General features: G+C 43.6%; 1 protein-coding gene across 1 annotated transcript; it reads left to right on the top strand.

Annotated features, from left to right (window-relative positions):
• The first annotated feature begins 52,261 nt into the window (after positions 1 to 52,261).
• On the top strand, positions 52,262 to 287,010 carry MICU2 (mitochondrial calcium uptake 2). The gene is made up of 12 exons (XM_066582201.1): positions 52,262 to 52,471; positions 167,715 to 167,859; positions 214,441 to 214,472; positions 217,407 to 217,482; positions 235,096 to 235,143; positions 243,749 to 243,831; positions 248,344 to 248,394; positions 264,600 to 264,697; positions 276,250 to 276,421; positions 277,311 to 277,419; positions 278,545 to 278,702; positions 281,911 to 287,010. The coding sequence occupies exons 1-12, from the start codon at positions 52,274 to 52,276 to the stop codon at positions 282,016 to 282,018; spliced, it is 1,278 nt and encodes a 425-aa protein (XP_066438298.1). The 5' UTR covers positions 52,262 to 52,273; the 3' UTR covers positions 282,019 to 287,010.
• The last annotated feature ends 1,348 nt before the right edge of the window (positions 287,011 to 288,358 follow it).

Here is a 288,358-nt window from a genome sequence, read left to right as displayed (position 1 = left end):
CTCCTGCAGCACAGTGTTTAGGCAGCTGAAATGCAGTCCTAAGCTTTGCTCATGACCTGAAGGTTGTGGGTCAATCCCCACACTGTTCAGGTAGCCGGCTCAAGGTTGACTTAGCTTTCCATCTCCATCCTTCCGAGGAGGGTAAAAGTAGTACCCAGCTTGCTGGGGGACAAAAGATGACTGGGGAAGGCCATGGCAAACCACCCTGTAAAAACAGCCTTCTGAGAAAATGTCACATTGTGAAGTCACCCAAGGAGTCAGTCATGAATCAGTAGTTGCACCAGGGGACTTTACCTAAGTGTACTGACCCGCAGAATAAAGTTATCATGTCACTTTTGCTGCAGTACGTACACCATAAAAACAATAGACATGCTTTTTTTCCCCCTTACATATTTGTTACGTTTTTCATTACATTATATGGTACATTAAATTGTACAATCGTTGTGAAAGGACTCGTATTTTGTGGGGCGTCCTATAGTTTATAATCGGACCAATTTGGAGTACATTTGACTTTTGATCACTTTTTCTAAAAAAAAAAATTTCTTGGTGATGAGGGGACAAAAAAAGTGCAATTCTGACAGTGTATATTTTTTACGACCTTTACCGTGTGGGTAAATGTATTACTTTGATAGATCTAACTTTTATGAACGCAACAATACTAAATATGTTTTTGGAGTTTTTCATTTAGATTTTTTTAATTACAAATATGGGAATTTGTTTTTAAACTGTTACTAGAGTTTGTTAGGACACTTGTTTAATACTTACAAAGAGAAAAATCTTTGACCTATATAACTTTTTTATTTCTCCATCAACAAAGTTCTGTGAGGGCTGTTTTTTTTTTGCAGGACATCCTGTAGTTTCTACTGGTACCATTTCGGAATACATACTTTTTTGACTGCTTTTTAAAAAAAAAAAAAATTTTGAGGAGGTTCACCATATAGGGCAAATAATGCTTTAGGGCTTAGTCAGATGGGCGTTTTTAGCCGCGATTTGCGCATGCGCATGCGTCCGGCGATTTTTTAAAACCATTGCTTTGCAATGGTATCGGACACATGAGCGCTTTTTATGCGCTCGTCCGATAAATTATAGAACAAAAAATCGCAGATCGCACCTATCTGCGATCTGCGATTCCTGTTCTCTTCTGTATATGCGCTCAATGGGGCCAGCGGCAGCAGCGCCGACCCCATTGAGAACATATAGAAGACAAATCATTCTTCTCTGCCACAGCTGTAACAGCTGTGGCAGAGAAGAACGATGTTTGCCCATTGAATTCAATGGAGCGGCAATACAGCCGCTCCATTGAAAGCAATGGGCTGCCGGCGTGCGCGGGGTGAATTGTCGGGAAGGGGTTAAATATATAACCCCTTCCCTGCAATTCATCCTAAAATGTGTTAAAATAAAAAAAAAATTGTCTACTCACCTTTCCGCTGCAGCCGGAGTCCAGCCGCGGCCGCTGTCAGTTCTCCTGAACTGCTTCTCGGCACTATTCAGCCGGCGGGGCTTTAAAATCCCCGCCTGCTGAATGATCTGCCTCTGATTGGTCACAGCCCTGACCAATCAGAGGCTGAAAACACTCACACACCCATTCATGAATTCATGAATGGGTGAGTGACTGCTGCCTTAGGGGCAGGTCTGACTCACATCCATTCATGAATTCATGAATGGGTGTGAGTGAGGCATGCCTCTGATTGGCTCAGCGCTGAGCCAATCAGGGGGCAGGTCTGACTCACACCCCCTTCACACCCACTGCAGGACGGCCGCGCGGAGCTTCGGCTGCCGGCAGAAGGTGAGTATGCAATTGTTTTTTATTTTAACACATTTTAGGATGAATTGCAGGTAAGGGCTTATATATTTAAGCCCTTACCGACAATTCATCCCGGGCTCGCCCGCAGCGCATTGCTTTCAATGGAGACGGCTGTATTGCCGTCTCCATTGAATGCAATGCGCTGGACAGCTCCGGCCCGTTTCTAATGAAACGCGGCTAGGAGCAGATTTTCGGGCGATTTGCAGGCGACTTGCGCGCACCGGTCACGCGATTTGCGGATGCGCATCCGTCATGCGATCCGCAAATCGCGTGAAAAAACGCCCGTCTGACTGAGCCCTAACTTTAATAAACTGAACCTTATATGGATAGCAATATCAAATATGTTTTTGCTTTTTTATTTTAATTGCTCTAGAAATACTCCGAGTTATATAAACAGAATTCTAAAATAAAAATTCTAATTGCCAAAGGCAAAAATTACCCGTAGGTAATATCCCCTAAAATATAATCTAAATATTTATTATTCAAAAACACAAAAGGGGCAAATGGCTATGGTCCTAGTTATTGTTCCCCCTGAGGATGCTGCAAGATGAAACATGTTGGGGTGGCTATAGCTTACATTTTAATAGGGTTTTGATGATGCTGATTTATTAATTTCTACATTGGCTTTTGAAATTTGGCCATCCAGGCCTATGTTTAAGTGTATGCACACTTACACACCTGATACTAGCTGATGACTGCTGGTCACATTGCACTGTTACCACCATTTGACCATTTATTTTAAATATAATTTGATGTTGTCTGTCTTTTTCAATAATAAAATATTTAGATTATATCTTAGGGGATATTACCTATGAGTATTTTTTGCCTTTTGGCAATTAGAATTTAGATTTGTTGTTTTTTTTATTTTATTTTTTTATTACAAAAATGGAAAAACGTTTTTTGTGTTTTTATGCTTACTTTCTTTTTGTTTTTACCAAGTAATAAAATTTTTTTTTCTCATTTTTTTAATCTTTTTGTTAGTCCTCACAAGGGACTTGGTTGATCATTCATACAGTATAATATAATACCATAGTAATACATTATACTGCGATCTGTCAGGGATTCTACAGGCATGGCTAGGTAGGCAATAAGCCTTGGCAATACTGTTGGCCTTCAGAAGGCCCCAGGCTGCCTGGCAACCGAACTGCACCTTGCGATCGCGTCGCTGCTGGACCGCTTGGGACCCCTGAGCTTTAATCATGGGATTTAAATGCGACTGTATCTGTTAGCCCTTTGAATTTTACTGTCAGTTCTGACAATCGGAAACAGACAGAATCCGCATTGTATGGAGCGGTATTGACTCCCAATCTCCCCCATGCGATCGTAAAATACACAGGACGAAACTGTATGTCCTGTGTCATTAAGGGGTTAAAAAAACAAACCACCAAAATTACAATATACGTGTAAGTGCAAAAAACCTTCAGTTTACCAATAAGTCATTTTCAGATGTACTCACTGGAGCAGCTAGGCACCTGCATAGCTCAATATTGTTAATAGGTGAATGCTGATTTCACAGTTTTTCTTAAATTTATTTAGTATGTTTCACACATTTAATAAATCTGTTCTGTGACTTTCGGGCCATCTTACGATTCATCTGGAAATCCCACAGAGAAAGTAGGACACATCTGGGAACAAATGTAGAAGGTAGCAGAAGTGACGTTGACCAGTATTGCTTGTTTAAACTATCTAAGCTATTAACCTTATATATATATATATATATATATATATATATATATATATCATTATACACTCTCTGCACTAGTTTCCCATATGAGAAATTGTAATGAGAAAGACTAGATCACTATAGGCTCAGTCTACTAAACTCCCTGTTCTTATGGGGCTTTTACAGCAGTATGGAAAGGTCCTACAACTCTGTTCCGACAGAGCATTAAGTGCCTACATATGGTGTCAGATGAAGGTGACGGATAAAACCTCTATATGAAATTTGAGGCATACCGATATACAGTAGTGTCTATAGCCTGCTGTATCATGGCTCCATACAAGTTGGAGGTTCTATAGAGCCGCAAGACAGTCATGCACACGAGCCCTAAAGCTGTATATAAATCTGTATCTAATATAAATGTGGATGGACACACAGAAAAAGCCAACTCTTTATAAAATTAGCTCTCTTACTCAAAACATTGTTTCTTCTGATTTATAATATAACAAAGTCTAATTAAATTCTACCGTAATGAGAATGTCGAAAATGAGAACCAGAATTTGCAAATGTTTATCATACAAAACATTTTTGGGGACAGTTCCTGCTATTAGTTTTCATAGGAGGAGTAGAGAGGCCTCTGGTGGGATGATCCTGCCAACAATGATGTCTTTTATAAGGTTGACTTAATATCATCCAGATGCTCTTATACATAAGATTTCGAAACTTTGCAGGTCTCCTCTTTAGAAGTTTTATAATAAGTTTTATAACGGTCATTTATAATTATTAGTTACATTTTCTGTGCATTCACTAGAATGTGTCGGGTCCTATAGATTGCGATCTGACATCAGAAAAAAGGATCACGTGTGGAGAAAACTTTTGTTTTTCTTTATGTAATTTAGCGAGATTTGTTACAGAGTAAACAAATAACGAAGAATAAACAAAGGCAAATAGAATGTGTATTGAATTACACATTTGCAGAAATTGGCATGTCAGGCGCATTTTTCCTTTGTCATCATGTTCAAATGTGACAAAAATAATATAGCCCCTTTTCTGCCAAAGTATTTAGTAAATTGAAGACCAGGCCAGTTCAACCATTTCATGATAAATGCCTCCTAGTTAAGTATCTCACTCTTGAATCATTTTTGTCCAATGTCCAGGCGTTTGTTTAAACAAAACCATTCTTTTTGAAATGTTACGTCTATGTTAAGCGCTGAAGAATTTTAGGATTTTATTATGCCACTGATCATAAAAGAAGCCTTGGATTATTCTATGCACCATAAAACCGACAATAACAAATCATTTGACGTGGTGGTGTTTATGTTCGGCTTGGGAAAAATTGCTTGTGTTGTGGGTTGAGATAAATTATTGCAATATCAAAAGGTTCTGTGGCTAATTAAAAAGTCGACTTTGGATCAATATTGTTGGGTTGCTTGCCTCTTGTGGTGTCTTAGAAGATATCTCTTACAGCACAGTGTATAGCATGTGGAAAATCCATTTAGTACATACAGTAGGAACTCCTTTAAATGTCTGGTATAAACATAAGATTAGTTTAAGCTTTCTCAACTTACATCAAAATAACCTCTTTAAACAAAGTGATCCTTTTATTCAGCTAATAAGATGGGGAAACTCCACTGTATAAAAAAAAGGTTTCCATTGTAATTAATCACTGGGAATTCCTGCCTAACAATTATTTGCCCCTGCTTTTTGCCCAGCAGCAGCTGTGTTCTGCACATAGCACTCATGTAAAAGATATCCATACCACCATGGTCTTCTGCATATTTAGATGTCTTGCCCACTTTTGGGTATTGCTAGAAAACACCACGACTTCAACTCTAACAATGGGCATGTTTTTGTTTTTTCATAAGTAGTTTAATAAGATCTTGGGGGGAGGTCGAGGAGCAAACTTCACTTTTCCATATGTATGTTGTTAATGTGAATTTAAACTGGTGTTTAAGAGGTAATCCAGTCAAAAAAAGTTTTTTTAAGTCTGGGGTAAAAACCTACAAAAAGGCTTAATCATCTCACCTGATGCCCTTCGCTCCCATTCCAAGTGGTGCCCAGTCTTGTCCCACTACTCTCTTCTTCCTGCTTCAGCAATGGCATGCTGATAATGGGTCATGTAACCACTGCAGAGAATCATGGTCTCTCTTCAACTACTAATTGGTGGTTGCATGCTATAAGATGTATAGAGCTGTGGTGGACCAGGCACCACCAGAATGGGAGTGTATTAATCTCCTGATTTAATATGAAATATAACAAAACCTTGCCACACTGATTTGATTTTTACACTATTTGTGCAGGCAGCATCTGGTGTTCCCAATTTTCACGCTTGATCTCTCCAAGCAAGATACAGTCTTTGCTGTGGGGCCCCCAAGCCATTACACACACATTGGCAGTCCCAGTAATGTGGCTGCTGATGCTGCACTGGGCCAAGGCACGGTACCTGAAGGTCTGAACAAGAGTGTAGCAGAGAAACAGGCTATAGTCAAGGCTGGTGGCACAAACGTAGTAACAAGATCCAAGCTGAAGGTCAGGGCAGGGAGCAGGATATAATGAAGTCCAGAGTACAGAGTTGAGGTCGGGAAGTACAGAAGTCAGAATAGACAGTCAGGCAAGGGTCATAAACAGAACAAATACAACCAGGGGTTATGTCACAAATGGCAGTAGGACACCAATTGCTTAGACATCCACCCTAGGGTGTGGATGCTTAATATAAGGAGTGCAGAAACACGATTGAAGGGGTACGAATTATGGGAGCGTGCATTGTCCCTTTAACGGACTGGGCAGGTGTGAACGCAAGCCCTATGGGTAGAGGTTAAGGAGCAGGTGGAGGAGAAGAAGGGAACTGGAGCACGGTGGCAACCACCCACGACTGTAGTAGCAGGTGATCTGCGATTGAAGCGTACTGTGACATCCATTGGATGCTGTATTATGGCACTATTCTCTTCTTCAAGCAGAGAATACCTTCATAATACAGAGTTGTATACAGGCACAATACTTTGCCACATGAAGTGCCTAAAGCTCTGAGCAACTCTGTTTCTCCATAAGGGTCCTTGCCCACAGTTCTGCTCTGTTCATGAGCCATAACTATGAGGTTTATTGAATACAGGGCCTCAATATTACAATACATAAGAAGTAGGAAAAGGACCTTCTATCTTTACGTATAAGTGCTGGCAATGAGTACTGGGAGGCAATTGGTGAATATAGTTTCAATCATTGCCAGCAGGTTATATGATGCTTCTTTGACCAAGATGTGTGATTAGGATATATGCATATAAGACCAATTCTAAAAAAACAACAAAAAGCTAAAACACATTTCTTAAGAATGAATTTTGGCTACAAGTTTCCTGTGAAAGAAAAACGGATTGATATTGAGATGGGAATTACTCTAATCCCTTTCAAAGTCTATTTTAATAGGAAGAATAAAAACCTCTTGGGTTCTTACATTTAGAGTAATACGCAGCAAAGCCATTCAAGACTAGAGCTGATAAAGAAAATGTGTTATCTTAAGTCAGAATTGCTGCACTCCACTGACCTTCAAAAATGCCATTTCAACCCGAACCTACTTTTCAGTAATGCGATGGTAGATGCATAAGAAATCCTTACGTGTGCAAAAGAAAACCAACAATGGATGCATTGTATACTAGGACAAGCTATAGTCTATAATAAAGACCACTAGGGAAAAGCCCATGAGACATATCGGTAGACTTCAAATGTGTGCAAACTGTAGGAGGAATTTTTTGTCACTATTTGTCAGCAGGTTGTCACTATTCTAAAGAATTATATAGACTTCTATCACATTAAAGGAATTTTCCACTTGGGTGAGCTCTTTGGCCTCTTCTTTGGCCCGTGACATCACGTTTGTCAGTCACATGGTCTTTCTAGGTCTTAGTTCTATTCATTTAAATGTGACAGAGCTGCAATACCAAGCACAGCAGCTATACAATGTACAGTGCTGTGCCTGGTATACAAAGAGGTCACAGCTCTCATCCAAGCACCACAGCCTCTTGAAACAACTGATTGACAAGGATGCCAAGATGTCAGATACAAACCAATTTGGTGTTGATGATGTATTCTAAAGAGTTACCTCCCTAATAAGGGCAACCCCACTTATCAATAGCTAAACCCTCTCTCTGTCCGCTCTGATACCCTGCACTTGAATAATTAGATTACCAGTCACTCACTGTATGTTCCTCATGTGTTTCTCCACAACTCCCGTGGTTCACTTGGCAAATACCAACCGTCTTAGTAGAACAGAGATAAGGTGCTTTTAGTTTGAACACTTTTTTTGAATGATAATCGCTTGGTCTAAATGCGAACAAAGAACGATATCATTCACTTTTTGCTTGCCGTTCATTTTATGGAGGCATAAAAATCATCATTGGCTCGTTCACTTATCGTTCGGTTTAAACAGTCCTTCTCATTCACTATTACAGCGCATGTGAAAGACTTACCGATTCATAATGATTTCTCGTTCGAACGAGCCAACGATGCATCTTCCTGTATAAATAGGCCACACGAGCGAATGAGCCCATAGAGGCAAGTGGATGCTGATGTCACTTTCATGGTCTCTGTTTGCTGTTCCTGCTTCTTTGATTTTACCTGGTGATTTTTTGATAAAAAACTTCTTTTTTATTTTATAGATTAACTTTCGTCATGAGCCTTATTTAGCGGAGTACTAATAAAGGTTATGTTTTAACAGGGTTTTTTGGTTTCTGCTATAGTGTAAGTTAAAATCGTCTAAAGTACAAAGCTAATTCTCAACTGAAAAGTAAAGCAAATATGATTGACATCCTCAAGCTGTTTCAGTCTCCCAAACCACATATGTTCTGCCCTAATGGTGATTGTGGTTACTGAAAACAGTATGGTTGAGATTTCCACATTTGTATAACTTGTTATTACATATTCCGCAAATTACTTTTAACCAAAAAGAAGACAGATTGAAGTCAATTGCAGCCAATTTTTTTTTATTGTTCCAATGAATCTAGATGGAAAATACAGGCCTATGTGGTTCCATGGTAACCGACTACAAATCTGGTCCTAGAACCATACTCCCATTTTTCACCTAATTCTAATTAAGAAACATTTGGTTGGTGACAAGAAGTAGAATAGACAAGGTTTGTTTGTAGCCTTTAACCATGCGATATAGGTCTGTCGGTATGGAAGTAAATGCAAAATTATTTTAAATTAGGACTATTTCCACAGTTACTTGATTTTTCATCTTCGGTTTATTGGAATACTACATTTTACCTGCATCAGCCACTGCAGCGGAAATGCATATCTGGCAAAATCAGCTGTTTGCCAGTGGATTGCTTACAAGACTGACTTCACATAGGCAGTAAACACTGCGGAAATTCTGCCACATTACAGTACAATTATTACCATAGAACAACCTAGTTCCTAGATGAGCTCAAGGGTCGTAGCAAATAAATGGCAAAAAGTAATGGCAACAGCACTTAAATGCTCCTTAGTGAGAAGGGAGGTGTATTGCTGGGTAACAAGTGCAGGTTCAGAAGAATAGGTCTGGATCCAAGACCCATATAATCTGCAAAGTCCTTGTAAAGTTAGAGCCACATCCAGGGTTCCAAATAGCACAGTACTCACATGGTTAAGTGCCCATCTTTATTGAAAAGTGCACAAGCAGACGACGTTTCGACTGACGAGCAGTCTTTTTCCAGTCCATACCAACAATGAAACCACACCGGATATAAATACAAAGCAGATAAAATCTTAACCAATCACCCACCAACACTAATTAAAATCAATTAGAAACTCACCCAACCAGACAAGCTTAACCCTATAAGACCTTTTGTCCAAGGTGCAGGTGTACAGGCTTGTGTAACCAATAGCACAAGAAGCAGGACATTACCATATCGCCACATTGCTAAGTTGCGGCGTTCATTAAATCGCATTGCACATGCGCGATAATTCACTGAAGGGACGTGATAGCAAAAAGCTATGCCCTTCACCAATATGGCTGCCGATGTTTCGGCGTTCATTAGCTCTCATTGCGCATGCGCAAAAATTCACTGAAGAGCCACGATAGCAAGGCTCTAGCCTTTATCAATATGACTACCAATGCTACGGAACAGCCAGTACACAAGCGTGAAAAGTTCAGCCAGCGACTAGGGTCCATCCTTTAGTGCAGTAAGTACTAATGTTCAAAGGCAAAAATCGCACATGTATAGGGTGCGATTCAGATACCCATAATGCTAGGTGTTCACTAAAGATGTCAGAAAAGATAATCAAAAAACAATCACTGGACTAAGTGCAAAACATACTTGGAAATTTGGCTTCCAGTTTTTATCTATGGTATGGCTGGATGAGATCTATTTCCCCTTTTGGGGATTAAATACAATGCATGTGTGTTGTTTGGACTGGTTGCAATATTTTTGTTCTTCAATTATAGCATCTATTGTGTGAAACACGGTGATTTCAGGCCTGCTTCATATTGGCCACAAAGTCGCACACTTTTTGTGTGAAGCGAGAGCACGTGAAAACACAGATTTCTGAAACCCAAGTTTTTCAATGGTTTCCTTCACATTTGACGTTTTTACTCATGCGATGGTGTGAGATTTAAAAATCATGGCATCTCCTACCTTTCTGCGTTTCGCTCTTTTTTTTATTGCCCATGTTCCCCTATGGAGCCTTCGTTTTATCGCATTGCAATGCACAAACTTGTGATTTTCGTGCAATGCATCCATTGTCTTTCTCGCGAGAAAAACACATGAGAAAATCGCAAGCGGCAGCAATGTTTTTAATGTTTTTCAAGAAAAAGCATCACTAAAGCTCAGACATCTCATGAACAAAATTGCAATTTTGCTGTGATTGTCTTGCGGCAATATCTCGATTGCCCGTGTGAAACTACCCTCGGTGATTTTTTTTGTTTTAGCTCCTTATGTTATCAGTTGGTTGTTTTTTGAGACTTGCCTCTCAATATTTATGAGGATTTGGTTTAGTATCAGCTAAACACCATTATATACTCACTGTAGACTGAGTGCTTTAAATCAAAATTAATCACAGTTATGTAGTGTAGTAACTATTTCCATGACCTCTCCCAACTGCTCTTCATTTAGTGCAGGGAACAATAGGTAAAGGTTCAAGATCAGAGTCGCCCTTCTCAGGGTGGGTGCTCTGATTAGGTGGTTAGCAACACTAGAGCAATTATAGGACCCTCCTAACATTCTTTCTTTTTTAATTGCATTTATTTAAGGTTACGTCTCAAGACATCAAATGATAAGGTTTTTTTTATGTGGGCTTTATGTTTACAGTGCAAGCCAAGTGAATGAGATTTTACAAATCTTCACACACAATGTAATTTTGCTTTTGCAGATATGCAAGGAGTTTGAAAAACACTGCGGATTATGACTCTGCAGCATGTCTATTTATGCTGTGAAACTGTGCAGTGAATTTTCCGCATATACATTTTTGTTGCAGATTTTGAAGAGTTTCTGTTGCGGAAATGCACTGGATCTGCTTGCAGATCTGTTTTTACTGAGGTTTGAAAATTACGTTTTTTTAAGTTTGAACTGAGTGCAAGAACTACCACTAACATATCACAAAAAAGCAATGCATTTAGCAGCAGAAACTCTGCACGTAAAACGGCTAGTACACCCGTGTCAAACACAGGGCCCACGGGCCCGCCGCCTCATTTTATGTGGCCTGCCAGCCATGTGCAACAATCTAAGGCCTCATGTCCACGGGGAAAATCAGGCCCGCTACGGATTCTCCATGGAGAATCCGTAGCGGGTCCCTCCTGCCCCGCGGACATGAGCGCTGAAAATAAGAATAAATTTACCTCTCGCCCGCTCCGGATCTTCCCTTCGCCGTGGCTTCATCTTCTCTCCGTCGCGGCCGGATCTTCTTTCTTCGGCTCAGTGGATGCACAGAGCACGTCGGTTACGTGCCCCGCGCATGCACCGGCCCGAAGTAAAAAGATACGGCCGCGACGCAGAGAAGATGAAGCCGCAGCGAAGGGAAGGTCCGGAGCAGGTAAGTAAATTCCGATTTTGATCTCCCGCAGATCCGGACGGCTTCCATAGGCTTCAATAGAAGCCCGCGGGAGACCCACACGAAAATGGAGCATGGTCCAGATTTTTTCATGCTCCATTTTTTTTAAGTCACTTTTATTGACCATCCGCGGGTATTTATCTACCCCGCGGGTGGTCAATGCATCCCTATGGGATGCGGATCCGCGGGCAGGAGAAGCGTTAAAATCCGCTGCGGATTTTAATTCTTCTTTTGCCCGTGGACATGAGGCCTTAGGGCCTTTTCATATGAGTGTAGGCGATTTTCGGTCGGCCCTGTCATGGCCACAGTGCGACCGAAAATCACGAGAACGAGAGGCAGCTCTGACAAAGTCTCTGCCCCCCCCCCCTCCCCCCCCGCTGGATCTCGGCACGCAGCTAGTGTGCAAACAGCCAGCAAGGGGTGAAGAGGAGGAGGGAAGGGGTGGGAGTTTAGCAGACACGCCGCTAAACTCCCTCCCACCTCCCTTCTTCAGCAGCTCCCGTAGGCATCTATGGGAGCTGCCATCGTATTCCGGCTGAAAGATAGTTCCTGGCTGGCAAAAAAAACGCCCAACTACAATGTGCGCCGTATGTGCTATCTTTGCCGGCTTGTCGTTTTTACGCCACAGAAATATACCCATCTGAACTGATGCATTGTAAGCTAATGTATCAGATGGGTAATGTTTATCGGCCGACCATGAAAGCGTTGCAGATATACGTTTTTCCTGTGAATGAGGCCTAACAGGCACTTCACTCACACAGCTTGCAGCTCCGGTCTGGCGGTAGTGCAGAGTCTGTGATCGCTGACCTCCTCCCTGTCATGTCTGTGTGTACCATCCTGTACGCCGTGCAGATGCCAAGGGGAGAGGCCAACGGTTACAGTCTCAGCAGCGGCTGGATGAGTGAAATGCCTGTAGGAATGCTGGCCGGCCAGGGGCCAATTGCTACTAAGACTGATGTGGGGGTCACTATTACTACTAAGTCCACTAAGGGGGTCATTGTTATTACTGGGGCCACTATGGGAGTCACTCTTATTACTGGAGTCACTTACTACTGGGGCCACTATGGGGGTCCCTATTACTACTGGGGCCACTATGGGGACCCTAGTACTACTGAGGTCACTATTACTACTGCGGCCACTATGGGAAGTCGCTATTACTATACTGTCTTACAATTAAAATCGGCCCTTTGAAGGCACCCATAAGGCTGATGTGGCCCTCGGAGAAAATGAGTTTGACACCCCAGCTCTAGTACATGTATAATATATACAACAAAAAACACTGAAAATTCCGTAAAGTTTGTTAGCTAACTGGTCATCTGCAGAAAAACAACCAAAATCCTGCAGCAAAATTTCCATAGCTCAGATGTTGGGTGTGGAGGTAGCTTTCATATTAAAGGGGTTGTCTGTGATAAAGACAACCTTTCTGAAGGTACCACTGACTCCTCTGCTGTTCATACAGTGGATGACACTCAGATACCAATCTCCAAATAGGATCTGCTCCACATTAAATCTGTAAAAGGATATCGATAAAACTGGAAAAAGTAAAGGTTTTCCGCTCAATACCCTGTGATGTTTTTCTTGCATCATGTCATGTTTGGACAAGGAGAGAGCTGTGGTACATAATGAGCCACACCTTAAACTAGTGCCTATTAAATCCCAGTTTAAAGGAATTGTCTCACCACAGCAACTCTTGCCAATATGCACTATTGGGAAATATGGAAATCATAGAGTGTGTTGGTCCCCTGTATGTGTGACCATGGAAAGCAGCTCTCTAAGGGTGGATTCAGACGACCGTATATCGGCACGGTTTTCACGCCCCCTCTCCACCCCCTCTCCGCCCCCTCACCACTGCAATGAAAGGAGGCGGGATGGGGGCGGGGCTAAGTTCCGCGAATTATCCCCCGTCCCACCTCTCCTCATTGCAAATAGTGCAGAGGGGCGGAGAGGAGGCAGAGAGGGGGCAGAAGTTCAGAGCACTGCTCCTGGCTCTTCCAGGCTACCCCCTGCAGAGAGAGATGACATATATCGGCTGGGCGTGAAAACCCAGCCAATATACGTTCGTCTGAATCCAGCCTAATGGTGTGTTCATGCATTACTGATGGCCATTCATTTGAGTGTCTGGCATGTAGTGCAGCATTTCCCGAAATGTGTTGGCTGGCTGTAGCTTCCCCCAGCGGTAACCACTGATTGCAGCAGAGTAGAGATGCTGGCTGATCACCAAAGTGATTTCTTTTAAACAAGGATTAAGACAACCCCTTTATTATTAACAGAAGTGAGGACTTCTGTTAATAATAAAATTGATACAGATAACCTACAAATGTCTACAGCTGCATAATATGAAGATTATCCATTGTATGACAACATTGTAGTCAACGAATCCTTCATTCTACATTCAATGTACAACAGAGGGAACCATTACTATTGCCAGGATCTGTAGCCTAGTAATGGTAAATTAATTCACTCTTAATTCTGAATTTCTTGAAACCACAGAACATAAATAAGGTCCAAAGTGTCTCTCCATTGATTAAATGCAATTATGTGCTACAGTGACAGCTCTTGTAACTGAGATGCTTATTTAAAGGGAAAGAAAATACTTCAAATTAGCACATAAATGACTGAAATACTAACCTAAAACTGCACTTTGCCATAGTCCTAACATTTTTCCTGCTAAAATAAGCAAGAGATTCCTGGCTTATCTAAGATTACCAGATATGGCTTTTATTTCACTGTGGTATGGTTGAAGCAGATAAAGGTGTTGAAAAGTTTTTGCTATTTTATTTTTAAATAATGAGTTAATGTGTGATTAGTGATGAAGGTATGAAGTTTAGGCTATACAACACAAATATGTTAATATGTGGAAAAGACAAGTATGAGAAATAAGTCTGACTTCCCCTGACTAACTTTTGGCAGGTGTGGATATTATTTTGACCCAGGAATACCAGAGCACTAACAGAGTTGGTACGAAGGTTAAAAATATATCACTGACATTAAAACCACTCTGTCATAGTTTTAAAAACATAACTCCAATGAAAAAACAAAAACATCTAAGTGCTCTAAGGTCCTCAAGTACTGTACATTTTTAAAAAAAAGTTTGCCTTTAAAACGTAGCCATTGGTGCTGCATGCCTCTTCTTCCTCTTAATTGCAGTATAGTGCCCAATCACTATTTTTCCAAGCCTGCTAATGTCATACTACATTTGTTATTCCTCCTCCCTCTCATACTGCAGAGATTTCCTGCTAGAATCAGTGTCCATACTCCTGTGATCACAGGACTTTATTAACAAGCAAATTCCTGTTACAGACCGCTTGTAATGCCCCGTTTGGGTTAGATACTCAAGTTACCATATTTTAGCAACATATCTATTTTTTCTCTAAATCTCAGCTAGGAGGAAGAAAAGGGCAGCAGTAATTCAGGTCACTTTCTACTCTGACTCGTAGTGAAATGTGCAGCCTGCAAGTAAATGAACCTTATACGATAAATCATTCAAAAGTTCCACCGGGCCATAGTAAAGATTAATTCATCGTTACCTACAACATAATAGGATTGTTATGGTATACTACCCTTGATATGCCAGCCCGGGTGCCCTAGATCTCACCCACAACCCCTGTCCCTGCCTACTTGCCTCCACTCCTGGCTAAGCCTAGGCGGGCAACTGGGCGGCGATCCCTACTCTTACTAGTGACCGAAAAAGGGACGCTGGCGTACCTGGATGGAAAGGGTAGAATACTGACAGAAAAGGCAGATATAAATAACCAACACGAGCAATACTAAGCAGAACTGAGGCAGATGGAAAAACCTGGCGGATAATAGCAAGGAATAGCAGACAAGCTGACAGAAGCAGGAGACCAACAGAGGCAGACTAGCTAGCACACTGAGGTAAACCAATAACTGGCAGTGATTGTCAGTCTCTGCCCGTTCTTTAAACAGAAGCCTCCGCCCAGGGGCGGAGAGAGGGAGACAGCCAACTCCCAACAGAACCTTATAAAAGGGAGACCGTGCACGACAGCTGCACTCACAGGTGCGTGCGCGCCACCAGCACCACGCCGGCCAGGCATCTGGGCCCCCGGCAGCCGGACAACAAGCCGGGGGGACAGGCCCCGACCGCGGGACCCTGCACACTGCCGTCCCGGGAGGACCAGCAACCGCCGCATGGTAATAAAGATAACAAATACTCCAATGGATCTATGATCCACTAACGGAAAACATAACTTAAGAATTGTCTACAAAAATCTAATTGTACATAATCTAGCTAAATAAGTCTGTATTGTAATGACAAATAGTCCCCTATATATAGCGTTGATTCATAATTGTTGGGGTATCTGGGCAGCTGCAGACAGTCCAGATACTACCATATACATTGCAATAAATAGAAGACTGATAGCATAGTTTTTTAAAAATGAAAAGACGGCCTGCCCGTCATGTTTTTGCCTGACTGATGTTATGATGAGTAGGAGCTTAAAAAGACCTCAGGAGTAAGAAGCTAAAAATGCAGTGTTTAACCTCTTATCTCATAGGACACATGTTAGCCTTGTGTAAATCTTTTGCCGTTACCTTTGGGGTCTTTCTTACCCCTTTTAAAATTGTCCATTATTCTCTTGGAATGATTTTTAACAGGAATTTAATAGGTAAAGTGGCAACAATCTCTTGGCTTTTTTCAATTTGTAGATTCACACAAACGAATCTTTCTTGAGAATAACAGATTTAAGGGCCATTTACATGGGACAATTATTGCTCAAAATTCATTCAAACAAGCAAATTTGAGCAATAATCATCCAGTGTAAATGCAAAAAAATTGTTCACTATTTGTAATTGCTGACTTTCAGACAGCATAAAAACATTGTTGATTGCAGATTTGTCGTTGAATATAAACACTCACTGCTTCACATTAGAATGTGAAGCGCTGAGCGAGAAACCAGCAAGAAGCCCGCAAACAAGCGGTTAAGTCTACCTGTCAAGACACTCTGCATGAGCGCCAACGACTTTAGCAGTGACGTCTATGCTCATGCAATAGTTTAGATGACCATCGTCCCCTCTAAATGAGACATTGCCAGTCAGGCTTTGTGTGCCTTTATTTAATGGGAAAGGCAACTATTATATCTGCTCTTCCAATCTCATCTGTATAAGGGCTCCTGGACACTGGAGAGTGCAATATCGCCCTTGCAGCCCTTCTCAAAACCCCTGGATGCGAAGCGTTTTTGACAAGGAAACAGCCTTGCATCCCTGCAGAGTTCCTATCATTTCCACCGCGGCTGTCAGAGCTGTGGCAGGAGATTGCGATGTTCTCCCATTGTTTTCAATAATAGGGGCCGCCGACCCCATTGAAAACCTGTGCAAACCCTTGGATGGGGAAGCCTCGCATCCCTGTGGGGCTGAAGGAATTCCCTACTGCAGCTGTCACAGCCATGGCAGGGGATCTCAATCTTCTCCCATTGATTTCAATGCGCCGGCCCCGTTGAAAGCAATGGGCGATAACACAAATAGAAAGGAGATGCATTTTATTTTTTTCACGCAGCATCGTAGGAGTGAAAACATCGCAAGTGAGAATGAAAACAATGAAAACCATTGGTTTCATAATCATGCGTTTTTCACTCACTCTAGCATCATGAGAAAATCATGCGATTTTCTCGCCAGTGTGAAGGAGCCCTAACTTAAACACCTTTTTCAATTATCTCTTAGAGAAGTCACTAATACAGGGGTTCACTTACTTTTTCTCACTGCACTGTGGATACTGTTTCAAACAAGCTAAATAAAAGACATGGGCACTGCAAGTATTTTTGTGTAACTATTAATCAATGCAGAAATCCACATAGTTCAAGAGGGTTCACTTACATTTCAATGCAAATGTAACTCCCTTCTACAAACCTGCCTGACAGATGGAATCTATAATTTAATTAAGAATTGTCATGGGAAAGCTTTTTAAGTTTTGACAACTTCATCACAAACTGATCATAAGAGTTATTTTCTGTAGGATCCCCCATCGAGCTGTGTGCAGTGTAGGAACCACAATATGCAGGCCATTTCTTTCCATACTTTTACAACTCTGTGGGAGTCAAAACTACAGTGTCAATTTGGTAACTGGTGCTTTTGACCAATAGCAGGCAACTCATATAATGAAGTCTTAAGTATAGCATACTCTTGCAATGCAAGGTCTTCTCACTTCTTGTGTCATCCCTATTTCATCATAAATTGTTAGGTCTTTCAGTGTCTTCACTCTTCTTGTTTGAATTGTTCATTCATTTGTTACTATGTAATGTCTGTTCACGTGCTGGGGAATATATTGGTGCTCTATAAAGATGATCATTATTATGCAAGTACCTGTAAAATCTGTCTCCAAGTATTTACCAACCCTACAAAACATTGTTTATTTTCTTTTTTCAGCTTTCCTTAACCCCTTGCAATCCAGTTTTAGATTCAGGGTTTCCTAGAGAGTTTTCTCTTCCTGCCATTATACAATGGCGCCACCTGCTGGCTAGAGCCAGTACTGCGGTATTGGACATGTTGGAGAGGCCCCCCTACAACAGAGCGGCCAGTAACATACAGTAAGAATACCCTGCTGGACGTCTTCCGACATCGGAAGCTGTACAGTCTTCAATCAGAATGTCTTTAGACGTCAGACAGTGGATTGGAAAGGGTTAAGGCTGCCTGCACATGGGTGGGTCGGACCCTGCATGTGGTATTCCCACAGCAGGGTTTGACCCGGCAACCCCCGCGTACCTCTCTGTCGTCTTCTCCTCCGTTGCTGATGTGCCGGCGATGCGCCGGCTTACATGCACAGTACAGAGGACGCCGTGCCGTCGCTATGGCGATGACATGGCTGCCACGACCATTCTGCAATGATGATTGCAGAATGGCCACGGGACGGACGGCTTCCATTGAAATCAATGGATGCCGGCCGTGCATAGTTCACACAAAATCGCAGCAAAGTGCGATTTCTCCCTTGCGAGTGGAAAATCACATTCGATTTCCGCTCGTGGGCAGGAAATCACGTATTGTCATAGCATGCTATGGACTGGATTTGCTGCCGAATGCGGATTCGCAATGCAAATCCGCCCCATGTGCAGGCGACCTAAAGCATAGCTATACTTTTGTTGCTATATGGGACACCTTTTTTTTTCTACTTGACTCAATCAATTAAAGGGGTTGTCTCGCGGCAGCAAGTGGGGTTATACACTTCTGTATGGCCATATTAATGCACTTTGTAATGTACATCGTGCATTAAATATGAGCCATACAGAAGTTATTCACTTACCTGCTCCGTTGCTGGCGTCCCCGTCGCCATGGATCCGTCTAATTCTGATGTCTTCTGGCGTTCTTAGACGCGCTTGTGCAGTCCGTGCTTCTGGCTGGTGAATGGGGCCGCTCGTCATCGTAGCTCCACCCCGTCACGTGTGCCGATTCCAGTAATCAGGAGGCTGGAATCGGCAATGGAACGCACAGAGCCCATGGTGCCCCATGGGAGAAGACCCGCGGTGCACCATGGGAGAAAACCGCAGTGCATCCCTGGGAAAGGACCTGCGGCCATCTTAGGGAGAAGGTTTTTATAACTCCATATTTCGTTGGATCGGTGAGTAGCAAGCGGTTTAAAAACCGCTTTAAATTGCCATTTTATGCCAGGGGGGTGACAGGGGGAATGGGCTAATGTAAAATTTTGATGTTTGCCGCGAGACAACCCCTTTAACATCTTAGACCTTTCTTTGCAAAAATGCATTTTGTTTGAATTCTGCGCCATGTGTGGGAGACTGCTGCAAGTTTTTGTTTGTTACACTATTTGCTGTTTTCTGTGCTGTTGACTACACAAAGCGCAACTAACCTGTTCCATGCCTCACTGGCAGCAGATCTGTGAAGTGACTTGAATGTGCTCAAGCATGACTATAAAACTGCGGGATAGCTGGAATATATGTCAGCGTGTTCAACTGATCAGACAAACATTTTCATTTTAAGCCCTGTTGTTTTCTGCATGTTTTCTTATGAAGATGATAATGATATTTGTCATGAAGCTGGATAACGGGAATCTCTTCAGCAGTGTGTGAAACAGATTATCATGGAGTAAACGTGTCATCCAGAACCATGGAAAAAACCATTGCTCAGATTGTGTTTTAGTTCTGAATAAATTCTGCCAAACTGTTACGACTCACGGCTGTGGCCTGCCATTTGCCTCACCTTCCTCCACTGGTGACTGCAGCACATGCTCTTCCCATGTCCACAACAGACTTATGGTTTCAGCCTCCTGCCTGTCCCTTTTTGCTGCCCAAAGAATGTGGCCACGCATACGCCTGCAGTCTTAAAGAGCCAGTGTGCACCCTGTCATTTAGTCCCCTGCCAATCATGGAGCATCTCTGGTTATATAAGGCACCTTCCCTCTAAGGATGGTGCCTAAGCTTTTGGTCTTTTTGGTCCAGCTAAAGTTGTTATTCGTTTATGCTGACTTTCTAGCTTATGACTCTGGCCTGCTTGTACTGAACTGGCTCTGTGTGTTCTGGCCTCTGGCCTGTCCCTTGTTTTGAAGTTATGCTGCCTGCCTGACTATGCCTTTATTCACATGCGCAGATACCTCTGGTGTATTGTAGCATCAGCTGCCACATCTTGACTTATGGGGTGAAAGGGTGAAGACTAGTGTTCCTCAGGTGTCATCTCCAGATTTGGCCCAAAGTAAAAAAAAATGTGTGGCACCGGCCTTTGAATGGGCTAATAAATAAACTCTTAATTTAAATTTACTAGAGTTTCATATAAAAGTATTGACTAGATGGTATTATACCCTGATGGCATTGGCTAGGTACTTCCCTAACTCAAGTGATCAGTGCTGGAGGCAGTGAGGTTAAGTGGGAAATATTTGCCACATCTTCTGGGGCTACCCAATGCTATCGGAGTTTTGGAGTGGGGTATTCTGCCTGCTGAGAAGGAAACGGGTGTCCCCAGGTCCCCTAAACTGGCTATCCTACTCTTGGAAAATAAGCTTATACCTAACCCAGTGAGAAGATTAACGTGCCATATTCTCCTTGGGCCCCCTGTCAACGGCAGTGTATTGCCGGCCAACGCTTCCCATAGCATTGCTATGGAAAGCACCGTCACCTGTCCACAAGCGGACAATCATTGCGAGCTGGGCATGCTGCGAATTGTCCCGATTCTCCGCGGTCAGCCTATCTATTAGATAGGGCTGACCGGCGGAAATTCGGCAGCAGCTCCCGCGGTGGAGCTTCGCCGCAGGATACCACATCGCCCGTGGACAGCCGACCTTACCACAAAGCTTCTGGTGTCAAGAAGGTGGAGGGCCTCTATCATTATTCGTACGAGAAATTATATGCCCTAAAAACAGCTGTTTTGACAAATACATGTTTTCCACCCATATGTTGAATATTGCTTAATGAGTAAATGCAAGTCCTAACATCTGTCGATTCAGGTGATGAGTTCGCTCTACATCTGTAATGCTTTTCTTGCAGCTCGTGGAAATGGACAATGCAAGTGTACAAGAATATAACACACTGTACTGTGTGATATTGTCAAGCATTACGTGTTACTGACATATTCTTGCTACCAAATTTATGATTGTACCAGTCAAACAATTTGATAAAAAACAAATTGGTTAAAATAAAAAGTGTAGCACAGCATGTCCACATTCGCTGATCTTGACACAAACTATAACTTTTGTAAAAAAAAAAAAAGAAACTCTTTAAGTTGAAACTTATTGTTTTCTAGCCAGTTTGTTCTAGAAATCTTTGAAAAATAAAAATAGTACTATGTAAGAAACCTTTAAGAGGTTCTTCAAGAGGGCATGGCTTCTGTATGATGGCGTGAAGACACAAGTTTCTATTCCTCTAGCACTGTAGACCAGCAAAATAGGGAAAAGTTCATCTATACTCACCATTTCGACCACGGCCAATGGGAAGAAGCAGACCTGTGATGTGATTTACAGGGTGCACATTTGTAAATAGAAGACATAATTGGGAGCAATCTCCTTTCAGGGGTCAGAGATCACTATTTTACCTGACATTTCTAAGCACACATTATATATGGGATGGGTGGTCCGTTCCCACCTGGGGGCCACCAAAGTTGTAAGGGCATCCTACAGATGGGGTCACCCTTTCCACATTATGTTGCGGAAGCAAGAACGCTTGTTCTCTGTGCGAATACCAGCTGACTTGGAGGGGTTTTTCCATTGTCTCGAGGTCTCCCCAATTGCTGTCCCAGCTTAGACTTTACCACCAACTATTCAGATCTCCTGAGGGGGCAACCTGGCCTGACTCCCTGCCTTAGCATCCCAATTGGATCTACAAGATCCTTCTACATGGAGGCCTCTTTTAACTGCCCAGATCTCCTTCCAATCATCTGCAAAGAATATGACCCTGTATGACTGCCTTTTGGGTTTATCCCTTACCGTTGACTTTTCTAAATAACTGTTTTCTGGTGAGGAACTGTGAACTCTGATTTAGGAACTGATTCCTCCATCTGCGCCTACATTTTACAGTCAGCGGCAAAAGCTACCATCACAACATGCTGCAGACATTTTTATGAATTTTGGGATAAACCCAGCCCGCTGTTGGCCCACATGCTCAGGAAAAGGGTGCCCCCACATATTAATTTATCAGGCCAATGTTTACATATTACACAACAAATTGCAGAAGTTTTTGAGGATTACTACAGCGCCCTTTACAACCTTCCGCAGCCCCTATCAGACTCAGAGAAAGAGCTTGTCCAAGATCGGCAATTATCTCAGACCCTCTGGGATGGACCTAGGGTCACTGTAGTGGTGCTTGAGGTTGAAGATGAACTTTTGGAAGCATTGAAAGGACTCTCAATCACGAAAGGCACCTGGTCCGGATGGTTTCCCTCTCTAATATTAGAAGACCTTAAGTGACATTTTCTCACCTCAATGTTGACCTGAAATTGCTTTCTAGGATCCTGGCATCACAACTGTCTACCCTACTAAGGGATCCTACATACTTGCGTTTTTTTAACGCTACGATATCGCTGCGTTTTTTTTAACGCGATTGTGAATGAGACTTTGTAATGTTAAAATCGCATCACAAGTTGGTGCTTTGCAATTTTGTGCGATGCGTTTTTAACATTAGAAAGTCCCATTGACAATTGCATTAAAAAAAAACGCAGCGATATCGCAGAGTTAAAAAAACGCATGTGTGTAGGAACCCTCAAGCATGTCATCCATGGGGATCAGGTGAGCTTCTTGCCATCCAAAGAAGCACAAGACAATACCACCAGAGAGATTAATTAAATCAACCAAGTGCTTAAAGCCAAAGCACCTATGTTCTTGTTATCGACTAATGCTAACACAGCGTTTCAGGATGTCAACTAGGACTTTATGTTTGAAACTCTGGGATATGTAGGTTTTGGACTTGATGCATAGTTTTGGATGGTTATTGTACTTGTTTTGAAAATGTTTAATAAAAATGTAAAAAAAAAGTTCTCCAACCTTTGATAAAATGGGGCAGCAGGCTCTAAAAATCTTAAAATAAGGTTGCTCACCATTTATAGGGAATCTGTCACCAGATTTATGCTACCGGATCCAAGAGCAACATAAAGTAGCCGCAGAGTTTGATTTCAATGCTAGGGCACTTACTGGCCATCTTGCTGTAGGCTCCATAAAAACACTGTTTAACTAGTTTCATTATGCAGTCCTCTATATTCATGAGCTGTGACTTTTCCTGCACCCCTGCTGCTGATTGACAGCTTCCTGCCTGTATTATGCATAGGCAGAAAGCTGTCAATCAGCAGCAAGTGTAGCATGGTATCACTATATGCCATTACTTTCTGATTGATAGGGTTCAACTTCTGTGACAACTATGAATCTTGTGAATGAAGGGCCCACATCACCTGTTTTGTGACCCCCTTCGTAGCTTCTCTCTGTATACCAATGCTCCCAGCCACCCGCGGCACAAAGACACTGTTTTTATCATTGTCATGACCTATGATGAGAAAATAGATGAGCATTTTTATTTATTTTTTTCTTCAAACTATTTTTTCTTATTTTAAATTCTCCTATGCTTCCCAACCTGTGGCAAGGTCAGTATACCATTTGCCAACAAATATATATCTAGACTAATGTTTGAGCATAGTAACCTATGCCTATAATGCAAAACTGAAATTGGACACCTCTCAGGTAGTAGCGAGGACAAAAGGGTGTCCAATTCTAAAAGAAATATCCGTTATATTATAATGCATAACTTCCTTATGAAAAATACAAAGAAGAAGCTGTCCTATATCTGGGCCATGTTCGTTGACTTCCTTCACCTCCACCGGTCTTCCTGCGTCTGTCCCCAGTGACAGACACCACAGCTACTGTCATCCATCCTCCCTCTTTGCTTCCCAAAAGGTGCATACACTCAACTGGCCTCTTACAGGGCCCACAAATATAGTCACCTTGTCCTGCCCAAGCCAAGTGTGATGGGACATGCTTTATTTTAGGATCCTTCTTCAACCAGAGGGTGTCTGAGCAATCAGTCTCTATAGCATGCAAAAGTACCTAGTGTTGCCTGTTCTCTTGGTTTTCATGCCTGTTCCACCCATATTTTTCTGGCCCTCGGGCCTGTTTCTTGGTTATGCAAGAATTCCACCTATCCCAACTTTGGCTTGGTACAACAACCACATCTCTGTCTATACCATCTGGTACTACGCTACACTAAACCTAACCAAAGAGCCTTGGTGTTCCCTGCAGTAAAGACGAGGTCTCAACTGGGGGAGCTAAATGGTGAAACTTGCGGATCCTCGGGTGCAGCCCACAGATTTAGCCCTAAGCCAAATCCATTTATAGATACAGCAGATCCACATCTGCTGCCCTGACAAAAACACTTCATGTCTAGGACCTGCTTTTTTGGCTATGATAACTGTAGGTCATGTACCTGATCTCTCCTTTACCCCCTACATCCAATCTCTCGCCTGAACATGTCACCTGCACCTCAAGAATATCGCAACAATCCGCTCTTTTCTCACCGCAGACACGCTAAAAACGCTCGTTGTTGCCCTCATCCACTCTCGGCTTGATTATTGCAACTCATTGCTGATCGGCCTCCCCTGCACCAGACTCTACCCTCTCCAACTATCCTGAATGCGGCAGCCAGGCTCATCTTCCTGTCCAGCTGCTACTCGGATGCCTCTGCCCTGTGCTGGTCACTGCACTGGCTGCCTGTCAAATATAGAATTCAATTTAAATTTACTACCCTAATCCACAAAGCCCTCCACAGGACAGCGCCACCCTACATTGCCTCCCTCATCTCAATCCATCACCCAGCCCGGGCTCTCCGCTCTGCTAACGAAACTAGACTGCGCGCCCCTCTAATTCAAACTTCTCATTCCCGCCTCCAAGACTTCTCTAGAGCAGCACCAGTCCTCTGGAACGCACTACTAAAGGCTACCCGGGCAATCCAGGACTCGAAAAACTTCAGGGGTGCTCTAAAAACGCACCTCTTCAGGGAGGCATACCGCATTCCCTAAACAAACCCCTCTGTACTCCGCCTGATAACATGCTCCCTGACCTACTGACTGCAATCCTTGCCAGCCACAATCAACTGCCCCTGCAGTCACATTGATTCTGCCGTCACACGGCTAAATGTCTGACCATTGTCTATGTGTATAGCATCCCTCACTCTCCACCACGCCATATCGTGCACATCTCTAGCCCCTTTACCCCCTGTATTACCCCATTACTTGTAGTATGTAAGCTCATTGGAGCAGGACCCTCACCTGTACTGTTTCCATCAACTGATTACTATGTAACCGTGGTTCTGTAATGTTTGTACTTTTGTCTTTCTGTATTCCCCCTGTCTATGCAAGCGCTGCAGAATATGTTGGCACTATACAAATAAAGATTATTATTATTATTATTACCCACCACACTCACCTACTTTGGTTGTGTGAACATAACAAGATGCACTTGAAATATTCAGATTCACTAAAAATTCTGGCACATACATGCTAGCATTTTTGACTGGTATTATTTGATATATTTATTTCAAGACTACAGATACAATGTGTTTCGAATCTGAACAGGATTCTTCATCGCGTAAAGAATGGCGTATGTTACGTATATATTTTTTTACTAATTAAAACCAGATATTGATCAGCTTTTGCTAATCTGTTTTTATATTCCATTTTCAGATGTAGAAGGACTAAAAGTAGGGCCTAATAATCTGTGTCCTACTGTAGACAGAGAAGAGGAAAGAGGCTCCTGCTGCAGCTAGCCATAGGATTGTGAACAGGAGTAGGGGAGACATTAATGATCTTCCCAGACCCAGAGTGTCAGGGAGCGAGAAGGGGGACCCGATCGACGATTTTGTCACGGATCGACTCTATGGAACGCTTTTGCCGCCATGACCGCTTGTTATAGAAGAGCCTCAGTTGATCATTCTAGCAGGGTTGCAAGCTCAGAGCCATTAGGATACAGATGGATTTGTACCAAGCTTTCCCAGGCTTTTGCACGCATGCATAACAAAAGCTCAAGCACCCCCTTATCCATTCTAGAGGACTCTACAATATCTGCATACACTTGCTGTTACCACCAGCTTTTATATCACAGGTAAGCTGAAACCCAGACCTATGAATTATGAAAGCAATTTTAAGAGTTATGGTTTGTTTTAAAACTGACAAGGTTCGATAAATTGCAGATTTATTCTAGAAAAAGACTAGCAGTGCTAAATAAATATATATACAGAAAAGCATGTTACAGTGGAGATGAGGTTTACAGGTATACACAACAAACAGTACTTAAAATAAACAAGGAAGTACTTAATAAGGAGGTTAATAAAAACTTATTGAACATTAAAATAAACAAGGGAGAAAATAACAGAAAGATCTCAGATGTGGGATGTTCGTCCTAAGGTTCTGAATTGTGTGGAGTCACAGGAAGAAACGGGAAAGTCCTTACGCCACAGTGTATCTCCAAAGCTATGACAACTGGGTCTGTCTGACCCCCCAGTTTTTAAGGTTTCCCCAGAACACAGCGCCCCTGTAAGGTAATTCCAAGAAGGGTGGGCTGAATGCATTTGTACCTGTGGAAAAAACCATAATTCCCCATTTCAGCCATATCTCTGCAGGAGATCTCCGATTCGGAATATATACCTTGCATATTTCCGGTCATGATTTTATCTACTTAGCGATACCAAGCATGACCCGGAAATTATACCTAGGTATGCAGATATGCCATTTGGGTGTGTTCTGGGACCCGCACCTCCATGTCTTTAGATGTGTTTTAATCGGCTGGCCCGCCTGATTCCGAAAATATAATTAATATCGGGCTAGGACCTTCACATGACCAATAATCCATATTAAGAGATTTTCCCCTTAATCTGACTCTCTGAGCCAGGGTGTCTGTGAGAAATACCAGAGGTGTCAATTCTCGCTGGCAGGTGGGTAATTGGCATCCACCTGTCACTGGCTAGCTTTATTGCCATCTAGACAAAGGACTTCTTGAGGCCAAATGCATATCAGAGACCTATGCAGATGTGAAGGAGGAAGGGGAAATTCAAAATATTGAGTTCAACTTTTCCAATATCCAGAGCGGCAAGTTGCTATGGACAGTTGGGTAACACTTTATCAATATCATTATACCACAAAGAGAGATTTATTTTTATTTCTCAGTTTTGATTGTAACATAAGATGAAACAGGATCCTTGCAAAGTAATAGGTTAAAGTAAATCACGGCTGGGACTTTTTTTTCACATATTTATGCATTTTCTGTGTTTTAGTGTTCCTTTAATTTAAGCAATAGGTCATTTTCTGATGACATACAGAATTCCCGTTAAGGATGTCAAAGCAAAGTTGTAGCTAGGTTTTTTGTCACCTGTGGCAAAGATTCCATTTTCTATCCTGCAGGTACCGTATATACTTGAGTATAAGCAGAGTTTTTCAGCACAAAATGTGCTGAAAAAGCCCCCCCTCGGCTTATTCTCAAGTGAGGTTGAAAAAAACAAAAACCCTCAATACTCACCTATCAGCCGGCGTCTGTGTCCCCGGCGCGATGCTCTCCCCGGCGGTGCGGCCAGCTGCTGCAGTCTTCTCCCTGGCTGGCTTTTGAAATCCCCGCTGTTAGTGCTGTGATTGGATCGAGCGCCGGCCAATCACAGCCTGCGCTCGATAAACCAATCACAGCTATTCAGTGATGTCATTCTGAATGGCTGTGATTGATTTATCGAGCGCCAGCTATGATTGGCCGGGGCTTGATTTAATCACAGTGCTGACTGTGGGGATTTCAAAAGCAAGCCACGGAGCAGACTGCAGCAGCTTGCCGAACCGCCGTGGACAGCGTCGGCTAATACTTGAGTATATACGGTAATTGCCTTTGCAAATGTAGAGTAGCACTCAGCACCTAAGGTACATGCCCCATCAGCCCACCACTCGCTCTATGACTGGTTAAAGGGAGACTCGCTGACTAAGATGGCAGATGTCAAAGCTCCTGCTGATCTTGGCTATCAGACAGAATGTTCAGCTACATGCGTATGTGTATTGATTATATTACATTATTTCATAGATGGTTGGAAATTGAAGCAGTTCAATAGAGCAATAGAATATAACAGCTAAACTGATTCCTTACCTCTATAACTCCAGTGTATGTCAGGCATGACTTATTCTCACCCCGCTCCCTCATTGTATATTACATATGGATTAGAGACTGACAAGGGGGTTTACCTTCAAAGGGCAATCTACTTTGTAAAAGACTGTGTGTCTCCATACACTGTTTTCTGTATTACAGGCTGGCATGGGAACAGTAAACTGTATACCATATAAGCCAGGCTTTCCCTTACACTTATATTGGGCATTCCATAGATAATCCAAGTATGAAATGGCCTAGAGAGGTTCTTTGTAGACTAACCAATACTAAAACTTATGAGCACAAGTTAATGTATTGTATATACCCAGAGAATGAATAGAAGGATATTCTTCAAACATTTGGCAATAGAATACAGAGATGTTTCTCCAAAGAGAAATTTCAAGAATACAGTACACACACTATTTAATTTCTAAATAACTTGATATTCAATGGGAAAATATCTATGGAGTCACAAATTAAGTGACTGGCTAGTTGTTGTTAATATCTTTTAGGCTGTTGTCCCACTTTTTTACTAGTGAAAACACCGCATTTGTTTTATTTGTGCTGCAGGCATCTTTTATTGTGTTTTTCTTTTGACAGAAAAAAACCCCTCTGCATCCTGATGTTTCCTTTAGGTTAAAAGTAAGATATGAAACACCGTACAAACAATGCTTTTTCGGGTGGCTTTTTCCCCCCACTTTTTTGGGTCCATTTCTCTACAGTTTTTCCAAAAACCAAAGAAGGCCACAAAAAAAAAAATCTGTAAAAAAAGAAAAAAAAGAATTGACAAAAATGCCAAAAAATAGACACTATCTAAAGGACACATAGAAAAAGCACCATGATTTATTCAGCATTTTTCTGTTCCTTTTTGCTGCATTTATTCAGCAAGACATTGCAACCACATGTTAGCTGCTTTTTTATGGCATTTTTCCATGTAATGTACCATATAATGTTACATATAAACATTAGAAATCCTACGCATGCACTGTTGACAAGTGTTCTGACCGTTAAAGCGAGCCTTGAAAAGCACTATTGCAAAGTCCCATGGGATTGAGCCGACCCCATTGAGAACATATAGAAGACAAATCATTCTTCTCTGCCACAGCTGTAACAGCTGTGGCAGAGAAGAACGATGCTTGCCCATTGAATTCAATGGAGCGGCAATACAGCCGCTCCATTGAAAGCAATGGGCTGCCGGCGTGCGCGGGGTGAATTGTCGGGAAGGGGTTAAATATATAAACCCTTCCCTGCAATTCATCCTAAAATGTGTTAAAATAAAAAAAAATTGTATACTCACCTTTCCGCTGCAGCCGGAGTCCAGCCGCAGCCGCTGTCAGTTCTCCTGAACTGCTTCTTGGCACTATTCAGCCGGTGGGGCTTTAAAATCCCCGCCTGCTGAATGATCTGCCTCTGATTGGTCACAGCCCTGACCAATCAGAGGCTGAAAACACTCACACACCCATTCATGAATTCATGAATGGGTGAGTGACTGCTGCCTCTCAGCGCTGAGCCAATCAGGGGCAGGTCTGACTCACATCCATTCATGAATTCATGAATGGGTGTGAGTGAGGCATGCCTCTGATTGGCTCAGTGCTGAGCCAATCAGGGGGCAGGTCTGACTCACACCCCCTTCACACCCACTGCAGGACGGCCGCGCGGAGCTCCGGCTGCCGGCAGAAGGTGAGTATACAATTTTTTTTTTATTTTAACACATTTTAGGATGCATTGCAGGGAAGGGCTTATATATTTAAGCCCTTACCGACAATTCATCCCGGGCTCGCCCGCAGCGCATTGCTTTAAATGGAGTCGGCTCTATTGCCGTCTCCATTGAATGCAATGCGCTGGACAGCTCCGGCCCGTTTCTAATGAAACGCGGCTAGGAGCAGATTTTCGGGCGATTTGCGGGCGACTTGCGCGCATCGGTCACGCGATTTGCGGATGCGCATCCGTCATGCGATCCGCAAATCGCGCGAAAAAACGCCCGTCTGACTAAGGCCTTAAAATGACACTAAAACCATGTCAGTAACACTGAAAGAACCAGCGTTTATGTACAGCTTGGCAGTGAGAGATGAGCAGGCAGCATAGAACTGCATGATACAATGCTTTAAATATTGAAAAATAAAAAGAACAAAAAAAGCTACACATAATTGATATTGCCATATCCATACTATAAAATATTACATTTATCCATCACGGTAAATTCCATAAAACAAAAAAAGTCAAAAGAGCTGTTTTCTGTTCATCTCGCTTCTCCAAAACAGGAATGAAAAGTAATCAAAAAGTCACTCATACCTCAAAATGGTACCATTAAAATCTACAAGTCCTCATACAGCTGACAATAGAAAAATCAAACTTCTCTGGTCTTGGAATGTGCTGACACAAAAACTCTCTCTGTATGAACAAAAAAAAAAAGGAAAGGGGGGGGGGAGAGGAATTTATTAAGAATAGTCTTAATATAATTTCTGCCGGCCCATGATGCACCTTAAGGCCTCCTTCCTACGAACGGATTTACGCCGCGTAAATCCGCGGCAAAAATCCGCTGCGTTGCCCCCTGCTATTAGGTTCTATTGAACCTAATAGCACAATGCACACGATGCGTAATTCCACCGCGGAATTACGCACCGTGAAATCTCCGGTTCTCACCCGCAGCATGTTCTATTTGCTGCGGGTGTACGCGCTGACGGCTTCCATTGCAGTCAATGGAAGCCGTCCATTCACGCTATCTCCCGCTGCAACCAGCGGAAGATAGCGTGAAAAAACGCTTCCCCGCCTACCGCCGCGCGTCACGTGACACGGCCGGCCGCGTCATGTGACGCGGTGGGCGTGTCACATGACGCGACGGCGGTGGGCGGGGAAGCGTCTTCACGCTATCTTCCGCTGGTAAGTATGGGGTCTCTGGGGGGCGCCGTGACGGGCTTCGCAGCGGAATATTACGCGGCGGAGCCCGTCACGCTCGTGGGAAGGAGGCCCAAATATGAAGAGACACACGCCTCTTCATATCTTAGGTGTATCTCGGCTCCTCCATGTACTCCTCCTAACACTACCAATGAACTCTGGTTTCTCTGGTCGCCTAAAGATGTCATCGGCCATCTTGGCTACCTGAAAACGTAATCAAAACTGGCAGAATGAAAGACCAGGAAGAGCAGATAAAGTACAAGTCCCACACCCCTGCATCTCCCTGGTTCAGGGGCAGAATTTTGTCCCGAACCTGGATGGCCACTTTAAAGTCCTACAGCACCAAAAAGCTGATGAAAGGTTCTCTTTAATTCCTGCATAGTAGATTATCTATCTCTCCAACCTGTCTGATCTCTCTTTGCTCAGTCATTCTAGACAGAAGTGAGATCCACCACCAAATATCTCTAAGGTCAGGTTTAGAAGAGCAGCACTACATGTTGTATCTAGAGTTGCACCAAATACTGTTTGCTTCACGGCCCTATCAGTGTAAATCCAGTCCTGGCTGCCTGTGAGCTCTTTTATAAGACCTCTCATGTTTGAGGTTTAAGGACACTTCAACAAAATTGTCCAACACATGACAACTCTTGACATACAAATAAGATTAATTTAGCAATACATGTAACTAATTATAAACTTCATCTTTAATTCTCTCAACATTCTTGACTCCCACAAGCAATTATATCTGGAAGGGGTGTGACACCAACGGTTTAGCTCATGGTTTAGAAAAGGACGGCATTTGCAGAGGGTCACATTGTTTCTGCTTTATTTTAAACAGAAAATTTCGGGTGTGCTGCTTAATTCCAATATATGCAGCGTCAATGCATACCAGCCTGTGGGTGGGTACACGCCAAATGTTGATGTGTTTCTATGGGTGGAGCCTTCACACCTCTCATTCTGTGCTGATAGAAAACACCAGTGCACTTGGGTACAAAACATACTATTTATAGTAGTCAGAATTTCTAAACTTAAAGGTGTTTTCCGGGATTTCAGTATTCAAGGCCTATCTTTAGGATGGGTAATGAATATCATATTGGTGGGGGTCCAATGCCCAAAAATGAAGGGGATGTAGTGTCTAGGCGAGCATTGAAGTCTCTTCGATATTTACCAGGCACCGATCCATACAATTTGTAGTGCCCACTGCTCTTTCAATCAGCTGAACAGCAGAGGTGCTAGGACTCAGACTCTCAGTGATCTGATATTAATGGCCTACCCGAAGAAAAACCTGGAAAATCCCCATTAATTCTTAAAAAGATATTCCCATCTCAGCCAAGCATGGCTGAAATTTGTATAGCAGCCCACACACAATGCCCAATTGTGGCCAGGATTATGGAATCAGCTAAGCTTGCTGCACTGTGGTGTTTCTCGAACACCCATTCTCTTCTATGTGTAATGATGTCCACTTAACGCTAGACTGCAGAAAATGAATTTACCATTAGCAGCTGCCTTTTTTGGGTACTAACAATGTGTCCTAGTACTCAGATACCCCTAGTAGAGCTAAATAGTGTAACAACTAGACATTGCAAGAAATATTGTAACCAGTAACTAAACAAATACTAGATGACAGGGGTAGAGGGTGATGGTAAATGGATGATGATGATGAATACAACTAAAGGTGTTTTGTCAATTAAACAAAACCCCTTCCCCCAGCTGGGCCCTGCCTCAAATAACAAGCGAAGGTATACTCATCTCTCCTGGGTCCCCAGGATGTAGCTGACTGCCAGCCTGCCTTGGCAACAGCAGTGGGCCAGGCAAAAGCACGTGGTTGCTGCGGCCAATCAGAGGCTGCAGTGTCACTGTTGGTGCTCCTGACATCATTGAGCATATTCTGGCCACCATGATGCCAGGAGTTTGGAATGTGATGCTGCGGCTTCTGATTAGCTGCAGCGGTCACATTATTTTGCCCAGCCGATCTACCTGGAAGCCATCACCAATGCCGGCGCTAACTGTCAGATGCACCCTGGGGCTCCAGGATAGGTGACTATAGTCTTCTTTTTTTTTAAGGCAGGGTCCAGCTGGGAGGTGGGTTTTTGGTTTTAATGTCAAAACCCCTTTAAACAGGCAGTGGAGACTATAGCAGAACATATGGAACTGAAATAACAAGAGAAACCCTGTCCCTAATGCTAGCTTTCCCTTATACTATCCCTTAATACCAGATACCACTGCCCCTAAGTAGCCATTAGTTGTCCCTGTCTGAAACACTTTTCCTGAGAACAAGAGAACACTACGGCTCAGAGAATAAACAAACAAGTGATCCTGAAATATGAACCAAGGCAGACAAGTGAGGAATGACAAGATAAACCACAGACTAGGAAACAGACTGGACTAGGAATAACCAAGGAACAAGACTCAGAGTGAACAAACTAGACTGGACTAGAAAAAAGTACTTAGAACTACGAGGGGGTGCTGATTAGTCTTTGGCTTTACTCAGAAAGAAACGAGATAGGAAGATGAAACTTTATATTTATTCCACATACTCTCCACTGATGTCAACACACTTCTTACATCGGTATTCCAAGTTCTGTAAGCCTTGCAAAAAGAAGGATTTCGGTTGTCCCTCAAACCAGTCATCCGTAGCAGCCATGGCATCATAAATGGTGTGAAATTTGGTACTTTTGAGGTGTTTCTACAGGAAGCCTAGCTCCACCAGTTTTGCCCTGGTTGCTTGTGCAGTGTGAGCGGAGTTGTTGTCTTGCAGGAACAAGATTCTTTTGGACAGCTTGCCGTGCCTTTGGGCCTTCAGAGCTGCCTTCAATTGCTCCAAAAGTTTAATGTAATACCTTGCATTGATGGTGGAACCATTTTGAAGGTAGTCCAGTAGCAGCACGCCCTCCTTATCCCAGAACACAGATGCCATCACCTTAGTGGCTGATTTTTGCACCCTGAACTTCTTTAGGTGAGGAGAACCACTGTGCCTCCACTCTTTTGACTGCTCCTTAGTTTCAGGGTCATACAAATAAATCCAGGTCTCATTCATAGTGACCAGTCGATCCAGGAAGTTCTTATCAGTCCGGAAACTCTGACAAATGGACCGGGAAGTTTTCACTCGATGCTTTTCTGATCTGTTGTCAAACATTTGGGGACCCACTTTGCAGATAGCTTCTTCATGTTCAAATGTTCATGGATAATGACACAAACACGTTCATGAGAAATCCCCATGATGTCTGCTATTCCTTTAGCTGAAATTGGCCGATTCTCCAGTATGAGGTTGTGCACAGCATTGACGAACTCCGGAACAACAACCTCTCTCGGTTGTCCAGGACGTTCCTCATCATTGGGGCTGAAGTGGCCCGTTTTAAATTTGGCAACCCAGTTCTTTTCTTAACTGTAGAATATGTAGGGCATTGATCCCCCAATGTCTGCGACATATCACCATTTATATCTTTCGCGGACTTTCCTTGCAGAAACAAGAATTTTATCACTCCTCTGCTCTCATTTGCTGTGAATATCTTAGACACGTAAGGCTCTCATGTGATGTAACATTCGTTACCATTGAAACAAAAAAAGAACACAAAGCCAAAGACTTATCAGCACCACCTCGTAGAACAAGGAATAATGGATTACATACACTTTGTCGCAGCTATCAACCACACCAAACCGTGCATGGCCAAAGATATTTTAAGAGTGGCTACCCAACCTCTGAATAAGGTTGACTGAGCAACATGGCCAGCCGACTCATGAGAATAACCCTTTAAGCAAATAACACAATATCTTGTTATCCTCACAAAAAGATTTCACTTTGTCCTAAATTTCTGCTTGTTTGACTTGGTCGTGAAGAACTAATATTTACTGTTCTGTACCTCAACTGAACTAAATAAATGTAATTTCATTTATTTTAATGAAAGCAATTTCAGATCCTTTTTCTACTGTAATATGACGTTTAAGTACAATGTGTTCTTATGGAAAGAAATCTCTGATCTATCCACCTCTAGTATCTTTTACACAGTCTATAGCCACGCTTATCCCAGGGCTTTATTAGACATTCAGTTAAGCGCAGCAGCTGTGATAGATGCCAATATTTCAATGAAGCAGATCACCCTCAATTAAATGCCGTTTTAATTTTCCAGGATGACTGCAGAGCATTCCTGCTTTTCAAGGGTCTGTCATTTCAAAAATGTGTCCCTGAAGTGGTGTCCAGCAAAGCAGAATAAACATAAAAGGAGTTTTATATCACAGCTCTATGCAGACTTTTGCCCACATTTACTATAAGGCACTAGCGTTTTGCTTCCATTGAGCCTTTCCTCTCTGTTACGTTTTTGGAGCAGAGAAATCGAAGTACAACTAAAATAAACACTTCAGAAGAAGCCGAAACCAAAAATGTCAACAGCACGCAAAATAACTTTACTATCAGAGGTATACATACCTATAATCAATACTCCTTATAATCAACCACATTAAATAATGCAAGGTTGGTGGTATATAATTTGATCAAAATACATTGGCCCATCTACCAACGTCCAGGTGACCAAGCTCAGATGGGTCCTAAGTCCTAACGCTAATACCAGGTGGTAAATCTCAACCTGGGAAAGTTGGGCTCCTACCTCACAGAATGCTTCTCTCTTGGGACTAAGCCTACAAATAAAACCAGGGAAGGTAGGATGCCATTTATATGCCAGTAGGAGGGAGAGAAGGGCAACAGGTGTGCACGACGAAGTGAAGGCAGCCAAAACTTCACAACATTTGTACAAAAAAAAAATAAGATACCGGTAGGTCAGCACTACCCAATGGAAATATATTTAAATAGAAATATAAAGTAAACACTTGTTTTTTCCTCATTTTCAAAAAAACTGAATGCTTTCAGCTCCGTTTTTGCGTCAGTTTTTTTACTGGTACGAATAGTGCAGCAGACTGTTGTGGTATTTGTATTGTACTGCAAATACAGTATATACTCAGTTTCCCTTAAAATAAGACCTACACCAAAAATAAGCTCTAGAATGATTTTTCAAGATTTTTGAGGATGCAGCATGATTTTTAAGGATGCTCTACTCTAAAAATAAGCCGTAATTACAGGTAATAAAAAATGTCAATTTAAATAGTTTCCATACAGCTATACATAGAAAAAAGGTTAATCGTTTGGAGCAAAAATTTATATAAGACCCTGTCTTATTTTGGGGGGAAACAAGGTACCTGTTTATGGTCACCTGCACATGGGCAGGTTGAATTCCGCATGCGGAATCCTGCAGTGGAATTTCACTCTGTGCCCGGCTGGAGTCTGCACGGAAGTCTTTTTGCTTTTTCTTTAAACCACTGCTGCGATTTCTTCTCCATAAGCGGAAAATCTTAATCGATTTCTGCTAGTGGAGATGAAATCGTGATTTGCCATAGCATGCTTTGGGCTGTATCTGCTGCGGAATCTGGAGGCGGACTCCGGCTCCAGATTCCGCAATCCAAACCCGCCCGTGTGCAGGAGGCCTACAGCAGACAGAAATTTGATTTTCTGTTAGACTGTTCCAAATCCACCATATTTATTAAGAGGCATGCACCTTTGAATAATTTTGGCTTATATCACTCCAACTATCTATATTATTCAAACTGGTGTAACTTCATGACAATTAATTGGTCTTGTTTAAATAACTGTAATTACCTTCTAAATATGACAGCAGAGAAAAATTAAAAACCCTTAAGGATTTTTTTTTAAAAACCCTTAAGGATTCGTCCTAGTTTGGTATTAAAGGACGTGATGATTTTTGGGATTTTCATCTCCACTTTTCAAAAGCCATAACTTTTTTATTTTTCCGTGACAAAGCTATTCGCTGTGTGACGAACTGCAGTTTTATTGCTACATTTTGGGGTACATATAATGCACTGTATCACTTAATTTTTTGAGGAGCAGGGTGAAGAACACATCAATTCTGCCTTTTTGCTTTATGGCATTTACCATGCGGTATAAATGACATAACATTTTTCTACTGGTCAGTATGATTACAGCAATACCATAATTATATATATATATTTTTTCCACTTTAATTCTAACTCACCCTGTCCCACCACTCTCCTCCTGTTCTTTAATTCATCCAAGTTCCCTGAGATGACTGCGTTTTATGGAAACAGCCAAGTGGACAGTTCTATGCTCATTGTTTTTTTGCAACTTTCATTCACTTCTATGGAAGTTGGGTAAACAGCAAGCCACATTGGTTCTATAAAGTCTGGGATACGGAAACAGCATAGCTTTCTGTACTATACTATTTACGCAATTCCCATCCTTTTCTATGACAATTATGAAAACTGCGTAGAACAGTCGACTCGGCTATTTCTGGAAATCCCAGTCACCTCAGGCAGCATGGATGTGGCAAATGATGGGGGAAGAGTTAGTGGGGGCAGTTTGAGATGGGTGCAGGTCCCAGAGGTAGGACTGAGATCTATCTGAGGTTTATGGTAAATTCTGCAGATATGTCATAAATGTCTGAGATGAGAGTATCCCTTTAATCTAGTCTTCTTTTTTCCTAGCCTCTCAAATTGCAAATCAAACTGTGATATATATATATATATATATATATATATATATATATATATATATATATATATATATATATAAGAACCCAGGTTGGTGGGGGGTAATAGGTAATAATTACCTGAAAGCGCTGCGTAGTAAGTTGGTGCTATACAAATCCCAAGATTATATATGTATATATATAATTTTTATAACCGTACTATTTCTTATTTCATTCTTGCTGTATTTCTATCTGCACAGCACCATACCACTGATCTTAAAAATGTAGCTACCACACATAAGCAAGGTTTTGTATATACTGCTGCAAAAAACTTCTAAACTAAACATTTTTTCTTTACAGGCGCTGCAGCTGGTGTTTGCTCCCATGTAAGTTCTTTATCTTACCAGGTGCTATAGTCAATCACCTGATTCATAGACTACTGTCTGAGAAGATCTTGCATAATATATTCCTATGGGGTTAAACAAAATCACGTAGTAAATTTCAAAATGTGGGATAACACAGTTGAATTCATGCAAATAATTTAGATTTATTGAAGCATCAATTGGCAACACACAGAAAGCAATATTTCGGCCCAACGACTCTCTTTCAGGCCGCCTGCAGACGAGCGGGTCGGATCCCGCGGCGAGAATTCTCGCCGCGGGACCCGACCCCAGCCCCTGCAGGGAGGAGCGCGTACTCACCCGCGCCTGGCGGCCCCGGCTCTTTCATGTGACAGCTGCGGGGCCGCCCGCGCATGCGCAGAGCGGAGCCGGCGGCCGGGTGAGTGACGTTTCTGTGCGGGGCTCGCAGAGCAGAAATAGGACATGCCACGGTTTGTTTGCCGTGCGACATTTCGCGCGGCCAAACCGCGGCCGTCTGCATAGGAGTGCGTATTGTAATGCACTCCTATGCAGGCTTTCAGTAACGGAAATCCCGCGGGAAATACCGCCGCGGGATTTCCGCCCGTGTGCAGGCGGCCTCAGGCTACAGGAAAGTACAAAAATGCATATATTGAGAAATCACAGTGCATAAAAGAAGACAGTAAAAGCATGCAGAGGTACATAATGCACAAATACACTAACAGGTGTTTCAAATGGTTCGAATGGAAAATGACAAAACTATAATGTTCTTATAAAGGAAATGAAGCCTAAATGTACACATAACAAAAACAATGGCTAAAACAACAAAATAAAAACACAATTGGTTGCAAAGTAGGTCCATATAGGATGGGACACTACAAAAGCAGCAATATTGTGACAAAATAAAAAGAGTGAAAGAAAGAACTGACCAGAGGCAACCTACAACAAAAATCAGCTAATTAACAAGATATAGATGAGGATATAAATAAAAAAAATAAATGAAAAATGGAGGGGGCAACAGCCAATAATGAAAGCACAGTAGAGTGGAATCATCAACTTTACCAAACGCAATCCCTACCCCCCAAACAGCAGGTTGAGAAGTGGGAAAAGGCATAGGCGACAATAAGTACAGTAAGAGGTGTGCATAAAATAAACATGACATGGTTTGCAAAGTTGAAAAAAACATATTCATCAATTTCAGCCTATTATCTGCAATCTTTATTCAGAAGAAAGCAAAAAACCCCATGAGGTAGAAGCCAATTTTCCTCCTCTCAGGGAAATAAATTCCTTCCCGACTCTGAGTCGGTCAGAATAATCCCTGGATCACCGACCCTTCTAAAGTAATCAGTGAATAGAATATGTAATATTTTAACACTCAAGAAAAGCATCCAGATTCTTCTTTATCGAGTTCACCATCACCACATCCTTAGACAGAGAGTTCCACAGTCTCACTGCTCTTACAGTAAAGAACCCCCTTCTATGTCTGTGTAGAGACATTCTTTCCTCTAGACATAGAGTGTGCCCTCTTGCTACAGTCACAGTCCTGGATATAAATAGATGGTGGGAGAGATCTCTATATTGTGTCTTGATATATTTATACATACTTACTAGGTCACCCCTTAGCTGTCTATTATCTAAACTAAATGACCCTAAGTTTCATAACATCTCTGGGTAGTGTAGTCCGCCCATTCTATATATTATTTTACCCACTCACCTTTTGAACTAGCTCAAGCTCTACTATGTCTTTCTAGTGTGCTGGTTCACAGGAGTGGCATGGAAGGAAGCCATCCAATCAGACAGCAGGGGAGTACAGTATGAAGTGTGATACTGTAATGTCAGCCATTAATGTACAGAAGCAGACCTTGAATCAGATTTTACGGGAGTCTGGCATGCAACCTACTGAAGTCAGCAAATGCCAGATGGTGAGTGGCCAACGCTGTCAGTACAATGGGGAAAGGAAACAAAGATTCCAACCAAGCACTGTACCTAAAAGGGCAGAGTATCTACAATGACTCATATAAAATAAGAGAAGTTATGGATGACCAGTCAGATAGTACATTTAATTAGTGACCCTAGATAGCTACATACCTGGGTAGAGAGGACAGAAAAAAATGGATACTACTGATGTACCAGGAAAATGGGTGTCACCTAATACAGGGGATTTACTTATACAAAGAGGGACGGACAAATATTAGGAGAAAAATAAAAGAATGGTGAAACAACCAGCAGTATGGAATCAGAAAAAATGACAGATACTTCTGACCTATACCTAATGCTTTACGGGAAGTCATCTGTTCGTCACTGGATGTACACCCCAAAGGACCTGTAATAATGAATTTATAAAACAAAGGTAATAAGGAAAATGGCAAATTAAGCTACCAAAGAAAGCTTGATACTATAAATGGACGTAAAGTATAGAGGCAACGACTCCATCTTGACTCTTGATTAGAGATGAGCGAGCATACTCGCTAAGGACAATTACTCGAGCGAGTATTGCCCTTAGCGAGTACCTGCCCGCTCGGAAGAAAAGATTCGGCTGCCGGCGCGGGTGAGAGGTGAGTTGCGGCAGTGAGCAGGGGGAAGCGGGGGGGGGGGGGGGGGAGAGAGGGAGAGAGAGATCTCCCCTCCGTTCCCCCCTGCTCTCCCCCGCTGGCACCTGAATCTTTTCTTCCGAGCGGGCAGTTACTCGCTAAGGACAATGCTTGCTCTAGTAATTGTCCTTAGCGAGTATGCTCGCTCATCTCTACTCTTGATCCTCCCTATCACCTCCACATCTAAGAAAGGAGAAGGTTATCCAATCAATGTCTTGAAACCGTAAATGGTTAGCAGTGTAGCTGTTTGTATGGAAATTAGATGGAATTCGAAGATCTAGATATTTATTCTTAATTGTAGATTTATGTGCAGAAATTCTATCCTTCACCTCGTGTAGTTTCACCTACATAAATAAGCCTACATGGGCTTTATATTAGATCATGACAAAGGTTTCACTACAAGAACAATGGCCATGAATTTAACAGTTTTCAGTTTGTGGATAGGAGAAGGTTCTGCCCTTCTGAATATTGTGTCATTGTGTGCAATTTAAGTATGGGAAATATCCAGGACTTTGTTAACCCATTATCACAGTTTGGATTGAAGTACTAGATAGGCCAGTGTCCGAATTGTAACAACTGTGGATGTGGAACCACTGTGTCAACCTACCTGCTAGGTAATGATCCAGTCCAGTACGGTTGACAGCCGACCCCAGCGTGGGAGGTAAGATACCAGATGTACAAACTCCATATGCAGATGGAAAGTAGGGAAGGTATCTTGCCCTGAACTAAGAACCAGGAGAGGGAAACCCCTGCCTATAAGCGGAGCACTTGTCCCAATAAGGACGACCCCACAGTCATCTTCTAGGCGCTGACTGACCCTGACAGGACAGAACACCTATAAAACAAGTGACAGAACAATACCAGGACAGAAACAGACTCACAAGGATAACAGACAGACGGATACACAAACGGAGGACACGGAACACGAGCAGAAAGCAAGGTAGCAAGGAAACTGCTGGAGCGGTGGCTAAATATGGAGTTATGGACACGAATCACACAACAACACTACAGCACTGTCTGAAAGGCCCAGGGCAGCTATATAGGGAGCTGATTAGAAAAGGTGCATCAGCTGAGCAAAAAGCCCAGAAGCAATTAACCCTAGGAGTGCTGGAAGAGAATAAATGTAAGTTCAGTGAAGAGGGAGAGCAGGATGATGCCTTTGCCTGCCAGACACGGAAGTAGAGGATTATGTCTGAACCATGTACCTAACACAAATGAATGAATAGATCTTTAAGATTTCTGCTCCAGTTGTAAGACATGGAGCAAATTCAAAAAAATGAAGGGAATACCAGGCGGAAAATATGCCACTATTTATAAATGATAAAACAGATATCGGAGCTCTCCATACTATAGATAGTAATGCAAGGGCATATGGGTATTGATATGCTTGGGCATGTAGAATCAAGGAGTTCCTCTTTGTTAACACCACCCAACCTATCCTGATCTTTTAAAAGGAAATTAATCAGATCCAAAGGATTCTGGCTAGTGTAATGGAGGAGACTGTTTGTTTTATCTGTGGGTTTCTGGAATGAATCACGATAAATCTTAAAATTCTTTACCTCCACAAGAACATCTAAAAAAGTATCACTTCTGTGAATATACTCCAATAGCAAATTTGATCTTAGGGAAAGTAGAATTCATTGAGTCATAGAAAGCTGTCAAGCTTTTTGCGGTTCCCCGCCAAGAAAGGAAAATGTTGTCAATATAACTTAAATACATAACAGCGTTGGACAAAAGGTCCGCTCTTACAGTGGCAGGTGTGGAGTTTGACTGGAGTGGTACACCTGTCAAACTGTAATGCAGGTGTCCTATGGCAAGCTCAGATAGGGCAGACACCTCCAGTGGAACTTACTTTCAATAGCAGAGTAGTCCTTTCTTTTAAAATATCCACCACAGCCTCTATATCTTGTTAATGTAGAATGTTAGTGTAGAGTCTATGGACATCCATGAATGCTAGTATGCATTGGGACAGATCAGCCTTGAACTTGAATGTTTGCTGTGGAAATGGGTGGCATTGAATAAGAAGGATTTGCCTGTAGTTGCATATGGTTTGAAAAACTCCAAAGTGACCAAGTGAATATCCAGCCCCGACGTGATCCATTAAACCTATACTTTATTGTCCCTTCTTTAAAAGGTTCTTGTTGGCAAAACTGTGATAACGCTTGTGCATTTAAAACTATACACTCCTTAGTCATAGCTACCGCTAGAAGGAAGCCACACACAATAAAAGCAAGAGCTAAAAATGGCAAATGAATGATAGAAGATGTGATTAAAATAAACCATTAAAAACTGACATGTAATGACATAATTTTTATAATTAAGACAACTCAGATGTCTGGTATTTAAATGGGAAATCCAAGGGCTTCTTTATGTAAGATGCATTTCCCCCAATCCTCTCACTGCTTTGTCTTTTAACGCTTTCAATCATGAAAAAACGAAAAGTACCGTTGTATCAGTTTGAGCTTATGTGTGCATTTGGTCTTCTTTGACTCTGACGGGGGTGTTAGCTGTTGGTGTACACCTGGGGGCAGTTAGAGAGGATTTTTAGTTCCGTCTTGGCCTGTGTTCTGTGCTGGTCAATTTCAGTGCAGCCTCCTTCTGCTGTGGAGTGAGGACCTCTCTAGATCTGGTTTCCGTGGTTCTCTCAATGGCTCTTCAAATAAGTATAGAGATTTAATACTGAGATTTATTCTTTGAGGTTTTGGTTCACTCTTATGGTGTTTTTTTTTCCTTTGTCAGGGTTAGTGAGTGGCACAGGCATGAGAGTGGATGAGTCCTTATCAGGGCAGGTCATCCACTAGTAGGCCAGGTTTGTCACCCTCTAGTTCTCCTTAGGCCGGCTGCACACGGCCGTGACGGGCTCCACCGCGGAATATTCCGCGGCGAAGCCCGTCACGGCGCCCCCCAGAGACCCCATACTTACCAGCGGATCCGGCGTCTTGGGTCCGCATGGTGCTTCGGTGACGCGCCGCAGCGTCATGTGACACGCCGGCCACGTCACAAGACACGCCCACAGCGTCACATGAGGCGGCGGGGGGGCGGAGCGGCGATTTCACGCTATCTTCCGCTGTGCTATAGCGGAAGATAGCGTGAGCGGACAGCTTCCATTGACTGCAATGGAAGCCGGCCGCGCGTACACCCGCGGCAAATAGAGCATGTCGCGGGTGAGGACGGGAGATTTCACGGTGCGGAATTCCGCGATGGAATTCCGCACTGTGCGCATTGAGTTATTAGGTTCAATAGAACCTAATAGCTGCGGGCAACGCAGCGGATTTTTGCCGCGTATTACGCGGCGGAAATCCTTCCATGGGAAGGAGGCCTTAGGTAAAGTTTCCCTCATTTGTTTATTTTTTTCCTCTTATGCAGGGGGTTCCTGGTAGTGTGGTGGGAAGATTGCCAGAGAATATATATTTTGGTTTATAGTTATTGGATGCACGAAGCAGACATGACAGGTAGATAAGTTTCCACCATGTATCCAATGGATTATTACAACATTAGTTGAATTGTGCATCCAACACATACTAGAATACATTCTGCGCAGTTTCTCACATAGACCACATGGTCCGCATTACAGTTAATATATTCTGTTAATCCATGCACAGAACTTCCATCAGTGCAGCTGAAAAATTTAGTTTTGTATGTATCAAGCATGGATATCAACCAACTGAAAGAAGCAGTGCAAAACCTAAGAACATGGAGGGAGCTCACCTTAGGGGTTGCTGAGGGTCATGAACAACCAAACGGCTAACAACAACACGAGTATAAGCAAGTTTAACATCATCTAAGACCACATTTGTAATGTCCACTATGTTTCAGCCATAATGGGGACATGTTATTGCCTCCATATAAATTTGGTGACAAAATATCCCCTAATGTTTTACGCCGTCGAGCAACAAAACACCAGCCGTCTTCCTTGATGTCCAATAAAATTTCATCTTGATACAATATAGGTAGGTTCATCTTCACAAGTCGCATTATGTCATGATACTGACTGCTATATTATGTTGAAAATGGGATTTTTAGAATTTGTACCTTTGTTTTCATTTTAGTGGGTCTGACATTATCTAATAACTAGGTGTTCCTGTCTCTTTTTGATACAATATTCATTGCTTGATCTGAGGGCTATGTGGGATAACCCCAAGCAGATGATCTAACGTTTTCAGCCTGCATATTTTTTTTTTCAATCTCGCGTGAACACGCATGTTTAACCCCTTAGTGATGGAGCTTTTTTGCTTTTTGTCCATTTTCGTTTTTTCCTCCTCCCTTTTAAAAAATCGTAACTCCTTTATTTATCCATTGACGTCGCTGTATGAGGGCTTGTTTTTTGCTGGACAAGTTGTATTTTTTTAATGGTGCTATATAATGTACTGAAAAAGTTTTAAAAAATTCTAAGTGGAGAGAAATGGAAAAAAAAACGACATTCTGCCATCTTTTGGTGCGTCCTGTTTTTACGACACACAAACTGCAACACAAATGACCCGATACCTTTATTCTATGTACAATTCTATGTACAAAGTAGTACAATTTTTTTTGCTGTACTACTTGTATTTTTTTTAAAGATATTTAATTTTTAAAAATTATTTTGTCTCCATTTTCTGCGCACAATAACTTTTTAATTTTTTTGTAGTCATAGTTGTGTGAGGGCTCATTTTGTGCGGTACGCCCTGTCATTTCCGTTGGTACCATTTTTGAATACAAACGACTTTTTGATAGCTTTTTATTACATTTTTTTTTTGGAGATAGGGTGACCAAATAAAAAGCACATTTCTGACGTTTTTTTTCAGACAACGGTGGGGGGTAAATAATGCACTACTTTGATTGATCGGACTTTTACGGACGCAGCGATACCAAATACATATTTTTGCTTTATTATTTAGATTCTTTCATTGCAAATATGGCAAAAGGTTTTTTTTTTAAACTTTTATTGCTTTTTTTTTATAATTAGTAAAACTATATTGTTTTTACACTTTCTTTTAGTCTCCAAGGGGGACCACAACTAGCGATGCTTTTATCGCGCCTGCAGTATGATGTAATGCCGTAGCATTACATCATACTGCATTCTGACAGGCAGCCTACCAAGCCACTCCACGGTGAAGGCTTGATGAGCAGTCTGCCAAGACAGCCATGTGGCTGCCATGACACCTGCACTGCTCCCCCGATCTCACCGCGGGGGGGCCGTACGGGACCACCGAACATCGGCCGGGGGATTTAAATGCCGCTGTCAGAATATAACTGTTCCAGTGCTTCAGTTCATTGAGTAATGATGGAGTGGGATCCAAGGATAGTGGAAAGTACGCTAGTGAACCTTGTAACCGTGACTTAGCCTCATTGATGTAATAAGTTTCAGTGAGGAGGACAATACCAAAGTCCTTGTCTGATGGCTTTAAGATTGTGAATTTGTCCTCCAACAAGCCAACACCTTGTTCTCATCCTTAGTATGGTTATTTTTCCTACTAACGTGTATGTGTACCTGTGTAGAACTGCAGCTGATCACTTGCCTCATTGGTCATGTGTTGCATTACTGCACAGCAAGGAGAAAGTTTTTTTTATTTTATGACAATTTTTCTGCTGCTTTTTTGAACTACTGGACAACAACTTTACCAGGCAGCACCACAGCTTCAAAGTCTGTGTCCCAGATGCCATCCTGCACTGTATAGTTACAGTGTAGGCCTCACATGTCAAACACAAAGCCCGTGGGCCGAATCAGTCCTGCCGCCTCAATTTATGAGGCCCGCCAGCCATGCTTCAAAATAACAGGATTCCTACTTGCCCAGCCTGCAGCCAGCGGCAGTTACTGCTGAGTCTGTGACCACTGACTTCTCATCTCGGTGGACCACTGTTACTATTGGGACCATTATAGAGATCACTATTGCTACTGGGGCCACTATTACTGCTGGAGTTCACTATATATATTTGTCCCCACCCATCCACTATAATGGTCTATTGCAGTGCATAATATGCACCAAAATAGGTCATGCATATTGCGTGATAAAATACGCACAAGTAAACGGGGAGTTCACAATAGGTTCTATTCATTGGGTGTTACAAGCCCAGAAATTGTGCACGTAATGCGCTGTGCAAATACGCTCATGTGAACAAGCCCTTACTATACAATTACAATCTGCCTACTGAAGGTAGCCGGGAGGCAGGAGATGTCACCAGGGACCGCGGTCCCCGGGTCCATTGGATAGCGGCGATCATGGAAAAGTTCAAAAAAGTTATAGATACAGTTTTACCTCCCCTCATGAATCGGATCCATAAGCGGAGGTGAAAATACTCACCACCGTCCTCCGCGATGTCTCGCAGCGATTTGGTCCTTCCAGGACCTGACGAAGTTCTCTGCGCATGCGCGCCAGTCCTACACAGAAGGGCTCGAGCCCCAGGAAATTAAAAATCCCTCTGATCCCGGCAAGCATGCGTAGCCAGGAGCAAAAAAACATCACCGGGCACCGCTGTATGCGGTTCATGGTCACATAATCATTGCTATCGAATGGATAACAATAATCATTTAAAGTAAAAAAAAAGTTTAAAAAGTTAAAATTTCATCTCCCCTCATGGATCATATCTGTGAGGGGAGATGAAATTATGTACCTAAGGCCCCAAGAATTATCCGTGGACCCTATTCCAGCTTCTGAGCACGCGCCGGTTGCCAAAATGGCAGACCCATGCGCAAAAGCCGCAGATTGCCAGGGTAATTTAAAATCTCCCTGCTCCTGACTACCAAATGTAGCAGAGAGCTTGGAGATCTCACGGGGGTGCTGGGCCACGGTATGCTCTTCCTGATCACATGATCGCCGCTATCCAATAGAGAACGCCGATCACATAAAAGTAAAAAAAGTTTAAATTTCACCTCCCGTCATGGATCCGAACCCTGAGGGGAAGTGAAATTACTTAGCTAAGGCCTGTGGCGATGTCCCCGGACAGGATCTTTACCCGCAGACCTTTCTACAACTTCAACGCATGTGCCGTCGGCAAAATGGCGAACGTAAGCACAGAAGAGGAGGAGGGCCAGGGAAATTAAAAATCTTCTAGCTACTAAAGGAAGCCAAGATCTTGGAGCAGTGACCGAGGACCGTGGTGAGCAGTCCCCGGTCACGTGATCACCGTTATCCAATGGATAATAGAGATCACGTAAAAGTGAAAAAACTGTTTGTTTGATGCTCTGTTCGGTTTGGGCCCCGTTGTGCATACAGACAGAAGATTAGGGCCACAATGGGTATGTTTCTGAACACAGGATAAACAGGAGTATCCATTTTGGGGTGAAAGTCTTCATTCCTATGTGTGCTGTACAATAAATACTGTTTTTAAAATGACACAATTGCCAAAAAAATGAAAATCGTAATTTTTACCTTCTGCTTTGCTTAGATTCATTCAATAACTGTGGGGTCAAAATCCGCAGTACACCCCTAGATGAATGCGTTAAGGGGTCTAATTTTCTAATTTGGGTCATTTGTGGGGTTTCTCTATCGTTTTGGCCACTCAAGGGTTCTACACGTGTGCTATGGGGTCTAAAACGCCTTCAAGCAAAATGGAACTGCAGGAAGGCGAGCGTTCCTGGTAACATCTTACATATTCCAGGTGGCGATCTGAATAATGTTGGGCTCACACAGCCATATGTGGGATCCGCTTGTGGAGGCCCACAGCGGATCCCAGCTGTAAGCCCGGCTGCGTAATGTACTGCACATAATTGCGTACTCACTTAAAAGGTGTACTGCGCGTGACCGCCTGTTTGTTTATACTTTTCACAATGATTCAGGCACCCGCAGCCCTTACATATAATGCATATGTAAGAGCTTGGCGCTAATGACGACAACAAACATGCCAGTGTCTACAGTGAGGGGACAATACAAGCATCTTTCCCACGATCTGTTTATATCCAGGACTGCAACGGTAACAAGAGGGCATCCAGTACGTCTAGAAGAAAGCAGGTTTTATCACCAACACAGAAAAGGGTTCTTTACTGTAAGAGCAGTGAGACTGTGGAACTCTCTGCCTGAGGACGTGGTGATGGCAAAATCCATAGAGGAGTTTAAGAGGGGACTTGATGTCTTCCTAGAGTGGAAGGATATTACAGGATATAAATTTTAGGTGACCGGCGGGTTGTTGATCCGGGTTTACAGACAGGTAGAAACTATTGAAGGTTGATCCAGGGATTAGTCTGACTGCCATTAGGGAGTTGGGAAGGAATTTTTCCCACGAAAGGGCTAATTGGCTTCTGCCTCTTGGGGTTTTTTGCCTTCCTCTGGACCAACAAGGAGGTTAACAGGCTGAACTAGATGGACATTGTCTTCATTAGGTCTTACATACCATGTTACTATGTTACATCACATGGGCAGCGTGGATAATATTCCGTTCTTCATCCCGCTTGGACGCGTGGTTGGCATCTGGTGTTGTAACTCCATTACCACAAAACCTACTTTATTCTCCACATAATAAAATCATTACTAGAAGTAGAATAGAGCCTTTTGGTGTAGGGCATACATCTCCTCCCCCCCCCCCCCCCCAACTTCTCTCGTTACCCCTTCCTCGTTGACATAGTTAAGATCTGAGCGTGTCTGGTGAGAGCGCAGACCTAGTTTTCCTATGACTGTATAGATTAATTTGTGTTTTAATCAGTTTGAGTTAGAAAAAAGGAAAATGTATCATTCTACTGTAAAACATATTTTGAACCGTTCTGACCAGACTGTTAGGAGATGCTGGGACCAGTGGATATGTGAGGGCACACAGGGTGGCCGGGCTCAGGACCCCCCGACAGACCACCAGTAGAGAGGAGTGTCTGACCAGACTGTTCGGAGGTGCTGGGACCAGTGGATATGTGAGGGCACACAAGGTGACCGGGCTCAGTATACCCTTGACAGACAACCGGTAGAGAGGATCATCTCATCGTCCAACAAGCATGAGCAGCTCCAACTAGGTTGATGTCTGCAATCCAGAGACAGGTGGCACCATTATTACAGGCCCTTGTGTCTGTCGGATCCATGTCTAGGGGCTTGGCTGAAGGACATTTAGTCTCACATTGCCCATTACATGTACTGCCTTTGACACCCACTGTTGCTTCGGTTTGCAGTTGTGCTGTAAATGACGGAGCAGAACCAGGTTGTCTTCTCACTAACAAATCCAGGTTTAGTTTAAGCGCTGGCGACAGACGAGTTCGTGTCTGGAGATCTAGAGGAGAGCGCCTCAAACCTGCCTTTGCTATGGAGCGGAACACTGCCCCCTGCTGGTGTGATGGTCTGGGGATCCATTGCATATGACAGTCTGTGGCCCCCAGTAGTGGTTCGAGGCACAATGGCAGCGCAGTGATATGTTCAGCACATCCTGCAGCCACATGTGTTCCTCTCATGGCGGCTTCCAAAAGGCATTTCCAGCAGGATAATGCTCGGCCGCACACACAAGGGGGGCACAGGAGCCTCCACAACATTGTCACACTTCCGTTGCCTACCCGGTTATCAGATTTATCACCAACAGAATATGTTTGGGACCATCAGGGACACCAACTTCGACAGCCTACGAGTTCGCAAGATCTGGAGGCTCAGTTACAGCAAATGTGGAGCGATATGTCGCAGGATACCATACAGAATCTATATGCCTCCATGTCCGTATCACATCTCCCATCTAAGCTAGAGGTGGTACAACAGGGTACTAGAGCCTCCATGCCCACCTGTATCACATCTTGTATCCAAGCTAGAGGTGGTACAACAGGGTACTACAGTTTCCATGCCCACCCATATCACATCTTGTATCCAAGCTAGAGGTGGTACAACAGGTTACTACAGTTTCCATGCCCACCCATATCACATCTTGTATTTAAGCTAGAGGCGGTACAACAGAGTACTAGAGCCTCCATGCTCGTCCGTATCATATCTTGCATCCAAGCTTGAGGTGGTACAACAGGGTACTGGAGCCTCCATGCCCAACCAGAGCCTCCATTATATCTTGTATCCAAGCTAGAGGCGGTACAACAGGGTACTAGAGCATCCATACCGCCCGTATCACATCTTGTATTCAAGCTAGAGGCGGTACAAGAGGGTACTAGATCATCCATACCGCCCGTATCACATCTTGTATCCAAGCTGAAGGCGGTACAACAGGGTACCGGAGCCTCCATGCCTGCTCATATGGATCACATCTTGTATCCAAGCTAGAGGTGGTACAACAGAGTACTAGAGCCTCCATGGCAGTCTGTATCACATCTTGTATCCAAGCTAGAGGCGGTAAAACAGGGCATCGGAGCCTCCATGTCCTCCCGTATCACATCTTGTATCCAAGCCAGAGGCGGTACAACAGGGTACTAGAGCCTCCATGCCTGCCTGTATCAGATCTTGTATCCAAGCTAGAGGCGGGTACAACAGGGTACTAGAGCCTCCATGCCCGACTGTATCACATCTTGTATCCAAGCTAGAGGCGGTACAACAGGGTACTAGAGCCTCCCTTCAAGGGGTCAGTGTTCTGCAATCAATTCTCCTTTTGCTCTGATAATGTAATCACTTACATCAATGTTACAATCACACAGAGAAAGTTTTATCTGATTCCGACAACTTCTAGGGAGGGATGATTTCTTGATAATGAGTATTTATGTTCTATCTAAATATCCTGATTTTTATCATAATGCTGATGAAGTCTGATGTTACTATTCTAATAAAGCAAATTTATCACTTAAAAAGTATGAGTCATATATGAAGGCGTCGGGGAAAACTGAGGAGTCGGAGGTCTGGCTCACCGACTCCACAAGCCATGCTTAAGAAATCTACACAGATTGTGATTTCACCTTCGGGCCGCTTTCACACAGGCGACAAAATTGCACGATTTTTCTCCCGATGCTACAATGCTACCAGTCACATGTATGTGAGGCCCATGCCTTCCAACGGGTTGCTTCACATTAGCGATGTTTTGTGGGCTGCTACATTGCGAGAAAAAAAATAATAAAATCGGGCATGCTCTATACAGCCGTAATTTGCTGTTTTGTAGCCCATGTTTAACCTATGAAGCCTCCCTCTGTGTTGCATCGCACAAAATTGTGGCTTTCATGCTGTGCGATGCAACTTTTACAGCAGGAAGTCCTACTACTTGTCCCTAAAATAAGCCCTAGCTGCATTAAAAAACAAAACCTAACAGGCGTCGTCCGCTCCATCGCACTTGTCATTAGTCTTCAGCCACCGCTTCCTGGTCAGGGGGTTCAAAAATCCTACTTCCAGGAAGCGCTGGCTCTGATTGGTTCTTGAGCCATTCAATACGATAGCTGTGATTGGTTCTTGAGTGCCGCAGCTTAGCCAATCATTGCAGCGCTCAATGAACCAATCACAGCCAGCGCTTCCTGGAGGCGGGATTTTTGAAGCTCCTGACCAGGACGTGCTGGCTGAAGACTACAAATAAGTGTGGCGGAGCGTACAGCACCTGTTAGGTGATGTATTGTTTTTTGGGGTAGGGCTTATATTTCTAGACCCCCCCAAAAATCCTGGCTACAAAGTTGCTATGAGAAAATGCAGCGATATCGCACAGAATACAGCGGCAGCATCGCTGCCACCCGTGCAAAAGAGGCATTAATCTCAGCGCGGAATGTCGCAACACGAACTGACGCTGTGGATTCATGTCTGTGCAGGAGGCCACTTTTGGCTGCAGATCTTCCATCCGCAAATCCAGAAAAGGCCCAGCAATTCTGCCCAGGTCACGTGGAGACCACTGAGGACCCCGTACAGGACCGTGGGCACAAGGCCGTATAGCACTGGTCCACCCAGCAGCAGCTCTACGGCCGTCAGCATGAGGCATTGCTCGCTGGACGCAGCCCTCACGCTCTGACTTCCCTACGGCGACTGACTCTCCTCCTCAGCGCAGGCAGAATCACGTGATCTGCCACTGTGACGTCACACTCCCGCCAGGTGACCTCTTCTCGCGAGAGCTCCGCGTTCCAGTGACAGTTGACACTTCCGGGAAGATGGCGGCTTGGAGAACGGGACTACCTGGTTTTGCGCGTCAATTGGTGGCCCTTGGGGCCCCTGGGATACGGATAACGCCAAGAGCGGCTCGTATGGCTGGAGTGGCCCTGGCCGGAGCTGGAGCCTTGTGTTCCGGGCTGTTTGTAGTGAAGAGGAGCGGATACAAGAGCCCGGGAGTGCTGCGGGTGTGCGCACAGGTGAGGGCGGCGGGCTGCTCGTACTGCTATCCTGAGCTGTGTGGGACTACAAGTCCAAGCATACCCTGTCATGCTTTACCCTGTCAGGCAGAGGCATCCTGTGCAGCTGGCGCCCCCTGGGGGATGTGCTGACATGTTCACTGACTGCTGGACTTTTATATTCCTTCTACATTTAAGTCATTGATAACAGCCTGTATATAACGGTTGGAGCATCCTCCAATGAGAGTTGCTGTAACTGTCATGTGACTGCAGCTGCTTTCTATTAAAGGGCTTGTCCAGTTATGTGCTGTTGAAATGAATAGGACTTTGGAGTGCAATACCCATGCCGGCCATTCCAGTGGTGGTGGAGCTGTCTGCTTCTGGTGAACATTGTGAGAGCAGCGGCCAAGCGAACCGCTGATCCGTTCACCTGCTGAGGTACTATAGGCCATTATATGTGGCCAAACCCTTTAATGTGGGAGTGTTTGAGGTCATAGAAGCCTGCTACTAAATCAGAAAGCTACGGAGTAAATGCAGACCTATGTAATATAGGAAGAACTGCCCGCGCCAACCTAACCCCTCGCCCGCCTGTAATCCACCATTATACAAATGATGTCCAAATGTCCTAAACAAAACGGGACTCATTCCTGCACTTTAGTGGAAATAAAAAATCTTTTTTTAAATGACATTTTTGAACCATGACCCCTAAGGCCGGCCTCACCACTGGATTTGAATTGCGGAATCCGCGATTGTCACCGACGCGGCCGATCTCCGGTATACCGCACACACAGGAGAATAGACCATCTGCTCAGATGAGAGGACAGCGACTGCAATTTCCGCGAGCGGACTTAAAATCGTAGCATGTTCTATTTTTGTGCTGTGACCGCACGGACGGCTCACACTGAAGTCGATAGCCCTCTGACCCATCCGCACTTACCATTGCAGATGGGCTGCGTGTACCTACTGCTTAACATTGCAGATGGGCTGCGTGTACCCACTACTTAACATTGCAGATGGGCTGCGTGTACCCACTGCTTAACATTGCGGATGGGCTGCGTGTACCCACTACTTAACATTGCGGATGGGCTGCGTGTACCCACTACTTAACATTGCAGATGGGCTGCGTGTACCCCCTGCTTAACATTGCAGATGGGCTGCGTGTACCCACTACTTAACATTGCAGATGGGCTGCGTGTACCCACTACTTAACATTGCAGATGGGCTGCGTGTACCCACTGCTTAACATTGCAGATGGGCTGCGTGTACCCACTGCTTAACATTGCAGATGGGCTGCGTGTACCCACTGCTTAACATTGCCGATGGGCTGCGTGTACCCACTGCTTACCATTGCAGATGGGCTGCGTGTACCTACTGCTTAACATTGCGGATGGGCTGCGTGTACCCACTACTTAACATTGCGGATGGGCTGCGTGTACCCCCTGCTTAACATTGCAGATGGGCTGCGTGTACCCACTACTTAACATTGCAGATGGGCTGCGTGTACCCACTACTTAACATTGCAGATGGGCTGCGTGTACCCCCTGCTTAACATTGCAGATGGGCTGCGTGTACCCACTACTTAACATTGCAGATGGGCTGCGTGTACCCACTACTTAACATTGCAGATGGGCTGCGTGTACCCACTGCTTAACATTGCAGATGGGCTGCGTGTACCCACTGCTTAACATTGCAGATGGGCTGCGTGTACCCACTGCTTAACATTGCCGATGGGCTGCGTGTACCCACTGCTTACCATTGCAGATGGGCTGCGTGTACCTACTGCTTAACATTGCGGATGGGCTGCGTGTACCCACTACTTAACATTGCGGATGGGCTGCGTGTACCCACTACTTAACATTGCAGATGGGCTGCGTGTACCCACTGCTTAACATTGCAGATGGGCTGCGTGTACCCACTACTTAACATTGCAGATGGGCTGCGTGTACCCACTGCTTAACATTGCAGATGGGCTGCGTGTACCCACTGCTTAACATTGCAGATGGGCTGCGTGTACCCACTGCTTAACATTGCAGATGGGCTGCGTGTACCCACTGCTTAACATTGCAGATGGGCTGCGTGTACCCACTGCTTAACATTGCCGATGGGCTGCGTGTACCCACTGCTTAACATTACAGATGGGCTGCGTGTACCCACTGCTTAACATTGCCGATGGGCTGCGTGTACCCACTGCTTAACATTGCAGATGGGCTGCGTGTACCCACTGCTTAACATTGCAGATGGGCTGCGTGTACCCACTGCTTAACATTGCCGATGGGCTGCGTGTACCCACTGCTTAACATTGCCGATGGGCTGCGTGTACCCACTGCTTTACATTGCAGATGGGCTGCGTGTACCCACTGCTTAACATTGCAGATGGGCTGCGTGTACCCACTGCTTAACATTGCAGATGGGCTGCGTGTACCCACTGCTTAACATTGCAGATGGGCTGCGTGTACCCACTGCTTAACATTGCAGATGGGCTGCGTGTACCCACTGCTTAACATTGCAGATGGGCTGCGTGTACCCACTGCTTAACATTGCGCATGACTGACAGTGAGCGCCCGCGGTCATACAGAAGAGCAAAGGTATGTGGGGTAACCTGTTGGGCTCTGCTACGGGCTCCCGCATTGCGGAATCTGACCGTCCGTGTAAGACCGGCCTAATAAGCATTTCGGTGAAAAAAGGCTTTTTTGCAGCCCAAGAAAAATAAATAGGGGCATAAAATCTCTAGAAAGGGTCCGGTCCTTCTGGCTGGTCTCACACGCTCGGGATTCTTGCAGGAGATTTCTGCGTTGCGGGACGCGAATATGAACCCCATTCTTTTGAGTGGGGTCATACACATGAGCGATTTTTATTTTTTCCCCTCGCACCGCGGCGTGTTCTGTCTTTGGGCGTGCCCTCACATCGCAGCACCAATTGATTTTGATGGGGCCACCAGCAGCATCGCACTGCGAGCGCGATGAGAGGTTACTCATTGAAAGGAGGATCCGCTACTTGCCCAATTTGATACGAAACCACCTTGCATCTGTGGGAAAAATCGCACGTTGGCGACGGGCTGAGTTTCACATTCCGATATCGCAGTCGCCCACATGAGCTTAGCCTTAGGACTGAAACGCTTTGGTGCTTAGGCCTCATGTCCACGGGCGGGTCGGATTCTGCATGCTGGAGCCCGCAGCAGAATCCAACCCTGCCCACAGCCGAGGACAGTGCTTACCTGTCCGGGTCTTCACTGTGGATGTGAGTGGAAGCGTCGGCTGACGCACATGCGCAGTAGATATTTTTTCTTTTGAACTCTCCTGTTTCCCCGCGGTATCCGCGGCCCGTTCACAATGTTAATTGCAGACGGGCCACGGATTGGGCGGCTTCCATTGACTTCAAAGGAAGCCATCCGTGTGGGAAGCGCAGCAAAATGTAGCATGATGCGATTTGTTTTCTGGACCAAAAGGTCCACAAAACAAATTTGCACGCTTTAATTAAACTGCGGACGCCCATGTCTTTCTCTGAGCCGCTTGAACTGCGGATCGTCCACTCGGGTGCCCCACACAGATTCCCCAATTCAAATTTGCCCGTGGACATTGGGCCTCAAGTGATTAAATGTGATGCCAACCTTTTTTATAAATAATTTTTTTGTTTATTCAGTAAAAAATGAAGCACCTTTGCCAAACAGTCTTGATTTTAAAACTAGCCACTGTTTTGTGTATACAGCTCCCCTGCAGACCTATGTGTATCTGTGTGTAGTCTGATCCCAAAGTCCTACGTTATTCCGCTCGGGCCTCACGCCCGCTGTCTTCAACATCAGCAAAATGGAAGAGAAGCGGGATTGCTCCGATGTCACACGTGGTATTTCTAGATGTGTGGGTCTGCATAGGGACTGTACACGCAAAATGGTGAGCGATTGTATTCTATATTCGTAGTAGATGAAAAAGTGGTTGCATAGGACGATTTAAGCTTTAAATGGTCTCAAACCTTTCAACAAGCTTTGCATAAATCAGTAACACAGATAAATAATAGACGTAAATTAAAGGGGTTGTCTCGCGAAATCAAGTGGGGTTAAGCACTTCTGTATGGCCATATTAATGCACTTTGTAATATACATCGTGCATTAAATATGAGCCATACAGAAGTTATTCACTTACCTGCTCCGTTGCTGGCATCCCCGTCGCCATGGTGCCGTCTAATTTCGGTGTCTTCTTGCTTTTTTTAGACGCGCTTGCGCAGATGGATCTTCTCCCTTCGGCTCGTCTCGGAAGCATCGGCGTTTTGGCTCCGCCCCCTTGTACGCGTCATCGCGTAGCTCTGCCCCATGATGTGTGCCGGTTCCAGCCTCCTGATTGGCTGGAATCGGCACGTGACGGGGGCGGAGCTACGCGATGACGCGTACAAGGGGGCGGAGCCAAAACGCCGATGCTTCCGAGACGAGCCGAAGGGAGAAGATCCATCTGCGCAAGCGCGTCTAAAAAAAGCAAGAAGACACCGAAATTAGACGGAACCATGGCGACGGGGACGCTAGCAACGGAGCAGGTAAGTGAATAACGTCTGTATGGCTCATATTTAATGCACGATGTATATTACAAAGTGCATTAATATGGCCATACAGAAGTGTATAACCCCACTTGATTTCGCGAGACAACCCCTTTAATTTAAAAATGTATCTTTCTCCACTCTTCAGGCTGTTTTCCTTCTCCCTCCTAAAGGCCCATTTACACGCAACGATTATCGCTCAAAATTCGTTGAAACGATGGCATATGTGCGATAATCATTGCGTGTTAATGCTACCATCGTGTACTTTTCTTTGGAATGATGATTTTTAGATGAGGTTAAAAATGTTCAGATCACATTCTGTGTTCAGATTACATTGTATTCTCACTGCAGCCTGTGAGAGAAAACAGAGCCCAGGCTATTATCTCCAGGGGAGCTAGAGATAACATTGTTTTCTCTTAGCAGTCCCTGTGAGAACAATGGAGCTAATTGCAGAGCTTGGACCACCTGCTGAGTTCTGCAATTGGCTCCTGGAGGCTCATTTTCATGCAAATGAAGCTGATAAAAGTACTAATTGGCAGCATTGCCCATTAGTAATTTGTGCAAAACGATCGCTAAAGGCCCTTTTACACAAAATGATTATCACTCAAAATTCGCTCAGAAGCCATCTTTTGAGTGATAATCGTTGTGTGTAAAGGCCCATTTATACTGGACGATTATCGCTAAATCTTCGCTCATCAGCGATCGTTTTAGCAATAATCGGTGTGTGTAAATGGGCGCAGGGCACACGCATTTCGGTCTCTTTTCGCTAATCCTTAAAATCAAGTTAGCTTGATTTTAGCAATCAGTTTTATCAGTCCTTCTCCACGGGGGAGTGCTGATAGCATTGTTTTCCCTGTGGAGAACAATGGATCTGAGCTCAGTTAATAGCCTTGGGCTATTAGCATCCTCTCAGTGAAGGCTTCATTAACATTCATAATTGGCATTTAAGTACCTGAGAAGCTACTTGAATACCAATTATTTTTTAAGCAAAATAATCGCTCAAACTGTCGTTTAAGCGATCTTTGAGCGATTATCTGCTCGTGTAAATGGGCCTTAAATGTGTGCCAGTCGTGCACTTTTCGTCCACCGCTGAGTTCAGCTCAGCTTAAAATCCGTCATCCCTGATAAGAGGGACCGCATGCTGAGTTCTCCACAGGCAGCGCTGATAACATTGTTTCAGCTGCTGTCCTGCTAGAGAACAAGAGTGATGTATATAGAGAACAGACCACCACCCTCTTTTCTCTAAATACAAGCAAATGAAGCTAATTAGCTATTAATGGGCTGATTAGCCCATTAGTAGCTAATGCAACATGATCACTCAAAACTGTCAGTTTCTGAGTGCAGCTCTGCTGATTGCAGCCTTCACCTGGACTCATCAATTTAGTCAATATGACTGGTCCAAGTGCCGGCCGCAATCAGCACAGCTCCACCTGCTTTAGGCCCCCTGTGCACGGGCGAGGCGGAATATCGCTGGGGACCAGGGGGAAGAACTGTCAGTTTTTTGCGATGAGCCTATCATGCTGCGCAGCATACCGCGATTTGAGTCCTGCGAGCAGAGAAACGCTATGATTCTCCGCTCGTGGACAGGGGGCTGAAAACATGCACTGTGTTACTCGCCGCCGGATTATCACCGCAAGTAACGCAATGGACAGGAGCCCTCATAGCCATAGAGATACTGCGTATAATAGTAGCCTTTAAAAAAAAAAATGCAAAAAAAAATCTATTAGATTTTTCTAAATCTGCCTATCCTCCCAGTGAAGCGCCACTTCCCTCCCTCCCTCCCCCACACATGATCCTTCCCTTCCCCGGGACTTATGTTTTATTTTCCCCCCTCAGCTGGTCCATCGTGTTTATTATCGAGCTCGTTTCATGGATATTTCAAAGTGTTGGTTGGAAGGATCAAACTTGCCGCGTCATAAACATAGAAGTAGCAGCTGCTGCTGTAATCCCACCGCTACCAGCTTAATAAAGCGCTCGGCTAAAGCTTTCCTGTTTTTATACTTCATTTTGATACATGAGATGCCGCAGTTTAGGGATTTTGTCAGATTGTTTCATATGGATTTGAATGGAAACATTATTTTCTTTTTTTTAATTGTAAATACAGAGTTTTTTGCTGTAATTTATTTGAAGACTTATGTTTTTGGCTTATTATTTTTGTGTTTACTGCGTATGTGTTGGAGATTATGTACAAAGTTTTTTTGTTTTTTTTTATATATGTTTTGCTAGTTTAGTGAAAGAATTGGGGAATGTTCCTACTTGGCGGGTAGTCTGTGGAAATTCCGCATTGTATTACAATATCAAGAAAGTGAATGGGATTTTGAGAAATCATTTTCACGTTGTTGAAAATATCTGCAGCATAAATTGCGCTACAGTGCGGATTTCATATTCCGCCGCAGGTCAACTCATGTTACGGATTAGCAGCGCAAGTCTCACCTCTTCAGATCCGTAGCGGAAAATATGCTGCGTGTGAATGTAGCCTAAGGCTTTGATTCCGTACCTGATTGTTCCGATGTGGATCTGATGGTTTAATCTGTGGCCCCAAGCTTAGCTGCAGCTTTCCATGTGGATGCGCATGCGGCTTTAGCTGCTTCAGTGGCGCAAATCGGATTGCAGCCGCCTGAGGAAGTTTTCATGCAGATTTTGTGTGCAAAATGCACTAAGAATTAACATGTCAGTTTTTGGCACCGCCTCCACACCAATTATATGAAGGTGTTCCCGTATAGTAGACTTTCTGCTGTGGGTTTTGGTGCAGATTCATGACAAAAGCCCCGTGTTGCATGCAGATTATCATGCGGATTTCACCTAATTGGAAGAGTTGAGATCCGCGCTGATTACCAGCCGCAGAATTGACATGCTGTAGATTTAAAAACCGCAAAATGCGTCAGTCCCACACTTGTTTTTATTGATTTTTCCCAGCAGCATGTGGGGGGGATTTTTTGATTAAAATTTTCTCCACATAGCTTGAACTGTAAACGCTGCTGATTTTTCACTTGGCAAGTTTGTAGGATTTATGCTATTTGTGAACCTACCCCTATGTAAACAGCTGGCCAAATAATAGAGCAGGAAAGTTGCTTCTCTCTTACCTCCCTTCAGAGACAGCAGTGTTTTATGTAGCTATATTTCTTATTTTGGTGTTTATATTCACATTGTAGGGTCTTTATGTACCAATTAGACAATGTCCATGTCCAGCACTCCCTTAAAGGGGTTTTGTCATAAAAAAAAAAAAATCCTATACTTGCCTATTCCTCCCCAGGCAGTCTAATTACTGCATCTTCTTCCGGCTCCTCCAGTCCCCTGGATCACCTCACCTCCAACCGGCCAGATCCTCTCTTCCGGGGACGAAGCGTCCATTCCTTGCATTCTTCCTCCTGCCTGGCAATTTACCCTATGTCACAAGTAATGTAACGTTCACTGCCTAGGAAGGAATGCCGATCTATTGCCGAGATCTCTGCAATAGCTCAGCACTCCCTGCTAGGCTGTGAATGCTACGTAGAGTACATTGCCAGGCAGGAAGAAGAAAGCGAGGAATGGATGCCTCATAACAAGAAGAGAAGGATCCGGCTGGTTGGAGGTGAGGTGACCCAGAGGCCTGGAGAAGAACGGTATGGGAAGATGAGATAAGGAGTCTGCCTGGGGAGGAATAGGTAAGTATTGATTTTATTACATTTTTTTTTAAGGACTCGTGCACACTTCTGATCTACAGCTTCTGCATACAGTCTTGAAGGGACTGGTTCATGGAAACACTTTTTTTTTTCTCTCCAAAAGGCAGCAGTCCTGGGATGACTTGTTATCACTGATGGCAGTCCCATTGAAAGGAAGGCGGTGCGCACATGTCATTCATTCAGGGACTTATGGCACTCTCGTTCTCTTCGTTGGTCAGACGCCGTTATCAGATCGTTATCTCTTACTCTGGGAATGCAGAATAACTTCAAGGGCTTTTCCTGGTGTGTCCTGGTCAGAAGCAGCCTAGAAGTACAGAGCGGCTGTCCAGCAATTTTAAGTGGTGGTAAAACCCCTTTATTTCGTGTGCGACCATTTCTTTAATTCCCCTAGCTGGACATCTGCTATAATATTAACCTCCAGTTTAAAAAATAAACATTTCAGATACCCTCACAGTGGAAAATCTGCACCAAAGTCTGCAGTTGTTTTCACTCAGTTCTGCATTAAACATCTGTACCATATTTTGACGCGGTTCTTGACACGGAAATGACGCAGATTTGAATGCACCTTTGAGAAGTTTCCGTCTGCGGGCAGTCCTACTATATGTGTACTGCACAGCGCCCCTTCTCTGTACAGATCACTGGGGGGTCTCTGCCCATGAAAGCGCAGTATGTCTCCTTGTTCTAGAGGCACGTTCCCCTTATGTGTGCTGTCTGCAGCCTCGCTCTTCCTCGTGTCTGTCATTACATGTACAGCTGCGTCCCTTTAATGAGGGTCTCTTGTGCGGAGCCTCCTGTCAGTCGGAGGACTTGTCCGCACTATTTATTGCAGCGTGCTGGGATGTCGCACCGAGCCGACTACAGAGGTAATCTTAGATGCTCCTTGTCAACAGGCGGAAGCATTTTATCGGTGTGATGGTCTGCGATGCTGCGAGATGTCTCTGTTCCTGCCGCTAGATGACATGTCATGCAGGAGCTTTCCCCTCTACAGGGATGCTTGTTAATGTCTAGCACCCATCATCTTCATAGCCAGTCTAGGGGTTTTCAAGACATTTGCCAGTACATTAGTTATTAAAATACAGAATATAATGAGGGAAAAGTAAGTAAAAACATTTAAAGGAATTTTCCAGGACTGAAGACAATCTAATGGGCAGGGAACAGTGGAGAAAAGGTCATACACGCCTTCTTAAATGGTCCTCCCGATTCGGCACAGGAGCCTCAATCTTCGCCTCTCAGGTCCCGGAAGAAGCCATGATGGTCATGTTTCGTTCATGGCACTAGCACTTTCGAAGTCAGTGATTGGGTGAACGGTCAAATGAGCGATGGACAGCGTGTAGCTGCTGCAGCAGGCTTTAGGATCAGAGCAGTGAGGACTGGGGCGGCTGCACTGGACTGGGGCGGCTGCACTGGACTGGGGCGGCTGCACTGGACTGGGGTCTAGTTGGGAGGGGAGTATGGTTTTTATTTTGCAGTATATTTGCAATATTTTAAAGACAAGGTGCCAAAAAAATAAATAATTCTGATGGAGATATATATATTTTTTTAGTCTAAATTAAAGGGATTCTGTCAACAGGCCCAAAAAGCTGGACTTGGAACTGAGCTCTCGAGTCGTAGGGGTGGGTCATGCTGACTTCTCCCCGCCCGCATCCTGCTGACTGACAGCTCTCTCCCTTCTGTGTATAGGAAGAGAGCTGTCACTGCATGCTGTGGCGGGGGGAGAAGTCAGCACGGCCCCAGAATCACTTCAAGTATGACCCTTTATGGGGCTTGAAAAGAACCTTCAGCCCAATTCATGTTGCGTTTGGAGCCTCTAGCACAGGTCACCGGGGGTCTTGTTGTAACCTAACATGACTGCAGGAGTCACAAAGAATCCCAAACTGTTGAATTCTTGCTTACAAGTCATGTTGATCTTTGGCGTCCTCTCCGAGGTCGCCGGTGACTTGTCTATGATGTGACTGCTTCTTCATAGCCAAATTCGAGCTCTAAAATTGTTGCACAACAGCAAATGTAAAGTGACACGTTTTCTGATCGCTCCACCGAGGGCTCTGTGTACCCCGGCCTAAAACGCTGTATTGAGCCTCTATTGATTTCAATGGGGCTTTTTAGACATGAGTTTTAGCGCGGTGCTTCTAACTCTGTGCTAATCGACCGCAGTCTGTTTGATTTTTAGTGCGTTTGAAGCGCTTTTTAGTGCACCACATCACCCATTGTAATAATGGGGTGTGTTAAAAAGCTGCGTTGAAAAACGCGTGAGCTGGCCTAAAGGGTTAATGTGCCGTAAGAGGGTTCTTCGTGTCATCTCTCAGGATAGCCTCCCTTCAGCACGTCAGTCGTTATTTTTATGTTCTTGACCTGATGTCTCCAGGTACTGGCCTCCATCGTTGACCCATGTTGTATATCTCTCCTTCGGTGGTTTAGCGGCTCGGCTTTTCCCTGTGTTGTGTGGGTTGGTGGCCATCTTTACTGAGGGCAGGCCGGGATAACTCGGGCTGCTTATTTGTGCTATTATTACGGCAGACCCTGATGACATAGTTGTGAAATAATTGCAGAAGGTGCGTCCCGGGCCGCTGAGGGATAAATTACAGGGACTGGTGAATTTTGAGCTCACAACAGCTGCGGTATTTTTAGTGTTATTAAATATGGCGCAGGGATCGATTAAATATACATTAAAGGGCCACATCAGAAGCAGAGCTGCGGGTTTTCATAGGAAACTGAACTTGTCCATAGTAGCATAACGGCATTGTAAATAGTCAGTGTGCATTCACTAAAGAGATATTAGCACTAATTACCAGTATAAAGGGCCGCTGCAAGAAACCTATATTCACGATATAGCCACAAAGTTTGCACACGCCGAACGCTTGACTCTATCTGCGCGCGCATCTGCCATTCATCTCTATGAAAGATGTGTGCGCAGCAAAAGTCAGGATGCTAGCGCACGCAAACTGCACCCGGGGCACGGCACTGGCACAGAACGCCCAGTGAGTATGAAACCCCGCTGCCCGGACTCCCCATTCCAGCACCTTTGAGCCTCCTATGTTAGATTATGGGGCTCAAACGTGATGACGGGTTCCCTGTAAGGAATTGTAAATCTTCTTTTACAGAAACAGCCATTGTGACTAATCTTATATCAATATGTATATTATTATACCGGCCCTTATAAAGTATATTCTGGCCAAGGAAGAAGCTGGCGAGCGGCATGTCCCAAAGTAATAGATTATTATTATGTAATGCCTCAAGGTAATTGGAAGTGTTATGCCTTATTTAAGGAGGAGCACACAAGGAGGACCTTCGGTTATGTAGCAGAGCTAATTAAATATTGGCGCCAAACGCTGTTGGGGTAAATGTGTGGTGGAGCGCAGAGCTTCTAGAATGGCTCCGTCTCGCAGAAAGCTGTGTGTTGAGATGTTTGTAGCCGTGGACTGGTGTGCATGATGCCCATACTGATGGGCTGCATGCCCTGAGCGGGTGTCGCTAGGAGTAAGGCACGTGAGGCTTTCAGTTGAAGTGTGCCGGCTGGAAATGCTGTGGCTGAGAGAAGGAACTGCAAGTGTGCGATAAGACCTGAAGTGCTACCGTGCAAATTAGAGCCAGACGTGTAATAGAAGGCATCGCTCCTGTTGATGTCAATGGAAGCAATGCCATGTATACACTTCTGGCTCGACCCCAATGCGAATGTCTGGTTTGGCTGCACTGACCATGGGTCGGAGGATCAGCTGATTGGTGGGGATCCCCACTATCCTTAAGCTAAGCCATCAGTAGTAAATTCACAGAAAACCCCCTTAAGGCCTCATGTCCACGGGCAAAAGAAGAATTAAAATCCGCAGCGGATTTTAACTCTTCCGCGCGCGGATCCGCACCCCATAGGGATGCATTGACCACCCGCGGGTAGATAAATACCCGCGGATGGTCAATAAAAGTGATTTTAAAAAAAATGGAGCATGAAAAAATCTGGGACCATGCTCCATTTTCATGCGGGTCTCCCGTGGGGACGGCTCCTGCGGGCTTCTATTGAGGCCTATGGAAGCCGTCCGGATCCGCGGGAGACCTAAAATAGGAATTTAAAAGAATTTACCCATCCGGAGCGGACCGGGAAGGTCTTCTCTTCCTCACGGCCGCATCTTTCTTGTTTCGGCTCGGCGGATGTGCCTGGCGCATGCGCGCGGCACGTCGGCGACGTGCCGCCGGTGTGACGAGTTCATTCGCCGGCCGAAAAAGAAGATCCGGCCGTGAGGAAGAGAAGACCTTCCCGGTCCGCTCCGGATGGGTAAATTCTTTTAAATTCCTATTTTCAGCGCTCATGTCCGCGGGGCAGGAGGGACCCGCTGCAGATTCTCCATGGAGAATCCGTAGCGGGCCTGATTTTCCCCGTGGACATGAGGCCTAAGTTGCCGCATTTGAACTGCGTCCACCTTGTTTGGGGCCTGGTCATTGGCTGGCATCACCAACGTGGCGGCGCGGCTTTACACTGTCATACATCTTGGGCAGATTATTGTATTGTATACGGGCTTATGAACACAGTCTTACTTTCAGTAGGCACAAACATAATTTTGCGCCTGCCTTGCCCGCTGTCTGCACGCTTCTGCAGCAATATTAAGCTGAATTAATACTGATGCCAAGGGTCTAAGCTACATGTGGTTTCTAGGAATCACTAAAATCACCCATGATGCATTGCCTGACTTTATACTACCATCCAGAGCTGCATTTACACGTGCTATGTTCCTCTCGCAGTAAGGCTGGGCTCATGCGGCCGTACCCGTAAAACACTGTGTGAGTCCTGCGGGGTTTTAGCGCTGTGGAGCCGGTGCTGAGCCGCCTATTACCGCACATGGCAGCAGTTTTGTTCTGTGCATGAAAGCATATCTCGCGCACGCTGCCATGCACAGTCTTTGCTGTTTTTTTATTTTTTATTTCCCGCTCTGTCATTTCGCAATGGCGTGTATCAACGCCGCCCATACACAATGTGATTGTGTATGGACGGCGTTGATTATGCACCCACAGAGAACAATGCGCTTTGTGTGTAATACACAGCAACATAGAACATGCTGTGGGTTTTTTTTTGCACTTGTGTAATACGTAATGCATGTACACATATATGGGAGAAACCTCGTGAGTCAATGTATTTGGCCGTGAGGTACCGCATATCATACGCGCATACATCTCGTATGTCATACGCAATTCAGATACGTTCTTATGAGCCCGGCCTAATGCTGTGAGATAGAAAAGTTGCAGCATGTCCTATTTTTTTGGGATATTCTGTAAATGAATCTCCCGTTATTCCCTAAGGTAGCAAAAAAAAAACTAATTGTACTAATTGTGTCTAATGTGATTCTTCTTTTCTTTTTTTACTATTGGAACAACATGCGATTTATTTATTTATTTTTTCATTAGTGAAAATTGCAAGTCTAGTGAGCAATGTGTAAGACACATCACTGTCACATCACGTTTTTGGTTATGCCAGTGCTGTATCGGTTGGAGTTTCTTGGAGTGATGTTGTACTTGCCTGTTATAAATACCCCCTTATAGGAGCCGGTATGGGTGGCGCTGTCAGTTGGAGTAAAATAAGGCTATTGATGTCAATGGAAGCCGTCCGTGCAGGAACCGCACCGAAATGGAGTGTGCTGCAAATTTCCTAAAGGGCCGCAAATCATATCTGCATGCTTTATTACATTAGCGGACGCCCAGATATCCCCATGGGTGGCTTGATTTGTGGATCTTCTGCACAGGTGCCCCAAGTTAAAGCCACCTGTGGACATTGGGCCTAAAGCAATGTGTTTCCAAAGTATAAAGCATTATGTGTAAAGTAATGTAGTGCCCGAACTAGTAATGCAGCATAGGTTTACCGGTGGGCTAGTGCCCGAACTAGTAATGCAGCATAGGTTTACCGGTGGGCTAGTGACAGAACTAGTAATGCAGCATAGGTTTACCGGTGGGCTAGTGGCAGAACTAGTAATGCAGCATAGGTTTACCGGTGTGCTACTGCCAGAATTAGTAATGCAGCATAGGTTTACTGATGTACTAGTGCCAGAACTAGTAATGCAGCATAGGTTTACTGATTTACTAGTGCTAGAACTAGTAAAGCAGCACAGGTTTACTGATGTACTACTGCCAGAACTAGTAATGAAGCATAGGTTTACCGGTGTGCTAGTGACAGAACTAGTAAGGCATCATAGGTTTACCGGTGTGCTACTGCCAGAACTAGTAAGGCAGCATAGGTTTACCGGTGTGCTAGTGCCAGAACTAGTAAGGCAGCATAGGTGTACTGGTGTGCCAGTGACAGAACTAGTAATGCAGCATGGGTTTACCGGTGTGCTAGTGCCAGAACTAGTAATGCAGCATAGGTTTACCTGTGTGCTAGTGCCAGAACTAGTAATGCAGCATGGGTTTACCGGTGTGCCAATGACAGAACTAGTAATGCAGCATAGGTTTACCGATGTGCGAGTGGCAGAACTAGTAATGCAGCATGGGTTTACCGGTGTGCTAGTGACAGAACTAGTAATGCAGCATAGGTTTACCGGTGTGCTAGTGCCAGAACTAGTAATGCAGCATAGGTTTACTGATGTACTAGTGCTAGAACTAGTAAAGCAGCATAGGTTTACTGATGTACTACTGCCAGAACTAGTAATGCAGCATAGGTTTACCGGTGTGCTACTGCCAGAACTAGTAATGCAGCATAGGTTTACCGGTGTGCTACTGCCAGAACTAGTAAGGCAGCGTAGGTTTACCGGTGTGCTACTGCCAGAACTAGTAAGGCAGCGTAGGTTTACCGGTGTGCTACTGCCAGAACTAGTAAGGCAGCGTAGGTTTACCGGTGTGCTACTGCCAGAACTAGTAAGGCAGCATAGGTTTACCGGTGTGCTACTGCCAGAACTAGTAAGGCAGCGTAGGTTTACCGGTGTGCTACTGCCAGAACTAGTAAGGCAGCATAGGTTTACCGGTGTGCTACTGCCAGAACTAGTAATGTAGCATAGGTTTACCTGTGTGCTAGTGCCAGAACAAGTAATGCAGCATGGGTTTACCTGTGTGCTAGTGCCAGAACTAGTAATGCAGCATAGGTTTACCTGTGTGCTAGTGCCAGAACTAGTAATGCAGCATGGGTTTACCGGTGTGCTAGTGCCAGAACTAGTAATGCAGCATGGGTTTACCGATGTGCTAGTGGCAGAACTAGTAATGCAGCATGGGTTTACCGGTGTGCTAGTGCCAGAACTAGTAATGCAGCATAGGTTTACTGATTTACTAGTGCTAGAACTAGTAAAGCAGCACAGGTTTACTGATGTACTACTGCCAGAACTAGTAATGAAGCATAGGTTTACCGGTGTGCTAGTGACAGAACTAGTAATGTAGCATAGGTTTACCTGTGTGCTAGTGCCAGAACAAGTAATGCAGCATAGGTTTACCGGTGTGCTACTGCCAGAACTAGTAAGGCAGCATAGGTTTACCGTTGTGCTAGTGACAGAACTAGTAATGCAGCATAGGCTTACCGGTGAGCTAGTGCCAGAACTAGTAAGGCAGCATAGGTTTACCGGTGTGCTAGTGCCAGAACTAGTAAGGCAGCATAGGTTTACCGGTGTGCTAGTGCCAGAACTAGTAAGGCAGCATAGGTTTACCGGTGTGCTAGTGACAGAACTAGAAGATCTCATGCAATATTTATTAGAAAACTTGCCCAGCTTACAAGTAAAAGCCTTGGCCTGCACCGGCGTTGGACACGTTATCATAGCGATGCACTGGATTTCATTAAGCCACTTACTAAGAACGTTTTTGGACTATGAGATGAATTTTGTAGCATTTTCTTCCCTCTGATGTGAGGCTGATAATAAAGGGCTCGCAGGCAGCAATCAGCGGCGTTCCTCCCCTCTGATTGTGTTTGTGATACCGCTGTAGACACGGTGGACCGGCCAAGACCGTACAATCTTACCCGCTATGCCGAACTGTAAACAATACAATACTCCATCTGGGAAGCGGAGAGCATATAGGACTCCGAAAACACAGTGATTAAAGGGTTTATGTAGCAATGCAAATTAATTGCAGCTTTTGGGGTTTCTTATGTGTTGGACTGGTGCGTGAAATGAAAAGGATCTGTATTAAACGGCCGGTGCCAAGTCATCAGTGAGCGTATTAGAGGGGAGTCGTTAATGAGGAGTTCACAGCACTTTATATGTACTTGTGCTACAAACGTCTCCTTCTGCTCAGCAGCACTTTCGGTTTACAGTTTCAGTTCTTGTTTGACCATTTAACTTTATATTTTCATATTCTTACTATTTATTAAAAGTATTGTAACCATTTTATTTTTTTTATTTCATTGTCCATTGCATCAAATATAAAAAAAAATAAGAAACTTGGTGAAAAGTCTTTGTAAAGTATCTTCCATTTGGCAGCTATTTCCCTTATACAGTACAGACCTAATGTGTCTTCATGGTTACATTGTATCTGCGCCCTACTTCTTGTTTACACACATTGGTTACATTGAATTCCATCTGGCACTCCTCTCACAGATCAATGCCATGGTGATCCAATCCGTTTGCAGTATGCTAGCGCCATTAATGGTTCATGAGGCACTTTGTACTCCGTTATATGGTTTTATTCTAATCCGTATTGGTTCAACTTGTCTTAAAGGGAATTTATCATCAGGTTTATGTTGACAGAAATGGGGACAAGGGAAGCCTGTTGTCCCCGTGGGTGTTTTATTCTGAAAGGCTGTGGCATTGTGGAATAAATACACCTTGAATGTGACTTGGAGGTGAGTTGTGAGTCGCGGGGCGGACTGTGCGGGCCTCTTCCCAGTCGCTACATGCAGGCTAACAGCTTTCTTCCTTTTCGTCGCCCTACATGTAGTGGGCAGAGACAGGCCGTCACAGCCCGCCCCCGTGACTCAGACCTCTGCTAGGAGTTTCTTTCCAAAGTGTATTTTTTTGGAAATGCTACAGTATTTCACAATAAAGCGCCCACAGGGGCAATAGGCTTCTCTGTCCTGTGGCTCGGGCAGCATGAACCTGATGACAGAATCCCTTTAAAGGGCACCTGTCGCCTCCCTCCAGCTTTATAAACTAATTGTGTCCTAAAGATGTTCTCCAAATTAGCCACGCTCCTTTCCCTGCCGAAATACAAATTTGCAGGACAAGGTGCAAAACCCACAGGAACAGATGCAAAACTTTTGATAAATTCGATTAACCAACCGAGAATGATAATGAAAATGGCACAAAATGAATGATGTATATTCAATGTAAGCAAAAGGACTCACTTAATGCGCTCCGTCCAACCGTATCAAAGTATTGAAATCTTACTTGAAGCGGGGTGCCTAGACTCCTGGCACCCCGATATCCAAAGGAAGCAGGGAAATTCCAACGAGGCAGGAGTATTCTTCATAAAACAATTTATTGCATACAGAAACAGGTGGGTATCGCAACGCGTTTCGGCTTTTGACAAGCCTTTTTCAAGCACAAAATGAATGATAATTTGGCCATTTTATGCCCCAAATTAAAAAATAGTCCTTGAAATGTATTCGGTTGCTGCCTCTTTTCTTTGAAGGGGTTGTCTCCCCAACGGGGCACGTAGACCTTCTAGAATGTGTGTCCCCTGCTCGGAACTGCCTCTGTGTCCCACCACGGAATTCCCTAGGATCACACGCATCCCACCAGCATTTATGGCATAAGCAAGCCTTTTGTCGTTGAAGGGGTTGCTGGGAGATCTTCTTTTTCCGGAGAACTGTACAGCCAGGTGATTTAAAAAGAACAAAACCTGCAATGCTCACCTTACCGGATCCCTCGCCGGTGCCCGTTCCCCATCAGTCCTCACTTCCAGCTGCAACGAATCAGCAATGAGACGTGTCCACTGATTACAGGATCCACCAAATATGCACACGCAGTGACAACGGTGTGATTTTTTTATTTTTAATTTTTTTCCCCCCACACACAACCTGCATACACCCATATGAATTGAGCCCTGAAGGTACGCTCCCACGGGACGGAAATGCTGCAGAATTTGTGCCAGGAAAAAAAAGTAACACATTCTGCAGTTTTTACGCATCCAAAACAGAGTCCAAATTCGAACCGGCTGTGCAGATTTTGGTTTGGAATCGGCTGCGCAGCCGCAGGTGTTTTCGATGGATGACAGCGCTCCTCCTCACTTCTGAAGTTATCGTCCTACAAGTGCATCGCAGTGCCCGGCGGCTGGTTTGGGGTATCCACAACTAACATGATCTGGCAGCGCAGCAGCGCTCACTGACTACAGGCTGTGCTGATAGTGCAAAGACTTCGGAGGTGAGGAGCAGCACTGCCGTCTTCTGAAATCCACTGCGGGTACGCAGCTGTTTCCGAGCCAAAACTTGGACTTTGTTTTGGATGGTAGAAGCTGCAAACGTTGCAGTGAAAACTCTGCAGCATTTCCATTCTGTGCGAACGTGTACCCCAAGGCCGCTTTCACACATGCTGCAAAATCGCGCGAATCTCCGGCAATGTGGCAGCGCTACAAAACACGTTTGTGAAACGCCTGCTTTCCAATGGGTTTCTTCACACTAGCACTATCTTTCTGCGATGTGCTATTCTTTTCTCTCCCATGTTTCCCTATGGAGCCTCCTTGTTTAGCGTACCGCACCAATTTCTGATTATTCCTGTTTGTGATGCATCTCCAACATTAGAAACTCCTATTAACTTTCTTGTGATAAAATTGTGCTATATATTTTTTTTAATTTATTTATTTTTTATTGTGAGTACCAGCGCCGCGATGACGATTTTTTTTTTTTCTCCCCAAGAAAAATATCACTAATGCTATAAAATCACGTGTACGAAGCTTTGATGTCACAGCGATTTTCTAGCGGCGATATTGCTGTCACTTGTGTGAAAGAGGCCTTAGTCTGTATTTACACAGGCGAGTGCGATATAGCTCAGAGAAATTCGTACCTCTATCAAACTTGTAAACCGGCCATTTTTGAGGCTTCTGCAATGCATTTTCACATTAAAAATGCACAAATGTGTTTTTCACGAACAGGAAAAAAATCGTATGTTGTTCTAATAGCTGAGATGAGAAAACCACTTCCCGTTCGCTTGCAAATCACGCGGCATGTGAGTGTGATGCAATTAATTTAATAATTTTTTTTTCATGCTCCTATACGAAAGAATGGACGATTCTTGCAGTAAAATCGCCTCAAAATAGGACCTGCTATGATTTATTTTTTTTTTTTGTGTCTCGCACTATCGCTATGACAAAATTTACTCATGTATATTGACACATTGAAAGTAATTGGATATCCCAGCGCACGAGTCCTGTGCGTCTCGCTATCCCAGCGCACGAGTCCTGTGCGTCTCGCTATCCCACAGAACTCGCCTGTTAATACCGCCTTATTCACCTCTCCTAATGCAAGGACCGGCTGAGTGGAGGGAAAACCCTCGCTCTGGCCCAGAATGCTTCTCTGGCCTGAATTAAGGTGCGTTTAGATGGAACGAATTATCAAAAAATCATTAAAACGGATAAAAATGAATGATAATCATTAAATTTTAAACACGAGCCAACAACTGAACAAGAATCATTCTCTGGTTGTTCGTTATCCAGGTTCAGCCGGCATTAAAATCTTTGTTAGCTCATTCGCTTCTCGTTGCGTTTAACTAGCGCCCGTTGAGTGTTTCATATAGGAATGTGAATCACAAGATTCTCAACTATGATCTGTCTGTCTAAATCCGCTGCCCAAGTGTAAACCTGCTGGTGGTGGCGTCACCAGCTGATTGGCACGGGCAAACAACAATTGTGCATTTCTCGTTGTGTGTAAAAGGACCATTATATGGGGGAGTTCCATGCTGGGATGTAATAAAGCACATTGACAGGAGCAGAGGTGTATCTTGAAGCTCCCGGGCCCTGATGCAAAATCTGTAACAGGGCCCCCAACTATAATGCTTTATTCATAGTACTGGGCTCCCTATATGGAGAAGAGAGGCCTTATGGGCCCCCTAAGGCTCCTGGGCCCGGGTGCAACCGCATCCCCTGCATCCCCTATAGTTACGCCCCTGGACAGGAGTTATCTTCCTGTCTGCAGGGAGGTGGGGGGGGACAAAAACTCCTAAACTCCTGTTCCTGGGTTAGAAAGGTAATGCACGACAACCACTGGACTCCTCCAATTCAGTGCTCTCCCCATAGACCGCCAAATCATACATTTGTCCTTGCATATCTAGTAAATCCCTTACCTTGGCACAACACATTTGATACGCCTGGCTCTGACCCCTCTTGTATAAGCGCCTCTCACTCCTTTCCTCCGGCTCATTGGAGGAGGACGACGGCTTGCCCTAGGCTACGGGTGCAGCCATATAACCCACGCAGCGCCTATCCGTGCGTCTGTATTGTACGTGACCCCTCTGTTTTCCTGGGGAATTTCAAGTATCACATCATTTAGCTTTTGCAATAGAATCTAATTGCATTTTTCCAAATTTTGAGCACAAATGATCTATTAGTTGGTATGAGCTCACATATTTAATGTCCACATTTGTCAAATATGCTTAATTTGTGCCCACATACTCTGATTTAATTCTTTTAACGAAAACACATGTTTTTTGCAACGTGATACGTTTGAGTGCGGAGTGTTTCTAATGGCAATTCTCTAATGTTTCCCATCTGTACGAGGATCAACGGAAAGGTATCCTAGATCTTAGACTAAGCATGTCATCCACCACGCCACTGTTGTGATCTGGAAGGTTATGTAAATTGATTTAATGCAGGCCACTCGCGAATAATATGTTATATTAATAGAAAAAATGTAACGCTGATGTTAAAACGAAAACACCTTTACATTACAAACATCTGTTTTCTGATGGCCGGTGCGGGCAAACCTCCAAACGCAAACTTTACAAAGTCACAGTAAGGGCAGCTAACTAAGCCTAAAGCCTTTTTTTTCCCCGAACCACATTCATATAGTTATGGTGGTGGTGAGCCACATTGATGGGCCATCGTCTATTTATTCAACAATTGTGAACGGAGGGTCCTAGGAACCCATAATGATATGTAGGGGGTGCTGCGCTCCGAGTGCTGTGCATGATTGGCTGCCATGACACTCCCTTGAGAGCAAATACAGGTAATATACTGGTTATTTCAGGGGCATGTAAGTAATATCAGACCATGCTAGTCAGTTAAGCCAGATTCTCACGTGCGTATTCGTACACGTATTTGCACCCAAAAAAGTGGCACACACAATACGCAGAAAATATGCTGGAAGTACAGCAGAAAACACACTTGTGCACACATATGCAACGCCCATTCCACAAAAACCTAGCCCAAACATACGCGTAAATACGCATATATATATATATATATATATATATATATATATATATATATATATATATATATATATATATATATATATATATATATATATATATACACACACACACATATACAGGTTTAGCTTTCCCTTTTAGGGTTCGCTAATAAGTCTTCCAGTAAAAGTGACGGGTACACAGAGATGAAAATCCCTAAGGAGGCTGAAACTTTCTGTGGTGCTTGGCCTAGTTCTTAAAGGGGTAGTCCAACTAAAGGTATTCTTCACCTGTTCACTGCATAGGTGATAAATACTAGATCTTTGGGGTTGCATGCTCTCCCCCCCCCCCCCTCAAGTTACAAGGCTGTGGCTAGGGGGGGTGTTTGAATGGAGTCTTGATGGTCAAAGGCTATGGCAGAAGGGTGTAGAGGTCATGCAATGGTCCCCTCTATAGGTCATGCAATGTACCCTGGGGGGAAAAAAAACATGCAAATGATGGAATAATCTTCCACGGTGCCACTTATTGGAATGGCATGAGTCAATATCCAACCTTTTAATGGGCCTTGGTAGTTTAGGTGAGAGACCATCAGTGTGATTCTAGGGGAGGGGAGGGTGGGGGGTAATTCTTCTTTTGGAGAGCACCATGAAAGGAAAGGGGGGGGGGGTAATTCTCTTTTGGAGAGCACCATAAGGGAGGGGTTGGGGGGTAATTCTTCTTTTGGAGAGCACCATAAGGGAGTGGGCTATGCAATGCTGCCTGGGACAGGTAGCATTCATCACCAATCCAATAACTAGATGATTAATACATGTGATTGTGATACAAATCTGGTCATTCAAATCTGATTAATATTGGCTGAACTAGCAGATTAGCCAACAATCTAATGTGGGAGGAGACCCCCAACATCCTCTTTTGTGTAAAAGGGGTATCAAGTTTGTTTTTTCACCATGCAGAGCTTTTTCTCCCACCCGAGAGAAGCTGCCGTCGGGTTTCTCACAGAAACTTATTCCCATCTCCCTAATGAAATAATCGTGCGCTCTGATCCAAGCTTCTATGTTTGGATGGGACTTGGGAAAGCCTTCTGCAGCAAAACAAATGGCAAAATTCCCACCATCACAGCGGATGTTGGCTTGAATCCAACTGTAGATCTGCAGCTGACTTTGGCCTGACTGCTCACACCTCGCAATCAGCACCCCCTCGCTGCAATGCATGGAGCAGCTCTCGCATCCCTCACCCGGCTACTAAGCTCTGCAGCTGGTAGTCAAGTGATGCGGAAGTGGGTACATCACCTGTTTGATGGCACAACAGCACTTGGTAGCGCTTGTCGGGTGTAGCTGCCGTGAGGGGATGCTGTTTGCGAGGTAAGAAGAGCGCCAGGCTGAAATGGGCTGCGGATCTGCAGCTGATTTCGAGCCAACATCCCCTAAATGTGTGAGAGTGCTAAGTGGCTGTCTTGGATCAACTGTAAGAAATCAACGGATGTGACAGCTGCCCGACACATGTACCCTACATGACTGGTTCAGAAGGGCGGTGGTGAAGGTGCCATGCAGAACAAGTAAAAAAAACCTAAGGGACTTACTGCGATTGCTGCAGTAGAGCTGCTGTCCGTGTTCAGGAGACGTCCTGGACAGTCCTATAACCTGCGCACTCCTGCAGCGCCCCCTACCAGCATCACGTTCCACTCTCCTAGGCCTGGTAGGTGGATGTCGCATCAGTTGACTTCTTACATTAATCACCTTTGTCAGTGTAAGAAATCAACTGGTGCAATTTGCGCTCCAAACATTTACTGGCCGCCAATGTCATCTGCTTAGAGGGCCAAAAATGTGTTTAAAAAAGTTAATAAAAATATATAAAACTGTAAAAAGGACCAACAACACATCTTTCACTACAAAACAACCTTTTTATGTAAAATATAAAAATATTACGGTAGGTACCGCCACATTCATAATGACCCACATTATAAACATGGTGTCTGTTATCCCACGGCTGAACGATGAAGGGGGGAAAAAAAGTTACATAAAACAACGGAAGAATTATATATTTGATTCATCCGCCAATGCAATAAAAAAACAAAAAGTCCTCTGCTGCTGATGGAAGCAAATGACATCCTTCCCGAATTTCGGAAAGGGGCATGTCACTTCTTACTAGCTGCTAAACTTGTTCTGGTTAGAAAATAGAGGAATTTATCCCCTCTTCACCCCCATCCCCCTTTCCCCATCAGAGAAGGGTCTAAGAAGTTATTTGCATTGACTATCGAAAATTTACCTAACTTCTTTCAGGTGTGGAAACTTTGGTTACGATACATTTCAAAATAGTGTTATACCGTTTGGCTGAGGCCAGGCTTGGAGAGAAATTATTGGAGGGGTAAAGGGGGGGGGGTGGACACGTTGGGTTCTGTCATTGGGCGCTATTGCCCACGATGATGATGTTTAGGAGTACACTGCATTTGTGGGGTGACTTCTGATGGGCTCCCCTTCTTGCAACATAATTATTTGTGTGTCACATAAGGCTCCTCCCTCAAGCGTATTGTAGCTCAAACTAATATCAACCTAGAAAAAGTTCCAATACCTGTGAAACCTTTGGCTGCAATCCCCCTCCACCCTACTACATTCAACTTCATTCATGAGAGAATGTAAATCAAATATGTGACACTGTCTCCACTATTGTATATCGTCATGGAAATGCTGTATCTTGTTTAAAAGTTTTGCAAAATCCTAATAAAAACCATTTAAAAAGCCGCATGTACCCATAAAAGCCACCAATGGAAAACTACAACTCACCTCGCTATAAAAACCTCACACAGCTAATGTGTCTAGAATATAAAAATCTAATGGGTCTTTGAATGCGGTAATGCAAATTCAATTATTATATAGTCTTTTTTTTTTAAAATTTTTTTAACAGTGTTTTATGTGGAAATGTAGTAACACATGAAAAACTTACGTCACTTATTCTATATAGTGAATGATGTAAAAAAAAAAACTATGGAATTTTAATTAAAAATAAACTTAATAAAAGGTCCCGTATGGCTATTTTTTCAGTTCATTTGGCAAACAAAATTAGGAATGGTAAGATTAAAATTAAAGGGGTTGTCCCGCGAAAGCAAGTGGGGTTATACACTTCTGTATGGCCATATTAATGCACTTTGTAATGTACATCGTGCATTAATTATGAGCCATACAGAAGTTATTCACTTACCTGTTCCGTTGCTAGCGTCCTCGTCTCCATGGTGCCGTCTAATTTCAGCGTCTAATCTCCCGATTAGACGCGCTTGCGCAGTCCGGTCTTCTCCCTTCTGAATGGGTCCGCTCGTGCCGGAGAGCTGCTCCTCGTAGCTCCGCCCCGTCACGTGTGCTGATTCCAGCCAATCAGGAGGCTGGAATCGGCAATGGAACGCACAGAGCCCACGGTGCACCATGGGAGAAGACCTGCGGTCCACCGTGGGTAAAGATCCCGGCGGCCATCTTAGCAAGGTAAGTAAGAAGTCGCCGCAGCGCGGGGATTCGGGTAAGTACTATCCGTTTTGTTTTTTTTTTTTACCCCTGTATCGGGTTTGTCTCGCACCGAACGGGGGGCCTATTGAAAAAAAAAAAAACCCGTTTCGGCGCGGGACAACCCCTTTAAGAATCGTCTATAGGTTTAAAAAATAAAAAAATAAAAAATAACCAAGATTTTAATTTTTGGCAAAATTGCCCAGCCCTATCCCGACATTATATACTGGCCAAAATGCATTTTTGGCAGCAATTTGAACACCATAGCAGATCATGAAGACCCCATTTAACCCTCAGCATGTAAACTCGCCATTAAAGTTTTGGGATTAATCAGTCGGCCACTTCTGTGCTCTTTTGATGGGCTCTCCGTACCAGGTTGGCATTAGGAGTTTATTGCATGCTGATCATTCCTCTTGCAGTGCCGGCCTGCAGACTGCTTGGGGCTTGTTCCCTGACTGCCTCCACTGTTCTTACCCGCTACGCTGCAACCAGGAATTTGTGGTTTGAAGATGTATGTGTTCTATGTCTCCAATGTCATCTCTCAAGTCTTAACCAATACCATCATTAAAAGATCACAAGTCCATATCCAGCATCGCTGACATACGGACAGCACCATGTCAGCGCTTAGAATAGATTATGGTATAGTTAGCCTGGAATCCCCCAAGTGACGACAGAGGTAGTGTAGCTGTAGAGCAGGCTGGAGGTATGTGTTGTCTCTTAACGCTAGAGACAAGATAGACCTTTCAGAATTTTATGAGCCCGCTATTAAAATCCCTATGTGTTGCATAGGGATTGCATATGAAGTTTAGTGATATTTTCGAGCAGTGTATACTAGGGGGAACACTTAAGTCACACATCGGATTTTGATGAACAAAAGATATGCTTGACATGATCCTGCTTCATCTGTGAAGAGAACAGGGAGCCAATAGTGTACATGCCAATCCTGTTCTCTTGCCAATGCCGGCTGAGCTGCCCGATGCTGGGCTGAGAGCACAGGTTCCACTTCAGGATGTTGGGCCTCATGATGGTGGCCAGTAGACTCCCAGAAGGCTGAAAGTGCTCCCCCTGTTCTTTCTCACACAAAGGGGCAGATAATGATCCCGATGCTGGGTTGATACCCTTTTATAGCCCTGTCCGGGGTTTCTTGTGTGACTGTCTGTCCTGCTATCAGTTCCATACTCTTGAGACACCGCAAACTTTGGACAGCACATATGGATGTGCCATCCTGGAGGAGCAGGAATATCTGTGCAACCTGATTGGGTTGCAGATGGCGCCTTATGCTACCAACAGGGACAGTAGAAAAATACAAGGCTGAAGAAGGTCAGGAAGGATAAGAAGAGAGGGCTTGTCCATAGCCACCTCTGGCACCATTCCTTTTTTGGGGGTGTCCTGCTCTTGCCTCTCCAGTACCCCTGTTGTTACTTTCTTTTGCACCATAACATTTCCAACTGATTGACTATCATTTCTGCTTCCTAACTGAAGTGTGACTGGTACTGTATGACCATGAATGGTAAATTGGTAATCTACTACCACCAAGGCACTTTGGGAATTGGGTAGTCTGAAGATTGCGTTGGCCATCTTGAATTAGTAAAACCAGGACCCGGACCTGCTGGATCGGGGAGGGACATCTGCACAGAAGATCAACAAATGGTGATATATCTGCCCACTTTGGTCCCAGGAAAGTATTTTATCCCAAGGGTGACTTCAGTGATGGTCATCATAGCAGGATTGTTGTTGCTCAGAAATCGCAGATACCATTTATCTGTTCGCGAACTCATTTTGCGCCGTTTGCCGCCATCGGATTCCTTTTATAATACGACATGTGTAAAATCACTTGTTTCCCATAATGTCAGAGCGACCTAAATATATCTTAAATACTTTCCACACATGTTCTGTATTGAATAGATATTTTTACTGTTATTAATTAGATATCTAATTGAATCCGTACTAATAACGAATGGGTTGTCCTGCATGAGACGCATCCCAACATGTGCCTGACATCCCCCATTAAAAAGCAATTACATGCTAAGTACTTTGACATCGGCTTCTGATTTGCAAATCCGCGATTGATGAAATGTCACAAGGCTTGACGTGGAATTGTCAGGATTAGGGGGTCTTCACGACTTGCACATGTAGATAACTGACTAATGAGAAAACGCAGAAGGATTCTCCTAGGTCTCTTCTACTCTTTGTATCTGATGAGAAGGGGAATCCTCCTGATCCTGTCGCTCAGCCGACCTTCTGTAAGGCAACCGACAGTCATCCACGCCTGCTCAAAGGCATTTATCTACTGATTTATGCTGCTGTCACAGATAATGGAACAGTTACAGTTTACCATTGCGTTAGTTTATAAGAACTACTACTTTCCGGCACGCTCGAAATCTCATTAAGGCCGGATTTACATGGGCGATTGTGATGTCACTCCAAGTATTGCACTTGTAAATCGACCTTTTTTTTTTTCTTTTCTTTTTCTGATATTGAGATGCTTTGTGAGAAAATTGCATTACACTTGCATGGAAATCACATTTACATTTGAATGCGAAATAATGGCCGATTTTGAAAAAGAACTACCCAAAAGTAGGGTATGCTGCAATTTTTGATCTGACTATTGATGCAAGCAAATAATCAATGGTTATTTTCCTATCTGAGTTCTACCTATATCTCAATCTAACAGAACTCGCACAAGAAAATCATTTGTGTAAATACACCCTAAGGCCTCATAGAATAGTAGAGTTGGAAGGGACCCCCCAGGGTCATCTGGTCCTACCTCCTGCTCAGTACAAGCCTTGGGCTTGACAAAGATCTCGGCAGGAGATCGAAACGTTGCCACCGAGGACCTGGGGGAATGAAGTCTTCACAGAAGGGGAAATATAAAACAATCACAGAAAACGGCCATATACTTACTGACATTGTGCGAGTGGCTGTCTCATCGGTGGCCCTCACAGGTGCAATTAGCTCCCTCGATTGGTAGTCTGCTGCCTGCATGGTGAGAGGATGCAGCTACATGCACTCCTTAGTCAGTAAGTATATGGCCGTTTTCTGTAATTGTGGGGGAATAAAGTTTGATTAATTCTCAAATGCAGAAACCTCCTTTTATACTACTACTGTACTCTCCACACCATTTGCAGGAGAAAACTCCACAAAGTTGTCCGTGTATGAAATCCTGTCCCGGCTAGTCTAGCACTAATGACCAGGTCTCGTTGGAAGTTGCTCGGACCATTCTTATGTGGATTCACACTGAAAATGATCCATGGGGAACTTGCTATGTGATGTTATTCTGCACTCTTGTGTCACAGGTCTAATTTCCATACAGGGAAGCCCCAATCCTGAAAAGGCTAGTGCCTCTAATAAAGTGGCCATTCAGTGAAGAGTATGTCAGTACAGTACATCGCAGCTGTCTGTGTATGGATTCTGGCTGGGCTTTCAATTCCTAGTCATTGTTACAAGGCTTGTATAAAGAGTTTAACATTGAGTTGCAGGAATCCTGCCTTCCAATAGGTGGCACTTGTTCCATCTCCCTTATTTGCATATTACCCAGAGGAGCATGAGTGGCCTTATAAGTCTCCTCACTCACCTTTTAAAGTGCTCTCCCTAAGGAGAAAAGATATGAAAAATATCCTGCAAGGAAATGTCTAATTCTAAGGTTTACCAGCCCAGTGAAATGTGTGACTATGTATAAATTGGGTCCAGACTATCTCAACACGGTCTTGTGTATCGCTGGCAAGCTGTGGGGAGTGTAGCTTGCAGTTTTGTATGTTTTTCAGATTATTCCAGCATCAAAAGGAGCAAATCGGATACTATTATATTGTGGCATTATTAACTAAGCAGTTCCTTGTAAGGGTTCCTACACTTCATTCCCGATTCCCGGTGGCATCAGTGTGTGTTTTGGTTTACCCATTCCTCAAAGTGATGGTGGTTGCATTTTTTTTTATAACCCCCGTTATGCATTGACGTAGATTACTCCTCACTCTGATCTATGACTGTTTATCAGTGTCTAGCCCAATTTTCCGAATTGACTACTTTTTTCAATATACAAGTGAAAACCAGCTGCTACTGAGATCCATGTGGGGGCAAATCTCCTTTTTGTGTCAGTAACATTATCATATTTCTTTGATAGTGGATTAAGACATCCATGCGTTTTGTGCTCTGCCGTCCACGTTCCCTGGAAGCTGGGGCTCCTCCAACATTGTAATTACGCTGATTATAAAGTTTCTTCCTGAACTTTGAAATCACCATGAAAATGGCCATTACTAAACTGATATGATGGGAGTGGCGTCCAACAGCTTGTAATCTTCTCTTTTTGATCTTTTGATGTAAAAAAGGGACCCAGGAAAAAATGTGAAAAATTATTCTGAGGAAAATGGATTGAATTAGGGAGTAGGAAGTTGATTGCTGTTTTCTGTTGAGATATGTGCCAGGTAAGTTGGCCAAGACCTTAAGTTTATTAAATGCATGATGACATGCCCCCCTCCCTCCTGCCCAATATGTGATTTCTTACCCACCGGCCAGCTACATGTCTGGAGGTCTAGACCTCACGGCAGGAATTTATGTGGAGGTAATCTATTCTTTTGTTAAATACATTTAGAGCACTGGCGTAATACTTTTATTATAAAGCACTATATAAAACCACAAAGTGCTTTGAAGTTCCAAAAATGTGTATAAAAGAAGTGAATATTGAGTACAGGACTTTAATCAAACTTGATTTGGCATTTTGCATGTGCTACCCAATGCATTGAGAAATCGCACTACCTATCTTATCAACCTGTTGTAATGCACTTGTGGGAGAAGTATATAATTTTTTGGAGCCGCATTACTGTTTTTATTTATTTATAGAATGGGAAACCGAGCCATTTTCAGTATATGTACAGTATTTAGAGGCTATGGAAACCTTTTTGCATGAAAAATCGATACACACATCTTACGAACGCGAGACCTCTGTTTTTGGCATTTTTGTTTCTTCTTGTGCATTTAAAAAGCCTTATACTTGGTTTGCTGGCTCTCTTACATTAAAGTTTCTGGTTTAGGGCCTTCTCAACATTGATAAGCTTGGTCTTTCTCATTTATGTGCACAACCCCCTCCTCTCTGCTCTTTCATAGGCTGTGTAGCATAACCACGCCCACTCAGTACTACACAGCTGTCTTTTATCTCCTCTTTGGGTAGTTGCTGGTTTCTTTCTCTCACACTTCTAAGAGCAGAAAATTCACTGAGCATAAATAACAGCCCTCTGTAATAGTAGCTTTCTCGGCTCTTTGTCGTGCTGGTGTCCTTCACCATCCTCTGGCACGGTCATACCTTCTGTAATAGCTTAGACAGAAGGTGAATGCAATTCACTACATGGGAGCAGACATGGGCAGGAGCTTTCAGTTTACTCTGACTGATAGAATTTACTAAAATTTTAGGTCTGCAGCGCCTTTGAAAACAATACAAGTATAAAAATCACACAGAAATTTTTTTAACGGAAACTACTTATAAAAAGTCTTCATTTCCAAAATGTCATTGATTGAAAGAAAAAAATAGTGCAAGGGGTGTACATGGCCTTTTAAGAGTCTGCTTATAAACCTTTCTTATACCAGTGCAGTGGCCACCAAACATGTCATGTGAGGCTGGTATTCAGTGGACATTGATCAGGCATCTAATAGTATTTTATTGTGGAGCAGAACTCTCCTAGTATTACTAGCTGCAGTGTCTTATGTGTCTGTACAGGAGCAGCTCTTACATTCTCCCCCCCCCCCCCCTCCAAAAAATACATTATATGCACCCCAAAGTGATGACCTTAGAAAATGCAACTCGTCTGCAGAAATACAGCCATAACATGGCTATTTTTACAAAAAGGAAAAACTGTTTGGTCACTCAGACGCAAAATAGGTTTGTCACCAAGGGGTTAAAGATTGTACAAAGACACTGTGCTCTACTCGCACTCTTCTTTTTGGTCTTGTGCTCGTTTCTTTTTCATGGTCAGAAAAGTGTAACTGTTTCACCATTCTAGCCAGTGAAAAAACCTAATTCAGTATGGACTCCATATAAAAAAATAGAAAAACATCCAGAGGCATTTTGAACCCTAAAAAATGTGAAAAATGCCAACAATTTTAACTTTTTTTTTTTTAAATTCACATTTTTTTGTTTGAGTTTTGAGTACATTGCGCGTTTCATATTTTCTCATTTGCCTATAGTTAAAAACTACTGCATTTTTTGTTGCAATACATGATCATCTAAGCAGCGTGTAAAGACCCACCCTAAAGCTACCTACACACAGGATAGCGGGTTAGCCAGCGTGCGTTTTCCTTGCAAAAACCCCTCCCATCGCTATCGGGAAGTAGTGGTCCTTCGGCTCGGCTTTCAGCTGCTTTAAAGGATCGGCAGGTTTTTTTTCCCCATTGTTTTCAATGGGAAACCTCCCACCGCACGCCGTGCAATGCGTTTTACTGTCCCTTTAAAAACAAGGGGCGATGCGTTCCGAAGACCCGGAAAAGATAGAACAGGCAGCGATATGATTCAAAAGAATCACCCCAACAAGTGACTGCAGCAGCGAATCAGTGGACATACCTGTTGGTAAGGTTCACCTGTTGCGATGACGCATCATTCATGCAGTGGGGATGTTTGTTTTTGTTTTTTTGTTTAACATCATTTTTTATATTCTCCTATTTTTAGTTTCTACACACTTCACCTGATTATTTTCTTAAGACTGAAAACACATGAATAGTCTGCTACGTTTAGGCTGGGTTCACACGGGGTGGATTTGCTGCGGAAATTCCGCCGCTATAAATCCGCATGCGGTCACTAATCCTGGGATTAGCCAACCATGTGGACGAGATGTCTCAGAAATCTCGTCCACACGGGAAGGCAAATCCGCTGCGGCTAAGCCGGCAGAAGCCGCCGCTGTGGCGCGGATTTGCTGACCGCTGCATGTTCATTTTTTTTTTTTTTTTTTCACTGTGGTCACACTCGCCTCTAAAACGGGAAAATGTAAAATCTGAATCTGGCCATAAATGCAGAGCGAACGATCGTAGTACATGCCCACGTCTGGGGCCGTTGTTTAATTCCCCACCTTTAGTTGTGCTAGAATTGATAGGAATGACACAAATTCACTCCTTTTCCCCCCTGTTGTAAAAAGCCCTATAATCTGTGTAGATGCTGCCGAACGTGTCTGGTGAAGAGTACTCAACTGTGTCCTATAATTGGTCCCGTAAGGTATCATTGTCAGGTAAGTTCAAACAGAATTACCGGGAGAGATCAGAATGTAAGTGGGATGGCTAATAAAATAATAGCAGTCTAGAGGTCTGTAATTCTTTCATGGATTAGATACATGATCTTTTTCTGGCACCGAGTTCAAAAACCCTATCCCCTTACTATTTGTAATTTGACTGCAGTCATGCATAGGCTTGTTGACAGCTGTTTGCTTGTAGTCTCCTGTGTAGATGGAAAGGTAGACTGCTACCTTTTTATTCCAGCTCAGCAGGGAGTTCTCACACCACTTTACTTTTTCCTTTTTTTTTTTTCCTTTAATGCCGTCCTTTTACTTATATTACCAAGCTTCACTGATTTAACCTCTCCACCACTTTGCAGAACATATTACAGGTATATACTTACAGCTTATTTTTTTCTCCTCCTTTCTTTTAAACCTGGCGTGATCGGTGCTGAATTCTAAAGCATTTTGGATAATCAGGTGCTCCTAGATAAAACTGCTCGCATTAACAGTTTTTTTGTTTAGTTTTTTTTTGCATGTTTTTATTTATTTTCTCAAACTATATCTGGCCTGAGAAGAAAGGGGCTCCGAGCAAATGACGTCACGTCATGCGTTGAGCCACGGACAATGCAGTCGCCTGTCCCATAGCTTCAACCATAGTGAGTTACAGGTGTTAAGTTACATGTCTAGAGTTTACGTTCTTTTGCTATTGCAATGCATATACCTAAGGGCTCATCTACACAAGCGTATTTGCGCCGCACAATTTTTGCCCTTAATGCGCAGTGAATAGAACCCATTGATTTCAATGGGTTCGTTCACATAGGCGGATTTTTTTTTTTCAAGCGATGTGTGATCGTGTGAAAGAATATGCGACAGGTCCTATTTTTTTTTTTTTTTTTTTTTTGCTGTGTATTACGCACCACAATCGTCCATTAAAGTGAATGGGATGACACAAATACACAGTGACTATGCTGGAAACCTGCAATGCATGTTTGCAAACTAAATATATGGGCCCTCCTGCGTACTTTTTTTACATGCACTAAATAGAGGACAAAATATTTCAATTGTTGGAATACACAGTGGTTTTCCGCAACTATTTTAAATATCTCACCCACTTTGCTGCTACTGATAAATGCTGCGGATTTCCCTTCTGCCCCAACCACTGGCTGGTAATTATCACAGGCTGATAATCCTAGCACTAGCGTCGCGCCAGGAAGTCCCTGCCAACTTAATAACCACGTTAGCAGGAAATGTGCTTTATCAAAGACCCCACAAAGGAATGGAAAAGCCTGGCCTGTGACCCTGCGTCTACGACACAACGGTACTGCAGATGACCACAGAGGCTCGCAGGCGTTCATGCGCATCATTTTTTTTTTAAATTTCTATTTCCCGCGCCGTCAATTAGTGATAACGTGGGTCGGACGCCTCCATTGACATCAATGGGGGCCGTCCATGCGGATTCCGTGGCAAAATAGAGCATGCTGCTATTTTTCTTCTGCTCGTGGAATACGCAACTCGTATCTGCGAGTAGGAACGAAAAATAAAAAATGCAGTCCTTTCAATAACCACATCTTACCTCAAATCGTCCGTGCGGATGGCAATCATGTAATCCGCAATACAATCTTGTTTGTCTGAGCTTGGCCAAATTAATCTAAAACTAGTTTTTTGTTTTTTTTTTGCAAAAAACTATTTTACAGCCTCTGTTGAATTCATTATCTTCTCCCGGGGTCCCATAATACATAGTATTTTATATCTTCTAGAGTCTACTACATGTAGTAAAAGAGAAATGTATCTATGGTGTAGAAAGTTAGACGGTCGCTATCCGCCAGTGATAATTGCGAAATAAATAAAATAAGCTGCGCATATTCTGAGCAGTTTATTATTACCAGCCCTTTGGCATATAGCTTTCAGCCCTAAATTTGGAAAGTTATTTAAGCCCAGCTTTAGAAAGTTATTTATGCCTAACTTTGGAAAGCTATTCATCAAATTATGAAACTTCAAAGAGGGATATTCCATGCATGGCGGGTATATCTCTGTCTGTACGCCTGTCTATCTCCTGTCTCCATGTATATGTGCTTTATAAACAAAGGCAAGTACATACATCCGAGGAGCCACTCTACTGGGGAACACAAAGTATCTGAATCCCCGAAGACACGACTGAATCTAAGAAATATTTGGGGAATATGACTAAAAAATGTGTCTACATCATAGCTGCAGGTTTTGATGCATATTTTAACTGTTTCTGCAACTGAGCAAGGCAGCACAGGAATCGATGCCGGGGAAGCCTACAGCATTGTCATTGACCGCTGCCAAGCAGGAAGGGGGTCTAGGACCGCTTGTTCTGCCTAGATGGAGCCGAATGCTGAAAGTGACAGCATTCAGCTCTATGCATTCAACAATGCTTCACTTCCAAATGCATGGAGGGCAGGAAGTTCATTCAGCTTTCGGTGTTGTTCAATCATATATTGCTGTTCTACATTGAATGGCCACTTTATTATATATAGATGTCCTTTCATGATTGAAGCTTCCCCGTATGGAAATTAGACATGTAACCCTGGAGTGCAGCAAATTTTTTGTGGTTGTTTCAGTGTGAATCCACATTAGATTGGAAAATCCAGCCATCCGAGCGACTTCCAACAAGGCCGGGTCAACGCTGCTAGGATTTCATACACTGCCAATCGCGTGGGGTTTTCTTGTGCAACAATAGAGGAGAGTATTGTTAGAATGGTATGATTGAGGTAAAAAAAAACATCTACAGAAAGGTCCTGTGAATGTAAACCACTCTAAAGAGGTAGAAGAGGATGTCAAGAATCATTCTGCCGAAGAGGTAATGCAGAGTCAGAGGAGGATGTCAAGAATGGTTCTGAGAAACAGGTGGTGCAAAATGAAGCACGTTCCAGCTAAATGCGATGTAGAACCTCTAACACGTATGTCTGAATGCACAACTCTGTTTTAGGTAGCACGGATGGGCTATTACGGCAGACGGACAGCTCTAGGCTAAGAAAGACAGAACTCTAATGGGCAAGAGGTGCAACAATTGGATCTCTGAGCAGTCATCATCGCCTGGTCAGAAGAATCCAGATTTCTGTTACTCCATGCTGATAAGGTTCGAATCAGGTACAAGCAGCATGAATTGATGAACCCTTCCTGTCAGCTGTCAACAGTTCATACTAGTGGAGGTGGAATAATGGCATTGAGAATGTGTTTTTCTTTTTTACACCTTTGGACAGTATCTAGTAGTGCCTAAATTCGGAAGGCCAAATGAGGTCCATGTGTAGATGCTGCAAAAAATGTTCGCAAATGATTCCAATACTGCTAGTTTAAAGTAAAGCTCTAACTTTTAGTTCATTGTGTTCTGATTCTGCTACATGCAATTTCACTTTGATGTTCTATATTGTTAGTCCGCTGTAAGCAGTTTCATATCGCAAGTGACTTGCATTCAGGACATTGTGGACTGTTGCGCTCGTAGACCTTCAGCCACAATACTGGCGCTGTTTGCGGGTTACACTTGTGAAATTAACAATTTTCATAATAGATGTGGAATAAAAGCAATTCTCCTTTAAAATTGTAGATGTTGAGATCCTATACTGAGACACCTCCGAAAGGCTCTCTAAAGGCAGTTACCGTATAATAAATTCATATATTAAACAATGTGTTCCCGTGTGATAAAACGCCTACAAGACCGTAAATCCTGGCACATTGTTCAATGGAGTCACTGGTGAGGGACATGTAAGCCGAGTTAAAATAGGTTTGACAGTAATTGCACATTACACTGTAAGTCGGTGACACAAAATATGCCTAGAAAGTGTCTTTGATTTGGCATGTAATGGAAATTCCTCAGACTATAACAAGTCTGTGAATGCGGCCTCTAGAACCGGTGATAACGGCTCGCTAACAACTATCTTCTCGCTGACTATACTAATTAGCTGGGGGAATTTTCCCTCCTGTAGAACCTATAAAGATATGCTAGTCCTTGCCAATTCCTGCAGACAGGCTTTGTGTCATTATAATATACCGTATGCACTGGGTTGGACTGGTAATGTGAAAAAAAATAACATTTTCAGCTATATTTTTCTTTATTAGATAGCATTTTACCTACATTCATGGTGCAGTGGATCCGGTAGATTACGCTCCAGTACTGGAGATCATTTACGATAATGATCTTCTAATTCCCTAACTGAATGGACTACTATAGGTAGTGCTCTAAACTCCTAATATAATTGGGAGACTTATCACTGCTTGCAAAAACTTCATATCCCCTTCTACTCTTCACATGGGGTTAAAGCCACTCTCTGGGTCTTGACTGCCAAAGATGGTCAAACAACTCCTCTGACCACCTAATGCATGCTGTGCATTAGTAGCTATTGGTACATGCTACTCACATGGGCGGGACTGGTCAATCAAAGCAGGTGTACAGTTTTAAGAATGTCACTGCATAGTGTGCATCAGGGGTTTGGAGAAGTGGTTCGGCCATCTTTACATGTCCAGACTCTGAGGGTCACTTTAAACCCGCAAAGTGGGATAAATTGGCTTCTGCCTCATTGGGGTTTTTTTTTTGCCTTCCTCTGGATCAACAAGGGGGGATGGAAACAGACTAAACTAGATTTACTATGTAAATGATGAAATTCTGTATACTTGCAGCCACTACCAAGGGTTATTGGCTCATCCCATAAATTCCCTATCCACAGGATAGGAGATGAATTTATTATTGCTGTGGATCTGACTGCTGGTGCCCCCACCAATCATGAAAATGGGTTTCCGAGTCCCCTGTGTTTAATGAAGCTGTATTCACACACACACCACTGCGCCATTTATAATATATACACAGATGGCATGCATGATCACATGACACCTCAGCGATGCCTGCCACACCCCTTTTGCGTATAATTGGGTTGATCAATAAAATATTTTTTTTTTGTACAAAAATAGCATAACATACAAAAACTGTTTAAGTGTGGTCTTGCCAGAAATGTGCCGACCTAAAACTTGTCCCACAAAAAACCAAGCCTTCCATGTCGATGGGGAAAATTAAAAAGCTACGGCTCCTGGAATGCGACAATGAAGAAAACAAAAACATTAGTTGGTGGTTAAGGCGCAAGCAGGCTTCTTCACTAAAGGGTTAAGTAATTGATATGGCCTGACAGTATACTATAGGTATGTGAAAGGCAAACTGTCAGCCCCCCTTTTCCACAACCGTTTCGGACAGGTCTTATTTACATTACGTAACGGAATTTACAAATGAAGGGAATGGCTGCAACGTGTTTATTTTTGGTGTTCACTTGGATCCCGGCGTGCCTGAATGTGCCTGCACTGGTTGAGGTGTCAGCACTACAGGAGCGTGACATGTCAGGCCACATAGGAAGTCTGTTTGTGGAAGTAGGTTTGCTGACTTCTTAACACATAGTAATCACTTGTAGAAGCCAAGCGTATTAAAGAACTAATTACAAGATCTGTAAAGCTGAAGTAACTGGCATGGGCAAATGTTGGCAGCCGAAGGCATATTCCTTCGCATCCTTCTTTCTAACACTTGCTGCCTGTGTGACAGTAAAAATCACAGTCTTTTTATACATGCGGTATAACTAAGGCTATTTTGTATCACCAGCGTGGCTATTATTAGGGATATTGGAATAGGCGGGGATGAGTTTATAGCTTACTATGCGAAGAATGTTGCTGTGATTCTGTAGCAATATGCAGTGAAATGCCGTTTATTTTAGAATCCCCAAATAATGTTCTACAATGTGTATCTGATCCGCTGCAGTAAATGTCCTGTTGGGGGGGCTTTATAATGGGGGAAACAGAACAAAAACTGAGAGCCAGGATGAGATCCCATCACCACACAAATAGAGAGGGAAAGATGGAATTACCTGTGGCAAAACATTTTTGTGGTCCTGGACACAACCTAGAGCAGATGAGAGTGATCATACTGAAGGTCAACTTCAAGTCGCAGCGTCACAGAAGAACTTGGGAGTATAAATTTATGGTCATTTTTGATACCCTCAAGAATAGAATGAACCTCGGAGCGGGGTTCTTGCATCAGTGGAGAATATGAAAGGTCTTAAGGAGGTCAAGAGGGGAGTCCGGGAGGAGTGGCGTGCGTGCGTGTGTATGTGTCATCGTCTCTCCCCAAGGAGAGCACCCAGAAGGGATGCTATTCCCAATCATTGTTTTACAGATTTGGTACAAACTCATACATTGATTTGAAGGAATGCTGCCATCCAGTAGGTGGTGCTGCAGAGGTATTGGTCCATTTTTCTTGTTTGCAGGTCTGAAGGAGAGATTTTAATATTCCTTGTCACTGGACTAATTATTTACTGTTATGGTCATCCCTCCCTGGTATCTATCTACATGCTATTAATCCCAACATGTCTGTGTCCTCTTACCCTCTGTTTCTGGCATTTTTCTAGTGCAAATTAAGTTTACCATGTTCCTGCCCTCCCATGTGATCATATGTATTTATTAAATACATCTGTAGGTCTGCTCTATTATGCCTGAGGAATGACCCTGCACAGCCATTAAAAGGTATCATATCTACAAGATTACTTGGATTCTCTCACTGAGAACACAATGCAGAATTTCACAAAATAAGTGGTTATTTGTGCTGCGTATTACGCGTGTAAAATTTGGGTGTGTAATACGCAGTGAAGAGAACCCAGTGATTTCAATGGGTTCTGTCACATGTGCATTTTTTTCACGCACATTTCGATCACGCACAAAGAAACATAGCATGTCCTATTTTTGTGCGCAATATGTAACTAGCACGTATTAAACTAATTAAACTTTACAGCCCATTGAAATCAAAAGGAACAGGCTCGCGTTTGTTTTGTTTTTTTGCGCGTGCAAACACGCAGAGTATGGGCTCGCAAGAAACACAGTAAAATATGAACACATTTGCAAAAACGCACTGCCCATAACGGAAATATACTTGCGCCTGTGTGAAGCCGGCCTAAGTACCAGAGAAAACTAATTAGTAAATTATTCTTATTTATACTTTGCTATAACTGTCTGATTTATCCAGAATATTTGATAATTCAGCAATTAAAGGGGTTTTCCAGGCAAATTACTATTTTCCTCAGAATAGGGTTATCAACTGTTGATCATCCGGGGTTCGCTGCTGGAAATTCTGGCGAATGGGCTAAGTGGGTGCCCGCTGTCAGCGCCACTGTACAGGAGTCAGTGTGGAAGCCGCAGCTTTGACTCCTGTGTTGTGGCCAGCACTTGTAACTACATGGGAGACAGTTTTGATAGATGAGACCCAGTTTACTGTTCTTAATTGCGGATAACGGTGTGAAGTATGTACACCAGTTGTCCGGTTTCTGATCATAAATTCTATATTGTCCTGAATGTGCTGTATTCTTGTAGAGTGTTAATCACCCATCAGCTCATATTTGATGACTTACCAGTGTAAGGGTGCGTGCACACACAGCAAATTTAATGGGTATTTTCCATCTTCATCAAACTCCGCACCATTTGCTGTAGATTTTTATGCAAACCCACATCATGCTTCACCCTTCCAATTGAAGTGTCAAGTCTGCTGCAGATCCGCATTGAAATCTCCACCATATAGAATTCTGCACGTGGATTTTGCCCACTGACGGATGCAGATTTTGACCAGTGGGTTTTTTTTTTCCTGGTGGAATTCCGCCGTGTGAACATACCCTTTTAGGGTGCATTCACTTCTGCTGCACTTTAGTGCGGATCCATGCCAAAATCCATACCAGCGTGCAGATTTTGACACAGGTCTGCAGCAGATTTCACCCTTTCAATTGGAGGGTTGACGTGGGACGAATGCTGCCGCTCCTATTTTACAATTCAAACCAAATGGTGCAGATTTTCTACAGCAGAAAATGCGTATCCAATCCGCTATATGTGAATGCTCCTATGGGTTCACACAGTGCGGATTCTCTGCAGCAGAAAATCTCCACCTAGTGCTGTCAATCTTAAAACCACAAAATATCAATTTCGCGCTGCTGATTTTCACTTCATCAAATTTGGGGTGAAACTGGTCAAAATCTGCACAGTTGGTGGAGATTTTCTGCTTTAGAGAATCTGCACCCTGTAAACATACCCCTAGCGTGCGATCTGCAGCAGAAAATCCACACCACAATCTATAGTGGGAAATATGCTGTGGATTTTGGTGGCGATTATGCCCTAATACTACCGACACACTTATCGTGTGTCCAAGTTGCACCCGAGAGGCTCAGTCCCAGCTCGCATCGGACACCACATGGACGCCTGCTCGTGTTCCGCTCAGTATATGGACGGCCCGCACAATGACCTGCATTTGCATGTCCTAATTCTCATCCATGACACAGACTAGAATAGGACGTGAGATTAGTTTTTGTTTTTTGTTTTTTTAATATGGACCATCAGTCCGCTTGTATATAGCCCCATAGGCTGTAAGGGTCCTGAATTAACACGGATGGCTCACAGACCCAAACAGGCTGATGTGCCGGAGGCCTAAGGCTATATCCACGCAGCATGGATTCTCTGCAGCAGAAAAGCTCCACCAAATACTGCAGCCTAGGACGCTGATTCACCCCTCAATTGAAGGAGTTGAAAATTTGCAGCATTGATTGATATGCTGTGGATTTAAAATCCTCAGCTCAAGCCAATTCATGCTGTGGAGTTTCTTCGACCCACGTGAACCTCAAGGTGGCTTTACATGTGTCAGGTAATGGCTGTCGTTCATCAGTGTAACATGTTAGCTCTCTTTACTACCGTTTACATCTGGCAGGTCATCGCTAGTTATGGGAATGGACAAGGATTGATACCAGTGTTCGTCCTGATACGGTTTGCATCTGATGGCAGCCTATCCCACTTACACGTGGTCATCTGCTGACAAATGAGTGTATGCCCAGTAGTCGTGAACGTGAATAAATGGACTGATGGTCATAGGAACATTCATTTGTCAAATAATCGCCCATGTAAAAGGGACATAAATTGACCCTTTTACATAAAGTAGCGTAAATTATACAGGCTTGTGGAAATAAGAGTATTTTATAAAACAGTGTAGCGCACTTCATGGATGTCCAGCCCATCCATCACAATTCACATCCCATCATTTCTAATGGAAACCCTTCCGTGCCCAGTCGCATCGGCTGTAATGCCAGCAGAAAAACCTTTTTAGCATTTTTCAGTCCAGCTCCGGACACCAGGCCGGGGCGCAAATTTGGCATCAAATGGGTCCAGTTCGGGCATAAAATAGCTGGCTGGGCACAAGTGGTATGTGAACCCAGTTGAAGTTAATAATCTAGCAGACTTGGAGTCACCAACCATACTGTTAAGGGACCAGTTAGGGCTCATATCAACGACCGTGTTTTAACCCGGTATTACGTTTGCGTTGCACAGACACGTGGTACATGGAGTCAATGAAAAGCAATGGATTTCATGTACATGTGCGTGCAGACAATGCGTGTATATACACACAGGAAACCGATCGCAGCGTGAGCCCTATACATTTGTATAGGCTGCGTATGAAGCGATGTCCATACGCAATACATTGTGTATGGGCAGCGTTATACTCAGAGCGGGGTAATTTAAATAAAACGTCGCACTGCGCATGTGTGATATGCGGCCTCTGCTGGCAGAGCGTATGTTTACAAAATGGGTGGGCAGAAATTCGAGCAGTCTGCTGTCTATTACACAGAACCCTAATAGCCAATGAGACTATTCACAATCCCGGCTGCTCTGATCTCCACGATGAGGTGGTGTGGGAAGGAAGAGGGAGCTGAATGAGCTCAGTGTGGTTTTCTTTCAAGGAACAATGTAAATCCCAGAGAAATGAGCAATCCACTAAACCTTCTCACCTGCCCATATCAAGAAAATTGTTCACTATGAAATATAGTATATATGTATATTTTTAATAGAGTAGGGTCATATGGGCAGCTTATATTTGTATGGTGGTCTACATCCAAGTCTTCCATGGAGGTATATGTTAGGGATATACTCCTTCTCTGATGGAAGGCTCAAACGCAATGAGAACGGTGCCCTACCTGTCCTGGTCATAACCCCGTCCTGGTTCTGCATAGGTACGGAAATCAGCAGAGCGCTGTAGGGAACAATAGGTGAGATGAAGACCTCTTTGGTCTCTGTTTCAGTTTCCATCCCGGTCTGTCTTTTAAACTGGATTAATCTTTTTCTATCTAGCTAGAAAGACGGACAGAGATGGAAGCCAAGTGAAACGGTGACCAGAGGTCTTGATCTCACATATTGATCCCTATGGATAGAAGATGGAACCAGGACTGGTTTGTAAAAATAAGGTGTTAAAAGAGCCTTAGAGTTCATTTGGTCAGGATTCACAACTTATTTGATCAAAGATCTCATCCACAATATTTTTGCAAAAACAGACTTGAATAATAATATATTGGAGGGCGTTGTAATAACCCGTGAAGCCAGACCCCATGGAGTCCGCCCCCTCCTCCCCTTCTTCTGCTATCGTTTAATGAACCAAGAAGAAATGTAGTTTATTATAAGGCCTGTCATTTACACTGCTTGTTTCCCATTGTTTTTGAAAGGGAACCTTTAAATTAATAGTATATGATGAATATGCGTTGGACTGGCTTAAATTGAGTATGAATATTTTTTTTTTTACTGAAAACCTTTTCATTGCCATGTAAAAATAATTGAACTGAAATGAGCCCAAAATCATGATGGGAAAAGCAAAGCAATTTGGAGCATTGGCCTAACACCGGAGTCCTCGAATGGGTGGAACCTAATGATTGTATGGCAGTATTCCTCATTGATGTCTGTTCAGCAGCCATGCCAATTGGCTAACTTGTCATGCATGTTCATGGACTTCTTACGAGACAGCAATTAGTGTTTTACCACGTCATTGCTCAGGGACCACTTATACTACAAGTTATCCAGATGTCTTCATGTTTTCTCAGAATACTAAATTGTATCTGTAGACCTTATGATATGACTAAACATGTTAGTCACTCATGAATAGACCGGTGATGTTGATGATGGATGATTTTTGAAAATACAACGAATGGAGATCAATTAATATGAGTGTTTTTGAGTTTTGACACAGATGTAAACAGATCAATAGGTAAGTCTGCTTACTGCCTATTTTCTTAAAGGAGTTCTCCAGAACTGTAATACTGATGACCTGTTTTCAGGGTCTGTCATTAATATCGGCTTGGTGGGAATCTGACTGCTAGCACCCCCTGATTAAGCTGTTTGAAAGAGTTGTGTTGTTCGAGAGAGCGCTGTGGCTTCACTGTAGACCAGGTACAGCGCTGTACATTTTCACTTGAATGGCACTGAGCCACACGTCCGATGAACGTGACGTCATAGGCTAGAGAGAAGGCTGGATCAAAGCATCCACAAACGGTACATCAGTAGAAGTGCTAGGAGTTGAACGTCCACCGTTATGATATTGGTGATCTATCATCAGGATAGGTCATCAATATTTTAGTCCCAGAAATCCCTTTAAAGCAAACTGATTTGTTTGAGAACGTTAAAGCGTTCTTCCAGTGGACAACTTAAAAATCTTGGTACTTGCAGCTCAAGTTTCTATTCTAGAATGACAAATTTGTATTCTATGCTATTTTTTAGCTTCCTTCATATGCAGCCTGCACACTTACATTTTTTTAGTATTGCACAAAGTAGGATGAGATTTGGATTACGGCAGCCCTTTACTTTCTCCTTACTAAGAGAGCGAAAGCTTCAAGAGCACCTGCACTTTTACTTCAGAGCGCTATTGCTCCATTGTCCGTTTTCAGCAGCTGAAGACGTCCCCATATATCCCTATATAGTGCTTATACAGCTGAAAACAGCAGACGGGGTAGCTTGAATATCTTGTCAAAAGAGGCAATTACATGCTGTCTGTCTGTAGAGGGAACTAATAAAGCACTGATCATAAAAGACCTGTGATTACAGCAGCAGCGGCACCATTGGAATGTTGGAGCTAGTGTAATATGAGCTTGTAACTCCACTGTCTTTGTACCATGGCAGGCATTGATAGCAAATATGAAAATAAGAGAGGTATGCTGCACCAATGGCTGACCTTTGGTCCATGAGGCTCTAAAAACATTGTGAAGTTTTTATTTTTGGCAACCAGTGTAATTTAATATGGTATGAGGTTAAGAAAATGGTCATCTCTGTGGACCCTGTGTCCCTAGAGTAGTGTTGTAAGTGCATGCTGGGAAATATAGTTTCATAGCAGCTGAAGATCCACAAGTTGGAGAACGCGGTCTTCAAGAATGAGGTTTATAATAGTTGGCATTTAGTTAGGATCAAGTGAGGAGGAACAGAGAATAATTTTGGAGTTTTGGCTTGGAGAGGATTACATGAAGAATACGTGTAGGCGAGCTGGGTGGATGATCTAATGGGGATAACACAATAACAATGGATAGCTTTATTTGAAATCCACGAAAGCAATTTATAGATATGGCAACAAAGGAAAGTTTCGTTAATAAGCAAATGGATAATTTTCTTTCATGTGGCTTCAGTCATCAATTCAGCCATCTGCAAGTCATGAAAGTAGAACATGTGTATGGCCCATTGAACTTGCATTATCTATTTATTTATCTCTAGGTATTCTGCTGGATCTGATATGTCACTCAGTTTCCGCACAGATTGCTTCATTTGGAAAAGAATGAAAGGAAATTTTAGCAAGCCAAAAAGACATTCTTTGGTCTAATTTCTAATCACTTGTTCCAGTCCTTCTGAGCCTGAGGAGACATGAGACAACGGGGCAGTGTGGTTCTTTTTAGTAACGGAGCATCACACTTTCATTCATTGCGTTGGACGAGTAAGGTAGATGCGTTAAGCTATGAACACTTATAATTGGACTAGTCTGAAGGCCGCTATTGCAGTTTGTTTTAACTTCATCTTTCATAGTTTCGGTATGGCTGTCTGGACATTCCTATAACCTCATTTGTATGTGTATGGTTACATTAAAACCTTATGCATGTCTACACGATCTTTATCCAGAACCTATAGTCTCCGCTTCATTTCCTTTTGGGTCTTGCCTATGTGAGTTCCCTTTTTGGAGGAACCACTTATTGGTCATACCCTTAACCTCTGAATATGGTAGGAGGACTGGTGGTTGAAACATGAGCTTTTAGTATGTCCTTACAACAAGTGTGAACTATTGGTTGCAGAGCTCACATGCTGATACATACTGTAGACCAACGGGAGTTCATTGTAGCACAAATGTTGCTTCCAGGACTAGTTTTGCTAAAGGGGGTTGTATGGTTACAACATTGCTGCTGTAGTTCCACTTGTCTTACCCGTATTGCAGGGATCTAGCGTTATTGCCTCACCATCCTCCTGATGATTGTTGAAGATGGCATCAGCAGACGTCACCTGTCCACTTCAGCATCACTGCCCATTCTCCTGACATCACATCCTGTGTGCCATAATGCCAGCAGTTTAGATCGGTGACACTACAACCTTTGGGTGCTAGAGTCAGGTGACTTCTTGTGTGGCACAGAGTTTTAAGAAATGCAGTCCTAAGCTCTTGCTCACGACCTGAAGGTTGCGGGTTCAAACCCTGCATGGATCGGGTAGCCGGCTCAAGGGTTGACTCAGCCTTCCATTCTTCCGAGGTCGGTAAAATGAGTACCCAGCTTGAAATTGCCTGAAAGTGCTGCAAAATAAGTTGGCGCTATACAAATACCAGGATTTATTTTTATTCTGCTGACACCATCTTCAACAACAGTCACTTAGAAGACTGCGGGGAGCTACAACACTGGATCTCCGTGGCAGAGGACAGGTAAGTATTGCCCTTTTTGTTATTTTAACACAGTTGAAGCTATAGCAGCAATGTTGTACAGTAGATGAACAACCCCTTTAGGCTGGAAAGCCTCTTTTAAAAGGAATGTATCACCTATATATTTTGTTGGTAGATTTTTACCAACTGCTTTAAAGGGGTTTTATGGGCATTTACCATCTCTAGGCTAGATCATTAATAGCTTACCAGTGTGGGTCCGCCATTCAGGATCCCCTTGGATCAACTGATCCTCCAGCTGGCTGTCAGTGCAGCCGAGTCAGACATCCGCATTACGGTTGGGGCTGCTCGGGATCTCCACCAATTAACGGTGGTTGACCTACCCTAAGGATAGATCTTCAGCAGTAAATGCCCAGAAAACCTCATGTGAACTATGTAACTGGAATATGCAATATGTTGGTTCGTTAATATGAGGGCTGTAAAGCAGTGGAAAGGTAACTGTTGTGCTTGTAACAGAGCTGCAGAGCCAGTTGGGTAATGTAGAATAACCGTCCAGACAGTATTATTCTGGAGCTCGGTGATCTTTCTCCTCCACCCTAGACCTTCACAACAGGGTATTGCACACATTCACTTATGGTAAAGTTGCAAGGACTGAAAAAGGTCTTGTGTGTCCAGCTGAGAAAAATTACATGATATGCCTGTTGGGGAAAACTCACAAAGGGCATGTTTTCACTTATGCAAAACAAAAAGCAACCATATGTTCACAAAAAAAGATTTTGGACAGTCCTGAAGTCGAGATTGTCTTCAGTTCCCGGACAAAGAGTTGTAAGGTTATCTGTTTGACCATGTGCATTGCTTGTCCCCTGGCAGGTGGATATACCATTTGTCACATATTCTCTCCGGGTTTCTCTTATGTCACCAGTAAATATAATCTATCATTGTCGCTCCCTTTAACTTCAAGTGACCAGATGCTGCGGTGTAGGAAAGGTTTGCATTACCTTTTACATGTCCAGGTGGTGTCAAGGGGAAAAGACTGCCCACAGAGAAACTTCATGACCAAACAGAAATGACCGGTCCTCCATTTCCTTCACATTATAGATTATAGAATGGTTTATTAACTCCTTTCGTAAAACGTGTTTACACCCAAATAGTACATTTCGCCATATATTATTAAGGCCCGATGTCCACAGGCGGATTTGATTTGCGTAAAATCCGCAGTGCATGCCACCCATAGGTAAGCATGGGCTTCCGCATCTCAATTAAAACATCTGGATTTGTATTCCGGATTACGCATGTGGAAAACAAATCAGAGCATGTTTTAGGGCATATTCCATGCAGACCGCTTCCATTGAAGTCAGTGGAAGCTGTCTGATCTGCGGCCCGTCCACAATTGTCATTGTGGGCGGTCCACAGATTCTGCGGGAAAGCAGGAGTTTAAAAAGACAAACCAAAACTGCACTGCGCAGGCGCGCTGGTCGGCGCTTCCACACACATCCACAGTACAGAAAATAGAAGACCAGGACACCAAAGCTCGGTCTGATTCCACTGTGGGCTCCCACATGCGGAATCTGACCCGCCCGTGGACATGGGGCCTAAATATCAGAGCTGTAGCTAAACTTGATTGTTAGCTTTCTTTTCCTGCTAAATATATTGATATCCAACAATTTAGTTAAAGCAGCCAAATACAGTGCTGGAGATCCAACTAATGTGTCCTGACGCACAGCTTGTCGTTTCTTAGCGTGCATGTTCTATGACAGTAGATGACTCTTGGGAGCCATTGCTAAGAGAAACAGAAAGGTGGGACTCCAGTGGGCAACATGGTGCAAAAATGTGATCACTGGACAGTGGAAAAACATCACCTGGTCAGATGAATCCAGACTTCTGCACCATGCTGATGGGAGGATCTGAATTGAATCGAACAAGCCTTCCTGTCAGAGCTCAACTTTTCAGGATGGATTTTGTGGAGTAATGGTGTGGAGAATGTTTTCTTGGCACACCCTGGAACCTTGTGGATAGGTGCTATGACAAATTCCTGTGGTACTGAAGTGGTCCAAAGCACTACTAAATGGATATGTTTAATAAAGTGATCATTCAGTGTATATATACTTGTCACACAGTGGGTGTGGACCCACTCCGCCACTGACTGTTTTGACTTTGGCCTACTGCTGAGGCAGTATGTAGGGGTCCCCTGGTTTTTACCCTTTAAGCCCAAGAAGTGGGATCTGGTCTTAGCTGCAGGGGCCTCCAACCCATTACTCCAGGAGTAGTTTCTGTGTAGTGGCAGTCAACACAATCAGCTCAGAGGCATTGTAGTACGGTACCAGAGGGACAGGCAGAGACCTAGTTGATACACGGGCGGAGGTCTGGCTATGCAGAGTTCTTGCGTAAAGAGGAGAGGCGCAAAACATGGTCAAATAGCAAACCAAGGTCAGGACAGGAGAAGACAGGAAAACTGGGTGAACAGGCACAAGTCAGAACCAGGAATTGGGCGGAAATCCGATAGTTTAGTCCATAAAAACAGTCTTGATGGCATATGGCTAGCGGGTCTCTGTGCACTCTTGAAGATAAATCTGCCTGAATTACATTTAATGAAAATGAATAGGACTGGTGAGCTGGCTGCTTTTTATTTCAGAAATTAGTTACACCTTTTCATGAACAAACAAAACCTGTTGCTGAAGCATTCTCCAGTGGTATCGTGCGTGTTAAGTAACCAGATGACAATCCGGTTTGTCCTGGAGCAGGAAAGCTCCATGTGAGTGCTGGCCCTTTAAAAGATGGCCTGGCCGCATGTGCACCGCACGGGCATCAGTAACCGTAACAGGAATAGTGTGGCATCTGCTGCATAATTGCTAGAGGGGGCATTCCTGTAGGGAGTCTGTTATAGGCTGAATCACACCTCTTGTATTCCCATTGGTTCAGGCTGCAACTCTGCTTCCTTTGATTGGCTGCTGTGCATCTCTTGATCGCCAGGCTGTTAATACATTTAGAGCTGACTTCCGCCACAATAAGGACACCATAAAGTACAGACTGATAAACCAGCAGTAAAAGCAAGATGATTACAAATGCTTGTCACAGAACTACTCATGGGGAGCCTGGAGGGTTGCTTTAAACCTCTTAAAGGCTATGTACACATTTGCAAGTATTTTTTTTTTTTTTAATTCTTTTTTGGATTGATTTTCATTCTAAATTTATGATTGTTCAATTTCTATGCCTGTATTTGTTTTCTAAGGCACTGTAGAATATAGGACTGAAATGTTAGCAAATTATGTTAGAGTAGATTGACCGCTCCTCCCTTAGCCTGTTTTACTGTTGTGAGGGTGCATTCACTGACTTTCCAATGACCTATTACAGAGGGGTGTATGACATTGCTGGAGATGGTGGAGGAGAGCAAAAGCAGAGAAAGCTACTATTACAGAGGGCCGTATGACATTGCTGGGGATGGTGGAGGAGATCAGGAGGATAGAGGGCTTAAAAAACTACTATTACAGAGGGCTGTAATTCACTGCAGGGGAATATTTTACTCTTAGCAGTGAGGAGGAACGGGACCAACAACTAATCAAAAATATAAGATAGCCCTGTAGCATTGAGTGGGCATGGTTATGCTATGCAGCCTCTGAAAGAGGAGAAGGGAGGAGCTGAACTTGTGTGTGTTCATGAGATAGGCCAGCTGATCTATGCTGCAACTTGAATTTAGGAGAGCCTGCATACCAAGTATGAGGCTTTATAAATGCATGAGAAGCTAAACACAAAGCAAAAAACAAATAAGTGCATACCTTTTTTCCTGCAGGGACTTGATAAGATGTCCGTATTAATTTTTCATGCACAAAGGTTTCCATAGCCTTTAAGTCTTTTGCCTCCCCAAGCAGCAGTGGCCACAGTATCATACTGGAAACTAATGCCTTGGAATTGTCCTGTAATGGGATGTTAATGTAGACCTGGAACAGCTTTGGTGGTCTGTAAAAGAGTCCATTTGGAAATGTTTATTATCTTCTTAAACCGTCTTTGGAGGTTGATGAATCAAACTCTTATCTGAATTTGCTGTTCCATATTTAAAGTATTGAGATCAGAAGCAAGTCGTGTGCAAGCTAAGGACATGCACGTGTTTCCTAATGTACAGAGCTGTATTGGGGGAGGGTGCCCTCCACTTACCTGATCCTCTACTTTTTTTTTTTACTTAAATTTTTTATTTTTTTTTTGCTAACTAGACTATACTCCTGACCTGGAGTAAGAGGGTTGTCGCACACATACATAAAAGCCACACTCAATGTAAATTAAGTGTTGCCAGTCTTTTGTTCAGCACTAATGGCATAAATTACACTGCTGTCAGCTTGTTAATTGTTCTGTTGCTTCCGGCAAAGATATCATTGCTCTCACAGCTATAGATTACATGGCAGTGTTTGCTGGGTTTTATGTCAAGTTGGTTGAATGTGTAGGAGCGCTCCCTACAGTGTAAAGTGTCGCCATGCTATAAGCTGCATTTGTGACAGTGACTTGGATACCATGTTATGTTGTCTTTTGAGGTATTTACTTCTAAAATCAGGAAGGGCACAATGCTTGGTGTGCTACAGCCCTAAAGGTGTTGGTTTTGGAAAAATTTATATATATTTTCTGTTTTCACATATACCTCTCTGGAGCATGATGTTAGCTTTAAAGAGGTTTTTCACTTATCTACTGATGATCTATCCTCAAGATGGGTCATCAGTAGTTGATCAGTCGGATCCCAGTGATCAGATATCAGTATTTATGGAGCCTGGGTATTAGTGTATCTTGACGCCACCGGAAGCTAGGGGTTTGACAGGAGAAACACCCCTCTCACACCCCCAGCTCCCGATAGAGTCAAGGCACCCAAGTCCTAGTAGGACGCTATGCATTCTTGACTGGCTGCCCTGCTGCCTTAGGCTGACGGTGACTTCGCTTCTTTGCCTTACATTAACAGGTGTAAATGCTGGCATGTTACCGCTGTAACATGGCAGCATTCACATCTAATAATGTACGGCTAAGAAGCAAAGTAACAGTCAGCCTAAGGCAGCAGGGCAGCCATTAAAGAATGCACAGCGTCCTGCAAAAACTGAGCGAAGCATCTGTCCCCGGCCACCCGCCGCCTCCCTGCTGCATATCGACATCAGATGCTGGCTCTATGATCGCTGACTGCCACTCCCCCGCTGACTGCGATGTTGCCGCTCAGCGCGCATTTTGTGCACCTCAGTCAGAAAAGGCTAGCGGCCGCCGCATGAGTGTTCCCTGACGGCCGCTCACAATCTTGCTGGGCTTGACTTATGCCCGCTCACCTCCCGGAGTAAGTGACAGCTCTGGCGGGGGAGGTGGCGGCACATCACGGCCCGACTCTTTGCTGCTGCAAAGCAGGGGGAACAGTGGCGCTGGAGCAGCCAGCACAGGATGAGGGGAAGTCAGAGCGGACGGCGGAATACTACTGCAAAAGCGCCTAAGTGACGCGGAGAAGGGGGACGAACATCGGCGCCGGCACAGTGCGAATGGTAAGCAGGGGGGACACTGTAGTGGCAGTAGCCAGCACAGCAACAGGCCTACTGACAGCGGAGTGGAGGACACTGCTAGTTGACGGCCACAGGACAAGAGACTACTGAGGACATAGGAATCACAGATAGTTTCACCATCAGCCAGAACAGCATCTAAATAGTGGCCTTCCAGGACCTGCAGGCGACCGTTCTCTTCAGCCAATCACATACGGGGGCGTCACCCTCCTGTCAGTCTTGTCTCCACCAGCAGTTGCTGGTGGCGTCAAGATATACTAACACCTGGAGCCTATCTGCAAGCACAATAACGTAGTTTGCGGTGCTAGTAGGATGAGACAGGTTCTCTTTAAATGCATACATTTTAGGCTGACAATCATTTTTGCAGTAGGTTTTGCTGGTACTGTTGTAGCTTGTCTCCACCGAAGTGTGGGGGAAGACAAGGGTTTGTCCTGCTGCAGTATGCCACACCCACAGCGTGCGATTGGCTCCTTACTCCGAGGTAACTTATCTCCCCTCCCTGCTTCTGTCAGTATTCCTGGCTGGCGCTTGCACTTTTCGGCTCACCGTCTCCTGTACTGATTGTCCCCGGTGGCCTTCCAGCAGCGCTGCTATGTGTGTGCTACACCACAAGATCATATGTCAGCTCTGATTGTGAGGTCGGCGCTAGGGAACCAGGCAGCAATGGAGCAGAGCGGCCGAGAAGTCCAAGCAGCAGCCATGGAGTTAAATCTGCTGCAAATCCACAGCATTTCTGCAGTGAAATCCAAAAATGCACCAACTCTGCCAGTGCAGCCGGGCAATAAGCTCTACGCCGTGAAAGCTAGCAGGACTCGTGTAATATCACCGTTACTACCCCCTTCCGAATAATACATACGTGAAAGTTTTATTTTATGGAATACCGTCCGATGAGGACTTCTCTCTGAAAGCTCGTACATAGTTTAGAGTTAAAAGTAAAATCTGCTTGTGTCGAGGCTTTTTTCTTTTATGTTTTCAACAGATTTGCTTGACTTTTGCCACACACTATTTTGCAGCTTTTTACCAGTCACTTGGGGGCAGCGTGCAAAATATGGCATAATATTGTATAAGTTTTACAATGCCTTTTAGTATTTCTAATGTTCCTTGCCCTGCGCCGAACGGAGCGTTAAATACGCCTGATTGTGATTGTCAGATGGAAAATCTGACTGGGTTTGTCTTTTTTTACATTGACCATTTGGAATATTTCAGTTTCAGATCTATAAACCTCTTTAAAAGAAAGCCCAATCTCTGTCCTTGTAGACGTGTAAATGCCACATGAGGCTTTTGGTTTGGCTATAACATAGCTCGCATTCATCGCTAAGTGATTGTTACCAGCCAAATTAGAACATTAATTCTGCTCTATTAGCCCAACAAAAAAGACAAATTCACTGTTCTCAGAACTGAAAGGGTTCAGCAAGGAACATGTTGGTTCTGCGGGTAATGAACGTTGCACTTGTGCCATACTTCGCTGTGGGCTACCCCTCCCCGAATGCTAATATGTGCCTACTTGTAAACAGTCAATAAGCAGAGGTTGCCTATATTGCACACGCTCGGGCGATTCCTAGAGCGCCGCCGTCTTGCTGGAGACTTTGGGGTTAGGTTGCTGCGTATATAAACAGTTCTGCCTCGGGATATTAATTGTTTCAGTATAACCACAAGCAATAATCAATATGAAGCCAGGACACTTTCTTGTACATCTGGGCCTTGTTTAAACTCTTAATCTCTAGAATTGGTTTTAATTATTTGTTTTTTTATGATTTGTTTTTGTGCATATTTAAGATTTTGCAGCGCAGTCTTCGTGTTCATTTATTGGTGTTTAAATAGGATCTGTCATCCGTTTTTTTTTTTTGTTTTTTTTTGACATGTCTGTTTTTAGCAAATACTTGTAATTTCTCCATGAAACAACAATTCTGCTGCATGTTTTTATTACGATAACAAGTATTCAGGCCGATTTAACATCTGAATTGGAACTTTCAGTTGGAGGGTCCGCCACAGATCAGGTTCGAAACACCGGAAGAAAAAGCTCTGCATGCAGCGCTTTTACTGCTGGCAAAAAAGCTGGACAGCTGAGCGGAAACCAAACAGACCCCATTATAATCAATGGGGTCAGTTTGGCATTGTTCCGTCAAGAGACTGAGACGTTGAGCAATGGGGATTCCACTTTCCTGTTCACCGGACGTCGTAGGAAATTGGAACCCTGAGTGCACCCTTACTAAAACAGACAAATCAGGTCCTCTAACGTTTGTGTAGTGTATTGCTGTAGGGGGTCATGCACATTGCAGGGAAAATGCAATCAAAAATTTTTTGTCTCCTCAAGGCTTATGTCCACGTCTGTGTTTTCACCGTGTGTTGCTCAGCTGCGTGTTATACTGTGAATGGAGTCAGTGAAAGCCAATGGACTTTCATTGTTCCATGTACACCGGCGTGTGGACACTGCATATCGATACACAAGAGAAATGGATTGCAGCATGCTCTATTCCTCTGCGTACCACACAGCGTGGGTATTAGTGTATCTTGTCGCTACCAGGAAATCCTGGTGGAGACAAGACTGACAGCTGTGTCCCGCCCCCTGAAGCTGATAGGCTGTATAGCTGTCTCCCCAGCAGGTCCTGGCAGGCCACTAAAATTGTGTTCTCACCTTCTGGCTCCCGTCCCGGCAGTGATAGAAGATCGTGGCTGCTGCCTGCAGGGGCGGCTCCCGGCCCGTGTGTAACACTTTCCTGACTTGCCACTGCAGCTCTGTATTCCGTAGCGGCTGTAATTTTCCACCTGCGGTCCTGATGCTGCTGCTTCTGGGTCGGCACTTTGGCAGAGGTGTTCGTTAGCCCCCTGACAAGGCAGTATCCTTCTGCTGTCATGGCTCCCCATTGCAGCTGTATACTCCCCAGCGCCCGTGCACTCCTTCTACCTCCCCCGCTGTTGCCGGTCACAAAGCATCACTGACAGGCGGCGGCTGGCACGTCTCACCCCTCCTAGCGTCCATGCGGCTGCTCATCCAGTGTGGAAGAAGACAGCATAGACAGTTGCTGAACCCCACATGTGAGCGGTGCTCAGCGGCAATGGTGTGTATTGGGGGAGGACAGTTTTTGCAGCGATGGCGGCCTGTATCGGTATGATTTGGGCCACACACGGTGCTGAGACACATAGCATACTGCAGGACAGTATACGGAGCGGCGGAGGGGTATATGGCTATTAGTGTATGTTATCTTCCACCTTCCAGGACCTAGTGGACTTGACTCAATGGGGAGCTAGGGGTGTGACAGGAGCGTTCCTGCATGGCAGACCTATCAAACCCCTAGCTTCTAGTGGCGTCAAGATACACTAATACCCACAGCGTGAGCCCTGTACGTTTTGTATGGGCTGCGTATGATACGCTGTCCATACGCAATACATGGTGTATGGGCAGCACTCCCATACACATCTGAACAAGGCGGGGAATTAAAAAAAATCACACACTGCATGTCCGTGAGCGTGTGATTTGCAGGCATAGGCAGTGCCATACACTGTCTTTGACGGCAGCGTGTATGGCTGGAAATGTGGAAGACACTGTAGGGAGATCCGTAGCGTTTTACGCGTACGGCTGTGGAACACCTCGCTTATTTTGTCAGCAAGCACATGTGTTTCTGCAAGCCTATTCAGATTATTATGTGATTGTTCTCCGTAAGAGAAACCAAGTAATCTTGTAGATATGATACCTTTTAATGGCTAACAAAAAGACATGATGTTATAGCGAGCTTTCCAATCTACTCAGGGTTCTTCCTCAGGCGTAATGAAATGGTTCAGAAGATGTTTCGTTCCATTTGTGTCTATTTCATTAAGGGCTCTTTCACACACGGGCGTATATCTGCCGCATTTTCTCTACGCTACCCATCTGATGGATTGGTTTCCAAAGCATCAATTCAGATGGGCGTATTCCCGATGTGTAAAATGTCCGTCCGGCAAAAAGAGCACATACGGACGTTTTTACTCCAGCCGGAAAATATAGTTCTGGAGCTATCTTTTCCGTCCGGAATACGTCCACTGCCATAGACTCCTTTGGGAGCCTATGACAGTTGCCGAAGAAGGGAAGTGAGACGGAGTTTAGCGGCGTGACTGCTAAACTCCCTCCCCCTCTACACCCCTTGCTGGCTGGCTGTAATGGGAGGAGATGGGACAGGGCGGAAGCTAGTGTGCTAAAGCCTTTCCCCCCTTCCCTTTTCCAGCAGCTCCCATAGGCTGGAGACGAGGAGGGACTAGCTCTCCTAAGCTCCCACCCCCTCCTCTTGTCGGAAGTCGGCAACGGGCGAAGAGGGTGTTGGAGCTAAACTCCCACCCCCGAGGCCGACTATTCCGAGGCTGCGGAGTATATGCGCTGCGGCCTCGGGAGTCTGAACGGGCATTTAAACAGGAGTTGCATGTGTGACTTGGCTGCTCTCATTCACACGATTTTCGGTCATGCTGTGGCCGTGAAGCCGCCGGCCGAAAATAGTCCTGCCCGTGTGAATGAAGCCTACGCCTGAGGAAGAACCCGGAGTAGGTTTGAAAGCTCGCTATAACACCATGCATTTTTGTTAGCCATTAAAAGGTATCCTATCTACAAGATTACGGTTTCTCTGAGAACAATCACATTTTTCTCTACTGGCTAACACGGTACTAAACTGTTTTTCATTTTTATTCAGATCATTGAGACAGTTGCAGAAATTTCTGCAACAAATTAGTATGCGAGTATACCCTAATGATGATTGGGATGCTTGGAAGGGTTTTACTGCACTGAGGTTACCTGTTGAATCTTGTTAAGTTCACTTCTAATCATTGAATAGAGATGAATGGGGATAGCCGTTTACCATTAGCAAAAAGGCTGGCAGTAACGGAATAGAGTGATTTTCTGGCAAGGCTCATGTTCTTGGCTCATTGTGTGCCTTCAGACAATAGGTTTTAATATTGGAGAGTTTTAGTCCAGCTTGCCATGTACCATAAACTTTTTACAGCCGCTTACAAAAGTTTATTAAGCATGAAACATCATAAGCAGAATGCAGAATCCCAGTGTGCATCGCAAATGAAAGAATGCGAAGAAGCTTTAATTTATCGCCTTGGGTTAAAAACCAAAAATCTGTTGAAACATAAGTGATAACAAAAGCTTTGATGTTAATAAACCTAAATGGAAGTAAAGAAAAAAAAAATCAAAGTGTGTAAACGGTTAGGTTATAAAAAGGAAGATGACAGAGTTTTATACCCTGTAATTAGGTGTAATTTGTGCTTTTGGGGTAGCTATTTGTCTTGTATGAACCGCACTGATGTTTGCTTGTGTAATGAAGATATCTCCGAGGTGCAGCCCGTTCAGAGCCATCAAGAAAATGCTGCTTCCAAAACCAACTTTTTTTAAATTGGCTATTATCACATATTTCTCAGATTAAGTTGTAATGTAATTGCTTAATTAAAAATTGGGGAAATGATGGTAATCCTTTTACTTGGGCCGCCAACCTAGTCTTAAGAAAAAAAATTGGCAACTCTAGTATTACCGTAATTCAAGGTACCTACAGTAAATAAGGTCAGAAGAACCCGGGAAATGCGGAGAAGAACTTTATTTGGTAACCTGTTTATTTGCTGTGCTGGCACCTTCATCATTCCGTTAACCAATTAGTGGCCGGATAAAAGTGCTGGTATGGGACAGTGTTACCAAGTACAGTTCTTTTCTGCATTTACTGGGTTCACCTGTTTAGCGGGCCAACTAAACCCAGAAGCATTTACACTGTTGTGTCTATACTGTACCAGTGTGTATCTTCAAATTAATATAAAGGCACTGGGAGGTTATGGCATGACTGCCTCTAGGATCTGACAGATGCAAGATACAGTGGCACACAAAGGAAGGACCTACAGATGAAAGCACCTATGGCCATTGTTTGTGATACTTATGAAAGGGACGTAGAAGTATAGAAAGAGTAAGATCTTACAAGAATAGGAACTGTTTCGATTTGCTAAATTCACACATGAAGCTTACATTCTTTTAAAGGGAACCTGTCCCCAGATTCATGATGCGTGAAGCCTGGGCAGGTATGTACACACTACACCTGTGTGTGTCTTATGGTGGAACACTAGAGTGTTTCAAATTAAACATACTTTGAACATTCATTGGAAATAGAGCTTTGAGTCACGGGGGTGGCCACGCATCGGCCTCTCCACAGCCGGATTGCCTACAATGACAGCTCTCTCCCCGTCATTAGCCTCTGTCAGGGGCATATAGAAACTGCTTGCGCAATCCATCAAATAAGCATACGCATTCAGCTGAGCATTCAGGTTTATGTGGAAGCTGGAGGTAATGTTCCAACACATTAAACACAGCCGCATCTTCATGCCAGTGCTTACCTCTGTTTACCGCATTAATACCGTACATGTAAGGCAAATGGTAATATAATGAGGTGAGAATTAAACCTTCATCTAGTTCTACGCTGATGGTTGACTTTACAATGGAGTTCAGCTTTTCTTTTACCTGTTCCGTCATAAGCAGGATAACGGAATACCAGATCCGTCCTGTTGTAGAAGCAAACGGCACCCGACAGACTCTGTTGGCTATAATGGGGGTCTGTCAGGCTTCGGGCAGGCAAAACGACTATTTCGTCAGAGATTGTTTCAGGTCTTCATCGGAGGCTCCGAACGAAGCTTCCAACTCGGATGTGACTAGAGCCTTATTCTGTAATGTTGATTCATTGGCGCTAACCTCGTAATATCCTCACCACTCTCCCGTACCCTTCTGCCCACCACCGACATTACCCCAGTCTCTGAAGAAAGCATTGGGACAACGGTACGAATAATGTCCTGTTGTTTTATTATGCTCGTCTAACTTTTTGAATTTGATTAGAGATGAGCAATAATTTGGACCCCATCTACGTAACGTAGAGTGTTCTTCATTATTATTCATCATACCCACTTACAAATCTTCAGCGCAATCAAAATAACGCTTGTCTGACAGTTTGCCAGTTAAAACAGGGTGATGTATTTTGCGTTACAATTATAAATAGCGTATAGATGGCTATCTAGATGTTTGTAGACTATATTTCTACATTTCTGTTTATATACGGATCATGTGTTCAACAATCGGGGACAGACGTGCCAAAAGCTGACCAGAATGTCATCTGCATGATAAATTGCATTCGTACACTATGTCTTTCTACCAGTCTAGCTGGCATCGGCATGGCAGGTAACACTCGGAGGGGTTCCATGTAGATTAGTTTTTCTGAATTAATGATTGACCTAATTACACAGACTAATTACTTGACAAGTCCTCAGGGAGGGGGCTAATGGAATTTCCACTCTTTGTAAGAAGAAGGATTCCGAGCTGTTAAATTTGCCTTATCTATCCTCATTATACGAAACGACTTGTGAAGAGGGGGCACGATATTATTTCATAGTCCTAGTACAAAACATATCAATCTACCGATGAGACGCAGCCAACATTTAAAATCTGTTTTAGAAGAAATTTTAAATTCCCACAACAATTGAAGCCACAGAGTATCAAAAATCTTGTGAAATTTCTGCCACTTGGGTGGCTAATTATTAGCATTCTTTCTCATTTAGTCAAAAGGAAACCAGATCTCGCCGGTGAGGTATTGTCTGACCTGCATTTGTAAGACAGCTCCGAGGCTATGTGCATTGGAAACGTTAAATGTTTTTGATTAATGTGGGGCCTTTCGGTACCAGCTCTTATTTTGTATGTTAGGGATTTTTTTTTCCATACATATAATGCAGATGTGTAATAGGCAGTACATTATTATTAGAGCTTGCCAAAGTTATATTTTCTGCTTGAACAAACTTTACTATAGCCAGAAGTCAAATTTCTCATTGTTTAAGAATTCCTGCTATGACTTTATAAAGAGTCAAATGCATTTGGTCATGTATAGCGGTACAGACACTTGGCAGATACTGTATGTCGCCCCTATATGAATGATCAAAACAGATGTTCGAGAAAAGCGGAGTTGAAGCTTGTGGTGTCCCACGTCTCGTGGTCTTCTGATCTGATGTGCCATGCATTGTCGTCTTCAGTAATACTGATGCTAAATGATATTGGTTATGATGGTTGGACATGTTGAAGTATGTTCACATTTAGTGGCCATCTGTATGTAATATACAGTCATGAAAAAAAACTAAAGAAAGCCTCTTTGATGTCAATGGTTTTACTTATTGGGGCATAATAAAAAAAAAAATCATCTGGACTTTTGGTGGTCATAAAATTGGGCAAATAGTGTTTACTATTTACCCAATTTTTTTTTCTTTACACGTGACAAATTACTGATTTCGGCAGATACAGCACTTGTCTTCCAATTCTTCGCGCGATCAGTGCAGCCTTTTTCCCGGTACTTGGCGGCCACCACAGTGCAAAGAATTGGGAGGTGAGGGGAGTGCTGTATGTGCCTAAATCAGCTATGGAAATGCAGCTAATTTCGAGTTCACATTGGTTCGTGTTTCGACTCTGTTTTGGATGCTGAAATGCTGCGAAATTTTCCGCTGTAGAAATTCCACAGCATTTCTGCTTCGTGTAAATGTACCCATAGAAGTTAGTATGGGAGGAGCTTGTTGACATTTTCTGGGTGATGACTTCGGCCAATCATGTTTACTGTTGCTCAGTATTATGACTGGCCAGTCAGCTGTTAGCATCTAGAAGCTGCCAAAATGGGCCGGACAGGGTCAGCAATTCTGATTTAGAAATACAGATGGAGTTCAGGAGGATTGCATTGTGCCACGTAGCCCTCACATAGTGCACAATATAATTTATACATTATTCTTAAGTGGGCTGTCCTCTAAAAAAAATTCTAAATAAGTCCAGCCAATGGTGAGCATTTTAGTATTTACACTTCTAAAAAATGTTTGTCCCCAGATGTTCCAGGATTGTTAGGATAGCGCCACCTGCTGTCTCTGTTTTGTCCATTCCACGTCACATAGGCCGTCTGCATACGGGCAGATTGGCACTGTGGAATCCGGAGCAGGTGTCCGCAGCAAATGCCGCCCATAGCATGCTATGGCAAAACATGATTTCCTCCAGACGAGCGGAAATTAATTGTGATTTTTCTGCTCCCGGAGGAGAAATTGCAGTATACTGTGATTCTCTGCTGCTTCCGTGCGGACGTCTTCTATTGAAGTAAATTAAAGTAGTCTGCCCCGCAACCCTTCTGCAATCATTATTGCGGAAAGGTCACGGGATCTGTGTCATTGCCTAGCGACGGCAAGACATAACCTGTACTGCACATGTGCGCCAGCACATCCATATCACAGATTAGAAGACGGTGGACTGGTACGCTGGGGGGTCACTGGCCGGGCACAGGGTTGGATTCTGTTGCGGAATTCGATCCGCATGCAGAATCCCATCTGGTCGTATGCAGGCAGCCTAACTGTTCCAAGGTGGTTGCACATGATCAAATGCTGTACATGGTCACATGTGTTTGGTTTGACTTGCTCCTGCTCCACTGAGTATGTAGAGTGATCCCTGGTGTGGTGAGCAGCGGCTTCTGGAGTTGTATCTTCTCAGATGCCAGAAGAGATATTGAGCAAGTGATGAGTGAGACTGCGTTACTGCAGAGAAGCAAGACTGAGCATGTGTGACCGCCTTGGAACAATTACCAAGGTGGGCTGGACATAGGCTAGAAAACAGCGGATGGCGCTGTTCTAACATGTTTATAATTTTGTACTGGTTTTAGCTGGAAACCATATTCTTTGTGAGACGACCCTTTTGTAGGGGTTTTGTAAAAAGATAGTAAAGACACATTGTAATAAGTAATGGCATGATTGATGCTGTGTTTGAATGAGCATTGTCCAAACGTCATCAGTGACCTTGTACTATTCAGTCCCTGCTACCTCATAGAATCTGCTCTCGCCTCCTTTCTTTTTACCTATTGTAAAGGACTGTTGCCAATTTTTGTGAGCAGATTGCAAACTATCCAAACTGTTGTTGAAATGATATGTATGGACAGAATAGCCACTCTTTGGTTCAGGTAACAGTCCCAAGGGTGACCCTCCATTAGCCATGCGTTTAGCCTCAGGATAGATTACAGAAAACTATCTATTATAAATGCTGAAATGAATTCCAGTAAAAGCTCATCCATATACACTCTTTGTAAGAAAATAAATTTTTTTTTTTAATTTCATTAAAAAAAAAATCGAGCCCTTACAATGAGGAGTTGTTTTGCTACAAAACTTGGCATGCAGTTACATCTCAGTGAGATATGCAAATGATTAGAGTTGTGGCAGGATTAGATGAACGGCCTTGCCACCTGAGAGCCTAAGTCTGGAGTCACATGGGACGGAAATCCTGCGAAAATCTTGCAGAATGACCACACCAAAAAAACGCTGGGTAAGCGCAGCCTTTAGCCGGGGGTTTTGGAGCAGTTTCGCCGTCGGCATTCCGCTGCGGCTTTCTCTCCCCGTAGAGAGGAGAGAGGCCGCTACAGAAATAACAAAAGAATTGATATGCTGCGGAATTGAATTCCGCGCCGCATGACGGTTTTCATGCAGCTTGGCCGCAGTGTGTGGACGAGATTTCGCCCCCTCATTTCCAAAAGTAAAATCTGCACTGAAAATCCGCAGCATAGACTGACATGCTACAGATTGATAATGATGGTGTAATAGTCCTGTTCATTTGAGAAAACCTTTTTAGCCGTCAGGAAACCATGCCTCCATAGTTCGCCAAATTTATGGACTTCCCTCACCTGCCTGTAGGGCGATCTGTGGTATCGGAGGGGCCTCGAATGCCCTGGTGGGGATAACTTGAAGTCTGCTTGGGACTCTAGTTGATATGAGGGACATGTCCCCTCTGAAACATGATCACGGATAGGGGCAAAAGCTCCGTCATCACCTCTCGTAAATGAAGGGCCAGGAATGTTCCAATTTGGCTCTCACCGAATGTGCTCGCTCGGCTGCCGGGCCCTGTCGCCCCTGGTTGCTCGTCTGCGATCAGGGCTGTCTGCCATTGTCCTTTTAGCAGAAGAGCAGCTTGTGCCCTTGGCCTCTGCCAGTCTGGAAGGGAAACCATAGGTAGTTGTAAAGCTGCCAGAAACTTCGGGAGGCCTTCCAGGGATCTAAAGACCACGGCCCCCTCTCCTCAGCCAGCCACCAATTGAAAGAGGTACCCCCATCGGTAGGGTATTCCCTGGTCCTTTTAGGTCCATAAGGGGCAGAGTGCCCGACACTGCTTTAGTGATCTCCTGGAAAGCTCCGGAGGTACAAGTAGGTCTCTACCCCGGTGTTTAATGGAGCCCTTAGATCTAATCTGGCGCAGTATTTTTCCCTTCTCTTTATAGAAATGGATCCTGCATACCACATCTCTTGGTCACTCTGGGTCTGATCCTATCTATCTCTATAGGAAGTCGATGGGTCGTTCGGAAGTCTTTTCAGAAGATCTCCGAAACATTTATGTGCCCAAGCCTCCAGGTGCTTGTTCTCCACCTCCTCCCTCAAGCCCTGAATTCTCAGATTATTTAGGCTGGGTTCACACAGGGCGGTTTTGCCGCGGCAGATCCGCCCGCGGCCGCTAATCTAAGAGGCAGCATGTCTATTTACTTTTGTTTTTGTTTATTTACGTCGCGGCCTCACTCTCCCTTATGGGAGCACCGGCCGCAACGGAAAAGCATTCGGCCGAGCCGCTTCAAAGCCGCCGCGGCTTAAACCGCGGCGGTTCTCCCGGCGGAAATCTCGTGGTTTTTGCTGCAGCCAAACCGTGAGATTTCCGACGGGAATCCGCCCTGTGTGAACCCAGCCTTAGTCTGTGATGGTTTTCGATGTCATCTATGTGGGTGATGAGCTCTGCAATTTAGTTGGTGTGTTCGCACAGGATATCACGGTGGTCTTTTATATGCTGGAACACCAATTCTTGTGTTTCCTCTGTCTCCACCAGGCGGTGTCCCAAATGTTGAATTTCTTTCTGGAGGGATTCAAGTGCAGATTTCTGCGATGAAGCAAATTGGGCAAAGGGGTTGTCTAGATCTCCTCTGGTAGGGATAGCTCAAAGGTGTTCTTTCCAGTCCCAATTGTCTGAGTCTGTTTCCCTGGTGTGCCTGGCTGCTCTTCCTTCTGCTTGTCTGGGCTGCATGACGTTTGTCCGCCCGCTGCATGCCCTGGGAAAGTTGCCCTGCATCGGTGTATGAGTTTGACTTGCGCCATCCTTTTTTCCTTGGGTGAGTTTGTCCCACCCTGCTGCAAGCTGCTCCCTGTTATTTTGCCTTCAGGAGGCCTGGTGATCTAGGCTGAGTAATGTCCCGTGGTCTTCAGTAACAGGATCTCTTCTGCCTTCTGTCTCCCTACCTCTCTGTAGCAGGAGGGAGGGAAGGGGGGTCTGGGGGAGGTTGCCCACTCCTCATCCATTACCAATGGAGCCACTATAGGTGACCTGGGCCTCTGTAGTGCCTCCACCCCCTCCCCTCCTCTCAGTGCAGTGTCCATTCTCCCTGGCCCTTCTCCCTAGGGAGCGAGGGGTTGGCTTGTCCCCACTTCCTTGAACCTGCAGCGTCTCTGGAGGTATTCTGGGCCCTGTCATAGGGATCTGGTTGGCCTCCCGGCATCTGTGTCCCGCGGCGCCTCTGCACTTCTGGTTTTGCAGCTGATGCTGTTAGTAGCGGGGCCCGCACTTCCAGTGAAGCCTGCCACCCACAGGGACTCTTCTGCTGTCTCAGCCCGCCGTGTCCCCAGCACAGTCTCCCGGGCCGTCGACAGTGAGACGTTGTCCGCCTGCTAGGACAGCGAGCGGTTGTCCTCCAGGGGCCCCCTCCCGAGCCGTGAGAATGTCCGCGTCTCCGCAACGCCTTCTTGCTTTCTCTATGCGGTCCTGCCGTGCAGGTGCTGGTGAGTATTTGGTTCCCAGGGCTGCCTTCTCTGTTTGGGGATCCCTTCCCTGGGTCCGAGGCGGCAGAAGACTCCATCCGCTCGGCTCTCCGGCTTCTCCTGTCTTCTGTTTATGGTGTAGGGGGGTAGAGGTCACCCTGCCTCCTCCAAGCTGCATGCCGCGATGCTTGCTGGCGGTGATAAATCTGTCCAGCGGAAGGGGATTCCTTCATCCTCTCTGGGAATCCCTTCACCCCCGCCACTGCTGTCACAGTGGATCTCAGAGTTCTCCCATTGCTTTCAATGGGGCCGGCGCTGCTGCCACCAATCCCATTGAAGACCGTGGGCGATATCGAGGAAGATAACCGTTGGTGGCATAGTCATCCACGTAAAGAAAGCATTATTACGCATGCAATAGCGTATTTACCGCATTTCTTATGCACCCCATTCAGTGTGTGTAATACGTGCTGAAATGCCGAAAATAGGACATACTGCGTGCAAAAACACTAGTGTGAGAGGCGCTATTGGAATGCATGGAGTCTTAGCGCTGCGTACTATGCGCGCACGGAAAACGTGTGCAATACACGGTAAAACCGCTTGAGTGAAAGCAGCCTGTGCTTGTCCTGCAGTTGGTGTGATTTACATGGCATGTAGTTGGGAAATCTTTGTGCTTTGGCAACGTTCTATGACGTCTTCCTTAACTACTTGTGCGTTCCCATTTTATTGCTCTTTACAAGCAGCACACCCTTATTATGGGTCATTGCACCCGCGTGTGTTTGTATATGTGCAAAAGGTCAAAGGTTAGACTAAGTAAGCTTCTAACTTTACACCTGTCTATGTTCTTTCTGGTAAGAACAGTTAAAGGGCAATGTCTGATCGGATGTCGGGTTACTGCGGGAAGGTTCACCAAAAAGTGGCCACACGGTGTCCCGTTTATGTCCCTGCATGTAGTACTTGTGGGGTATAGGCGGCTAATTAACCACGTATTTATTGCAGAGGGCATAGATTTGCTAATAAAAAAATAAAACTTTTGGAAAAAAGTAAAATGGGATCATTTGCTTTTAGGCCTCTTCCGCACTGGCTTTTTCATCGTGCGACTTTCTCGTATTGCGAGAGTGCGAGAAATCACTTGTTTGTAGAGCCCATGCGTTCCCATGGGTTCTTCCACACATGCGATAGATGGCGAATTTACAAAATCGGGGCTTGCTCTATACAGCTGCGATTTGTGATTTTTGTAGCCTATGTCTCCCCATGGAGTCTGTGATTTTCTAGCATCGCATAGCAGCCACTAGCGACACGCATGCTATGCTACGCGAGAAAACTCTGCCTGCTATGGAGAGCTATGCAAATTCTCCACGGTGGGGTGAGCCTCTCAGAAGGGAGGGGTGATTTCCCAGCAGCGCGTGGGAAGGTTCTAGAGAGTAAAGCAAGAACTGGGAGGAGTTACAGAAGCCATCTTGAGGAAATGTCAAGGAGCCAACGGGCCAACATTTCCCACACGAGTCAAGATGCCGCGCTGAACGATGCTCGCGCACGGGGAAAGATTCCACACTGACACACCCCACAGGTTAGGGACTTAAATGAGAATTGCCAGTGGGCGGGTCAGACAGTTCACTTCACACCTGCCTGATAATTAATTCTCTTGCGCTATAAAAGCGCACAAGTAAATCGGGACCACATGCGATGCGATGTTAGAATTTTTGCGAGAAAATCGCAAGCGCATAGCCGTGATAGCTATGCGTTTTTTCTCGCATTCAAATTGCTATCGCCCGTGTGGAAGAGACCTTAATAATACTTTGTTATATACTGTTTATTAAAGGGGTTTTCCTATACCAAAAAAATATTGGCCTCTCATACTCACCGCTCTGTTTCCCCCATGCCGCTTCAGTCTTCTGTTTAGTCTGGCTGCAGTCACCACACCGTTATGTACCCATTTGGCTCCTGTGGCCTATAGGAGGCCCGACGGGTATGTCATCAATGATGTCCTGTAAGCCTGCCAGGACAGGTTTACCATGACATGATGCGATATATTTAACACACATGCTAAAATTGTACACATATGCTTAAAATTACATACATTTTTATACTTTTTTTTTTTTTTTGTACATTTTAAGTTATATGCTAAAAATACCTGTGATGTGAATAACCCCAAACTTGTGATTTATTTATATACCATTCTATGAGTCTAGTGGGCAGGCCTACTTAAGTGACCGCTATCTTTTGTATGCACAGTGATAACAGGGACGGACCGCCCACGGTGGTAAGGGGGACGGACCGCCCACGGTGGTAAGGGGGACGGACCGCCCACGGTGGTAACGGGGACGGACCGCCCACAGGACTGCTAATCATGCAACTAAAGAAATGACAAGTTCGGGGCTGTTCGCTTCATATTTGTAACGGGTGTTTAGCACAGTGCAATATATTTGAATGACGTTTAGAAAACCCCTTTCACGTGCAGTCGTTAAAAAATGTGCTAAGAGAGAATTTGAGAATTCGCTCCAGAAATTGCGTGAATTTGAGGTCCTCTCTGCAGCTTGATCTCCTCTGCATGGGAGCAGAACCTTAGCAAAATATATAATTTCTTCCTGGGAATCAAATCCTAATAAAAGCAGTTGTGAAATAACTAAGACTAACTAAGATATTGACATTTAGTTTTTTTTCTCTGTTGTACTTTATGGTTTATTTTCATCTCTTGATTTACCTTTTGACCTTTTACCTCCTTTATTACTCGGCAGAATCCATTCTACATACCACAGACACATGGGAAGAAAGGTTAACAGCCATGTTTATGGACTTTTGGCATAAGAGCAAGGATAAACTCCTCGGGCTCGAGAACAAAGCAATTGAGCTGCACCTTGCGCTGCCATTCCTGCAGAATAAGAGAACATTTCCTCATTACATTCACACTTGCGTGATCTCTTTTTAGGACAATGACACTATAACCCCGACTTCGTCTTGACATGCTGTAAGGTTACTGGGTGTTTGGTGATACAAATTATGTGATATTACGATTGGTGAAACATTGTTTCAGAGCTGGTAAAATACGACTTTTTAAAAAAAATAGTGCTATTTTCAAACCTACATTAGAAAGTGCAGTCTTAGGCCTCATGTCCACGGGGAAAATCAGATCCACTACGGATTCTCCATGTAGAATCCGTAGCGGGTCCCTCCTGCCCCGCGGACATAAGCGCTGAAAATAAGAATAAATGAGGATAAACTCACCTCCCATCCGCTCCGTTTCTTCTCTTCGCGGCGGTGTCATCCTCTCTCGTCGCGGCCGGATCTTCATTCTTCGGCTCGGCGGATGTGCATGATGACGTCGGTGACGTGCCCCGCGCATGCGCCGGGCCGAAGCAAAATGATCTGGCCGCGACTGAGAGAAGATGGCGCCGCTGCGAAGAGAAGAACCAGAGCGTGTGAGTAAACTCTGATTTTTGTGTCCCGCGGATCCGGACGGCTTCCATAGGCTTCAATAGAAGCCCGCGGGAGCCGTCCCCGCGGGAGACCCGCATGAAAATGGAGCATGGTCCAGATTTTTTCATGCTCCATTTTTTTTAAAATCACTTTTATTGACGATCCGCGGGTATTTATCTACCCGCGGGTGGTCAATGCATCCCTATGGGATGCGGATCCGCGCGCGGGAGAAGAGTTAAAATCCGCTGCGGATTTTAATTCTTATTTTCCCCGTGGACATGAGGCCTTAGGCTGCCTGTCCACGGGCGTATTTTCATTACGATCCCAGTGGCGATAATCCGGCCACAGGGAATGCAGTGAACGCTTTCCATAGTGTTGCTACGGAAAGCGCAGACCACTTGTCCACGAGCGGAGAATCATAGCGATTCTCTGCTCAAGACCGGGAAATCGCAGCATGCTGCGAATTGCTGCGATTCTCCGTGGTGAGATAGATCTCCGCAGTGAGCCTGTCAGCTGGCTCCTGCTCTCCTGCAGCGGAGATCCGCCATGGGATGATACATCACCCGTGGACAGGCAGCCTTAATGGAGTGGTCCGAGGTCTTGGTGGATTTCTGAAAATGAATTACTTTGTTTAATGTAGAAAAATTAAAACTCTTTTAAACAAATATATTTAGTTTGGGAAAACTCTGCTTCTGAGTAGTGACATCCCATTACAAGGCCAACGCAGCTTAGCTATGTGACGTGATTGCTTTGTAGCACTGGAAGCAATCTTTAAAACGTTGTTTGCTGAAGTGAGCACAGGAGTGCTCAGGAGAGATCATCGTTTTTTAATTACCGGTAGCTTCTCCGAAATTGACTGCAAAAGGATTAGTGTTAGTGATACAACATGTAGTTGCCACAATTTAGACTGAGATACTGACAGGAAGGGTTCATCAATTCATGCTGCTTGCAACAAATTCTGATCCTCCCATCAGCATGGTGCAACAGAAATCTGGATTCATCTGAACAGGGAATGTTTTTCCACTGCTCAGTGATCCAGGTTTTGCCCTCTCTTACATGCTGGAGTTTTGTTTTTCTATTTCTTTTAAACAGCAATGACCCTCAAACTGGTCGTCTGCTGTTATTGCACATCTGTGCTAAGGAACGATAAGTTGTATGTTTGTTAGTTGGAGCACCACCATTTTATTTGACTGCAGTTTGCTTGACTGTGCACCACCTGTTTGTCAGAACGATTCTTGACGTCCTCCTGTGACTCCTTTTCGTTGACAAGTTGTTTATATTTACAGAATCTCCTATTGCTAGATGTTTGCCATTGATCACACCATTCTCCATATGCTCTCCACAAGGTTAGTAGTGTATGGAATCCTGGCCCCGGCTAGTCACTGATGACCAGGCCTTGTTGGAAGTCATTCCTATTGATCAATTTCCCATTCTAATGTGGATTCACAATGAAACTGATCCACAGAAACTTGTGCACTTGATTTTATGCTGCACTCCGGCGTCAAGCATATTTCGTTTCCACGAGAAAAGCTCCAATCATGAAAGAGTTGATGTCCCTAACAAACCTGCCCTAAATGATTACTTTGTTAATGTACAAGTCTGATAACAAATTTTCGAAAACCTTTTCCCAATTGCCAGTCACTTGGGCTTTTGTCCTGACTTGGACAATTCCATTCCTTATTAATACGAGGATTAGCCTTCGGTTAGGTGGCACACTGTATGGAATGTTTTTGCTGTCCACTTCCCCAGTCATAAAAAAAATGTATATATTGCACTGATGAGCGGTTTCCCTGTATTCTACATGTGCAGAAAGCAGTTAAATAGTAGCATACCCCACAGCAGAACTGCTCACTGAAGATACCAGAAATAAGTTCAAAAAATACAGCCCCAGAACAAACCTCATAATATAAATATAGATCGAACCAAACTCCGTACATAGATACAATGCCAGAACCAAGCCCATAATGTGTAAGTACAGTAACAGAACTAAGCAATTGTGTTCTGGGGGCAGCAGTGGGCTGACAGACGGAGCACCTTCAGTCTGTTAAATGTCATTCTTTATATGAGATTCTTTCGAAGGAATGACAACATTTACTATGTTGTTCTATGCAATAAAAATGTATACCAACGTACACCAACCCGATGGAGGCCAAAAGGACACTTTTATCCCCTCTTGGGTGAATGAAACCCTTTGGATACACTTAGCATGTGCATTGAGCACTTCTTTTGGCATACACAGCGTAGGTGATTAAAGCGCGATTCCAGTGCTTTTTTTGGACTATCCCCCAATATATAGTAGTGATCTTGTGTTACCTTGATTAGTTATTCCTTTCTATCTGACACTCCTGGCCTCCTTTTGCGTAGATGGTCATGTGATCTCAATTCTGACCAGCTCAGATTTACTTGGCTTTATGCTGTCTGCAATTAGTTACTGAGGGTCTGTGTGATGCAGTTAGGTGAACACTCCCACAGACACTGCTATCACAGTTACTGATAATGATCACACAGCTTCTGTCACACAGTTATAATAGAGGAGATTACAGCTCATCCTCCTGACTGTGTAGTTGATGCTTTGTAGATTATTTAGGCGAATATAGAAAGTAATGATAATTAAGCTGCCCTCTTAGCAGGCAGAAATGGTATGGCCTCTAGCTAATGCTGTGCTGATGCATCATGGGATTGATGTGAAAGTGAAACCAAACAATCTGAAGATGGTGCCCGTTAAGTATCAGAAAGGAGGCTGCACTGCATGGAAGTGACTGTAATATACACAGAGGAGACCTCAGAAGTGTGACAGGCAATCAGATGAGGGGCGCAAGGATGTGTTTTCACTAGAGTGGCCCTTTATAGGGAACCTGTCACGGGCTAGGAGCACCATAAAGTAAGTTATGGCACTCATAGGGCAGTTTCACAGGAGTTTAGGGAGGTACTTTTTTGATCGGCCTCACAGTGCCCCAGTCGTCAGCCCGGAAAGTCCACAAGCAGACCGTGTCAGCCAAATGAAAGTGAGGGTTGTGTGTGCACGCTCCCATAGAGATCAATGCCCTTCTGCTTTCAGCCCTATACCATTGTACACTAACTCAGAGAGACCAAAGGGTTACTCTTTTGTCCCCCATCAGGGAAATAGGGGCTTATGGAGCTTTCTCCAGTTCATACAGCAAATGGACACTGCAAAACGTCCTTACGCCAGAAAGTCATGACCTTAGTGAGCCGAATCTTATACATACTTATGGTTCAATTCATCATTGTATTCGTAAAGGAAAATCTTTTGTATGAAAAAATGCTATTGTAGTTATTCATTAGAGAATTTGTTAGAATCCCCAATAAATCTTTACCCGCCCCGCTGGAGATTTTCTTTAATATCATTCAAGCGGCTCACATTACAACGTATGACGGTTACGGGTTTGGAATTCTCACATGTAATCCTTTCCTCGGTTTCCTTACTATTCATCTCCTTGCCTCCTGCCGCTCTTTCAGTAAGACATCAATCTTCTGACACCCAGTGGCGACTCTGAGCTGTTGCATACTGTCTCGCTTTCTGGCCAGTGACATTACATTAGCGAGGAGCATGCCAGAAGAATGTTTTTGGTTTAGGTTGGCATGTGACCATGGCTACAGGAGACTTCCACGCCATTGTCAAGCATTACAGAGAATTCATCAGCGTTCTGTCATCGGAGAGCTGCAAGTGCCAAGTTTTGGGTGACTTAATATAGCGTTTCTGTGGCACATAGGTAAAAGAAATTACATGTATGATAATGGATCACCGAGGTCCAGAAATATGTCATCTGTTTTGTGATAAGCTCCAAGTCTTAGGACATAAACTGCCTGCGACTCTCTTGAGTTTCACGTCTTTAAGGGACATCGCGTTCAGAGCAAGTACAAGTGTCTGGACTTTGTGTCTCCTTGCCCAAACCAAGGAGCACTGGGAGCATTGCTCAGCTGCTGGGGTTACTCCATTCCTCTTGTCACAAGAGGATTAAGTGCCTTAACCCCTTTTTTACATCTCTTTGTAATGGTACAGTTGTTGTACACATCCAATTAAATGCGCCGCGCTGAATGTCTGTCTGCAATTCATTTAGACACTAGTACTAGATTACTGTGAAGCGGAACGTAAATTGATACAAACAGAGGGATATACCATTGACATTTGTTGCTAGAGCTGCTAGAAAATAACAATAAAACGCAGTAACCAAATAACGGTTCCCAGGAGGGTAGAAGGAATCCGTGTCTCCTTCCTTGCCATGAAGCATGAAGAATATTCTTGCAATGAGAAGCGCCTGTGACGATCCACAGACACCCTTCTCGGCATGCACTGGATGATTAGTAAACTTAGACTAAACAACGCAAAGTGATATTGTGCCTGTCATTGTTAGCTCTGTAAAGCTCGGACTTCACAGATCGCCGGGAGTCCAGAATGGAAGTTTACAGAGGGAGGACAAACAGTCATGATCCTGACCCTGACCTCCATGTCAAGCCTCTGTACAAAGGAGGTTTGGAACAGCACCAGTGCTCAGATCCGCAACTGTATCATGTCACCGTGCAAGGGAATCCCCCTTGCATCCAAAATCTAGAATAAAGATATTCGACAGCATTTGCACCTGGGTAATGTTTTATTGTAGGGATATAAATCACAATGTGACAAAGTTTCATCTCCTATATACATGTGAGCATTTCTTAGCTGTGTCATATCTGGGGGAGCTAAAAAGTTTTTATTATGATAAAACGTATTCACCGGAACATTTGTTCTTCGAGTTAAGTCTACGATCTGTTTTATTCTTCCTTCCGTTGCATCAAAGCCTTATTGTCCATGAACTCATTTTATAGTCTAGAAAGGAAACCTATACACAAAGGGCTCTCGGATCAGAAGGAGTATGACCAGCTGTCAGATGTAACACAAATGTGAAGTGAACGATACAGTTATGAGAGGAGCCTCGTGTCCATATAGGCTCACCTCCAGGATGAGAGGAGCCTCGTGTCCACATAGGCTCACCTCCAGGATGAGAGGAGCCTCGTGTCCATATAGGCTCACCTCCAGGATGAGAGGAGCCTCGTGTCCATATAGGCTCACCTCCAGGATGAGAGGAGCCTCGTGTCCATATAGGCTCACCTCCTGGATGAGAGGAGCCTCGTGTCCATATAGGCTCACCTCCAGGATGAGAGGAGCCTCGTGTCCATATAGGCTCACCTCCAGGATGAGAGGAGCCTCGTGTCCATATAGGCTCACCTCCAGGATGAGAGGAGCCTCGTGTCCATATAGGCTCACCTCCAGGATTAAAGTTAACATGTAAAAATCAGAGAGTCCAATGGCACAGGAAGACTTTACTCCAGAATGCTGCTTCAATGTGTTTCGGGGGTCGACACAGATGCCCCCTTTGTCAGGAACCTACATAAACACACCACTTGATAGATGTTTATAACATATACTTGGATACTAACTTGAACGTCCCGTCCAACAACCCTTATCATACCTCCAAATCAACAAAAGATTGGCTTCGCCAGAAGAAGGTCAAAGTTTTGGAATGGCCCAGACAGAGCGCAATCCTGAATCCCATTGAAAATCTGTGGGTTGGCCTGAAGAGGGCGCTACACACAACAGATTTGGAGCGCTTTTGCAAAGAAGAGTGGGCAAAGATTTACCAAGCCAAGATGTGCCATGCTGAGAGACACCTACCCAAAAAGGCAGAATGCTATCATAAAGTCAAAGGGTACAAGTATTAGTTTTAGGGTTTGTGCTTTTTAGGCATCCACATTTTTTTTTTATTCCACCCAAAAAGATTTCAGTGTATTTTTCAATGGCATTGTACAAATAACCGGGCACACTGAAGGTGGAAATAAATCTGAAATGATTCATCTTTGGGAGATTTTTTTATGATTAAAAACACAGTATTTTAACAGCGATGTGTAGACGTTTTATATCCACTGTGTCTGTATGTATAATATATACATGCAAACATATAGCCATCCATTTAGACACAAGTATAAATATCTATATCCATATAAAATTTCATATATAAGAATTAAACATAAAATACTGTATATACTCGAGTATAAGCCTAGTTTTTCAGCACATTTTTTTTGTGCTGAAAAAGCCCCCCTCGGCTTATACTTGAGTCAAGGAACGCTTTAAAAAAAGAACCTTCATACTCCCCGTCTGTGTCTCCGGCGGTGGTGCGGCAGGCTGCTTGAATTCTCTCTGCTGTCATCCCCCGACGTCCTCTTTGCTCGTCTCTGTGATCCCCCACCGTCAGCTGTGTGTAAGCAAGAGCTGTGATTGGATCGAGTGTCAGCCAATCACAGCCGGTTCTCGATCATTCACAGCCAATCAAGCTGCTTTAGGATTCTTCCCGCTGTCATCTCCCTGCTCGGCTTTCAAATCCCCTGCCGCCAATGAGTGTTAAGTGCTGTGATTGGACCTAACGCCAGCTGTGATTGGCTGGCGCTCAATCCAATCACAGCGCTTACTTACACGGCACTGACAGAGCCAAGCAGAGAGGGCGGCGGTGGATGACCGTGGGGAGAATTCAAGAAGCTTGTCGCACAGACACAGACACTGGCTGGGAGGTGAATATGGAGGGTTTTTTTTTTTTTTTTTTTTTTAACCTAGTATATACTCGAGTATAGCTCGGCTTATACTCGAGTCAATAAGTTTTCCCAGTTTTTTTGTGGTGAAACTTACTGTCTCGGCTTATACTCGGGTCGGCTAATACTCGAGTATATACGGTAAGTAATAAAAACAAGCCATATATCAAACCGATACAGACCCCTCGCCCCATCCCTTAGGGTATGTTGATACATAGTTGAAATGCTGCAGATATTCTGCAGCACTTCCACTTCCAAAACATATCCGTAGCTGATTTTGAAAGATGGAGCGCTCCTTTCACCTCCAAAGTCTTCGAGGTATCAGTGTTCCCTGGTACCCGGGGGCCAGCAGTGAGCGCAGCACTGCTGTTCAGGTGATGCCACTTCCGTCTGAAGCATGTTCCGTCTTTTGGCGTTCCCACAGAACGTGGCGCTCTTGTTTTCAAGGGGACCTTTAAAGACCTCGCATGGCACTTGCAGGCCGTGCATTAAGAGGCTTTCCATTAAAATGGGAAAGACTTCCGATCCTCTGACCAGCATAAAACATTGCTTGAGGATTGCAATTTCACAGAAGTGATGCAAGGCATGATTGAATGAAAATCGTCTTGTATCTGCCTGAAAAACGCACATTGGCAAGCTTTTGTGATTTTAGCCAAATTCATATCGCGCAGCTGACTGCTGCGTTGTTACTCTGCACTGTCTACCAATGGTCTAATGTCCAGCTGATGCATACTTACTTTCTCTAAGGAGAAGTTCTCTCATTGCATTCCAGCTGCTTGAGAAAGAGGCGCACTGCCTGGAAATTCATCACACTTTCTGGCCAAAAATAAAGTCTCTTTTTCAGTTTTCATCACTCCCACGATGTTTCTGCAAGCATGGTTCGCACGCAAGTTCTAGATTGTCTTTCACCTTTACAAATCCTGAAAACAGAAGTGGGACGGAACCCTTAAACGGAAGCTATGTCTGCCATTCTACAAATTTGCTGAAACTAAGACCAATAAGTCTCTGTTTCGGCAGGTCGTCTGTAGTTTCTGGCATTCCCTGCCAGAAAGAATAATGTGGAGTTGGAATAAATACTGGATGTGGTGCTAAGGGGTTAAAACAGACCTTGGCCTGTACTTTAAATTTTAATTAGCACTGGGGCTGTATGTGGTAAATAGCTGTTGACCCTTTTGTGATCACTGCCTGATTGTCCAGATAGTCCTCCATTGGCAGTGTATCTAACTCTTCAGATGACCTTTAGAATAAGCTACCATGTATGTACATGAGGAGTAACGCTATACCTGGCTATTATATGACTTGTATCTTGCATTTTCCCCTTCTGTGTGTATTTAATGGGTCTCTCACAGCTGGTGGGAGGAACTTGCTGTTATGGCATCGTCTATATACTGGGGCACAGAGTACTGTAGATTCTGCTCTCTGCCTGTAACACACACGGAGACTTAAAATCTATTTCCCCCCTCTGTGTGTATTGGGTTCTCAGTTCTCTCACAACTGGTGGGAGGAATTTGCTGTTATGCTGTCTTGTGTATATACTAGGGCACAGAGGATTGCAAATTCTGCTCTCTATCTGTAACACACAAATATAACATTACCAGGTGCACAGCAGCACTGAGCAGGTGAGATGTGAATAAATAGAAGCAAATTACTCACAATTAGCTCTAACAGTACAGCAGTGTAAAGGTCCATTTACACGGGACGACCGTTCATCCCGTGTCAATGTTTTTTTTAGTCCCACCTTCGACCCTTTCCTTTCTCTTCTCATAGACTTCAATGAGAAGAATGACTGACTCCTTACCCTCCTACATTACCTGTTCTGCTATCGATGGTAAAGTTATAGATATGTGAATGCAACAAAGAAAAACAAACCACTAACCTCTTTGCTGTGTACTTTTCATTATTTAATGCAAATTGTTTTCCTTTATAACCTTGTTTTTGTATTTTTGTATTGGCTTTAGCTGAAAAGGGCTACTGCCGGAAATGTAAAATTTCCAGTCATGCCTGTTTTAAATAATTATCAGCATCTGCGCTGTTTTCTTTGTTGTTTTATATATAATTTTTTTATCATTTTATATAATTTGTGTTGCTATTTTGATATGGACTTTTATATCTCCCCTTTGACGTCTTATGACGCTGAATGTGCGTTATTCATTCATTTATTCTGTTTACGAAGACCAAAAATTAATTTCCTTTACCTCGTCATAGTAGGATGATGACGTTGATTTGCCCATTATGTTAGCAGTATGTACAGTGATTGGATTTTATCAGCTCTGAATCATGTGCCAGCCCTCTCATTCTACCAGCTAATAAACTTTTCATCAAATTGTAATTTAAACCATCTAAAGGTTAATGCTGCTCCATGGAAAGATACTGGATGATAAGTGATAGAAATAGATTAATGAGCGCCAGCATTAGTTGTAAGGGACTAGTACAAGGGATGTCAACTTTTTACAAGATGTAATCTACGTATGAACCCAGCGGTAAGTAGTCACTTCTCCTTTGTCCCTTTCCCACTCCCCTCTTCATATATGTAAAGTGGCCACCAGACTCTCGGGCTTTGTACCAAGGAAAACCACCAGTGTCGGATCAGCGCTGAAGACATCGACATTGTGTTCCGTCTTTCTCTCCAGGTCCCCCTATCCCCAAGTGCCTCTGGCTGATTTACCCCTTTCAGCGCTTCTTGCTGAGCCCTATGTAAATTTTGTGCAGGGCTTATTGCAACAAATGTATTAAAAGGAATGTACCAGAATTACAAGTCATGCTCTATCCATAACCTGTTGGTCTGCAGGGATCTTACTATTGAGCCCCCCCCCCCCCCCCCATCCCGATCTAGAGAACGTCCGCACTCCAGGCTTACTGCGCACACACCCCTGCGGTCAGGAGGAGACTGAATGGAGGGACTGTTGCTCGTGTGCGCTCGCACTTCACTCATTTTCAATGGTGGAGATACCCAAGCGGCAAGAGCTTGGGCACTTCTGTTAACCCATTGAAATGAATGGAGTACTGACTATGAATGCTTTAACAGCTCTACATTTAGTGTGACATCACTGTGGGTGAGAGAGGCATCCTCGCAGTGTGAGCAGTGGGTCACAGGACCCCCGTTCTTAGGATCGCTGGGAGGGTCTCAACAGTGAGGCCCCTACAGATTACTAAAGTATTCCCTATCCTGTGGAGATTGTAATTCTCGTACAACCCCTTTAAGATACTGTTGCCTCTTAGTACATCAGTTGCATCTCGCAGTACATCTGTGTGCCAGGTACAGACCAATGCCAGCCCAGAGCTGGTGTAAGTTGATAAAATTTTGCCCCACTTTCTGGCGTAAATTATAGTAAATGACAGCCACACCCCCTAATGCTTGGCCCCACCCATATTTTGAATAAGTGCCAGGCCTTAGACGTTAAAGTCCAAAAACTGAGCTGCAGAGTAAAGCGAACATCATTTTTACTGCATAGAGAATTCAGATACCATAAAACCCCCAAAATTGTGCAATTTCTTTTTATTTCCCATTCCACTTCACACAATTTTTTTGCTTTTTTTAAAGGTCTCAATGCATTATGTGCTATGTTTAAATGGGGCCAATAAATAAGGTTGACCAAAAAATAGAAAATATGTATGACTCTTGGAAGGCGAGAATGGGAAAAAAATTATCACCAAAACTCATTGTTCTGGGAAGTTTTCAATTCCAATCCTACAGGATGTTTTATAATCATCTGCACCTCATTTTTTAATAATCTTTATTTGTATAGCGCCAACATATTCCGCAGCGCTTACATAGACGGGGAATACAGAAAGACAAAAGTATAAAAATTACAGAACCGCGGTTACATAGTAATCAGCTGATGGAAACAATAGGGGTGAAGGTCCTGCTCCAACGAGCTTACATACTACAAGTAATGGGGGGATACAGAAGGTAAAGGGGCTGGAGATGTGGACAGTGAGGGATTCTATACACATAGACAATTGTCAGATGTTCAGCCGTGTGACGGCAGGATCGTTATGACTGCAGGGGCATTTAATGGTGGCTAGCAGGGATTGCAGTGAATAGGTCAGGGAGCATGTTATCAGGTGGAGTACAGAGGGGTTTGGTTTGGGGGTTGTGGTATATGCCTCCCTGAAGAGGTGCGTTGTGAGAGCACACCTGAAGTTTTGTAAGTCCTGGATTGGCTGGATAGCCTTTGGTAGTGCGTTCCAGAGGACTGGTGCTGCTCTGGAGAAGTCTTGGAGGTGGGAATGAGAGGTTCGAATTAAAGGGGAGCTCAGTCTCGTTTCATTAGCAGAGCGCAGAGCCTGGGCTGCGTGATGGATTGAGATGAGGGAGGCAATATAGGGGGGTGCTGTGCTGTGGAGAGCTTTGTGAATGAAGGTAATCAATTTAAATTGAATTCTATATTTAACGGGCAGCCAGTGCAGTGACCGTCACAGGGCAGAGGCGTCCGAGTAGCGGCTGGACAGGTAGATAAACCTGACTGCCGCATTCAGGATTGATTGGAGAGGGTAGGGTCTGGTGCAGGGGAGGCCGATCAGCAACGAGTTGCAATAATCGAGGCGGGAGTGGATGAGGGCAACAGTTTTCAGCGTGTCCACGGTGAGAAAAGAGCAGATTCTTGCAATGTTCTTGAGGTGCAGCTGACATGTTCAGACCACAGATTGGATGTAGGGGGTAAAAGAGAGATCGGCATTGAATATGACCCCAAGGCAGCGGGCGTGTTGTCTAGGAGTTATGGTAGCGCCACACACTGAGATGGAGATGTTAGGATGAGGTCGGTTAGTAGAGGGTGGAAACAGGAGCAGGGAGCAGAGCAGCCCATACAGCAGCTGATTGCTGGGGGCTGGTGGAGGAGCAGGGAGCAGAGCGTCCTGTACAGCAGCTGATTGCTGGGGGCGGGGGAGGAGCAGGGAGCAGAGCGGCCCATAAAACAGCTGATTGCTGGGGGCTGGGGAGGAGCAGGGAGCAGAGCAGCCTGTACAACAGCTGATTGCTGGGGGCGGGGGAGGAGCAGGGAGCAGAGCAGCCTGTACAACAGCTGATTGCTGGGGAGGAGCAGGGAGCAGAGCAGCCCGTACAACAGCTGATTGCTGGGGGCTGGGGGAGGAGCAGGAAGCTATTATACAGACAGGCAGCTCCTGCTATATTGCTGACAGTGTGATAAAGATAGCAGGTCCGCTCCACACCAGCACCCAATACAACAGCTGACTAGTGAGAGGGAGCTGCTGCTCTCCCCTGCATCAGCAGTCAGCTGTATGTACAGACACTCTCACATCTGCCAGCTACATAGGAGAGGGAGGGGCAGAGGGAGAAAGAGCTGCCTGTATTGTGTATATATTTGTGCCTAGTTATGCATAACCATAATGATACATGCCATGCAGGGTTCCTGGAAAGTTGGGTGCCAACTAATGGAATCATTACATTATCACACAGCTCTTCCAGGATCCTGAATGCCAACTGCAGAGTTATGCAAGCATGCATACCACATGCATTGCCATAACTATTCAACGTGGGATTCAGGACTCCTGGAAAGCTGGATGACAAGTAATGAGATCGCCATTACATTTATACTCAGCTTTCCTGGATCCTAAATGACAGGTTGACCTAGTGGTATATACTTCATTCCGAGGCGGTACTACTGCTGTTTATTTCTCCTGTAATACCTCCCTCACTGCCTGGTCTGGGGAGTTCAAAATATTTTTCTCCTATTTTCCTCCTCTAAAACCCAGGTGCGTCTTATCAGGTGCGTCTTATAGAGCGAAAAATACGGTATATAGATATAGATATATAGATATATATCTATATATCTCATTGCTTTTATATATACTTTAGAGTTTTATAACCCTTTTATAGTTCTCCCTTTGTTACAATATTGATAGGGGTTATTGATGACATATGATGTTGAATGTGGATTATCCCTTCATTTACTCTGTTTCCAAAGACCAGACATTAATTTTCTTTATATTGTCGTAGTAAGATGACATGGGCTGCCCATTATTAGCAGTATGTACAGTGATTCAATTTCTTCAGCTCTGAATCATGTGCCAGCCCTCTCATTCCACCGTCTAATAAACCTTTCATGAAACGGGAATGAAAGGTGTGTAAAGGTTAATGGTGCTCATGGAAAGACACTAGATAAGCATCCCTTCAGAAATAAATTAATTTAAATAGTAGATTTTAGGGACTACTAAAGGGAAAATACCCCTTCTTGTTAGGATCAGCTCTAATCTATCCGTAAAATCGGAGGCAAGTCTTCAGTTTTTTGCAGCAATACCACATGGGAAATTTAAACATTACATAATCCCCAGAGAATGAGACCCTCTCTTGATGTCTCCTCTTACTATTAAATACGAGTCTTGAATGGGGGTCTTTACTCTATTAACTTCTGTTATAGGATATATGAAAATGGGTTTTCTAAACAAAACAAGCCATGTAGCATTAGCATGCTGAGTACTACACTCTGGTTGTATTGACAAATTGCCCGCATCTGGGCTGTTCTGACCAGACTGTTAGAAGGTGTTGGGACCAGTGGAGGCATGAGGGCACGCAAGGCGAACAGACTAAAGACCCTCTCGACAGACCACCAGTAGAGAGTATCGTCTGATTGTCCAACAAGCACGAACCGCTTCAACTATTTTGCTGTCTGGCATCCAGAGACAGATGGCGCCATCATTATTCAAGTCCCTCTGTCTGAATCCTTTCCAGGCACTTGGCTGAAGGACATTTGGTCTCACAGCGCCCATTACATGTACTGCCTTTGACACCGACCCACCGTCGACTCTGTTTGCAGTTCTGTTGCGAACGACTAAGCAGGACTACTACATAGTATAAATGGGTTTTTTCTTCATTTGTGAATCCAAGTTTAATTATGGGCACTAACAAATGGTATGTTCGTGTCTGGAAACCAAGGGGTGAGCACCTCAATCCTGCCACTAGTATAGAGTGGCACACTGCCCCCACTGCTGGTGTGTTGGCCTGGGGTGCCATCGCATATGACAGTCATTGTAGTGGTACGAATGACAATGACAGCTCAGCGATATGTTCAGGACATCCTGCAGCCACATGTGTTCCTCTCATGGTGGCTTCCAAGAGGCATTTTCCAGCAGGATAATGCTCGGCCGCACACTGCAAGGGGGTCACAGGAGCCTCCACAACATTGTCACACTACCGTGGCCTGCCTGTTTGCCTGATTTATCACCAATAGAACATGTATGGGACCATCTGGGATTTTTTTGACAATGAGTGTATGTTGGCACAAGGACTTGTGAGCTTCAGAATTTCAGAAGCTTATCGTGGTTGTCTACTACAGGTCTACAGTAACAGCTTGTAGACTGCTCTGTATTATGTTGGTATATAGGGTGTTCTTTGAAGCTGTTGAGAATGTTTATTAGCAGAGTTAACACCTGATCTGGGGTGAAAACAAATTTATTGAACTTATATGCTTACATGTTCACTGTTCTACAAAGACTACCAGGGTTCTGTGGCATCTGTGTTCCTAGAAACTTTTTTTACTTTGCTTGAATGAGACCAAGCTGCAATACCATACATGACTTGTGCACAAAAGTGGTGCCTAGTCTTGTAAAGAAAAAAAAAGGCACTTCCCAAATTTTTTTTTCAAGTTGAAAAAGCCATAACTCTAAGGCCTCCTTCCCACGAGCGTGACGGGCTCCACCGCGTAATATTCCGCTGCGAAGCCCGTCACGGCGCCCCCCAGAGCCCCTATACTTACCTGCGGGAGATAGCGTGAAATCGCTTCCCCGCCCACCGCCGCCGCGTCACCGCCCGTCACCGGCCGTGTCACGTGCACGGCCGGCCGTGTCACGTGACGCGGCCAGCCGCGTCATATGGCGTCATATGACGCGCGGCGGTGGGCGGGAAAGCGTTTTTTCACGCTATCTCCCGCTGGTTACAGCGGGAGATAGCGTGAATGGACGGCTTCCATTGACTTCAATGGAAGCCGTCAGTGCGTACAGCCCGTCCTCACCCGCAGAAAATAGAGCATGCTGCGGGTGAGGACGGGAGAAATCGCGATGCGTAATTCCGCGGTGGAATTACGCATCGTGAGCATTGTGCTATTAGGTTCAATAGAACCTAATAGCTGCGGGCAACGCAGCGGATTTTCGCCGCGAATTACGCGGCGGAAATCCGTTCGTGGGAAGGAGGCCTTACAGAGTGTGGCTGAAAACTCTTGTGAAATATTAGTCAGGTTGGTGGCACTAGGAGCAGATACATAGTACCCTCCAGAAGTTTGGAAAGGCTCCTCCACAAAGAATGAAAATGTATCCCAACCGAAAAACTTGATCTGCTGCATGTCAAGAGTACACAAGGCCATTGTACAGGCAAACGGTGGACATTTCGAGAAGTCCAAATTTTTTTTATTTTTTTTTATTTTTTTTTTTCAAATCAATTTTTATTTAGTTTTGTCATACAAAAACATAAATCGTACAGCAGTAGCAGTATTCTGAAATAGCGGCGACTTCTGCATTAGCGTTCACATGTTTGTGTGCTAGCTTCATAGGTGTCGCACTATCTTGAGAGTGATTAGTGTAGGCAGAGCTAATCTGTCATCAAAGGTAATTCCGTCCCAAAGGGACCGCATCATAGCGGGCTGTACCAAAACATAACTACGTGGAAAACAATGAATAACATCTCAAGTTACGTTTGTTAGCAAGGGGGAAGGTAGTAGTCAGGGGGGAAGTAGGGAAGTAGGGGGGGGGGGCGGGGGGCGGAGACCAACCTTTAGTTCGCAAAAATGTCCAAGAGCCTCAAACTCCTCCAGGGGTTCCATATCTTAGTGAAATTAGCGTGAGTGCCCCTGTTCCAGCTCAGTAGTTCTTCCAGGTTATAGATCCTATCCACTCTTTCCTTCCATTGTTTCATGGTGGGGGGTGTCTCGCATCGCCACAGTGAGGGGATCAGAGTCTTTGCAGAGTCCATGAGAAAGGCTATAAGCCTGTCCCTGCGGGGTTGGAACATCGAATTGGGTTTCCACAACAGCAGCGCCTCTGGAGTTAAGGGGAAGTTCGGCTTTATCCTACCCAGCACCCCCTCCACTCCCTCCCAGAAAGATCCCAGAGACGGACAGCTCCACCATATATGCAGGTAAGAACCAGTCTCTCTCTTACACCTCCAGCATATGTCTTGGTCCGCTAGTTTGTATGCGTGGAGCCATTGCGGGGTCTTGTACTTGGACTCACATTGGATTATTATAAAACCTTTCAACAGGTCCTGGTCCCAAGGCTAACAGACCTTTTTAATGCCCTCCTATCCGGAGCTAATTTACCCAAACAAGCGCAGGAAGCCCAACTCACATTAATCCATAAAGAAGGCAAAGACGCCACTATATGCGGCAATTACAGGCCCATATCGCTCATTAACTTTGATACTAAACTGTGGGCGAAGCTCCTAGCTGGGAGACTAGAGAAGTTTCTCCCTCGCTTGATCAACGAGGAGCAGGCGGGGTTTGTGAAGGGGAGAGAGGGCAGAGACAACTGCCATAGGCTTCTTCATGCGGCCCAGTATGCCCATCGCCATAATATTCCTCTCGCCTTTATAGGAACTGACGCTGAAAAGGCGTTTGATAGGGTTAACTGGGCCTACATGAAAAGTGTCTTACTCAACTTCGGATTCCCCACGGAATTCGTGTCCGCTATTTTTTCGCTATACTCTAATCCGCATGCAAGAATAAAAATAAATGACGGACTATCCCAACCGTTTGAAATCAAAAAAAGAGAAGTCCAAATTTTGACGTTATTTCCAGACTTTCAGAAGATTGAGTTGTTTTGTTCAATAGACACAAATACTAAATCATTGAGATTTTTTACTTTTTCCCAATCTTAAATTTTTAACAGTTATTTCCAAACTTCCAGAAGGCACTATACGGTAGTTAAAATCTATTGCAGTTTTAGCAACCTGACTGGGGCTTACTGCATATTCACTAGCAACATTTTGATTTCAAGAGAAATACTATTGTACCTTGCTGTGTTATAGCACCTATTTTATATGGTGTTTCTTCTATTGTTAGAGAACTTTCATTAAAATGTGCCATTCAGATCTCCGTCTAATTTCAGTGCCCCAGAGAAACACTGAAGTGCTAATTTTAGTCTGAAGCCAATTAAGCTAACCATCTGTCTTTGATCGGGGTGGTGGTGCTGGGGGGGGGGGGGGGGGGGGTTAAAGGGGACTTTAGCACCTAGAGGATACCCATTGTAACTCATAGAACTATGTAGAAACTTCAGTTATTAGACCGTTTTATAATCTAGCAATAGCTCATGGTTTATAAGACGGGAATTTTAAAAATGGCATTTAATGTTTTCCTTATTCGTTCATTAATATTCCTTTCTAAGAGGTCATCTCATAAGAGATAACCCCTTTTAGATAGAAGCAGCCAGCTTGTTCACCCCCAGCAAATAGCTGGCAGAAGTCGCATTCAGCCTGACCTTTCCCTTGCAATGGTCAGACCCGGTTAAGCTAACTGTACATATTAGATTAATTAAGATCTGCCAAACCAAACTGTTTATAGGCACTTGTCTATGATCCTCTGATGTCTTCAATCAGTTGGAGTTGGCACCCATTTACATGGCTGTTTTTTTTTGGGTTGTGTGCTGCCTTTGCAATCCATGGACAGCACACGGCCCCATAATAGCCAATAAGACTATTCAGGCGAGCAATTCTTCTCCTGGACCAATGGGCCATGTGAAAAAAAAAATCACGCTGTTTTATTCTCATTCGTTATAATGAAGAAGAATTTGATATACAATGTTTCATGATCTGTTGAGATCGTCCAACACCTAGACAGGTGTCCGTGTGCTGGCCAATGTGAGTTGTATTCGAATTCTCCCATTCACAGCACGCATACACCCTCGTGAATCTGGCCTTGTAGATCACCCATTTGCAGCACAACATCATTAGTTCTTCCTTTTATGCCTTGTTTTGTAAGACACCTGAGCAGACTGTTCTGATAAGTTTATGAATAGAGATGAGCGAGCGTACTCGGATAAGCACTACTCGCTCGAGTAATTGGCTTTATCCGAGTATCGCTGTGCTCGGGTCTGAAGATTCGGGTGCCGGCACGGAGCGGGGAGAGCGGGGAGGAACGGAGGGAAGATCTTTCTCTCCCACTCTCCCGCCCGCTCTCCCCTGCTCCCCGCTGCGATTTACCTGTCAGCCGCAGCGGCACCCGAATCTTCAGACCCGAGCACAGCGATACTCGGATAAAGCACATTACTCGAGCGAGTAGTGCTTATCCGAGTACGCTCGCTCATCTCTATTTATGAACTAAAGTTCAAAGCAAATTCTGAAGCCAACATTATGAATACATCCTTCCAGGGAAGAATAGAATTCATGGAGATATAAAAACAGTTTTGCTATTTTTAGAACATAAGACCCTTCGACAACATCTCCAAAGGAATTTTTGGAAAACCCATTTATTGTGCACGATTTGGAAAACAATCTTTTTAATAAACTTGGACTTTAAAAAAAAAAAAATTGCCTCCGCCACTGCAGCCCGATGCCTCATCCAGCGCAAGTTCTTATGGTAGTAACGCCATATTAATTAAGGGATTTGCTACAGGCATATCCAACCTGTTTTTTTTTTTTGTTTTTTTTTAATGAAACCATGTCAGAAATCCAGACATATAGATTTCAGCTGCAAATGTGCCAATGATGCTCCACAGATCTACACTAAGATTAGTCCTATTATCAATGGGGCTAATCCTTGGCTTTTCCACACAGAATCTGCTTTAAAAAAGTGACACATTACTTTTTTTCACATAGATATTGGCACAGAAAGAACATACCTCACTGCAGAGGCTGCTGTAATCACAGGACTTTATTATCTTACATACAGAGTCACAGACAGCTTAGACTATCCTATTCTTGAGTATTATATCTGACGCAGAGTCTTTTTATCATCTCTCTCTTACTCCAGGGGGGAGAGAGAAGCTAATAAACTTTTTAGAGCACTTATATTTTTAATTCTAAATTAGAATCTTGTATTCACACACTGATGTGCATATCCTTTTTCAGGCGGTCAAAGTATAATTTACCACAATGGACTGATTGAAGACTGTAACTGTAGTATTTTCTGTTGACGGTATATAAAGAAGAGCATTTAAGGATAACCAGCAGAATGACAAACTTTTTGCTTCAATTGCACTCGGTTGCACCAGGGTTATTTGCAGATCATTACAGTCGTCATGCTTATGAAAGTCCAGTTTACGCCAATGTTGAGCGTCGGTACTGTACAAATATATATTCCTTTAGTTTGTGTTAGCCATAAACCTTTACAGCTCAGCTTTGTTTTGTGGAAGGGAACTATGTTGGCGTGTCGTGAAGTCTTTTCAGTATATGCGTCATTGATTACAATACAATATTACTCAAGTATTCTAAATCTGAATTCCAGTGTAGGAGTCACACAGGTTGACGTGCTTTTCCCTGCAATCCTCTTAGTGCCCTCTTTCCATGCAGGGTGTATTCTCCATCACTGATAGTGTATTATGATCGGGATCCAGACGTTGGACCGTTTCACTTCCAAGTTTTGTGCAAGATTAGCTGGGAACTGGGAGTTTCTTACAGCAATGGGTGGGTGCTTTCTCATAAATACTGAGTAACAACACGGAACTTTCTGAAAGAAGATGGCACCTGCCGCTGACACTCCGGGCTACGGATAAATACATTGGAAAATTGGCAATAGAACAACCAACACATATTCAACTATGACTTTTATTAGTTTCACACTGTAAACCAAGCAAAAGCTCTTGTTCCTTAAGTGTCAGGAAAACTTTTAACTCCTGAATTCCTTCATATAGTTTATTGCTGTAAAAAGTATATGCGGATATGAATAGTGTACATATTACACCATCATTAAAATAGCCTTCTGACACTATGGAAAAAGTGACTGTGGAGAGCGCAGAGTTCCCAAACTAAAGCATACTAACCAGTCAGATGGCCCTTGGGTCCATTACAACCGCTTTGAAGCCAGGGAGTTTCTGCAGCGGTCACATGCCGTTCATGGCAGAATCCCCACTGAAGCCTGTGATCGACTGAGCAGCAGCTGACTGCAGCAGGAACCTCTTGATTCTAGAGCAGTGGGAACTGGAGCAGCTATGATAGACCCAGGGGATATCTGACTGGTCAGTATTTTGCACCCTCCCAAGCACTTGGTCACTTGGTCACAAGTTTTGAAAAATTGCTTTAAAACTGTGTTTCAACTACCACCCCCCAATAGAATATTCCACGTAGTTTTTAAAATCACCCAAGTGCAACTTAAAGCCCCCCTATACGCCTAAACCTCCCCGCCCCCCAAATGCCTAGTATTGGTTAGTTGTAAAGTTCCTTCTAAAAGTACTGGCATTAGTCTGTGTTTCAGCTGCCGTACCTGCACTGGATTAGCCACCATAATTGTCAGTCTTGTAGTTGCCCGTCGCTGACCACCAGTAATCCCTTTCACAACATGTATGGCTTCATGAATAGTGACAAACATTTAAGCCAAATGATTCAATAGTCATTTTTGCAAAAATGGCTTCCCTAAAACAAAAAGATAATTCCAGCATCTCTCTGTTTAAAACGCACACAAAATGGTAAGAGCGATCTATACCTTTTGGCAAAAAGTTTTAATTAAAAGAGAAAAAAAAATTTCTGCTGCTGGAACATTTAGCGATCAGTTAAAGTGGCCAAGAATACCCAGCAGTAGGTATTCAATTGCCCCACAGCACCACCACAGGGCAAATTAAGAATTACATGGTGCCTATTGAGGCAATGGGCTTTCCTTGTAATGCATTCTGGGTTCTCCAGAGAGAGAGACAATCATAGTAGTTGCACTACATTCTGGCTGACGGATGAGAGTCCTGAGAGAGGGTGAACCCCTCTATTAAGTCAAAATTGTTTTTTGTTTTTTTTTCATTTTTCAGGAGGAATACGGGCATAAACTGTCATTCTATAGTTGGTCTGACAATTAGTAATGCTGTAAAATTAACTAACTGAGCAAGCAAACAGAAATGTCACTGACCCGAGTATAAGCAGAGTCAATAAGTTTTACCACAAAAAACTGGTAAAACTTATTGACTCAAGTATAAGCCTAGCTATACTCGAGTATATACTAGGTAAAGAAAAAAGGCAACTCGCCTCCCAGCCGGTGTCTGTGTCCCCGGCGGTGCAGCAAGCTGCCTGAGAATTCTCCCCGCTGCCATCTCTCTGCTCGGCTTTGAATTCCCCTGCCGTCAGGGCTGTGTAGGTAAGTGCTGTGATTGGATCGAGCGCCAGCCAATCACAGCCATTCACTGAATGGCTGTGAATAATTGAGCGCCAGCTGGGATTGGCTGGTGCTCGATCCAATCGCAGCGCTTACCTACACAGCACTGACGGTGGGGGAATTCAAAGCCGAGCGGGGAGAATTCTCAAGCAGCTTGCTGTACCGCCGGAGAGACCATCGCGCCGGGGCACAGACGCAGGCTGAGAGGTGAGTATTGTAGGTTTTTTTTTTTTTGTTTTTTTTTAACCTCACTCGAGTATAAACCGAGGGGGGCTTTTTCAGCATAAGAAATGTGCTGAAAAACTAGGCTTATACTCGAGTATATACGGTACTTAATTCTGGTAAATGTGAATTGGAGACAGATAGGTAATAGAGGAAACCAGTATAGCAATGAAAAATAAAGCATGGGGTATAATAAATGTTTTCAGATAACTTTATGGAAGTTTCTAACTGTAATATTTACTGTGTGAAAGGTAAGGGGTCAAAAAAAAGTTCAGGAAGAGAAAAAGAAAAACCTAATTCTAAAAATATCCGTGAAATATTTCCTTTATGAGGTCAGAAGTCAAATATTGTGTGAGCCCTAAAGAATTAATGAGGTTACTTACATGTAGTGTGTGTATAGATATCATTTGGTAGTTTACTTCACAGAATCATCAATATTTTAACCTAATTTACCATTAGAACTTGTCTAGGTCTCTTACCAATACCATTCAGATTGACTGCAAAAAACTTGTGCCCAATATAGATGATAGAAGATGACTAAAACAAACAATATATAGAGACACAAATGCATTTCATGTTCACATTAATCCCGGAAACTTATTTGGAAGGCCTTTAAACTGTGTGCATTGTTTGTTAACCCTTTATATGCATTTTTAACACTGTTTTATAATTACACACAGTAATAAAGTCCAACTTTATGAGGTTTTAGGCCAAATTGTGTAGACCTTTTTTCCTGCATGGATGGCCCCACAAGTCTCCTCACACCTTCTAGGTGCTCTCCCTAAGGCCTCATGATTGTATTTGAACAGCGGATTCCGCGAGTGTATGATCCAGACCATGGTAATACGCAGATCAGTCAAACGCACTGACTTACGCAGTTCTGATCACATTAGCGGGTTGCAGTTGCATAATCCATTTGCGGAAATTAAAATGCACAATGTTCTATTTTACCGCGAATATCCGCACTATAAAGCCTATTGTACTCTATGTTCACGTATATACAACTAATACAGCCACAATAGCTGAACCTGCTGTGGTTATACTATATGATCCTATGGAGATCGAAGTTATGAATGGGCAGCCTAAATGGTCTCCCATTGTATAAAATAACAAAACATCTGATATTCCCCCTGCCAGCTCCGATCCCCACTTTGGTGTCTACTGGCTGCAGCCAGCCTGATATCCTATAAACCTGCCGCTGCAGCCAGCCTGATATCCTATAAACCTGCCGCTGCAGCCAGCCTGATATCCTATAAACCTGCCACTGCAGCCAGCCTGTTATCCTATAAACCTGCCGCTGCAGCCAGCCTGTTATCCTATAAACCTGCCGCTGCAGCCAGCCTGATATCCCATAAACCTGCCGCTGCAGCCAGCCTGATATCCCATAAACCTGCCGCTGCAGCCAGCCTGATATCCCATAAACCTGCCGCTGCAGCCAGCCTGATATCCCATAAACCTGCCGCTGCAGCCAATGACCGTGCTCAGTGATAATCGCTGAGGAATGTCATTTTCTGCAGCAGCTTGTTTGTAGACTGTGCAAAAGATGACTGGGATGAGTAGGGAGAGGTCAGTATCAGCTATTCTGTTTTATACTGTGCGGGATCCTTTAGGCTGCTCTTTTATAACTCTGACAACCCCTTTTAATATAAATACATAAACATCTTGTTTTATTGCCATGAGAAAGTGAATTTAAGTTCAGGTCAGCTGCATTTATATTGTGACTTTTCCTTTATATTTATTTTATTTTTTCCTTTTCATTTATATTGTGACTCAAGTCCTTTTATAGAAGGGGTTCCCTTTAAATGGATCATTCCAGCCAAAAACTTCAGCTTAGTTGTTTCCATGAGTCCCATACAAGTAAATGAAGCCACAGTCACGCATGCGCCCACCACTCCACTCCCTTTGATGAATTGGGGTGTGCTGTTTCTGTGATCCCTGGAGGACCTAGTAGTCAGACCCTAGGTGATTAAACCTTTATCTCCTATGCTATGGAAAGGTGATTAGTTTTTAGTGCAATAGCCCCTTTAAAGAAGCTTTCTGGAATTTTGGGGGACACATAATGCTAATTCTCCAGCAAATATTCAGTGGTGTCATTATGTTTCATCCCAGCTCAGATGCATCCATACATATTGAACACTTTTATCATGTGATTCTAGTCTGACTACCAGTCCGGAGCTTATGCTCCAGTGTAGACAGGATGTCAATATCCCCTTTATAGTAGACCTCCTGTGAAGTAGACTTGCATTACATCCCGATTTGTCAAATCGCTCCTGAGGACTCTCCGATCCCTCCCAGCTCTACTCTCCTTGTTCCTTTTTGTGTCCCTGCATGCATAGAGTTCTGCTATAATTTCTGCCCTGTCTGAAGGCCCTTTTACAAACAAAGATATAATCTTTTAAACAATTAAAAGATTTAGCGATCTATTTCCATAAAGTGTTAATGGCCGTTTATGGCCATTAATACTTTATCATCTTTGCATGTAAAAGTACCCGCAGGAGTTGTTTGTAAGGCCCAGCTGTGTAAACAGCTGCCGGCAGATTGCATTGTTCTTATCCAGCTAGTGTAAACGTTTTGCGGGGAGTACAGTGTGTGTGGTCTATTGAAAGATAAATGTGTTTGCTTTATCTCTCAGTAGCTGAACGATGGATTTTAAGTTAACCTTAAAATCATCGTTCAAATGAAAAGTGCCCGATGCCTGTGTTTTACATGTAATGCTTATTGCTTATTCTCGGTAATTTGAACGAATTTTGAGTGATAATCGTTGCGTGTAAAGGGGCCTTTAGGGACCAGGCATGCCGTGATGTAGAGCAAGTCCATACAATGATTAGCTGCGGAGCTATAAAACTCTCATGCCTCACAAATATCCGTGCAGAATCTCCAGTGTATTTCCATGTGATGCAGCTTCATACTGCTCTTCCTGCCGCCCAGAAGCGTAACTTTAAAACTCCAATGCAAAACCTGTAACAGGGCCCCCAAGTATAATGTTTTATTCATTGTACTGGGCTCCCTATATGGAGAATAGAGGCCTTCTTGGCCCCCTAAGGCTCCTGGGCCCGGGTGCAACTGCATCCCCTATAGTTACGCCCCTGCTGCCGCCTCCTCATAAGAGCTGATGGAGAATCTATCACCAGCAGGAGGCAGGGAGCGAAGGGTGAAGCTGCCTCACAGACTCTACAGTGCAGGCAGGTGACAATGCTTAGGTAAGTGCTGTGTGATGGGAGTCCACCCTATGTCTCTGTAAAGGCAGCGGCACACTGGGAAATGTAGGTTACATTAGGGGGAAAGTAGGAGAAGAAAGAATCAAGATGGCGAATGGCTCATAAATGGCGCATTGACTAAACGGGTAAACGCAAGGCGTACATTATTCTTTAATAATGGCCTAGGCTGCACCATCTTGGCAAAAAGTTGCTGCTTTACCTGCTACACCAGAGCATGCTTGTGTCCCGCTATGTCTCTGTGAGGGCATATGAACAGGAATTAACATTTTTCCGTTCACCTGTTAGAAGAATTTCAGGCTTTCGGTTCTGTGATAAACCGCTTTAAAGTGCTTAAATGTTTAGAGATCACACAGGATGTTCAGATTTTGCAACACCCAGGTTAAAATGGAAACTCTGCAGCTGTAAATAGGCGAGGAAGCTTCCCCACATGTCTGCAGGATGTCGCAGAAGACCTTTCAGACATTTTTGGAATTATTGTATTCAAAGTTAGTAGACAGAAAACCGCAAAGTGATTCAACGTATTTATCTCTGCAGACTATTGATGGAAACATTGATTTATTCATCTCTGTTTCTAATACTCACTGTATACCAGTCTGAAAATAAGTCAATTGGCCCGTGATATGAATTTTGTCTCTGCAGCTTATAAATTTATACTGAGTTTTCAGCATGGGTTTTAGCCTTTGTACCTGCAGCCAATCTGCACCATTTCTGTACTAAAGTCTACAATTTTTGATATTTGCTGCGGAAAATCGTCCGCAGATCTGTCACATGTGGCCGTGCCCTTATAGATCTCACCTACCATATTATACTACTTGTGCATGTTTTTAATATTGTACTGTCCTATAATATGCATGCAGTTATTGGTTAGAGGCGTTCAGCGTGCCCTGCAGAGCCATTGTACCATTTGACATTTGCATGCTAAAGTTCCCAGAGGAGCATTGCATGATCTAGAGGTCTCTTCATGCTTACTTAGTGGTCTCCACAAGGAGAAACTGTACCCGTCCTGACTCAGGTTATAGGCCTCTCAGTCAGCCAGCCGAAATCCTACAATCCACTAAGGAGAGGAAAAAAAAACCTGAAACAGCCTTAGCTTTTGGCTTGTATTTAGAGCCATGTTACAGGACCTGTTAAAAAAATAGGCCACTGACTTAGAGGACAGCTGCCTTCCAATATGTGGCATCGCATTGTACAAGGGATTTTGTCATTGAAACAAAAGCCCATCCCTTAGCTCGGCCCTGCCTAAAATAACAAATCCTATATACTCACCTCTCCTGACTCCCCGGCTGACAGCCGGAGCTGGCATCAACGTTGACTTATGGGTAGACTGGTCAGGCAGAAGCATGTGACCGCTGTGGATAATCAGGGGCCGTAGCTCCACCGCCCGCACTCCTGGCACCAACACTCATATACTGGCTGTCATGATGCTGACGTGATGATCCAGCCTCTGATTGGCCGCAGTGGTCACGCTTCTGCTCAGTCTATCTAACCGGAAGTCCTCAGGTCCCAGGAGAGGTGAGTTTGCTCGTTTTGTTCTTTTAGGCAGGGCCCAGTTAGGGAACATTGACTTGCTTTAATGACAAAACCCCTTTAAAGAGAAGCCGTCATGTTCTCTGATCTGTGAGGCCAGCTGAATAGCTGCCTCATCATTGTGCACCACAACGTTCCTCCATTAGATTCGGCTCCTGGAGATTTGAATGCGTCAAGTGGGCGGCCTCGTCGTCTTACTGTTAAATGGTTATGTTGGATTTCTTCCACCCACTGATTTCATCCATTGACCATGAGTGGAGAAGACCGCCCACTTGACAGATTCAAAGCTCTATAAGCCAAATATTACAGAGGTCGTTGCGTAAAAAAAGATGGGTGTACAAAAAGAAGAAATTTAATGCTGCAAAGATATGTAGCCATCCTTGCTGACCAGAGGATAGGATATGTCCTAAAGGTCATGAATACGTGAAGCTCCAAAAGTTGGGGCTAAAAGCAATGACAAAACCCCCCAAAAACATAATATACACTTCCTGTTACTAATCACTTATGCACTCGGATGGTAAAGTACCTGTTGGATGCACCAACTCCTACCAGGCTAGTTGCTTCAAGTGGATCGTGTTCAAGAAAAGTGACTTTGAAGATGATTACATTTCAAGTTCCTAATCAAATCGATGAATTTGTGAATCATTCAAAAAAGCTACATAGTATTACTTTCCAAGAAATACCTTTTGTGGGAAGCAGCACTAGGTATGTTAAGTCAGTGACCCAACTAAATTGGCTTGTGTTAATGGCCCACGCTGAAAATTGAGAAGTGATTTAACAAGCACTGTGGTATTGCTTTGATCATCTAACATCATTACCTCCAGCTACTAAATCTCTTTAAGTTTCTGCAGCACTTTATCTATTAGTTCTGGTAGAGATAAAGCCTCCTGTGTTGCTGCGTCTTAGTGTTCTTCAAGTCTTCACAACTGCTAGTAAATGAATTTAGACAGTATTTATTTTACTGAAAACCCATCTAGACTGTGAGAGCGAAGCAGAAGTGAGGCCACACAGCTGGACTACTTCTGTAAGAAAATGGGGTAGAGGAGGAAGAGAGAAGGAGCATCGTCTCCATAATTCATCCGATTACTAACGGTTCTCCTAGCTGCACTAGCCGATGGCAAGGCACTGGCCTTCACAGTAAGCCACTTTAATTGTCCTGACATTTATTGTTGCGTTCAACTATATGAAGGCGAGGGGGTTGGAAGATGTAGACAACTTATCCTAAGGTTTATCAAACATCAAAGAATCGGATCTATTAAACATCTGTAACTAGCACCGTATAGATAAAAGTTAATAGGCTACCTCTTTTGTATTGATGGTGTTAGTTACTAGGAGGGGAAGGAGCAGTAATGGAGAGGAAATTAAACATCCCAGAGCGGAAAATAAAGATCACACCTAGGTGACTAATGTAATAATCATGGGTGTAAAATACACAATTCAAACGAAGGAAGTGAAAGGCTTAATGAAATTTAGATGCCAATTCTAGTCTATGGCGATCACACGTAGGTGCTACATGGAACCTGGCAAAAAAAGGCAATGTATGAATTTAATTCATTTTAATGTAATTAACCCCTTTTCCCTAATAGAAAATTGGAATTTGTTTTGCAATATATAAAATTGCAAAAATTGAAAAGCATGAGGGGATCAATGTCCCAGTTGATGGATCCAGGTTCCCTACGCTCCCATGAGAAAGATAATTTGAAAGTGTCTGTACACCTTTCATAATTGTGGGTCAATCACTCATTCGGCCAACAGCTATTTCTCAAGGTGACCCGAAACTTATCAACTCTCGAATGCGTTCCTGTGTTTTCCATGAGGTGAGTAGAGTAAGCACCGCTGCTAGACAGACACCTATGGCGGTGGCTTATCTCCAGGGAGATCAAAAAGATTGGACATTGAAGTTTAATGTACCCAGTGATTCTTTCCTTGACAGATGATGTTGGGAAAATCTGAAGGCCACCATACATGTGTAGTAGTCATCCAAACCCATTTAATTTAGAGAGACTGGATGACTGTGTCTGTACGGAGAATCTAAGTGTTAACTTGGCACTCTCAATGTCTCCTCTCTCCAGTGCAACTGCATTATTATCAAGCAACGGAATGATTGAACCAAGAGTCATGGAAAGGGAATAAAAGGCCTTTTGTCATTCGTCGTAAATCCTAACACCTTAATGTAGGTGCTTATTTTGATGTTTGCTATTTCACCTCCTCTTTTGTGCTCGACTGCCTAGGACTCCAGGTACCTTGCTGGCAATATTCTAAGAACACAGGTACCTGGCTGGCAGTATTCTAAGAACACAGGTACCTGGCTGGCAGTATTCTAAGAACACAGGTACCTGGCTGGCAGTGACCTGGCACCCTAACCATTGGACTGGCACCATACTCCAAAACTTTATTCTGGTGACTTGACGTGATATTTCATTGAGTTAAGATGCCTAAAAGCAATACCAGTCAAAATCTGCTTTATCGCTCAGTTTAGTTTGCCACCTGTACCTGAAAGCATAGGTGGAAGTACCATTGCCACAATTATGTAAGAAAATTAGGAGCTAAAATGAGAGTTATGACTCTTTTACTCAATTTACTGCTTTTGAACTTTTCTCTTTATAATTTTCATAGCAAGTGTAAATTGTCTCCTCGTTACAATATTCTGCTACCTGGACATCTTGCATTGCTTTTTCGTATTCTTAAAGGGGTTGTCCAGTTGTAAACTCATGATGGCCCATCTTCAGGATAAGTCATCAATAGTAAATCACTGGCAGTCCATTGCCCAGACCATTTGATTGATGGTTTGCCAGGCTGGTGCACTTCTGTACTAAACTGAATTCTTTAGGAAGCAGACAGCTCTGTTCTTACTGTAGTGGCCAGGTTTAGTATTGCAGGTCAAGTTTCTATTAAAATGAATGGGGACTTAGCCTGCAATACCAAGCCTGGCCGTGGCAGGGGGAAAAGAGCTGTCTGTTTCCTGCAGAAATCAGCTCAGGTCACAAGCATGCTGGCCTGGCAAGGGGCCTGGGCAATGGACCCCCACCAATCTACTGTTGATAACCTATCCTGAGGTTGTGCCAACAATAGTTTACATCTGGACAACCCCTTTAATGCATCACAAATGGACAGATGGGGGCTCCCACATCTCCACAAGAGAACCAATACTTCTAAAGGAGAAAAGCCTCTGTAATATGGCATGATTTGCCACCTTTTTTCTCGCAAATTATGTTTAAATTACTGAGAAAAACTTTTGACATTGCTGTGCACAAAATCAGGACTCCGCATTTGACAGTGAGGTAGCGGTGCTGCACGTGGAACGGGAATCCGCACAATGTAGTAACAGACATCTCAGCAAACTCTTCTTTTTGTTTTTGCTTTTAGAAGAAAAGGCCCGTTTCTAGCCTTTCTTAAATTGTATTGTTGACACATCCTTTTCTATGTGCCTGTTCGTTCTACACTCAATACAAGCAAAGTAGGAAAAAGCTTATTTTGAGATTTCGGGTATACTTATTTATAAAAAGATCAGGTCAGATTTACTATAGAAAATGTATCAGAAAAGTGTTCTACATTGACCACATCTTCACAAAGTCTGAAATGTGGCATGGCTTCATGGGAAAGAGCGTGCCGTGTAAATACCGTATGCTCTTTTTTGTTCCAAAAATGCACCAACATTTTGGTGCAAAATCTGTCGTAAAATCTAAGCCAACTAACAGGTGGTATAAACTTAGATTAAGGCCGCCTGCAGACAGCCGGGTCGGATCCGGCTGCGAGAATTCTCGCAGCGGGACCCGTCCCGTGCCCCTGCAGGGACCAGCGCGTACTCCCCTTCTTCCGCGGCTCCGGCTGTTTGATGTTCCGGCGCAGACCGGAGCCGGCAGCCGGGGACTGAAATAGAGCATGCCGCACGACATTTCGCGAGGACAAATCGCAGCCGTCTGCCTAGGATTGCGTTTGCTAACGCAATCCTATGGCAGCTTCCGCGGGTGGAAATTCTGCGGGAAATCCCGCCGCGGAATTTCCGCCTGTGTGCAGGAGGCCTAAGCAGTCCAAAGTCACCACATTCATCATCCAATGGCCTCTCACTAGCAAAAGCCAGACTCCTACTGTACACTGATGATGGGCAATAACCCGGAAACAGCGGTATGTACATGGAGTCTGACTTTGCTTTTGATTCCCAGTCATTGTAAGAAGACTTGTATAAAAAGTCCCACTTTGACTCGAAGGAATGCTGCCTTTCAATAGGTGGCACTGTGGAGGATTTATTCCATCTCCCTTATTTGCATATTACCCAGAGGAGCGTGCGTGGCCATTTGAGTCTCCTCACTTAGTTTATAGTATATAGTTGCTCTCCCTAAGGAGAAAAGAGCGTTTCTGACCCTCATCCAATGGAGTCACTGTGAAAAAACTGGTGCATTTTAAGACTTACGTTTGCACAGTGTTAGTAAATCTGCCCCATGAAGTCTGCCATATGGCCCTAAAGCGAGTTTTAGTTGCCATATTACACATCTGCACCACACGGATCGGCAGTACGACGGTGTGCATTAGCGCAAATATAATCATTATGAGCCCACAAAGAATAGTTATGGCGCTAACACGGGATATAAATGTATACAAGGCTGTTGATATTTTAGGACACTGTAGCCACAACTTTCCGCTAGAATATGCTAATTCCCGGATCACAAACTGCCGTAAGTGTGGACATTCCTAAAAGGTAATTCTCCACACATGGAATTCCATTATAGTATAATTGCCCCACACCCCAGCCCCTTCCTGGTCAAGTAAGAGTTAATCAACCTAGGAAAATCAATTATTATATACTAAGCTTGTTGTGGATGAAGCTTGAAATCATTCATTCATCCTTCATTACATCCCACAGCAGCTGGAGCAGTTGAAAGTAGTGGAATTTTCTTAACCAAAGTTCCCAAGCTGTCTGCACTTCTGTAATGGCAGGAAAAGCTCTGTTATTCACTACACCACCTGTTAGGCTTTTCTCCCCTCTCTGTTGGAAATGGGCATTACAGGCTCTCCTCTACTTGGCTCGAACTATGTAAAATCAGTATGCGTGTATTACTTCTGCATCCCGACAAAATTACCATCTTTTAGTTGCAAAATACATTGCTACTTCAGTTACCCTCAGTCTATATTATGTATTAGGTTTCCTGTTATTTTTTGTCCAATTGGCCCTTTAAGAAGCCTTTTGCAAGTGCCCCTCACCTAGAATATTCTTTTACTGAAAGTTTGATTGTTACAGACATGTGGATGGGATGCAATCATGGTCCAGTCATTTGATCTGAGCTTGGTGGAGACAGGCCTCATCATGAGAGTTTATTATTTGTGTCCATAGTTATCCTCCCACTTTCAGATTACTTTTTATAATAAGCTATCATGTCTACATGAGTAATAACGCTGTATCTGGCCCTTATATGACTTGTATCCTGCATTTATCACCAGTTTTCCTCTCTGCAGATTGTATATTTAATTTTCAGTTTTCTCTGAGCTGGTGGAAAGAGACTAGCTGCTATGATTTCCATACACAGCACATGGAGAAAACTGCAGATTCTACTCTCTAATGCTCTGCAGCACACACAAATCAGATCACCATGGAGGACACTAGAGAAGTACCGTAGATGTGATTGCAGTAGCTGTGAATCAGTAAATTACTCAACGTTAGTTCCAACAGCTATATCTGTGTGGGTCTCTCTCCCTCCTCCTCCAGTCTCTGTCCATAGACTTTTATGGGTAGCATGTGTCATCTCCCTGATACTTTGCCTGTTTTTCGTCTTGCCATCTCGGTTACTAGAGATCACATAACAGGAAGCCGTGGACAGAAAAAGGGAGAGGGGGAACATATCAGAAAATATTATTTTACACACAAACTACAAATTGCTAACCCAGTCTAGGTTGCCATTGATGAGATGTAGATCTATCATTTAGGCCTCATGTCCACTAGGAAATTGGGGCCCGCGCGGATTCTCCATGCAGAATCCCGCAGCGGGACCTTCCTTTCCCGGGGACATGAGGCCTGAAAATAGAATTTTCTTTCCTGTCCAGGCACTGCAGGTGCCTGTCCGTCGCGGCCGGATCTTCTTTCTCTGTGCCGCCCGCATGCGCCGTGCACTCTTTTTTTTTTTTTGCCCTCTCTGAACTCCTGCTCTCCCGCGCTCCCACACCGGAGAGCAGAAATTCAACTGCGAGTGTACCGCGGGACCGGACTGCTTCCATAGGCTTCTACGGAAGCCTGCAGGAGCAGTCCGCGCGGGAGACCTGCGGAAAATGGAGCATGCTGCGTTTTCTCTCACGTGCGGGAGAAAACGCAAATCCATTAAAATGCCATCCGCGGGTGCAAATTACAATTTAATTGCCTGCAAATGGTTAATGGATCCCTATGGGCAAAATCGAATGCGGATTCCGCAGCGGAATCTGCAATTCGATTTTGCCAGTGAACATGAGGCCTTAGTGTTATGGCCTTTGCAGCTACCAACAATGTTGGGAAAAAAAACAAAAAACTAACCTTGTAAATCAGAACTTTTCAACAAATATCTGCCTTTGATTGGCATCTGCTAGCTTAGTTTATCTTTAAAAAAAAAAAAAAGTGCCGATGGATGGTGCAAATGGTCTTAATCAGTGTTTTTTGGCTGTCCAGAATATTGACTATATGGCCAGTTTAACAGTCGTATGCTGTTGGAAATGACTGCATTCTTAAACTCCTGCAATAAAACTTACAATTGAATGCATAATTTTCCAAATCAAAACTTTTTGTCTTATTTCCTTTTCTTCTGAAGCCCTAAGAAGAGATATGTGGAAGGATCTACTGTAGGGAACTTGGACCAGAGACATTTGTGACTTGTCTATGGATTATCTACTTAGATCAGACATCTTTTGAGGACTTTGGGATATTTGGCACACAGCTCTGTCGTAATCTGTGGATTTATTACAAAGGACTTAAAAGCATTACAAAACATTTATTTGCTTGTTCTAGGCACTGAGATCAGATCTTTATAGTGAACTACATTTTGTTCAAGTAGACTTTAATGGGCCTGTTTACCATCCTCTTGAATATACTCTTATACCCTACTAGAAGAGGAAGTGAACATGGAATTTACTAAACTCGTGGTATACATAGTGAGAAAAGTAAATCCACTCATAACTTACATAGGAAGAATGCAAATACTGTACTATTTGTCTTATAATGATTTAAACTAGCATGGTGTTAGAAAGTAGTTTCTGCTAGGAGAATCCTATTCCTGTAGAACTAGACCACGTAGCTCATAGTAACATAATATATAAGGCCAAAAAAAAGATACATGTTCATCCAGTTCAGTCTATTTTTCCCCAATGTTCAAGAGGAAGGTGAAATCCCCCAATGGGGTAGAAACCAATTTTACCCATTTAAGGGGAAAAAATTCCTTCCCAACTCCAAGTTTGGCAATCAGAATAAACCCTGGATCAACAGCCTTCTGGGTATAAGTGTATCTTGATGCCACCGAAAGCTAGGGGTTTGACAGGAGGAACGCCCCTCTCACACCCCCAGCTTCCCATAGGGTCAAGGCACGAAGGTCCTAGCAGCACAATGTGGATTGATTTGTGCAGCGCTGCAGGCTTAGGCTGATGGTTACTATTCTTCTTAGGCTTACACTATTACCTGTAAATGCTGCCATGTTACCACTGTAAAATGCCTGCATTTACATGTCATAATGTAAGCCTAAGAAGAATAGTAACCGTCAGCCTAAGATTTCAGCGCTGCTACAAATCAATGCAGATGCTGCAGTGTGTGTGCTCCGTCCAGCCCGCCATTTCAGCCATGTGTCCTAGCCCCCTGCCCGCTCGCCCCTCCGTCCCGGGCAGCAGCTGTCAGCTCCATTCCGCCGGCTGCATCCGTAGTCCCTGACAGCCGCTCCCAGGAAAGCAGAGTAACTTTGCTTGGGCCGTTTGCTGCCGACTGCGCTTGTACAGTGAGCTGGGTTCCGCCTTCTGGCCCACTGCCGGGGAAGCCGCTTGCTGCTGGGGGTGCGCGGCTGCAGCGGCCGCTGTATAGCTTTCCTATAAATATTTTGTGCCCTTCCAGGACCTGCAGCCGAACAAGCTGTGCAGCCAATCGGGTGCAGGGGGTGTCACCCCCCTATCAATCTTGGCTCCACCAGGAATTCCTGGTGGCGTCAAGATACAATAATACCATCCAAACATTTTTAACACTTGTTTTTGGTACGTTTTCAAACAAAAGACTGGAATTATCCATCATGTTCAAAACCATTAGAAGCCAATGGATTGTTTGCAGTCCTGCTGGAGTTTTTGAACCTTATGAGATTGCATGCTCTGACGTGCCAGTGCTGCTCAGAGGATCGGGTAGTCAGAGAATTGGTGTGATCGTGTTCTTGTCCAGGACTGGGGGGGTTGGTATAAAGGGATTTTTTTAAACCCAATCTTTCATATCGTAGTATGACTCCATCACATTTAGTCTCAAAATGTTTTGATGCCTTCTATCGTGATTTCTCCATTGCACTCCGGTTTGTAGCATGTTGTACTTCTGTTTCCATGGTAATTTCCGGTATTCATACCCAACATTTGTAGCAATGGCTTCAGAGCCTGCTCCTGTCTTACCAAGCACACCTTTCTGCTTTGACTGACCATTTATGACTCTTGAGTAGGTGACGTAAAAAACGATACCGCATACAGGGAATTGGCCGGAAGAGAGCTTGGCCAGTGGAATGAATGGGACGCTACAGTTAGCCAGGAAACCGCAAGGGGCGCATCATGTGACTGGTGGCTCAATATGCAGAATACAGCAGTTTCAGGAACATAAGTTAATTGTGAATTGTCTTAATTTAAGTAGGCTAGGTGGATAACCTTGAGGAGTTTTGTCCTGAAAAATCCATTTAAGATCTACTTAATGCTGTGAATTAATAGGAAGAGAGCCTACATGGGTACGTTTCATTTTTCTTTTTTTATTAGGTTTTTGCACCCGCACGATTTATCAGTCACATTGGTCAAATGATAGTATATCTTCTTCTAGAATTAGCTTTGGACGGAAACCTCCACCTACAGACATCCTTGCCTGACTTTAGGGTCTTGGCCAATGATGTGTTTTTGGGCTCTGGACGTATATTTATCTCATTATACGGACGGTGTATCCTCGGAAGTTAACAGTGGTGATGAAGCTACATGGAAGTAGCTCGGTCTGGATATAGTTTCTATGTCGAGGTGTTTTATGTGCGCTGCGACAAGTCTCTGTGTGTTGATCTTTTGATGTGTACACTTCTAAGCATTTTTGCTTAAATGGTCATAAAAAGCTCCACTTGTATTTGGGGTGGAATACAACCTACCTCATAGCAGCGTGTTATGAAGATTATTAAATGATTACACATTGGTATGCCTCTAGCAGAATATATAGGGTTGATATACACTTCTAATTGTAAACCCTGAATGCTTTGATGTCCGCTGAAGTAAATAAGGGGGAATTTTCCGATTGGAAGTTGTTGTTTTTTTTTCTATAGCACCTAACTTTTTTCCTTTTTGATATGTATAAAAAGTTCCTTGTATTGCTATACTATTACTATAAAGATGTCTCCATCCTAAATTGATGACTTGACCACCACATTCTGTGTTTATTTTTTGTTAGGGCGGGTTTATACAGGACAGTTTTCATTCGAGTAGTCACTGGACGCTGCACTACACTGCAGCACTTTTTTAACGTCTGAATGTTTGTGTTCTTTTACACTCTGATTGCTATTCATATTCTTGATCACTGAAGCTCACACCTCCCTGCAAAGTTTATTGGCTAGTCATTGAGAGGCAAACGATTGCCTGTTTATGCCACTGAAGTATTGCAGAATATCATTGCAAGTTTAAGTGGGGACTAAATAAAATTAAAAAAAAAAAACAACGTATTAAACCTTTGTAAATTTTTAACAATTAAAAAAAACCAACTTTTTCCATTTTCCCCTTGAAAATATTTAACGCCCTAAGGACCAACCGCAGTAAATATACAGGGCTTAGTCCTGGGCTTTAATCCTGGCCGATAGCAGACATCCAGAGCAGGATTAAAGCCTCGGCTCCTGCAATCAAGCAGGAATAGGTCGGGTTCTCAACTGTTAGATACAGCAGAGGACCCAGATGAGAAGGAAGAGCTTCTCCTCTCCTAGCTGCATAGCACTCAATAAGTGCTATGTACTAACGAGTGGAAGTATTACTTCCACTATGCGACCCGGCGATCACTTGACTGTTTGGTGCCCTCTGTCACAGAAGAGCTGCAGGGTCCTAGCAGATGCAAATCAGCTCTGTTAGTGACTATTGTCCCTACAGGGGAATGTTTTCCCTGTAACTGGGGCTCCCATGAATGCCCCAGCTACAGTGGAAAAGTTTGACATAAAAAAAAAAAACGATGTGAATGTCCCCCAGAGATCTTATATGATGTCATAGGAGATGTAGATGGTAAAAAAATGTACAGAATAAAATAAAAATATGTAATAAACCATTGTTCCCTACCAAAACCATCACCATGTGCACCCTGCATTCCGAAACTATACAGATTATATATCAAAACGTCCAAAATAAAATGAGGAACTCCTTTCCGTACTTTATTTCATTGTTGATCTTTTAATTTTAAAAATAAACCATTTTATTTTTATTTTTTTATTAAGCTTTTTACCCCCAATAAAACTTAAAAACAAGGGAAAAAGTCAGTGAAAAAATATTTTAAAAATTGCCTTAGATGTCATGGGAAAAACACAGTAAAAATGATTTTGGTAGCTGGGTAAAATCCCTAAAAAGTGTCGTTTAGGACCAAAACACCCTGGTCCTCAAGGGTTAAAACAAAAATTAAAAATAATAAACTATTAAATACTTTTAAACATTTTGGTATTTCTTTGTTAAAGTCCGAACTTCTAAAATATCACAATATTTGTCATGCACTGTTAACACCGGGAAAAAAAACAACGAAATGCCAAAATTGCAGTTTTTGGTTTTTTCCTTCCTTCAAAAAATTGAGTAGATGATCAAATAGATATTTAAACTCCAAAATGGTAATAAAAACTACAACACGCCACGTAAAAACGAGCCCTTACAGCTGAATCAACGACGTAACAAATCAAAGTTATTGGTTCCAGAGTATGATGAAAAGCCATTTTTGTTCTAAAAAGAAAAGTTTTTTTTTTTAAAGTAGTAAAAGAAAAAAAACTATATAAATTTGGTATCACTGTAATCCTACTGTTCCACAAAACACAATGAAGTAAAAATTATGTATGAAACTTGAACACTCTAAAAACTAACCTCCCTAAAAATGGCATGATTGCATTTTTTTTTCACCCCACTTAAAAATTTTGCAGTAAATTATGTGGTCTATCGAACCGTCTCCTGAGAAGACCTGATGACGTCCCGTAAACCTGTCTGATATAGAAGCCCCGAGGCAGGTTTATAGGTTGTCACTGATGGCGTCCCTGTCTGGCCAGCTATTGGCTGCAGCAGTCTCACGTGGGTAAACTACCCATGTGACTGCTGCAGAGCTGGTTAACAGAAGACCCTAGTGGTGGCGGCATAGCAGTGCAGCAGCAGGGAGAGGAGGATTTATATATTTTTTTTTATACCTCTGTCACCTCCTACACTGCCACCAATCTTTAAAGATGTCAGAAAAGTCCTTTTTATTGGTACCCTTAAATATCCCCTTAGTGACCGGGCTTTTTTGCTTTTTCCTACTCCCTTTAAAAAAATCGTAGCTCCTTTATTTATCCATCGACGTCGCTGTGTGTGGGCTTGTTTTTTGCGGGACGAGTTGTAATTTTCAATGGCACTATTTATTGTACCATATAATGTACTGAAAAACTTTTTAAAAATTGTTAGCGGAGAGAAATGGGAAAAAAAAAGACATTCCACCATCTTTCGGTGCGTCCTGTTTCTACGGCGCACAAACTGCAACAAAAACGACCTGATATTTTTATTCTATGGGTCAGTACGATTACTACGATACCAAACTTATATAGTATTGTTTTTGCTGTAGTACTTGTATTTTTTTTTTTTAAGATATTTCATTTTTTTCAATTATTTTCTGCGGTCATTTTGTGCGCGCAAAAACTTTTTTATTTTTCCGTTGACGTAGTTGAGCAAGGGCTCATTTTTTGCGGGATGTCCTGTAGTTTCCGATAGTATCAATTTGGAATACATACAACTTTTTGATCGCTTTTTATTGCGTTTTTTCTGGGAGACAGGGTAACTAAAAAAAAATGCATTTCTGGCGTTCTTTATTTTTTTTTTCGGACAACGTTCACCGTGCAGAAAAAATAATGCACTACTTTGATAGATCGGACTTTTACGGACGCGGCGATATCAAATACATATTTTTATTTTATGATTTAGATTTTTTATTAATGGATATGGCAAAAGGGGGGGTGATTTAAACTTTTATAACTTTTTTTTTTTTTTTTACAATTTAAAAAACTAAATTTTTTTTTTTTTTTTACTTTACTTTGAAGTCCCCCTGGGGGACTTTAACATGCGATGCTTTGATCGCTCCTGCAGTATGACGTAATGCTATAGCATTACGTCATACTGCTTTTTTACAGGCAGTCTATTAAGCCACCCTGTGTGGATGGCTTGATAGGCAGTCTGCTAAGGCAGCCCTGGGGCCATTCATTAGGCCCCTGGCTGCCATGACACCTGCACGGATCCCCCGATCTCACCGCGGGGGGCCGTGCAGGACCCCCAAACAGCGTTCGGCGGATTTAAATGCCGCTGTCAGAATTGACAGCGGCATTTAAAGGGTTAATAGCCGCGAACGGCCGAGCGCGGCTATTGCCCGCGGGTGTCAGCTGTAATAAACAGCTGACGCCCGCGCTGTATGGAGGAAGATAGCGGCGCTACCTCCCTCCATACACGTCCTGCAGCTGCAGGACGTAAAAACACTATAGGGTGGTCACTACGGGGATATATAGAACTCATCCCGCTACATACATACAGCTACGTCAATGGCAAAATACAAAAAATTAAAGGGGTTGTCTCGCGGCAGCAAGTGGGGTTATACACTTCTGTATGGCCATATTAATGCACTTTGTAATGTACATCGTGCATTAAATATGAGCCATACAGAAGTTATTCACTTACCTGCTCCGTTGCTAGCGTCCCCGTCTCCATGGCTCCGTCTAATTTCGCTGGCTTCTTGCTTTTTTAGACGCGCTTGCGCAGTCCGGTCTTCTGCCTGGTGAATGGGGCCGCTCGTACCGGAGAGCTGGTCACCACGTTGTCATCGTAGCTCCGCCTCCGTCACGTGTTGCCGATCAGCCAATGAGGTGGCTGTATCGGCAGTGGAACGCGGAAGACAGAAGAAGAAACTCCACGGTGCACCATGGGAAGACCCGCGGTGCACCGTGGGAGAAGACCAGCCGCGCCATCTTTAAAAGAAGAAATGAAGAAGCTGCAGAACGCTGATGCAGGTAAGTGCAATGTGCTTGTTAAAAACTAACACATGCTTTCTTTTTCACAGGGCAGAATGCAGGGGTCCATTTAAAAAAAACAAAAAAACGCTTTCGCCGCGAGACAACCCCTTTAAGGCTCTCGCCCTGCTGTTCTTATGGTATTGATTGGGTGCCGCACTTAGCACCCTTCTTAACTAATGAAGATCATGTACCAGCTGTGCATAGCAAACCTGTCAGACTCTCTATAAATCTGGAATATGCTTAGATTGCAGCAGCTACATACAAAGGCCAGATCTTGGACAACTTAAAGGGGTTGTCCCGCGCCGAAACGGGTTTTTTTTTTTTTCAACCCCCCCCCCCCCGTTCGGCGCGAGACAACCCCGATGCAGGGACGTACAGAAAGCTTACCGGAGCGCTTACCTTAATCCCCGCGCTCCGGTGACTTCTATACTTACCTGTGAAGATGGCCGCCGGAATCCTCTTCCTCCGTGGACCGCAGCTCTTCTGTGCGGTCCATTGCCGATTCCAGCCTCCTGATTGGCTGGAATCGGCACGTGACGGGGCGGAGCTACACGGAGCCGGCATCCTGCACGAAAGGCTCCATAGAAGAAAGCAGAAGACCCGGACTGCGCAAGCGCGGCTAATTTGGCCATCGGAGGGCGAAAATTAGTCGGCACCATGGAGACGAGGACGCCAGCAACGGAGCAGGTAAGTAAAAAAACTTTTTATAACTTCTGTATGGCTCATAATTAATGCACAATGTATATTACAAAGTGCATTAATATGGCCATACAGAAGTGTATAGACCCACTTGCTGCCGCGGGACAACCCCTTTAAATAAGTAACCAATCAGACTAGCTGACAAAAAATTCATTTCCCTTTTTGGGTCCCTCATAGGAAGAGAAAAACTAAAACGTCAGTATTTGATCCATCACGTGATGAACACCAGCGGTACCCAATAGAGCGCGCTTACTTTAAAGTTATGTTGGGTTTCCGTCATGGTATCCATCATTGCACTGTTTATTGCAACATTTATGACTTAAGCTCCATTGACACACTTATAAACACAGCCTTATATTGAAATGGACTCCTACCGTGTTTCCCCCAAAATAAGACAGTGTCTTATATTAATTGTTGTTCAAAAAGGTTTAACTTTTTTACATGTATAGCTGTCTGGACACTATTTAAATTGACTTTTTTAATTAACTGTTAGGGCTTAATTTTGGAATAAGGCTTATATTTCAAGCATTCTCAAAAAGCCTGAAAAATCATTTTGAATCCTCAAAAATTCTAGAAAATCATGCTATGTCTTTTTTTCAGGGGATGTCTTATTTTCAGGGAAACGGGGTAGTCAATTCTTCTAATACGTAAGGTTTGTTTAAAGAGAATGCATCATCAGATTATTAACCAGTGATGATGAGTGCCGCCCAGGACCGCATCCTCTTGACAGGTATGTTTCTCCGTGCGTCTAAAGGAAATTTCATGGCCACCTCTGTCTCAATTAGCAACCTTTGTTTTCCTGTGATGACAGCTGTAGGATTCTTCTGATTAGAATTTATAGCAAAATAATCACTATATATCAAAGAACATACAATATGGGGAACATGACAAATGGGGATTTACCGCTTGGTATTTACACGCCCTTAGGCCTGATCATTTCCTCAGATGTCTACTAAAAGAAATATTCCTCCAATGATTTATCTCTTTTGAAGCCTGGGACACGAGTAACATGAAGACATCCTTTTCCAGTGCCTGACTCAGGTGAGGTCATGAAATGTACAGATGCTATCAGGCCGAAGTTATAGTAAGGAAGTATCAGTCTAAGTAATTGGTTGATGCTTACCCTCATCCTAATCCCATAAACTCTTTGTCTCTAGTTCTGTAATTTCCTTTTATAATAAACTAGCTTGTATACCCAGTGTTGCCCAGGTATTGCTTGATGTCCTAGCTCTTTTCCACTTCCTCGCTTTTTGAATTCTGGCCTCATGCTGTTTCAGGGTCTCTGCAGCCCTTGATGTAGAGGTTCTTTCCCACAATACACAAGTCTGGCCTCACACTGTTCTTTGGTTTCTGACACCCCTGATACACTTTTCCCCTCTCTTTTTGAATTTGGGCTTCGTGCTGCTCAGAGGTCTCTGCAGCCTGTGATGTCCTGGCTCTTTCCCACTCATTCTTAAAGGGGTACTCTGAATGTGAAACAAATTTTCAAAAATTCCAGGTATGAGAGGTGTTTGTGTCATGTTAATGCACAGCTGTTTATTGGTATATATCGAGCAGCCATTACCTTCTATTCTGCATTTCTGATGTTTCTCCACATTATTTGCCAAGATGACAGCTGGATTCCTGCTGACATGCAGCTTGAAACTAAATTTACCACAATTTTTCTGCTCTGTACGTCCTACCTGTCGGGGCCCCGCTAAGCTCTATCCTGCAATTGGCCAGTAATCTGGTTGCAAGAGCGGAATAGGAAAAAAAGAATGACACTGGTCGTTCTTACTGAGCAAGCCCAACCTGTAGTTCTGGATGTATCCAGGGCAGCTGGTGAATAAACATGTCTGAAGTGCCAGGAAAAGGTGATGGTTTTTTATTTTTTTTTTAGAGATACAGACACCAAATCCAAAGCAGAACTATATACCTTACAGGCGAACGGGAGGATACTCAGCTAAAGCACTACTCGCTCGAGTAGTTAGCCTTAGTGAGTATGCTCGCTCATCTCTACTACAGACACAAAATCCAAAGCAGAACAATATTGCAAACTTTAACAACATTTGATTTAGCGTTCATTTGACATCAGCTTTGTGTGACTGTAATACCCCTTTTAAGTCGTTGATCATGTTTGCTTGTCTCACTGGCTCACAATAGTTTTACTATTTTACTTTCCTTTTGGTTGAATTTGTTCTCTGGGTTTGCATTTTTTTTGAAGGCCTTCCAGATTGAGCAGTTTTCATAAATGCGTTTTCATCCTACCAACAACATATACACTTGGTACTTTTATAAAAATACTGGTTGCTGAGGACCAGCAAGTGTAACCACCATGCATTGTAAGTGATTAGCACTGCTGCTAGCGGGGGTTATGGGGGCTTGAAGTACCATTTTTTTGAGGGGGAGGGGGTGTGAAGGGTTGTGGGAGTCTACATCACTTTCTAATTGTTCCTTCCTTCTTTCCTGATTTGAGTATATTCCAAATACAGGGTGATTCAAAAAGAATGGTGCAGAAGTAAAGCGGATTTCTTCATACATGAACTTGCATACAACAGCCAGAATGACAGGAAAAGATAGATGAATTAAGTTTTTAATGCACCTTACAGATATTCAGTGTGGGGGGCGCCATTGGTCACATGGCAGACGTCAAGTTGGTAGTCTAGTTCTGTCCAGGCACATTCCAGCATACATTGTTATCAATTCCACCGAGGCGGAGATGCATTGTTTTAGGTCATCTAGCGTCACCAACGGCGCCCACATGGAACATCTAAGGTGCACTAAAAACTTGGAAAGTTCTTCCTTCTTTTCATGTCATTCTGGCTGCTGTATGGCCGTTCATTCATGAAGATATCAGCTTTCACTTTGTACCATTCTTTTTGAGTAACTCTGTATTTGCACATGTGTAAAAGTCCTATTTACAGCGGTCAATTATCACCATGATTTACTCCTTTCCAAATGATTGTAACCATAATTGCCCAGTGTAAATATGGCCTTCCTTTGGAGGTCCAACTAGGGGTATTATTCTTCCTAATGAATACCAGCAGGGTGTGGTATAGGTTGTGCTGCCGATGACCATGAACTGCCTTACATGTACAGTAGCACTCCGCTCCCGTCTGGCAGGTGCAAGATCTGTCCTGATGAAAATACAGACCACTTTTTAAACAAGCATCCATTGGTGGTTCAAAAAGTCAGAGTATGCAAAACTACCTTTTAATAGTTTTTTTTACTTTCTCTGAGCTTTTTCAATTTAATTTTTTTATAAATTTTCTAAGTTTAAATGTCCCAAAGTACATTTAGATGGGTGTCTGGTAAAAAAAGTAAACTTCACAGAGTGACCATCCACATGGTCTTCACAAGTCTCCTTGTATAATCTTTAAAAATTAAGTTCCTAAGGCAATTGATCATTTTTGATTTAAGAAAAAAAAGCTTGGTATCCAATTTTATCCGTTCAGTGTGTGCCATTTCATAAGAGCCAGATCTGAAAATGGCAGAAAAAGTTGAAATTGGGTATTTCCAAAGATTTTGTTTAATAATTAATCATTAAACCTGAAATTGAACCTAAATGGCACATGTAGGTGAATGAAGTTGGCTGCACATTGAGACAAAACCCAGCTGAACCTGCCAGTGTGATGTCAATTAAGGTTTTCTGACTCTCCAGATGTCGGGGGAAAAGATGGATCAGACATGTTAGGTTTCAACATGCCCCATCCTTTGCTCCCATGGGAGATAAGCCACTGCCAAATGTGATTTCTTATTATGAAGGATGGAGAACATCAAGAGTCATGTTGCGTAGAACAGTAAGTTTTGAAAGAGAACCATTCATCATCATTAAACAGCGGGATGACAAAGCTCCAAAAAAAAGAAAGACGAGACATGTTTCAGACGACTTTTTAAGGACATGTCAGGGTGTTCGGTTTTGTTCTGGAGGGTCTTGAGAATGAAGGCTGATATTTATGTAGGGAGATGCTGTAGATGAAATGAGATAAATTTGTCCAGTTGTGGCATTTTGGACAGATGAACTTTCTTGAATGGGATGGCAACCAGCTGAACTTATAGTACTTAAGGCCAGATATGTTACAAGACTCGCTCAGATTTCAGCATGTGTAAAGAAACTAAATCCTTTTTTCTCCTCTTTTTGTTCTCACAAGGCAGACTTAAAAATAATGAAACCTATAAAAAATGTGTAGTTGCGAACTGAGATGGCACCAAAACTGTTGTAAGCCAAAATAAAGATGGTAAAGTAATAGGTTTTTTTTTTTTTTTTGCTCCCTCGCATGTTGGAATCAATCTAAAATTATTTTGATTATATTAATGGCTTCCAAGTTTACTAATGGCAATTTACAAATCTGAAGAGAAAAAGAAGCCAGAAGAGAAAAAAAACTTTAAGTATTTTACTCAAAGGAAACCTGTCCGGTTGTATGAGCTCCATAAATTATGTTTATGGGCTCACAGGACCAAGGCCACTGAGGTGGGGTACTTGCCCGTGTCTCTGTTCCCTCACTGTCTGCCCTGGATACCAGCACTTGGTCCATGCATCAGACATAATGGCACAGATTGCAGGGATGAGTCTGATGCACACACCACACGTCACACAGCAAGATAATTGGGAGGCAGGTGAGTATTAATAAGAAAAGCACTCTTAGCCTCTACAACCCCTGTCCCATGAACCCATTAACTTAGTTTATGGTGCTCATAGTACCTGACAGGTTCCCTATTATGGACTTGCCTGAACATAGACTTAGAGTAATGACACTTTTTACAAACTTTCGACGTGTCAGAGCAACAAGTCAAAACTTTTGATCCGTGGGTGTCCGGGTGCTGAGACCCCTGTTAATCACTACATCTAGGGGGTTGCAGTTCTCACCTGAGCACTATGCCTCTTTGGCTTTTTTTGCTGCATGTTGACCCTTCTTGGGAGCTGGAGACTGATGCATAGAGGCCTATATAATATGTCTATAGACTTCTATGAGTTCGTCTTCAGCTGCTGAGAGGAGCCGGCAAGCAACGAAGACAGCCAAAGGGAAATAGAACTTGGGGGAGCGCCATCAGTGGGGGTCTCAGCAGTGGGGCTCCTATTCATTAAAGCTTTTGACATGTTACAAACTTTATGAAAAGTGCAGTTAATCTTTAAACAAGCGCTCAAAAAACTCTGTGGACAACACAGACCCATTATAGGCTATGGTGCTATGGACACTGCCGTTTTTTTATTTTTTATTTACGAGGACCAATGGTCTGCATGATGGAACTCGTCAGATGTCCTATTCTTGTACATATATTGGACAGCACGCAGACTGGTGTCCGATGGGAGTGCGCATGAGCCTCTTGGCCAACATGGCAAGGGTGTCGAAAGTCCTTGTGATGATCATTGGTAAATGACTGTCACCATATAAGTAATCTAGAGGCACAGCAGGTGGGGCAATTATAGAAGGGGTCATTAATCCACCATCCGTGTAAGGAATGTTGATGGAAGTGACAGTGCAGTAGCCGGTTATAGTATATGGTACCTCGCACACAGCCAAGTCTCCTTTATTCTACAATGTATAGTGTGACTCTAAATCTTATTGGCTCTAATTTTGTTTAGTAGCCAATGGCTCCTTGGGATTTTTTATTTTTTTTGTCTACAGTATGGCGCGCTCCTATCCTACGTACCCCTTTGACATTTTATAACCTTTATTTTTGCATTTCTGTTAAATTCTGCATTCCTTTGATTTTAAATTCATCTTAAAAGTTACATTCAACCGTTCTGCTTGGTTTTCTGTTGCTTCTGGTAGCATCGGCTGCATGATTCGCCTTCCACAATGGCTGTCAGTACATGCCCAGCATATGACGGCTGCTTTCTATGTTACACAGATTAGATTGCACATATGTCATGATGAGATTTCTTTATGACATGTTTAAAAAGTCACAAAATTCAAAATTAAACATCAGATTTGTGTTGTAGGAATTAGGACATGTGATTTCTGTAACACGAGCTTCTTGTATAAGGTACTTTGTAAAGCCATATGTAATCTGGTAGTTATAGGTAGTTATAGGGCTTTCGAGCTTTTAGAAGTTTTTATGCTACTGAAGAATTTACCTAATTCTTTGTATTATAGCTGGGTCTATGATCTGTTCACAAGTCTGTAGCTGGGGGATATACTGCTTATATATACAGGATGTGTGAAGGTTTTGAAGCAGGTACAAACTGATAAAATTACCAGCAGCCTATAGAATTGGTCCTCAGTCAAGGTCTAGCCCAGCACTGGCAAATTTGCATGAATCTTGTAGCCAATTTTCCTATAGATTTGCTGCAGGCTCCTAAGGCCTCATGTCCACGGGGAAAATGAGGCCCGCTACGGATTCTCCATGGAGAATCCGTAGCAGGTGCCTCCTGCCCCGCGGACACGAGGGCTGAAAATAAGAATAAACTTACCTGCTGCGGGCCGTGCCTGTCTTCCCTTCTTCCCGGCCGGATATTCTTTCTTCGGCCCGGTGGATGTGTCCGGCACGCCGGCTGCGTGCCGCACGCATCGGGCACATCCGCCGGGCCGAAGCAAGAAGATCCGTCCGGGAAGAAGGAAAGACAGGCACGGCCCGCAGCAGGTGAGTATATTCTGATTTTAGGTCTCCCGCGGATCAGATGGCTTCCAGAGGCTTCAATAGAAGCCTGCGGGAGCCGTCTGCGCGGGAGACCCGCACCAAATAAAGCATGGGCCGGATTTTTTCCTGCATGCCGGCCCGCGCCTGCAGGGAAAAATGACATCCGCAGGTATTTAACTACCTGCGGGTGTCTAATGCATCCCTATGGGGCGCGGATCCTCGGGCGGGAAAACCGCTGCGGATTGTAAATAACAATTAACAAGTGGACATGAGGCCTAACTCTCTGGTTATTACATTCTGGCCTCATGCTCATCTACTAGCTTATGTTCGTCTCATCATTTCTATAATATACTTGCATTAAAAACTTTTGTTGCTTTACCTTTCTAAATCACATTTGAATTAGCTGCCACTAGGGGGCTCCACTCCAGCTTCTCTGCAATCCTCTGTCTGTTGTTTGGTATAGAGCTTCTGTAGTAATAAGGACACACGTTAGCAATGGGGGAAGGAGCTATCTTTAAAAGGGTGCTCCTTTTAGGGTAAAGACGCCCTCTTGTATGCACAGTTGCCAATTTGTGTGCTTAGTCAGTATAACAGCCATGATATATAAGTAAGCAAACCACTAAGGCGCTGGCCCTTGAGTTTGTACATGAAAAGAGAAGTGTGGGTGAGCATTCCTTCTCCCAGCAAGGCCGGGCTCATACGACTGGGTCAGAATCTGCATGCGGGATGCTCGTAGAAGATTCTGGCTGTAAGCCCGGCCGGTGACCCCACATACGTTGCATAATTGTATTGCGTATGATCGTGGCGATCGTGGAATCTGCAATTCAAGTACAGGCATGTGAGAGCAGCCTAAGATTAAGGTTAGCCATAACACTGTTGCCATGTAAGTGGGTCTAGCCATAAATATCATCACAGATGAAATATTTGCTGAGAACAGACAAACCACATGTGCATGGGTAAATGTTAACATCTGCTATCATTGGTTATATGCCAGCACGTTGATACAAGTTCACGTTATGATTGGTTGTATGTTATCACAAAGCTTGCTTTTCTTGTGATTGGCCCGCTGTAGGATGGTGTTTCCATTTGAAGAAATAGATCACCTACTGAACGGTAAACATAAGCGAGAAAACTGCTTCTCTAACGCTTCCGTGCACTTACAGGCTGCAGGCCGACAGATCTGCAGACACTCTCACAGTTTTCTTTTTCTATTTTGTGTTTTATATTGAGATTTTCCGTTAAGTGATGTCTCCTACATTGTCTTGTGTTGCTCAATCAGGAGAACAAAATGTAAAATAATATCCGAGTGCTCTGATGGCACGTGTATTCACTTCATTTTTATCTTATTGCAGAGTGAAAAAATTGAGGATGAGGCCCAAGTAAAAGTATCTCTCCGGCAACAGCGCTTTGTGCATTTCGCATCTCTGGAGTATGATGGAGAATATTACATGACACCGCGGGACTTCCTCTTCTCTGTAATGTTTGAAAATTTGCCACGTAAGTCACATTCTTTCATTTCTGTAGCTTCATGGGTTTGTTTTATTTTTTTAGCGGGGGGGGGGGTCAGCTTGGTGTTACTCTCAGGATATAGTCATATGTACGGTACAGATACTTAAATAGTGGTATAAACTGTTAAACTGGTCATACATTGGATTCTTTGGTCAGATTAGTGTGTTGATATTCTCTGCGATCTATCATCAGAAGGTAATACACTAAAGCCCCATTAACACACAACATTGTCGTTTGAATGAATGACCATGAATAAATGACTTTTTTGCATACAAATGCTGTAAATTTACATGTATAGATAATATAATCACTGGAAATCCTCTCCATTTCACTCATTAGCTAAAGTAAACCCTGTATATGTTTGCTCAGGTGGGTGTGTGTTTATGCGAGGAATCTCTGGCCTGGAGGATTTTAATTAGTGTGAAGATAAGCCATTGTCTTCTACCACATGAGTAAACAAGCAGTTGTTGTGTTTGGCATGGCAAACAATCCCCCCTCCTCTTCAGTCATTTAGTCTTTTAAAAGACTGAAAGAATGTCCTTTAAACCAAGCAAAAAGTGAACAAACTAACAACTATTTTTATGCAGTCTGAAACTCAGCGATAAACGACAAGAGAACAACTAGTGCATGATGGCTTTGCATTTAAACGTAATGATTATCGTGCAAGTTCGTTTGAACGAATTTTAAGAGATAATCTTTGCGTGTATATGGGCCATAACCTATTGTGCTCATGGAAAATTTGTTTGGTGGGGTGTACTATTGCATTGCACCACCTGTGTTTTCCTCTGGGTATAGCCAAATAAACACCTATTTGAGGACAGTTGTTTAGGGAAAAACTGTTCTGGCTTGTAGAAGGTGTATAAAAAAAAAAAAAAAAAAAAAAGAAAGAAACTAATCTGTGTTTTCTTCACTGCCGCCGTCATTTCTATTCTACCAGAAGGGCATATGCAGGACCTCTAAGTAGATCACCAGCGCAATACTGTAAAAATAAAAAATCTTGTTTGTAAAAGTACCCTAAGGTAACGGCTAAAAAAAAATCTCTCAAATGCCAGATGTGCAGCAATGGTTGTCCCATGTAAAAGCAGGACCCAACAAGGTACCAAGCAAGAAATCGCTCAGTAGTCGCATTGTTTCAGATCACTGAAACGTAGTGACTAATGAGCAGCTTCTCACTTGGTGTAAACAGGCAGTCGCTCGTTTATGAACAACTGCCTGTTCACAGTGAATGAACACTGGTGGCTGGAAGAGATTTCTGGCGTGCTCCTTCGACACCACCATTTACTGAACGACTATCACTCATATGTGAAAGCAACAGTCGTCCTACTTAAAAACATCCTATGAGCTACTGCATTTAGTATGTACATTGGTAGTATTTTACAGATTATGTTTCAAAGTTAACTCCCAAAAGGGATTATCCAGGTTTAGGACTAAAGGCCCATTTACACGCAAAGATAATCTTTCAAACGATTGAAAGTTTTACCAATCTTTTTGCATAAAGTGTTAATGGCAACTGAGGCCATTACTACTTTATCATCTTCATTTGAATGTAAGTCTGTCTCCGTGAGTTGTTTGCAGAGCCCAGCGTGTGATTAATCGCACGCCCAGCTATGCACACAGCTTCATTGTTCTCGTCACGGGTGTCAGCAGAATACAATGTTATCTCCTGCCTCCACGCAGAGATAACAGCCTGCGGTCTACTGACAGATAAAGCAAACTGCTTTATCTCCAGTAGCTGAACAATGGATTTTCAGTTCACCTTAAATCATCATTCAAACAAAAAGTATACGATGCTCGCGTTTGCATGTAACGATTATCATTCAAATTCAGTTGTTTGAACGAATTTTGAGCAATAATTGTTGCGTGTAAAAGGGCCTGTATTGACGTGGGTGTAATTCTCATCTGTGTGCTCCCTATTGTGTGCAACTGACTGCAAACGGACCGCATAAGAACCCATTGCAGGCAATAGGGCTATTAAAACATGCAGGTTTTGGGGATTTGTTTGTTTTCTTTTTTTACAAGTTTTTTGTTTGTTTCACAATCATTGGCTTGAACAAACACATATTGTTTAAGAAACAAGTTTTTCATGAATCATTGCTAAGTGACACTTGGGAAAAAACGGATAACTCCTAAAAGTAAGAAGTGGACACATGCAACGCTTATGAATGACTTGGAGATTATAATTGATACAGGGTTTTTTTGCTGAACGAAATTGGACACACTCGTCTATATTAGCCCTTAGTGAAACATGGCTACTTTCTTCTATAAAAAGCGCCACCCCTGTTCATGGGTTTGTGCCTGGTATTGCAGCTGAACTCCAGTGAAATGAACAGAGCTGAGCTGCAGTACCACACAAAACCTGTATACGGTTGTGGCGCTGTTACTGAAAGAAAACAGACATGTTGTTTTTAATCCTGTGCAACACCTTTTAATAATTTCCCATTTTTGAGACAGCTGGTGGTCATTCTTGGTGATTTTTGACTGTATTCCCACACTTTTCTTCAAGTTCTTTTTATAGTGAATGTACTGCATTTTGATGAAATTATACTTGGTAAAATGATGGCAATATTTGAGAGATCCCAAAAACGACAGAAGTGATCGGAGCCTTAATCCTTATATGTCCCGCGTTGGGTCTCGGCCATCGTGGTGTGCCATCCACCTGCGGAGCACAATGGAAGCTTCTGAATACATAAACATGATTTCCCATGTGGCGTTTGTTCTGTAATCGCCTCATGGAGTTAGAATCTTGGCTTTAATTTAAGGCATTTCCCCAATCGCATTCCTTGTACATTTGATTTATTTGTTTTCTTTCTGTATGCATTGTGCCGGGAATGTTTGTCACATGGCGAATACAACAAAAACACAACGGAATGATTATGTTATCAGCGGCGTCTCGTGAAAGAATAAGACAGACCAAAACATCCGCCAGCCTGTCATTTATTAGCGTTATTCTATGCGCACATATTATATATGTATGTATGGGAACTAAAAGTCATGTGTGTGATATTCCACTCACATTCAAACAATAAAACACTCACATCAGCGGACAGCGATTGCGATTTCTGCTCATGGAAATAAATTCTCAGCATGCTCTATATTTTAGTGCGGATTCTGCACGGACAGCTTCCACTAAAGTCAATGGAAGCTAACCGGCCCATCTGCAACTCACATTGCGTATAGCTCGCAGGTACCCGTGTCAACGCTCAGCAACGGCGGCTCGCCGCAACCATCCGCAGTACTGGAGAAATTGAAGGAAGACAGATACGGAGGGTTGCAGTCAGGGACGGATTCCACTGCAGGCTACCACATGCAAAATCCGACCCATCCGTGTGAGACCGGTCTTGGGCAGGCACAAACACAAATTCCCAGCAACATGCAAAAAGGGAAGATGTTACATGGGACCTCTGGGTGTCCATGTGTTGTGTGATACAGTTATGGCGTAGGGCATCTAATAGTATAGGTGTTACTAATGGGATGTAAGCCTGCATGGTGCACTACACGTACTTATGGTACTGGTACCCTATACAAGCCTTCTCTATGTGCAGCCGCCCCCTGGATGTATGGTAGGTCTGTGAGTGGCTGCTCATTGGTATTTTGCGGCTGTTCTACTTCCTCCATTTAGCATTTTGCCTTGCTCCATACTGCTGCAGTTTGTGCGCACCTTTTTTTGCTTGCGGTTTGGACGCTGGCATTCTTTGCTGCTTTTTTGCAGCAAGTACCAGCGTGCCCAGATGCTTGCTGTGGCATACGCCTCCTAGTTAATTTGTTGCGTCTTACTCTGGTGGGCATTTCACTGCGACCGCTGTGACATTCCAGTCTTGGTAAATGGGCCCCTTTTTTCTTTCACTATGCACAGAAAGGAAATTGGGAGCGAACACATTAGTGCTTTCCTGCATTAGTGTTTAGTACAATCATTATGCTCTTGATTTGTATATTTGTAATTAGCATTGTGTTGACTTTCACTTATCCTGTTGACTTTCTGCATTCTTTATTAGCCATGGAACAAAAGATGAGGAAATCCGTATTTATAGCATCAAAGAACAAACTATGTTGGTAAAAAGTTAGTTGGACGCTATGATGTGTCCTGAAACTTGATTAGACAGGACCAGCCTTATTCTGTGCCCGCTGCTCTAGTGCTTCCACACAAAATGGATTTTTAAGGGTATGATTACACATAGTGGGAATACTGCAGTTGTCCGAAGGGCAAAACCCGGGGCGAAATCAAAGTCGAAAACCACAGTGGATCCGCAACTGATTTTTACCCTTTCAATAGAAGGGATGTGGATCTGCACAGAAATAATGCAGCTCTTCCAGTGGATTTTCCGCTGCAGAAAATACGCTACATTTCCGTTACATGTAAACGTCCCTGAATACTTTAGGGTAAGCACTCAGTAAGCATTTAATACTGGACAACGCTTCCACTATACCACCAACTGTGTCAATCCTGGATCTCTCTGCGCGGAGATCCAGTATTGTTGGCCTGCTGTCCTCCCGCTGTTTGTTGTGGAGATGTCATAGGGTGTCATCTGACTGCTGCAGCCACTCGGAGGAGTGCGAGATATAGGGTGGCTGGTGATGGGCACAGTCAGCAGCATAATACTAAGATGAGTGTATATATGTAATATATAATTATGGTCTCCAAATACAATAAAGGACTTTATATGTGACCTGACAATCAGGCAAGAACGTCCCTCAGAATGTTTGTGTGCCTGATCATCGGGCCATGTGTAGGTGCTGCCAATCATTTTATTTGTGTTTTCATGTGTTACAAAGTATACCCATGTCAGCACATTTCCACATATACATGGGGAATGTTCTGCCAGCTATAATGACCTACGGGAGATGAACAATCGTAGGGATGATAGTTTGCCTCCTATAGTTCCCGAGTCAGCTCATATAGAGGCTGTCATTTGGATAGTGTAAAAGGACCCCAACTCAACACATAACAACCAGCAATGTATCACCAGATATTTGGGACTAAGCTGTAAATCTCCAATTGCTAACATACATACCCTGAATAAAATCAAACTATCCCTGAAGAAGGAAGCCGAAGACATTGTAAAACGTGTTGGTCACAGTGTTCTAATTTGGACACTGAATCATGGGATTGTGCTGCTGCGCCTCAGACCCAGCAGGATACCTAAGAGTTTATGGACAACACTGTGCAGTGAGGCCAGCCTCAGTAAGAACTGCCAGGTGTGCACACCCTTAAAGGCAAAGCCGTTAATTAGGTAGCAGGCCTGCTATACATAGAGACCTTAGTGAGCATTTAACCAGTGATTACTATTTTTGGACTCAAACCCCCTGGGAGTGAGCCACAGATAGTTATATTGATGAGTTGGGACTGCTGTCTCTGGAACATTGACACTCAGGTTTGTTTCAGTTGCATTTTTGATTATCGCTTTTGTGGGAAAGTGAATTAACACTTTGTAGAGAAACTGTGTATTACATTTCGTGATTTGTGTTTCTATTCTGCAAAGTATCAATATAGTTTTGTCAGTATTATAATGCGTAATGTAGCCATAGCTAGCGATAGGCAGATCTACAGTAAAAGTTTAATTCTTTTTTCATTACTACTCCATCCTTCGTTTGTGTTACTTTGTTCTAAAATAAACTTTGCATATTTTTGTAACTCCTTCTCCTGCATCGTATCCTGAATCTGCCTTGCAATACCACCACCTGCAGTACATGGGCAATACTTTTCTTGTTCTCCCAGTAGTGTATAGTAGAAATACGTTTTCTATAAAAGCCTGTGTGTTCCCAGCGTCATTCCTGGCACCACTTTTCGAGAGAAGGAAATAATCAAGCAACACCTTTCTGTGAATGCTTTCTTGGGAGAGACACAATTAAGACAAGATGGAAGTCATTCCACTTCAATTTAAGGTCTAAGAAATGAAAAGTAACCAAAAAAACCCCTGGCAGCTGCGTTTGCAGTTTGTAACAATGGACTTTGCAGATCCCCACCATACATTTCAAGATGCATGATTTTTCATGATGGAATCCCTTGAAGTTGGAACCAAGATGACACAGTGCGAAGCAAAATGATCTCCCAATCTCTTGATCAGTTGTGTGAGGCCTTTGTTTAAGTTGGAAAGCGGCCAAGTGTTATACAGTATGTCAGAGCCATCAGAGCTAATACCAGCAAGTCCTCTGTGAACCGAATTCCCAACCACTCCTGTGCGCATTATGCAATCGCTGATGAATTGACTTCTGCCTCTAAAGATAAGCATATATGTCTGGATTAGACATGGCCACACTTCAAATACACTTCAGACAATAAAATTTGTGTCCCTGGCACTTGCATGTTGACTGATCTTGAACCTGCTTTGCTCTTGCTTTAACTTTGTGACATTCTCGCATACCCTCCTTCTTCTTGCTTTGATTGCTGATTTTCTGTTCGATTTGTACAAAAGAGAAACGAGCCGAATCCTGATGCTTCAATCAGCTGAAGCACACCTGCAGAAAGATTTATTACCCCGTGATAGGACCGCGTGAACTGATAATCGGCTCCCTGGGCTTTTCTTCCTTTGGTATTAACTTGGCAAACAGAGAGGGAAGGTCACTCTTTTGATCACAATGTGTCTTGTGGGGACAAATATGTTGCACTTTGGACTAGTTTGCATACAAATGTCTTTTTCCGTACGTACTGATCTATCTCTTATACCTACCGTAATGGCAGTTTGTGTGCCGTCTGAGGTTACAAGAGCTCGGACAGCACATGGACCCATGGTAGTCAATGTGCCGATTCACACATCCATTCTTCCACATGGAGAAAGTCGGTGTGGAAAAACGCCACCATGCTTGCCCATGAAACGTGCTTTAGAATTTCTACTTGTACATAGAACTTATATGGATCTGTAGTTGGATGGAGCCATAATACAGCACCCATAGAAGTGTATAAAGATACCTATACAAAGGACCACTGTCTTTGCAGAGAATGGAGGTGTAGTAGGCCAGAGATCTCCATTCTCAACGAACAGGCAGTTGCTCATAGCTGAACGACTGCCTGTTTATACCGGTTAATAGTAGTTTGGATATAGGTGAGCTAAAAGCCAAGTGACTGACTTCTTGCGCAGTGCCCTGTTAGTGGCCACAGGTACACAGGATGACTGTTGCTCGAATTTGCTGTTTCCAGTGATTATTTGGGTGATGATTGCCCAGGTAAGGGTATGTTGACTCCATAGTAGCTCTCTGTATACCTCCAATTTCATTCTAAGGCATGCAAATGTTTTTTTATGACCTCTTCCATCCAATGCCGTATTACGGAGAGAAGCATTGCTTCTGTAGCAGAATACCTCCATAATAGGGGGCCATATGGAAGCAGCATATGGCGTCACACTTTGAAACTTCTGGTGACCATAGTCCTCATATTTTCCGGCATAAGAGCATTAGTCAAAAAAAAAAGGAGTTTGATAAGTGACCTTGTTCTAGCAGCAGGACAAACATCTTTTTTTTTTTTTTTCCATCGTATTTTTGGTTTATAGCCATTAGAAAATGGCATAGTACATAGAGAAGAGTGCTTGGCCTCTGTGCAGCAAGGTCTGTGTCATTGGTGACGTAACGACAGGGAGACCAGCTAAAACCAACGGGTTGCTACTTATCGGCCCTGATTTTTTTGACGGCTCCACAACCTCCAGGAGTGACTGTAATGCACGGGTGGAAAACCTCAGCGATTGGTTTAACGAGGACCTTTTACTGCGGAGATTAAGCACGTTTCTCTCGTTCCTTGACAGACAGATGTATTCCACGATAGCAGACCTTATACAGTAGTCATCTGAAATAATAAAAATGTCTATTTCGTTTTCCGAGGCCATGAATACTGTAACAAATTGCCAAAGCACCTGCTTTCAATAAACATCGTATTAGCCAAACCTGCATTTAATTTTTAAAAATGTCCATGCGATGGATTCTGTATCATAAATCCAATAATTTGGCAGTCGGCGACTCTCTTAGGCTCACAGAAGGCTCGGCACCCGGCTGAGAATGCTGGGAGTTGTAGTTCCCAACCCTCACTACAGTGTCTTTCCGTTATATGAGAAGCGTTGGTCAGACAAATCGCAGATATTTATTCTGTAAATATTCGCTTCTCTTTCATTCCTGGCCGCCGGCCATGTTATATCAATCTATAGCATAGCACTTGCCAAACCGAGAGCATCACATCAATGGACTTCGGCATCGGGATCTTAAACACCACAGTTCCTGACGAGAACCTATTCCGCCTGCTATCGTTACGGGGTGCGTATTGATGGATTTTACGACACTCTTTCCAATGCGACACATTTTAAATAGGCAAGAATTATCTAGATCAGCAGTATGTAGTTTTACTGTTGATGCTAGATGGATGTTTTAGAGTAGGTAGAAATGAAGAAATCAAGTGGATCACCAATGAGGCTACAGGAAACTATGGCTATGAGAAACATACACTGAAGGGCCACTTTATTAAAGACCCCTCCATATGCCATTTTTCCCCAAGAATAAGACCATGTCTTATTAATTTTTGCCCCAAAAGTGGCGGTAGGTCTTATTTCTGGGGAATGTCTTATGCTTGCCTTGCAGGCTCAGTCCAGGTCCGTCCCACTGCTCTCCGGACCTCCGACGTGCTTCTTGCAGTCCTCAGCCACCCAGAGAAGATCACTTCCTGGTTACGGGATTCATAAATCCCGCCTCCAGGAAGCGATGGCTTTGATTGGTTCTTGAGTGCTCAGCCAATCAATGCAGCGCCCAATGAATGAATGTGATGGCTGTGATTGGTTCATCAAGCGCTGCATTGATTGGTTCTTGAGTGCTGCTCTGTCAATCACAGCCATCGCGTTGTGGAGGCGGGATTTATGAATTGGCTGAGCCGTGGCATTACCGAGCTTCCTAGGCAATTTCTTTTTTTTCTCTATGTAATGCAGCAAGGGTTATTTTCAGGGTGGGGCTTATATTTCAAACCTCCACAAAAATCTTGAAATATTGTAGGGCTTATTATCAGGGTAGGTCTTATTTTCGGGGAAATTGAGTAATAACACATTGAACCACCGGTAGAACAGCAATAATGCATCGTGATGTAAATTTCACTGTCGGAATCATTCTGCAGACATAAGAGTTCGCCAAGTGGATTGGAGAGCTTTCGTAGTTGCTGCACATTCTGACCCTCCCATCAGCACGGTGCAGACTGAAATGACAAAGGAATATGTGAACCGGGATGCAAAAGGCCCATATAGAAATTGCGTGAGGCTCTAAATCTGGAGATCCTTGTGGAGGTACTGCCAACTGGAGTAGCACCTACTGTAGGGTGTAGAATCAGTGGAGAAAAGTGGGTAAAGATATCTGTGTAAGGCGCAACACTCCAAATACTACTGGAAGAATAATTGTAGGTACAGTTAGTTTTTAGTCTTTTATTGGATTAATTTTTAATAGACAGCAAAACAATGTGTTTCGAGGCCAGGCCGCTTCCTCAGTTTGGCTGAATTAGGGCACTATAATAGCCGTAAAATTATGATGGTCATTGAATTAAGAATATGGGATATCCAGCAGACAGACTAAATACATATACACATCTAAGTTTTATATATATACATACATCTGCTGACTGATCAATTACAGCACAGCAGCGGGGCATGCGCTGTTTACATTGTTATCAGCGGTTGGAGAGTGACAATTGTGAGTTGTACTGTGTGAAAAATGACCAGTGATCTTAGTAATGGGTAGTGCAGGCGTGCTGTCAGTGTAGTGTGATCTGTCGGTATATTAGTAAACTGTGATCAGTGTATCAGTCAGTGCAGTGTGTGGTTAGTCAGCGTATCCGTCAGCATATCCATCAGTGTAAGAAAAAGTCCCTGCTGTGTTCCCATCCTGCAGTTACCCATCCCATCTTCAGTGTACTGTGTGGTTAATATAGTGTCAGTGTGAAATTAAAACATAAAAAAAAATCCTCACCCAATAATTTATTTTGTGCTTTTTTGGGCACATAATACATTTCTATCTCTATAGTATAGGCCATGCGTGGTTTACTGCTGCGGGGGAGGCTTATGCCCTTATTGCGTACGAACTCTGCTAGTGAGGATGGCCCCACTTTACTGGCATTATCCTCATCATCAAGTGATTCTGAACCCCTTGTTACCCCCAAAATGAGGAAGTGGTACAAGAAACTGGGCATGCGCATTACACAAATGGCACTGTATAATGCCTACGTGCCGGCCATAGGGGCACATTTATTGACTTCCTGGAGGAGGGAAGGACCTGAGAAAAAGTGCAGTCTGTTACAAACGAGGGATAAGGAAGGGCATCATTTATCATTGTGATGTGGGATAAAATCACTCATGCGTATGACCCCATTCAAAAGAGTGGGGTTCATGTTTGCACGAGATTTGTGCATCTTGCAATGCACAAATGTTGCATGATTAACGATTCTTCATGCAGAATCCCGCAGCGGGTCCCTCCTTTCCCGCGGACATGAGGCCTAAAAAGAAGAATAACTTACCTGTCCGGTCGCTGCAGATCTGCCCTCAGTTGCGGCCGGATCTTCTTTCTGCGGCCCAGCGGATTTTTTTTTTAAAGGGGTTGTCTCGCAGCGAAAGCGGAAAAAAAAATTTTTCACTTACCCCCGCATTCTGCCCTGTTAAAAAGAAAGCATAGGTTAGTTTTTAAAAAGCACATTGCACTTACCTGCATCAGCGTTCTGCAGCTTCTTCTAATCTTCTTTTAAAGATGGCGCCGCTGGTCTTCTTCCACGGTGCACCGCGGGTCTTCTCCCATGGTGCACCGTGGATTTTCTTCTCCTTCCTTGCGTTCCATTGCCGATTCCAGCCTCCTGATTGGCTGGAATCGGCACACGTGACGGGGCGGAGCTACGATGACGACGCGGTGAGCAGCTCTCCGGCACGAGCGGCCCCATTCACCAGGCAGAAGACCGCACAGCGCAAGCGCGTCTAAAAAAGCAAGAAGCCAGCGAAATTAGACGGAGCCATGGAGACGGGGACGCTAGCAACGGAGCAGGTAAGTGAATAACTTCTGTATGGCTCATATTTAATGCACGATGTATATTACAAAGTGCATTAATATGGCCATACAGAAGTGTATAACCCCACTTGCTTTCGCGAGACAACCCCTTTAACTCCTGCTCTCCCACGTCGGAGGGCAGGAATTCAGCTGCGGGTGTGCCGTGGACCCAGACAGCTTCCATAGGCTTCAATAGAAACCTGCGGGAGCCGTTCCTGCGGGAGATCCGCACTGAAATGGAGCATGCTGCAGGTGTTTTCCCGCACACTCAATCCGTGCCTCAGGGGAAAATGACATCCGCAGGTATTTAATTACCTGCGGGTGTCCAATGCATCCCTATGGGGTGCGGATCACGCGTGCGGGACACCCGCTGCGGATCTGTCCCCGTGGACATGAGGCCTAAGGGATTAAAAGTTGAGTACTGTTGTAAGTTTTTGTTTTTCCTTTAAATACTCATCTTTTGCCTCCTGGCAAATCTTAAAAAGTCAAACTTCTATTTTTTTTTGTTAGGACTCATCCCTGCTTCAGAATTGTTGGACGTTAGCTTCATAAAGGAAGTCGTGTGTTGTTCTGTTCCTCACATGTCAAAGTAATTAAGGGTAATCCCAATGGAGAGCAATAAAGCCATAATCGGAAGACCTGGTGTCATTACCATCTAACACAGAAGCGGTTTAAATTGTGGAAATCATATTACCAGTTCTATTTTTAAAGCTTATCTTACTTTATCAAAGACCAAATTACTTGGAACCACGGCTGGTCATAAGAGACGTGCATGAACATCTACTAGGAGTTATAAAGCCGGTAGCCTATGACTGCGTATATCTGCAGTCATCTCATCTGTCGTGTGATGACACTATTTGATGGGAGACTATGCCGTCTGTATGCATTATCTGTCTGTTGATCATTGATTTTCCTGCAATAAACCCTTCACTCTCCTTTAACAATTTTCTACTATTGTAACACAACAAATGGGTACTAGAATTTAAAGCTCCACAGGCCTGGAATCAAACATGCAGGATTTTTGTGTTTGTTTTTGATGCACTTTTTGAGCCAAAATTGGGACTGGATGCTGAAGACAAAAATATCAGTATTTGCTTTAAATAAATCGTGTTGTTTGTATAGCGCCAACTTATTCCGCAGTGATTTCAGGTAATTTATTTATTAACACCACCCCACCCCCCCACCCCCCCACTAAGCTGAGCATTCTAAATGCAAGAAGTGGAGGGATGGCTCAATGACTTGTCAATGGCTTTGGTACTGGTGCTCTACTCACAGCTTGGTTTAGCGAACGCTCTCCCCAGACTTGACCACTTGACCCCTCTGAACATCTTCCTATGACAGATACTCGGCAGCGCCTTGTGATGTTAGTGACCAGACGAGATGAAGGTCAAACAGTGACCTCAGAAATGCTGTCTATCCTGCCATGATCAAGCATGTAATCTTGTATGGCCATTGAAGACAGTCATTTTTGAAACAAAAATGGGAACTTTTATTATCTTACAAAAAATGTTCAAGTCCTTTTTATCCTTTACAGGCAGAAATTATTTGTTTGTGATGCTAATTCGTCTTAAATTGATTCCCTTTGGTTCTTTTAGCACTGGAACAAGCATGCTACACACACATATGCTCCTGCAGTGCTGCAACGATCACTTTTCCCCCTGGATAGGTATTTCTGCGGACATGTGTGGGACAGGGGCAGGCTGGGTGGACCAGGCTCCTGGTTCAAAATGGACGCATAGGTTGGTGTAGGGGCCATAGGACTAGATGGGCTCCTCTACGGCTGTCTTTAGGTTTACCACCATGTACTCCATCGAGGGGAGGGTGTTAACTCTCCCAACTCCTCTTCTGGTCTTCCCCACAGTTGGTATGCCTATGATGCATGCCCGGTCACAGGCAATGCATCTGACCTGACGCAAAATATTTTCACAAGGAGGCTGCATCATTCAAATGTTTACTTTACGGCCTCCCTCACACAGGGCGTTTGCAGAAACGCAGCGTTTTTCAACGCTGCGTTTGCTGCAGATTCCACCCCGTTTCAGCAGTGCTGGCATACTTTATGCCAGCGTTTTGGCTGCGTTTTCAGCTCGGCTGAAAACGCAGCCAAGAATGCTGAAAAGAAAAAAAAAAGCAATACTCACCTAGCCGCTGCAGTCCGGGTCGCGGCCGCTGCTCTCTGCCGCTGATCCGGGCTTCCTCGGCACTCCCAAGTCTATTGCCGGAGGCCAGGTTTGAGAACCCCGCCTCCGGCAATAGAGTGCTGTGATTGGTTGTCGGCGCTTGCTCGATGCCCAATCGCAGCCCTTCATTGACTGTCTCAGCCAATCAGCGCCGGCAAGCTCTGATTGGCTGAGGCAGTCAATGAAGGGATGTGATTGGGCATCGAGCAAGCACCGACAACCAATCACAGCACTCTATTGCCGGAGCCAGGGTTCTCAAACCTGGCCTCCGGCAATAGACTTGGGAGTGTTGGAGAAGCCCGGATCAGCGGCAGAGAGCAGCGGCCGCGACCCGGACTGCAGCGGCTAGGTGAGTATTTACTTTCTTTTTTTCTACCTAGCCTAGCTGGGACTGATTTTCGGGGTGAGGGCTTCTATTGCAAGCCCTCACCCCAAAAATCGGCGAGCGGTTAACGCTGCCAAAAACGCAGCACCAAGTGTTGCCGCGTTTTCAGCAGTGCTAAAACCGCTGCCCATTCATTTCAATGGGTGACGCAGGGCTGAAAACGGCCAAAAATAGAACATGCATCGCTGTCAAAGCGTTGGAAGGCGCTGCGTTTTCAGCCCTGTGTGAGCAGCCCCATTGAAATGAATGGGAGTGTTGTACAGCGTTTAGCGCTGGGCTGAAAAGGCAGCGCTAAACGCTGTATAAAACGCCCTGTGTGAGGGAGGCCTAACGGTCAAGAACAGGTAAGCATTAGCCAGTCGCAGTTAGGGAAGTACACCGGGTTCAATCCTGGTCGCCTGATTACCGGGTACTGATTGGTCCTCTTTCTATCTCTCCGGGCACCTTGTGGGGTTACCAGCTTCTGCCTCCTTATTGTGGCAGAACCACCTCTTGCACAGAAGCTGTATCGTAGTCCTGCGCTCCGAAGCCTCTATTTCTATATCTGCACTCCTGCCTACCATCCCAATGCAACTTGGGCCATATGCCGCCTTAAAGTAACGCACACTAAATTTTAATGTTTTGTTACATTTACACGTAAAGTGCATCATCCTAAACAGAAATTTGTGAACCTCTAAACCTACAACCACCCCTCTATGGATACCTTCAATTAACCTTAATTGCCCTTAATAAACCTTCAATTTTGACTTGCGTCACAATTGTCTCCCAAAGAACTGGGGTTGACCTAAGGTGCTGTTAGGGGAGTTGGCAGGGAGTCAGAGATGTATTTTTTTTTTTTTATACCCACCCGCTCCCTGATTCCCATGGTGTTCCCTTCTGAAGATTGCCGGAAAATGTCGACTTTAGAGAAGGACACCGCAGTATAAAAAAAATACATCGCCCGCCTTCCTGTTGCATTCCCTGACAGCACCATAACTTAGTCTATGGTGCTGCGGGGACCTGACAGGTTCCCTTTAATGCTATGAAGATAAATGCCCTGTGCCTGGATTTTTTTACTTCTTTCCAAAATCTTTTTTTTTTCTTCCCTGACGTTCTTGAGGTTTCCTTAACATATTTTATTATTTTTTCCATTCATTCGGTAGCTTAACCATATCTGTGACACAAGTTTGTTTACTGCTATCGTTTGCAGTCATGCTCCTTGTAGTCTTCCAAAAATAATACATTTTTTTTCAATGTTAGGCTTTAGAGGTTTTTAATATATATTTATGATCACCTCTGCAATCTAATCCTTGTGATCCTAGTTATCTGGCATGGTGACGTGCTCTTATGACATGGTCTAGTTGACTGGCGTAGGTACCGCTGTCATAGAATCCAGTATGAAACGTCCAGATGTTTGAACCTTCTCTTTTCCGGCCAGATTGAATGATCATTCGCTTTAGGAGTGTCTCGGTACATCTGACAGCCATCTTTGCCAGGTTTGTATGAAGTGTTTGCTCTGCAGGCTTCGTCACTCAATATGTTTGCATGACCAAGGATATTTAATTTCTTTCTGGCTTCGGCGATGGGCTGTCGACCAAGGATCCTGGTCAATGCAACGTGTTACCATGTTTATATTTACAGAAAGCCGGTATCAAATTAAGTCTTCACTCAATTTAACAGCTTTTCAGATAAGATTAGGATATTTTCCTTTTAAATGTGTGACGTTAATGGGTGCAGAGCAAGTGGGAATGCTCAAGACGTTTGAACCCTTCCCCCTAATACAAACATTCCTTCAAAGTGGTACCAGGCACAACCAGGGCTGCATTGTCCTTAGTGCTGGGGCTAAACCTCCGGCTCCATCTGGGATTCGTGTCGCCGCGTGTTTCATCCCATTTTAGTTCCTGTTATGAACAAACATACATTTTATATATTGAATACTATCTGGTCTACCGCTTTGATTTTTAGTATCTGTGTGATTGCTTGTCCCTCCTTCCTTATAATAAGTCAGATAACCATAAGCTAAATAAATGTCACTTGGCGTCACGTCTCCATGATTAATAACGTCACGGAAGAGCATATATAAAAGGCCGCTAATCCTAACAAGGATGCTGCCATGAAGCACATTACACCCAGTATATAAATAAAGCTTTATGGATGTAGTAGAAAATAAATTTCCTCCATTTATCATGCTCCCAGATACTGTATATCTTCATCCGGCACATACTGTAATTCAGTGGAAGAAAGGCATTAAGTTAGAATGGGATCTCTATCCAGGCAGGCACTCTTCTTCCTTTGTTTGGTTTTGGGGTTGCTATCCATTCTTTACTGTCATCTCCTACTTGTGGCGTTCACAAATAAGAAGCTTAGGTATTGCCATACTTTTTAAACCCTTAAACTACTACCTGCTGGCTGTTGACAGCGGGTGGTTCAGGTCCTCAGTCTGCAGCGATGTTTTTGGCGCCGCCGCACTAGAGGGCAGTAAGTACCTGACTCCACTCATAGAGCAGCTCTATTGGTGGGATCAGTGTAACCTCCAATCTTGGCCACTTAACGCTTTCATCGCTGCAGTCAGCGATCAGGCTGGATTCTTCTCTTCAGTTTCTTGATGACCGGCTTGGAGACCCCTCTTTAGTCAGCCATGGCTGTCTGTTCAGTATGGGCCTAAGTGTTGAAACGAGCACCGATCATGATGATCTGCACTCATCTGCTGGTCATTTCAGACTCTATGCAGGATAATGGAATGGCCATACAATTGTTCGTCCTCTGTAGAGAATTGTTGCTTTTGGCAGCACATGGAGAGATGTGCTGCAGACGATTTTTTTATTTTTTTTTGCAGCACGACAGATGTGATCAGCGGACAAACAAGTATTTGCTCATTTGTTGGATAATCGTTCATGCTTGAGTGTTGACTTACTTTAAAGACTATTAAAGGGGTATACCGGTTGTGAAGCAAACTTTTTTAAACATTTTGGATGTGAAAGGTGTTTGCACCATGTTTATGCACAGCTGGTTATGGGTATAAATTGGGCAGCCATTACCTTCTTATTCTGTCCGTTTGAGCAATCACCTTGCGCTGTAAATGGACACAACGATTATCGCTCAAAAGACATGTTTTGAGCGATAATCGTTGTGTCTAAATGGGCCTTAATGTATTGGCATACAGGAGTATACTAATACGCATTTAAAAAAGAAAAATAGTAGGCATCTACACAATTGTAGTAACCTGAAAGGTTAACAGGTTTTCCCCTTGTTAAACAAGAAACTTACAAAATGTAAAAAAAGAACGATGCTGAAATCCGCTTTATACTACATTTGTGCCACAAAATAAAGTCCTCCTACAGCCACAACAGTGGAATTTTTTTTTAAGTTAATACTGTTGTGCTGCAGAGAGGCAAAACAAAAACAATTAGCTTGTTATTAATGCCCAAACAGGCCTCATTAAGGAGTTAATATATATTTTTCATTGTATTAAAATGTGTTATAGACTGGCATCACTTTGCCAAAATTGGTTTAGGTGGCATTGAAGAGAGTTTTACAGTATGTTCCCCTCCAACAGAAGTCATCCCTGTCTTGGCACAGATCCTACTTTTTCTTTCTTTGGGATGGTATCAATTAGAAGACTTTGTGTGCCTTGTATGTCATGGTGATCCAGTCTTATTGGGTCAAGTAAAGTGGATGTTCCTGAGACCTGTTATGACGACGGAAAAGGTTCATTTAGTACCAGACTTTAAATAAAAAGTTGACTAAACAAAGTTTCTTAAAACCTTTGGACACAATCAAACTACTAATGATGAGCTGTCCATCCGTGCGTGCATGACTCTGTGGGTTTGTGAGGGACTTACATGCTCCGCACCGGATCACATGATGGTGTCATCATCAAAGGTCCTTCATCCCCAGTGAGGGAGTTACATGCTCCGCCCCTGATCACATGACTGTGACATCACAGGTCCTGTATGCACTCGGCTGCTGTCCGGCTAGGTGTTCATTAGTATTCTATAGAAACTGAGGCCCCAGGAGAGGTTTGTAGTCGGCCCCTAATCTGCACAAAGATGCAGGACTTTTTGATGATGTGGCCGTCATGTGATCAGGGGCGGAGTATGACTGTGATGTCATCACAAGTCCATCTCCAGTGCTGAGCTGCTTCTTATCCCTGTTGTATGGGGTGAACAATGTATGTAGCAGTGCTGTGTGTGTGACGTGTATGTAGCTCAGCTGTGTGACGCATTGCACCACCAGAAACACTGGTACTATAACTTCCTAATAATTACTAGTCAATATTATGACCATCAGAAGACTTCCAAAAAAAGGGCAAGATAAGTTGGATATATTTGAAGTCGTGTTTCCCAGCCTAGTAACAAATAACTTTTTCTTTCAAAATGAGCATACATGATTTAAAATGGCTGGGGAATTTCCCAACTCTCACTGAAGTATTCATCTATGGCATGATGGTCATCTTCACTGTCAAGTACAGTTTAATATGATGATGGTTTCATCTAGTCCAGACCTGGGCAAAGCACGGCCCGCGGGCCACATCCGGCCCGCTGAATAGCTCGGACCGGCCCGCAAAGAGTCCGGTGTCAGCAACGGGAAGCAGCTAATTCTCGGTATGTAGCCCCGCCCCCGGCCCACCTCTCCCCATTGCAAATAGTGCAGGGGGGCGGAGAGGAGGCAGAGAGGGGGCGGGAGCTCAGTTCCTGCTCCTGGGCTCTTCCAGTCTCCCCCCCCCCCCCCCCCCTGCACATGAGGACAACGTATATCGGCTCGGCGTGAAAACCGAGCCGATATACGTTCGTCTGAATGCAGCCTCAAAGGGGTCTTTCAGGGAAATACTATTAATGACCTATCATCAGGATAGGTCATCAATAGTTGATCCCCCAGGGTCTGTCGTTCAGGAGCCCGACCAATCAGCTATTTGAACAAATATAGATGCGTGGATGATTGACATATACAGATGACACCACACGTATGCCTCTACTAGAGATCTCACAGAACCTGATTGTTGGCTGCAGGAGATCGGAGATCCTGATAGAGGGTTTTTTGATAGGCGTGCATAGCAATGTGCATGGAGCCTTCGTATGTTGGTCTGGCCCTCTAAAACCATTCCAATTTCTCATGTGGCCCCATGGGAAAATTAATTGCCCACCCCTGGTCTAGTCCAAACGTTTTGTCTATTACCTGCTAATGTGTGCGACTAGCTTAGAGTAAATGTGCAAATACACCCTGGATCAAATTCGGGTGATCCTGACAATTTTGGTGAGATCCGCTGATCGTCTAATGTATATGATGGTGTTCCAACCCTCGCTTCAGTAGCAGATGTCTTGAGAAAGAAGGAATCAAGCTTGTTGGATTTCAACGTATGAGAACTTTATTCCTGCGGAAGTCTGACAGTGACTTAGGCCTCCTGCACACGGGCGGGTTTGCATTGAGAAATCTGGAGCGGGGCGCCGCCTCCGGATTCCGCAGCAAATGCTATGGCAATACGCGATTTCATGCCAAAGAGCGGAAATCGCATGCTGCGATGGAAGTCAATCCTTTCCGCAATCATCATTGCGTAAAGTTCGTGGGCTCTACATCCTCACCTAGCGCCGGCGCGGTCTATTCTGTACTGCGCATGTGCGCTGACCGGCACATCCGCAGAACAGAATAGAAGATGCAGGACAGGTACGCTGGGGTCACCGGCCGGGGACAGGGTTGTATTCTGCTGCAGGATTCTTTATGCACACTAGCGGAAGCCAATTGCGGTATCCGTTCCTGGATGAAAAATCGCAGCATGCTCTATTTTCCTGCAGTTCCCGCACAGACACCTTCCATTGAAGTCCATGGAAGCCATCTCACCCACGGCCCGTCCACAATTGACATTGCAGACAGGCTGCAGATTCTGCGGGAAAAGCAGGAGCTAAAAAGGAAAAAAAAGAAATCTGTACTGTGCCTGTCTGACGGCTAGCCGTTCGGACCATCCGCAGTATAGATTGAAGAAAGCAAAAACAGGTACGCGTGGACTCCGCTGCTACTAGGGCCGGATTCTGCTGCAGAATTCTGCATGTGGAATCCGGCTCTGCCGTGTGCATGCGGCCTAAACCAGCTAAAGGCTCTCAGAGGCTACTTGTGTGTAGAGGACCTCCTTTTCTGCTTGTGTAGAGGGATTTCAGAGGGGCACGTTATTGGAATGTGAGAAGCTGGATGGCCGTATCGGTGAATTGCCCGCCACCTTGGTCATCAAAAAAATCAAGCACCTAGAAGTTATCTGATTTTAGTGAATCTTTGTATCTGTGATTATAACGTCGATCAACAAGAGAAAAGCTTTAAAAGGAAGCACCCTGAGTAATCCGATGTTCTCTTTGGGTGAAACAGAGTCTAACCATAGTTTTCCTTTTCAGTGAGCATCGTTGTGTAATGTAGTATTATCTGATGTCCATTCTAATGCATGGGCAATCATGTAACACTTGGTCAAGCTGAGTCTGCTAAAGTACAAGCTGCTTTTATTGTTAGCAACTATCTTCTTTGGCCAATGGACAGACGTCCCAAGTAGAAGACTTCTACCGATGCCCTAGTATGGCATATGAACAGGAGCTATCCAGCCTGTAGAATGTTTTTGAAACTTGGTGGTGGAAAAACACAAAAGAAGCCATCCTTACCTTTCTGGTACCCCTCTGCTCTTGCAGCTTTCTGCTTCCTGCTGCAGCGATGACATCACAACACCAGCCTATAATCATCTCACTTTGGCCAGTGATTAGCGGCAGTGGTCACGTGCGCCAGTCTCAGGACGTCATTGCTGCTGGAATAGGCAGTAAAGCGCAGCGGGGGACCTGGACACTTTTGGTACGGGAGGCGAGTATGATGCCCTTATGTTTTTCCACCAGCCTGACGAGTTTCAAAAAAGTTTTAGAGTTGGATAACCCCTTTAAGACAACTCTTTTCTGTTTGAAAAGTATATGAATCTTCTCCCTTAATATCAAATTCTATCTCCACTCTTAACTTTTGATAAGCTGCCGACACGAACATTTGCAATAATTTTTCTGCGAAGTGATCTGAGTCTTTTCAATTGATGGATCTGTATATTGTCAGGTAAAATGGCCAAATCCACTATGAGGTTATTAATTCCTTATTCAAGAGTGGAAAAAGATGCCTAAGAACGATAAAATTACTGTCCTGCATCAACGAGCTAAAAATAATTCTAAATATGTGCAAGTTTTCGGCAACCTAACCCAGTCAATTCATATTGCTTAGCGGTAATTGTTAACATAATCTTGATGTGCTTCCAGTGGAAGATTTCTTACTATGAAACATGACTAGTCTACAAAATGGCATCAGACAACCCCTGTTCCAAGCCTTTTATCTTGTGCCAGAGAATTACGAAAAAATCGTTATATTTAGGGAAAAATGTGCTGGAAACAATTCGCGTTATAAAAAAAAAAGGATAATTTACGTTTCTCTGAATCTGCAAAGGTCTGTTGAAAATATGATTATTGTGCATGTACATGTTGTACCTACAGCAGCGGTGTTTGATAGCAATTATAATTTATACGGCATACAATTTCGCTATTAAGTATTCATGATTACCATCTACTGCCGTCTGACTGCTTCATACAAGACCCGGTATTGAGCCTCAACTCGAGCTGGATGGCATTACAGATATGATGGATGTCTGCTCAATAACTTTTTGGTATGCTTATTATATCGGACCGTCATTTAGCATTCTCTCATGAAATTGGTGAAGTGTCCAAACAAAATCCCACACAAGGCCGTGAGATCTTTTACAAGCTTGCTAAGACTGTTGCTCTACGACCTCCAAAAACGTAATGTGTATAGCAAACCCAACATACCCTTGGTGCTTCCCGTCAGGGCAGGTGTAAAGGATCGCACAGATTGGAATTGCAGCTGTCCGATGCTTTCTTTTCTTTCCTTATTGAGATTAACATGTATATTCGTATGATCTAAACATGCCTAAAGGGGTTCTCCCTGTCCCTCAAAAGTTTGACGAACTTTCTCAGCACAGTGTGAAAACCTAAAAAAGTTATACTTTTCTTTTAAGGGTAATATAAGTATTGATGAAAAGCTATGAATAGCACAAGTAGGTGATAAATGGGAGACTGCAGCAGGCAGTTCACAGTCCCCATCTGCCCTCGATAGCAAAACCGTGGTATGGAGGAATTTGTATGGCACAGTGGTGGAGTATACGGGCACCTGCTGCTCTATAAAACTTGGACAGTTCTGAAAAAAAGCTCAGAGTTCTCACTGCTAGGACTCCTAGTGGTCATGGGAGGTCCCAGACGTAGGCATCCAGCAATGTAACATTTGTCATCTACCCTGTAGATAGTGATAAATCTCGTAGATGATGGTAAATGTGTTCACCATTAAAGGGTTTGTCCAGTCACTGAACAACAGTGCTGCTATAGCTCCAATTGTCGTAAAAATAACAAAAAGGGCAGTAATTGGCCATTTTCTGCCATGGGTATCCAGTGCTGTAGCTCCGCTGTCTTCCAGTGACTGTTGTGGAAGATGTTGTCTGCAGAACTCACCTAACGGCTGCAGCATCACCGTTCTGAACTCCTGGCGTCATGATGCCCAAGACGTTAGTGCGGATGCCAGGAGAACGGGTGATGACGCTATAGCAGACAGGTGACTTCCACTAACTAACGCCATCTTCTTTAACCATCACTAGTAGGATGGCAAGTCAACTGTGCCGGATCCTCGCGGAGAGGACAGGAATGTACGGGTCTTTTTGTTATTTTAAGACAATTGGAGCTTATACCCCATTGTTATCCGGTAATCGGATAACCCCTCTAATCGGCAATAAAAATTTTGAAACCTAAAAGATGTGTGTTTTAAACCAATGGATCTGGTTTCTCATGAACAGAAGCAATTTATTACCAGAGCCAAAACTATTAACAATCCTAAGATCATTGTATGGTCATCTGTAGACCTTTCTTAGAAGGTGTGTACATGTACGAACAGGTGTCTAATCGTAAGGTTTTCATTTCTTGTTGATTATATCACCAACATATTGCACAGTGCCCTATGGAGAGTGTCACGTTCATACCTGTCCCTGGTACCAGTGGAGCTTACAATCTGATTTCCGTTTCTTAGGCACGCACTACAGCTAATTTCAAGGCCAACAGGAGTATTGCTACTAATGTATTTGGCACAATGACTCTACATCGCCACCTATTGGAAGGCAGCATTCCTGCAAGTCAGTGTCAGACCTTTTAGCAGGCCTTGTAACAATAACTGGGAATATAAGCCAAAAGTAGAGTCCTCTTCAGAAGCCAAAGATAACCATGTACAGACAGATTGGTTTGTGGTTTTAGGTTGCTGGCAGGGTGGGAGTCCTATGATGTGGATCAGGAAGGTTATACTTTCTGCCTAGGGACAGCACCTAGAAGGTTGAAGGAGACCTTACACTTTATAAGGTTTTGCATATTTATCTGGGAAATCTATGCAAATGGCAAGATGGAACAATGCCTTTACAGTGCCACCTATTGGAAGGTCAATGTCAGACCTTTTAACAAGCCTTGTAACTATGACTGGGAGAATAAACCAAATCCAGAGTCTACTCCCAAAGCAAAAGAAAAGCATGCACTGACAGTCTGGCCATAATGGATTTGGCTAATGGTTATTCCAGAGAGTGAAGTCTCAGGATTTGGCCTTTCTCACAGGGAACTAGTCTCCAGGTCAAGTAGTCTCCAGTAGCGTCAGGCAGACTGGAATTGTAGTCTTGACAGTTGACCAGTCGAGGCAGGCAGCATTTGGTCATTGGTGGCATACAGGCAGAGCTCTGGAAGGACCGCTCATGGGTAGACTTGGTCAAGGATACAAGCCGATTCAGAAGAAGCCAGGATGGACACCTTTGTAGTCAGCAGGACCTAAAGGACCTTATTGTCCAGTGCACTGTGGGGCATATTTTCTGTTGTCGGGGTGCCTAGAGAACACTGAGGCCAGAAGCCAGAGTATGCACATTGACCCATGAACAGGGTGGCAAGAGTAGAGTGAAAAAGACTGCCATTGGTGAGTGGGTGCAGCCTTACATTCGCAGCTAGCCAATTAACTGCCAAGTATGTATTTGGGATTGGAAGGAAACCGGCAGAAACAGAGGGGCAACCTAAAAACTACAGGCAGAGGCTGTGTTGGTTTGATTCTCATCCAGGACCCCAGTGCAGCAACAATGCTAACCACTGCTTATCTCTATAGAGGTCCACCTGTCCTATCACCAAGTATCACAAGACCATGTGCTACTACCTCCTGCATTACCATTCTGTCCGTACAGCCTGTATACATTAGAGTAATGAAAGCAGGGCTGGAGGCCTGGAATGGAACGGGTTAAGCCTAATCAGGGGAACATTTAGTAAATAGTTTCCCAGCACATAAATCTAAGTGTCTAGGAATTCATGGTAGCAGGCAATCCCACTTTTTTTTATATATTGTAAAGCCTTAAAAACAACTTGACAGATCGTACTTGGGGTGTTCTCTAGTAGCTATTGATCTGGGAAGGCAATCTCAGGAATGTGTTTTTCCAGGAGTTGCATCTGGTTGCACTGACCTGCCAGCCGCCTGGACTCTTGGCTGACTTTCTTGCACGCTTTTGCAGCAGCACAAGGCAGCCTTTCAGTCTGGGGTGATTCTTCGGCTGGTAATGGGCTGATCTGGATGCTTGTGGAAGCGGCTTCCCATAGTATTTAAAACTAATGTTTACACAGCTCGTAAAAGCCGTGCAGAACGTACTGTACAAAATGACTATAAAGGTTAATACATAATAGATATGGCTGTAGGCTTCCTATGGAAAGAGTAGAAATTAATATTGGATGTGTTGAAGATTCCATCGAGATCAAGAGGGGTAATAATTTTATAGAAGGAGAAATACTTTGAACTGTTAAATGCATTTTTGGCTTTTGCAGATTACCTGTAATAGGTATACATTTAACCTTTTCCAATCCACTGTCTGACCTCTGAAGACATTATGATTTAAGGCTGTACAGCTCCGATGTTGGAAGACGTCCGTCGAGGTTCTCTTACTGTATATTGCCAGCCTCTCTGCTGTCGGAGCCTATCCAATGTGTCACCGCATGCAGTACTGGCTTTAGCCAGCATATAGCGCCATTGTATAACAGCAGAAAAAGCATAAGCCCCCTAGGAAAACCAGGATACAAATTGGATTGGAAAGGGTTAAATCAGATGTCCTCGCCACAACAGTGGGATATGTACCTGTGGATGGTCCATGTTCATAAAGACATTACAGCAAGTAAGCAGGTGCAACAAACAAGGAGTTTGTGTTGACAACATTGATCAGTGGCAGGGATTTACCTGTCTACACATATAGACTCATGTGGTGTTTATGGTTTTTCAGAAGATGACAGGCTTAGTCCATTACTGTCAATGGCCACCATACAGCCTCAGGTAAAAGCAGGTAAAAGATTAGCACTCTTTCCTAGCCAGTGAACAACGTGACCTTCACTGATCGTCCCGGAAGAAGGTGAGGAATGCAGCCTTCATAAGCCAGCCGGCGTGCAGTGAGGTGACCTGGGGGCACTGCTGAAGATCAGCAAGGAGGAGATATCGTAAAGAGACTGGCGAGGGAGAAATAGGTAAGTAAAGAATTTTTTTTCTTTTTTTTTAAATGACAAAACCCCTTTAAGGTGGCCTTAAAGGTACACCATATTAGATGACTGTCAGCCAACTACCGATTTCACAGGACTGGCCAAAAAGCTCATATGTATGGGGGTTTGTTGACTGTTTCCCAATTACGGATCATGGGGTAAAGAAGGGTTGAGCATATTGGATTTTAACAGGTCCAGTTCTTTTGTTCTCAAGTGGAATAGGCCATTGGAAGTCTTGTTGGCAGCACGTCATTCCCCCTGCCAAGTATGCAGGTGTTATAGCTGTTGGCTGTACCACTGTTTAACCAACAGTGACCTAAAGTGTATGACCAGCTTTAGTCATTTCCGATTGCTATAGATACATAGTCTTGGCATTGGCATGTTTTTTTGGTTTTTTTTTTTTTTAGAACGTCACTACTGACCAGCATCGATCACTCAAGCCAAGGCAGCATTGGCACTGAACTGGGGCCCAGTAGGGAGCGAGGAGGACGCTTGATGTTGCTTACACCGTACCATCTCTGTTACCACAATACTAATCACAATCTTTAGTAAAAGTAATTGTAGACCATTGATTGTGCACTTTTATTAATTTTCTAACACTTTTGGACATACAGTATTTCTCATTTGAAGCCATGTGAACTCTGAGGGGTCATCACGCACTTATTAAATCAGATGTCTCCTTATCAAACGTATCTTCAAATCTGAAAGTGCGGACGTCAGATTGAGACTTTGATCTGTGCAGATTCACTGTCCTTAGAACAAGGTCACAGCACATGGCAGCCCGCTGTTGCAGTAAGGAGAGCCTCGCAAGGCCTCCTGCGTGCCGCTCATCAGATTTAGCCTTTCTGCAGTGTCATCGCCGTAATAACAGCATTTCCATGTAATGTCCCCAATGCCCTCTCTGTTTGGCTGGAATCAACGTATAATATACCAGCATTTGTAATTGAATATAATGTATTTCCTACCATAGGAGCTACTCCAAAATATAGATGTCCCCAATGGCTTTTGTAGCAATATCTTTTTTAATTTAAAGTAAAAATCACAAACCATCATGTAATGAGGTGGTGGTGATCAGCGGGGTCCCGAGCAGCAGCTCTCTGACGATCTACTATTGATGATTTATCCTGAGGAGAAGAGTCAATCATTTTTACCAAAAAAAATACCTTTAAGCAGGACATCATTACACATTAAAAAGAGACTCCAGTAAGAATTTTTTTTTTTAAATTTAACTAGTCCCTTTGTACGAGTCAGCTAGTAGTATTACCTTGTTTACTTACTCCTTCTCTTAAAGTGGGTTATGTAATCTCATTGTGACCACCAGGAATTACTTGTCTCTCTGTTCTCTCCAGGAATCACTATTTCTGTCACAAGAACATCTGATGAGACTACATGGACTGTACCACACAGGCTTTTCATGGAGAGGGGCAGAAATTTTTTATCCTATGAGGCGCATTAAAGTTATACGGTCTCCTATTTTTTTCTTGGGAATAGGAGCAGATAGAAATATGGGGCACATTTTAGAGGACGAGGGCATTTTGGGGGGATGAGAGAGGCAGGTGGCAGCATCATCCAGTTCACAGAACCCAAGTGACAGAGGCTGGAGTCAAGAGTTTTCAGTACTTAAAATGGCAATGTTCAAAAACCGCGTGTAATCATCCGTTTTTTCCCCCTTGCATGGAATGATATCCATCAACATTCATTGTCAACTCAGTGAAACATGAGGCGAAGGTGTCATGGTCGTGAGAAATGTGCATTCTTGGTGGAACAGTTCAAGGCAGTCTGAATGTTGTGTGAGAACAAAACAAAGGTGCCTCAGCCATGCACCAGTCTGTCCGACAACATGATTGCGTAAGTGACGCAAGTGGTTATGGAGGGTTACCGATTGACTATAGAAGAGATTGCCTGCAGAGTTTGCATTTCCATAGGATTTTTGCATACCATCTTGCGTGAATACCTGAAGATACGGAAAGTTTCTCCCAGATGGGTGCGGTGAATGTTGACTATTACAAGGCTACACGCCTGGTAGTATGTCAGTCGATCTTGACATGTGAAGACTGCATAAATGGTTCCCGTATTCTGTCAATTATCCCAATGCATGAGGCGTGGATGCGGTTTTCCAGAAGAACGCTATCTGTGGTCGCATTTTTCTCTGTTGTACTCTTACATTCGTGATTTTGCAGTAGGCAAAACAGACGCCTAAAGAAGTGGTTGCAATGACCATGCAGTCATGGTTATGTCCGAACAAGACCCAGCATGGACGCAAGAAAATGTTCACATGGGACAAATAAACACCAGTACATCCCATGTATTACACAAAAACCACCCCCAAACACAACCAAGGGGGAAAAATGGGAAATCTAGCCTTAACTGCAGAAGAGGAAAAACCCCTGCCTAAAGTGGGGCGATCGCCCAGACAAGGACGGACCTGGGCCACTTGCACTGAAACTAGATGGAAACAGGGAATGTCTATAAGAAGGTGGTAACAACTATAGGCAGCAAGGACAATAGCTGAAGCAACACAAATATATAAATAAATACACCAGCTCCTTAACCAGGATGGCAGCACCAATGGAAATATGGACTAGACCAACTTTACCAACAAGAGATGAATAATCGGTAAACATTTAAGAGCAGGGGCTGGAATGTATAAACCCCATCTGTAGTAAATTGGCTAGCCAGGGAAAACACAAACAACCTAAAGGAATCTCAACATATGACTACCAATAACCCCTTTAACAACAACGGGGGAAACCCTAAGGGATAACAAACATACATATGTGGCTTAGACTGACATAGTGCCACAGCCCATCGCGGCTGTTATGTCATGACCTGGTCATGACCGTTGAGCCATGACAATGGTATCGATATTGTGAAAAATATGTAGATCAAGAGGAATATTATGTTAAGTGACAACGCTTTAAAAAAAAAACAAAAACAAGAGAATGTACCTCGCATTAGAGGCTTTTATCACACAAGTATAATGAAAGAGGTCACAGTTCATCCTCCCTGACTGTTTACTTATGATCCTTAGCTTATTTAAGAAAATATAATATATATCAAGAATATCAATAATCACATTGTCCTCCCAGCAGGCAGAAATGTTACTAAGGGTGCTTATTATCCTTCAGAAATCGCTGGATTGTTCAAATTTGAATGAATCGTTCAGTGTAAACACAGGCCAACGGTAGAGAGATGAGCAAGAATTCTTTCGCTCATTGTTCATTTCATGCAAGCATGAAAATCCTCGTTGGCTCATTCGCTTATCGTTCGGTGTAAATACTGATCATTCAATCGTTGTTGCCTGAGTGAAGGTCTTTTGATGTAGCTCTCGGATGGCACTGTTTCACCTTGCAAAAACGCCAACTGACGTAGGGGGTATTGCAGGCAGTATCCTCTGAAACCTACATCAAGGGCCTCTGCTGCATACTGATGAGCGGCAAGAACCCCAAACCGCTGTTTTTCTGTTTGGATGAGACTCTGCTTTAGCTAAAATCCGCAGTCATCCTTCAAGGCTCTTGAATGTGTTGGAAGTTGACTTACAGAGGACAGCTACCTATAGGGTAACAGACATTGATGCAGATTTCACCACCTGATTTAGGCCTCATGTCCACGGGCAAAATAGGATTTTAAATCCGCAGCGGATCACCCGCATGCGGATCCGCATCCCATAGGGATGCATTGACCACCCGCGGGTAGATAAATACCTGCGGATGGTCAATAAAAGTGAATAAAAAAAAAATGGAGCATGAAAAAGTGACATGCTCCATTTTCGTGCGGGTCTCCCGCGGGGACGGCTCCCGCAGGCTTCTATTGAAGCCTATGGAAGCCGTCTGGATCCGTGGGAGACCTAAAATAAGAAAAACTTACCCGCAGCGGACCGTGCAGGTCTTCTCCTCTTCACGGCCAGATCTTCTTTCTGCGGCCCGGCGGATGTGCCCGGCACATGCGCGCAGCACGCTACCGGCGTGCCGAGTACATCCGCCGGCCGAAGAAAGAAGATCCGGCCGTGAAGAAGAGAAGACCTGCCCAGTCCGCTGCGGGTAAGTTTATTCTTATTTTCAGCGCTCATGTCCGCGGGGCAGGAGGGACCCGCTACGGATTCTCCATGTAGAATCCGTAGCGGGCCTGATTTTCCTCGTGGACATGAGGCCTTAAAGCAGTGGAATCCGCACTGAAAATCCACAGCATAAATTGAAATGTTGCAGATTGAAAATCCATACCATGTGTCAATTCTGCTGTGGAATTTTTGTGAATTTCTTCTGCATCGAGAAGGAAAGGGGAACACTGGGCATTTTCGTGGTGGTCCCAGTGGTTCTACACTTATCACTCGCTTGTGAAAATCACCCAGAATGGGGAGATGCTGCAAAGAATCTCTTGCTTTGGAGGGCCCCTCTTGGCACATACAATGTGGACATTGAGTTAATTTTACTGGGTGCTGTATGATACTTAATTTCCCCTGTACTAATACTACAGGAGAAATTAAAGGGGTTTTCCAGGCTAATTCTATTTATGATCTATTCATCAATACTTAATCGCCAGGGACCCGCCCGTCAGATTCCCCAGCGATCAGCTGATTGTCTGGCCCGCTGTCATTACAGCGGGGCCGGACGTAGTCATCGGTGTTAGAAGCGTAAGCACTTCACTCCCATTGAACAACTGATCACTGGGATCCCGTGCACCAGGTCCCCAGCGATTATTGATGACCTATTCTATCGATAAATCATCAATAGAATTTGTGTGGGAAATCCCTGTAATACTCGGTCCCCCACAGATTACTTCGGATTACTGGGGGTTCCAACAAAAGTAATTGTATTCAATAACCTATCCAGGCATCGTTCATGACTAAAAGGGCCGTTTATACGCAACAATTATCACTCAAAATTCATTCAAACAAGAAGACAATGGAATCCTGCTGGCCAGAAAATCCCTCACATAAACACACACACACCTGAGCAAACAACTGACTCTAGGTTTACTTTATCTATGGAGGGAAACGAAGATGATTTAAAGGCATCATCTGTACTGTAATTTTATGCAAAAAAATCGTCAATTCGTTTAGGCTTTCGGCCGTTGTAGTGATAATCGTTGCGTGTAAAAGGGGGTTGAAGCTTATAAGTTTCCATTTATAATTTGCATTAAGCCGTTCCATAGATACAGATACAAAGCTGTTTAATTTTCTATGGCTTTTGTAGTGTACTGGTAGACTGCAGACAAGGCTTATTGTGCAGAATAGATCGTTGTGGCTGTGCTGGGGGTTATGTGGCTTGGAAGCTTTACATCACCAGTGTGAAGTGTTGTAGGAGTACTAAGTGGTTTGTAAGCTGGCAGTATTGCTCTGCGGTATCCTGCGGTATTGCTCCTGTGTGCCTGCTGGCAGTTAGATGGGTATGGCTGGCTGGTGACGCAAAGCTCCGTCTGCTGTGGACCGCTGCCAGGCCTGGCGTCCTCCCAAGAGTGTACATAAGCTCTCCTAATTTCCTCCAAGAGATGACTGATCTAAATAAAGGAGGACATTGGCACAAGGACCCTGCATATACATTTCAGCCAGCATTACTTCTGCACCCATGATTAAGCATTGTGGCTACTGTATTGGATGACAGGTAACACTGTGTCAAGTGTTTGTAAAGAAATGCTGTATTGTACATGAACCTATATAGAAATATAGTAAAAGTATAAAATACACTCTTACAAATGGTGCCACACCTTCTCGTGCACCAAGTAGACTCTTTATATATGGTAAAAGCTAGGATACCTTTAAATTATGGCATTGGCCAGATGTTCTAGGTGTAAGGCCAGGCCCTCTTATCTGTAAGCGGAATGCGCTGCGGGCCTCTGGCTGTGACCCCCCGTGAAATTGTATTGCGTACGACCGCGTAATCACAAAGGCAGTCATGAGTAGAACACCTTTTACTTTGTTTCTATTTCCTGCGCCGTCATTTAGTGATGGCGCAGATACCCGCAGCCCTTATGCAATGCAATTGCGTATGGGCTGCGGGTATATCCGGAACCATAGAGAACAATGGGCGCTATGTCGCAAATATCTGCGGTAAAGTAGAATATGCGGCGTTTTATAATTCACCAGCGCTTTACTCAATTCCGACCAGCTAATGTGATCAGAACTGTGTAATGCAAGTAATTTGATTGATCCGTGTATTACCAGGGATCATACGCTCGCAGAATCTGCAATTCAAATCCAGTCGTGTGAGACCGGCCTTAAGCATGTTGTTTATGATGCAGATTTTTGATATGTGTGTTTGTACATTTTTTTTCTTCATTATGTTAAAGGCCTAATGCACACGGACGGATTTCCGCCGCATTTCACCACAGCTATTAGGTTCTATTGAATGTACATGCTGCGAAATGCCACTGCGGAAATCCGCAGCATGAAATTACCCGCAGCATATCCTATTTGCTGCGGGTATACGCACGGACGGCGTACATTGTAGTCAATGGAAGCCGCCCGTCACGCTATACAATACGCGCCGCGACCACTGTCATATGACGCTGCCGGAGTGTCATGCGGGACAGCGCGTGGCGGATCCGAAGTGGGGAATGGGGTCTTTGGGAGGGGGGGGGGTCGCCGTGTGCATAAGGCCAAAAATTGAGAAAATGTGCCCATGTGGAGACCTCTTCTTATAGGGATCAGAGTAAGGATCAAAATCCTGAAAATGAAGGGTAACAAAGCTGATGTTGCTTGACCGCTGCAGCCCCCTATAGCCGTAACAATGCAGGCACTTCTAAGTAGTGGGCAGTAACCGTAGTGTCAGGAGGATACAAATCAAGGCGGACCAGGGGCTTCTATGTAGACAGTAGCTTCCCCCTGAGACTCTTGTCGGCCTTGATTTGCTTCAGGATCATAGGGGACACATTCCCTAACCCTCTAGTACCATTATTTTTATTGGTGTCACATTGTTCTTTTCTAGATGGTAAATGGGAGTTTATATGTTCCAAATTCTTCCGGATTATAAGCCTGGCATACTGCGATGCCGATTGCCCGGTTTTCCTTGTTTAGGTGCACACAGTCGCTTGTGATGTGAACTGGAGTGCACTTGTTTTCAGTCTGTCCCGCCAGCACAGGTGGACCGTTAGAGGGTGTACAGTATGTGGTGACATGCCCCGCGGGCATCATCAGAATGCATTTATTCATCCCAGGCTATTACATGGCCATTCTTGTTATAATGGCATTTCATGTGCATATCTCTTGTTGATATGTATGTCAGTCTGAAAGCCTCTGACCAGCAATGTTATTTCTGCAATGGAATGCTGTAATCCCTGGTCAGCGCTGGAGGGGCGGCTGTGTACGCAGCTATGTGCCGGTACATCATATCCAGCGCTGCAGTTTACGTCTACTGGTGAAGAACATTCATTAAAGCAGCTTTATTGGCCATGGGCGTAGGGCTGGTTATAATGGTTTTAGAATTATGTACATTTCTCTCTATTTATCTTAACTTAATCTATAAAATAAGATTCTAAAAATGAGTGATACAATAGCCATAGTCATGTTTTCACCTGAAAAGTGCAAAACTTTAACTCGTTCTAAAGGCCCGTTTACACGCAAAACTAATCTTTCAAACGACTGAAAGTTTTAGCGATCGTTTTGCATAAAGTGTTAACCCTTTCCAATCCAATTTGTATCCTGGTTTTCCTAGGAGAAGTTACTCTTTTTCTGATATTATACAACGGCGCTATCTGCTGGCTAAAGCCAGTACTGCACGAGGTGACACGTTGGCTAGACTCCGACAGCAGAGGCTAGCAACATACAGTAAGAGAACCCAGACGGATGTCTTCCAACATCGGAGCTGTACAGCCTTAAATCATAATGTCTTCAGAGGTCAGACAGTGGATTGGAAAGGGTTAATGGCCTTTTCTTTGTTAGAAGAGACTTCCATCTTGCCCCCCTCTACCCCACAGCCCAGACTTATGAAGAATACAGGAGCTGGTTGTCACAGGCACTACACAGCCAGTACTTGCCAGAAATTCCTGCAGCTCCTTTAATGTTGCTGTCGGCCTCTTGGCAGTCTCCCGGACCAATTTTCAGCTGATCTTTTCATCAATTTTTGAGGGACCTCCAGTTCTTGGTAATGTCACTATTGTGCCAAATTTAATCCACTGCTTGCTGACCGTCTTCACCCTGTTCCATGCCTTGGAAATATTTTAGTCCCCTTCTCCTGAATGATATCATTCTACAATCAGATTCCTTTGATGTGTTTAACCCCTTAGTGACTGGCATATCGTGTTTCTACGTCCTGCAGCTGCAGGACGTGTATGGAGGGAGATCACGGGGCTGTTTTTTACAGCCGACACCCGGCGGCAACAACTGTGATAAGCCACACAGCACATTAGAGCTATTAACCCTTTAAATGCCACTGTCAATTCTGACAGCGGCATTTAAACCCCCCAAACATCTGGGGGGTCCCATACGGCCCCACCCCCTGCGATGAGATTGCAGGGAACTAGCGGGTGTCATGGCAGCCGGGGACTTGCCTTATCGCAGTATGATGTAATGCTGTGGCATTACATCATACTGCAGGAGCGATCAAAGCATCGCAAGTTGTTGTACCCTCTGGGGACTGTAAAAAAAAAAGCAAAATTAAGATCAATAAAGTTTTACTAATTGAAAAAAAAACAAAAAACTTTTGCCATATTTTTAATAAAATAACATATTTGGAATCGCTGCGTCCATAAAAGTCCGGTCTGTCAGAGTAATGCATTATTTAGCTTGCACGATGAACGTTGTCAGAAAAAAAGTAAAGAACACCAGTAAATAAAAAGCAATCAAAATTAAATATCTTGGGGGGAAAAAAATACAAGTAGTACAGCAAAAAAAAAAAACTATATACGTTTGGTAGCGTAGTAATCGTACTGACCCATGGAATAAAGTTATCATGTTATTTTTGTTGCAGTTTGTGCGCCGCAGAAACAAGACGCACTGAAAGATGCCGGAATTAAATTTTTTTTTTCCTTTTCTCTACAGTTAGAATTTTTAAAAAGTTTTTCAGTACATTATATGGAACGTTAAATATCATTATTGAAAAATACAATCGTCCCGCAAAAAACAAGCTCTCAGACTGCGACGTCGATGGATAAATAAAGGAGCTACGATTTTTTTTAAAGGGGGGAGGAAAAACGAAAATAGAAAAAAAAAAAAAAAAAACTCTGTCATTAAGGGCATTAAGCTGTATAGGGACCATGAAAAATGCAACTAAGAAGAAATTGAAAATCCGACTAGAAGGACTGATCTTATATGGAGTAAATCAGAATTACTTTACACAATGGCAGCGGGGTACTGACTGCTATATAACATGAGCACAACCACATCCCAAATATAAGAGGGTGTCCACACTTATACAACCACGTTATTATAGTTTTTTGGGTTTTTTTCCACCCTCAATGAGTTCACTTTGTATCTAAGTGGAATTGTACAGATAATTGTAATCGGTCGCACTGAAGGTGGAAATAAATCTGAAATGATTCATGTTTGTTGGATTTTGGGACATGCCCAAAACCTGGCACTTTAACAGGGGTGTGTAGACTTTTTATATCCACTTCTATAAGGCTGCGGTCACACTGGGCGGACATCCTGCAGAAATCTCACATTATCACCGCAGCGGCTCCGCACGGAAATACAGCAAGATTTCCACGGCAGAAATGCAGCTTCAAAACTCGCGCCAAACTTTTGAAACCGCCGCCTGTATTCCGCTGCGGCCATCTCTCCCCATAGAGAGAAGAGAGGCCGCCGTGGAAACGGTGATACAATTGACATGCCGCAGCTTTGAATTCCGCGTGGCATGTCAGCTTCAGTGCGGCTTGGCCTCAATGGCACCTCTGCAGCGTGTGGATGAGATTTTTGCAAATTTCGTTCACATTGCCGGTTAGGCTCGGGGTTAAGATTGACAAGTCTGCACGGAAATTCTGCAGCAATTCTGCCCCATGTGAACCCAGCCTGTTAGATGAAATCCCCGAGGAAGAGAATGAATTTCCAGAATGGATGTCACAACAAAGAGAGACCCTTACGTTACGCTGTGGAAGTTCCACCCCATGTAGCCATACCCTACTGCTATCTATGTTCCATACCGCTGGCCTCACAGTACCGCCTGCTTATAGGTTACACAGCGGTAGTCTACTGCCACCATGTCCAGAGTACCAGTACTAAAGTTATGCTATACACAGTGCAGTACTTGGGCCTTGCTGCACAAGCTGTACTAAACCTCTCATTGTATCACATAAATGTTAATGGATAGAATTCCCCTTTTAACCCTTTCCAATCCACTGTCTGACCTCTAAAGACATTATGATTTAAGGCTGTACAGCTCCGATGTTGGATGACATCCGTCGGGGTTCTCTTACTGTATATTACTAGCCTCTCTGCTGTCGGAGCCTATCCAACGTGTCACCTCATGCAGTACTGGCTTTAGCCAGCAGATAGCACCGTTGTGTAACGGCAGAAATGGACTAAGCCCCCTAGGAAAACCAGGATACAAATTGGATTGGAAAGGGTTAACATTTCTAGTCCATCTATAGGAAAGGTGATTAATCTTTTCACCTGCAAGAACCAGATGACCAATACACCCTGTGAACCACCTGTATACCACAATGTATGACTCTATATTGGTTGTATGGCATGAGGGATACACAAGCTTTGTTTTACATGCTCGTAGGACTACTTCTACAGCCTAGAATTCCGTATAACCCTTTATCTTCTCAATACAGTTTTTATCTGCGGCTTAGAAGTCCACCTAGTTCTTCATCTCCCCAGTATGGCTGTTTATCTTTTCTCCTATGCAGTCGGTCATTATATGATCTCGTTAAATTGGTTCTTTTAAGTCCGTCCGCCCCGCATTTCTTGCGCAGGCAATGTCATGATGTGAAGAGGAGAGCGGGGTCAGGTGCCAAGTGAGCAGTCTGATGCTTTCTGCGATTACCAGCTCTGTTTATTACTTATGTAAATAGCAGCAATCTGCCTCCTGGCACCGGCAAGCCTCCCACCTCATTGCCAGTCTGTGCGCCTATTAACCCTTTCTCTTTTCAGCTTTTAATGTTTGATCTCATTTTTGGCCTATTCTTAAAGTGCCCCATCACCTAAACAAAGTCCTACCTGGAATATATTAGTGAGTTGTATAAACGCAGTTTCCTAATGGGATTTTATTCTCCAGATTGCCTTTTGTTTAATAACAAGAGATTCAAATCTCAAATGTCCTAAAACACTTTAGGGTCCAATAACACGGCAATATGGGGGCTGCATATTACACACGCACGTAATACACTGTTAACTACGCACGTAACATGCATATTTTGGACCACCCAAACCTATAATGGGCGTATAACGCACCAACATAGCGCACGCTATGTTTTTTTTTTCACGCGTGGTATACAAACGCATATCTGAATGGTCCAATGTAAATCAATGGGCTTTTAGGACTGCGTATTACAGGTGTGATAATACGCACGCAGTACACAGCCCTCATGCGCCTTTGTGAGTGAGCCCTTTAAAGACTTCAGAATTGTAGCAGCAAACATATTGTAAATATCAATCAGAGCATCACTTACGTTTGCCATTACAGCCGCAATTATTTATTTTGTCGGTCAGAATCAAACTAATAGTAACAATATTTGCCTGATGTAAATGAGACTTAAAGGGCTTGTCCAGTTGTAAACTACTGATGGCTTGTTCTCAGAACTGGTTATTAATAGTAGATTAGCAGGGGCCAATGCCAGGGACCCCCACTGATCAGTTGTTCGCTGGTCCAGTACGTTCCTGCACTGATATAATTTATGCAGGAAGTAGACAGCTCCGTTCCCACTGCAGAGGCTCAGTTTGGTATTGCAGGCTGTGTCTCAATTATTTCAATGGGAAATTGGCATGTTATACTAAGCCTGGTCACTGCAGTGGGAACAGCGCTGTTTGCTTCCTGCTGAAATCGTCTCAGTGCATGAGCGGCACCAGTCTAGGGAACAGCTGAGTGGCAGGAGTTCCTAACAACGGACCCAAACTATTATTGATGATCTATCCTGAGAATAGGCCATCAGTAGTTTACAACTGGAAAACCCCAATAAAGGATGGGTGATAAATGCTAGATAAGTCAGTATGGGACCCCCACCAATTGTCAGAATGGGGGATTTTGTCCCGTCCAGCAGAAGATTGCGACTAGGAGGACTTTGAATGGGAAGGAACAAAAGTATGCACCCTCCCAGGTTATTTAAAGGGGTAGTCACAAGTCCGAGGTCCAGTGTAAAATCAGTTTCCCAAGCAGTAACCTAATAAATAGGCTTATACTCGTCTCTCCCTCTGATCCTGTTATGTCCGGTGCCGCAGCTCCAGGGCTTCCCTCTGCCCCAGTCTGTTTATCAGATATTACTAGTAATTATTAAGAAATTATAGTACCAGTGTTTCTGGTGGTGCAATGGGCCACACAGCTCTGCTGCATGCACATCAAGCACACATATAGCTGTGGTACATGGGCATGTGACAGACACATACAGCTGTGCTACATGCCATGCACCTGACAGACACAGCTCTACTACATGGCATGCGCAGCACAAAAACTGCCCTGCTACCTGACATGTGTCTGACAAACACAGCTCTGCTACATGGCATGCGTGTCACAGACACAGCTTTGGTACATGACATGCGCATGGTACACAGCACAGCTCTGCTACATTATATGCGTGTGACAAACCCAATTGTGCCACAGTACACGCGCATGTTACAAACTCAGCTCTACTACATGACATGCGCGTCACAAACACAGCTGTGCTACATGACATGCGCATGTTACAAACACAGCTGTGCTACATGGCTTACATCCATGCTGACTATACACATTACACGCACAGCACATGAGACAAACAGCCCCTCGCAGCTCTACTACATCCATCCTGATTCTTACACATGACACACACAGCTGCTCGATACAGTGATGAGCCCCACGTCATGTGACGTCATTACAGGTCCTGGTAGTTTCTGTTAGCTTGTCCAGTATACAGTACTACCAAACTTCAGAATAGCTTCTGCAACAGCAGGAACATCACCGCAGGTCCTTCAGCCCACCAGATCTTTGTGGTAGGTCGGTGTCACCTGTCAGGACCGCTGAGTTGTGTCTGACATAATAACGGCTTGGTTGTATTCTCAGAGTGTTAGGACCAGCTATGATGTCTCCAGTGCCCCGGAGCTATGACGTCGCCAGGCACAGAGCATGACTATCATTCGCATACTTGCATACTAACGGAAAAGTGGTCGCCTCTGATCTGTAAACCAGGTGGGACTGTAGCCAGTAACCCTAGCGGAGTGGACAACCGAGCAGTGGTGTGAGATACAGCGGGGGAGGGGTGAGTATAAGATTATTTGTTATGTTGCTGCTTGTGGAAATGGCTTTACACTGGACCTACAACTCGGACAACCCCTCTAAAGTCCATGACAATGACAAAAATAGTTGAGCCCACCTATCTAGCATTTATCTAAGGTGACCAGATTTTCCCAGGGTCAAAGCAGGACGGAGGGGTGTGGTCAGGGGCAGTATTATCACGACGTATGATTTTACTTCCGGCGTTATAAAAAGTACAGGGTCGGTTCAAAAAAAGACAGGGAGCAAATTCTTCAGCATTTCTGCTTCCAAAAAAGTCTAAATCTGTACCATTTGTGTGGATTTTGACTGAAATTAGCTGCGTAGCCGCAGCCCGCTGCGGGCACTGACAGCAGGAAGCCCTCAGGAGGTAAAGGGAAGTGCCGCTGCGTATCTGTAGCTGTTTTTTTTTTTTAATCAAAATCTGCACCAACGGTACAGATTTTGACTGTTCTATTAGATGCGGAATTTGCTGTGGAAATTTACGTTGCACACATTCTGCAGCATTTCTGCCATGTGTAAACATACAAGTCCACTTAAGGTATGCTGCCACGTGCAGAGTGGCCACACTAGTAATAGTGTCCCCTATACCACCCCAGCAATAATAGTGACCCCCACAGAAGCCCCTGCAATAATAGTGACCCCCACAGAAGCCCCAGCAATAGTAATGACCCCCACAGAGAAGCCCCAGCAATGGTGGTGACCCCCACAGAGAAGCCCCAGCAATGGTGGTGACCCCCACAGAGAAGCCCCAGCAATGGTGGTGACCCCCACAGAGAAGCCCCAGCAATGGTGGTGACCCCCACGGAGAAGCCCCAGCAATGGTGGTGACCCCCACGGAGAAGCCCCAGCAATGGTGGTGACCCCCACGGAGAAGCCCCAGCAATGGTGGTGACCCCCACAGAGAAGCCCCAGCAATGGTGGTGACCCCCACGGAGAAGCCCCAGCAATGGTGGTGACCCCCACGGAGAAGCCCCAGCAATGGTGGTGACCCCCCCCACAGGGAAGCACCAGCAATGGTGGTGACCCCCCCCCCCCACAGGGAAGCACCAGCAATGGTGGTGACCCCCCCCCCCCCCCCCCACAGGGAAGCACCAGCAATGGTGGTGACCCCCCCCACAGGGAAGCACCAGCAATGGTGGTGACCCCCCCCCCACAGGGAAGCCCCAGCAATGGTGGTGACCCCCCACAGGGAAGCCCCAGCAATGGTGGCGACCCCCCACAGGGAAGCCCCAGCAATGGTGGCGACCCCCCACAGGGAAGCCCCAGCAATGGTGGCGACCCCCACAGAGAAGCCCCAGCAATGGTGGCGACCCCCCACAGAGAAGCCCCAGCAATGGTGGCGACCCCCCACAGAGAAGCCCCAGCAATGGTGGCGACCCCCCACAGAGAAGCCCCAGCAATGGTGGCGACCCCCCACAGAGAAGCCCCAGCAATGGTGGCGACCCCCCACAGAGAAGCCCCAGCAATGGTGGCGACCCCCCACAGAGAAGCCCCAGCAATGGTGGCGACCCCCCACAGAGAAGCCCCAGCAATGGTGGCGACCCCCCACAGAGAAGCCCCAGCAATGGTGGCGACCCCCCACAGAGAAGCCCCAGCAATGGTGGCGACCCCCCACAGAGAAGCCCCAGCAGTGGTGGCGACCCCCCACAGAGAAGCCCCAGCAATGGTGGCGACCCCCCACAGAGAAGCCCCAGCAATGGTGGCGACCCCCCACAGAGAAGCCCCAGCAATGGTGGCGACCCCCCCACAGAGAAGCCCCAGCAATGGTGGCGACCCCCCCACAGAGAGGCCCCAGCAGTGGTGGCGACCCCCCACAGAGAAGCCCCAGCAATGGTGGTGACCCCCACGGAGAAGCCCCAGCAATGGTGGTGACCCCCACGGAGAAGCCCCAGCAATGGTGGTGACCCCCACGGAGAAGCCCCAGCAATGGTGGTGACCCCCACGGAGAAGCCCCAGCAATGGTGGTGACCCCCACGGAGAAGCCCCAGCAATGGTGGTGACCCCCACGGAGAAGCCCCAGCAATGGTGGTGACCCCCACGGAGAAGCCCCAGCAATGGTGGTGACCCCCACGGAGAAGCCCCAGCAATGGTGGTGACCCCCCCCCCACAGGGAAGCACCAGCAATGGTGGTGACCCCCCCCCACAGGGAAGCACCAGCAATGGTGGTGACCCCCCCCCACAGGGAAGCACCAGCAATGGTGGTGACCCCCCCCCACAGGGAAGCACCAGCAATGGTGGTGACCCCCCCCCCACAGGGAAGCACCAGCAATGGTGGTGACCCCCCCCCACAGGGAAGCACCAGCAATGGTGGTGACCCCCCCCCCACAGGGAAGCACCAGCAATGGTGGTGACCCCCCCCCCACAGGGAAGCCCCAGCAATGGTGGTGACCCCCCACAGGGAAGCCCCAGCAATGGTGGTGACCCCCCACAGGGAAGCCCCAGCAATGGTGGCGACCCCCCACAGGGAAGCCCCAGCAATGGTGGCGACCCCCCACAGGGAAGCCCCAGCAATGGTGGCGACCCCCCACAGGGAAGCCCCAGCAATGGTGGCGACCCCCACAGAGAAGCCCCAGCAATGGTGGCGACCCCCCACAGAGAAGCCCCAGCAATGGTGGCGACCCCCCACAGAGAAGCCCCAGCAATGGTGGCGACCCCCCACAGAGAAGCCCCAGCAATGGTGGCGACCCCCCACAGAGAAGCCCCAGCAATGGTGGCGACCCCCCACAGAGAAGCCCCAGCAATGGTGGCGACCCCCCACAGAGAAGCCCCAGCAGTGGTGGCGACCCCCCACAGAGAAGCCCCAGCAGTGGTGGCGACCCCCCACAGAGAGGCCCCAGCAGTGGTGGCGACCCCCCACAGAGAAGCCCCAGCAGTGGTGGCGACCCCCCACAGAGAAGCCCTAGCAGTGGTGGCGACCCCCCACAGAGAAGCCCCAGCAATGGTAGTGCTCCCCTCTACCAGCCCAGTGACCCCACAGTGACCCATATACTTGCACTCCTTCTGGTTTTCACAGCGCCGGGTGGTAGTGTGTGTGTGCATCTGCAGCAGCGCCTCCTCCCTTCTACTCTTGTCTCCTCTCTAGCGAAATCAAAGAGGAGACCTGAGTGGAGGAGGATCCCGGATGCACACACTGCTATCAGTGTAAGCATCCGGTCCGCAGCGCTGCACAGTTATTACCGGGCAGGGAGCTGCGGCATCTTGCCCGGTAATGACTTAAATGGTGACCAGATGTCACCAGAAAGTGGTACAAAAGCAGGACAAATGTCCAGAAAGCGGGACAAATGCCTATCCCGCCAGGATCCTGAAGCGAGACTGTCCCACTTAAATCGGGATGTCTGGTCACCTTAATTTATTGCCTATCCAGTGGATAGGTAAACAATGGTTTAGATTAGAATACCACTGAACACCACAATCCAAAGGGGATTTTTAATATTAAAGGGGTCTTATGTTCTAGTGTCAATGTGACTGCTTAGCCCTGTAGCCTCAGCCCTTCTGCTGTCTCCAGTTATGTGTTTCTTTAGTTCATACTCACCCCTCTTCTGGCTATTAGTCAGCATCCAGCTCTGTGTCAGGGGTGTGGTCCCCATCACTCACTGTCAGTGGGTGATTTCAGGTTTGATTGTCAGTGAGTGATGGAGACAATCCGCTGTCAATCAAATCTGATGTCGCCCATCGGCGGTGAGCTGTGGGAGCTGGCCACGTGATATTATTAAAGCTCTAAAAAACAAATGTATAGAGTCGGTATGGGGGTAAGTAGCAACAAAAGCAAACCAGCATATAGTCAACAGGCTTGCAACTGCAAAACAATGCAGGCCCCCTGACATGAGGACCTGACGGTTCCTCTCAAAAAAAGAAGACTGATAAATGGCCACAATAAAGGAAAGAAAAAAACAGGGTTCTCTTAAATGATCCTCTGTGCCACCAGTCGGAAGCTGCAAACTAGCAGCTGTCACGTGTCATTAATTGTTCACATGACCACTGCAGCCAATCATTATTCTCAGTAGTCCACTAGTCATTTTAGGAGGCTAGTCCTTTTTTTTTCTTTTATTTTAGCCTCTTATCAGCCCCTTACCAATTTTCCCTTTTTATCGAAAAACTCCTTTAAGTTTAAAGGGGTTGTCCCGCGCCGAAACGGGTTTTTTTTTTATTCAATAGGCCCCCCGTTCGGCGCGAGACAAACCCAATGCATGTGTTAAAAAAAACCAAACGTTTAGTACTTACCCGAATCCCCGCGCTGCGGCGACTTCTTCCTTACCTTAGTAAGATGGCCGCCGGGATCTTCACCCACGATGCACCGCGGGTCTTCTCCCATGGTGCACCATGGGCTCTGTGCGGTCCATTGCCGATTCCAGCCTCCTGATTGGCTGGAATCGGCACACATGACGGGGCGGAGCTACGAGGACCAGCTCTCCGGCACGAGCGGCCCCATTCACCAGGGAGAAGACCGGACTGCGCAAGCGCGTCTAATCGGGCGATTAGACGCTGAAATTAGACGGCACCATGGCGACGGGGACGCTAGCAACGGAACAGGTAAGTGAATAACTTCTGTATGGCTCATAATTAATGCACGATGTACATTACAAAGTGCATTAATATGGCCATACAGAAGTGTATAGACCCACTTGCTGCCGCGAGACAACCCCTTTAAGTAACTTTTTGTTTGCTTTGCAGTCATTTTTAATACATCATATTACCATAGAGTACATGGTATATAAAACACACTTCCCAGAATGCTAATCACTATAGCAAGTTATGTCCATATATTGAGCAAGCAAAGAATTCTGGGAGACATTTAAGTTCTGAACTCAATAGAATTCTGAAATCAAGCTTGAACTATGTATTACGTGCTGTAATTTGTGATGCGTACAACTAATAGAATGTATTTACAAAGTTGCTCAACTTTTTATGTAGGTTAATACTATATATCAACTGTAAAAAAAAAAAAAAAGGGGGGGGTTCAGAGATGGACGTGCACTCTTAATGCACAGCTTGCGACTACTTGGTGATGTATGCGTTGTCCAGGTGTTAGATAATTTTTAGACCTAGATCCAAATCTGTGAAAACAATAAAAGTAGCAGGATTTACCCATCTCACCCCCAGTAAATCCAGCCCTGCAGCCACATGGTCCTCCCAGTGTTTGTTTTGGAACGGAAACCACCTGACTGCAGCCAATCAGAGGCCGCAGCAATCAGTTGCCATTCTCCTGGCATCACCACTTAGATGCTGTGAGCCATGATACTAGATCAGGTGGCTTACGTTCCAAAACAAAGACCGGAGGTGCAGCGCTGTACGCTAGGGGTGAGGACAGGTAATTACCGCTGTTTTTATTGTTTACACAGATATGGATCTATGTTTAAAAGATTGTATAGCATCTGAACAACCCCTTTAAATTGGCCCTTTAACAAGTAGGAGCAATCTGCTAAAGGATGTAGGACCCCAAGAAATGCCAAGGAGGTTATTCCAATTATAACATTTTCCGGAATTGCCAGGTTGGCAGTTCCCTAATAAATCGGTTCCAAAGAGGCGATTCACTTCCAGAAAGCATGTATGTCTCTTAAGCAGTCTGAAGCTTTTTCTTTTGCATGCTGTGACTAGATTAGCCCTTCCGTCCGGCCCGTGTTGGGTTAAAGTAAGGAACCAATTTTTTATGTAGTTTACGTGCTACTTGCTGAAGTGTAGAGATTAAGAAAAACTGGCTTTGCTTTTATTAGAAGTCTTAAAGATCAAAAAACACTTCTTTTTCTGCAGATCTCTGAACCTTTGATGGAATTTTGGCTTCCAACATATAGTACTTTTTTTTTTTTTTTTCCAGCATGCCTCCACCTATCTCAAATATTCCATGCTCTGTTTATACTGCTTAGAGTGCGCAAAATAGTCACTGGCTACAAGCGCTCGATGATATTACAGGCAGAGAGCCACATTTACACACCAGCTAGCATAATATGTTTAGATAGCGTCAGAGTAGCCTCTGCCCACGGCTGAGCGAATCAAATGAGTTGATAGCCGTAACTAACAAAACATCACCGAACGCAGCTGATTCTGACTCCGATTCGCCACGGGCAATAGTGGTTTCATGTCAGATCTAATTGTGAGACCAAAAAATGTTTTTCCATGATCTATCATGCTTCAGCACAAATACGTGGAACAAGTCTGACATCAGAGCTTGGAAATGCAGCCGGATGAATTAAAGCTAGTGCTCACTTGTACTCCGCAACACCCATCACTTTTATACAGTTAAAAGGCTTAACGATGACAGCGGAATTCAAAGGAACGTGGTCACCGAGGGAACAATCCGGAGATGTGTCTGGGTGATAATAAAAATGCTAATGTTTTAGAACATGAAAGAGAATTGCTCAGTCGAACCTTTATCCATCCTTCATGGTACTTAAAAAGATGGCGTATTGCACTCTGATCAGTTTCTTCATAATCAAAGCAACCCTCCGGTTTAGGGACAAAATTCCATCCCGGGATAAGACTATGATAGTGTTGTTGCCTACAGTTTTTATCTACTAACCTTTCTGAGATGCTTATCACATGAGCAGCTCTAGCCAATCAGAGAACAGGTATTGGTAGTCTAACACTTCCAATGTGCTGGGGAAATCAGATCGTCTAAAGATTGTATCAACCATTGTGGATGCCTGAAAACAGGTTTTCTGGAGGTAAATGAGAAAATAAATGGATTTTGCTTTCCTTACTTCCCTATACGGCTGCCTCTGTGCTTGTGTGCTGCTCGTCCATACTGTACTTGAACATGGTTAGTATATATGAGCACACTGCTCATATTGCACTAATTGCTGAGATCTCTACTCTAGAACTGACCTAATAAGTACAATTGCAAGAAGAAAATATTTTTCGAGAAGAACGGATTTGTCAGTAACCCGGCTTTGTGTGTCTTTATTTAATGGGCAAAGCATCTGTGAAACCCACATTTGCAATTTCATCTCCTTAAGTAGGACCCATCATGAAATAAAGTCAGCGGGACTGGCTGCATAACTTGGCAGCCACAAACCCACTGACTGTATCCCCCCCCCCCCCTTTTTTTTTTTAATGATGCTTGTCTAAAATCCAGTTTCTAGCACTGACTAGTGGGCGGTCCTCACAGCTCACTTTCAATGGGTCATGTCAGACTTGATTGACAGTGAGTGGTCAAGACTGTCCACTTGATACATTGTCAGCACTGAGAGCCTGAACTAAGAAGAGCCCATTCTTACAGAGGGAGGGTAGTACAGTGGGTGGGTAGGGGGGGACTTTATCCCATGCCAGTCTTTTTGCCCGTTAGCTCTTAAAAAAATAAGTGAACCTCAGTGTTAATGAGTTTTTCATCTCCATGCACTGTGGATGACGACTCAATGTGCTCAGTAAAAGTCATGAATGGTTGAACGGTTTGTGTGCTGTTAGATTAGTTTTGTTGTACCTGTCTCTAATTGTAACAAAGGCTGCATCCCCACATGGCACTTTTAGCACGCTTCTACGGTGCTTGTGACGTGCATGTTAATGCGCGTCAAAAATGCTGCCTAAAAACTATGTGCATTTTATAGCGAAACACTGCGATTTTCTGATGTAGTTTCCATGATGTAGTGGGTGTCTTACAGGTGTGAAGCGCATTAAAACCACGTGCTTCACCTGTAGCAGACCATCGACCGAAAACCGCATTGCAAAACACTGTTTTCAGGCAGCATTTTTTATGTGAAAGTAATATGTACATCAAAAACACAGGAACACGCTAGAACCGTCATGTGGGGACACAGTCTTAGATAACAATCGCATCACATTTTATTAGTAGTCAATGTAGAAATACAAGTAATCTCAAAGGGTTCACTTACTTTTTTCCCTGCAGCTGAAAATTCTAGGAGTTTCTTAACAATGTACAGCATAGTTCTCCCAACAAATATAAGTCTGATAGAACCTCTTCAGGTGATAATGATTCCCATCTGTAAGTCTAGTCTGGACTATGATCATTATAAGTGTATTATGGGGATATATTCTGTTTGATCTTCACATAACTGCATTCTGCCAGCACATCTGACTAATAGATATACCTTCTGTGCCTCACACTTCTTATTGCCAGTGAGCACGGCGACTAAAAGTCATTATTATGTTTTTATCTCTTCTAGATAAATCCAACGCTCGGACGCTGACCAAAAAGGTATGAAGATTGTACCGCGGAGTGTGAGCCGTATACATCCACCGAGAATACAGCCATCTCCTCCCTCTTGTATCCTCTAATACTACCTGTCCTTTTACTCAACCAATACAACCCAGAAGGTTCTTCTTAGGCTGGGGTCACACAGGGCAGATTTGCTGCGGTTTTGCCCCGGATTGCCGTTGCATATCCTCACTGTGGCAAAACGGCTGTGTTTGCAGTGCAATGCAGCACAAATGAGATTGGCCAAAAAGCTGTTCTCACAGGACGGATTTTTTTCCACACAGCCGCAGTGCGGAAATGCAACTGCGGCGCGGTTTTAAAAGATGCAGCATGTTCATTCTTTGGTCTTTTCCGCAGCCCTTTTTTGTCCATAGGCCTCTATGGACGCAGTCAAAACGCACCAAATACGCGGCAAATACGCGACAAAAAGTAAAAAAGCGCTGCGGAAAAAAACGCTTGCGGATTTTTCCGCATGAAAATCCGCAAGCCCAAATTAACCTTTGAAGCGGTTTTGCCGTAGAAGCAGTTCTTCTACGGCAAAGCCGCAACGGAAAAACCGCAGCAAAACCGCAACAAATCAGCCCTGTGTGAACCCAGCCTTAAAGGTCTAGTCTGTAGAACTTGCCGTCTACACCTACACACTAACACCTTATGTACCCTATTCATGAAAGAAAGGTCTGGTTATATAGATTATTCTGAAAGTATCAGGACCATTTCCTTTCTACCGGCCCTATATTACGCTCCAGTTCATAGAGCTGACTTATGGTTATTTTATGTCATACATGTGCATTAAAGAGTATGTATCATATCATAACCTCTTGTCAGACATTTCCATCCCTGGGGGTCCGGGCACTAAGCCCTTGGCACACTAGCATATTTTGGGACTCTGTGCTGTCCCTGTTAATCCATGGAGAGAACACCACACCATTATAGGGCTGTAAGGACACTGATGCTTTTTTACATAGACCATCGATGAGAAAAACCTCGTCACATGTACTATTATTGTCCGTACCATGGAACATGCTAATCCCTGTCAATGTGCTGCCTGTCCATAAATCGGACTGTGTGTGTGTGTTATCTGATGCGAGTTGCCCCTGAGCTTCTCGGTCACAACTCACACATACAGGAAGAGTGTTGGGTGCCTTTGGCTGTAATCGGCTTTGCTGAGTGTGCAGTGTATAGATCCATAGAAAGTATGAGCTCTTGCACTAGACGATTGGCTCTCCGGGGAGATGAGTAGAACCAATTACAGCGCTCAGCTGAGAGCTCCTGCCCCTTCTCTTCAGCAATCGGTGGGTTTCTCAACATACGAAGTCAATCAATATGGCATAAAAAGTTTTATGGAACAATGGCTAATAACAGTTACATGTTAACGAAGCTCCCGCAAGAGGATGTCTGTCTCACACAGTCCAATATGAGACCATGTGCAACAGTTTCAACACGAAAACAGGACATGGAGGTGAAGAGAGAGAGGAGGGTGAAAAAAGATGGGTAAGGGGCAATGTCATGTCTGGAGAATCGGGGAAAAATGTATCAATTTTAGCTACAACTCTCTATCAGTAGTTTATTACTATATGTCACATGACCAATGCAGGATGTGATTGGAGGTCACAAGGATGCTTGTGTGTGTCTGTATGAAGTGCCGCTTCCTGTATAATCCCATATCACACTTGCTGTTCCTAAAGGAGTTGTCTAGTTGCCAAACAACATTGCCCCTGTAGCTACAACTCTGTTAAAATAACAAAAAGATCAGTAGTTAGCCCTCCTCTGCCGCGGGTATCCATCTCTGTAGCCCTATCGGCCTTCCAGTGTTTCTTGTGAAAGGTGATGTCACCTGACCGCGTCACACTTCTGAACGTCTGGCATCATGATGGCAAGCGCTGATGTCAGGAGAACAGGCAATGACACTGCAGCCTCTGATTGGCTGCAGCGGTGATTTCTGGTGACGTCGTCTTCCACAACAAGCGCCAGGAGGATAGCAGGGCTGGATCCCCACAACAGAGGAGGGGTCTTTGTGTTACTATAACACAGTTGGAGCTATAGGGGCTATGTTGTCCTGTAACTGGACAACCTCTTTAACGTTAGTTGTGGAATAGTGGCGTTGGGGCTGGTCATAAGTGGCAAGATGGCTGTAAAGTTATATTACCATTTGCAAGGTCTTGTTTGACAATTTTGTTTTCTATATTGGACCCTACCATAGGGAAGTTTTGTTTGCGTATACATATACATATCCTCTGCAGTAGTAATGCCTCTGCTAGTTATTAAAGCGACCATTACTAAGGCCCCCATTCAGATGGCAGTATTTGTTCAGTATTTGCATCAGTATTTATAAGCCAAAACCAGGAATGGCTCAAAAATATGGAAGATATGCAAATCACGAGCTTCCAACTACTAATGCAAAATACTGAATGCTGCTGTCTGAATGGGGCCTAAGGCTCATTTCTCCCAGTATTTGTGTATGACAGTTACCTGATTATCATCATTTTCTGACTGCTGGTTTAGCAATCTGTACTTCATAATCATTCTGCCCTTGCTGTAATATAGATCAGCTCTCCCTCTTCTGACTTCCTGCTGAGTCTGTGATAAACTTTTGTTTATACACAGCAGCCAATCAGAGGAGGCAGAGCTGAAGAAATGAGGAGACTGGGAGTATCCTAGACTCCCTGTAGGCACTGTATATAAACTGTAGTCACCGATCACAGCTCTGACCTAATGGACATGAGCTTAAAACAGCCAAGAAGCGAGCACTGAGGAAAATAAAAATCGCAAGCAATCTGTTATTATTACTGGCTTACATATTATTTTTGAGGTCCTGACTGGACAACTGCTTGAAGTCTGAAGGCTTATGATGTCATCATTTTTAGCAATGAAGTACAAGTTATCATACAACATGCTTGTGCGCATAAATATAAGTTTATCTCTTCTCTTCTACAGGAGTTTGAGTCGATGCTTTCTCGGGCAGCTAAAGCTAAACCAGGTCCCAATTTTTTGAGAGATTTGGGTGATAATGGTGAGTTTTTCCCAACTTACTGAAATGTATGTTGGTGGCGCACATCATCAAAGTAGTCATTTATTTTCTAGCATCCCAATATACATTGCATCTATAGTTAAAGTGATGACGTATTGCTAAGCTATGTCACCACCTTATGATTGGTTGGGGGGTCTGCACTCTGGGTCCACAAGTTCTGCTTAAAGAGGTTTTACCAGAATAATAAGAATCACTGCTGAGCCCCTCTCCGAACTCGAGAACTGGACTCCTGTGTCCCATTCTCCTGTCACTGCGGGGTGCTTCTTCCCCAGCAGTGATGTCACTTTGAATGGAGCGCTTGTCGAGCATACGCGTACTCGAGATCAGTGCAGGTCTCAGCGGTGAGACCCCCACCGATCATCAAGTTATTCCCTATCCTGTGTATGGGGGATAACTTGTTATTCTGGTAAAACCCCTTTAAGTCATGCAGCGCTGGTGCATTGTCCCTACATTTCCTACATGATGGCAGTAAAGTTGACATATCGCCACTATGGCTAGGCATCAGCGCCCACAGTCATGTGTCAGAACGACACTTCATTGCCACAATATATATAAGCCACAAAACTATCAGTACAGGAGGTTTGGAAGGTAATTAGCTCATTGGTTGATCTATATAGGTATGTAATTAAGCAGTAAAGGGGTTGTACAGGATTAGAAACAGTGCTACGCCTTGCCACAGGTTGTATCTGGTATTGCAACTCTGCCCTAATCACTTCAAAAGGCTGAGCTGAAATTCCACACAAAACCCATAGACAGATGTAGCGATGTCTCTTTAAGAAAACAGCCATGTTTTTCTAATCCTGGCCTGCCACTTTACCGGGTGTATATGTATTTTTGTTGATTAAAAATGTACACTAACCCCTTAGTGACCACCCTATAGTGTTTTTATGTCCTGGTTTGCTGGGCTTTAATCTGCAGGGCTGTAAAAACGCTGCCTCAGGATATTAAAGCCTAGGCCATCCCCAATCACGTGATTGCCGTTATGCAATGGATAACAGCGATCACGTAAAAGTAAAGACAACTGAAATTTGATGCTCCTATCGGTTTGGGCCCCACTGTGCATACAGACATAAGATTAGGGCCACAATGGGTATGTCTCTGAACATAGGACAAACAGGGGTTTCGATTTTGGGGTGAAGTCTTCATGTGTGTGCTGTACAAAAAAAACCCCAGTTTTTAAAATGACACAATTAGGCCTCATGTCCACGGGCAAAAGAAGAATTAAAATCCGCAGCGGATTTTAACTCTTTCCCTGCACACGGATCCACATCCCATAGGGATGCATTGACCACCCGCGGGTAGATAAATACCCGCGGATGGTCAATAAAAGGGATTTAAAAAAAATGGAGCATGAAAAAATCTGGACCATGCTCCATTTTCGTGCGGGTCTCCCGCGGGCTTCTATTGAAGCCTATGGAAGCCGTCCGGATCCGCGGAGACAAAAATCGGAATTTACTCACTCGCTCCAGTTCTTCTCTTCGCCGCGGCGCCATCTTCTCTCCGTCGCGGCCGGATCTTTTTTCTTCGGGCCGGCGCATGCGCGTGGCACGTCACCGACGTCATCCTGTGCATCCGCCGAGCCGAAGAAAGAAGATCCGGCCGCGACGGAGAGTAGATGACGCCGCGGCGAAAAGGAGATCCGGAGCGGGCGGGAGGTAAGTTTATTCTTATTTATTCTGATTTTCAGCGCTCATGTCCGCTACGGATTCTCCATGAAGTATCCGGAGCGGGCCTGATTTTCCCCGTGGACATGAGGCCTTACTTTGCTTAGATTAATTCAAAAACTATGGAGTAGAAATATGCAGTAGACCCCTAGATGAATTTGTTAAGGGGTCTCATTTTCAAAATGGGGTCATTTATGGGGCTTCTCTGTTGTTTTGGGAGCTCAAGGGCTCTACAAGTGGGCAATGGGGCCTAAAACACCTTCAAGCAAAATGTCTGTTCCGAAAGCCACCGGCTGCTCCTTTCGGTTTGGGCCCCGATGTGCGTACGGACATAAGATTAGGGCCAGAATGGGTCTGTTTTTTAACACAGGACAAATGGGGGTATCAATTTTTGGGTGCAAATCCTCATTTTCATGGGCACTATAGAAAAAAACCTGTCTTTAAAATGACATATTTGAAAAATATGAAATTTTATTTTTTCTCCTCTAAATTGCATTAACTCCTGAAAATAAACTGTGGGGTCAAAATACTCATTACACCCCTCAGTGAATACATTCAGGGGTGTAGTTTTTTTAAATGGAGTCATTTGTGGGTATATCTATTATTCTGACTCCTATGAGTTTTTGCAAACTTAGCTTGGTGTAGGAAAACAAAACGTTCCTCAAAATGTTAAGAATTAATGTTAAATTTGTACGTCTCCTAAATGGTTAAAAAAACAAGTTTTTCAAATGTGCATTCAGAATAAAGTAAACAGATGGAAATATATATCTTAGCAAAAAAATGTACAGTATGTTTGCACATATTTTGCAGTTGAAAATATGAAAAAATAACATTTTTTTTTTTCAACATTTGCCCAATTTTGGCACTTTTTATAAATATACACAAATTCTATCGGTCTATATTTACCACCTAAATGTGGTGAAAAAACAATGTCAGATTCACTTAGATATGCAAAACCTTTACGGAGTTATTCTATGTTAAAGTGACACATGCCAGATTTCCAAAATTTGGCCTGGCCATTAAGGCGCAAACAGGCTTGGTCACTAAGGGGTTAAATAGTCATTGTCTTAATATTTAGGATCAGGGAGCAATTTGATGAAGCACTAAATTTTACATTCTCCTTGTTGAACCTTAGAAAATAGATTAAACTATTTTCTGCATAATTTCCTGCTTTTGTTTGCAGCAAATCCCTGCCGGCTGCGTTAATGTACAACCACCGCTCCCACATGTGAAGATCTTATACTGTGTACAGAATGATCACGCTGCAAAGTCCTTCAATCTGTGGGTTCCTATTTGGGTTTCATAAATTCACATGGATGTTTCTCCATACATCCATGATTTGCCAGGTTGTTTGCCTGAACGCCATCTCTTAAAGGGGTTTTCTACAGTGATACATGTATTATGTAGAATTTGTTATGCTTTCTTCGGTTGCATCACCTAGGGTCTTTTCTGGTAAGCGCCAGCTATATTACTGTATGTCCTAATTGTGAGACAATCAAAGCTCCCGGTTGGGTGACAATTTTGGGTCACTTCTGCAAACACTGAAAGCCTTAACATATAAAAGTACTCACAAGGCTACTAATATGGCGGTTGTCATAAAAGTAGCTGACATTGACGAACATATAAGGCGCTGTTTTGGGCCGCCTGCAAACACATACATTCACTTGTGCATGCGTACCCCTTAGTGTCTTATAAAGAAGGACATCTTGTAGTATTAACCCAACCCCAGTGCATCGTGTGTTGTTAAAAAGCATTTGTGCTGGTACCACTGAGGTTCCACCCCTGAGTCGAGGAGACACGTTTCAATTGAAAACCCCTTTAAATGTGCTGCATGCCCATTCGTCTGATGCCCTTGTCTTGTTATCACCAAGTTATTGTTGGTGCATGAAGACCGAATATTGTCCATTCTTGTATTCATTAGTGATGTCATAGGACACTCGAAGAACTTACTGATTCTTGTTGTTTGGTCAGTAAGCTAGTTCACCCCACTTGTGGATATGTGAGCTAAATTAGTTTATATCTCTTAGTATGTTCTCATTGTTTTACTTTAAATGATAAAGCACCAATCAACATGATCGATGCTCGTCTACTGGACCTTCACAATGGTCAATTCAGACTCTATTGGAAGACGAATGGTCATTCAACCCCTATCGAGCTTCATCATTGTCTGCAGCATATACGCTCTTCATTCAAGGAGATGTGCCACTGACAACTATGATTTTTTTTGTGCCAGATTAAAAATGGGATCACCCAAGTATTTGCTTGTTTGTTGGGTGATTGTTGGGCTGTGGACAAGGCTCTTAATGTTTGGTCAGCCAACATAGGGAGGTAATATTACAGATATTCTGAGCAAGGGAATGTAATCTAGCCAATGTTCTTAAAGAGGTTGTACCAGAATCACAAGTTATCCCCTATCCACAGGATAAAGGATTACTTACTGATCAATAGTGTTCTCACCACTTAGACCCCCCACCAATCCTGAGAACAGGGGGCCTGTTTACTACATTCTTCTCACTGCCGGCTTACTGCAGCCGTCACAATGAATTAGGAGACTGAATGGAGCTCTGGTTGTGCAAGCGTGCTGTTGCTCTATTCATTTTCCATGCAATTGCCAGAGATAGCCGAATGGCAAGCGCTCGGGTATTTCCAGAAGACCCACTGAAATGGATGTAGTGCCCACCAGACATGCTTGGCCTTTGCTCCATTCATTCTGACGTCTCCGTCTCTCTCTCTCTCGAAAGAGAGAGAAGCAACCCCACAGTGACAACAGACAGGGGAGGACACTGGTTCCCCATTCTCAAGATCAGTGGGGGGTCTCAGTGGTGAATCTCCCACCTATCAGCAAGTTATATGCTTTCCTATGGATAGGGGATAACATGTAATTCTGGTACAACTCCTTTAAATCGATATTCCTATTAGACATTTATAGCAAATCCATAGAACTTATACTCCATTTCCATGGGTTGCCTTCCACATTTTTTAACCCTTTCCAATCCAATTTTGGATTCAGGGTTTCCTAAAAGGCTTTCTCTTTTTATACAACCGTGCCATCTGCTGGCTAAAGCCAGTGTGTGTGGGCCAAAGAGGCTCCGACAGCGGAGTGGCTAGCAATAGACTGTAAGAATACCCTGTCGGATGTCTTCTTAAATTGGAGCTGTACAAGCTTCAATCAGAATGTAGGAAGATGTCAGACAGTGGATTGGAAAGGCTTAACAGGTCTACTTTGGGATAGCACTTTTGCTGGATATGTATCCCTCATCACCAGACGTGATGTACACAGAGCCATAGACTTGTTCATTAGTTATTGGGTTTAAATTCCATGTTTAACAGTAAAGTGTTCCCATATATCATTATAAAACAATGGCAGGTGCAGTTCTTCCAACATGATCTAACTTGGTGATGAAAACGAAATAAGTCCTTGTGCAGACAGGGGTTTTGTACTGGTTTAGCCCAATCCGTATAGTAGTTCTTTAGAATCACGGTGGGTTCTGGTGTTACATCTGCGATACGGATAATTAAACACTATGGTGGAAAATATGGTACTAAAGCGATATCCATAGTAGTTGTCACTAACCTTTACCCACACAAAGAAGTTTATGGAGCCCTTCGATTTTCCAGACCCAGAGTAGGAGCAGTTTGCGACTCTGTAGCCATTTACAGCTATAAAGATGTATTTTTCTAAATTGCAATAATTTTAATTTATCCAAGAATTTTGGGCACAACCTTGTAAACATTCCTTAAATTGGTTGCCCAATATTAGAAGAGTGAGTCTGCTTTTATTTCTCTCCTCCTCCTTTCCCCACATGGTGGCATACACCTTAGATAGCTGTTGCCCAAACAAGCAGCTATTCCTCCCAACACCCCCCATACATATCTACCTTGTCTGAATGTGTATGCATTTTCAATCGGAAGAGGGGAGTAAGCCACTACAAGACACTTCTGACAGCCTATTTCCCATGAGCACAAAGCTTTGGGCATCTTGAAATCATGCGTGTCCAATTTCTTCTTTTCGCCAACATCTGCTATGAAGAAGGACTCTGAACCCCTCCATACAAATTAAATCGGTGGGTTCAGCCAACATTCATCTAATGAACACTGAATGATCACTTTATTGGAGACTCCCATCTAGTAGCACCTTGGCCATTCTTTAGCCTTCACACATGAAGCAATTCATTGTAGATTCCACTTGGAACTGAAATTGTTCTGCAGGAATATTGGCCCCTGTGGACAGGAAGCTTCTTGTAGTTGTCACAAATTAGATGGAGGTGCTGACATGCTGTGACCAGCTTACAGTAAGGGTTCATCAATTCATGCTGCTTGTGCCATATATTTTTTTAAACATCTTTTTATTGGCATCTTGTAATAACAATGAGAATAATAGAAACAATGGTACATTGCATTACAATATGAAAACCGCGTGAGTGTATACTTATAAACCTGTAAGATTCTAGTCGTTAGAAGTTCGTTACCTATATTCCGTTGTCAGAACATACATTTATAATAAAATAACAAGACATGAAATAGAGGAAGGAAAAAGAAAGAGAAAAATCCCCCCCCCCCCAAAAAAAGAGGATGATGTATTCATATACATTTCATAGCTTCTTAAATGTATCTCAAACATGCTAATACTTAACTTTGGACCTAGGACTCGCCACTCTTGTCTAGATATGGGTCATATTCAAAATATAGACCCCTTCTGAGTTATTTGGAATTCCTCATATCTTAGCCATCTAGTTTCAACCGCCCTAGGTGGCTGGCATTTTCCAAGGTGAGGTACCAGGTAGTATCCTTAAAGGGATACATAGATGATCTTATTTCTCAGGTGGTGAGAAATGTTTTTATGAAGTACCGCCATTGTCGGAAGAATCTTCTGTTGTGCCATATTTTGACTCTCCCATCAGCATGGTGCAACAGATATCTGGATTAATCTGACCAGCTGATGTTCCTCCACTGCTCAGTGATACAATATCGCACTCTTTCAACCACTGCAGTCTTATATTCCTGTTTCTCTTAGATGACAATGGCGCTGGTCAGGGCCGGCATTGGCACCCAGCAGTTTCTGCGGCCCACCGTGCCTGCAATGGCCCACTCAGGGTGGGATGAATTCAGTTCTCAATCTATGAGATTAGTCGTATCCACATCTTAAAGACACAGATACAATTGACTATGACAGCGACACTGCAGGCAGCTTAGTGCTTCTTGTTCTGCCGTCTGGCGGCTTCTCTGGCAGGCAGGCGATGCCTAATCCTGGCCAGAGGAGGCCAAGATAGAGGATGGAGGACACTATGAGAGCAGGATGGAGGTGCGTTTTATTTTATTACCAGGGAGCAAGAGGAGCCTTGTTAGTGACTCAGAGAACAAAGCAGGGCCTTATTAATTACTCAGGGCCTATACATGGCTCGCGGGTGGGCCCGGCATTGACTAAGGGATTCCACTGTGACTCTATCATCCAAGGGCCCATGGAATTGGTTACCTGTGTTAAAGAACAATGAATTGCACATTCATTAGTTGGAGCCACCAGCATTGTATTCAGCTGCAGTTTGCTTGACTCTGCACTGCCTATTCATTAGAACAATTCCGGACATCCTCCTCTGACCCCTTTTGTCGACGAGTTGTTCACAGGATACCCTTTCAGTAGATGTTTTTATCGTTCACACTGTTACACAAGAAAACACCAGGAGGTTGACAGTGAATCCTGGCACCAGCTAATCTAGCACCAATGACCAGGCCTTGTTGGAAGTCTCTCTGATCGCTGGATTTTCCCATCTCATGTGGATTCTCCGAAAACTTGTCACTTGATTTTTATACTGCACTCCGGGGTCACGGGTTGAATTTCCATACAGTGAAGCTCCAATGATGAATGGTCGATGACTCTAGTCAAGTGGCCATTTAGCGTTGATGAGCACCTTTATCCATGGGCTGAATTTGGTTTTCCACCTCAGTCTCATGGTCTTGAGTGGGGAATGAGGTGCAAGATCAGGTACGGCCCAGAGACAACCCCATTAAACGAGTCAGTGATCCGTACGTGCAGTATGAGTGCGTTCATGTGAAGCACTATATATACAATCTATCAAACTAAAAACGGTTAATACTTGGAAGTCCATGTAACAGAATAGGCGTTCATCATCGTAAAGGGTTACCGCTTGATCGCCTTTCTTCTACCCAACTGCGCATATTTAAATTTCACACTTAGAAAGGTCACAAATTAGTCAGCATTCTATAGATAAATGTGGTGTCAGCTTACACAAGACTAATCCTGTAATTATAAAATATATCTGCAAGGCAATTTATTTCCTAGCAAAAAAATTTCCTTTCTCTTGGAAAAAAAAAGAAATCTTTGTTGTCAGAGTGAATATGTTGGAGTGCGTAGTGTAAATGGACGCCAGCCCCCTCCTCTCACTGCAGTTATACGCATCAACAATGTCATTTTCTTCTTAAGCAAGCATAATTATATATTAAGCAATTATGTCATTTCTGAAATGAACTTCCATTGAGCTGCGTACAATAGCGAGACGGCACCCAGCGAGTTTCTTTTTTCCTTTTATATACGAATAAGGGATATCCCCTCTGCGAAATTATATAGTGTGCATACCATGGATGACGCCCAAAGAGAAGCTTAATATTAAATTGTAACCCATTTGGTTTAATAGAAAGAACTGGAGGTGTAGTAAATTCGTTCCTCGTTCTATCAATGGTATATGACAGCCAGTATCCATTAGCTTTCATATGTTGTCCAATTGCAAACTATGAATGGCTTATCCTTAGGATAGATCACCAATAATAATCAGTGGGGGTCTTGTTGCCCAGGACCTCTGCCTATAAGCTGTTTTTTGGGCCAGTGTGCTTGTGCACTGAGTGGCTCTCCGCAGGAAGCGGTTAGCTCTGTTTTCCTCTGCAGTGGTCAGGTTTGGTATTGCAGGCCAAGTTCCTATGAAAATGAATGGGGTGTAATACCAAATCTGACCACTGCAGTGAGAACGTAGCAGTACGTTTTCTGCAGAAATCAGCTCGGGGCGTGAGCGCAGTGGTCTGGCAAACAGCTGATCAGCTGCGGTCTCGGCCAGCAGACCATTGCCAATCTACTATTGATGGCCTATCCTAAGGATAGACCATCAATATTTTACTACTAGAAAACCCCTTTAACGTGTTAATTACAATGCAAATGCGATATCCTGATAGCAACCATACAAGGACACTGTAATATTGTATAATAAAGTTTACCTAGTGTCTTGCATTGAAAAAAAGAAATCAGTCCATCAGGTTCAATCTTTTTATATATTTACAAACCCCAGTTGATCCAGAGAAAGGCAAAATCCACTGTATAAACGTCAGAGACCCAATTTGCCATGAAGTTAGGAAAATTTTCTTACTGACTCCGGTTTGTAATCAGAAAGGGTCCCCAGATCAAAATTGTGCTTTAAAAAGGTTTCCCGGGACATTTTTAGAAATTGCAAAGCGCAGGAAATAAACGAAGGTTAAAAAAAAACAAAAAAAACTAAGTACTCTCCTATTAAATGTCCCACTGATCCAGAACAGCCACACCATTCTCTGCTGCTCTGGTACTGGAAGCCACTGCAGTGCTCATGTGCCATTCATCCAACACATGACTGCTGCAACTAATCGCTGGCCTTGGCGTTCATAGGCTGTTCATACTTACATGACCACTGGAGCAGTTACGTGAATGGTCAATGGCAAGAGTTTCTGTGTCGCGCTGATCACTGAATTGAATTGTATATAGAGAGGAGAGGAACGGAGAGACGCTAACACAAAACCCTCCTGCATAATGAGGTATGTGTGTTACAGACAGAAAGCAGGATCTTTGTCGATCTTTGTGTACAGTCTATAGAACACAGCACAGCAGTAGGCTCCTCCCATCAGTTCTGACAGGATGGAAAATCAGACGTACCACCTGTAGAGGGAAAAAATACAGGTTACAAGTCATATAATAGCCAGATAGAGCATTATTCCCCGTTTACACACATGGCAGCTTATTCTGAAAAGTCGGGTACACTTTAATTCCAGTAACCTTGCATATTGTATTTTATAGAGGAAGATACCGTAGTTAACCTTTCAATTATATAAACAGTAAAAGGATTTGAACTGAAAGCACTGGCTCCTTAACAAGTAATGCAGGAGATGATGGGGATGGGGGGGGGGGGAAGAGATTATTATACAGCTTTTTCTCAAGTATATTCACGAATGAAAAAGAAATATGACATGAGATGCAGGAGAATAAAACAAACCCCCAGCTAAGTATTGCATGCCTAACACAGAAGGAAGTGCAGAGCCAGTTAAGAAGGATTATCGATAAATCAACGGACCCAGATGGAATACACCCAAGGGTTCTAAGGGAAGTAAGTAATGTGATAGATAGAGTGGTATTTCTTATATTTAGAGACACCATTGAGACCGGGGTTGTACCAATAGATTGGCACATTGCCAGTGTGGTCCCAATTTACAAAAAGGGGTCTAAAACAGAACCTGGTAACTACAGGCTGGTAAGTCTCACTTCAATAATTGGAAAAATATTTGAGGGGTTTCTGAGAGATGTCATCCTGGAATACCTCAAGGAAAACAATAGTATAACTCCTCATCAGAATGGGGTCACGAGGGGTCGATCATGTCAGACCAATTTGATCAGTTTCTACAATGAAGTAAGTTCTAGGCTGGACCTGGGAGAGTCTAATGATCTCATATATCTGGACTTCTCTAAAGCATTTGACACCGTGCTGCATGATAGGCTGATATATAAAATGAGACAGCTTGGATTGGTTGAAAACGTGTATCTGGGTAAAGAACTGGCTCAGAGATAGAAAGCAGAGGGTGGTAATAAATGGTTCGTACTCTGATTGGACCACCGTTGCTAGCGGGGTGCTACAGGGTTCAGTACTGGGCCCCATTCTGTTCAATATATTTATCAACGACCTGATAGAGGGGCTGCACAGTAAAATATCAATATTTGCAGATGATGCAAAATTATACAAGATGATACAATGGAGTGCAATGTACGGCTAGAAGGACCTAGATAAGCTGGGGGCTTGGGCAGAAAAATGGCAAATGTTCAGTATTGATAAATGTTAGGTTATGCACATGGGCAGGAGAAACGGATGTCACCAATATACACTAAATGGGGAACTGCTAGGGAAAAGTGATATGGAAAAAGACCTGGGGGTACTAGTGGACTGTAGACTTAATTGGAGCAATCAATGCCAATCAGCTGCTGCAAAAGGTAAAAAAAAGTCTTAGGGTGTATTAAGAGGTATAGGGGCGAGGGACAAGAACATTATCCTCCCACTATATAAGGCACTTGGTAGGCCTCACATGGAATACTGTGTACAGTTCTGGTCACCGGAGGTCAGGAAGGATGTTACAGTGCTGGAGGGGGTTCAAAAGAAGGGCAACTAAACTAATACATAGAATGAAGGGACTGGAATACCCAGAGAGGCAAACAAAATTGGGATTATTTACCCTGGAAAAAAGACGGCTAAGGGGCGATCAAATAACTATGTATAATTACATTAGAGGACAATACAAGGATCTCTCCCATGATGTGTTTATACCCAGAACTGCGACGGTAACAAGAGGGCATCTGCCATGCCTAGAAGAAAGCAGGGTTCATCGCCAACACAGAAAAGGGTTCTTTACTGTAAGAGCAGTGAGACTGTGGAACTCTCTGTCTGAGGACAAGGTAATGGCGGGGAGGGGGGGGGGGGTTGCCTTCCTCTGGATCAACGGGGATGGGGGGGGGGGGGTAGAAACTGACCAAACTAGATGGACATTGTCTTTATTCATCCTAACATACTATGTTACTAAATGATGCAGAGTAGAACTCCACTATTCAGGATCCCTGCCCTGATGTGCAGCCTGAGAACAATGTACATATTTGGTGTATACAGTAACCATAACTAAAGAGAACTGTTTCATGAGATGCTGCATATACTAGCCCTTCTAACTTTCGTCAGGCGCCTCCAGTGTCCATTAATGTAAATCCACAGTTCTAAACTGTAAATCTTCTTGCTGTACAAATACGCATTCCTGCTGCAGATTGGGCCGTGCTGACATCTCTTGTCACTGCTGCTCACATCAAAGGGGCATTGCGGTTACTCCTTTTTTTATACTCTCTTGCCCTATACAATTGAAAATATACAAATGACAGCACGTTGCTTCTCTGTTTATGTATTACAGCACGCTTTCCTATATAACGGCAGTGGAGTAGTGGGTCTTTAAATGGGACATTTTGATAGCCTTGTTAATTCCTTTTTTCTATTGAGCGCATTATAAGGGATGTGAACGTGCAGATTTCTCAGAGCATAGCACATTTGCCTAATAATGGCCCTTTTACACGGAATGATTCATTCAAATTGAATCGTGCGAAAATGAACGATTAAAATCGTGTGGTGTAAACGCGGTCAATGATTGAACGATGAACAATAATATGTTCGCTTTTCATTCGTCACTCGGTTTACACGTAAATATCATTATTTGTCATTTGCCAGTCATTGAATTTAACATTTATTCCGTCTTTCGCAGACTGTTACCCGGCATTTTAAATGATTATTTGCGCATGCGAACGGATGTAGTTTGAAAGCAGACTGTCATCGTTCACCCGTTCCAACAGTTAATTGGTCTGTGTAAAAGGGCCTTTATGTAGTGACTATATACTTCTGCATAACCAGCAAGACATGCAATTCAGAAGCCTGAGAAAGCTGGGTGAATGCTCCTATCAAACATATCGGTTGACTGCTGCTTTTTCAATGCTGCTCCCTGTAGAATCCCTGTGTACACTGAATAACCACTTTAGAGACATCCATCTAGTAGTGCTTGGACCTCTTTTGGCCAACAGAACCTCAGCAATACATCATGGCATCCATCTACCGGTATCAAGATGTGCCTAGAAGCCATTCACCGCACCATTACTCCACCTGCACCAGCCTGACCTGTTCACATCTGACCAGAAAGGTTCATCTTTCCATGCTGCTTGTGCTGAATTCTAACCTCCCATGAAAATGGTGCAACAGAAATTTGGATTAATCTGACCAGGCAATGGTTTTCCACTACTCAATGATATGATTTTTGCCCTCTTTTGCCTACTGCAGCCTCGCCTTTCTATTTCTCTTAGGCAGAAACGGTGCTGGAAGTAATAGTCTGCTGTTATATCTCATCAGCACAAAGGAATGACAAGTTGTGCATTCAGACATATTTTGATTGAGCACCAGCATTGTATTTGGCTGCAATTTGCTTGATTATGCACCACCTGTTTCTCAGAACCATTCTTGACATCCACCTCTGACCCCTTTCCTTGAGTTATGGCCATAGGATCTCCTTTTGCTGGAGGTTTTCCTCGATCACGCCATTCTCAGCATACTCTCCACACCATTGCTGGAGGAAATCCCAGAAGGCTGGCAGTGTATGAAATACTGGTTCTGGCTAGTCAAGGATCAATGAACCCGCCTCGTTGGAAGTCACTTGATTTTCCCATTCTAGTGTGGATTCACACTGAAACTAAATCCATGTTAAACTTTTTGTCTTGATTTGATGCTGCAGGGTAACAAGTCTAATTTTCATGCAGGTAAGCCGCAATCATGAAAGAGCCGGGGTCTCTAATAAAGTGGCCGCTCAATGTCATTCACATTTCCTACTGCTACAAGAAGCATAATTAAAATTCACACTTTGCTGGATTTCCTTTATCTATTAATTTGGCTAAATGTAAACGGAAGTAAATGGTGTTTACTCTGCCTTAAGCAGTGTTTAAACATGCCACACTGAGACGTCTTCTGTACTACATAAGCTTCCATTGAGTGATTAATCCCACTAGTGCCTGTCAGGCTCAGCAATGTGTTTCAAGGTATTCGATCACACAAGGAATGAAAGGACTCTCCTCCCAGCCCCTCTCAATAGTGTATAATTCGGTAATGACTACCACTATGCGTGCCAGAATTACAACCTGAACGGCACCTGCATATTCTGACCTCACATTTATAGAACAGTCCTGTGAAGTTGGGGAAAAAAGGAGAAAAAAAATCACCTTGCAGAAAGGACATATTGCACAAAGAGAGGGACACGTCTTTTTTGGCAAAGGGCCTATTTGCATTATCATTATCATCTAAGAACCTGGCAGACGTGTGTGTTTCCATGGCCTGTGGGATTATGGACAGATGAATCTCCATTCTTCTCAGGCTGCTAAAGGGTTTGAAATACTTTGATCCTCCTTTGTGTAGGCATAGTGTTCGGTCCAATCTGATATTGGGTATGGAGATACGCAACTCCACGCTGGGTGGCCGGTTTGCAGAGGAAAGCATCCAACTCCCAACAAGTATCGTGCATGGTTCCATTAACCCTTTGCAATCCAATTTTGGATTCAGGGTTTCCTGGGGGCTTTCTCTTTCTGTCATTATACAATGGCGCCATTTGCTGGCTAGAGCCAGTACTGCGGTGTGTGACATGCTGGAGAGGCCCCTGACAACAGAGCGGCCAGTAATCTACAGTAAGAATACCCTGCTGGACGTCTTCCGACATCGGAGCTGTACAGACTTCAATCAGAATGTCTTTAGACGTCAGACAGTGGATTGGAAAGGGTTAAAGCAGTTATGCCAAGTACATAACTACTTTTCATGTGGTGTATTAAGGCATAAGGATGTCCTGGAGCAGGGTCCCCCATTCTGGATTCCCCAGTATTCGAGTGGACTTTGTGCTGCCCTTGAATTAAAGGACAGCCAATCATGCGAATGGCCGTCCTGTAATACTACATTTCTAATGTTTGGCTGGCCACAGCTTTCCCTGGTGAAATCAGGCGTTTGTCAGGCTGCCAAGAGCAGGACCTTGGGCGATCAACTGTTTGCCCTGAGCCCATGTTCTAAAAGGGATTGTGTCTCTTGGCACAATCTCTTTAATTATAATAGGACCCATATATGACACTCACTGGGCATTACATTGTTGCAGCCTGACAACCTTCCACGTTCAAGGTTTGATTGGCCAAGACAGTATGCCAGGACAAGCCCCGTATTTGCCCACCACCCAGTCCCCGTATTTGCCCACCACCCAATATCATACTCTGAGTGCTGGGAAGCTCTGTGTTGTCTGCAGAGCTCTACAGAATTGTGTTCAACGGTGATACTGTTGCTCATATTGTATTAGTTTTAACCATCTGTATTCTGGATTACCACCTGCAATGTCCCACCATTCTACTAAATCAGGTTTACTCAATCACAGATCACTTTGCTGCTGTAAGTTCAGTTCACTAGAACCACTCGGGGTCCAGAGTACGCGTATTTAAATGCACGTAATATGTGTCTGTCTGACCGAAGCCTAAAGATATGTTCACACAGTGGATTTTTGCTGCAGAATCTGCTGTCATTCCGCATCCTATTACTTTTTCAATGGGAATCCACAACATAGTATACACAGTGTAAAATGTTCCCGCAATCAGATTTCAAATCCATGTGTGAAGCAGAACAACAAGTGACATGTTATATTTTGACACTAAATTCACACTGGGAATCCCGCACAGAGACTTGCCCATTGAAAAGAACTAAATCTGTTTGCGGATCCACGGCCAATTATTTGCTTGCTGGGCTGCACAGTTTTTTTAGAGATGGAATCCACAAGGGAAATTCCGCGTCAGATTTCGCTATATGAACATATCCTAAGGCCATGCATATTCACGATTTGGAGGGTTAGTTCAGTGCTGATTCCACACTGAAAATTGACCACAGCAAATCACATGCCTTATTTGGTTACATTGCCACAGACTTTTGCAACAAGTTTTAGCATTTTCAGACAGAAGTTTTTGTATACAAAGGGGGAGGTGGAACATTTGTGCTTGCAGCACTAGCTATTGCTAGATAGCGTCCTTATAAGTCGATATCTGATCTTGCAACAGGCTTTTTAACATGACTAAAGGCTCATTTACACGCAAAGACAATCTTTCAAACAAGTGACCATTCTAGTGATCATTTTGTATAAAGTGCTAATGGACACTAATGCTCATTAGCACTTTATTATTTTCATTTGTATGTAACTGAGCTTCTGGAAGCTGCTTGCATTACACAGCAGGTGATCTGAGCTCTGCCATCAGCTCTTTTGTTCTCGCATTGGCTGTTACCTGTATACAATGTAATCAGCTGATCCCTTGCAGAACACAGCCTGTGGGTCTGTCTTATCTGCTCTCTGGCTGAACGATGGATTTTAAGCTCACCTTAAAATCATCGTTCAGCTGAAGAGTGAACAATGGTAGCGTTTACATGCAACGATTATCGTTCATATGCCATCGTTTGAATGAATTTTGAGTGATAATCATTGCGTGTAAATGGGGCTTAAGGATATAAACCAAACCAGAAGGAAAAGATAGCCATTCACAGACAGGCTGTTTGGGGTTTTTTGCCCCTTGTCCGTGTACAGTAGCTATGTCTTGCTGGTTGAGAGGCCCATGATGTGAGTTGGGAGGGGTACAGTTTCTCTTTGTGGAGATCCTCAATTAGGCTTATTAGGAGACTTACAAGGCCTTGGTTTACAAATTGGAGATTGTACAGTGCGTCTCCAGCACCAGCTACTGGAAAGCAGCTTTCCTATAAGTCAATACTTGACCTTCTGATTTTCCCCTATATTTCCAGTCCTGTTACAAGGGCAATTATTAGATGGTTGGACATTGACTTATAGGAAAGCTGTCTTGCAATAGGTGTGACTCCAGGACCATTGTACCATCTTCCATTTGCATCCCAAATTTCCCAAAGGAGCATTGCAAGACCTTATAAGTCTCCTCATGCTACTTGCAGAGGTCCATGGCAGGTCCATTGGAGGCCACAGCGTTTCTTCCACTTCACATGCAGGGAGAGGTAAAACAGATCTGCTGTGTGAAGACTACATTGAAGAACATCCCTTATCTCCGCTTCCTAGGGCCCTGCTAGCGCTATTTCACACTAGTTGTTTTGCTTTCTGTCTAGCTATTCCATCGTGGGAGCAGCAAAACGGAAAAACATTTCCATCAGCTTGCCTGTAGAAGTGCACTGAAACTGAAGACCTACCACGTCAATCCATTTCTCAATATTCCATCTCCATTCTGCTTTTTACACTGGAACAAAAACGCAGATTGCTGCACTTTTCTCTCCAGTTATTTTTTTAAAAAGTACAAAAATCAATCTATCTTTTTTTTTCTTTTACGCTGTAGTCAATGGGAGAATGGAAAAATGGAAAGCACTCCAGTTTCATCTGTTTTTCCTTTCCGTTTTTTCTATGAGACTTTATTTTTTAGCATGTGCTAAACAAGCCACATAGTACAAAATTTAAAAAAAATAAATTTAAAATGCTGAAAAAGTGAAGTGAAACGGAAATGGGCGGAAAGCATACTTTCCAATTTTTTTGAAGGATCTGGTGATGAATCAACCAAAACAATGGAAAGAATGTTTTCCGTTGACTTCCGTTTGGTAGAGTTCTGTTGTGCAAGAAAACGCTCGTGTGAACTCAGCCTTAGCATGACTTGGTATTTTTGGGTTTACTTGCAGTCGCACCTGACTTTTCAGGTCTTTTCATGGAGATGCAGATTTGTATAAACAGAACATCTACTTAGGGAATAGTGAAAGCACATCATAAGAAAGATTTAGTGCAGATGTCTTAATAAAACAAATAAATGTACTCTGCTTAATTGAGTAAAAAAGCATAAAACAGATGCTGGCGTTCTAACAAAAAGGGAAAAAAAAGTTCATGTTCAGTGCACTACAGACATATGAGCCAGTTTTGCACGGTCCAAGTCTTAACGATGACACAATGAAAGATGTGAAACTTATCTGCTCTGCCATTATTTGTGTAAATGTGACAAGGTAACGTAAACGGCAATGTCACTAATAAAAATGAGCTGAAATGCCTGCAGCGCTGCATGTAGTGTTACCGGCTAGTGTGATCCGTGCCGCTGACTAACTGTCACTGTTCTCCTCCTCAGGGCTGATCTCCTACACAGAGTACCTATTTCTGCTGACCATTCTTACAAGTAGGTATTCTTCATTATTCATATGCGCCTGCAGTACATGGATGTTACCGCTGTCGGTTTATGCTGCACATTTATTGGCTGTTGGGTTTGGAATATAATCTGTTGATATAAAAAAAAATCCAAAGATTCTCAATAGCGGCTTCCAATTTTTGTTTTTCTAAGCACAGAATAGGGAAAACCATGGTGGGTTGACATGAAAAGTCTTATGCTAATAATTACATCTAAACACATTACCAACTCTGCTAAACTCCCTCCCACTTCCCTTCTCCGGCCGCTATCATTGGCGCCCATAGGAGCCCATGCAGTGGTCGACCTATTCCGAGCCATAGAGATAGTTCCAGGGCTGTCTTTTGGGCCTGACGTAAAAACGCCCTGCACTATATTGGTCGGCCGGGCGCTTTTACGTCGCGGCAATATGGCCATGTGATCTGATGCATTGGAATCCAATTCATCAGATCACAGCGTATATCGGCCGACCGTGAAAACGGCGGGTCGATGTATACTCGTGTGAAAGAGCCCTAAAGCTGTTGACACCTGACAGGAAGGGTTCATCATTTCATGCAGTTTGGGACATATTCTAACCCTCCAATCAATATGGTGCAACAGACATCTGGCTGCTTTTGACCAGGCAAAGTTTTTTCCTCCCACTGCTTAAAGGGAATCTGTCACATCTGAAAAGCACCATAAACTAAGTTATGGTGCTGTACCTGTAGTGGAATCAGAAATATGTAATTTTTATATGCATCTGCTCCCCGATTCCTGTGGTGTCCACCGGTGTAGATTGCACTGGGTACGAAGATATGACTCTTCCCTGAAGTCACATACTCACACTCTCTCATACAAGTCTAAGACCATTGACAATTTATTTTTGTTTTTTGATGTTATTAGTGGGAAAAGGTTTTTTGTTTTTTTGTTTTTTAAAGTAGGAAAGCATTTTTTACGCTTTACCTTTTTTTTTAACTCTCGATCATCTGATCACTTGCAATATTATAGTATTGCGATATATCTATAGTCTGCCAGGCATTCTATTAATATGTATTTAATAGGCAGCCATTTATGACAGCCGTCGGGGCCATCCGAAGGCCCAGGCTGCAATGACACCTCAACAGCACATTGCGATCTCATCTTTGGTAGGAAGGGGGGACTTTGGGTCCCCTGGAGGCTGATTGGGACATTTAAATGCCGCTATAGGAAATTACAGCAGAATTTAAAGGTTTAATAGTCACTATTAGTATTATCTGCGACCGCGTCTGTTGACAGGTGTCGGCAGTCAAAGATGGCCAACACTTGCCGTGTACGGAATGGCCTCGGCTCTTGAGCCCGCTCCATACAAAGAGACCCAACGTGCATCATACATGTATGGTGCATGTTAGGAAGAGGTTAAAGTTATATTCACACATTTTAGATACGTTGCAGAAATATCTACAATTAAAAATGTGTTGCCTTGATCTGAATGATGGAGGTTGTTTTGACGGCAAGCACTGATGCATGGGTCAGTTGCAGAAACTTCTGCAACAAATCTACTGCATGTGACTTCACCCCATGTTGTTACACGTCTACAGAACACTAAATGTGGGAGGTCAGTTTTGTCAAATATAACAAGTCAGGGCAAAAGTATAACTAAAATAAGCTTGTAGTAGAGATGGGGTGGGGGTTTAAAGATGTAAAGAGAAGTAGGAGCTGGGAATGTGAGGATACTGCAGAAAGACGCGCATACTCCTGAGACCGGACCTAATCCGATTTGCTTGTGCAAATTACATCACTCTTGACATTTATGCAGCATAGACATTATAAATCATAGCACACTGCAGGTTTACAAGCCTGTGTTCTGCTGGATTTATTTATCACCATTTGCTTGTTTCATGTGTGTTTAATGGTCCGGTATTGTTGACAGTTTCATTACTTGAAACTGTACTTGTTTATCCTCGTCTTGTGATGCATTTTAGGGTTTGTAGATTTACCACTTTAGGAAAGTAATTTAACTTTTTACTAAATTGGAAAAAATGGGTAAATTATTAAAGTTCTATCTATAAGATGGCATAATACAACTGGCCATGCACCTTAAGTGACCCTCTGGTCCCGGGATCAGAGTGTGAATAATATTACCTGCAATCCACCATTTATACTCCTGGACCCACGGGTTACCTGGCCCTATTTTCAGACTTGCAATATGGCCACAACTCTCTTATGAGAACTTGATGCATGGTACTATTTAAAAATAGTACAGGAAAATGACAGTGTGTGAAACCTACATGTTTCGAGCCTTGCTGTGAAAAAGAGCCATGGCGGCTCAAAACATGTAGGGGAACACACTGTCATTTGGACTTTTTCCTGTGCTATTTTTAAACATGGAATAAAAAAAGAATTGAATTTTAACTACAGAAGTGCTGGATTTCCTTATTTCTTGTTCATTCCTCAAGCTGATTGCCGACACCTGTGGTGCACTCTGTATATTCCTGGCTGGGTGACTGCAGTATTTCTACCAATATACTACATCAGCTCTGAGAGTGGTGAGCAATCCAAAAGCAGCATGAAGAGTTTCGGACCACTGAGGAACAGTGTGCATTGGGTAGTGAGAGGAGAGCAGCAGCCATTTTGAAAGACCAAACAAAAACTCAAGAATAGAGATGAGCGAGCCTACTCAGCCACGCCCCTTTTTCACCCGAGTACCGCGATTTTCGAGTACTTCCGTACTCGGGCGAAAAGATTCGGGGGGCGCCGTGGGTGAGTGGGGGGTTGCAGCGGGGAGTGGGGGGGAGAGAGAGAGGGCTCCCCCCTGTTCCCCGCTGCTACCCCTGCGCCGCCACGCCCTCCCCCCGTCCCCCAGCGCCCCCCGAATCTTTTCACCCGAGTACTGAAGTACTTGAAAATCGCGGTGCTCGATCTAGTAATTACTCGAAACGAGTACGTTCGCTCATCTCTACTCAAGAACCCGTGGATCCATGGCACACTAGCACAAACTGGGCATAATGGGTAGTAATATTTCTCCCTCTGGTCCTGGGATAAATGTTGTGTTCCTGGGATCGGAGGGTCTCTTTAAGATGAGTGCCCTTAAACTAAAATTCCATCATCAAAGTATGAATGGAAACGGAGTGTGTTTCAGTTGCAAAGTTGCATCTTATTTATGAGCTCATTTATAAATTTTAGAGGGAAGGTGTCATCAGAAAATGACCTGTTATATAAATCACATTATTGTGTTAAACATATCTTTTAAAAGAAGTCTGTTATGTTTTCCTCTGTCTGTGGCTCCCATTTAACAATTTAGGCTTTTGCGTGCTTCCCAAGCTGCATGCTAATTAACGATGGACCGTTCTGTAGAGAAAGTTTTGCAGCAGTGGTCTCACTACCATCACAGGCATATATGTAGATAATACAGGATTCATCATTCACAATAGGTGATAAGCTGTGACTATCTACTCCTCCTCCCTGCAAAATGACTTCAGCACAGGATACAGAGCATGCCTAGAACAGTCTCCCAACTCTAATGAGTTAGCGCCTGTCACTTGTGCGAGTGGCCCTTGAATCTGCTGTAAAGCATAACTCCAAATGCTGTTAAATGTATCTCAAGCAATAAGGCAGCTTCCACAATCCTGTATAGACAACAGAATTAAAAATTCTGCACTCAGAGAAGAAAAAATATTACAAAAATTGAATATCTGGTTTTAGTTAAAATAAATTTAGTCCCTTTAAGGAATAAGCCTATTCAAAGAGTAAATTCACAGTAAAGGTGCCATTTCACTATTAGTTACAAAATACTATGTTCCTGGGTGGTTTCTGAGTTTTTGATTTTAGCAATTTTGAAAAAGGTATTTTAAAAGAAACTGCTCTAAGTAGATTAGCGGATAGCATTTATATTACCTTATAGCATTAGTATTTATGTATATTTTAAGCGATTTTAAGTTAACCAAATTCTACCAGTATAATTTTGGCTTAATTGAAAGATTGTTCACGATCAATACGTTTGAAAGTGGGCCGAAATTTGCCGAATATTAGTACATATCTATCGCCACCTATTGGTCAATTTGTTACTTTTGATGAAAATCACTGAGGTACAGAACCCTACATGGCCGGAGTTCTGTAAACTACTTTTGCTGATCTGTACTCGTACTGTAGACAGGAGCACAGCTAGAATGCAATGGTTGGGAAGGGCGGACATGTGCCCCGACTCATTTTGTATGGCGATGGAGATTGCTACCACCATCCAGCAGCGGGGTGTTGACTTGTATGCATCAATTTCTGAGATAAAGGGGTCAGACTGAATGGTTGCCCCAGGTGAATGCAGCCAAGCTTCATCTTTGTCTGTAGACCATGATCGGGAGTGTAAATCAGAATGACTTTCTCATAGTCTATCATCTAAAGGACAATATTTTTTAGGTCACTCATCATCTGCAAGTCTAATCAGGCATCCAAGTCTGTTAATCCATCATTTGTTTCCAGCACTGAACTGCAATATCATGTGGGAAATCATGTGAGCAGAAGCAGAAAACTGCGCTGAGAGAAACAATTAAGAAACCATAGTTCTGGTATCAAATTTTGTGTTAAAGGTATCATGCAAGTTATTACAAAAAATAGGCAGGTGCATGAAATGGCATAAAGCGGAGAAGCATTGCTCAGCCGTTTGATGCCCTGCCACTCCAGTGCCACCACGCTGGCAATCTCCTGGTCTTTGTTTGCTTGTCTGCAGCCGTGACATACCATGTACACACATGATCGCTGCAGCCAATCACTGGTCTCGGTTGGTGCACCAATCATGCGTACATACGGAACGTCACCGTTACAACCATGTAAACCAGTCACGGCGGGGAGGACCAGATAAGCAGCTGGGGATTTAACAGTTGAGTAATGTTGCAAATAGTTTTAATGCAGCAAATCGATGCACAAGAATATTAACACTTTCGTGCCAGAAAAGTAGTATTTCCACCTGATGGTTTTAGTACTCTTCAGTCCGTCTCTCCAAATAATTGGGGTTTACTCGCATCACGGGGAGAAGAGGTTCTGATTTACTTCCAGTTGATTTCATTCAGTAAGATTTTGTGAGCTTCAACCATCCTCAGTTTGATTCCATTTCATTTTCCAGCAGGATGATGCTCGTCCGCACACAACAAGGATGTCACACGAATGTCTGCACAAATCCCTGCGGTTTATGTTGTATTTCAATTAAAAAAAGAGATTGTTTAAAGGGAAAAGGAATGTCTGCACATCATTTTCACACTTCTGTGGCCTGTCCGGTCACCAGATTTATTGCCAATAGAGCATGTATGGGAAGTTCTGAGATGACAACTTGTGTGACAGCCTACGAGTTTGAAGAATCTACAGGGTCAGTTACAGCAAATGTCGACTGATGTGCTGCAGGATACCAGACAGAATCTGTATGCCTCCATGCCCGCCCGTATCACATCTTGCATCCAAGCTAGAGGCAGTACAACAGGGTACCAGAGCCTCCCTGCTTATCCGTTTTGAATCTTGTATCCAAGCTAGAGACAGTACAACAGGGTACTAGAGCTTCCCTGCCTGTCTATATCATATCTTGTATTCAAGCTAGAGCTGGTACAACAGGGTACTAGAGCCTCCATGCCCGCCTGTATCACATCTTGCTTCTAAGCTAGAGGGGGTACAACAGGGTACTAGAGCCTCCATGCCCGCTCTTATCATATCTTGTATCCAAGCTAGAGGTGGTACAACAGGGTACTAGATCCTCCATGCCTGCCCGAATCACATCTTGTATCCAAGCTAGAGGCGGTACAAGAGGGTACCAGAACTTCCCTGACTATCCATATCGCATCTTGTATCCAAGCTAGAGACTGTACAACAGGATACTAGAGCTTCCCTGCCTGTCCATATCATATCTTGTATCCAAGCTACAGCTGGTACAACAGGGTACTAGAGCCTCCATGCCCGCCTGTATCACATCTTGCTTCTAAGCTAGAGGCAGTACAACAGGGTACTAGAGCCTCCATGTCCGCCCATATCACATCTTGTATCCAAGCTAGAGGTGGCCCAACAGGGTACTAGAGCCTCCCTGCCCTCTGAAATCACATCTTGTATCCAAGCTAGAGGTGGTACAACAGGTTTAGAGCTTTCCTGCCCGTCTGTATCACATCTTGTATCCAAGCTAGAGCCGGTACAACAGGGTACTAGAGCCTCCATGCCCCCCGTATCACATCTTGAATCCAAGCTAGAGGCAATACAACAGGGTACTAGAGCCTCCGTGCCCGTCTGTATCACATCTTGTATCCAAGCTAGAGGCGATACAACAGGGTACTAGAGCCTCCATGCCCACCTGTATCACATCTTGTATCCAAGCTAGAGGCGATACAACAGGGTACTAGAGCCTACCATCAAGGGCTCAGTGTTCTGCAATAAATTATCCTTTTGCTCTGATGTTGTATTCACTTATTTATGTCAACGTTACAATCACACAGAGAAAGTTTCGTTGGATTTCTGACAACTACATGTAGAGTGTGTGTATTATATTAACACATGCCCTTGTAATTAACTCTTAAGGTGATTCCAGGTGTAAAACAGGTATTTAGAGAAGTACTATTTACTCCTGTGGGGAGTTTTATTGCCACATGGACTATATATACGTAGAATAGGGGGTTCAAATTCATGGTCAGTAACTTTCCGCATAGCGAACGGCAGGGTTGATCTTGGAATTCCACCGACACAATGCACGCTATGACATTTTGCAATCATCTTCAAATGAAATGAAAGCATCATTTATAGGGGCGAGGGTAACCATCGTTTCGTTACCACAGATGCACCTTCTAGTTGGTGGCCGCCTTTTCTGAGAGACATTGTACTTTCCTCTATTCATGCCTTTGTAACAGATTACAAGACCCTTGTTAGAAACAAACATCTTCTGTCTGTGCAGGGGAATTAGATTTCATACCGATCCACTCCACTTAGCTCAGGAGGCATCGGAATACAACCAATATCTAAGAAATCTTAGAACAACATTCCATCAAGAAAAATTCATTTTCCAGAGAGAAAGTTCTTTACGTTGGACGTTCCAACAGCTCTTAATTTCTGGCTCCCACTTAGGGTTCATTTTACAAAGAGATGACTCCTCTTCTGATGAACCCTAGACTAATGCTAGATGCGCAGGACTTAATGGACGGCTCCACATCAACCTTTCGCACTAGATAACTTCTAGTGGGTTGTGATAAGTGTTCTTGCATATTAACGGGTTGAGGTATTAAATGCCGCTCCCAACCTTGAGTACTGTAAAGATGTCATTGTCTGGTGTAGTACTGTATCATGACTTTTAGGTGCAGAAATATGAGATTTAGAAAAACAAAGTCTCTTCGGAATGAGAAATGTTAGTTCTGGCAACTGTTATAATAACCCGATTTCTTGAGTTTTGTCTTTAACCACCAAGATACACAGTCATATTTGCTTGTGTGTAATGGGACCTCTTGAGGGTGATGTTTGACATAATATACTATTAAATGGCAATGGGGTGTTAATGCGCTTTTCTGGGATTCTACATTAGAACATGTTTTGTTTTTTTTTGTAGAAAACTATTAATGACCTGTCCTCAGGATAGGTCATCAAAGCAGATCAACGGGGTCGAGTTGATCTCGATGCGGCCATCTGTAGTGTAGTGACCCAGTGCAGTTACTCCAGTTCTGAGCCATTGTCTTCAATTTAATCCGTAGCATAGATCATTGGTGCATAATTGGAGGTGGTCAAAACCCCTTGGACCCACGCTACTAAGCAGAAGGAAAGGGCAGTGGCACTCATTGGAGAGCAATGGTCCCCAATACAGCACTACCTAGCACTGACATCCGTATGAGCGTTCCTGTGCCAGGTATGGCAATTCAGTCCTTTCAAGTGAATGGAGCAGAGCTGCAGTACTTTATATTGATGTCTTTACACCGGATACTGTAGTGAAGGGTCCCCAGGTGGGATTGGGACCCCTACCGATCATACATTGATGGCATATCCTAAATGTAGGCAAGCATTCAGATTGTCTTTAAATTTCTAGTATACCTTAAAGGAATTTCCACTATGGACAATACCTTTTTGTTAAGGTGTTTCCACTAAAGTAGGCTGCTCACAAGCTGTCTCCTTGCTGGAACCCACAATGGTCAGCTGTGATCGTGGGCACCAAATGATCAATAACATTACAGAGCCACCACACAGGAAATAAAGCGTTACATGGAAAAATCAATTGACTGTCCATGTAATGCTTGTGCAGGTAGCACTCTTAAGAAAGAGTGAGCCACTCTTGACAGTTTGTTTGAAGATCGTGGTTAAGGAATTACCCTCTGTTAGAGGTCTTTTTTGGAACCTACATTTTCATAACGTATCATTTCGATAGATCATCAATATCATATCAGTGGTCATCCTTAAATTGAGTAGTAGCTGTGCCTAGTATTGCAGTTCAATTTACACTTGAATGGGCCAATGAAGAGAGCCTCATGGGCCAAACAAGATGCTTGAGGCACCACATGGTGCTGGGGCTGGATGTGTATTTGTACCAGTTTTAGAAATACAGTAAAATGCATAATTTAGATTTTTCTTCTGACTTTTTTTAAGTTTTGAAAACTTTTTTTCTGAATCTTTTTCAGTTAATTGTAATGCCTTTACAATGTTTCAGAACCAAAAACTGGATTCCAAATTGCATTTGAGATGTTGGATACTGATGACAATGACCAAGTTGACAAGAAAGAGTTTTTCAAGGTAAGAATTTTGGGCATGTGAGTGGTTTTTTTTCCCATAAAACGTGAGTGAAAGTTGATGTAAGGGAGACACGGTTAAGAGTTTCTCGGCGGATAGCTTCTAAATCTAAACTGATCTGTGTGCGTTTTTGCCTAATGCAGGCAAATTGGGGATGGAAAAATGCCTCTATAGCACCACCTATTAGAAGGTATCGTTCCTATAAATCAATGTTCGACCTTCTAACAGGTCTTGCAACATGGCTAAGGATATAAGCCAAATCGGAATCTTCTAGATAAAAAAGATACCCATGTACAGACAACGGTTTTGAGGTTCTTGCCCCTCATCAGTTCTCAGTAGGTTTTTCATTGGCTGAATGAGAGGCCCGTGAGGACATACTGTTTCTCCTTTTGGAGAGCACCAAGTTGTATGAAGAGACTTTCAGGTCATGCAGTACTCCTCTGGCAAATTATAATATGCGAATAGGAACAAAGGCTCTGTAACGCAAACTACAGTATTGGAGGGTTGGCTTTTCTCTAAGTCAATGACTGACCTTCGAACAGACCTTGTAATATGGCTTGAAATATAAGCTATAAGAAAAGCTAACCATGTACAGACAGCTATTTTGGGGTTCTTGCCCCTCATAAGTGTTCAGCAGTGTTCTGGTTGGCTGGGTGAGAGGCCTCTGAGCCTGGGGAAGTACTCCTTCTCCTTGTGGAGACTTTCAGGTCATGCAATGCTTTGTGGGAAAAAGATATGCAAATGTAAGATGGAAAAAATGTCTTTATGGGCAGCTTCTCTAAAAGTCCATCTCTGACCTTCTGACAGGCTGCACAACATGACTGAAGATATAAGACAAACCAGACCCTTCTCCAATAAGGAAGACTCACCATCGCTTCATGCGCTGACCCATCATCAGCTGCATGAAGTGTAATACAGTTTTACCAGTTTTTGCCCAGATCATTTCTCTGAATCGATATGAATGTTTTAATATCGTTTTCCTTGCTTTTTCATTATCTTGTGGTACTTTAAATTTTATGATACCCCCTCCCCAATGATACCCCCTCCCCAATGACTGCTGATGGCACATCCACTGAACATCTAATACACATTAGATGGTTGACTAGTGCCACCAAAAGCAGCAGGTTCGAACGACTCCTGTTAATTGTGTGCGGTTACCTTCCAATTAGAAGCCATATAATAATAACATGAAGTTAGCTGACTCCGTGAAAACCATACACAGTTTATAATTGTGAAGTTATATGAGTGAACCAAAATCTTATTTGCTAATGCATTACAAGATAAGAAGCTTTTTGAATGTCTTCTCTAGTTATTGTGGCTTCTCCGATATTGACCAGCCAGTGAAAAAGTTGTTTGGGGGATAGGGTAAACTACACCCTAAGTACAACTATGATAAGAGGATAGGTAACACCAAGTTGTCAATATAGTCATAACTTTCCAAAAGGAAATGGCACAACACTGAGTTAACCTGTCATATTGAAAATGCAGTCATTCTGCAGACATCATGTTATAGAGCAGGAGGAGCTGATATATAGTTCTGTGGGAAAAGATTCTGTGTAACTTTATATTCATTTAAATCTCATTTTGGGCATTGAGGTCCAGTGGGCGGTCCTATCAGTGATTGACAGCTATTTCTGTAAACACAGTTATGAAGGGAAGGCTGTCAGTTAATGATAGGACCGCCCACTGGACTCCTAAGCCCAAGATGAGCAGAGATATAAATGAATACAATAAAAGTTATACTGATTCTTTTCCCTTAACTGTACATATCAGCCTGCTGAGCTCTTCCTGCTCCATAACATGCTGCCTGCAGATTTGACTGAGGGTTCTAGCTGATAGATGCTCCAGAACCGTTTCATTGGGCATACAGACCTGCCAGGAGTCATGGTATGCCCTCTTCAATAGAAGGCCTTTTTTTTCTACCCAAATTTCTAACTTTAGAAAAAGCTTCTGTTGTACGTTTGTGCCGCATGCTTTCACTTCATTAGCAAGGGGAAAAATTCTAAATATGTCTCAAATAAAAGCACTGCCCATGTTAATGGAATAGGAAAAATGTGATTCTTGGGGCAGAAAGCAAGTGCTGCTCATATGGGTCAGCCAGTGTCCTGTACATCAGACGTGTGTTTATATAATGCAATTTAAACATAACCAATTTTTATCTTTGCTGACCTTTTGAGGAATGAGACTGACCCAGTAAGGTATGTGGCTTATTTCTATATGCATGAAGGTGACTGTTTTGATTTCCTGATCTGTATATAAGACAGTATTGATGGGGATGTTTATGTTAACGCTCAATTGGGAACTATGAGTGTGGACTATAATAATCCACAGAGTAAGGCTGGGTTCACACGAGCGCGTCGGCATAGCGTATTCTGCGTGCGGGTGTAATCACCCATAGGCGGCCATGTTAATGCTCACGAAATACGAGCGCAATAAAAATCGCAGTATGTTCTATCTTGGCGCGTATTAGGCACGCATACACGCCATGGATAGTACATGGGGATGGACGGCATGCAGCCAGTATGCAATGTCATTGCGTACTGACTGCATGCCACGCACGTATATCTTGTAGCCTGCATGCTGCGAGATACGGTCATGTGAGCCCAGCTTAAGAGCTCCAGCTTTTCATCAATGTTAAACTATTTGGTATTGGGTGTAAAATACAAATAAATGCCTCTAGCTCAGCAGAATACCCATTCACTGGACTATACCGCTAGTTTGGTCATAGAACGTTTGAGCTGTATACACAGAATTACATACTCATGCTGTATATAAACACATCAACAGTAGTAGGATCCCACACCAAAGACAGCATATATATTATGTCTGTGTCTAGATCTCTCAAGGTTGGATGGACCCACCAAAGTACCTTCCAATGGGCCTGGCTCTAACACAGTAATGAGACACCCCAACAGTCCAGCAAAAAAACAGCCCAATATGGAACCAATTGCTTGCCATAGGGGCCGATTCACAAATACTGTATATTTTTAAATAGATTTAAGCCTATAACACGGGTTGTCCAGTCTTTAACTATTGATGGCCTATGCTCAGGATAGGCCATAAATTGTAGATTGGCAGGGGTGCGCTGTCTGGATTCCCCACCAATAGGCTCTTCAGTGGACTGGTACACTCGTACAGGAAGCACAGAGTATCCTTCTCACTGCAGTGGCCAGGCGTGGTATTACAGGCAAACATTTCATTGAAGGGAATGGAATCTTTGCTTGTAATGCCAAACCTGGCCACTGCAGACGGAATGGAGCTGTCAGCTTGCTGCACACACCAGATCCATGCATGAGTGCATTAACCTGGCCAACAGCAGATTGTCGGGGGACCTGGGTAGTACACCCCCACTAGTGTACTATTGATTGCCTTTCCTGAGAATAGTCAAACACAAAGTAAAGAGTAGTGTGCATGTAGCCAAATGTCCCTCAATAATATAGACCCCATCAATAATGAAAAGTATCATATCTTTATTCTACACTTAACAGACAAATAAAAACTAATTAATACATACAATATAAGAACAAGAAGTGCTACAAAATAAGAACCATATCGAACTCTGCCACCTCTGAAAAAATACAGTACTACCTATAAATAATAAAGTACAAGGACATAAATACTAACGTTATCTGGATGTTAGAAAGTCCAATGAGCCATATGAGAATAAGGTGTATGCAAAATAACGCATGAACCCCTGAAGATACCATGAAGATGGCATTACACTTGGGTCTCCTCTCCTCTTTTCCTATTGGCTACCTGAATTAATTGGTTTTATGGGCATCTTTTGATGATATACGTGCCTGCTTCTTTATGCATTACTTATTTTACTTAGGCCCCCTGCACACAGGTGGAAATTCCGTGGCAGGATTTCCCACAGAATTTCTGCCCGTGCCAGTCTGCCGCGATTTGTCTGTGTGAAACCATGCGCGAAAAATAAATCGCGGCATGTTCTATTTCTGCGTGGGTCTCGCAGAGGCCCGCACAGAAATGTTAGTATTGTCGGAACGGCTCTGCTCTGCGCATGCAGCCGGCACATAGCAGAGACGGAAGACGCCGGGAGCGGGTGAGCCGCAGGTCTCTGTAGGGGCATGGGTCTGCAACCTACTGCGAGAATTTTCGCATGGGGATCTGACCCGGCCGTCCTCAGGTGGCTTTATAGTTACATATAGTGTCTATGTTCTTGTACGGCATTTGGCTACATTCACATTACGCTTTCCTCCCACATTAGTTTTTGTTGTCCCTAGGATAGGCCTTCATTAATTTAAAGGTAGACCACCCCTTTATATTGTACTGATGATATGTCCCATGTATAATGATACCAAGATGTACAATGTAACAGTGGACATGCACACGTTCTATTTAGATGGAGGGTCGGACCTCAAAATCATATCTTCTGGTGGGTCAAAGGAAACCCCAATTCGACAGGATCTACTTAGACTTTCCCCTCCCTTTTCCATTGCTGTCCTGTTTATATTGCATTAAAACATTTTAATTTTCTTTACTTTTACGTTGTAGTTGCAAAAGATTCTCGGCACAAAAGATGAATTCACGGCTGATTCCTTACAGGTAACTCTCCATTGTGCAATATGTGTATTTAAAGGTGTATTTTCATTCTTTTCATCTCAGCCAAACATGGCAGAGATGGGTATACAGGACTGCCTTATGTGGCCACCGGTGGCTGGGATTACAAAAACTGTTAAACTGGATGTTCCACACCATGTCCATAACTACCATAGAAATGATACACTAGTAAACACGTGCATATCCCTGCAGAACCATCTGACAGGCTCCTGTGTATGGGGTCTTTATGACATCAGCAGGTGTTGGTGGGCAGGAGGGGTTTCCCACTTGAAGATCATACAGTCTCAAATTTTATGTGAATTCCTCTTTTCCAACATGTTTCTTTAATTGCCCTGATTTGACCCCCTGCTTTAGTTTAGTGCAAACGATAATGTGTGCGCATGTTAGAGAGCCAAGGACCATACAAACATAACCCGGTGCGTGTCCATGTGGCAAAATTTACAGCTTCTTTTTAATCAAGTAGAGGAAACGGGAAAAATCTTTTGCCGCCCAAGTCTCTTGCCAACCTTGGCAGAGGGGAACAAGAGCTGAGGGCGGACAGGTCTGATTTTTGTGCCATTACTACAAAGACCCAGATGGCAAGTAATTGTTGGATTTATATTTAGCATTTGACTGAGGTTTTTTCATGCTGCTGTTTCTGTATTTAGATCCGGACATAATACAGTGTTTAAGGGCGACTCGTATCTGGTGGAAGGACACCGTGTTATCTGGCCTAATAGCCTTATATTGGGGAATTACTATTTAAGGGGGTTTTCTGAGACTTAAATGTTGATGACCTATTCTTAGAAAGGGCCATTTATATTAGTGGGGACCCCTCCAATCTGCAGTACCACACTGGGTCCTAAATTTCTTAAAAACCCCTTTAAACTGTACCACCATCTTAGTACTCCCATTAATCTGTCCCTTGATCCTTACTAATGTCGTTTAGGCTCTGATCACATCACGTTTCACATGTACTTCTGGAATATTCCCCAATGAATACCTCTTCTGCCGCTGTAGTTTCTTATCATGGAAGCATGAAGGTCTTCTTAGAAGCTGTAGAACTGTCAACATGGGCTTTAACCCCTTGGTGACTTCCACGGTGCTTACAGTATATTACTTTTGTCTTATTGTGACAATCTCCCAGTCATTTAACCCTGTAAATGCCATGATCATTAATAACTACAACATCTAAGGCTATTCTCACATTCGCATCAGAAGTTTGGAGCCTCCGTCAGTAAATTCCACAAACTTCCTGAACAGAATAATACAGCATGCTGTACTATTTCAGCAAAATTGCAGTTTTTTTTAATTCACCCCCACTACCAAAAAAAAACTAAAAATAAGTGTTCAGAAAGTCATTTGTACCCCAAAATGAACATGAGTTCCAATGAAACCTACAGCTTGTCCCGCGAAAAACAAGCTCTCACACAGTGGAAAAATTTAAAAAACGTTATGGCTCTCATAATATGGTAACTCAAAAACAACTTTTTAATTTTTTTTTTTATTGTGCAAAGGTAGTAAAAAATTTTTTAAATTCTCTAAAAAATTAAATCCAAAAAACATAACTGTAGGAAATCTCCAGGTACAACCTATTGGAGGGTTATTTCATTTATTTTAGGTGCATTGTGCCAATTTAAAGAGACTTGTTGCGAAGGTAGATACAGCTCTTAGGCAAACCCAATACAATTCTGAAATGGGAAATGTGGTGTTCAGCAACATTGCACATTTTCAGGGTGCTTGCCATCTCTGTTTATCAGTCGGGACCTCCATTCTTCTACATTAGAGTTCATAAGCCTCTTTTGGGATAGGTTTACTGATTTTCATTGCTGTAAAATCTCTCCTGCAGCACCATTGATTTCAGTTGTACTACATTATAAGTCTTGTATCTGAGATTCCCAGTCAACCACTAAAGGACTGAAGGCCCTCTATGGCTTCCAGGGTTCAAATGACTACTGACAAGTTATTACCACAAATGAGAAGATACATAAGCCAAATTATATCCTCATGCTTATATCACTTAAACATATTCCACAGTGCTGTACAGAACTTCTCATGACTCGCATGATCCCTGTCCGCAGTGCCGCTTACCATCTAACCCTTTCCAATCCAATCTGTATCCTGGTTTTCCTAGGCTTACTCTTTTTCTGCCATTATACAACGGCGCTATATGCTGGCTAAAGCCAGTACTGCATGAAGTGACGCATTGGATAGGCTCAGACAGCAGAGAGGCTGGCAATATACAGTAAGAGAACCCCGACGGATGTCTTCCAACATCGGAGCTGTACAGCCTTAAATCGTTATGTCTTCAGAGGTCAGACAGTGGATTGGAAAGGGTTAAATTCATTATCTCAAAGATACAGATACACTATCCTACCAAAGTATTTCAACGCCCCTATCAGTAGGATGGATTGTGTCGATGCCACAGGAAATCAGGTGACCGCTGCAGCGCCACCGCCCTTTCTCCTGGCATTGGTGCTCATATCCTGAGCACCATGATGCCAGGAGTTAAAGAACGTGATGCTGCAGCAATCATAAGATTTCCTGTGACGACATCTGTCATAGCAAACCCCGGGATCGCAGCAGGCTGAATCCCGGCAGCAACGGAGGGCTAAGTATATCTCTGTTTATTATTTTCATACAAAGGGTCCTATTGAAAAGGGGTTCTCCAGTAAGCAGGGAACCCCTTGAAATACAGCAGAAGTTCTGTTATGGTCTGGGGATGTTTTACGTGACCTGGCCTTGGTCCATTGATTGTAGTGGTAAGAAGCATGAACACAACCTGCTTACTTGCGTGGGACTGAGGGGAAGTGCCTTAACCTCTGTTTTTCCAGTATGTGAATAACAAAGCTGTATATTTTACAGTTTGTAGGCAATTAGTTCCAGGATAGAGTAACTTTTTGGGGATTTGACTCTCACACGCAATATTTGTATAGGGGAAGTATCCTTCACTATCTAAAGAAAACCACTTTCAGTTAGTTCAATTCTTCATGCTACTCCTAACCATCCAACTCGCATTATAAAATCTATACCCATAGGGAGGTTCACTAGAGCGAAACGCTTCTACTCAGATCCGACTAATTATCAAATGGTTGAGGGAGAACTAAATAATAGGTTCATAGGCAGAAAATATAAGCCGTGGATTATTCATAGGGCTTCCGATATGGTAGATTTAAAAAAAAAAAAAAAAAGACGATTTTTTAACCCAGATATTTAGGAATATCAATAATCCCACCCCTGTTTTCTCAACATCATACAGCAATGACTTGACATTCATTAAAAAATGTTTTGTTCAACACCTTCCCATTTTATATCAGGATGAAAAGTTATCTACTATTTCAGTGGAGAATGTTGGGTAGTAGCTAGAGATGAGCGAGCACGCTCGTTTAAGGCTGATGCTCGATCGAGCATTGGTCTTGTCGAGCAATTTATTACTCGACCTAGCACCATGCAGGGGGGCAGGGGGCGGTTGGGGGGAGAGTGGCAGAGACCCACATGGTGCTTGGTCTAGGAATCAGTTACTTGACAAGACTGATGCTCGATCGAGCATCAGCCTTAAACGAGCGTGCTCGCTCATCTCTAGTAGTAACTAAACAAAGGTAAAGCCTAGGATATAGTGATTTCCTTAGACCATTTGTTCACACCTCATGGTTAACGCATAAAGGTGTTTTTCATATGTGATTGTCTCCAATGCACGGTGTGTCGATTTGCTGCGAACCACACGTTTTTTTAGCGCTATCAGGCTAACAGCCATCATGTCTTTATAGAAAGCAAAATGAATTGTGTTTTATTGTATTTGTTGCACTGCCTGCAATATTAGGGATAGAAGTTGAACACCTCATACAGGGTTTCAGAACATTTGACCTATATCTCTAGGAATGTGCCATAGTCTTCGGAGGCAGCACACCACTTTATTTATATTCATGGATAGAACATACTGTCATTTTCATTTTTTAGTCTGTAAAGGCTCAAATTTTAAGGGTAGGTGACTGGTAACACAAATTATATTCTTGTGAGGCATATTGGATTTTACATTGTGATACTAGAGTTCCTGACGGCATGACAAGTCTTCTATTTTCATTGATATTTATTGGCTATGAGATAAACCAATGCATTATTACATTCATGGTGTTTGCTTGCTTGTAACCATTTGCATTGTTGTTGTTGTGGTTTTTTTTTTGGTTTTTTTTTATAAACCACAAACGACATCCAATGGGTTAATTCTCATATCCCATCAGTCCCAGTGTTTTTAAATACGGGCATAAGCCCTCATATGTCCATGCCATGAGTAGGAAGCATGCTATTTGAAACCCATCGGAAACTTTTATTTGGGACTTGAAGTCAGTTTGTCCATTACTGATTTTAATTCCATTTAATAATAAAGTTTTTGGATTTCATCCTGCGGCTGGAACCTCATCTCTTTTGATTGTGCACTTTCCCGCTTGAGCCAGCGGTTTCCCAGCCAGGACTACTCAACGAGGAGTAATCACAAATGTGGTGTAATAGGGGAGAAATAGTTTCTTTTTCTTTCAAGTACCTTGACATTCTCCTGTAGTCAGTAATGTGCTGCCAACAATGTGGCAATACTCTGGAAATAGGTCAGGAAATATGAACAGCGTCCATCTTCTTGGGACGGAACTCGCCAGATATTTTCAGGATGAATGGAGGGAAATACCAGTTAAAGTGTATAGGACATTAGTAGAAAGTATACCACGGAGAGCATATGATATCATTAGGGCCAAAGGAGGCCCCACTAAGTATTAACATATGTAAATAAATACTACTTTTGATTCTTGCTCATGTGTCCAATTACTTTAGGTAAGATAGTGTATACATTGGGGCTAATTTTCACTTATCAAAGGGTTTTTGGAGTGTGGAAGGAAGCCGAGGCAAACACAGGGAGAACATACAAATGCCATGTAGACGTTAACTGTGGTTGGATTCACACCCAGAAACTTTAACCCTTTCCAATCCACTGTCTGACGTCTAGAGACCTTCTGATTGAAGGCTGTACAGCTCTGATGTCGGAAGACGTCCAGCAGGGTATTCTTACTGTAGATTACTGGCCACTCAGTTGTTGGGGGCCTCTCCAGCATGTCCTATACCTCAGTACTGGCTCTAGCCAGCAGATGGCGCCATTGTATAATGGCAGAAAGAGAAAGCCCCCCCCCCCCCCAGGAAACACTGAATCCAAAATTGGATTGCAAAGGGTTAATGTTAGGCATTGAGCCACTGACCTGCCCATATAAAACTGATAAGCCTTTAGTTTGGGTAAATTAATGTAAAAGTAGAGAATCCCCTCCTTGAAGCTGTGACTTTAAGTTGTATTGGGATATGCCTTAGAAATTGTAACTAAATATTCGAAAACTTCGCGCACGCAAAGATTTATCTCTGCATAAGAAAACAAGAATGTGCGTTCATTTAAGGTTATATTCTTTGTACTTCTCCCAGCCGCAGTCAAGAGATTTTTTTTTTTCCCTTCTGCTTTTCAAAGACGGTTGTGTTCTGTAGAACTTAAAACTGATCTGCTACTCCCACTAACATTATGCTTGGATATCCGCCAATCCCACCTTGGAATCCCAGCTGATAAAGTGACTAGCAAACAAGTCGGTGCATATTTATTATAAATGCAGGGATAGGCTTTGTCATCTCAGATAAGCCTGAGATGGGCATTGTTTATATGTGTCTCCATCCCATCAATATTTTGGAGAGCTCTGCACGAAGCAGCTTCTTCGCTCGCTAGCATAGAGCTGTTATTACAAGTATGTTCAATACGGCTAATCGGCCAAGATTTCCGAGAAACACAAAAGACCGGGGAATTTTTGAGTCATGTATAGAGCTGAATCTACAAATATAACGTTAATTCCTCAGACACGCTCTTACAGCTATAAATTCTTTAAATCCTTCCTAATATATAGGTTGCTGTTAGGAAACTTATCTAATATGAAGCCATGCAAGTCACAACAGGCTTCTTTAAAAAAAAATTCTCCTCCTCTTGCTTGCAGCTCTCTAACACAGCCACATTGGCATTAAAGGGTTATTAATTCTCCAGTGAAGAATCAGGGCTATCATTTTAATGCTTTTAACCCCTTGGAGTCTACAGATATGTTAGCAAGCTGATTGCTTTTAATAGCATGCAGCAATATCCTGGACCAGGCTGATGTTGTGACAACTTGATCCTAGTAATGTGACACACAATTGAAATAATTATGTCCTCCTCACTAAAGTAATAAAACGTATGTTAAATGTATGAAAAAATAATAGAATAGAAATTAAAGGGATTTTGTGGGACATAGATATCGATGAGCTATCCCTAGGATACTTCGTCAATATCAATTAGGTGGGGGAGAGACTCCTTGCTTGAGGAGGCTAAGTGGTTGCGAGTGCTGCAGCCTCTTCCTCGGCCTGTGATATCATTTTCATTGGTCGCATGACCTTTGTGCAATTCAGTCACATTCAAATGAATGGGATTGAGCTGCAGTGCCAGAAATGGTAGCTACTAAATGAACAGCGCTGTCCCCGGTATACAGTGAAGACACCCGAGCACCACAGCCTCTTTAAACAGCTAAATGGTGTGAGTGCCGGAATAGATAATCAGTATCCCAGTCCCGGAAAACCCCCTTTAACCCCTTGAGTGGCGGGTTTCCTACCATCCTGTCGTGCCCACCAGGGCAGGTTTTTTTAAATGGTCTAATCATTGAATTTCAACTAATTTTGCAGTTGCGTCTCAAGAGCCATAACTTTTTCATTTTTCCATTGACATGGCCATGTTAGGGCTTGTTTTTTGCGGGACAAGTTGTGATTTTTTTAAACAGGGGGAGGAAAAAAAGAAATGGGGAAAAAAGAAAAAAAGGGGCCATGTCATGAAGGGGTTAAATAATGTATTAACTTCCTTCTCTGGGTCATTATGACGTATGGATACCACATGTGTGATTGTATTTTTGATTTTTTACAAAGTAAAGGGAGACAAGTGTTTTTATAATTTTTTTTATAATTTTTTTTTTTTTTTCCCTTTAGGGGACTTCCACAGGGACCCATTAGGACCCCCTGAACACATTTCGGGGGTCCGATGGTGACATCACTTTACATGCTGCAGTGACAGCCCTTTACATGCTGCAGTCACATAGACTGCAGCATGTAAAGGGTTAACACAGCAGAGATCGGAGGTTTTCTCTGATCTCTGCTGTAAGAGCAGGTACCCAGCTGTCCTCTCACAGCCAAGCACCAAGCTCTCCCTGCCACAGAGACCATCGGCTTGCTTCTGACAAGCCGATGGTCTCTATGGCAACCTGTAAACAAAGCAGGAGCTTGCCTGCATATCGGCAATATCTTCTGCTGGTTTTTCAAAGCCCTTGCTTTGTTCTCTCTGGGACTGTGCAGGCAGAGCACACTGTCACAGCTTGTGGCATTGTGCTCTGCAGCTCCCATAGTGATACATAGCCCGAAAATCTTCCGGGCTATATCGCTATGGGCAGTGGAGCTCATCCCGGAAAATTTCCGGGCGTGCCACTCAAGGGGTTAACAACCCAAAATATATAATCTTCACACTTTTATCATTATCCTTTGGAAAATGGATGTGCTATCCATAGTGCCATTATTCCATGCTATTGTGTGCTCACGTCATACAGAATAGACGCTTTGTAATTATTTTTGGCCTCCATTTTTGCATTCATTGCCTTTTCTGCTTTTACCAAAAAAAGTTTGAACTGGATGTTATGCACCTGCCAAATAAGATGGTGCTTAGCAGCTTAAAGGAGTTATCCCAACATCTAAAGTTATCTATTTTCCATGGGATAGGGGATACCTTTACATTCAGTGCTGGTATCACCTCTGAAACCCCTACCGATTCTGAGAATGAGGGTCCTGTGCGCTCCCCCTCCTCCTCACTGCGTTTACTGCATTTTCCACAATGAGGAGGCATTTCAATGGAGCGGCATGCTCGGTGTCACTCCATTCACTTTCAATGGAACTATTGGAAATGGCCAAGTACAAGAACTCGACAATTTCGATCTGCCCCACTAGAATGAATAGAGTAGCAGTGCTCCATTCAGTTTAATGTCACTGTGGGCAGGAGAAGGGACCCACATTCTCAGGAACAGTGGGGCTCTCAGTGGTGAGACCCCCACCGAACATAAATGTATTGCTTATACTGTGGATAGGGTGATAACTTTAGATTTTGGGATAACCCCTTTAAAGGGTATGTCTCAAGTTTAACTCTCATCCCCTATCCCCTAGGTGTCTGGTGGGAGTTTGACCCCTGGAACCCCTACTGATCGCAAGAATAGGGTTCTCTTGTATTCCCAAATGAATGGAGCTGGAGTCCAGCATGCAAGATGATATTCAATACATCTCTATGGGTTTGACAGAAATGGCCAAGTATAGTGCATGCTTGACCGCCTCTTCATTCATTCGGGGTTGCATAGGATCTCTGTTCTAGTGATCAGTATAGGTCCCAGTATTCAGACACTTTGTTCTGGGTTGTAGTCACTGGGTGAGACAACAAAAACATATTTCATACCATTATACTCGGGAGAATTAGAAGATTGTTTTGTGTAGTAAGTTTCATTGTTTGTACCAGTGACACAAATGCAAAAGGAGAAAAAAAAACTATTTTTTTTATCACAATATTTTTAAATATTAATAAATGTTAAAAAGTTGCTTCTTTTGATCCTATAAGAAAAGCAAAAAAGGCGACTTTTTGGTAGACTTTGAAATAAGAAATACTTTTAAACTGCGTTTTTCCAAAACACATGAAGGTCCCTTGGTCCATAAAAGGTTCAACAATAGCCCAAATTAAATGTCCACCATGAAACGGCGAGTGTTACCGGCAGGAGCCGGGCTATAAAATATTTGAAATGTCACGTATGCAATAAGCATGAAGACCCACACTGAACTAATGGCTTTGGTTTCTTAAGATATGCTGAAAGCTAAATAACCATTAGTATTAAGTCTCATGAAAAGATTCTCATCTTTCATCTTACCTCTTCAGTGGGATAAAAGACACAGAGGCTATTTAGATGTCATAAGAATAGTTCTGTTGAAATACCTCTACACTCCTTTCCTCTTGGAAAAAAAAAATCAAAATCTTTCTTCATGTTGCCAGGTGTATTTGTTATGTTCAAAGAGAGCCCCAACGCAAGTGGTGACAGAATAAAATCTCTGTCCAGGCCACTCTCTTTGCGGCTCTAGACTCGGAGAGTCCCAGAGGTTGACAAGTGTGTGTTTTCTCTCCAGCTATTTATTTTGCAATGCATGGGCAAAAAAAAAAAGCAAAAAAACGAGGAAATGTAAGACACCGACAGACGTCTCGAAATGTTACAGTTTCCTTCCAAACCATTGTACGTCTTTCGACAAAATATTGCATGTAGTGTTAACAGTTGAGATCTACATTTCAGTGTTTAAGGGATTGAAAGGCTTTATTCTGTGTGTTTTACCATCTGGTTTGGAATAGTCGGGATGATAGGATAAAAATAATTGCCATATGATATGATCTCTATTACCTCACTTTGTTACTATGTGCAATTAGGTTTTGCTGCTTTTTTCCCTTGCTCTTTAAGAATGCCAACGCTTAATGCCTGTATAGAAAGAGATTTCAGCTCTGTAGTTATTGAAATTAATTAAAGTGACCTCTGGTTTCAGGAAAAATATTCTGTCCTGGGACAGGTGGGGTAGGGGTGGATATTACCTGCACTTGTTCTTCCCTGCCGCCCCTCTGATCTGCTAGTTTCAGGCCTTGTTTCTGGCTGTCCTAGATGGCAGCAGGAATTTTCTTAACTACCTACTGCACACTATGCTCTGCTGTCTGATTGGCCAATGCTGATCACATGAGCATTTCTGGCCAGTCAGAGAGTAGGTATACTGTGTTGCATTGGTAGTCTAACACTACCAATGCACTATGGCTATTAGATAATCTGAAGATTGTGTCAGACAGCTTGGATGCCTAAAAACAGGACCTGGAACCAATGGATCTGAGGGATGACAGAGAAAAATAACTGCAGGTAATATACCCTGCAGAGTTTGTTTTTTTTCCCCCTCCAAAACCAGAGGGTCACTTTAAAGTTTAAAGGGGTTCTCTGAAACTTTAGTATTCAAATGAATGGGAGGAGCTGCAGTACCAGGCACTGCCTCCTGGGTCCAGCAAATGACCCTACAGTCCTGGAAGGAAAATTTGTCCTGAGTCTGGGAGGGTTTTAGTATTACCTTTCTTTTTCAGTTTGTGCCGTGGATCCACTTGTTCTTGCTTTTGGTCTTCCAAGATGTCGCAGCTCTCCTTTGAGTGTGTGAGGAAAAGTCTGAGGCATTTGACACTGCTTTCAGATTGGCCAACACTGTTCAACTGAGCAGCGTCAGACAATCAGAGTAGCGTATAGTGTCTTAAACTTCTGACACAGTGTGCATCGGTTAGTCCGGAAAGTGTTACAGCCATCTTGGAAACCCGCAGAAGGGCTCCAGGCATATCTGCACAAAAGGATGGTAGGTAACATTACTCGACATCCCTCCAGTCATTGGTTTAAACAGTGGCAGCGGCACATCGCTCACAGGAGTACTGCAGCCCTTTGTGCTGATCGTCTGGGGTCCTGAAGGTCTATCCCCAACCAATCAAACATTGAAGACCTAGGCCATGAACTGTAAAAGGGTTTTCCTGGACTTACCGATCGGTGGGGATTCTGAGTAGCAGAGCCCCAAAAAATAAGATATTGAAACAGTTTATTCCTGGAAAAACTCCTTTTAAAGTGTCATAGAACAACTACATGAATAATTATTTAGTTGCTCTATGACACTTTAAAAGAAAAACTGATTTTTGAAAAATGCTTATACAACAATCAAGTAGAATCGATCATGATGGTTACACAGTTGTAATAACTGTTTCACCTCCTTGATTCTGAGGAATGACCTTTTTCCCGACGTCCAATACATGTGAGCGGGCTCCATACAATGGCGCACAGGAGACACTACAGTTCTGTATTATGGAGCCACTCTATGTCTTGCAGTATGGTGGTCTCTGTAGGACAACTGCATTTTCATTTTTCCCTAACATCAATTGGAATCCTTTCATAATACAGTGTGCAATTAAGCATACTGTAATTGGTGTAACATCTTAGTAACACCCATTTTCCTCATCATTTTTCTAAACTATTGATGTGGTGCTCAGTATATGTTCATTGATTGTTTGCTTGTTTTGCCTGGGGGTGGAGGCTCAGGTAGTTTGTCAATTTTTTTTTAAGTAAATCTTTTCCTATGAGCTTAGCGATCTGGTAAGAATAATTAGACACATTTATTAAATCTCCCGCATCAGATTTCTGGTGCACAAAAGTCACAAATTATAGGGTATACCATTATGGGGACTTTTGGGCCTTTTTATGCTTCCGCCATTTTTCTAAAAGTAGTTAGGGCTAGGAAAAAGGGGCCATAGCCTTGAGGATGCATCGTTTTTACTTTCATTTAGACCGTAGAAATTGGCATAACTTATAGCTGAAACTTTCACCAGCTCGTATCTGGCATAGATTTCAGTCGGGCACACACTAGTGTCCACAAAGGTTTCAAAGGCTTGTGCCTCTTACTACAGTTTTTGCATTTATATTGTCGTAAACTTTACTTAGGCCTGTATATAAAATGCTGTCCTAAATAAATATGTCCCTTTGTACTTGGAGGAGACTCTGACTTGGCTGAAATCCCTAGTCATGATTCAACGCTCTTCTATTGGCCGGACCTTGACTTTACAGGGTACCTACCTCCAATAGGTGGCTGTAGAGAGACTGTCTTCTTTCTGGAGGAAAGCTAATTTGGATATCTTTCCCATGGAACATTGCCTGCAAGATTTCATACCAGCGCGGGTCTTCTATGAGAACAGTAACCCCTGAGGACTATTTACCATTTTCACATAATTAGTGCTACAATTCAATATTCTGAATGTAAAGAAAACGTCTACACGTAAAATCAGCGTAAAGCAAATATCCATTTAACACCCACCTACCAGGGGAAGGGTTGCCCCTAATAATATATGAATATACCATAAATGTCTATACGGGAAAATTCTTATAGACATCCAAGGTTACATTGTCCACTACTTGATACATTTTAAGACACTTTTCATAGCTTTACCACTGTGTTCGCCTTTGAAGCCTCTCCAGTAACGGGGGAGTAGTCTCAGCCATCCATCCTTACAGAAACAGGAGCATCCAGACCTCACATAACTGGCAGCTCACCTAATTAGCACAAGATAACATGCGCCACGTACACTGAAGTATGTGTACATTTAGCATATGGCACCTATTAAACCCAAAAACCGTTCTTTGCAAGTGAGATCAGCTCCAAAATAGTATCTGCAGATAGCCATAATCTAGACAACATGCAACAACCCCACGGGTTACATTGTGTAGATAAACCCTAGCAATCCAAGCACAAGAGAGCATATTATACATATTAGGAGGAAAGCATACTCTGTCATGATCGTGTTATCTAATAACTATCCTCTGCCTTACATAAATAACATCAGTAAATGGTGCGGCTGTACCATTTTGGAGGAGAGCTGGTCTCCGTGCAGAACTACCGTTGGCATGAATGTCTCTACTCACACCTGTATGGCCAAAGAAAAATTGATAAGGAAATCATTAGTTTATTAACACCATTTGCCAAGAAAAGTCAATCCTATGTGTTCATCAATGATGTAAAGTCTGCATACTTGGTATAAAGGAGGAAGACTACTGAAGGAAAGGTTTGACTTGAAATGCTCAGCACCTTGTCATCCAGCATTTCTTCAACTGACTCACTGTGTATCTAATTGCCTTCAACTGGGGGAAGAATAACCTGGGTTATTAAATGTACTAAATATTAGAACCAAACTCACAATTTATACATATACTGATCAGCCATAGCAATTTAACCACCTTTGTAATATTGTATAGGTTCCCCTTGTGCCAACAAAACAACTCTGAAGGTGTATTGTGATATTTGGAACCAAGGCGGACTTTTAAGCCCTATAAGTTGTAAGTTGGGGTCTGCATAAATCGGACCTGTGTTTCCAGCACATCCCACAGATGCTATATCACATTGAGATATGGAGAATTTAGAGGCCAAGTCATTACCTTGAACATTGTCATGTTCCACCGACCATTTCTGAATTGTTTAAGTGTGACTGGACACATTATCCTGCTGAAAGAGGCCATTGCCACAGGTTGCCCAAGCATTACACTGCTTCTGCCTTTCTGCTTTCTTCCCATAGTACATCACTTCACCAGGTAAATGATGCACCAGCACATGATGTAAAAGATAACATCATTTATTACAACAGGCTAACTTCTTCCATTGCTCACAACGCAATTGTAAGCACTGTCAGCAGTGCCCTGTGGTCAGCACAGGCACTATGACAACTTCACAATCCCATATAGAACAAGCTACGATTCTTTGTGTGTTCTGACATCTTTGCATTATAGCCAGCATTAACTTCCTGGTGGTGACAAGATACAATAATACCCCCCCCCCCCCCATTCATATTACCCATTGATGATACACCGGGGTTAGCTGAACAGTTGCTTGACGGTTCTCCCAGATATTTCTGATCACTGCGAGTCACACAACAGAACGCTTTGTAGCAACCCCGTCAGACTACAAATATGAAATAGTATGTACTATATTTAATTTAATTAGGTAATTATTTATAGGATAAATTAATATGATTTAACAGAATTAATGTAAATACCACAAAGACAAATGCGTCCCCTGGTAACACACAATTGTAGTGGAAGATATGTTAACAGACGGCTGTGTGATCGTCGCTACACATTGATATCACGGCTCTTCCCTCCGGTATTGAATATTGCTTATTATGGCTACATGCTATGAAGCAATGTGAGGCATGTCTAGTAGTCCCCTCCTGGCCAAGTCTTCTGCCCCGCTTCTCATCACTCATGACTGTATTTGGACACACATCTGTTGAACATCGCTGAGCTTTTTCCAAATTTCTTTTGTTGGTGAAAATTTCTAGGAGGTAGATGTCTACGTGGAGACAGCAGAATAAACAGATGTAAGCATGAATCACTTGAGAAGGTAGCAGCACTTACTGCAGCGTACGCTGAAGTCACCCACAAAGACTCCGGCTGTAGAATTCCTTTACCATTACTATTCTGCTCTCTAGGAAGCTTGACATGCGATGTGTCCACACTGGATTATGTTCTTACAATCGGCAGCTCTGTTTAATGTGAACATACAGTGCAGTCTATGTAATGTGCAGTGTAATCTGCTATAATCCCATTATCAGGATTAAATGGGGGAAAAAGTGATCAGTTCTGCAGTCTTATGTTTTATTGGAGATGATATATAATGTCATCTTGCTTCTTTACCCATTTTGGCAGTAAAACTACATCTAACCTTTTCCTGTCCAATAAAATTTTCAGACCTGCCCATTCAAATCCTAATATTTTTTGCTAAAATGTTAAAAACGCATGTTTTTCAATATAAAGATCAAATGTAATAACAAAGGTTGTATTTTTCATTGTGTAATGAAAAATTTAGAAAAAAAACAAGAAAAGGATTGGAATTCGGTTTTTTTTGTTTTTTTTAAGTGGCAAGTACTAGGGGATATATGATAGTTTAAGGCAAAAAAGGGATTGCACAGGATTAGACTTTCTCTTGAAAACAGTGCCACAGCAGTTCACAGGTTGTGCATGGTATAGCAGCTCAGTCTCATTCTCTGTAGTAAATCTGAGCTGCAATCCCAATCTGTGGACAGGTGTAGGCCTCGTTCTGAAAGAAAGCAGCCAAGTTTTCATACGATATGCGACTCCTTTCTGCATATTGGTCAAGCTAGTAGCCTTGTTTCCATTTTCAGTGATAGCCGTGTGCAAAAGGCTTTATGGAAACGTACAGCATCACTTTGTATGGTGCTTCTAAGATAGAATTATTTGAGGCATCCTTTGGTGCAGTAGAGAGGGACCCATATAACTTGGAGAACCCCAATAAACTTGTGTGCATGAATTCTACATACTTCACTGGATATATTCTGCATGTAATACAGTCAGTTAGAAGATAAACTTCACTTTTAATTCGTTTATCCATCCTATAAAGCGATTATGTAGTTCCAGAATATGCACCAACCTCTGGAATCTATCAGTCCAGAAAATTAATGGGCTCTGACTACGTTTATATCAAGTTTTCCCTGCACAGCGGCGACGCCACTGGCTGGGTAGGAAACTGCAGCCAGCATCTCATCAGGCTGCTGCTGTGAAGAGTACGCAGCACTAAATAAGAGCTGCACCCCCTTCGATCTCAGGACCGGTGGTGGTCCCATCGTTTGGACATCGTCGATTGTAACGTGATGCTTTATCCTATGCTGTCACATTATAGAATGGGAATACCCTTTTAATTTTCATATAAATAAAACTTCCAGGATCACGGTAAAATAAAGTTTTTAGAGGGGTCGCTCTCTCAGAGAAGATGACTGATACACTAAAGGCCCATTTAGACACAACGATTATTGCTCAAAAAATGTCTTTTGAGTGATAATCGTTGTGTGCCTTTTAAGCACAAGGTGATCACTCAAACGTTGAGCCATCACTTTGCGCTCCGAGCGGGGGATGTAGAAGAAAAGCGGGGCTGCTTGTCTTCTGCATCCGGCTGTTATACAGCTGAGCGCTCTGAGCAGGATATGCAGAAGACAGGCGGGGCCGCTTGTTATACTGTTATACAGCCGAGTGCTCCGAGCGGAGTATGCAGAACACAACTGTGTTCTTCATACCCACGGCTGTTTACGGAACGCTCAGCTGGTATACAGCTATGCGCTCCGTGTGGAGTATGAAGAACACAGCTGGACCGCTGTGTTCTTCATGGCCCGCCTGTGTTTAGGGAACAGGATACAGCTAAAACAATAGTATCAGCTGTATCCCGCTGTGAACTCCTGATAAGGCTGATCATTGTCTTTCAGCATGCTGAAAGAGAACGATCAGCGACAGCTTAACGAAAACTGAACGATGTCAGTGCCGTTACACACAACGATTATCACATCTTTTGAGCGAATTTTGAGCAATTAATCATTGTCTAAATGGGCCTTTAGGATTTATAGAAGTTGAATATCTGACCTAGATCAGTGGTGGTCTCTCAAGAGGTTTCATTGTATAAACTTTAGTGGATTTATTTCATGCCTGCATACTATGTTCAAAATGTAATACCACAGTCATGTGCACGATGGTAACTATAAATCTCATGGTGTCTTGTAGGAGTCCACTGCAGACAGTACTGATATCAACACAACCTTGCTTGTTCATTTCTTTGGACGTGGAGGACGAGATAAGCTGCAGTATTCCAGGTTCCACAGGTAACATCTTTAGAGTGCGGAGTTATTAGCTTATGTCAAAGGGAATTCTTAATTGTGCGTTAAGACATCTACTACACAAATAAGACTTATACAAAGATATCACAAATGATATTAGAGCCTTCATCTACAAAAGCTACTACAATGTCTCAAAAATGCCTAATAAGCAAAATACAAAGCTTGTGTAAAGAGTTACATTACATCAAATAGGCAGAATGGTAATCATAAAAACAAGGTGACAATATAACACCATACCATTTAGCACCATGCCGCCCTTTATTGCATCCCTCATCTCAATCCACGCCCTCCGCTCCGCTAACTAAATTAGATTAAATGCCCCTTTCATTCGAACCTCTCATTCTCGCCTCAAAGACTTCTTCCGAGCAGCACCAGTCCTCTGGAACGCACTACCCAAAACTATCCCGGCAAAACCTGACACACAAAACTTCAGGCGTGGTCTCAAAATGCACCTCTTCATGGAGGCATACCACATCCCCTAAACCAAACCTCTCTGTACTCCGCCTGATAACATGCTCCCTGACCTACCGACTGCAGCTCCTGCTAGCCATAATCAACCACCTCCTGCAGTCATACCGATTTAGCCACCACACTGCTTAAGTCTGACCACTGTTCATGTGTATAGCATCCCTCACTCTCCACCTCACCATACCGTGCACATCTCCAGCCCCTTCACCTTCTGTATCACCCAATTATTTGTAGTATGTAAGCTTGTTTGAGCAGGACCCTCACCCCTACTGTCTCCATCAACTGATTACTAGGTGTAACTGGTTTTGTTTTTATTCCCCCTGTTTGGTAAGTGCTGCGGAATATGTTGGCGTTAAATAAATAAATAGATTATTATTACTAAAGATTATTAGAACAAAGAAAAAGTAGAGAGAGTCTCAGAAATAAAAATCCTTGTAAAAGAAGTAAGAAAATGGGGTAATTTGCTACTAGTCTGGAACAATGTTCTCCAATCTATGGCCCTATTGTGAAACCACAACTATCAGCATGCCTTGATGCCAGTGGATACACACTGCTATCATGGTTTCCATTTATAATAGAGCCATGGCTACTGTAGTGAATCAATTAATTAAAAAGGGTTATCTGGATTTTCACAATACGCCATTAATACTTGATCAGTGGGAATCTCAGTCCCACTACCCTCACCTGTCAGCCTTCTGAAGTGGCCGCAGTACTCATACTACTTCAATTTTTACATCAGTCCATCAAGCTGTTTGTACTCTGCACTTTTCACAGTGGCCGCTCTGGGTACTGCAGTGCTGTCCCATTCCCATTCATTTTAACCCCTTAGTATACAATCAATTTTGAAAACGCAGATAGCCCTTTTTAATAGTATTCATTGAAGTTGAAATTTTTTATGCGCAGTCCTGCAGATTGTGTTATTCTTGTGGTCAAAAATGTTGGAAAGCTTGATGGAAACTCCAACTGATCCCCGCAGACCTACTGTGCACAGAGTTGCTTGCTAGATAACATTTTTCATTCAGACTTTTTATTTATATTTTTTGTGTGTTTGAAATTTTTATCCTTTGGGCAAGTGATAAAACGTCTAAAAGTATTTTCAGGTTTTTGTAAAATTCAAATTCTCAAGTCTAAAATAATTTTATTAATTTTTTTTTTCCCCATCTGAGAACCTTACTATATATTTTTTTCTGTAAGAACTAGAGATGAGCGAGTATACTTGCTAAGGCACATTACTCGATCGAGTAGTGCCTTAGCCGAGTATCTCCCCGCTCATCTCTAAAGATTCGGGGGGTGGGGAGCGGCGGGGGAGAGCGGGGAGGAATGGAGGGGAGGATCTCCCTCTCTCCCACCAGCTCCCCGCCGCAACTCACCTGTCACCCGCGCCGGCCCCTGAATCTTTATAGACGAGCGGAGAGATACTCGGCTAAGGCACTACTCGCTCGAGTAATGTGCATTAGCGAGTATACGTGCTCATCTCCAGTAAGAACATATCTAGATACTACTTACATCCTTAGTGGGGCTTTACAGCAAAATCCGTTTCATTTCACCCCATGGGAAGCCTTCCCTTGATCAAAACACATCCTTTAGGCTGGGTTCCCACGCGACGGCAATCTTGCAGAATGTCCACAGGGGGGCCACACAGAAATTCTGTGGGACTTCCGCAGCGGAAATTTGGTACAGGATTTTAAATGGCTTTGTTCCACTGCAGAAATCTCTCTCCATAGAGAGAAGCAAGACGGCAGCGGAAATGGCGATACAATTGACATGAATTGATTTGAATTCCGCGCCGCTTGTGTGTTTCCACAAGGCTTGTCTGCAGCGGGGGAACGAGATTTTTGCAAAATCTCATCCACTTTGCTAGTTAGCATTGGGTTTTAAAAACGTAGCGGAATTCCGTGTAGAGGGTCCGCGCGGCAATTCCGCCCCATGTGAACCCGGCCTTATGTAGACAGTCGGTGCAGTAGGACTCTATCTACCACACAGACAGAAGCCTGTTATCAGGATTTACTCCCACATCTCACTCTAAGGTTTGCAGTTTAAGTGTAGGGTCTTATCCTGGTAATTTTCAAGTTTGTCACTTATTCCCGCCCTTCTTGGGAAATGGAATGTGTTTTTTATCATTTCTATATATCACAGGCTGACAGTGGAGTTTATTTAATGCATGGCACATTGAGAAGAAGATCAGAGCCCTCAGAGCCGCCGAGTAAATAGAACGTTTGACATCATCTTACAGAATAATGGAAATCGAGCACGTCTTTTTGTGTCTGTAAACTTCGATCTTTCATGGACAGCTTTCGAGCTGATGTTTTTTCGCCTCACACAGAACATTGTTGTGGGTGTTTGATCTACCCCACGCTGTTTGTACAGGAGATGACGGATGGGATTTTTAGAAGAACACATCATTTCACCCAGGGAAATCTCTACCCTGGTGGGAAAGCTAGAAGTCTTCCAGATCCATCACGAGTTTGTTGAGAATTCTCTGCTGTCCTGTTAAGAAAAAAAAAAAAAATCATGAAGTATGTTGGCTTGGTATGTATTTGTTTTTGGATAGAGTTGTCATTTTTATAGAACAGTTTGAGTGGACCCACATGAGAGCTCCTAGGCGCTGAGATAACAGTATACTGACAGGTCTGAAGAGGGCTAAAAACAGAAACATGACACCTGTCTGCCGAGAGAAACCTTTCAGTACAAGATGAAGGCGACACCTGTCAGATGGAGAACTTTATGTGAGAAAAGATTGGTCAGATTTATGGATCTCTTTACTATTTTAATCTGTAAAGGAAAAAAGAGATGGCGTAATGGAACATGAGTATCACATGTAAAAGCACGAACATATTGTCCCCCGAGACCAACATAAAGATGATGCAGAAGTCCAACAATTCATGTGATCTGTATTCTAACAAGAGGTCAATACAAAAAGTGGAGCCTACAACGATTGGTCCTGACAACCTTTTCCTTTGGTCAAAAAATGTTTTAGAACGGATTAAAAATTAAGTAACGTTTGTGTCTGACATGGTCTATGTCAAGAGAAAACTGTGTTTTGTTTTTTTTAAGGAGCAGTAATTTGTTATACTAGATGTCATCAAACTTTTGCCAGTTACAAGCCACCACTTATTTGTGTTGAGCCACATATAGTATTCAATCATTACAATATTCATAGTGAAATAGGTCATTCAAATTATAGCTAACTTTAATAAACTTATTGCAGTGTTTACTGTTAGTCACCAAGTTTTCATGCTGGCACCAATTTCTAGCAATGCTATGACCACTAGGGCACCATAAAATTGGAGATTTCCAACAGGTGCAGAGTACCCAAGAGCCACACGTGACCCCCAAACCACTGGGTCGTGGCCAGTGTAATGAGCCTGCCATGGGGAGATGTGTTTTAGTGATTGCCTTTGTGCATAGGTTGCGATCACAAAGAGGAGGGTGAGTGAATCAGTAAGAGAACCTCTCAATGCACTCATCTCTACAAGCCTGGTACACTAAAGGCGAGCATACACATTGTATCTAAATCATTTCAACCCACCGATCTTGGTGGAAGCAGCCATCATGGTTAGTGTTAATGGTGGTCTCCTAACTCTTCCTCGATGGCAGATGTTGGGGGAGATAGGGATCACGAAGTTGGATTTCACTTACCCGATCCTTTGAGATATATGCCGCTGGTAGCGATGTAGACAGACAGCCTTTTAAAATGTATGGACAGATTCCCGTTAGCATTCCAAAGGATACTTAAATTTATAGAAATATGTCAAAAACACAGGCATGACCTTTCCTAACATTGGCTACTTTGCCTTCCGATATCCAGATCAAATAGAATTTTGGGCTGGTTTGTGGTCTTTCACCTTGAATCCCCCAATACAGTAAAATACTTTTACCGTTATTTATTTAAATTGGCGCTTAAGTAAAGTTCCCTGGTGCAAGCACCAAGTCAAGACTAACTCCAAGTGTGATGTCACATGATGACGTTTTCTTGGCAGACCGTTTTTGCGGGGTGGTTTGCCATTGCCTTTCCCAGTCATCTTTTGCCCCCCAGCCAGCTGGGTACTCCTATCACCGACCTTGGAAGGATGGAAGGCTGAGTCAACCTTGAGCCGGCTACCTGAATAAAACTGGGATTGAACCCATAACCTTCAGGTCGAGAGCGAGAGCTTAGGACTGCATTTCTACTTTCCTAACAATCTGCGCCACACTGGGCTCTTATTGATGGATTAAAAAGTAAATGTGATTCAAGTCAGTGGAACAAAGATAGATGTTAATGCAACAGGAGTCACAGATCTGGAAAACAACGTAGAATAGGTCTTATGATTGCTTTTGGAATTGTATCCTGTTCGACCAGTGTATTGAAACCTCAGCTGCTGCTATTTATCTTGTACCTATATTTCCCAAGTTGTTGTTTTCTTTATAATAACATATAATTTGGACACACCAGAAAGTAACATTTATGGAAGCCTGAACGATGAGACACCTCCAGTGTCCTGAATGAACAGATCCTTGCACACTTAGTGCAATAGACTTTTCTGCTTGGCTGTGCTGTGTTCCAGAAGTCTACTAGTGAAGGGTTGGTCAGTATCTAGAAGTATTGCTTTTTGGGGATTTTTTTAGCAAATGAAAGAAACTTAAGTGGTCGGCACTGGGTAAATATGGTCTTAGGTCCCATTCAAGCTTTGTGTATTGTAGTATCCTTTGAACACAAAGATCCTGCACTGTTTTTTTGATGCATACTTGCAGCACCATAGAGATTTACCTGCTCATACACCTTCAGCAGCTGTTGGAGAAATGATTCTTCACTCCACAGTTGTTTCCATTGGATCTCCTATACACATAAACATTCAGCTCAGCCAAATGCTCCTGTGTTTAGGAAATTAAGGCCCCCAAACACGTTCAAGGTTATTTGTCCGGACCTGCCAATCATAATGGAGCCAGACATCTCTTTAATGTGTATGGGGGCAGCTCAACTTTCCCCAAACAGATGATATTGGAGGGAAAGAAGGATCTGGCATGTTGAATAAATTTCAATGCCCGATCCTATTGTTTCCTGATAGATCAACCGCAAGAGCTGACTGCCTGGGGCTTAACTCATTAAACAGATGACTGTTCAGACAAGTTGAGCATTCATGTGTATGGTGGAACCAATGGAAACCGCTTTCCGATGATCATGCGACAGCTGTTGAAGGTCTATGGGGAGCTCTGGAGGTGGCTTACCTCTTGGTTAAGAATAAGGTCGGGCGTTGAAATTCAGCATCTCCGATCCTTTTCCCCCTCCATCATCATCTGTCTAGGGCAAATCGAGCCATCCACATACCATGTTAGAGAGAGTCTTCTGGCTCTGCCATTAGCAGGTTTGGCCAAATGAACTGTTAATGTATGTGCGGACCTTTAAGTGTGGTAGACCCCCAGGAGCCCTGATGTTACATCTGGAGTACAGACAATTGAACATGAATACAATGGTGCCCTCCCAGCTGTTTTCCTTGCTCCGATCATCTGATTATGGACATTGTATGGCTGCATATTCCAGACGTAGTTTAACTAATATCAAAAAGCTGTTGTGAGCTTAAAAAATCTTTAATTGCTTGCCTTTGACAGGTACGGATACTTTTCTGAGTGAACTAATTGTAACTTGCGAGGTGTCGGCATCTTAAACAGCTGCCCGCAGACACGGAGTGCTCATGTATTACAAGGGGCCAGTGTGCAGCTTATCAGGAACATATTCTTAATTTGGGGGCCGCCATGAATAATTCATTTAATCAGCTTCACTGTTTCAGGTCTATGTACATAACGTCCGTACTCTGATGGGCGCTCGCCAGGTTTAGGCTCATTTAATAAATATTTTATTCTGTCACCTCTCATTATTCCTCAGATGGCAGGCGATACTAGCCCACATGCTTTACAAAGCAGTCTATAATTCCTCTATTACAGTATATTATATTTCATGGCATTCCCTTTTGTGTTTTTGCACAGCCTGTACTAGTTAGGTCACACACTAGTTGTCACACATTAAGCAAAACTGACAGATCTGTATAATGCTCTTAAAGGAAAAGCAATAGAAGAATTCACAATCTAGTGTCTACCATTTAAAGGATGAGCAGATAGAACATGAAGAATGAAGTTGGTTCAATGGTTTGACAGTAATGTTGTGACATCACTCAGGCAGAATACTAAAAGTGCCTCTGGAGGCGCTTCATTTTCCTCTTTGCTTTAGGCCTTATTTAGATGATTGTATATCGGTCAGGTTTTCACGCCCGTCCGATATACGCTGCCCCTCTCTGCAAGGAGAGGAGACGGGACAGGATGGGAGGTAGAGCATTGAGCTCCTGCCCCCTCTTCACCCCTCGCTAGTGTTTGCGATGGGAGGGCTGAGATGGGGGTGGAGCCAAGTTCTGCTCCATCCCGCCCCTCCCATTGCAAACAGAGGCAAGGGGGCGGGAGCTCAATGCACTAGCTCCCGGTCCGTCCCGCCTTCCCCCCTTGCAGAAAGGGGCAGCATATATCGGTTGGGGAGTGAAAACCCAACCGATATACGATCATCTGAATAAGCCCTTAGACTGAGTCCACAACTGTTTTAATAGGTTAGCTTCTCTGCATGAAGGATCTACCTGTGTGGTTCTAATGCCATTCTAGGGATATCAGCCAACATCTGGATCTTTTTATTTTAATTGTTTTTTCTAATTCTTATCAATATTTGTTTTTTGCAAACTACTTTTATGTATTTATGCAGGCCACTGATAGCATTTATTAATTACTTTTATTATTGCCTAATACTTAAAAAAAAAATTTTAACTTTTGATGCATATTTTATCTTCAATCTGTTGTACATACTAGGGCCGCTGGCATGTGGGGATCCCCATGATGTCAGAGGCTCTGATTTCCCTGCTTGCATTATCTATTTAAATGCCCTTTGTTTCTCTGTTCCTGTAATGAGGCCTGAAGAAGGAATCTGTTTGGCTTTCAGACACACAGATGATCGCTCAAAAGATGGCTTTTGAGCGATCATTTTGCATAATCTGCTAATTGGTACTAATGCCTATTAGTACCAATTAGCAGCCTGTGAGCTGCCAGGAGCTGAATTTATTCAGAGGACCGCCCACTGTTCTCTGAATAAATTCTCTTTGTTCTGCTGGTAGGGCTGACAGCTGAGACAAAGCAATCAGCTGTTCTCAGCAGTCCCAGGGCAGAGCACAGTGTACAGTCCGTCTTATCGGCTCTTCTGCTGAATGACTGTTTTCAAGCCAAACTAAAAACCATCACTCGGCAGAAACCTGAAAGATGGACACATTTACACACAACGATTATCGCTCAAAAGATAGCTTTTTGAGTGATAATCGTTGTCTAGATGGGCCTTAACACATAGGCCTAATAATAATACAATTATTTTTTACCAATCTGGCTCCTTTCCTCAAGGAGAGCAGCGCCATTCCTCCTTTTGCTACACTTATCCATTGTTTGGTGTATTAATTGTCGTACTGTGCAGTGTATAAAAAATGTGGTTGCAGTGATTTGAACCATGAAGTGGCCAAAGACTTAAAGGGGTTGTCCCGCGCCGAAACGGGTTTTTTGTTTTTTTTAACCCCCCCCCCCCGTTCGGCGCGAGACAAACCCGATGCAGGGGTTAAAAAAACAACCCGCACAGCGCTTACCTGAATCCCGGCGGTCCGGCGTCTTCATACTTACCTGCTGAAGATGGCCGCCGGGATCCTCTGTCTCCGTGGACCGCAGGGCTTCTGTCCGGTCCATTGCCGATTCCAGCCTCCTGATTGGCTGGAATCGGCACGTGACGGGGCGGAGCTACACGGAGCCGGCATTCTACACGAGCGGCCCCATAGAAGACTGCAGAAGACCCGGACTGCGCAAGCGCGGCTACTTTGGCCATCGGAGGGCGAAAATTAGTCGGCTCCATGGGAACGAGGACGCCAGCAATGGAGCAGGTAAGTATAAAACTTTTTATAACTTCTGTATGGCTCATAATTAATGCACAATGTACATTACAAAGTGCATTATTATGGCCATACAGAAGTGTATAGACCCACTTGCTGCCGCGGGACAACCCCTTTAAAGATGATCATTAAAAGTTGTTCCAGTTCATAAAAAAAAAAATTATGTCTGCTAATCCACAAGTAAATAAGACTGAGCTGCAGTATCTGACACAATCCATTCATGTTAGTGGCGCTGCTTATAGGGGGAGCAAATCCTTCTTTTTATTTTCTTCTAATCGCACACAACAGCTTATATCAATCTTGCTATAGGGGTGTATTCACACAGTGCAGATAAAGGGACTTTATGCTGATCATCTATTGATGTAAGGATAGATCATCAATAGTAAAAGTTCTGCACAACCCCTTCAAAGTGCAGTCAAAACTGCACCAATATCACCCAAACCAGGAAAACTGCATGTTTGTGCTTTGGTTTTTGATGCAATCTTGGTTAAATTAAAAAAAAACAAAAAAAAACAACTGCATCAGAAACCACAGTAAAGATTTAGCATGGTTGTCCCGATGCAGTTTTGACCACACCATGTAAACAGTCTTAGGCCAGTTTCACAGCGTATTATGGCAACAATTGTGTGCCTGTAATACGGACAAGTGTCCCAGCCCGACTACAGGCTTACTGACCAAAGTCAGAGTATTGTAGATTGCAGTGCTGATGATGTGCGTTTGCGTCAATAAACTCGTAGTCGGAATGGGATACTGCTCCATATTTTGGGCATAATGCACTCATGTGAAACTGACCTAAAGGATGCTCTAGAACAGTAATGGTTCTTAGATAATAGAAGCCTTTTTCAGAAACCAGATGAGTGACGATACGCCTGAACAATATTTGCAGCATTGAGAACAGCATTCACATTGGTGATGAAGTCTTTCATCCATTCTTTCATTCATTCATTCATTCATTCTGGTCAGATTGGAGGCTTAAACTTATGGCCATTTTAAGCCTGCATCATTAAAGACAATTTATGTGCTCTTCTGACCTCTCTGTTCAGTAAATAATTGTATTCCCCATAAAATAACAATGCTCGATGATCTTTTCTTAGACCTCTGTGTTGTGCTGTTCCCCAGTTTATTCCTCCTACAAATTTATGCATAAATTGACATCTGGGTGTTACCATTTGCGGTGTGTCCATACAGTGTGACATTGCCCAATCAGTGCTGACTGTATACATTGTGTAGGACACCCCCACCCCAAATGATGTAACACCTAGATGTCAATTTATTCATACACTCTAGGAGGAATAACAGAGGAACGGCACAATGCAGAGTTATAGGAAAAGATGACGCAGAATATAAATTGTATTCAAGATGGACAGAATAGAATGTTTTTTCCAGGTTAGTAGGAAGTTATGGGACTTTATTCTATTCTGATTCAGATGACCCATAATCTGTTTTGGGTCAGTCTAAGTTCCTCTTAGCCTTCTGGGATATGTGATAATTCAGTGACCTTTCCATATCTGAAGCCAAAACCAGACTGTGTGGTTTGTCTTATATAACATCTCGTGACAAAGTTGTTTCTAGAGATCAGCGGTGTTCTGCTGTGTGAGCATCGCCATATCCCCAGTAGTAATATAAATGTGTGCTGTATTTGGGTCAGAGAATCCGGCAGCACTTGGACTGCGGTCTGCAGGGCTGAATTAAAGAATTACACCCAGATTAACCACATATGTATATTGACAAGTGGATGGCTGTAGTATCGTGAAGCTATCGTAGTAATTCCCACTACAGATCAAACAAGTTCATTTTACTGTTCATGTAATATGCAGCATTAGTGTCTATATGTTACATATTGAGGTTACTCTCACGAGACACTCAGTGGTATGGACAGTGTACATTTATGTTCACCGTTTCCAAATCCAAACCCCCCTCAACAGTAAGCTTTTCTTTAGGCATAAAGAATAGTACAATTTTAGTCTGTGGATGTATGAAGACTCTGAAGTTTCTTTGCTGCATTACAAACTTAAGGGTGGAACTTCAGCGCCCTCCAGTGACAGACCCAGTGGTTAGCGTGACAAATTCATCGTTGGAAAACTCACGTTTTGAAAAACATTCCAAAGTTAAAGTCAAATAAAAAGTTGACTAATTCTTTCCTTACTTATCTCGTACTGATTTTCATCTACATATTCTTGTTTCCTTCGCCATTCACAACCAAAGTAAAAATTGTTCTGGTTCCCTCCTGCAATCCATATGCAGTTTCTCTTCACCACAGAGTCTTGTGACTTGGGGTATTTTTACATGGGACCACTATCATCTGAATAGTGGCTTGATATAGAGAGGGTAAGCTACAGTTGTTCACGGCCGCTAATCAGGTGACAAGTGAGAATTTGTTCACGAATTGCTAGTTGCTTCATTTCAGTTCACCTAAAAATAGTCGCTGGTTGATTATCGTCCGGTGTAAACAGCTAATTGTTGTCTTTCAATAACTAGCCAACAACTTTGCACTAACGCTGATTGGCTCCTACTTTTGTTTTTGGTTTTGAACACTTTGCCGCCTCCCTTAACTCTCATAGGATCCAGAAAACACACAAAGTTGTGCGAGTGATCCTCGACTAAAGGGTCTCTGTTGGTCTTCAAAAGAGCATTCACTGCTACAGTCTCTTGCCGGTTTGGTCTTCGACAGAACACTCTGTGCTGCCGCCTCTCTTAGCAGTGATTTGTTCATTTGCAGACCGCTTGCATATGTTTGTGTGTTCTGTAGACTCTGCAGCCAAATTGTTGGAGAGACTATCAGCATTTCAAATATATGACCACCAAAGAACCTCCCCCCCCCCCCCCCCCCAACAAGTCCACAAATGGTAAATATTCCCAACAGCTTAAACAAGAAGTGAACAATAATCGCTTAGTGTAAAAGCACGCAGTCCTTCATCTGTACTTTTTTAGCAACTTTTTTGAGCGACTATTCAGATGATGGTTGTCCCGTGTAAAGCCACTCTAACAGGGATTTTCATCTCAGACATTTATCCTGATTCTATGATGAACCTATCCAACTCAATCTAAAAGAGATTTTTTTTCTTTCATTACACCAGGATCTAGTATTGCTACCTATGAAGAAGCAGTAACACGTTTTTTTTTTGTTTGTTTTAGCTTTATCGAGAATCTACAGACAGAGGTTCAAGAAATGGAATTTGCACAGTTCTCAAAGGGTTTGGACTTCATGAGGAAGGAGGATTTTGCAGAATGGCTCCTCTTCTTCACCGATGAAGAGAACAATGACATCTACTGGCACAATGTGGCAACCAGGATCCCTCCAGGAGAAGTGAGTTCAGCAGCTATTGAGCTGGTTCAGCTGATCATATTAACCCTTTCCAATCCACTGTTGGACGTCTAAAGACGATGTTGGAAGACGTCCGTCGGGGTTCTCTTACTGTATATTGCCAGCCTCTCTGCTGTCGGGGCCTATCCAACATGTCACTTTATGCAGTACTGGCTTTAGCCAGCATATAGCACCGTTGTATAACGGCAGAAAAAGTGTAAACCCACCTAGGAAAACCAGAATACAAATTGGATTGGAAAGGGTTAAAACTGACTGTAAATTGGTACCTATAGCCACCCTCAAAATAGAGACTGATGATACTGGTCTTATCAGCCAGAAATGGTAAAGCTTCACATTAAAAACATATATTGAAGAGTGGACATTAATCTAAATATCGTAGGTTTAAAAAAAGTCTGTGCTGATTTCAGAAGTGGATCCCACATAAGGGAGAAGTCGACCTTTGTCTTACATGTCCATTTCTTCTGAATCCACTTCTGGCTTTGGCTCAACAAACTGCCCCAAAATCTGTGACATTTTTCCAAACAAATCTGTGAGAAAACCATCGTTTGTAGGTCTGATAAGAATCGCATCCAAGGTCCACTCAGATAGTTAGATGATCAGTAGCGGGGCTTGAGTAGACCATGGGTAGAGAAGCCTGAGGATGGATTGAACACATCTTGTCTGCTTAGACCCCAAGAGCATGGTCATACAGTATTATGGCTTTCTTTGTAAGGAGGCATAGTATGGTTCACCTAAAATTGCACGAGCCTTTACTGTACCTCCATATGTTTCTGATGTCCTATGGAGACATTTAGAATTTGAGAAGATATACGTTCCAGAATCTGATCATCTTTTGTATTTATCGCTCCAATTTTGGCTTGTATAATTTCAGAATATCAATATAGAGGAATTTAAGACGTTTTACCGCTTCATGAACAATCTGGAAGATTTCTCTATCACTATGAAGATGTTTAGTGTGGCAAACAAAGCCGTGAAATTGGGTAAGTGTCAGAACATTGTATAGGAGTCCTATATAGCCCTTGTGGTAAGGCACCATTGATTTAAATTGTGCGCTGCTGTAACTGCCATGTCAGACTTGTGGTCTTTTTGAACCTGTGTCTGAGCTGATGACCATGTCATCCCCATATCGGGTCTTTTTAATCAGTATCTCCCTCCCTGTGTTCTCTACACTAGGCATGTATATAACTCCGCACTCAAACCCTGAGTGAGGCTGCCCTCTCTGCCTCGTTCACAGCATGAAATCCCAGAAAAACTAGAAGCACCACTCAGCTGAATTACATGCAGCCAGTCAGCTGTCTGAGAAACAGTCATTACAGAGCTGATCTGTAAGAGCGACTTCAACTCTGGCAGATTTGCTGTGTCCATGCATTATATGGGCGGCCATTGATTTAAATGTCTGCTTTGTAATTCTACATTTCCGCAGTCACTAGGAAAAATACAAGATTTAAAATTTAACTTTTATCGTATTAGGTTTAAAGTCAAAAGAAAACCAGCAAAAATTTTTTGTTGCTTTTCTTTGCACTATTTCCATTTTAAACCTATTCTAATAAAAGCTATATTTTATATCCTGCATTTTTCCAGTGATGGCTTTCTTGATCCCAGGCTTATATTGTATAGAGGATCCTATACTTCTCCTATAATGCTAGATTTTCACTGGCAGCAACAACTGATCAAGGTGGTGATGGGCTCTTCTTTGTAATGGAGGGAAGTATAAGCTAGTGTTACATTCCACATTAGACCCCATTCACCTCTGAGCTGGAGGCCCTTTTTTGGGCCTCTGGTACGGATCCAGCAGAAAATCCCATATGAAATAGCGCAGCATGCTGTGCGGTTTCATCTGTGAAAAGACCGGTTGGAATGACAGAAGTTGGACAGACCTCATTATAGTCAATGGGGTCAGTTCGGTGCCATTTGATACCAGCATGTGCTGGATCAGGCCGTTCCAGTATTTTAATTGTTTGTTTGTCTCTGAGGATGCAGCTGAAAAAAAAGAAATCTGCCAGAGCTCCAGATGCAGATGTGCATGGAGCCTTACTTGTGTTTTGGCAGTGGACACTGGGTATATATTTATTTGACCAAATTCTTTTTGTTATTACTTTCCAAAGCCGAATTCAAACGGGCAGTAAAAGTGGCAACTGGGCATGAATTATCAGACAATGTTCTTGATACAGTCTTCAAGATCTTTGATCTCGATGGGGACAATTGTTTGAGCCATGGAGAGTTTTTGGGTGTTCTGAAGAATAGGCTCCATAGAGGATTGAAGGTAATATCTTTTTGTTTGTTTGTTTTCCTTCATATAGAGTACTGCCCACTGACAGATATACAGAACTAACTTTATTTGGAGTTTTGACCATAAAATGAATTCGGTCATCGTCTGGATGACTTTTATGTAAATAGTTTTGTTAATGACGTGAGCAGCAAGCAGATCCAATGTACTCAACGCGCAAACTGGTTGTTTCTGGCCTGGATTGTTTTGTCCTTTGATACAAATAAAATTTACTAATTGGGAAAAGAAGAATTACAGGCACGCTGTTTAAAATAGTGTCCATATACAGTGACTAGAGATGAGCGAGCATACTCGATAAGGCAAACTACTCGAGCGAGTAGTACCTTATTCGAGTACCTGCCCGCTCGTCTCTAAAGATTCGGGTGCCGGTGGGGGAGAGCGGTGAGTTGCGGTGGTGAGCAGGGGGGAGAGATCTCCCCTCCGTTCCTCGCCGCTCCTCGCCCCCTGCCGGCACCCGAATCTTTAGAGACGAGCGGGCATGTACTCGAATAAGGCACTACTCCTTCGAGTACGCTCGCTCATCTCTAACTGTGAACAATAATGTATGAAATAGTCCCTTTTTTTTACATTTTCCACCCCTATCTATAGGATAGGTGATAAGTCTGATCGGTGGAAGTCTCCTCTCATCCTGTGAAGGATGGTCTTGTGTCCCCCTCTCCTCCTCACTGCAGGAGTGAGGAGGAGTCTGAATGGAGTGATAGTTGTGCATTCATGGTGCCGCTCCATTCATCTTCAATGGTCTCCAGGAAAAGGCAGAGCACTTGTACTTCGCTATTTCCGTCAGCCCTGCTGAATTGAGTGGAGCAGTGCTTGCTATACATGTGCAACCTGGTTGGTGCAGAGTTTGAGAAGCAGATTATTCATTATCTAGATGTAGCCCTAAAGAGTTAAAAGGAGGAATCCTAGGGTATATCATGGGTGGAGCCAGCATATAGACTCATACACACTACCATAATATAACTAGTAGTAAGAGATAAACATGGCCCAGCTGTACTTTGCTCTGACACTTATTTCATATGGGGGATTCGTTAGATGCCATATGAATATGGCAGGGAAAAAGCAGTGCTATATTCCATAGGACATTGTATTATGGAGCTTACAAGTATAGCTACTGCGAAAGAATAGCTACATAATAATACAGCGATACACTGTATGGAGGCATCATAAAAAAGCACGTAGAGAGTTGATGCCTATCTAAAGCTCCTTTTAGACGAGCCAATTCTCGTATGCAGGTGTGAGTGACGTCATCGCTAGCTCGTTCGCTCTCGTGCAGCCTGTTTAGACAGACAGAGGCATCATTAACTTGTTCAAGAATCATTTAGTATGGTTCAGTTCTTCACATTAGCGAATGTATAAGACTGAACGAGCGCTGAGCCAACGATGGTTTATATTCCTGCATAAAATGAATGACAAGCAAGAAGGCATGCAATTCTCGTTCGTCGTTCAGTCTTTGGCTGCTTTTAGACTGAGTGATTATTGTTCACTTTTACTCGTTTAAACATAACTTGTTCCATCTACAAGCACCCATAAGCTATGTATATATGACTCTTCTGTGTGCTTAACCCCTCAAGGACCAAGCGCTGTACATTTTTGGCGCTTGGTCCTGGGCTTTAATCCTGCCTGATCTCAGAAATACGGCGTCGGATTAAAGTCTCTGTTCCTGCAATCAAGCAGGAGCAGGTCGGGTTATCAGCTGTTAGTCACAGCTGAGAACCAATAGGAGAAGGGAGAAATGGGTTTTAACCACTTCTGTCTTGTCCTTTCCCTCATACATAGTGCTCAATGAGTGCCATGTACTAAAAATTAAAGGGGAAGTGTTTCTTGCACTACACGAGCCAGCAGGCACATGACCACCAGGATCCCCTGGCACAGCAGAGCTATGGGGTCCTGCAGACATTGATCTGCTCTATTAGTGACTATTGTCACTACAGGGGGATGTTTTCCCTGTAACTGGGGCTCCTATGGATGCCCCAACTACACTGGAAAAATGTCAAATAAAAAACCATGTGACTGTCCCCCAGAGGTCTTACATGACATCATGAAGGGACATCGATGGTAAAAAAAAATTGTTACATAAATAAGTAAGAAGGAATTACTGAATAAAATATACATATAAAAAAAATGACCCAAAGCCGACGCCAACCAAAACCGTCGCTATATGCGCCCTATAATCCGAAACCATACATATTTATATATCAAAATGTCCGAAACAAAATGAGGACCCCATTCCCATACCTTATCTTAGCGTAAATATACTAATTTAAAAAGAACAACTATAAATGGTAAAATCCTTTTTTTTTCCCCTTTTTTAATAACTTTTTACCCCCAATAAAAGAAAAAACAAAAAAAGTCATTGAAAAAGATATAAAAAAATATAGCCCTATATGTCACGGAAAACAAAACGCTGCAAAAATAATTTTGGTGGCTGAAGGAAAAAAAAATATGGCAGTAAAACCACCACATGGGTAAAATCCCTAAAAAGTGTCTGGTCCTTAAGGTACAAAACAGCTTGGTCCTTAAGGGGTTAAAGCCCTTTAACACATGTTGCTCACTGAGCATGCATGTTCATCTGACGGTTCATCAGCTCATGTGAATACGACCATAATCAGACGACAAATGAGCAAACGCTGGTTGGTTGGCCAATTGGATCTTTTCTGCAGACATAAAAGCGCTCAGTACTCAGCAGCACGTTTCACCATATAAATGGGATGTGCAATAGTCCCTACAATAACAATGGTCTAACACATGTAAACGGCAGTAATGCTCACCAATCGACATGCTAGATTGTCAATTGATGCTTATTAATTGGATAGCGAATCGACCTGTGTGAGGGGGTGTTCACATGTAGCAGATTTTAGTGCAGAGCCAAGCCAAAATCTGCGGTGAAAAAGATGCTGGGGATTTTAATGCAGTTTTTGATGCGGATCCACATTGAATTGAAAGGTTGAAGACTTCTGTGGATCCGTGTCAAAATCTACACCAATGGTGCGAATTTTCTGCTTTGGAACATCCACACCAATTCTGCTACGTGTGATCGCACTTCGGATGCAGATAAAATACTGTCCAGTACATTAACCTCTGCCCTAGTGAGAGCGCTGGTATAATAATGGGCACCAAGTGAAGGAAATGCCAATGTTTGTCGTCAGTAAATGAATACATTAATTCTCTTTTTATCTCCCCTTAGCATGTGCCCCAGCAGCAAGGATTTCAGGGCTACTGGAAATGCGTAAAACGGGAAACCATTAAAGGGGCCAACGAAGTCTGGAAACAAGCCGGGAAGAGTCCGTTTTAGGCCATTCTTACATTATAAGAGATGTATGGTTTTACTGGATTGGTCTTTCCATATCTTTGTGTTTACAAATTGTTTACTTGGTTTCTAGCCATCTGCATCTCACATACTAGTCTGCCCTCCATCACAACCCTGATCTCATTGTCCTTTTCTCCCTGCGCTGTACCTGTTCCTTGGTTCTTCGCTGATGAGTAACGGGTTTGGCGCCTGCTACCCTGTATTGGGAGGTAGGCAACGTGTAGCTCGGGTGTCGTGGACCCTTTACATGTATGTGTTCATACACGCTGATCCTGGAAGGACTGATTGGACAGTGTCAGATTGTGTGGGGAACGAAATTGTCCATTTATCGTCTAAGAACAGATGTTCCAGAATTGTTTGTGGGAAATGGAGAATACAATTAAATCCTAAAAACGGAGAGCTGACAGACACTCTTTAAGAAGCCTTACATTAAGTAATGGCTGTTTCACTAATGGATGTAGAGTAAAGCACTTATAGGTCGGTGATGTCATTCTCCAGTGCTGGGAAATATTACGGATTCATGTAAATTAATATTGATTCATGGATCTTATTTGTGTACCGTAAAATGCCCTAAAGTATACCGTATGGTAAACGGTGCGCTGGTAATATGCCGTCCTCCTTGTATGACCCGTCTATAAGAACCATCATACGATGCTGGAATTTGTTGCTATAAAACTTTTTTTATTTTACTGGATGTTAATTTGGGCATTTATACCATCTAAAAAATATATACTCCTTAAGGGATGACATCAGGACAGTCCCGCAGTGTCCAATGTGTTTTGCTATATATATACCTGGCTCTTTTTATGGATGAGCCATGTACAAGCATTATCACAAAATATCAGTAGTGGGTTCACAGGATTGCACAAGTAACACCAGTATGCAGACTTTAATATCCAGGTACTGATAAAATCACTTTTTGTAGACATTCCGGAATTTAATTTCTTAGACTTAGGGCCCTTCTACATGGAACGATGATTGTTAAAAAAATGGTTGGATTGTGCGAATTAGAACGAAGTCATTCAGTGTTCACTGGTGCAGTGAATGCGAACGGCAGAACAATCGGCGAACGCAATTTCAGCAATTCATTTGCTCATGCAAACAGTTTATCGTTCTGTGTAAAAGGAGCCTAAGCCTCCTTGTACGGAAACATGAATACTGATTTATTCTAGGCTTGTAGGAACCTTGCAGAACAGGAGGAACACAAGAGGAACGCTAGAGCGCAGAGACGTGCAGGAAATCTGTTTAAATATAGATTCTGCCCAAAAGTCTCAAGACACTTACTGTTGAATAACCCAGCACAACTTAACTGGGAACACTCCAATTATTTTTAAATCCATTTATTTGCCAACCATGGTCCACCTATGCTTGTTCTTCAGCAGCCGGCTCTCGCGCTCCTCTGGAAACCGTGCCATTCACTACTATGTGCAAAAGTGTGCTATTGGCATAGAGTAGATGGTCAGGGGGTGACCAGCAGGATTTATAGGTTTGAGTTTTTGTTTCTTTTTCCTTCATACATTCAAGTGATAAAATTAGGTACTCAAAGTGTACATTGTCCCTGCCAGTTGGGGCATCCATGGGTGTTTCCTGGAGCCGGCATGCCCTATAACCGGCCTGCACACTCAGGTCTCCGGCAATCATTGTTAAGACCCAGCTCCAACCTGTATAGGAAATCGCCTCCCAATCTCTGGTCATACACTTTAGATAACTGTTGGCCAAAAATTCATTTAAGTGATAGCTGAACATCCCCTACCCCCACCCCGTCCCCCAACTCCCATACACATGCATGCTTGGCCAAGCATACACGTGTTTAGAATGTAGACGGGAGTAAGCTGCTGCCAGACTCAGTCTCATATTCATTGAGAAGAAAAGAACCTGTGATGCTGAAATCATACATGCTTGACTTTTCTTTGCTACACTAGTTTTCTGTTGGGAAGAGTCAAGACTTGGGGGCCCCCAAACATATTAGATGGTTAGCTGGTGTAGTCGAACTTGGTGGGTTCAGTCAACAGTAATCAAATTTGTATGGCCAATTTGTTCTAGCCATTTCCATAATTCCTTTTCAAAAAATCAAACGGAAATGGACCAAAAGCCTAAGGGTTTAGTCACACTTGACAGATTTGTTCAAGAAATTTCTGCAACTGAATATGGATGCTGCAGTAGCATGTGCGTGGTTGTCTACAAACCTAAAGGCTCATTCACATAGGCGTATTCTATTTTAGTCCATGAAAAACGCACCGTTTTCACGGCGTGTGTATGTGCCTGTTACATGTGTTTTTGATGTATGTGCATTTTGTTACGTCCATATTGCATCCGTATTAACTGCATTTTGCACATAGGAAAAAAAAACTACAAGAATGTCCAATTGATGTCCGTGAATACGCATGCAACTGCAATATTTACTGCGTTTTTACACGATCCAATAAATTTTAATTGGCAATTTAGGTTTGTGATACAAAATAGGACTATATACATGTTCTATTATAAATAGGACATATACTATGTCCGTATACACTCTTGTGAATGGGCCCTTATTTAGTGAGTGACTACACCAATGAGCCATAACCTAATTTTATGTGGGTCCCAATGAGTGCCATCAAAACCACTTTAATCCATCAATGAATAGAATTGGCACATCAGCAGCAGATCCTATGGAAGTTGTAAGGTGCGGCCTGCATGGATCAGATCCCACAGATACTCAATCAAATTGAATTTGAAGTCATCACCTTGAACTCCTTGTCATGTTCACAAACCATTCCTGAACATTATCCTACTGAAAGAGGCCACTGTCTTCAGGGAATATTGCTGCCATGAAGGGGATACTTGGTCTGTACAATGTTTAATGGGAACCTGTCCCGTCCTTACAGCACCCATACGCTAAGTTATGGTTCTATTAGGGGACTTGACAGGGAGCTGGATGATGTATTCTTCATATTCAACCGCTCCCTGCAGTGTCTGCCACTAGAGATCGCTCACAGTACTGAAGATCCAACTCTTTTCACACTGCCCTATCCATGCTCTCCCATACCAGACAATGGGAATTTAAATGCACAGCACTGTGAAGAGAGCCATATTTTCAGTGCTGATGCATTCTTCAGGTTCCCTTTAACCTGAAGCCTTCACTGGTTTGTCTTCCCATAGTGCATCCTAGTGATGTCTGTTCCCCAGGTAAGGGTGGTTTCATGTCTGCGCTCAGGGTTCTGCTTTCCTGCTCCGTTTGGGTAGCAGGAAAGGGGAATCCCTGCGGCCGAACAACTCCATCTCTGAACTGAACCGAACAGCGTCGGACAGACCCCATTAACCATAATGGGGTCCGTCCAATTTCTGCCCAGCTGTCCGGCTTTTGGACGGAAAAAAGCGCTGCATGTAGCACTCTTTCTCCCGGTATTTTGAGCCAGATCTATGACGGAACCTCCATCCAGAGGTTCCAACGCTGTTCTGAAACCGGCCTAACTGATACACCTTGATCATTCACATGATGTAAAAAAAAAGACGTAGTTTATCAGACATGGGGCCTTCCTTGATTGCTTCATAAGTCCAGTTCTATGCTCATGTGTCCATTGTAGGTGCTTTTGGCAGTGGATAGGGGTTAGTATGGGCATTCTGACCAGTCTGTGGCTATGTAGCCCTGTACACAGCAAGTTGCAATGTCCTGTGTGATCTGACCCCTTTCTATCATAGCCAGCAGGAAGTTTTACAGCAATCTGTGCTACAGTTGCTGTTCAGTGGTATCAGACCAGACGAGCAAGCCTTCATTCCACATGGGAATCGGTGATCCTTGGGCACCTGTAACTCTATCACTGGTTCGCGATTTGTCCTTTCCTGGACCACTTTTGGTGTGTAATATAACCATTGCATCCCAGAAACACCGCACAAGACCTGTCATTTGAGAGATGCTCTGACCCAGTCCTCTAGCCATAACCATTTGGACCCTGTCAGAGTCGCTCAGATCCTTACACTTTTCCAATTTTCCAGCTCTTATTGTATCAACTTCAAGAACTGACTTTTTACCTGATGCCTAAAGGCACCTTTACATGGAGCAACTATCGTTTAGATATTTGCTCAGAAAAGTCACTGATGTGTGTGAACGCCAGTCGTTAATTTGCTTTTACACAGAGCAATGATTGTTCATTAGTTGTTTGCAGAGATATTGTTCATAGAGGGGATCTTCGTGCAAATTCTTTCAGAAGTCATTCAAACACGAATGACTGCGACCTTTGATCAACCAAATGCTATTCTTTTGGTAAGCTGAAACAAAACGACTAGCGACTTCAAGCTGGTCACCCTGTCGGTGGCCATGTTTACAATGAACCACCATCGTTTGAATTCACTCTTTTGAGCAATTATTTGGCCGATAGTCATCTCATGTAAAGGTACCTTTACACATCTTATCCCTTGACAGGTGGCATTGAAACGAATGTAAAGGAATGTTATTTGCGTCACCTGTAAGTGGTTTTAAGGTGTATTCACATGTTCACGGTTGAGGTACAGTTAAAATTGCAGGTGTTTTAGCAGCAGTTTTCAGTGTGGTTGCAGTTTTCACAGGTGTAACAGATCTTACCATTCAACTATAAAATTTGCAACCACTTTCAAACCTGCCGCAAAAATACATGTGGTTTTGATGCAGTTTTCTCCTCCGCTTCACCATATGAATACATCCTAATAATTCACTTTGGATAACAGCATATTTTTCTCACAATTTCCAGTACTTCAGATCTCATGAATGTCTTTCTGTTAATTGTCTCTTTCTCATTCTGTTTATTGCCAACAGAGCAGGTTTACTGAAATAACGTGCCAAAAACTGGTATAATCAGCATGTGTGGTCATTAGCGTGTTGTGTGTGTAATGATTGTAGTGTTTACATGGGAAACTGCACATTCGGTCGGGGTAACAGAGGGACTTTTCTGTATTTTTGGATCTGCTTTGTGATTATTTCTCCAAAAAATTAAAGCATTAAAAAAAAATTGCCGAAGAAAATCTAAATGTTTTGTGTGTTTATTTGTTTAGTGTAAGTAATGACTGAGTTCTTTATTGCTGTTTGGTATAAAGTCTTCTATAGAGAGAAGAGTTGTTCTATTAAGTTATTGTTATACTCTGATTATAATCTTGCAACAAAGAGCTGGAATTATAGACTTTCGTTTCCAGCACTGCCATGTCGGAGTGAGCTCCCTCCCGCTCAATACTGCTGAGGGACCGCGGCAGTACACAGACGAGTACCTCCAGCGAGCAGCGTCTTCTCTTGGGCACTCGGTCTAGTAGCTCATGGACTTTTATCTCCTGCAAAGTGGCCGAAGATTGCAACCCCCTGTGCATAACAGCGCGTCTCCTGACCAGCAGATCAAGATTGTGCCACAGCAATCTCCACACGCTGCTTCCTGAACCCAGTAAAGCGGTAAGTGCATGGCATGTCTCAAATGTCAGAGGTGAGGACTAGGTCCTAGGGCAGCCAATTGATTACAAGCAACTAGCCTTGGAAGTAGCTCAATGCATTACCTCAGGTATTCAAAAGACGCTAGAGCAGGGGGGCGTGACTTGGGAAGGAACTGAGACGGCAGCAGCAGTGTGAGTTCCGCTCGGCATCAGCACTCCAGAGGCGACATACAAAGAGCCACAGGGGGCAATCACGGAGCACCCACCTCATCAATCATCAAGGACAGCTGAGATAACCCAGAGAAGAACAAACAAGTCGAATGCCTGGCGGCTGGAAGAGCTTTTTACAGTGCGTGAGTCACCTCCAGCAATGGCCGTGATTGACACCCCTTCTTTTGGCTCCCAAGGGACATTATAGCACGTTTCCACTACTACCACACTAAAGAAGCCCTTATGACAGCAGCAAGAAAACTACAAACACCCCCAAGCCCATATTCAGACGTACATAGATCTCTCTCAAGCTACAATGTAGGCAAGTTTCACGGGTGCCACATCAGCATTTTCAGAAGCTGTTTCAGTTCTATTTTTGTATATCAGCATTGAGACATGTAGAAATTCCGTACAAGTGGGGCTTCCCTACTAAAGTGAACGTAATAAAGGAGAACCCAAATCACATTTTCCACAAACCCGCAGAGGCAGAAGCAGCGCTGAATTCCTGGGGCATTTCCATCCAAGCTTCAAGAAAAGCCCACACAGATGCCAGGCCAAAGCTTCAACAGACATCCAGAAATCAAAGGCACTGGAATAAGAGAATTCCTCTTTGCCAAGTCACCTCCAGTGGAATAGAACAGCTTTGATTCGGAGTGACTGCCCAACCTAGCTGAACTTATCACCCTCCCAACTATGCAAGCAAAGTTATCTTGCTATGTCCACTTTGTAAACTACCCTTTTTTCC

This window comes from Eleutherodactylus coqui, chromosome 1 (assembly GCF_035609145.1).
Source record: "Eleutherodactylus coqui strain aEleCoq1 chromosome 1, aEleCoq1.hap1, whole genome shotgun sequence".
NCBI lineage: Eukaryota > Metazoa > Chordata > Amphibia > Anura > Eleutherodactylidae > Eleutherodactylus > Eleutherodactylus coqui.
The sequence above is the reverse complement of the archived record's forward strand: the minus strand, read 5'-3'. Positions and strand labels throughout refer to the sequence as shown.

What these genes read in the sequence shown, in the direction of transcription:
- MICU2 (XM_066582201.1), top strand. Translation starts at nt 52,274, where the DNA reads ATGGCGGCTTGGAGAACGGGACTACCTGGTTTTGCGCGTCAATTGGTG. An exon ending in CAGTATTCCAGGTTCCACAG is followed by an intron (nt 264,698 to 276,249) that starts GTAACATCTTTA and finishes TGTTTGTTTTAG; the next exon opens with CTTTATCGAGAATCTACAGA. An exon ending in AAACAAAGCCGTGAAATTGG is followed by an intron (nt 277,420 to 278,544) that starts GTAAGTGTCAGA and finishes TACTTTCCAAAG; the next exon opens with CCGAATTCAAACGGGCAGTA.